This window comes from Phalangium opilio, unplaced genomic scaffold (assembly GCF_054372755.1).
Source record: "Phalangium opilio isolate 3A_F unplaced genomic scaffold, DU_Popi_V2 ptg000079l_1, whole genome shotgun sequence".
NCBI classification, from domain to species: domain Eukaryota; kingdom Metazoa; phylum Arthropoda; class Arachnida; order Opiliones; family Phalangiidae; genus Phalangium; species Phalangium opilio.
The window spans coordinates 7724475-7966708 of record NW_028324187.1 but is presented as its reverse complement, the minus strand read 5'-3'; the positions used below and the strand labels follow the sequence as shown (position 1 = coordinate 7966708).

The 242234-nt window shown below is 34.7% G+C and overlaps 26 protein-coding genes and 6 long non-coding RNA genes across 59 annotated transcripts; 17 read left to right on the top strand and 15 right to left on the bottom strand.

The window, feature by feature from the left end:
- Positions 1-11386: 11386 nt before the first annotated feature.
- Rab32 (RAS oncogene family member Rab32) lies at positions 11387-41521 on the top strand. 3 transcript variants are annotated; one of them, XM_089846244.1, is made up of 6 exons: positions 11387-11501; positions 38229-38357; positions 38465-38543; positions 38705-38886; positions 39432-39575; positions 40347-41521. In XM_089846244.1, the coding sequence occupies exons 1-6, from the start codon at positions 11424-11426 to the stop codon at positions 40458-40460; spliced, it is 726 nt and encodes a 241-aa protein (XP_089702370.1). In that variant the 5' UTR covers positions 11387-11423; the 3' UTR covers positions 40461-41521. The 3 variants fall into 3 exon arrangements, with proteins under 3 accessions (XP_089702370.1, XP_089702371.1, XP_089702372.1); XM_089846245.1 differs by lacking the exon at positions 11387-11501 and adding an exon at positions 35765-36141; XM_089846246.1 differs by lacking the exon at positions 11387-11501 and adding an exon at positions 37955-38108.
- A 4082-nt stretch (positions 41522-45603) lies between these two features.
- Positions 45604-53972, bottom strand: LOC149654666 (uncharacterized). Its single transcript, XR_016370695.1, has 4 exons — positions 52682-53972; positions 52433-52598; positions 48368-49078; positions 45604-48303 (listed from the first exon to the last, which is right to left on the bottom strand). It is a non-coding gene; the product is annotated as an uncharacterized LOC149654666 (long non-coding RNA).
- A 122-nt stretch (positions 53973-54094) lies between these two features.
- On the top strand, positions 54095-57171 carry bys (Bystin). The gene is made up of 6 exons (XM_089846233.1): positions 54095-54357; positions 54436-54648; positions 54717-54849; positions 55157-55545; positions 55624-55832; positions 56912-57171. The coding sequence occupies exons 1-6, from the start codon at positions 54211-54213 to the stop codon at positions 57150-57152; spliced, it is 1332 nt and encodes a 443-aa protein (XP_089702359.1). The 5' UTR covers positions 54095-54210; the 3' UTR covers positions 57153-57171.
- Positions 57168-58972, bottom strand: LOC149654664 (RUS family member 1). Its single transcript, XM_089846231.1, has one exon. It carries the CDS (start codon positions 58657-58659, stop codon positions 57292-57294), a length of 1368 nt encoding a protein of 455 aa, XP_089702357.1. The 5' UTR covers positions 58660-58972; the 3' UTR covers positions 57168-57291.
- Positions 58973-59108: 136 nt separating this feature from the next.
- NaPi-III (Na[+]-dependent inorganic phosphate cotransporter type III) lies at positions 59109-76471 on the bottom strand. 2 transcript variants are annotated; one of them, XM_089846222.1, is made up of 14 exons: positions 76168-76471; positions 68690-68832; positions 66828-67025; positions 66620-66721; positions 65932-66072; positions 63658-63840; positions 63449-63568; positions 62961-63002; positions 62778-62872; positions 62597-62660; positions 61860-61930; positions 61663-61793; positions 61407-61592; positions 59109-60295 (listed from the first exon to the last, which is right to left on the bottom strand). In XM_089846222.1, the coding sequence occupies exons 2-14, from the start codon at positions 68715-68717 to the stop codon at positions 60049-60051; spliced, it is 1608 nt and encodes a 535-aa protein (XP_089702348.1). In that variant the 5' UTR covers positions 68718-68832; positions 76168-76471; the 3' UTR covers positions 59109-60048. The 2 variants fall into 2 exon arrangements, with proteins under 2 accessions (XP_089702348.1, XP_089702349.1); XM_089846223.1 differs by lacking the exon at positions 76168-76471 and having other exon boundaries at positions 68690-68985.
- A 2203-nt stretch (positions 76472-78674) lies between these two features.
- Spf30 (survival of motor neuron-related-splicing factor 30) lies at positions 78675-80108 on the top strand. The gene is made up of 4 exons (XM_089846243.1): positions 78675-78831; positions 79014-79307; positions 79445-79509; positions 79571-80108. Exons 1-4 carry the CDS (start codon positions 78769-78771, stop codon positions 79929-79931), a joined length of 783 nt encoding a protein of 260 aa, XP_089702369.1. The 5' UTR covers positions 78675-78768; the 3' UTR covers positions 79932-80108.
- Positions 80109-80736: 628 nt separating this feature from the next.
- LOC149654661 (17-beta-hydroxysteroid dehydrogenase 13-like) lies at positions 80737-86653 on the top strand. The gene is made up of 5 exons (XM_089846239.1): positions 80737-81158; positions 84846-85085; positions 85196-85302; positions 85381-85647; positions 85836-86653. Exons 1-5 carry the CDS (start codon positions 80925-80927, stop codon positions 85906-85908), a joined length of 921 nt encoding a protein of 306 aa, XP_089702365.1. The 5' UTR covers positions 80737-80924; the 3' UTR covers positions 85909-86653.
- Positions 86654-86981: 328 nt separating this feature from the next.
- On the top strand, positions 86982-94656 carry vtd (RAD21 cohesin complex component verthandi). Its single transcript, XM_089846204.1, has 9 exons — positions 86982-87455; positions 88004-88175; positions 88236-88812; positions 88882-89642; positions 89728-89848; positions 89921-90288; positions 91510-92118; positions 92543-92698; positions 92783-94656. The coding sequence occupies exons 2-9, from the start codon at positions 88032-88034 to the stop codon at positions 92903-92905; spliced, it is 2859 nt and encodes a 952-aa protein (XP_089702330.1). The 5' UTR covers positions 86982-87455; positions 88004-88031; the 3' UTR covers positions 92906-94656.
- Positions 94657-95253: 597 nt separating this feature from the next.
- On the bottom strand, positions 95254-96873 carry P5cr (Pyrroline 5-carboyxlate reductase). Its single transcript, XM_089846242.1, has 5 exons — positions 96714-96873; positions 96383-96447; positions 96043-96240; positions 95763-95972; positions 95254-95685 (listed from the first exon to the last, which is right to left on the bottom strand). Exons 1-5 carry the CDS (start codon positions 96790-96792, stop codon positions 95401-95403), a joined length of 837 nt encoding a protein of 278 aa, XP_089702368.1. The 5' UTR covers positions 96793-96873; the 3' UTR covers positions 95254-95400.
- A 132-nt stretch (positions 96874-97005) lies between these two features.
- Positions 97006-98474, bottom strand: LOC149654658 (sialin-like). The gene is made up of 7 exons (XM_089845289.1): positions 98274-98474; positions 98078-98208; positions 97860-98009; positions 97643-97775; positions 97360-97515; positions 97202-97287; positions 97006-97125 (listed from the first exon to the last, which is right to left on the bottom strand). Exons 1-7 carry the CDS (start codon positions 98365-98367, stop codon positions 97006-97008), a joined length of 870 nt encoding a protein of 289 aa, XP_089701415.1. The 5' UTR covers positions 98368-98474.
- Positions 98475-98910: 436 nt separating this feature from the next.
- Positions 98911-99710, bottom strand: LOC149654657 (sialin-like). The gene is made up of 3 exons (XM_089845288.1): positions 99632-99710; positions 99240-99469; positions 98911-99174 (listed from the first exon to the last, which is right to left on the bottom strand). The coding sequence occupies exons 1-3, from the start codon at positions 99708-99710 to the stop codon at positions 98911-98913; spliced, it is 573 nt and encodes a 190-aa protein (XP_089701414.1).
- Positions 99711-100624: 914 nt separating this feature from the next.
- Positions 100625-102295, bottom strand: LOC149654656 (sialin-like). The gene is made up of 7 exons (XM_089845287.1): positions 102214-102295; positions 101914-102146; positions 101550-101807; positions 101307-101490; positions 101100-101230; positions 100892-101041; positions 100625-100822 (listed from the first exon to the last, which is right to left on the bottom strand). Exons 1-7 carry the CDS (start codon positions 102293-102295, stop codon positions 100625-100627), a joined length of 1236 nt encoding a protein of 411 aa, XP_089701413.1.
- A 341-nt stretch (positions 102296-102636) lies between these two features.
- LOC149654655 (sialin-like) lies at positions 102637-106076 on the bottom strand. Of its 3 annotated transcripts, XM_089846226.1 has the most exons (12): positions 105801-106076; positions 105679-105731; positions 104857-105616; positions 104560-104789; positions 104241-104498; positions 104004-104187; positions 103819-103949; positions 103589-103738; positions 103389-103521; positions 103169-103324; positions 103013-103098; positions 102637-102950 (listed from the first exon to the last, which is right to left on the bottom strand). In XM_089846226.1, exons 3-12 carry the CDS (start codon positions 104933-104935, stop codon positions 102825-102827), a joined length of 1533 nt encoding a protein of 510 aa, XP_089702352.1. In that variant the 5' UTR covers positions 104936-105616; positions 105679-105731; positions 105801-106076; the 3' UTR covers positions 102637-102824. The 3 variants fall into 3 exon arrangements, with proteins under 3 accessions (XP_089702352.1, XP_089702351.1, XP_089702353.1); XM_089846225.1 differs by having other exon boundaries at positions 104857-105731; XM_089846227.1 differs by lacking the exons at positions 105679-105731; positions 105801-106076 and having other exon boundaries at positions 104857-105084; positions 105300-105345.
- Positions 106077-106737: 661 nt separating this feature from the next.
- On the bottom strand, positions 106738-109060 carry LOC149654654 (sialin-like). Its single transcript, XM_089845286.1, has 10 exons — positions 108991-109060; positions 108581-108825; positions 108207-108464; positions 107969-108152; positions 107770-107900; positions 107541-107690; positions 107345-107477; positions 107081-107236; positions 106929-107014; positions 106738-106866 (listed from the first exon to the last, which is right to left on the bottom strand). Exons 1-10 carry the CDS (start codon positions 109058-109060, stop codon positions 106738-106740), a joined length of 1542 nt encoding a protein of 513 aa, XP_089701412.1.
- A 210-nt stretch (positions 109061-109270) lies between these two features.
- On the bottom strand, positions 109271-112518 carry LOC149654653 (sialin-like). Of its 6 annotated transcripts, none has more exons than XM_089846219.1 (13): positions 112382-112518; positions 112253-112328; positions 111985-112062; positions 111826-111882; positions 111647-111732; positions 111330-111587; positions 111087-111270; positions 110797-110927; positions 110475-110624; positions 110279-110411; positions 109926-110081; positions 109773-109858; positions 109271-109700 (listed from the first exon to the last, which is right to left on the bottom strand). In XM_089846219.1, the coding sequence occupies exons 2-13, from the start codon at positions 112275-112277 to the stop codon at positions 109500-109502; spliced, it is 1545 nt and encodes a 514-aa protein (XP_089702345.1). In that variant the 5' UTR covers positions 112278-112328; positions 112382-112518; the 3' UTR covers positions 109271-109499. The 6 variants fall into 6 exon arrangements, with proteins under 6 accessions (XP_089702345.1, XP_089702346.1, XP_089702343.1 ...); XM_089846220.1 differs by having other exon boundaries at positions 109272-109700; positions 111826-111879; XM_089846217.1 differs by having other exon boundaries at positions 109273-109700; positions 111647-111882; positions 112253-112323; positions 112382-112517.
- Positions 112519-113438: 920 nt separating this feature from the next.
- On the top strand, positions 113439-120042 carry LOC149654652 (transport and Golgi organization 2 homolog). The gene is made up of 7 exons (XM_089846241.1): positions 113439-113580; positions 117049-117174; positions 117916-118030; positions 118747-118820; positions 118903-119059; positions 119115-119222; positions 119350-120042. Exons 1-7 carry the CDS (start codon positions 113439-113441, stop codon positions 119504-119506), a joined length of 879 nt encoding a protein of 292 aa, XP_089702367.1. The 3' UTR covers positions 119507-120042.
- Positions 120043-120154: 112 nt separating this feature from the next.
- LOC149654651 (structural maintenance of chromosomes flexible hinge domain-containing protein 1-like) lies at positions 120155-139238 on the top strand. Of its 2 annotated transcripts, XM_089846196.1 has the most exons (42): positions 120155-120273; positions 120373-120497; positions 120563-120641; positions 120732-120830; positions 120899-120958; positions 121043-121265; positions 122618-122753; positions 122834-123117; positions 124232-124325; positions 124417-124633; positions 125285-125904; positions 126490-126679; positions 126766-126867; positions 126979-127056; positions 127130-127246; positions 128183-128327; positions 128430-128529; positions 128600-128672; positions 128771-128910; positions 129002-129148; positions 129523-129685; positions 130227-130294; positions 130373-130515; positions 130602-130731; positions 130800-130880; positions 131513-131671; positions 131761-131969; positions 132725-132933; positions 133343-133461; positions 133536-133591; positions 134114-134330; positions 134404-134683; positions 134800-134919; positions 136101-136186; positions 136260-136379; positions 136457-136558; positions 136861-136949; positions 137012-137115; positions 137191-137261; positions 137327-137498; positions 138483-138644; positions 138706-139238. In XM_089846196.1, the coding sequence occupies exons 2-42, from the start codon at positions 120378-120380 to the stop codon at positions 138900-138902; spliced, it is 6081 nt and encodes a 2026-aa protein (XP_089702322.1). In that variant the 5' UTR covers positions 120155-120273; positions 120373-120377; the 3' UTR covers positions 138903-139238. The 2 variants fall into 2 exon arrangements, with proteins under 2 accessions (XP_089702322.1, XP_089702323.1); XM_089846197.1 differs by lacking the exons at positions 138483-138644; positions 138706-139238 and having other exon boundaries at positions 137012-137114; positions 137189-137261; positions 137327-137468.
- A 413-nt stretch (positions 139239-139651) lies between these two features.
- On the top strand, positions 139652-142172 carry LOC149654650 (uncharacterized). The gene is made up of 2 exons (XM_089846213.1): positions 139652-139958; positions 140028-142172. The coding sequence occupies exon 2, from the start codon at positions 140055-140057 to the stop codon at positions 141792-141794; it is 1740 nt and encodes a 579-aa protein (XP_089702339.1). The 5' UTR covers positions 139652-139958; positions 140028-140054; the 3' UTR covers positions 141795-142172.
- A 176-nt stretch (positions 142173-142348) lies between these two features.
- On the top strand, positions 142349-146183 carry twf (twinfilin actin binding protein). Its single transcript, XM_089846235.1, has 8 exons — positions 142349-142494; positions 142696-142773; positions 142854-143128; positions 143777-143881; positions 143950-144075; positions 144156-144306; positions 144958-145079; positions 145153-146183. The coding sequence occupies exons 1-8, from the start codon at positions 142470-142472 to the stop codon at positions 145318-145320; spliced, it is 1050 nt and encodes a 349-aa protein (XP_089702361.1). The 5' UTR covers positions 142349-142469; the 3' UTR covers positions 145321-146183.
- 140up (RPII140-upstream gene protein) lies at positions 145941-147224 on the bottom strand. The gene is made up of 7 exons (XM_089846247.1): positions 147030-147224; positions 146786-146951; positions 146635-146723; positions 146485-146552; positions 146338-146416; positions 146174-146275; positions 145941-146103 (listed from the first exon to the last, which is right to left on the bottom strand). Exons 1-7 carry the CDS (start codon positions 147134-147136, stop codon positions 146022-146024), a joined length of 693 nt encoding a protein of 230 aa, XP_089702373.1. The 5' UTR covers positions 147137-147224; the 3' UTR covers positions 145941-146021.
- Positions 147225-147437: 213 nt separating this feature from the next.
- LOC149654647 (ribitol-5-phosphate xylosyltransferase 1-like) lies at positions 147438-150582 on the top strand. The gene is made up of 6 exons (XM_089846229.1): positions 147438-147636; positions 148527-148745; positions 149054-149153; positions 149222-149527; positions 149601-149771; positions 149859-150582. The coding sequence occupies exons 1-6, from the start codon at positions 147498-147500 to the stop codon at positions 150322-150324; spliced, it is 1401 nt and encodes a 466-aa protein (XP_089702355.1). The 5' UTR covers positions 147438-147497; the 3' UTR covers positions 150325-150582.
- Positions 150583-150680: 98 nt separating this feature from the next.
- Positions 150681-151733, bottom strand: LOC149654646 (G protein-coupled receptor 161B-like). The gene has a single exon (XM_089845285.1). The coding sequence runs from the start codon at positions 151731-151733 to the stop codon at positions 150681-150683; it is 1053 nt and encodes a 350-aa protein (XP_089701411.1).
- Positions 151734-152461: 728 nt separating this feature from the next.
- LOC149654645 (glutamate--cysteine ligase-like) lies at positions 152462-153130 on the top strand. Its single transcript, XM_089846249.1, has 2 exons — positions 152462-152613; positions 152680-153130. Exons 1-2 carry the CDS (start codon positions 152463-152465, stop codon positions 152889-152891), a joined length of 363 nt encoding a protein of 120 aa, XP_089702375.1. The 5' UTR covers position 152462; the 3' UTR covers positions 152892-153130.
- Positions 153131-153291: 161 nt separating this feature from the next.
- On the top strand, positions 153292-160815 carry LOC149654644 (glutamate--cysteine ligase catalytic subunit-like). 14 transcript variants are annotated; one of them, XR_016370682.1, is made up of 17 exons: positions 153292-153847; positions 153938-154047; positions 154112-154231; positions 155088-155153; positions 155244-155360; positions 155437-155495; positions 155561-155775; positions 155868-155984; positions 157536-157674; positions 157734-157846; positions 157905-158102; positions 158168-158249; positions 158820-159041; positions 159106-159541; positions 159820-159934; positions 160015-160090; positions 160172-160815. XR_016370682.1 is itself a non-coding variant. In XM_089846208.1 (14 exons), the coding sequence occupies exons 1-14, from the start codon at positions 153698-153700 to the stop codon at positions 159357-159359; spliced, it is 1962 nt and encodes a 653-aa protein (XP_089702334.1). In that variant the 5' UTR covers positions 153292-153697; the 3' UTR covers positions 159360-160815. The 14 variants fall into 14 exon arrangements, 1 of the variants encoding a protein (XP_089702334.1); XR_016370678.1 differs by having other exon boundaries at positions 160015-160815; XR_016370679.1 differs by having other exon boundaries at positions 159820-160070; positions 160124-160815.
- Positions 160816-160908: 93 nt separating this feature from the next.
- On the top strand, positions 160909-199483 carry LOC149654643 (uncharacterized). Of its 2 annotated transcripts, none has more exons than XR_016370696.1 (3): positions 160909-161285; positions 163642-163701; positions 192970-199483. It is a non-coding gene; the product is annotated as an uncharacterized LOC149654643 (long non-coding RNA). The 2 variants fall into 2 exon arrangements; XR_016370697.1 differs by lacking the exon at positions 160909-161285 and adding an exon at positions 162467-162601.
- On the bottom strand, positions 162536-210190 carry LOC149654641 (immunomodulatory peroxidase-like). Its single transcript, XM_089846205.1, has 14 exons — positions 209251-210190; positions 179328-179531; positions 179149-179243; positions 178958-179069; positions 176553-176770; positions 173901-174071; positions 164793-165062; positions 164327-164691; positions 164121-164253; positions 163855-163982; positions 163198-163400; positions 162961-163130; positions 162762-162870; positions 162536-162674 (listed from the first exon to the last, which is right to left on the bottom strand). Exons 1-14 carry the CDS (start codon positions 209256-209258, stop codon positions 162590-162592), a joined length of 2271 nt encoding a protein of 756 aa, XP_089702331.1. The 5' UTR covers positions 209259-210190; the 3' UTR covers positions 162536-162589.
- On the top strand, positions 201519-202325 carry LOC149654642 (uncharacterized). Its single transcript, XR_016370706.1, has 3 exons — positions 201519-201711; positions 201773-202145; positions 202208-202325. It is a non-coding gene; the product is annotated as an uncharacterized LOC149654642 (long non-coding RNA).
- Positions 210191-217775: 7585 nt separating the features above from the next.
- Positions 217776-218675, bottom strand: LOC149654640 (uncharacterized). Its single transcript, XR_016370705.1, has 2 exons — positions 218445-218675; positions 217776-218102 (listed from the first exon to the last, which is right to left on the bottom strand). It is a non-coding gene; the product is annotated as an uncharacterized LOC149654640 (long non-coding RNA).
- Positions 218676-219623: 948 nt separating this feature from the next.
- LOC149654639 (uncharacterized) lies at positions 219624-221117 on the top strand. The gene is made up of 3 exons (XR_016370704.1): positions 219624-219854; positions 220197-220393; positions 220980-221117. It is a non-coding gene; the product is annotated as an uncharacterized LOC149654639 (long non-coding RNA).
- A 2192-nt stretch (positions 221118-223309) lies between these two features.
- On the bottom strand, positions 223310-233916 carry LOC149654638 (uncharacterized). Of its 3 annotated transcripts, none has more exons than XR_016370699.1 (4): positions 233518-233916; positions 227430-227520; positions 226103-226251; positions 223310-223530 (listed from the first exon to the last, which is right to left on the bottom strand). It is a non-coding gene; the product is annotated as an uncharacterized LOC149654638 (long non-coding RNA). The 3 variants fall into 3 exon arrangements; XR_016370701.1 differs by having other exon boundaries at positions 223310-226041; positions 226133-226251; XR_016370700.1 differs by having other exon boundaries at positions 226133-226251.
- Positions 233917-239954: 6038 nt separating this feature from the next.
- LOC149654637 (gastric triacylglycerol lipase-like) lies at positions 239955-241435 on the top strand. The gene is made up of 8 exons (XM_089845284.1): positions 239955-239961; positions 240013-240224; positions 240318-240507; positions 240572-240686; positions 240741-240891; positions 240958-241050; positions 241116-241277; positions 241349-241435. Exons 1-8 carry the CDS (start codon positions 239955-239957, stop codon positions 241433-241435), a joined length of 1017 nt encoding a protein of 338 aa, XP_089701410.1.
- Positions 240966-241975, top strand: LOC149654636 (lipase 3-like). Its single transcript, XM_089846250.1, has 4 exons — positions 240966-241050; positions 241116-241277; positions 241349-241551; positions 241718-241975. The coding sequence occupies exons 3-4, from the start codon at positions 241510-241512 to the stop codon at positions 241967-241969; spliced, it is 294 nt and encodes a 97-aa protein (XP_089702376.1). The 5' UTR covers positions 240966-241050; positions 241116-241277; positions 241349-241509; the 3' UTR covers positions 241970-241975.
- The last annotated feature ends 259 nt before the right edge of the window (positions 241976-242234 follow it).

The window sequence follows — 242234 nt, the reverse complement described above, 5'->3', positions numbered from 1 at the left end:
CTCGCTCCTTTATCCTTTATAAGCCAATAAACTTGAATATCGGCGCCACTATTTATTTTTGAAAATTTCATTAAAACCCCGCTAGACGGCGATAGCTACCCAATAAATCCATTCTTTAACTTCATCAATAAAAACTGTTATTGGAAACAACTTATACTTCCCCTCCTCATCAAAATTACAAAACCACTTAAGTCCAATCGAAGTAAAAATACAATAGTTATATAGACCGGTGATAGATGGCGGTAAAGGTGCCTTAAAGTCGGTCGATGAAAGTTAGAAGTCTTCCCTCGATAAGCCTAAAGAGATATTGCAATTATCCCTTTACGAGACTGAATTTTAAGTAGAGTCACGAGGTGTGTTGGCGTGGTTTAATCTCTCTTGTAAACAAGAAAATCTTTTTTTAAATTTTTTTTCTTAAATTCGAAGTGGGGGGGGGGGGGACTATAGTTTCGATGTAGCGTGAATGTAAAGTCATTTTCCGGTGTTTCAACATAAATCTGATGTTTGAAACTTGATTAACTTTTCGAAAATCGTCTCAAATTCCATCGAGTTTTTTTAATCGCCTTAATATTTAAAGAAAAAAAGGTTTTTTTTTCCTTTGAAAAGAGGTTTATATATTTTAAAATAAAGCTTATCTATTACAGGTTCATGCATTTCAATTTAAATTATCAAGTTTTTGACTTTTTTTGCCCATCATAAATCTTTTTTATCTATTAAGGCCCATCCCAAACTGCTTTAAGTAACAAGTTGTAACTTTGATGGGACTTTACTATTAAGTAGTTGGTACTCAGTAAGGAAAGGTTTTCTAATCCGCCGCCATATTGGAAAATGGCGTCTAAAACCAAAACCTTCATAGAACTATCAATAAAAAACTTCAATGTTATATTAGCATGACAATCACAGTTTACTTTATTAAATCAAAATCAAAGTAATTAAGCTTTAACTTCAAAAAACTGTAGTCCATTAGCCCCAGGATATAAAATTTAATCTGTGAAGTATCATTAGCAACGATATTATAAAAGCCAAAGACAAGTTCTGGGCTCGTAAGGGGGGGGGGAGAGGGTGGGGGAGAGTAATGTTGTCACCTATCAATTAATTTTCGGTTGATTAGGGGGAGGAGTAATATGGCTCTTCCGAATTTTTCCAAGCCCAGTTAAAATCGAATTACGTACGCCCACGTTATAAAAACTCTCGTGTAATTTAATTTAGGATATGGAAGATACGTCGTATGTCCACTAAAGAATATTAACTCGAAGTTAAGATACTTACAACCACAATATTTTGAAAGTTTGAACAATGACGATGCTATAGACCCCGCAGCAGACGCATACTTATGCGTTATAGGGTTGTGTTTAAACGTTAAGCATACTGTAAAATAGACAATTTTCCAAAGTCGAGGGTAGAGTCTTTTGTTTGACCACCATGTTGTCTTAAGATGGATCATTGATGGGTATGTGCATAGACAACAAAGACCTATAAATTAAGATATGGCCCAAACAGTACTGACCATCCAAATTTGATGACTTGGACTGGTAACGTTAAAGTCCTCTCTAAGGTCTTTGCGTTCACGCACCGTCCTATCAATGTTCCTTCTTAACCCTAATTATGTAGCAGACGATACCTCGACCCCGCCCCTTTTTGAAAAAGGTCTAATAACTTCAAATTTATCTACTTTTGTTTTTCATAAAGATTCGTGGCTCGTAACCAAGATGTTTTTATAATTACAAATTTATTCAACATACATACAACAAGCGTAGGTTTTTTTTAGTAGTAAGAAGTTTAAAAACATATTTTAAAACCTTTGGATTGGCTCGTCTGTGGGTGTGTTTTTGCGGACCTCCGCGCCACCCATATCGAGTTGCATTTAGACGTGCCGTAAACGATATTTAAGATCCTGGCTACGAAAAATTATATACTTTTAAAAGTACTTTTTATCTCGGATTGAGATGGATTTAGCAAGTTACTATATTGCAATTGAAGCTATAGCAGGTTCTTTTTTAACCTAAGGATAGAGGGCCTCTTTTAAAACGCTTAAATGCACGTAGCTCTATAAAGAATCGCCAAATTTTTCCCGTTAATTGTAGAGAAGCACAGATGAGCTTGCTTCCTTTGATTGGGTCCCAATGTGTTAGGGTTTTTTCTCATTAAATACCTAAACCGGTGAAATTTAGAACTTTACTTAGCATCAGAATGCGATGATTTTATTCCAAAAAACTTACGGTGATTGGGTTCTATTGGAAATCAATTTTGGGTCCCAAATGTAACTTCGTTGACATTACGGTTGGAATAGAGTTATACGGACGACCCCTTAATATTCCTTACATATGGATTTGGTAAAAATAAATACATGTAGATTCTATTCAAAATAATATGCCTGGAATACTAGACATTTGAAAATAACATTTGCATTATCAAGTGGGTGTTAAAGTTTTCAAGTCTTACATGGAAGCTAAGATCTCTTCAAGCACATTGCGTAATGCAATTCTTACACTTCACATTTGTGAATGGGCCTAAAGAATTAGGCTTAGCGTAACAACGACACTTGAATAAATCTTATATTATTCTTAGCGTTTTTTTTATTTTATTTTTTAGTTACATCGTATTGGTAGGATTTATTAGTTGAACCCAAGCCGTTGTAGTAGTGGTTGTAGTTGTCGTTGTAGATTGTGTTGCGTTAGGGTTAACTTAATAGATGTTTAGTTATCAATTGAACTTTTATTGTTCAAAGGAATGGTTAGGTTACCAGTAATATAAGTTTTCACCAGAAGTAAATAAAAGTTATTGGAGAAATGGTTAGGTAACGATGAAATAAGGTAACGCTCTTTAGTAACGAGAACGTTGTGGCCCAGTGATACCTTGGGTCATCTTGTTTCTTTTTAATTCTACGAAATTGCCGAACATCCGCGGCATTTTCTTTATAAGAAATTAAAATCTCCTAACCCCGAAGAAAAAAATTAAATTTAAAATCCTTAAGGAGGTATTTAATACAATAATGGAGGTTCCTCGTAGTCTATCCACAAATCATACTTTAGACTTAATAAGAAGAAAATAGGCTTTCAACCTTGACCAATCTCCGGTGCGAAGCGGTTCCCCGGTTGTATTTTTTTGACGGCCAAGAGATTTTAAAATTTACGTTTAAAGAGAAGGTGAAACTATTATATTAAATTCTGTATATTTGAAATTTAATAATTATTAGATTATAATTCTATTAATAACGTAATGATTGAAATAATGATTTTAGTGGTTCATTTGGTATTTAGACTATTCATTTAATTCCCCTACTAGACCCTGTAAATTCGGTACAAATTAATCTCCCTAGTATTTATCTATAAACCCGAATCGGTTTAGATAAGAAAGTAAAATTTCCACAGTCACTAACATATTTACAACTTCACTCTCTCTTTCAATACTTTTCCTGAAAAACCTCGAAAATAAGGCTGTGTAAGATTTACTAAAACGCGTAAAGGCCCGACCCTCTAATTCATCACTTTTCTAGTACCATGTCTATAATGTGAGACAAAAACTACGGCACTCTTGAAACTAATTTGCATATAACCATGGAATGGATGATCGTCAATGGAAAAATATGGTTTTCTTTCGGTTTGAAAAAAATACGCCTTATAATAAATGCGGCTACTCCGCCCATGCCCCGGTCGCCACGCTTAAAAAATAAAAATTCGAGCTCAATTCAGTTGAATAGCGTAAAAACGGTTTACGCATAATTTAACAATAATCGTTAGCGCCTATTTTTTGACTGTAGATTGATTACTCGCTTTTTAAACCATAGAGGACTTTTAGACGTTGTTCGGCAAAATTTATGGCGTACTTAAATTGAAAGAGAATTTGAAAGATGATTAAAAATAATTAACATTTCGAATTGGAATCATGTTTAAATTTACAATATTAAAGGATTAAGATACGCGAGTGATGAAGTTTTCTTGCAGTACTCACGCGTTAAGCCTTTTAATTTGCGAGAGAGGGCTATTATTGGACGACTGGTACCACGTCAGGTTTCAGACAAACCTAGAAAACAGGGAAATTTGCGTCAATCAGGGGCCGAGTAATTAAGCAAAATGTTCATAAACATCCCCTCCATATGATTAACATTACACTAAACTTTGGAGGCTCATAACTGTGGTTATATTAGAGATACGGGGATGCTCTTTGATTATGTAATAGTCATATTTGCCCCCCCCCCTCTCCTTCGTTAACATTTGCCCCATAGGATACTCCATGTACGGGAAAAACCTGGAAAATTCAGGGAAGTATATGGGGAAAAACCTCATGGAAATCTCAGGGAAAATTGTTTTCCAAAAGTTGTATGAACCCTGCACGTGACGCTTTCGTCCAATAGGGTGTATCTAGAAGAGGCTTAACGCATGCGCGTAGTAATAAAACCTTTAGATGAATGCCTGGTTCCAATTAAAAATGTTAAAAGTTTAATAATTCATGTTATAAAATGAATAATTATTGGTTAGTTTAAGTGTCACTTTAAATTAGGGATTTAATAGAGTATTTCGCAAAATCGTTATAATATATCCTTGAGAATGTGAGGCGTCGCTTCAGAATGTGTTTACCTGGAAATTTGAGAAGGCAATTATTAAATTTTTAGTCCAGGTATAATCCTTTTAAAAAATATAGCAATTAATTTTGCTTTTAAAGTCAACACGTCTTTAATAATAAGGGGCTGGGATCGAATATGGCATTAATTATAGACGGGTCTATAAAGGAAGATTGAAACCAAGGTTAAAAATGGTAGATTTATCAATGAAATATTGAGTTTTTTGGAGCATTTTTTATAAGTGTATTTTTCTTACCCCCCAACGATGTTTCTTTTTTGACAAAATCTTTCAATTTAGAAAAATATTTTTTGACAGGTTGATTGCTCTTCCGGCATATTAAAATTATCTGTCAAAAAATTTGATTTTTAAAGTGGAACCGCATTCTAATCTAAAATAGTTTATTTATTTTTAACAAAAATTATTTGTACAATTTAATAGTGGTAAGCAAAGTAATAGCAAAGGTAAATAGAAAAAACAGAAAGTAACTTAAAGAAATAAGTAAAACCTTCGAAGTATCGTTCGTACGTAGCTTCTTTCGATTACCAATGTCCTCGAACTTCATTAGCTTAATTTTAACGAATTTCGGTAATAACTCTTTGAATCCTTTGATTGTCATTCAGGTCAGCCTACTTCATATATATACGTCATTGAATCATTAAGCGATTTCGGGAAAAATATTAAATTTCAATAACTTACTCTCACTTAATTGCAATTTGCAAAGTCATCAATTAAAATTTCAAGAAAGGGTAATGAAGACCTAAATGATAAATACGTATGTCAATGATAAGGATTCTATGGCCTTAAAAAGACAACAACCTATTTCACAGTATCGTAACTTACGTAACTTAACCGCGTGTTACGTGTAAGTTACCAAAACCTTGCGTGCGTGTGACTTGATTGGATATTTTCCAAGTGTTGCGTTGTTTTCTTTTCTTTGGCACATGTTTTGTTTGTTCTTGAACGGAAATGGGAAGGAATTAGTGTTGTTAGAATATCCGACATATCCTTGGGAGAGAGGATTGACACGTGGGAGTGTCTACTTGACCTAAATGGCCGCCATACGCCTCTTTGGGGATTTTAAAATTTCAATTTGAAGTTTTTTTTTTATTTGTAGATTTCTTGAAGGCTTAGGAAGTTACTCGCTTCTTACCGAGTCGAATATCGCAAATATTGGTTTTGATTAGTTAAATTTTAATTAAGTATCAAGTTACGTACTCGCGTTTTTGTCTGGTTTGGAAAGGTTTTAGTTTAGTGTTCTCTAACTATACGTTTAACGTATGTGCTTATATCTATTAATGAAAGCTGTCTGCAAAGACTTTAAAAAGTAAAAGATTATCAAAAGGAATGGCTGAAGTAACGGATATTAAAATTTTCTGTTTTAAATTAAGACACAGGTGGCGTGACAATACAATGTAAAAGCTACGTAGAGTCTGTACTAGTGGCGCCATCTGAATAGCTCTATGATAACATTTTTTTTCTAATGCTTAAAGTACTTGGCATCATTTTAATAATAATAATATTATCCTTCAATTGTTACTTAGTTTAAATATTTACACATTACTCGAATTAAAGTCTTTGCAATCACTTTCTCCTTCGATGTTTTCGATTACATTAAAGTGATGAAAATGAAAAGATGATTTGAAGCGACAATTCAATGTTAAGAATTCTTAGTTTGTTTTTTTAAGATCTTCAGTAAATAAAAGATAATGGGGACATTTACGCTTGACTTGTTAAGACGACGGCAAAGATTAATTATTTGTTTTTGTTTATATCATTAAAAGGAGTGGGCTGGTGAATCGGGGTGCGTGTTCTACGAAAGAATCTTTATGGGTTTTTAGATCGAATTAATTGGATCGGCCTTCCTCTTCTCGCCTTTTTCTTTTTCTTTTAATTAATTAGCAGTAAATTTTAATCATTAGGATGCGAACTTCTTATTTTTGGGGTCGATTAGCGCCTATCTTATTAAATGATAACAAAAGTAGAGTAATTGACAAAAGTAGGACCGATTGAGTTTAACTTATATAATTATTAGCCTGAAATTAATAATTTAATTAATTTGATACGAGCGTGAAGTCTAACACGCCCAGTTGCTTTTCTTTAATTTGCGAACTGAACTGAACTGAACTGAATTGATTTCGTTGTTAATTTTAAACCACCTAATCCCACATAGATTCATTAACATACTTCAAAGTAAAATTTCAAATGTTCTTTTTATTCAAAATTATTTAGGCCTATTTATTTATTATGAATTTTATCGAAGTTTTCCAACCCCGGTTGATCTCGTGATTTTCTAGGGTCATAGATCAAGGCCGGAAATAAGCGCAGGTCATTTTAAAATGTCCCATAATTTTTTTAAAAAACGAAGGGGGCACTGGACAGTTTGACCAATAAATTTTCTCGTAGTTTTGATAGCTTGACCATGAAGATGCGACACTATTTTCGCAGACTCCAGTGGACAATGTCCTATAAATTTTCTCGTAGTTTTGATAGCTTGACCATGAAGATGCTACACTATTTTCGCAGACTCCAGTGGACAATGTCCTATAAATTTTCTAGTCAAAGTAGGGGTCACTGGACACATATCCTATAAGAAAATTTTTATAAAGATACGTCTTGAATTACCATTCTTAATTTTCTTTAAAAACTGCATAAGCACCTTAACCCTTTTTTCCCCATAATTTTGTCCATTCTTAGATGGGCGCTATCCATGTTCACATCTCTCAACATAAGATCTAGTGCCAGTACTTATATGATACATATTTACTTATGGTTGTTATCGATTAGTTCAATTAATTAATCCACTAATCGCGGTCATTTCGGAAGTTCGCGCATTTTTTATGTCTATTTCTTGGAGGAGCCAATCCCCGGTCGCGGCAATCAAATAGGCGCCAAAAATCTTATCTTCTGCGAAACATTTTGGCGCGGATTTTCATCTCGTTTTCGTTTTTATTTTAATCTCGCTTTAAGTCTCTGTCGCCCCCCCCCCGAACGAAACTTCATCTTTCGACAAATTAACACGCTCGATTTTAATGAACTCTTGATTAGATTTAATTCTTTTTAAGATATTGCGTCAGTTGGGAGGGAAAAACAACATCGGACGCGATGATTTTCCGGTAGTGAACCGGTTTGTTTTTCAATTAGAAATGTCTTACAAATAACGGCATATCGATACGGACATCTTGAGGAGCGATTTCGTGACGCCAGCTGACTACAAAATTCGATAACACGTTTGAAATGTCAACTGATTATGTCAAAGAATTTCTTGAAAAGTTGAAATCAGCAGTTTTTCTTAATTTCCTTCTTGCGTAGGGTAGTGAGGTGCGACTATAATCAGTTGGTCAGTTTGGTTTTGGCTACTTCCTGACTGCCAAAATATCAGAGAGAAGACTTTAAGGGCTCGATTTCCCTACAAGGTGTTTGGAAACAGTCTTTTGTTTGACCTTTGGTATGAGGTCAATCAGTTTAAATTACATATTTCATTTTTCTTTGGGAAATGAAGGGAGAGCTTAAGTCATTTATTTCGTCTTTGGCAAATGAACAAACTGCTAAAAGGGGTCAAAGGCTAAATGTTAACCCTTTGTACATTGGTAAATAATAATATGCAAGCTTTTTCCGTAATCGTGGTATAGAACTCAAAAGTTTGCTCAGCTCATAAATAATGAGTCTTAATCTTTTAAAAAAATAACTTATAGACTCTGTTAAATGTTAATGTTAATATAATTCAATTCTTTTTTTCTGGTCAAGTTTAACAGTTCTCTAACCCCTTATTTTTTTCTTTTAACTTATTTATCGAGTTATCTTGTAGGAGTCAGATAAAATAAAGACATCGTATATTAGTACTATGATTTATTTACTTCGACACGTTGCTTCCCAAACTAAAAAAACTAGAGATAATGCATATACTCCTTTTTTTCTTGATATTATTAAATGAACTCATCAGAACGGAAAGATAACATATAGGCCTACGATGCGTTTGAAAAATTGGACTGAATATAGCAACTTCAAAGGAAAGGGTCATCTCGAAAGATGCTTGGCTTCTTTGGTGCCATACAGTCCTATCAATAGTCTGCTACTACGAACTCTCTCGTGACGTCACCTCAGTTTAGGCGGACATATTGGAAGTCGTCAGCTAAGGCCATACAATTTAGACTACCAATATTGACGTCACGTCCATGTAGCTCCTCCCTTCTCAGTACCACTCTACATTCAGTGTTAACCCTAATTTAAGCAGACGATATTTCTCTCCATCCCTTTGAAAATGGTCTATTCGAATTATAGGATGGAACTACCCTTTAACTATACATTAATAATTTGTTTACGTTAACTCGGATAACCCTTCTATGGTTCAATTTTTAGGGTACTTGCTATAGACGCTCCCACTCTTGCTTTATAGCATTTGTTTAGCTCGTGATTTGAGATCGTTTCCCCGATATAGCCTACCCTACCCAATCCACAAAGTCCATATACCCCGAAAATACTAACTTAAAAGGGTGGGTCAAACGACAGAATATTTTAAAATACATATTTTTCACAAAAATTAGTTTGTGCAGTTCCCAGAAAATTAGTTAGCCAAAAGTCAGAATTCTGAAGGTATAGCTTGTTTGAACAGTTTTTGATTTACTAAGTTCACATAAGACCTGATAAAGTGATTTTAAGCCTTTTAAACCTTTTTTTGAAGAAGAAGAAGAATTATTAAGTCGTATTTTCGTCTATTTTAACCTACAAACCGTGTCACCTTCACTTAAAGATTTCATAAGTTTAGCACATACTCAGCTGTTGAGAGAAATTAAATACTACGTTTGATAAAATAACTTTTAAGCTTAAAAAAATTATATCTGTTATATTAAAAGATGGGTAGCAATAAAAAAAAAATAAAATCGAGTATCAAAAATTATCGATATATACATTTTTTTTATAATTTCGTGCCAAATTATAGTAGACTATGTGTCGGACTACTGTCGATTCGACACGTTCCATCCCAAAAGGCTGTACCCTTTAAATTCTTTGGAGGTTTCGGTTTCCACTATTTTTTATCGACAAAAGACCAGATTTATGTGATGACGATAGCTTTTCGTCCCCGAGTTTTTCCACGTGCTTTATTTCAAGGGTAAGTATATCAGTTAGTTGTCACCAACAGTTCAATCGTGGAAATAAACCCTTTCCAAAGGTCAGAGGTAAAATCTGGTGGTTGTTCAGACAACAAAGACTCGCTATAAGCCTTTACGGCAGTCCCATACTTATAGGAAGTATTATAGGGTTATGAAAACTTGTTTTAAACAATTTATAAAAATGGAATGTTTTAATTTTTTTAATGAATGAAACTTGTCCTTTTAAATTAAAAATGATTGGAGCAAAACAACGTCGACAAGTGTAAAGGTCAATGAAGGTCAAACTCCGAAGGCGTCTTAACGTCTAGACATGCGCGACTTTGTTGCAAATCGTTGAACTCTACTAAATTTGACCTTTGTTTCTTGTTTGGGTGATTTTTATAGCCAAATCGCGTTTATACCCTGTAAACTCGATAGGTATGCGTAAAGCCCGACGCACACTGAAGAAATTCACGCTTTTAAATAGGAGATACTCTTATAATAGACCCTTTTTCAATAGGGGCAATGTAGTGTCATTAGGAACTATAGGAGTTCAAGGTTACCAGTCCACCAAGGTCACATCTAACGTCTTTGTTGTCCGTACTCTATTTTACCCCCTCCCAAGACTTTTAACAAGGTCTATAAAACAGTGTGCGCCCGTCTTAACAAAACCCAACCCTTGATCATTTTTAGTTTTTTGAAAAAAAAAAAAAAAGAAAACAGATTCTCTTTTTTATCGGTTTGAACTTTAAATCTCTTTTATTTACATTACGTTTTTTAAAGGGGGTTATTTTTACAATTTGTCGACTAGTTGACGGATCAAATTTCAAATTTTCCTAAAATTCGTATAAACCGTTCATCGACAAAATACGTACTCTGATATCAATGACCTAATAATGGTTTTGTCAATTTTAGAGTTTTTTTAAAAGGGAAGAAATATCAGTATCACTATCCAGTATGTAATGTATTTGAATAAGTGAATATAGGCCTAGTAGGTCAAAATTTTAATTTTGAATAACAGCTATTTAGGCTAAAAAGCGTAGCTCGTTGGCTTTGGTCAGGTTTAGAAGTTAACCTCACTGTGTGGTCAAAAGCTTCTAGTATATTCTAATGTATTTGAATAAGTGAATATAGGTCTAGTAGGTCAAAATTGTAATTTTGAATAATAGCTATTTAGGCTAAAAAGCGTAGCTCGTGTGACTTTGGTCAGGTTTAGAAGTTAACCTCGCTGTGTAGTCGAAAGGTTTTTGTATATTGAAAACGAACTCAATGATTGAAAACTCCCTGACCTCCTGGTGAATATAGTAGGTTAAATTGTAATTTGAATAATTGCAATTAGGCCTTAGTCAGCCTTATAAGTTGACCTTGCTACATAAGTGGTCAAAAGGTTTTATTATAGAGGATATTATATTGGAAACTTCGTGGCCTCCTGGTGTAAATGGTATCAATACTCCTAGTCTAAAAGCTATATAGTACCTGACATCACATGATCTATTATGGCCTATTTATTTATTTTTGCAGATTGAACTAAACTACCAAAGAATTTGTACGAAATTAGCTACAAACATTGAAACAGTATCATTTTAAATCGGGTTATTGTTTATCGGACAGTTTCACAAGTCGCGAGCATAATAATTGTAATTATAATTATAAACAAATTGTATTTAACTCAAACTACAATTTAAGTTTATTAGTTTATAGCGTGCGTAATTAACTTTTTAAATTAAGTATGAGTGAATCACAAAATGAAGTACCACTTCCTAAAGCTGTTACAATGCGAAGCGTACAAAATATGTCCAACGGCAAATCACGTCGAGGTCGGGATCAAGCTCAAAATCAAGAGGTAGTTAAGGTAAGTGCAATTATAAATAATTTATATATCATACGTCAGTTATGACGTCAGTATAGATTTAATTAAGTAGTTAATTATAAATTCAAATCGATTGGATGGATTTTGAAATTTGACAAACAACTGCCGACAGTAAGTCGCGTAAAAAAAGTAAAAATGATTAAATAAAAAAATAAAAAATAGGAGAAAATAGTGAAGATTGAAATTATAAAATTAAAAATTTGTTAATGTATTTTTGGGGTTAGGTTATGCAAATTGGGAGAAGTTATAGTTAGAGACACGTTGAACAAGGTTATTTAAAATCGAGGGGACAGTCACTAAATGATCCTCCTTAGTTTCCATCTTCTCTCGTTAGATATGTTAAGTTTTAATTATTATACTTCATAAAAAGAAAAAGAAAAAATTTATAAATTACTAACTAGAAATTACCATCAGTAATTTGTCATCTCCTCCTGAAATTACTGATTCAAATTGTGTGAAAATTTTAATTACCGTTAGTTTTTTCGGTAATTTATAGTAATTTAAGTACAGTAACAAAGATTATCAACTCCAAGAACACTAAAATTAGCGACAAAAATTATTGGTAATATTTACATGGTAATATTTTCCTCGATATTTAATAAATTACGGGTAATTTAAGAACTATAATTACCACCATCTCTCGAAACAACCCTATCTATTATCCTCGCGTTTATATCTTCGATTGAATCTATTTTTGTTTTAGGACCGACCACGTTGAGAAAAGATTGAACAAAGATAATTGTCTTGTGATATCGAAACTTGTTATTTTTTCGATATTTAAAAAAAGTCTCTGGGATGTCTACGCGGTCCTTTATACTTGATTAGAATTAAAGGGCTAGCCGATAATTGGCGCGAAATTTTGGCGTCAAAGGCTGGGCCCGTTTTGCCGAGTGGCCTCCAAATATTCCCCTAAACCAATGATAAATATGTAAGAACCGCGTCGCCAATGCCGTTATAGGTTTGAGTTGGAATAAATATGGCTTATTGGAATTATTGTGCCCCCATGTATAACTCGTGTTAATGTCTATGCGGGGTTTGTGGGTATACCGGGCTTGAGAAATTACAGTCCGTAACTACGCCTCATAATTCTGACGTATTTCTAAATTTGATTTCATTGGTTGGGGTGCAATAAGAGGTGATACATTATTCGCCAGTTAAAATTCGTTATACATAGTGATAATCCGCCTATGTACGTTGAAAAAATGGCCTCGTAAGTATTCCAATTAGCTGTATGCATTCCTGGTTTCAGTAACTTTGTTATCAACGCCCCAACGAAGATGGTTTGAGATACAGTGACTCTATGGAGTGTTCAGAACCACTTGTTCTATACTACTTTCTTTCGTATGAGATTTAATATTGCGTAATCATCCGCCTTAGCTTTCTTGTTATTATGAAGTACTCGCGAAATTAATCGTAGTACTCGAGTATCTTTCCTATCAGAATGGGTGATTTTCCATAGGACATTTTTATGGATGTTGCAACATTTTTCTTTTTTCTTAATCTGGTCAGTTTCGGTTCCAATTTTTTTAATCATTATTAACTTGTGTTTTTCTGAACTATTTTATTAGTTAAGAGTGGGGTATGTTGCGTCAGAATAGGGTGATGTGAATAAATGACTGGAAGGTCAAGGTCTCGGAAAGGTCAGAAGGTTGTGAAATTGACGTGAAAGGACATGGGTAGGCCAGCAAGGTTTAAAATAGACTTAAAGGGTCAGGGAAGTTTTGTAAAATAGACATGCAAGGTCAAAGACAGGTCAGGCAATTTGTAAAATGGACCTACAGTCTCGTGGAATTTTCGAAAGTAAATATGATACTAGTAGTAAACCTTAATTAATCACGCTTTAATTGTGCTGATTAATTAGGAAAAAATACTCCTAATATTTTAATTGCGTGACCTGAAATTGATAAAAAATAAATCATTAAAATTTCGTAAACACTTTGTTATTAATTTATTATTTTACAAAAATAAAGAATAAATGGAGAAGTCCGCTCTGGTGTAAACATTTACAAACCTGAAGGTCATATTCTACGCAATATTCTGCCTATAGTTCTAAGATATTATTAAATTAAAAATTCCGACACGTTCGCCGCTATTGCTCCTCATAAACCCTTTCGGCGCCTTACATTATACCATAATATGTAGAGAGAGTATACTTGTAATGTGATATGACCTAAAAATTGTTCGCAATAATAATAAGTGTCTTTTTTAAAACCTTTCTGACAGCTAATCCATGTATATTCCCCTTGATTGTCTTTGAACATGTAATTAAACTTGTTCGAAGTAAATCTCGATTGTCGAGAAAACGCCTGCAAAAGTGCTGGCTGGTTCTGGGGCTCAAAGTATCGCATTACATAAGAAGCAAAAAAGGTCATCTGACAAAAATCTTATATATATATATTTCATTTTAAAGATTTTTTTAAGATTTAAAAAACTTGAGCTTCATATAGAGTGACATTGCGTTGACAGTTGGTGTAGACAATGACTTGTCGTGAAATTAATACCTTTCATTATAAATACGGTAAATTTTAAATATGCAGGGTTTTTTTTATATAAAAAATAATGTTTTAGGAATGATGTATGTACAGTATATTGTTCTATGGACAATTTTGAGTCGAAAATGTTTTACAACATTTTTCCCTAAGGGCCACACCACAGTTTACGAGTTATAATTCGTTTTAGTTAAATTAAGTCATTAAAATTTATTACTATTATTAATTTTAATTGTAAACAGTTATTTTTTGAGGAAGTTTAAGCTAGGCCCCTACCACCGTTAGAATACAATATAAGTTTAGTCTTACTAAAAAAAATACACGTGAACTTTTAACGATATACTTAGAAAAAAATTAACATTTTTGGTTTCCTCGTGCAAAATTTAAATTTATTATGAAAATTTTAAAATTAGCATATTTACAAATTTTAAAATGATATTAATATTCAACTCGCGTGTATTTTTACATATTTAAAATTGGTCTAGATGCTGTATTTGCTTTTTTCCTTTAACAAAGGCATGTGAAAATACAACATGTTTTTCGACAAATTCGTATTGTTGTAGAGTACAAAAGGGTATATAGAGTCCAGTCCAGTTCGGTATATCGTTATTTATTTTATATTTACATGTTTATATTTATGTTGTTTGGCGAATTTTGTAGTACCATCCGCGTTTACAAACTATAAACCAAGTGAATACGTGAGAAAATTTGCATTTTAAATATAGGGTCAATTCAATTCCATATTATATAAATGTTGTTAAGTTATTGATGAAAATAGTTATTTTAGGAAATTTTACATTCAAATATCGACTATACCACGTGGTTTAAAAGGATGGGAAGCGATTTGGATACTAGATTTCAGGCTAACTTAAGCCACGTTTACACTAAGATATGTTCGCCATAAGTTTGTCACTGGTAACTGGAGCTTGTCATGAAGTGAATGAGGTAGATCATAGATTCGAGGTAAAGCGACGCCTGGTGAGACTCTGTCAAAGGCTACAAACTGGAGCTTGTCATGAAGTGACGTAGGTCATAGATTCAAGGTAAAGCGACGCCTGGTGACTGAGGCGCTGTCAAAGGCTTAGTAATACAGACTAAATAGGACCTAGATGGAAGTCCTGTAAAATTAACCACCGAGTGTAGTCATTCAATTCACGTCGCTTGTCGTTCTGGAACTAGTTATCTTGAGCTGTAAGTCTCTCAGAAGCATTACGAATTATAGGTAGTGTCATACTTATGGAAGGAACATATCACTTATGAACTTAAGCTTTAACTATAGCTACTTCATCTGCCATCAAAAGTTTTGTTGATATAACTAACACGGAAATAATAATACATCAAAGCCGGTTTCTTACGTTGGTGGTGTGTAATATATATCATACAAAATCTTTTACTGATAATTCGATTTTAAAGAAGCTTCGGAAGCGTTATATCATTTCATTTTGCTGGGCGGATGCGCTCCGTTGATTTTTCACGGCATAAACTTTTAGTTAGTGACATATAGCCTTAGCCAAGGCCCTATATGCAACAAACTTATGGGGGGATGAAGATATACAAGCGATAAAGTACGATGTGGGTCTCTTTATTATAGACCTACACTATTTTTAATCCGGGCTATTGGGTTTCGACAATTTCCTGATGGTTTCAAATTTAATTTGCTGTTTTATTAGTTGATGGCCCAGATATACTACCCCACCTTATCATATTTTACGATGCTGATTGTAACTCTTTGATTACTAATTTAATTAATAACGTAATTTGATTTAATTAACTTTACATTGATTGCCCATCCCACTGTCCTATAATTATTTAACCTTTTGTAACACCATTTATTTAAATCCTTCCTATAAATTATGGCCACAAACTAATTATTTAACTCCCAATTGAAATTATCAAAAATAATATATTTTCATATTTTTTTGTTACCGTTTTGAACTTTCACTTTTAAAATTTTAAATCTTCATATCCCGCCTTGCCAAAATTTTGAATTTTGTTTTCTTCAAAAGTACTTAGTTTGTTTTTTCTCGCGTTTAAAGAAACCTTGTACCTTAGATAAGAGTTTCAAAGAATCAAAATTTAGCGCCTTTTATAGGCAACTATATCCGTATAATAATGTTTTAAATCATAATTAACCGTATCTTTTTCCGTGACTACTCTCAAATTTAAACTTAAATTGATTTTTTTTTAAACTTAAAGTTAACTTTTAAAAGCTGTAAGGTATATTAGGTCTATATGGTTTTTTTTTCACGGCATGCAGTTTGGTTTTGTGAAATCCAGTTTGTTTATCACGCTATGCATTCTTCTGTTTCTTTTTTTACTATTTAAAGTCGCTAACCTTGAGTGTGAATATCTTGAAAAAAAAAATTAACTCAAAAAGAAGCTTTCGTTATTTCGAATTGATAAGTTTAAGTTACGGTTGTTAGAGTTGGTTTGCAATTTAGGTAAAATTATTTAGTATAAATTTATTTACAGAAAAAGATACAATATTCTAAAACTCTATAATCGTAATCGAAACGGAAAAACTAGATTAATCGATTAAAACGATTTAATAAAAAAATCTAAATGTTTGAAGGAGGAAAAATTTAACTTATCGAACTGGATTTAAATAGATTTTCAAATAGAATCTAACTTAGTTTCTATTAAAAAATAAGAAAAAAACATACAAATTAGAATGCGGATTTAATCCTCATTTCTAGATTTTAAATTAGATTTAGTTTTGACCTTTGACCCAAATAGAATTTCCAAATTTATTTCTAGTATTTTTTTCATACCTCTCTGTTTTCATGCGGATAATTTGCATTTGAAAGAAAATGTTGTGAGTTTATACGCCTTTATAAAATAATAAGGAAAATAAACAAATAAATAAATTCATAAATAAATAAACAGCAGTCCCTAAAAGCCATTTATTATTATATCTAAGAAAGGGTTAATCCAGGCTTTAATATTACGCGGTTCAAGATGAAAATGAGATACAAGGACAAACCCTTAAATCTCTCGTGCGATCTCGTGTAATTCTACGAGGTACTAATTTTGCAATTAGTCTTGCTGCAAAATGTTAAAGTTTCTATATTTTTTATTCTTAAAATTAAAGGGTGTTTTTCATTCATTTTTAGGCTAATAAATTATGAAGGATTATATTTTTAAAAACTTGGAGAATAAAGAGTGGGTCAAGACCAAACGGTCCAACATTAATTAAGATAAAGTAAAATGATTTAAATCATTTTTGACAAGTGAAATTAAAAATGTTATTAATAATTAAGGTATTACGCTAGATGTAGCCATGATATAATTGTTTCATGAATATTTGAAAAACAAGACACATTTTTGAAATCTAGAATTGATAACAAATCTGTCTGGAACCGAGAAAACCCTTTTGCACGATTTTTTGAGCCTAGCGTAAGATGCGATAACCTTAATTAAACTTAGAATATTAAGACGTTGTTCTGGATCGAGTGATTCGATCAAAATATTTCAGACCGTTTTTCAGGGTAAGTTTGATCACGAACAAAAAGGCACGATTGTTCTTCTATTTCTTCGTGATGTAGATGACACGTTTTTGTATAAACTGGAGAGAGGTATTTTGGATCTTTCTGCAAGGGGACAGACAGTCGGGGTCGACGTTGTACCTGTACTAACATGGCACGAGAAGATATGAACTTAGTTAAGGTTTATTTTACTTACGTAAGGCTTATTACAGCTACGATATCGTGGTCGAAAAAAGCCAACCCAAGCCAATCTTAGTTAGATGATCCTGATAGTTTTTTCTTGAGAAAGGTATTTCTCTGGGGGCTAGTGTACCTTAGTGTTATGGGGGTTCGAGATGGTATTGGCAGTATTGGCGCTGGGCAAACAAGGGAATACCACCGCTCAGAGCCTCTATAAGGGAGTATCTTAGGCAAAATAACGTAGGCCTACGGTGTCCTTCTCGTGTTACCGTATCTCTTTCCTGAAAATGACTTCTCCCGTTTATAGAGGCTCTATGATACCACGATACCAGCGTACGTGGTATAACTAGTTGGGGGACGATATCCATAATAGGGCCCCGGTAAACACAAACCCCGACGTTGGTTGGGAGACGTCCAGACATCGCACAAATGTACCCAGATTTCTGTAGTCGAAACCAACCAGGTTTTGTCTGAGGTGTATGACACGAAGTACTGAAGGCGTTTCGAACCAATATTTAATGATTCTTTAATTTTAATTGTAGGTGTTAAGCCTAATTTGAACAAAAAAGAGTGAATTGAAATGCACGAGCCAAATTTTAAAAATTTCTGGAGAGTGTAGAAGTTAAGCCTAGTTTGAAAATGAATGAATTGAAATGCACGTGATAGCATAATTCTCGCGCCAAATATTTGTAGAGATACTCTTAGGTGCAGATGTTAAGCCTAATTTCAAAATGAATGAATTTAAATGCACGAGATATGGTCTAGAGATACTCTTGGGTGTAGTAGTTAAGCCTAAATTTAAAATGAATGAATTGAAAAGCACGTGATCGTATTATAATTCTCGTGCCAAAAATCTTATGTCTCGAGATGAGCTAGGCCTATAGTAGTTTTCATTCACGTTTTTCGGTCTCATCTTGTCTAGCAGACGGCATAATTCGAGGCGGTGATCAATAAGATTAGTACTACCTACTTCGTGTAACCCACTTCTGAATCTGATTTGTACTCTATATAGGTGAGGGCTCATTGGTTCTCGCTTATTTAATGAAGGCAAAACAAGTTTGTTGTAAATATTGACTATCTGTAATCCCCTGCATGGATCAGAGCGCGGTGGCCGCTGTATACGCATGCGGCATTTTTACTCTCCCGGGGCTTCTGGAATTTGATTGAAGATGCTTTTTAGTTTGGCGGGAAACGACGATACGTGAATGGACCATTATTAACATTCCTCTACTGTTTTCCCGCCGTTTCTATCGGCGGAATTTTTTTTTTGGACAGATTTTAGGTCATTGGTCTTCCATTGAACCTTTCCGACCAGTGTCAAGTTATAGGAAATACGTTTCCCACACTTTTAAAGTAAAAATGCTACCTTACAGTTTGATTACCTTAATTTTCAGTCCATCTGCGTCCTATTTAGCTTGTACTAAGCCTTTGACAGCGCCCCAAACACCAGGCGTCGCTTGACCCTGAATCTATGACCTACGTTATCACTTCATGACAAGCTCCAGTTTCTAAGTTACCAGTGACAAACTTATAGTGAACATATCTTATAAACTTATGCTTAAATATATTAATTTTTTTTTAATTTATTGAAAAATTATGACCAAAAAATTACTTACTAATAATTATATTTATTGCTTTAATCTTTTTAATACTATAATAGGTATGGGGTGACCTTTGACCTAATATATCTCAGGCTACAGATTTTATTATTTAATCCAGGCTTTTCCCAGGACACAGATTGCCTTTCATTTCAATAACTTTAGACAATATTTCAAAATAATTTCTTACCTTCCATTGGCATTGGCATTTTAAAAACATACTTTTACGTTGCATATTTACTTTAAAAATAAAACCATCCATAAAATCAATGCAATCAACTTTAGCTCTAAACAGACCATAATTTCCGCTTAGAGTTCACAATTCGAATTAAATTTTAGAAACCATATATTTTCAACATTAATTTACTTGTCTCTTTAAAAATAAAAAAATAAAAAAAAAATAAAATAGAAAAGTTCTAAACCAGACGGTACTGGATTTTAAGTACACATGCCCGCAAGGATCCAATAGATATATATATATATTTATATACCATTCAGGAAATGATTTTTATTGAGAAAAAAATTGGTTTTTAAAGGTCCTTTTGGATATAATTTTATTATCGGCAGTTTTATTTCGCACGCCAATTTGAAGAAATCAAACAGGTTATTAACATGTCCAATACTCGAGATAACCAGGTTATCATACTGGCTTCTGTTAGTCTAGCACCTTTTTAATAATATAATTGAAGAACTACCGGATTTAAAGCACGCCTCTACGCCTTGTTTTTACAGAATTAAAATTAACCCTCAAAATATTTCCTGTTTTTAATATAAACCATTTAATTAAGCCTTCTAATAATTATATAGAATTTAATTATTCATTTCGAAATTAACCATTGGGTAAGGAAAAGATTTAGTCAGCAATGTCATCAATCATCTATGGCATTCAAATGACATTAAACATTAATTATTCAATTAGGAATACATACAGATCTACTAGGAATAAATGCGTACTGGCCATTTTCACTTAACGTATCTAGACGCTTTTTGTGGGAGGAGTTATAGACTAATAATTATGTATGACGTATTTTACCTCGAGAATAATAATATATCTGGAACTTTGCGACGCGTACATGACCTCACGTTGCTACAAACCAATGAAATTGCATTTAGAAAGAAGTCAAAATTGAACCGAGTACTCAAGCCCCGCCCATAATACCCGCCTAGATGTTAGCATGGGATATAAGGGGACAAAATAATTTCTATTACACTTGACTTTACCTGAAGGATCTTCTACTCCTGAACTATTTTCTCTCATTGAATCAATCGGCCTCATTGCACGAGCGCTTAGAGAGTAGAAATTGTATTATTATGATTTTGATTGGCCATTTAGCCAGAGGGGACTTTTCTTGAATGAATGGATGAATGAATTAATGAATGGATGGATGGATGAAATAGGTATAGTTAGTTTTTTGCCTACAAATGTCGTTCCTTATGAACTAAACTCAACGTAAGTAACATATATATGTACTATTTCTTTCATGAAATGATGGCAATGTTTTTTTAAGATGGGCGAGGTCTGTTTGTAAGATGCTATCTAATCCACGGTCTGCAATGGTGAAAAAATTCCCATTTCTACTTACATATCCGTAAGCCATAAGCTTCAAACTTCATTCATTTGTGGTTTTAACAGGACACTGGACATTGTCCAATAAAAATTTAAAATGACCCATAAACAAGGATACGTCGTAAAATTAAGAGTTATTTGGGAATTAGGTTGGGATAGTTGAAATGTGGTTTTGGGTTTTTAATTGTAGTTGAAAGCTTCTGATTATGTTAACACTCGCTACACGTAGGCACAAAGAGGCGCGAAAATCACAACTGCGCAGTAGAGGCTGCGCATTTTATCGAAATTGTAGCAAGTTTCGAAGAAGAGCATTTAATTAATTGACTGTTTAGGTTAGACATCCGATCATTAAGATATTAATATAACATCTATAAACCAACCAATCTTTTTAATATCAAAGTCAATAATAGACGTTCAAATCAGGTAATCAGGGCACCTGTACACATAAATATGATGCGACGACAATAAACCACAATAAATTTCCTGATCTGTATTTCCAGGTAATAAAATAATACATCTTTATGGAAGAAATAAATAAAATAAATAAAACAGTCCAGGAAATTTATAATAAAATCTTTTTTACAGTTAATAATAATAAAACAAAACCAAAATCCATTTGTAATTTCCGATTTCGTTATATCTTATTGTCGATTAAATATGCCATGAAATATGTTATTACCTCATCGTAAAAACATACATTATTGAAATAGGGGAGTATAACAAATTGCTATCCATTTTCTCAAATGCTATAACAAAAAGAAAAGTAAAGCTTTCTTTTTTACGATAGGCTATACGTCGCTCGCTCGCGTGTTGATATAAAACGTTTACTAAGTATATCCCGCCTTAAGCGATTCAAAACATAAACCCCATAGTTAGGAACAATAAAGGAAATTGTAACTAGATGTGCCAATAACGATGATGTATGTACGATACAAACAATAATGGTTTAAAATTATAAAACTAATAATTACAGTGAGATAACTTTTTCTTTCGAAAATTATTTATACAATTCAACCAGGGAAAGATTTAATTAGAGAAGTAGGAATGGAGAACAGAGTAATCTGGGCGCGCGTCAAAGTCCCGGACCCCCTTCCCCGGGACGGAGGGGTATGAAAGAAGAGGCGGGAGGGTCATAGCACTGCCAACTCTAATACTAGGCCTTGAAATGTACGATAGAAGCATTTTTTATGTGACATTTTGAATTTGCGCTTAGTAACCGTTAGATGGCTCTTTTCTGAGGCGAATTTTCGCGATGACGAAAGTAAATTCGTACTGCGCAGTCTCGCATGACGTCACGTCTTTCGCTTATGGCGGACCAGGGTGGGAAATAAGGATTTTTTTAAACTTCTAAATAGCCTGGTCCATGACCATTGACTAGGGCACATCGTCTGCTAAACTAGAGAAGTGGATAAATAAAATATTGGTGATAAAGTCTGTGTCCGAATTCAGCTGCCAAAGAAATCTCCTCCCACCTTTCCAAGCGCGCTCATTGGTCAATCCAAATCAAACTTAAGGAATTTCATTGGCAGTGGCAGTTTTTGGGAAAAACTTAAGGGCTGTGATAGGTTGAAATTTCCATGCAGACGCCATTGACACGTGTCAAAACGTACACCAAATTTAAACTAGTATTTTTCGAACTCGGAAACCGTTCAGCATCATGAACCGGTTTATTGACCGGTTTTTTGCTTTCTTTTTCGAGCCGAACTTAGCAGATTACACTTCGTCGTTGCTGACAATTTCCCATAGTTTTGAATTTGCCGCCAGTTTAAAACCTTGGAAAAGCGACATCTAGCGCCATTTGTGAAATCCTAACTGCCACCCCCCTTTTATTCCTATCGCAAGGCCTAGTATTAGAGAAGGCAGTGGTCATAGCGACAGAGGTAAAAAGGAATTACGTATTTTTCGCCGTCCCCGTCAGCAACGTCATCAAAACGTACGTGAGCAGCCAATAAGATAATTTAAACTTTTCGTTACGTGTTGGAGTGAAGGAGGGGCTCTATACTGGGCTATGAGTCGGACTGAAATAAATACTAACCGTTCTCCATTCCTACTTCTAAAATTAAATCGTTCCATCTTAAATTCTTAACCCTAAATTAAGCAGACGATACTAAACCCGTCCCCAGAGTCCCCACCTTCATTCTGTTACCCTAAAATTTACCTGTTGCTTTAATATTGGGTCCTTTAAGTCAAGTTTATTACAACTTTAGTCCTTGTACAAAAGTGGGCGTTGTACTTACTATCTGAGTGTATATAAAGACAAAAGATTTACAATTTAGGTGATAAATTTAGACCGTGTCCAAAAACAGAAAAAAATATACAACCTAACCAGGCTAATCTAGCGTGGCGAAGAAAAAACTACCATGGGTCAATTTCGACCTCCACACGTATTTTATACGCCTTTTATATTTATTACTACTACAGTATATTAGAAAATAATATTATTACATGTTAAAAAGTCTAAAATAAATAGGTCAGCAACCTAGGGAGGAGATATAGTTTAAACCATATTTATTTATTTTTTTATACCTTCCCATCACCTTAGCTGAAAATTGTTTATTATTATTTATTTTTATTATAAAGAAAAAGACCTGCCAATTTTTAATCTTTATTTTCCTGATTTACAACGTGGTTTAGCTATTTGATGATACAGTATCTTTAATTAATAATATAGTTATTATTATTGTTATCTACCTAGATGCGGAATAACTGAGGATGTGTCTTGTTTAAGATGCAAATTCTTTATATAAAACCCCCGTTCAAAAATGCCAGGCGTCCTTTTTAGGCTCTGTATACTTTTGGAGCTAGTTAGTGAGTTGTTGTGGGGGTAATCAATAAAGAATCTTCAAGAATTATGACTGTCTTGTTTAAGTTACAAATTCTTTATGTAAAGTCCCCGGTCTCGTGCTTCTTAGATTCTGCATACTTTTGGCGCTAGTTACGCGGTTTGTTTATGGGGTCATCTAGAAAGGAATCGGATTATGGAAGCTATTGGTTTCAAATAGCTAAACCACCCTGTTTAATAATCACTTATATTAATGATCTTGACTTAAGGGACATTTTCTGTCAATCGCGTGGCGCAAAAATAATGAAATAAAATGGATAAAAATTAATTCAAATTAAGAGGAAGAATTATTTTCTAAAAATAACGAAATGTTATTTATAGACAAAAATATATTAAACACTATTAAAAAAAATTTCTTTGCTTGACCACGTGAGCTAGTAAGGGATACTATAGTAAGATTAAAGCTTAAAAGGGGTGAATCTTCCAATGGAAAATGATTTTGATTATTTGAAATTTGACTGATTCCAACTTATGCCAAGAAGTAATCGAACCCTACACAAAGCTATTATACCCTTTTAACCCAGAATAAAACGGGATGTTGTAGTTCGAATTTACTGTCTTTGGTGGCCAAAAAATGCTTATTTTCCAATAAATAACTTCATTTCTTATTGTTACATTTTATAAGTCACTTTTGAGTCAGCAAAGAACATACATACGACATTCTTGCTCTTTAAACTTCCATCTTTAAAACTGTTATCTAGAAATTTTGAAACTGCCGGAACCGATATTCCTACCTACCATGTTGGTAGCGTTTTGTTGTTTACCGCCAACAAGGGGCCAATCACTTGGTTTAATTTTGTACCAAAAGAAAACGCGATCGTGTAATCGGTGTACAGGGAATCTAATAGTGATTAGCCCTTCGACCGACAAACATTGCTTTCTACAGTAACTGTCCAAGAAGAGTCTTTCCGAACACTAAACTATTTATTTTCGTTAGAATAATCAGGATAGGAACCCCCCAGAAACGAACGATAGTCTTCCCCCCCTGGTCACGTTGGTTGGACAGTTTTTAATTTTGATTACATTACTACGAAGTAAACAGAATTCTTTTGGAAAAAATGGCAAATATCCCACATCTTTTTAGGGATAGATAAGTCTGAAGAAGTTTCCAGCTTCTTAGAAATTCTTTTCGGTACAAGATGAAAGATCTATCAATGCTTATATAGTTAAAATCATAAGTAAAATATACCCCTCTAAGTTTTAAGACTTGTGTTACATGGTCAGTCTTTAGGCCTTGTCTAGGTTTTGAACTGTAACCCCTGGAGATATGAAGTTGTGTCACGCGCAATAATCCTTACTATGTGACGTTCAGGTGTAGATTCATCACATTTATCGGTTAAATGAACCGGTTAGTATGATAAGTCTAACTGAACCCAAGATTATTTTCCCCTTCCCGCTAAAACCGAGCTGTCTTCTGCTAATACAAACGTGTCAAGGATTCAAGGATAAGATTGTCATGGAAGGATCTAGTAGGTAGAAACGAACTTATTGCTGAGTTATTTTACTTGTGAAAAGTCAAGTACCTTTTGGAAATAGAAGCGGGGAAGATCCGAGAGAGCGAGAGAGAGAGGAGGGTGTTGTTTAGTTTTCTTCTGCGATGTTTATCCGATATCCTGGTTTAGAATTCTCTTGAATAAAACCGTAAATGAGATCCCCTACTCCCTGCCTCCCGTCAAGAGAAGTTTCGATGCCCATCAGTTCAAACGATCGGCTATTGCCAAAATAATTCAGTTTCAAACGCCGATCCAAAGAAACAAATAGGTCTGCTCAAAATCGATCGACCATCGCGATAAACTACTCAGCTTCTCTCTCGAAGTAGAAATGCAACCTCGAGCTTGAATAAGGTGCTTGTATAAAAGGGGAGGTGCTTCTAGAAACGTAATGTGTGACGTTTAGCATCACCTGACGTCCCTGTCGCGAGAATCACAACGGGGCGACTGTGCCATGTGACGTATACATGCATCGGCTGCAGGAGTCCCAGGGCCGGAAATAAGCATAGGACATTGTCCAATTAAATTTGAAAAGGTCCCATAATTTTTTAAAAAAAAATTAAGGGGGTCACTGGACATTTTGACCAATGAATTTTTCCGAAGTTGAGGTAGCTTGACTATTAAGTTTCGACACTCTTTTTGGACACTCCAGAGGACTGTGTCCTATACATTTTCCAGTCAAAAGAGGGGTCACTGGACACACGTCCTATAATAATTTTACCTTATTTCCGGCCCTGTGCAGGACTATTAACTTTGAAAGTCTATCCAACGTCTATGTTGTTCACATACCGTCCTATCAATGATAAGGCTTAATCCCATGTAAAGCAGACGACACTAAACCGACCCTTTTTTAAAAGTGTCTATTGTAGCATTTCTACTTTAAAGAAATCAATATTTTTAATCTTATTTAGGCTTATTGGAAATCCCACGTTTTTCGGATTATATCTAAGTTCCATTGTCAGAATTTTGAAAAGCTTGAAATAGTATTTAGCTTTATTTTAATTCTTCTATTTTTTGTCAGTCTGTGTTTATTGGGTGATCCAATTTCGATTCACCAAGTGCTGTCTCGTTCTAGTTATCGGCAAGGGGAGGGGAGGGGGGACGAGCTGGATGAGTGAACGTCGGGCAGTTTTACATAGCGTGGATTTGTTTTACTGACCAATATGTTGCCAGAAATAGAAACAAAAATTTCTTAAGATCTTCAACCGCGACCCCTCCTTACCTTTAGGTGGTAATAGGAGAGCCTGTCTACGTGAGAATTTACACGCCGCTTCTATTATATGTTCATAATACTCCTAAGTACCCAAAGAAATGATTCCAGTCTTCGTTCTTGTATAATTGCCAACATTATATCAAGAAGTGATATCTAGTTTATTAGAGAGAAGGTATAAATTCGCCACATTTCCAGCTTTATCTCCAGTCCAAACGTAGGTCCGGAGCTAATCCCCGCCTCAAAATTACAACCAGCATGCATCTCATTGGTTCTTGAAAACTCACGTCAGCGCGAGGCGAATGACGGGAAAATTACTTGTATTTTCCGACTGAGGAGAGGCAGCGAAATAGCCCGGCCTCTTTTTACGCCCCCCCCCTTTGTATTTTGAAAGGGGGACTGGGACTATGGCACGCGCGAATACTTAGGCATCTTATACCTTCTCCCTAATAAACTAGATATCGCTTCTTGGTTATATCATGAGAAACATCGCGTTAGGGACTGCCCGAACATTTTCAACTCAAAATCACCCATCACTGTGCTTCGTTCCTGTATAGGAAATTACGACACCATTGTATTTGCTAACAAGGCCTAGTAAGATATGAACTTGGATATGAATTACTTTACTTATGACTGCAGTTAGCATACTTGAAGGCGTTGTTCGAAATGGCTTAAAACACAATATTACGTAAAGACAAGTGGGTCGGTCATAACGCGGAACTTTCCCTCTGAAATCCACGAATTTGATTTTTATTCAATGGATGGAAACCCAAAGAGGATTTATATTGAATAACCTGGAGATTACCCGATAAAAAGTTTAGAATATGCTCTGACCTCAACGTCTTCTCCAACTTCAATTTCTTAAATCATCCACTTGCAAGGGACTTTTGTTAAATCGGAGTTTTAAATGAATAGTCGAAGAAAGACTTTAGATGAATATAAAAGTAAATCCTGCGGTACCTGGGGCGTTTGGGTCTCTCTTTAGGCCTCCCGTAAGGATTCGTAATAGGTGTTTCTGTACTAGGGTGGTAATCTTAAAATCCTCTCTCATTTTAAGCCAAGATCATCTATAGTTAATAACATAAATAAAGAAATTCTCTACAAAGTTTTAAACTGGTGACTTAGACAGAGTCCAATGTTCTATCTTAACCCTAAATCAAGCAGATGACACTGAGCTCCCCTTTTTGAAAGGATCTATTTAGTCTTACCTTGAATTCCATAAAACCAGAAGTAAGATGAGACTAGAATTACTGAGCTAACCAAATTCTTCACTTGGCGAAAGTGAATATTCTTGATAAGACACCAACGGTTGGCCCTCTGGTAGCGGTTTCTGAATTTTCCCTCCAAAACGTGAGACGCTCGCGGTGGTAGACGGCCGAACTAGATTCAAGCACCCGCGTCCGTATTCCGCGGCTTTAGGTTGAGGGGAAGGGGGTAGGAAATATTTTTGGAACTCGTCCAATTTTTTTCTCTCTAGTGTAGGCGCGATGGAAGCGGCATAAAATCCTCAAATTTGTTCACTAGTGCCAGGATCTACTACCAATGCTAGAGCTCTTTACTTCTAGTCTCATCTTACTTCTGATAAAACTCATAAAAAATATCAAGGATACTGGGAACAGTTCTTTTGCATGGAACTTATAGGCGTGTTTATTAATGTATGCTAAAACAGAGAGATATGAACGGTGCAGTGGTGAAGTCTACTGGTAGAGTGAGCTGCCATAATATGGATGGCACTCACTATAGCAGGGTGTTGTCTTATAGTTAAACTTTAACGTAAAAAAACAACAACTTCATTCTCAGAACTGTTAAAGAGCATCTTTGAAAGAATAATGGCCTTCGAAATTTCGCTCCCTTTTAAAAGAAATTTACAAGAAATCGGAAAATGGACGAAGAAATCATCCCCAGTTGACTTGATACATTGCTACTCTGTTCTATTTAACAGTCGTTTTAAGTAGAAGTGCCACTAGGTTTTACTTTAAATATACTTAGATTGTAGAAATAGCAAAGAGAACTAATAGTTCAGTTTCATTTCCACTTAGAAGGTTAGAAAGCAAACTTATTTCCGCTTTTTCCGTTTGATGTTTTGGGTCGTTTGAAACCCCCTACTGAGCGATATAGTAAACGTTATTTCTTATTACTTATTACTATCAGTGATAAGTTAACTTCTTATAAGTAAAATCATAGCCCTATATTGCGTAAGTAATGGTCTAATAGGTAGCTAACAGCTGGCTAGGGGGAAGAGATAGTCTGACGTCACGCAGCCCCCCTCTGGTTGTCATTTTTGCGCGTAGAATACTGTTTCCAACCGTTAGGGGGGATGAAACTCCAGTAAGAGATAGAAGGGTGTGACGTTTCAGGGTCAGAACTGTTAGCTCCCTATAGTATTGTTCATCATTGTCCACGTGATTCAAAATTGAAGAGACTGGAACGTTGTGTATACCCATACTTATGTAGAGCATTATAGGGCTATGTTGAAATTAATCCATAGGGAAAAAAGACACGCTCTTGAAAAACTAGGTATAATTTTGTTACTGGAAAGATTTATTTTAAGGGTCACTCTAATTACAAACGTTTGTGGTGTAGGAATACAATTTTTTTTTCAAACAAGAGAGACGCCCTGTTTTAAGCACCTTATTATAATTCAGGCCATCGCAGTGTATCTTTTTTTAGCTTTGCAATTATCGGGTTGGTTGTTTTTTTCTTTCCATAACAATATTATTGGAGATTCATTTTAAAATTTAAATATCGGTAACTTTCAAGTTAAACTAATTTTCATTGTCACGGTTGGGTTCAAAGACTACTTAGTGTTAGGGTCTACAGACAGGAAAGTGTTCGTGTGTTCAATTCCCTTTTAATACCCGCGGGAAACACCGGATAACTTACATCTTATCCCGTAATTAACCTTATGATTAAATTGGAAGTTGTAATTAAAGAATTGGTTAGTTTCTTTCTAAGGTCTATATACACTATTTTAACATGAACTGCGATATAAGTCAACGAAATAGGCAATTTAACTTGCCCTTTATCTATTTTGTCAAGGGAATGTTATTATACCTAACTAAAAAGCTGGTTCTTTTCTGGTTTGCTCCGGTTATTTGTCTCCCTAGTCGCCTCCAAGTCGCCCGCCAATGAAGCGAGAGTTTAGCTAAGACTTGGTTAGTACATTGAGACCATTTGACTTGAGACACCATAATCCAATCCTGTAACGAAGCGCCTCTTAAACGCTGTGCTGTATATTTTAATGAAATAGAGGGAAGAAAAGTATTAATTTTCTTTTAAAGTCTTGAATGTTTTTTTTTTCCAAGATCTTTAGATAATATTTTTACGCTAAATTTTAATTATTTTTAATGGCGGTTTATGTTAACTATTTTATTGGGGTAATTGATGTAGTTAACTTAAATTCATGGTATAGCACTTCGATTTAATTGAGATATTTTGATCGTATTAGTAATAAGTTCAATAAGTATGCCAATTTCAAAAATATACCGAAACTAATTTTATTTGAAAATCACCGAACTGCCAACGAAAGAAATTGGTATGTTATACCGCAGACCATATGAAACTCGGTGTACAATTTGAATTACGTAAAATGTGCTTTTAGGTCTTGGAGTTGACCAATAGACTTATTTATCAGTTATTATCAAAATTAGTAATTTAAAGAAATGATACGGAATTAAATCTAACTAAATTAGGTACTTATGGTTCTCGTGTTACTTCTAAATTAAATTTTTGGGGAATTGAACTTGGAATTGCGCGGAACGTGTCTGTGATTTTTATTTGCCGGTGAGGGTTAATTGATAAAAAAGGGTTTAACAAGGTTGACCTAGTTTCAAATATTATTTCAAACTAGCTCTTGAATAATTATAGCATACAGCTGGTTTTGAGGTATTATGCGAAGTTTGTTATGAATTTTTAATTTTTAATCATTAATCCAAAACTTTTTCATGGTTTTCGAAACTTTGACGAATTCTTGTAACACCATTAACCCATCAAACTTATTATGACTGTTTTTTAAAATAACAATTAAGGATTGATATTTTGATTTACGTACCTTTAAATATAAATACCATTGTAAAATTACGCTAACAGGTAATTTACAACCTTTAATTTTTAATTGCAGACTTAAAAGTCTCCGAGACTAAATCCATGAGTCCATGGGAGGTGTTTTTAAAAAATAATTAATTACCGATAAGCTAGCTTTAGGCTAATTAAGAAATCAAAAATCTTTATTCCAATGGGTTTTCTCTCTTTTGTACGCCGCATGCAGCGAAAGTTTTCGCATCTCCCCAATGTCATGTTGCAGTAGTAAAATATGATTTATGTATTTAAAAGTCTTGTGTTTTAGCCTTAGGAAATAGTTTTCTATCGCCTCTTTAAATACCTTGATTTTAATGGTTGCTGCGGAGAGCCCCATCGAATCTAGGAATCTAGTCTAGAGGTCAAACGACCTTGAACCCGGCCACGGTATTTCGCCATCACCCAATTAAACGCTCTTTTATTTCTAGGCCTAAAGCTACTACAACTTTCTCCCATCCATGCTAGCATCCATGCGCGAGGCCCTCCCTAACTACGACCACAACTGACGCGCAGTCTTGGGTCATCAGGGTTTGTAGATAACGTGGTTCCTTCTTACAACAAGCACTGACCGTCGCTGAGAGGGTTGCCAATTAAAGCTTAGTCCCAAACACATTTCAGAATGGTGGAAAAGGAGAGGTCTTCTGGTGTGTTGAGCATCTTGTTATGTCTTAAGACATAAGGAACATTGATGAGTATGTGGATGGACAACAAGGACGTCCTTCAAACAATACAGACCATCCAAATTTGGTTGCGCAGGACTGGTAACGTTGAAGCCCTATCTTAAGTCTTTGCATCCACATACAGGGCCGGGAATAAGAAAAAATTTCTTATAGAACATGTGTCCAGTGATACCCCCTTTGACTGCGCAAAATATTGTGTCGCGTCTTCATAGTCGAACTATCAAAATATTTAACCATAATTTCTACAAACCCTAAATATACTCTGCGCATGAATTCTCTTTATAGTTCTAAATCGCAAATTCTTAATGTCTGCGTGGAGACCCGCAATTACATTCCAATGCCCGGCGTCCGAGGTGCTAATCACTCTCGGCTTATGTATTACCATTTTAGCACTGTTCAGGATGTACACCGCTTAGTAAATATCCCCTCGACGTCTCAGACATTCCGTAAGAGTGCTGCTATGTACAGCTTTCTCTGCATGCATGGGTACTTTATTTTTACAACTTTTGATTTTGATACCAACTATAATGTAATGTATAATGAACATGCACGACTAGTCTGCATTACAATAAATGTGGTAAGCGATAATAGTGAAGGAAGAACGGAATTTGGCCCCTTTTCAAGTTACGCTATGCTTTCAATGAAAACATTTTATCCCTGGATATTTTTTTCCAATGAGGTTTCCCTTTCAGTTTTAATTTAATATACTTGAGCACGAAAATTGAATTAATGTCTTTGATGAAAAGAGGTTAAAGGTCGAGTACGGTGGAATTATTGAATATCGTAAAACAAGTGCGCATGATTAAAAATATATAACATTTTTTTACTAATTAATATTGTACGTTTCTGCTCTTAAATATAACCCTAATGGTGGAAATTGAAGTCACTAGAAAACTTCCAAATAGTTGTTTTGATTGGTCAAGGTCTTTTAGCAGAAACCTGATGTCCAAGTTTTCAGTTGCTTAAAAGGCACTTCGTGATTGATGTGCCTTAATTTTCAAAGTTTAATTTGAATTATAGGAAGATTTCTAGCATTGCCTTAAACTTACTGAATATTTAATCCAAGCTAAAATTACTTTAAAATTTACTCAAGAAACTTAAATCTATCTCGAAGTTTGAAACTAGATTTGTTTCTCCTTCAAAAAAACCCCAAATATTTTAACAAATATCACTGGGAGGCGTAACATTTACCTGTTAAAAAGTCACACAATTTCCTGGTCTGATTATTTGTAAGATACACATGTTGAGATGGTTTAAAACACTTGTAAGTAAAAGCGTTCAAACCTCAAGGATCATTTCTAAAAGTGTGTCTGGCGCCAGACTCATTTCTATTGGATATAATAAATTTTAAGTGAGAAATTAAAAGCTATAATATCTTTGCGAGGCCCCATTTTTAACCAATCATTCAATTTTTAAGTTAAAATTGCGGAACGATCCAGTTCGGACTCGTTATAGGGAAAACTGACTTTTAATGAAGGAAGCCCTTGTAAAAGGGTTTAAGGCACCATGAAGCCTTGCGCGATGTTACCTGTGGAAACCATACAAGTTGGCGCATTTATCATTTTGTACAATCGATGTAATGGTTTGGCAACGATTGGTGGATGATACTTTGCACGTGGAAGGATTTCTTAAAGGTCGAGGTTCAGTTAATGCTTGGAAGAGGGAAGTAACTGGAAGGGAAATCTTGCGGTACCCAAGCTCGGGACACGGAATTGCGCAATTGGTTGAACGTCATATAGTGCTGCCACCTTTAAGAGTAATTTTGAAAAAAAAGTACTTTTATTTTTATGGCGAACGTTCAGGCTTGGAAGAGGGAAGTACTCTTTATTTATATTTTTATGATATCGGAAGTCACTTTTACAATTAATGTAACAGCAGTACTTCCCCATAACTAAACAGAGTCAAAATAATAAAAACCGTTGCGAATTGCGCGTTGCTAAACTTTGGAAAAGTTAGCCTAAACCAGCCTCCCGCCCGTCACTGAATTTATTTTTTTCGAAACTGAAAAAAGCAGACGAATTTCACAAAATAAGAATAAATTTCAACACTAGGTGCCGCTACAGACTGACGTTCAACCAAATTCGCCCCCCTCCTGTCCCGCGCCTGGGTACGTACGGCTTATGTTAGAGCATAGCCGACTTGTATTAATAAAGGCCTATAGGTAGGAAGCTACCCATGGGGCGGCATACCAATTTTTTAGCGACCGCTAGATGTCGCCCTTAGGGGGAAAATTTTGTGGCGGGAACTTCAAAACGAATGAAAATGCCAATAGAAGAAAGCTTACTTTTTGCCTTGAGGCTGGGGTTTTTTTTTGAATAAAGTAATAAATTTACTTGATAACAATATATTTGTCTTTATTTTATTTAAAGTGCGTTTAGTAAAGTATGTTTTCTACTTTTCTATCTCAGTACAATGTAATATTTTCAAAATAAGTGTTTTGATTAGTACCTAACATATGAAATTTTTTGAATCACATTACAACTTTGCATATTTTCGGGGTAAGGGTTTTTATTTGTACGTTTTGACTGTTTTTCAACGTCACTTATATCTTTGGCATAGTTGATCATTAGGAGTTTGACAAGTTTATCTAACATAATATCACATAAATTAATATATACCTTTTCCTCCCCCATTTTCAGCGTCCCACCAGACCCAATCGTTTCCGCAGTTAAGGGGCGTATTTCTCTCAGATTTCGTATCCACCCCCATTCCTTGCCCTAAAATACCCCAGTAATGTTTTGATAAATATAGGCATATTCACAGGGTTGGCCAAATTACATGAACCTCAAATAAAAAATTATAATTACAAATCAAAAGTATATTAAATTACAAATTATAAATCATCGTAGGATTCGTATCTGATTTTGTCAAAGAACCCTTAACGTTTCTACCTCGCCAAAATATTTAAGGTATTATAAAGTATGCAATAACGCAATAAGTTACTAAACTTTTTCAATCCTACTGTGATATGTATATATTAATTTATGTGATATTATGTTAGATAAGCTTGTCAAACCCCTAATGATCCCCCGAAAATATGCAAAATTGTAATGTGATTCAAAAAATTTCATATGTTAGGTACTAATCAAAACACTTATTTTGAAAATATTACATTGCAGAAGAAATTAATTTTTTTGAAGCATACTTCACTGTATTATCTTTGCAACGTGGTTTTGTTTGCCTTTTCAAAGGCATTTTAAATCTAAATCAAGTTTCAAACTTGTTGAACTGTATCTGTTGTTTTAGTTCGCGTTTGCTTTAAGGTCTTTAGAAGGATTTTTACTAAAAGGTTAAGATTTTTGACTTGAAATGTGATTTAAAATCAACCGCCATCTTGAAAAATGGCGGTTGCAGTTGAATTATAAGTTTTCATAGAAATATGGGATAATTTATCAAGTAGTTACCCTCTACAGGGGAAATACGAAATAAATATTCTGGAATCATCTTAGGATCTTATCAAAAAATTTAAAACCGTTTCCGAAATTTCACTTTATTTTGATAAAATCAACGAAAACTGAGTAATAATCTCAAATTTGTCAAATATGAATTTTTCCAAATATTAAAAGTTATTTTCCATAGGACAAACTTTTAAAAAATGCAAGTTGCTAAACGCATAATATGGGAATTGTATACCACCATAATATTGTACAAAGTTAGTAAAATTTTAACACCAAATGCAAAATGAAGTATTTTTAGCTTAAATTATCTTGTGGTAGATTATGAAGTCCAAAGGAACAAATTGTCATCTAGAAAATATTGGTTTTTAAGCACTTTTGATTAGTATATGATTCTGTTGACACGTGGTGATTCGATACAGTTGTATCAGTTCTTTGACTTTGACAATGTTAAACTCTACCAGAAGATAACTTAAGGTGTCAGCAGTACTCTGAAAACTCGCGTGGTGTTATTGACACTTGGTCGATTGGTACTTAAGTTCAACTTCGAGAAGAAAGCACAAAGTCATGTAGGCTCTTTTCAAAATAATTAATTAATTTCTTTGTTATACAACAAAATTAAAAATAGAACACTATATACGTCAATAAATTTATCAATTAATTTTTAACAATGAAAAGGTTGGGTGATAAGGTGCACTGACGTATTTGCTATCACCCTTCGACGCTATTGTAATAAGGTTTTTGTCTAATCAAGAGTTGACAATAGTGAGTGAGTGATTCATTTGTTTTTGTCAACTGCTTGATTTCGTGATCGATACAAAAACTGCGACATGTAAAATGATAGAATTCTTTAGTGTCGAAAAGTTCATGGTAGAATGATCTTGATTTGCATACTCAATTTCATTAACACGTTTCAACAAACGTTACATTGAATCTACATCCATTTACATCACGCAATTGAACGATTCCACTAATCAATAATTGACTAACTCCTATCGCAAATTGATAATTTCATAATGTACTTTAGTTATTTTTACTGAAAGACTTGGTATAAGTAAATTATTATAGGAGGGATAAAATCTAAAAACTTTTCTACCCCCACCGGCTCTATAATCTATAGCCATAGTTCGATTAGTTGTACAGACTAGGGTCTTATATTCTTGTCACGTGGTATAACGAGCCTTCGTTTCATTGGATCCGGTTTTAAAGCGGCTCTGGGTCAAATTTGGCCTTATCCCGTGACTAGAGTCGAGCGCCTTTCATTTTCCGTTTAACGTGGGCGAAGTTTGGAGTGTGTTGCGATAATCTCCCCGAAAAGTTCAGTTCTCGAACCGAAAAAACCGCGATTTCAATTATTTTTGAAAGAATCGCGTTTAATTTTGACTTTTTCTTATTATTTTCCGTTGCAATTTATTGCTAAATTAATTTGAATTGCAATTTTTAACGGATTTAAGTCTGTGGTTATATTTAAGAAAGATTCCGCGTTCGCTGCTAGTTGTGCGGATTTTGCAAAGAAGGAAAAACTTGAACCGCACGACTTCATTTTTTAAATAAACACATTTTAAAAATGCCGCCTAACAGAGGATCCTCTTCCGGTACACATGAACCGGTAAGTTAGTTTATTACTTTTTAATTGGACCTGCTTAGTTAGTTTTTTACCTTTGAGGTATTAAGACCTGTTCGCATTAGCAAGAAAGATTTATTTGAGGTTAATTATCCATATATAAGGCTTTAAGCGGTTTTAATCGTTCCAATACGCTTAAGGAGTATAATTATAGTTAAAGTGTTTGTGACATTTCGTCGAAAACTGTTTTAATCCTTTGATGAAGTTAATGTAGAGTTCCTGTCGCTCTAAACCGCTCAAACAGTATAATTTAGACGTTTAGTAGTAGTGGTGGCTTCCAATAAGCTCAAACAGTATAGAATTCAAGAGAGAAGCCATCAAACTGTCGTCACGTTTGATTGAAATATATTTCACTTTTTGCTGAAATGTGTTTGAGATTATTTTGGACGACTTTAAGCCATCTTATACTCTGAATTTTGATTTACGCGTGGGGGAAAGGTTTAGATTATTTTAGCCATATCGTTAATGTGTCTACAATGGGGCTATTACTTTAACCCATAGCGGTGATGATGAAGATGAAGTAGTAGTAGTAGTTGTTGATGGTTTTTTTTTGGCAATTTAAATAAGGTAAATGGTTACAGAACAATGGTTTAGAGTTTTCATAAGTAATAGTGTTTGAAGTGTAAATAACCCCCAAAACATTGACGATTAAAATCTATGAAATTTAGTCTGATTTATCTGAAAATGAATTCCAAAGTATAGCTATGTAAAATATAATTATTTTATAAGGCTATACAAGAACTGTACATTTAGTATTGTTGTTTCAATAGAAGTAAATTAACTCGCCTACGGATATTTTTACCTAACTAGAATAAGGTGCCTGAATTATGTAAAGGATTTGGCTTTAGGTCTTGACCATCTTGTTATACGAAACTTGATAAAAACGTATAGTTATCTCTCTAGAATTTTTGATGAGGAGTGCATGTAACTGTAAGAGAAGTCACGGGATTCTAAACTGTCACGAGTTTTACGTAAAAACTCGTCTAAGTTAAAACTAAAGAACAGGTTATATTATCAGTTAATAGCATTTTTCTTCTTGGAATATTTAAAAAGGGTCAGAAACTGGTTGAAAATAACTCTTTAAAGGTAGCCATAGTTCAAAATAATTTGGTTCAGACGGAAGAAGTAGATTTTAAGTCTAGGAAAATCTCGCGATAAACTAAGGAATTTTGGGAAATGCTAGTAAGTTTAATTTAAAATTAAATATAGAAATAGTGAAATTTTAAGTAATGATTATCAATATTTTTATTCTTACAGTTTAGAAACGCGCTCGTTTAAATAAGTTTCCGTTAGTCATGGGTCTCGAATTCAATGATAAACGTGATGAACTCGGTTCCTTGAATTTTGAACTTGAGTTAGACCTTGAGTTAAGTTTAGAAACACCTGATAGAAGTTACAATCTAAAGTGCGCCAGATTAAGTATAAAGATACGAGACTCGTGTAATGAATTTTCATTTTGAAAAGAAAAAAAAACGTAAGGGAGAGTGTGAAACGAGTGTTAGTTTTCAGGGATGACTCGAAACAAAAAATCCAGATTTATTTTCAGCGAGAAGTATTAAAACTGGTGAACTTATGTCCAGTACCCTTTACTAAACGTTTTTATTAAATAATCTAAAATTAAAAGTTTAAAACAAAATTTACTACGTAAAAAAGAGCCAGTTTTACCTTTTTGTGCGAACTCTATATTTCCCGCTCATAATTTGAATTATTTAATGGGACAGTTCAATGAGCTGGAAATAAGCAAACTATTACAATGTCGTCTGCTGACGTTTCTTAACCTAAAATGTCATGTGATTTTCCGAAACCAGATTCATAATTTAGTCATATTTTTAGATTAAGGGTGATTAGTTAGTTTGAATTTGATTTTCAATCGGTTTGATCATAAAATATTGTTAGTTAACATCTATTTAACTCAGAGTGTACTAAGTTAACCAGAAATAATTTTTACAATGGTAAATAACAATTTTGTCATGTCATTCAAAGTTTTAGTTATATTTCAAGGTTTATTTTGATTTAACCGGGTTTAATTAACATTAATATAAATTAATTTATACTGTATTGTTTTCTTTTAGCCACTAAATGGTCCAGAGAGACGTGAACATTTGTACAAAATCTTAGTTATTGGAGAACTGGGAACAGGCAAGACTAGTATAATCAAACGTTACGTTCATCAGTACTTCTCACAAAATTACAGAGCAACCGTATCCTTTTTCACATTGTTTTATCTATTAATTATCTACGATTTACGACCACCCATTAATTGGAATTTGAACCCGCAACTATTTTTCCTTAACTCAAATTACCTCAGATTGGTGTTGATTTTGCTTTAAAAGTAATAAACTGGGATCCTAACACATTAGTGAGGTTACAACTATGGGATATCGCGGGTGAGTCGTTTTAACAATTTTTAAGCAATTTTAAACAAAAATTAAAGATAAATTTGTATAAAAATATATATATATATATATATATATATATATATATATATATATATTTTTTTGATCAGTCCTTGATCAAGTTTTAATGAGATATATTAATTTTTAATTAGGTCAAGAGCGATTTGGAAATATGACAAGGGTTTATTACAAAGAAGCAGTCGGAGCAATAATTGTTTTTGATGTCACAAGGACAGCTACTTTTGAAGCAGTTTTGAAATGGAAAAATGATCTGGACAATAAAGTTCAAATGCCTGATCAAACTCCAGTTCCAACAATTTTACTGGCTAACAAGGTATGTTACATTTTGTTTTAAATAAATTTATAGTAGTTTTAAATGTTTTTTTTTTAATTTGTAGTCATTTTAAATGGTTTTTTTTAATTTGTAGTCATTTTAAATGGGTTTTTTAAATTTGTAGTCATTTTAAATGGGTTTTTTTTAATTTGTAGTCATTTTAAATGGGTTTTTTAAAATTTGTAGTCATTTTAAATGGGTTTTTTAATTTATAGTCATTTTAAATGGGTTTTTTTAATTTATAGTCATTTTAAATGGGTTTTTTTAATTTATAGTCATTTTAAATGGTTTTTTTTAATTTATAGTCATTTTAAATGGTTTTTTTTTAATTTATAGTCATTTTAAATGGGTTTTTTTCATTTATAGTCATTTTAAATGGGTTTTTTTCATTTATAGTCATTTTAAATGGTTTTTTTTAATTTATAGTCATTTTAAATGGTTTTTTTTTTTAATTTATAGTCATTTTAAATGGTTTTTTTTTTAATTTATAGTCATTTTAAATGGGTTTTTTTTAATTTATAGTAATTTTAAATTGTTTTAATTAGTGTGACATGTCCAAAGAGGGTCCAATTAATTCACCCGCGGCAATGGATCAATTTTGCCAAGATAATGGATTTTTAGGCTGGTTCCTAACATCCGCAAAAGAAAATATCAATATTGAAGAAGCAGCTCGATTCCTAGTGGCAAAAGTAAGTTCATTTTTAAATTTAATTTTAATATTTGAAACTCTATAATATAATTTAATTTAAAGATATTTAAGTTATTAAAAATTATAACTAAATGTGTAAAGGGAATATTATTGGTTTAATTTTAATTATCATAAGCTTTTTGGGTAGTTTTAAATACTTAAACATGTGAAAAATTAAAATTAAGTGAAAATAAGTTAGTTAATCCAAAATATTGGGAAAACATGGCTAGCTTTTGGTGATATGTTAATTGTCGCCCTCTGGTGGGAAAGATCTGTAGCTCGCGACCAGGGCTGGAAATAAGCACACAGAATACTGGACATTCTTCAATAACAAAATGTCCCATAATTGTTTAAAAAACTAAGGGGGGGGGGGGTATTACTGGACATTTTGACCAATAAAATGTTTTGTCGCCCTCTGGTGGGAAAGATCTGTAGCTCGTGACCAGGGCTGGAAATAAGCACACAGAATACTGGACATTCTCCAATAACAAAATGAAAATGTCCCATAATTGTTTAAAAAACTAAGGGGGGGGGGCACTGGACATTTTGACCAATAAAATGTTTTGTCGCCCTCTGGTGGGAAAGATCTGTAGCTCGTGACCAGGGCTGGAAATAAGCACACAGAATACTGGACATTCTCCAATAACATAAAATGTCCCATATTATTTTAAAAAATTAAGGGGGGGGGTATTACTGGACATTTTGACCAATAAAATGTTTTGTTAATATTTATTGTACGATAATATTTATATTTATTTATTTATTTATTTAGATTCTCACGCACCAAAAAACAATGACAGACGATGAAGTCATGGCTGATGCCTTATATTTAGATCACAGGGGTCACAATGATAACTTAAGTAATCCCCGCAGAAACTGTTGTTAGTTGACTGGACCCCCTGTACCCAACAAACAGTAACAGTAACGGGACATTTTTTTTAATATTAAAAAAAGACATCCTTCTATAATTTTATTAAATGATATCGTACGGTACATATTTTTATATAATGAACCAATATCGGAGACGGAAACTTTAAATTAAAAACATCAAATAGTTTCTGCAAAAAATGGTCCGTAGACCGAGACTGAACTAGTCCCCTATCATTAGATTGAGGCCTTAATTTTTAAATAAAAGTACGATAACCAAGGCTTAGCGTTATCCCTAACGCGATGGCTAAGGCTTATGTCCAGCACCCAGAACTGCAGGAAAAAAAAATGCAATGTCATGCTGATTTTTTTTGTAAAAATATTATAATCATTCCTTTTTTTATAATTCATTGATGAGTTAAAATCAAATTTCAGATTATTGATGATGATAATTACGGATGAGCTGTGCTCTCTGTGTGAAATTGTCTCCCGTTTATTTTGTTCCCCCTCCCTTAACTATATCGACGAAATATTTTTAATATTACAAAGCGTGATTGTTTATAAAGATTGAATGATGAATTTTGAATAATTTTCATGATTTTTCATAATTATAATTATTTTTTTTTCGGATATTTCCCCTCCCTCTTAGCTCTCTGGCTTTAAGCCGCTTTATACACAGCCAACTCGATCACCACTTAAAATTTTGCGTGATCGAGTGGGCTTTAAGCCGCTTTATACACAGCCCACTCGATCACCACTTTAAAATTTTGCGTGATCGAGTGGGCTTTAAGCCGCTTTATACACAGCCCACTCGATCACCACTTTAAAATTTTGCGTGATCGAGTGAACTATGTCCCACCCGAAAAAAAATAAAAAGTGCCTAAAATATTGTGTTTATTTTTATATTGCGTAATTGTAATTGTAATGTTCTTAGTTTCATAGTAATTTTTTTTTGTACAATTTTGTAATGGAATCAAAAAATATAAGATCACAAAAATGTTTCGAATTTTTATGTACAGTATTTTCTGGTATAACAAGAAAAAAAAAAAGAAAGATTCATTAAAAAGTAGTTTTATAAAATTTAATCGTCTTATTTAAACGTAAAAGTGAAGAAACAAAGTTGGTTTTCGACATCGAAGTTGAGTCAGGGAGAGAGGGAGAAGCCAGCCGCCTAATGCTAACAGAACTCGTATCTAGCGGGAAGGGGTTGAAAACGGGGATATGAAATACTATGTTCTCTCTCTCTACCTTGGGTTATTCGGTCGTTTATTGAGCATGCGCGAAGTGACATCACGAATAGTCGCTACATGAGATAAAAAATTTGGATTTTGCGCAGTAGAGCTCGTGGTAGCCCGGGCGATACTACCCCCGTTGGCTGGGAAATTTACTTCCCCCACTCAAAAGAGAGACACCTCGCGCTATTCACGCGGCATCTCCCTCTCTCCCTGGTTGAGTTCTCGCTTCGATTCTACGTTTGAATTGAATATGCCGCAATTTTCAGGGTTAAACTGTACTATCTCGGAAATTTATCTTTACCCTAATTTCATTTCGAAATTATCATTTAAAGAGAATTTGCTAATTAGGCATAACGATGATGATAAAAGCATATGAAAATGGCGTCTTAAATATTTTACTGACCTTGATTCGTTGATAAAATTAACTTTTTTTAAAAAATTATATGCAGATTAAAAGGGCATAAATTAAGATACAATGTTTTTGCTATCAGGCCTTTCCTTGTCGGGATTTCCGGGAAGGTGAACTCGAGGGCCAAGGAGAAAAAAGCTTCCTCACAGCGGCACTCTGCTTGTTCGATGACATTCTGAAGCTTCTTGTGTTTTTTTAAATGCATTAATTTTTTATCAGTATCCAAGAGAGGGATAGGATATAAAAGAGGGACGAGCGTAATAGAGAGCTTTCAGTTGGAGGAGGAGCTGAGTCTCGTGACATAATTTACGCTGCCATATTGGTGGGTTTAAAGCAGGAATGAAGCTGAGACCACCCAACCAATATGGCTACCTGGATAGCGGTAAGACTTGGGAGGGTGTGACGTACTACTATCCCATCTGAAAGCTCTCTATAGTAATAGCAGAAGTAAAATAATGGACTAGAAGTATCGAGGTAACCAAATTCTTCACTTGGCGAAAGTGAATATTCTTGATAAGACACAAACGGTTGGCCCTCTGGTAGCGGTTTCTGAATTTACCCTCCCAAACGTGAGACAGCCGAATTAGATTCAAGCACCCGCGTCCGTGTTCCACGGCTTTTGGTTGAGGGGAAGGGGATAGGAAATGTTTTTGTAACTCGACCAATTTTTTTCTCTCTAGTGTAGGCGCGATGGAAGAGGCATAAAATCCTCAAATTTGTTCACTAGTGCCAGGAGACTATTACCAATGCTAGAGTACTTTACTTCTAGTCCCTTATCTTACTTCTAGCAGAAGTATATAATACTTCTCTTCGAGAGAAGTGTACCACAAAGCGGGGTAAGTGTAACGTCATTCTTCCCAACATCGGAACATGTAGAGCAAGGTTACTAAACCGAATCACATACACAATAAATAGTTCCCTCATCATTTCTATATTAGCGCTTAAATATTTGGCAAAACGCGTTTGCGGATTTTTGTCCCTCGTCAAGACAAGGTTTGTGGGTTGATTGCTGGGGATTTAACGTCAAACAATTATAGAATTCATCTTACGGTGCGATGCCCATTTTTAGTTTGATGAGCGGGAAAGCAAACTTAAAGGGTGAGCCACGGAATAATGACGTTACATAACTGAAGTATTAAGAGGATACAGAGTGTCATCCTTCTTCAATTATCCCCTTCTGCTTCTAGTAATAGTAGTAAGCTCTTCCAGTTCGCAAAAGGGCCCCAAAAATTAATTTAAACAAGACGACCCAAGCGCTGGGCTCGTAATAGTAACCACATCGTACCGTACTAAACAGGCGTACAGAATATATGAGTGAATAGTCACTCGATGCGCTACCTTCAACTGTTCTAAAATCATTACTTCAATTTTTTTTTTACTACTATTATATTTATATAGTGTGACACGAACGGAAACGTGAGTGAGTAGCCCCACGATGCGCATCTTTTAACAGTGGTAAAACGAAATACCCAGAAGTTACGTGAAAGCGAGAATAATTTTAAAAGCAAAAGGAAGTATATAGTATCTTTATAAATTTAATATAGTATATTACAATTTTATCATAAGTAAATTTAAAGTAAGGAATACAGTCCAGGTAATTATGTTTTAGGTTAGGGAAACGAGGAGCTAATCACTCAGATTTTCTGTACTTCAATTAAGGTTTAGGTATGCGATACTGGTAATTGTTTTAGCACTTTAAAGGCTGCGCATCGTGGGGCTACTCACTCAAGTTTTCTGTTTGTGTCGCACTATAACAATTATAAAAGAAGGTAAATTATTGATTTACAGATTACGGGCAATCGTTTTAGCACAGTTAAAGATAGCGCATCTAGGGGATATTCACTCAGATTTTTAGGTACGGGTAATGATAGTGCATCGAGTTACCGATCAGTCTGGTTTTCTGCACTTCAATTAAGGGTTTACTTAAGCGTTACGATTAATCCTTTTTGCACTGTTAAAGGGTGCGCATGGGGGGGGGGTAATCATTCAAGTTTTCTATTTGTGTCGCACTATAATAATTATAACAGAAGTAAATGAATTGAAGTTGACCATAAAGTCGAAGAAAATCGATAGGTTGTTATTGGTTCAATTTCTGTAAACTAAAACTTTCTGTACCTGTATTAAAGGGGCTAAACACTAATGACAATTTTCCTTCATATAGGATTTTCATTGATGCTACATTCACGGCTTGTTCTCTGTGCCACGTTCGGGAAGGTACGTCGACACTATTGTGGAATAAAGGGAGCCTTCTCATATTACACGGCTCCAGCAAGTTTCAACGAAGCGTACTTTCTGTTTTTAAACACATATACTTTTGTTTATACTTTATAAATGTACTATAGAATAAATAAAATGAAATAATTGTTCGTCGATTTAATGAATCTCATTTTTATTGCTTTTCTTTTCAATAAAGTTACAGGCATACATATTATCATAAATAAATAAATCACTTTTTAGCACTGTTAAAGGCAGTGCGTCGAGGGGCTATTCACTAATGAAAATTTTCTTTCATTGGTGATTTCTATTGATGCTTTTAAAAAGCCATTTAAAATGGATTTGGATTAAAGGTTGCCTCTGGATTACGAGTAATCATCGAGGGGCTACTCACTAAAAACTCGTTAGTGCTTTTAAACGGGATAGGGATTTGGTGTTACTTAGGGGCTATGGGTTATTATTATTATCATTATGAACGGATAATTAAGCATTAACACATTTGCCACTAGGGGCGCTGTATACGTAGTTACGTATTTACTGACATCTAAAGCATGATAAATTCTGCTAGACTTTCGTGTAAGCAATATATAGTTCATAAATTGCCGTTAGGGGCGCTGTATACGTAGTTACGTATTTACTGACATCTAAAGCATGATAAATTCTGCTAGACTTTCGTGTAAGCAATATATAGTTCATAAATTGCCGTTAGGGGCGCTGTATACGTAGTTACGTATTTACTGACATCTAAAGCATGGTAAATTTTTGCTATGACGTCAAATCCAGTAACAGCAGGGGGTCACAGCAGGGGGTAACAGCAGGGGGTAACAGTATGGAAACAGCAGGGGGTCACAGCAGGGGGGTAACAGTATGGAAACAGCAGGGGGTCACAGCAGGGGGTGAAGTGTCATGACGTCATATCCGGTGACGCGACATGAAGTCATATCCGGTGACGTGTCATGACGTCGTATCCGGTGACGCGACATGACGTCATATCCGGTGACGTGTCATGACGTCATATCCGGTGACGCGTCATGACGTCATATCCGGTGACGTCACCTATGACGTAGACGAGGTTATTGACTTGTGACGTCACGACAGATGTTAATGGTAAAAGGTAATGATTGTCGTTTCAGTTAGGACTAGCGTTCATTCATATAGGCCTAGCGTTCATTCATTTAGGCCTAGCAGTGTTCAGCTATTTGAATTTCGTGCCCGGGATATGGTGCACCCGAGTCCGCTTTTAGCGCCCCCCGACGCAGGAAATTTACGCAGTTGTAAGTTGCAGGCATAGGTCAACCGGTTCATTTCGTTCCCTGGAAGCCGTCGAAGAAGGTCGCTCGGAGAAACCTTTCCCGCTCAGCTGATGGTGATCGTGATGCCGGCTTTTGAAGTCGATTCTTCATCGTTCCGCCATTTCACTGATCGTTTTTGCCGAGGACGCAAGCTGAATTCGAAGCTCTTCAACTTATCTGGTGGCCATTGCTTCGCCTCGTGGTGCTTTAACAGTCCGTAAGCCTAACCTTTACAATAATCCAAACTCATCTAGCTCCCCTTAAATTATTTATTTTATTTCAAGTATTTAAATTAATTAGGTAGTGTTAAATGTTAGTAATTTTTATTTATTTATTAAAAATCAAGTAACATAAATAAAATTTTACAACGAGATGTTGGACAAGAGAGAATCCCTTAATAATTAGTTAAATAGATATTATTTAAAGATATTAAACGGGGGACGTAATTAATTTAGAGATATCGCGACATATTTTCGGAAATCAAGTCCCGCCGAACACGAGGACCGTTGCCCTAAGCCTAATTAAACCTTGTCACGTTTAAACTCTAGTTATTTACGGGGTCTATCTGTGGGAATAGTTTAAAATTAAATAAATAGCAGGGGTTTAACTAAAATAAGTTTAGGGGCTATTATTAATTAATTCTGAGCTAAAGCTACAGATTTTCGGAAATCAAGTCCCGCCGAACACGAGGACCCTTGCCCTAAGCCTAATTAAGAGTTGTCACGTTTAAACTCTAGTTATTTACGGGATTCTGTCTGTGGGAATAGTTAAAAATAAATAAATAGCAGGTTTTCATAAAATTAGTTTAGGGCTATTATTAATTAATTCTGAGCTAAAGCGACAGATTTTCGAAAATAAAGGCCCGCACAGATCACTTTAAAACACGAGGACCTTTGCCCTAAGCCTAATTAAACCTAGTCCTATTTAATTCTAGTTATTTACGGGGTCTATATGTGGGAATAATTTTAAAATAAATAGCAGGGTTTTCCTAAGATTAGTTTAGCGGCTATAATTAATTAATTTAGAGCTAAAGCGACAGATTTTCGAAAATAAAGTCCCGCAGATATCATTTTAAGACACGAGGAATGTTGCCCTAAGCCTAATTAAGTCTCTCCTATTTAATTTAGTAATTTATGGGGTCTATCTGTGGGAATAGTTTTAAAATAAATAAATAGCAGGTTTTCCTAAAACTAGTTTAGAGGCTATTATTAATTAATTTAGAGCTAAAGCGACAGATTTTCGAAAATCAAGTCCCGCAGAGATCATTTTAAGACACGAGGACCTTTACCCTAAGCCTAACTAAACCTAGTCCTATTTAATTCTAGTTATTTACGGGGTCTATCTGTGGGAATAATTTTAAAAGGCCAGTTTTCTTTAATTTAAATTAGGGGATATTTTAAATTATTTTCATTATCAAGCTACATATTTAATTTAAAACTAAAAGGCAGTTTCCCTAAAATTAGTTAAGGGTTTTTTCTTATATTATTTAAATCCATTTTGTTGGGCCCAAAAGTAGGCAATAGTTTAAGATGTGTTATTAATATGTTTTCATTTATAGATGCAGCTGATATTCTTGGATTTTTCTGTCGCTGGTCATTTCTAGACGGATCATTCCAGATGACTTATCATTCCTGATGACATTCTTTGTTGGATTGATGTTGCACGATGATTTCCGCTGTTCTGGACTCGCTATGTATCATTCCTGATGACAATTCTTGGTTGGATTCCGTTACACGATGTCTTCTTCTGGACTTGCTATCTCTCTCAACATTGACTCGAAGATGCGGAGAAAATCATCGGAGCTAGAAGACACAAAATACATCTTATTTTACTTGCAAATTTTACATGTAACCATTTAACTTAGTTTTTTGCTTGCAACTTTTATTTGTAACTACTTATTATTTTTTTGCGTTCAAACTTTAATTTACCAAACTCTTTAATAATTTTTTTGTTCGAAATTTTTGTAAACACTTGGTTTTTTTGTTTCTTATTGAATAAATTTTGCCTTAAACCTCGTTCTTTCTTTTCTTGAATTTTTTTTGATACTACACTTGGTTTCTTTTTTTTTAAATTTTAAAACTCAACACTTAGGGAGTTTTTTTTGACCCCTTTTTTCATAATTTTTACAAAAAATAAAGAAAATAATACAATAAAAAATTTTTTTTTCAAAAAAAAATTAATTTTTTATTAAAATTATTAAAAAATTTAAAAAAATCAAAAAAATTGTAAAAATAAGCATAAAAAATATCAAAAAAACTACCCCAAGTGTTTTTCGACTATTTTTGTTCCTTCCATAATATCGAAACTTTAATTTTAAACTTAAGCTACCACCCCCAAAGTAAGCCTTGCGAGCCCAATTTAAATTTTACAAGTCCCTGGGACAAATCGGGAAACGTAAAATTTAAACTAAGGCCCGCTGTAGAGCCCCCAAAACCAGGAAACTTCGTCCTTAGCATGGGATTTCCAATGAGAGTCCACTCGCTGTCGTCCATAGCATGGGATTTCCAATGAGAGTCCACTCGCTGTCGTCCATAGCATGGGATTTCCAATGAGAGTCCACTCGCTGTCGTCCACTTCGTCCTTAGCATGGGATTTCCAATGAGAGTCCACTCGCTGTCGTCCTTAGCATGGGATTTCCAATGAGTGTCCACTCGCTGTCGTCCTTAGCATGGGATTTCCAATGAGAGTCCACTCGCTGTCGTCCACTTCTTCCTGCGCAAGAAAAATTCGAATTACTATTTGGAAAAAGGCACACGAATAACTTGAAATTAATTACCTTAATTAGAAAATCCAGTCGAGTATTTTCACAAAATGTTCAGGCAGAAGACAAATGACTATTTTTTTGGCATAAAAGGCACACTCGTAACAGTAATAGGGAAAGAATAGCGTAAAAAGCTAAGCCTCGCCTTAAACCCCGCTTAAAATGGTGTTTACTTTTAAAGGACAAAGCGTATAAGCAACCTTCTACCTTAAACATAAATCAGAAATTTATTTAAATCCTACAAAACTCCCTCAAGGAGTTGCCAAATAAAATAAAATATTTATAATTAAAAGCATAAACTAGATACCTTAACACCGCAAAGGGAATCTCACCCTTGAAATCCTGATTACGCGTTCATTATTCTTAAAAGGGAGGGCTCGGACCAGTGTTCACCTATTCCATAAGTAAGATTTTATTTATGTCCTGGCGAAAAGAAAAATCCCTAAAACTTCAAGGACACAAAGCCGCTTCCCTTCTAACAATAAATAGAATAATAAATAATAAACTAAATACCCTAATAATTGCCTAAATGTCTCACAGGCTGTCTAAATAGTCTTTTTCGCTAATGAGATTCCCTTTCACGGATAAAATCAAAGTGTAGACCTCAATTAAGAAGGGGATTGTAATGGGTTCCTTGACCTGAATAATATTGGGTGCCTTTTGCCAAAAAAATAGTTATTGATTCTAGAATCCAACATAAATTTCTCCTTTGGAAACAGATGGTAGCTTTAAAAAAAAATAAAATTGAAACAATCAAATACAGATTAAAATTATTAACAACTTAAATGACACAAGTATTTTCAGGGCCGGATTAAGCAATTTTGCAACCGGGGGCCAGGATAATGCGCGCCCCCTTAAGTCGAAAAAAATAGGAACAGCAAATGTTGCTAAGGGGGGAATAGTTTAACTCAATTGTGCCCCCAACAAGCGTTGCACCCGTGGGCGAGTACCCCCTCGCCCCCCCTTTAATCCGGCCCTGACTATAACATACTGAAAGGGTATCCCCGTATCTCTAGTAGAACCACAGTTATGAACCTCCAAAGTTGGGTGCAATGCTATTCCTATGGAGGGGGCTATGTTTGTGAATATTTTCCACAATTACTTAGCTCCTATTTACTAGATCCCCAAGATTTTAGTATGGTTGGATGGGGGATAAATTGGACTATAACATACTGAAAGGGTATCCCCGTATCTCTAGTAGAACCAGAGTTACGAGCCTACAAAGTTGGGTGCAATGCTATTCCTACGGAGGGGGCTATGTTTGTCAATATTTTCCTCAATTACTTAGCTCCTATTTACTAGATCCCCAAGATTTTAGTATGGTTGGATGGGGGATAAATTGGACTATAACATACTGAAAGGGTATCCCCGTATCTCTAGTAGAACCAGAGTTACGGCCCTCCAAAGTTGGGTGCAATGCTATTCCTATGGAGGGGGCTATGTTTGTGAATATTTTCCTCAATTACTTAGCTCCTATTTACTAGATCCCCAAGATTTTAGTATGGTTGGAAGGGGGATAAATTGGACTATAACATAATGAAAGGGTATCCCTGTATCTCTAGTAGAACCAGAGTTACGAACCTCCAAACTTGGGTGCAATGCTATTCCTATGGAGGGGGCTATGTTTGTCAATATTTGCCTCAATCACCTAGCTCCTATTTACTAGATCCCCAAGATTTTAGTATTGTTGGAGGGGGGGGGGTGCAAATAGGACTATAACATACTGAAAGGTAGTACCAGAGTTATGAACCTCCAAAGTTGGATGCCATGCTATTCCTATGGAGGGCGCTATGTTTGTGAATATTTTCCTCAATTACTTAGCACCTATTTACTAGATCCCCAAGATTTTAGTATGGTTGGAAGGGGGATAAATTGGACTATAACATAATGAAAGGGTATCCCTGTATCTATAGTAGAACCAGAGTTACGAGCCTACAAAGTTGGCTGCAATGATATTCCTATGGAGGGGGCTATGTTTGTGAATATTTTCCTCAATTACTTAGCTCCTATTTACTAGATCCCCAAGATTTTAGTATGGTTGGATGGGGGATAAATTGGACTATAATATACTGAAAGGGCATCCCCGTATCTCTAGTAGAACCAGAGTTACGAGCCTACAAAGTTGGGTGCAATGCTATTCCTATGGAGGGGGGTATGTTTGTGAATATTTTCCTCAATTACTTAGCTCCTATTTACTAGATCCCCAAGATTTTAGTATGGTTGGATGGGGGATAAATTGGACTATAACATAATGAAAGGGTATCCCTGTATCTCTAGTAGAACCAGAGTTACGAACCTCCAAAGTTGGATGCCATGCTATTCCTATGGAGGGGCTATGTTAGTGAATATTTTCCTCAATTACTTAGCTCCTATTTACTAGATCCCCAAGATTTTAGTATGGTTGGATGGGGGATAAATTGGACTATAACATAATGAAAGGGTATCCCTGTATCTCTAGTAGAACCAGAGTTACGAACCTCCAAAGTTGGATGCCATGCTATTCCTATGGAGGGGCTATGTTAGTGAATATTTTCCTCAATTACTTAGCTCCTATTTACTATATCCCCAAGATTTTAGTATTGTTGGAGAGGGGGGGGGTGCAAATAGGACTATAACATACTGAAAGGTAGTACAAGAGTTATGAACCTCCAAAGTTGGGTATAATGCTATTCCTACGGAGGGTATGTTTATGAACATTTTGCTTAATTACTCGGCCCCTGTTTGTCTTAACCCTAGGTTTTTAGTATGGTTGGATGGGGGCAAGTAGGACTATAACAGGGCGCCCACCCTCCCACCGAAATCTCAAAAATAAATAGGGGAAAAAGGGACTTTTCACGATTGAAATAGGGTAAAATAGGGACCTGAATTTTAAAAGTAGGAACCAAAAAGGGACCACTGGTAAAACAAAATGTCCTTATTATGTGAAAATAGCAGCGCACTTCCTCTGGTCCTAGGGACCAGTTTATTAATTGCTTGGACTATTTTTTCAATTCTAGAAGTATTGCATGGGGTTACTGGTCCTTGGGACCAGTTTATTAATTGCAAATCTACAGGAGAACAAAGGCTGGAACCAGTTTATTAACTGCAAATCTATAGGAGGACAAAGACTGGGACCAGTTTATTAACTGCAAATCTATAGGAGGACAAAGACTGGGACCAGTTAATTATTTCGGGGACTAGGGGGTCACTGGTCCCAAGGACTAGTTTTTTGTTATCTCTCCTTGCCTGACTACTAAATACTAAATAGATACCTTTTCTGATGTTTATGGGAAAATAGGGTGATTTAAGGACCGAATACCAATTTTAGGGTACATTAAGGACCTTGCAGGAAAATAGGGAGTTTAGGGACTTTCAGGGACCTGGTGGGAGCCCTGCTATAACATACTCAAGGGGCATCCCCATATGTTTAGTAGTACCAGAGTTATGAGCCTACAAAATTTAGTGTAAAGCTTTTCCTATGTAGGGGGTGTTTTTGTGAAAGTTTTGCCTAATTACTCTTCCTCTTTCTTCATCCCAAGTCTTTAGTATGGTTGTATGGGGGCAAGTAGGACTATAATAAACTCAAGGGGCATCCCCATATCTTTAGTAGTACCAGAGTTACGAGACTCCAAAGTTGGGTATAATGCTATTCCTATGGAGGGTATGTTTATGAACATTTTGCTTAATTACTCAGCCCCTGTTTGTCGTAACCCTAGGTTTTTAGTATGGTTGTATGGGGGCAAGTAGGACTATAATATACTCAAGGGGCATCCCCGTATCTCTAGTAGAACCAGAGTTACGAGACTCCAAAGTTGGGTGTACTGCTATTCCTATGGAGGGTATGTTTATGAACAAGCTTAAAAGGTGAAAATATTTGCGACGCGTTGTTAGGGAATACCAACCAAGAATAGAAAGTCGTACTTCCCTTTACAACTCAGTGCTCGGAGTCTAGTTGGGATTTGGTGTCGGAGACGGAGAGACAACCCTGGATATTGTTTAATATTGATAGCGGAATGGGGGTAATCTTAATTTCCATTCGGTTGCGATAAAACTTTGGTATTTAATCTAAATTAACCCTTAATATATAAATAAAATATTTACCTGGAAAGATATCAATCTTCAAGCCAACAAAGACATAGGATAATAAGCCTTGGTCGTAGTAACACCTGCAGGCTGCACTGCCAACGGCAACGTGGGCCCACTAAGCCTTGGTCGTAATTACCAAACGTATTTGGCACGATTAACCATAAATTTTCCACTTGCGACGCTTAATTTCCGATCGATTGCGATAAAACATTGGTATTTAATACAAATTAACCCTTAAAATATAATTAAAATCAAAATATTTACCAGCAAATATCGGACAGAAAATCGCAGCGGCCACTTCTAACGGAAAACGACCCCAAAAACGACCTTGAATGATAGCCCGCAAACACGTACCGCTAGATGGCGCTGCTGAAGTTAGGCTTAGGCAGGCTTCAAAATATGGCGGGAGCGTGCGTTTCAATTTTATCGTTTCTATTTTCGAATATAATTAATAATTTAGTTAATTATAATTTAATAATGTCTTCTAAACAGCCCAAAACACTTTTCTCCACTTTTAAAAAGTGGTACCGGAGTTTATGGATTCCTACAGCTGGAAAAACCACAATATAAACATGTTTGTCTAATAGGTTGAAACCTGAAATCATAATAATTAAACTAATTCCTATGAAACTTAATTAATTTTTACTTTCTAAAAGGCATGTTTTGGACAAGAAGAATGGGGTTGGGTTTTTTATGTTGGAAAACGGTTATAAGTACTGAATTTACAATTTTGACATTGGAAATTAATTTTTATTAAAAAGGTCTATCGACTCTAAAAGCTTGAATCCTTTTTAGAATAATAAAACACGTCTAAACACACGTCTCATTAAAATTTCAGGTCATTTGGATGAATAGGACAAAAGATCTGTCCAAAAACCCTACCTCCTCCATAAGTTTATAAGATATGTTCCATAAGTATGTCACTACCCATACTTCGTAATGTTAGAGGCTTAATGAGAGCTAGTTCAAGAACGACGTGAGAATTGCAGTCCATCATCCTCTTTAGTCTGTACTAAGCCTTTGACAAGGCATCACTACACGTCGCTTTACAAGAATCTATGACGTTTCACCTACGTCACTTCATGACAAGCTCTCATTAACGAGTGACACACTTATGGAACATATCTTATAAACTTATGCCTCCTCCCATAGAACCAGAAGGCGATAATAGAAGAAGGATGACACTCTGTGTCCTCTTAATACTTCAGTTATGTAACGTCATTCTTCCCTGGCTCACCCTTTTTGTTTGCTTTCCCGCTCATCAAACTTCAGATGGGCATCGCACCGTAAGATGAATTCTGTAATTGTTTGGCACTAAATCCCCAGCAATCAACCCACAAACCTCGTCTTGGGGTGGGTCAAAAATCCGCAAACGCGTTTTGCCAAATAGATAAGCGCTAATAGAGAAATGATGAGGGAACTATTTATCGGGTATGTGATTCGGTTTAGTAACCTTGCTCCAAATGTTCCGATGTTGGGAAGAATGACGTTACACTTACACCTCTTTGTGGTACACTTCTCTCGAAGAGAAGTATTATATACTTCTGATAGAACTCAATGTTAATTTTGGGTTCCTTTGAACTTAACTTCCTGCTGATAGTCCAAAAGTCGCGCTTTTCGGCCGATTGAATGGCTTCTATAGCGTGAGCAGCTTGCGTTGTCGAGTCGAGTGCGTGATCTAGTGGGCTATTATCGTCTGCTGCGGTCTGCACTACCACGTGTGTAAGAGAGGCAACGAAGTATTTAGTCTACAAAATATGTTTTAATTGTTATTAATTATTAAACTTATAAAAATGGGAAAATTTAAGAAATCTAAATTAGACGTAACTAAAAATAAACGTGTTACTCCATTCGACGAGCAAGTTGTTTCCGATTCTTTCGTCACCCCATCAGATCGTCAGCCAAGGCCTAATAAAAAGCGAGATGAAGTTGATGACAAAGTAAGTTTCCTTCAATTTTTAATCGCGTTTAACTATAATTATAAGCAAGAAAATTAAGTTTAACGTTAATTTCTTTAGTATGTCGATGGTAAACTATCCCAAAAAATTCTTAATCAAGCTCGGAAGCAACAAGAAGAGCTTGAGGAGGAGTTTGGAACTTCGTCAAAGAAAGACAAAAAGATGAAAGAACCTGTAAGGTTCACTACAAATAAAAACGTTGACGAAGATAGCGATGATGAATCTGTATGTTCTGATTTGGATGAAGGAGATACCAATTACTATGAAAATATTGTAAGTTTTCTGATAATTAAACTAGTTAAAAGTGATTAAATTAAACTTAGGTAAATCATTCTTGGTAGGAAATCAATGAGGATGACGAGAAAGCTCTAGAAATGTTTATGGTTGATGAACCTCAAGTCCGTCGTACATTAGCTGACATCATAATGGAGAAATTAACAGAAAAGAAAACTGAAATTCAATCCCAAGTTTCTGGTAAGTTAACTTATTTTTTTAATTAGCCTTATTCCTGATCAGCGCCATCTACCCATAGCGGCGACTTTGAGAACTACTATAAGCGGCAAGCCAACCAGATGTCGCTAAAATCTGGTGACGTCATTTTTGGTAAGACCCCGAGAGTGCCCGTCAGCGACGTCACTAGATTTTAGCGACTTCTGATTGGCTTGCCGATTACAGTAGTTCTCAAAGTCGCCGCTATGGGTTGGTGGCGCTAATCAGGAATAATTCTAATTGTGGCTAAGCCTAATTATAAAACCATAATTAAATTTAAATAATTTCACAGATGGTGGCTCGGTAATCGACATGGTCGACTTAGATCCCAGAATAATTGAAATGTACAAAGGAGTCAAACAAGTTTTATCAAGATATCGGAGCGGAAAACTTCCGAAGGCTTTTAAAGTCATCCCGGCTTTATCTAACTGGGAACAAGTGTTATATTTAACGGAACCAGATTGCTGGACTGCGGCTGCAGTTTATCAAGCGACAAGAATCTTTGCTTCAAACTTGAAAGAAAAAATGGCCCAACGTTTTTACAACTTAGTTCTCTTGCCAAGAATCAGGGATGATATTGCCGAGTTCAAGAAACTGAACTTTCACCTTTATCAAGCTTTAAAGAAAGCTCTTTTTAAACCTGGAGCATTTTTTAAGGGAATTATTCTACCACTTTGTTACGTAAGTATTTAAATTAATTAATTAATTATATTTTAATTAATATAAGTTTAATGTGTAATTTTTTTTTTCAAATTTTAGTCCCGATCATGTTCCTTGAGAGAAGCGGTGATTATTGGAAGTGTAATTGCCAGCAATTCAATTCCAGTGTTGCATTCAAGTGCTGCAATTATTAAAATTGCAGAAATGGATTATTCAGGAGCTAATAGCATTTTCTTGAGGATTCTTTTAGATAAGAAATACGCTTTGCCCTTCAGAGTCATTGATGCCGTTGTCTATCATTTCTTGAGGTAAAATTTTTAATTAATTATAGTATGGGAAGGTTTTTATGGGTGTAATAATTCTGTGGTAGGTAAGTATTAGCGGGAAATATTGTGATATCTTTGTTAATTGTAAAAGTTAGGAAATCAAAACTTTTACATATTTTGTGGTTAAAAATGGCGCCACTTTTGGGTGCGTTCAGTTAAGCCTATCAAAAAAAATCGGTTAGCATAGGGGTGGTAACTTGTTAGATTTCGGTTATTATCCCTGAACGCAAGGAAATCAAAATTTTTTACATGTTGTGGTTAAAAATGGCGCTACTTTTGGGTGCGTTCAGTTAAGCCTATCAAAAAAATCGGTTAGCATAGGGGTGGTAACTTTCTAGATTTCGGTTATTATCCCTGAACGCAAGGAAATCAAAATTTTTTACATATATTGTGGATAAAAATGGCGCCACTTTTGGGTGCGTTCAGTTAAGCCTATCAAAAAAATCGGTTAGCATAGGGGTGGTAACTTGCTAGATTTCGGTTATTATCCCTGAACGCAACTATTAAAGCGCGCCCTCGGCTACGCTGCAAAATGGTTTAACTCACGTTGCTTGCCATGCTATCAGTTTGTTAGTTTTAAGTTGTAAAAGTTAATGTTTTCGCGACAAATACTTTTATAAGGTAATAGAAAATTTCATTTTAATTTATCATAGCCAATTTCGTTGTATTGTCAAATTAATAATAGCATTTGTAACTTGAAACCTAACTTTCAATTGGGCAAATTCATACTTTAAGCCTTGGCCCTAATCCCTTAACGAACTTTGTTCAGAACTAAAATATTCACCACACAATTACGCAAATTAGGCAGCAAGTAGACAAAACCACGCTAATAAACATTAATTTCCCTGCAAATGCAATTTAAAGAGCGCGTAATTTTTGGCTTAAAATTCGGTAAATGACTTTGTTGAAGTTCTTTGTTTCCAAGGTTTGAGGACAAAGAACTTTAACCAAGGCTTAACTGTGATCATAGATGTTTGGGTCTTTGGGAACAAAGAACTTCAACCAAGGCTTAACTGCCATAAATCGTTCTAAAACATATTTCTCATCTCTCAATCCTGCAGTTTTAAGACGGACAAACGAGAGTTACCTGTATTATGGCATCAGGCCCTTTTGACGTTTGTACAACGCTACAAAGAAGACTTATCTAGTGAACAAAAAGAGGGTCTTTTGGAAATCCTTAGGATTCACATTCATCATCAAATAACCGCGGAAGTCAGGCGGGAATTACAGCAATCAAAATGTCGTGATAGTGAGATGTCAGAATCATCTAGTACCTTAGTAAGGGACATTGAAATGAAATAAAAACAACACAACAGCTTAACCAGGTATTTTTTTATTAATTTATGCCAATAAAAAGAAAAAACATCCACCAAAAGTATTAATTAGTTTTACAAAAATAGTTATACAAGGTAAGTACATAATTCTATTTAATAGTTAGTGCTTAATTTGCAATTGGCAGTACATCCCAAGATGCGCGCCAATCCCCAATGTTAAATAACACTCGTTCCGTGTTCCATCCCCATAACTTAGCATTATCCAAGAACCCTTTAAATTGAGTTTCAGCGAGCCTTTTAGATAATTTAATGATATTTTCTTTATTTTTATCCACATTTTTAATTAATGATGAGAGTTGATCTAAATTATATCGACTTCCGTGATTGTTAAATTGACTTTTTGATACCGCTAATTTTAACATTAGTGCTTGGAACATGGCTTCCATTTTAGTCTCTTGCGTACTTTCTTCGTGTAAAGTTATAGAAATCTTTAAACCATTCAAACTTTGTTTCAAGTTTAAAAAGTATAAGTCGTTAGAATAGCTGTTTCTCAGGTATTTGAAATCGCTTTTTGAAACTGCTAATTCCGATAATGGGGCGCCTAATTCGATGCAAACTTTATCGGGAAGAAATGATATCCATACATTCTCTCTTTTATTTATTGTTTCGACTTTTCCGACATCGCCACGTGAAACATAGTTAAAAACAGCGTTTTCATAACGATTTTCGTTAAAAACATTCATACAAACGCTTTTAACCGCTTTAAAATTGCAATAGAGATGAAGCCCGGTAAATATTACAAATAATGCCCAGGTCATTGTGGTATCCTCAGCTACGGTGGGTATTATAATTAAACTGCATATTAAGGCGACTAGATTCACTAGGGTTTCTTGACTCCCATCTTTAGCTGATACATCAGCCATATTATTATCAATGGCTTGATGTTGCGTTAACGCGGCTCTTGTTGCGCCACCCGCGACCCCAACTATAGATTTCATAATCCCAGATAGGCAGACTGTTAACGTAAAGTACGCTGGAAACATTGGAGAGATTAAGTCAAGGAATAGGGCACCGTCGTTTAAGACATCCGCGAAAAGCCTCCATTTTTTGCAATCCGAATCAAGTTGGGTTCCACGTTTCCACGTGAATAGTATGCGTCCCAGCATACCCGATCCGTCTTTAAGTAGCCACGTTATTGTAGCTGAGGTAACGGTGGCAGTTTCATTTCCGACCCCCACTCCCTTCAAAACGGCTCTTGTTGAAAGACCCCCAGTAAGGGAACTGCAGAATGCTTGCAAACTATCCCATATTTGATACTCGATGTAATCTTCGCTTACTGATTTCGGGAATCCTTTAGGCAAAAATACGTCGCGTAAAAACGAACGTATTGACACGGTTCGAAAATGGTCGCGACGAGATTCGATTATTATTAACTTTTCGTTAGAGTTTTGGGTTAAATATCGTCTAGCGCGTAAATTTGATGAACCGTATCGTTCCATCGCGATAATCTGTGTGTTTGATTGCTCATTGTTCATTTTTAAACGTTAATTAATTACTAAGATCGTTGTCGCTAAGCCTTTGAAATAATTAGCCCCAGTAGCAGACGGTTCTTAAGTAAGTCGGGAGATATTAGTTTAGTTCAAATCAGCTCAGCTGAATTGTGGTTTCCTTTGAGTTTGCGTCTGATATTCTATAAAATTTCATCGATTGAGACACAACTTTAATCAGTTTTCATCATAGTTAAAATTAATTAATCCATAATAAAAATCATTAATTTTTCAAGATAAAGTTCCTTAAAAATATACATCCATTTTATGGAGATATTAGTTCAGTTCAAATCAGCTCAGCTGAATTGTGGTTTCCTTTGTGTTTGCGTCTGATATTCTATAAAATTTCATCGATTGAGACACTAACTTTAATCTGTTTTCATCAGAGTTATCCTTAATTAATCCATAATAATAATCATTAATTTCTCAAGATAAAGTTCCTTAAAAATATACATCCATTTTATTTACAAAAAAAAAACGTTTCCAATCAAGTATCAACATATTTTTTTACAACAATTATTACTTGGCCATTAGCAAAATTCAAAAATTCTTGAGTATTTAAATTTTTGTCCGCGTAATTTAAATGGGAAGAAACATAATTACAATATTATGCATTTTGGCGAAAATTACATTATAATTATTATTATGATGGGTGAGGGGGGAATGTTATGTTATATTTAATGAATTTTCCGAGGTTGGTAAAAATTATTTTTTCTAATTGTCGACTCCTAAATAGAGGCACATTAAATGGAAGGGTATTTAATGTAATCCTGATTAAAAATATCTACATCTTTATTCACGATGTTTTCTCATACTATAAAAAGCTTAAAAATATATGATTAAAGTTGTTAATTGGAGTTAACTCGCGACTTCTATCTTTGGCAATTTAGTTAACACTAACAGCGGGTCCGTATTTCCAAAATGGTACCTCGCGTACTTCCTTAGGGAAGTTTATAATATTCTTCTAGAGAAGAGTCTCATTATAAAACGAACACTTCTCGTAATGATTAATTATACACTTCTAATTCAGAATAATCATAAACAGGCACACAAATATACAGGGTGTATCATCGAAAAATATACAAAAAGACTCGTTAGTTTCTCGGTATCAAAAATTAGCTGCTTTTGGCCCAATAAACACAAACCATATTTTTTATCACCCACTAGAATTCGCACTGTTGATTAATTGTATTTATGTAAAAAATAAGTCACTACTGTCCTTAATATTAATAATAATATTAATTAGCCGCCGTTATACACTATTGTTCAATTCAGTTCAGTTCTTGAAACGAAAGCGGTCGTTTATACCCACCCATATTTTAGCCGCGCAAAGATGTTTATTATTTGAAAGAGTTTTCCCGCCTTTTTCAATTTTCGTTACGTCCCGTAGTAACAAGCGTACATTATGGCAGTTAAGGCGGCTGATAGGGCACCCGTTACTGGTAGAGTTAGGACCCAAGCCATGGCGATGTTACGGAATAAACTCCAGTCGACACTGGTTTTGGAACGTACCCATCCAACGAAAACAATTGAACCAACTTTGCAATGTGTGGTACTGACTGGAAGGCCGATTTTTGAGGCCAGTAAAACCGTGGAAGCCGCTCCCACTTCAATCGTGAAGCCCCTGTTTCGCGCCAAAAACAGAAAAATGAATATCAAGGGTCGTATAATAAATAGGGTAGATGTATGATAACACGTGCGAGCGTGGAGTAACCATGACAGCGCGCTTTTATTTTTACGTGTGACGTATGTACGATGTGTTGTTTAAAAACAAATGCTTTAGGAAAATATTGGTCCGTTTGGGATTAAAATTTCTTGATTATTAGAGACAGTTTTAAGTGACATATTTTGGGGTTTAAAGCTTAAAATTTACGACTAATTACTTACTATGGGATTTAAAACTTAATTACGAAGATTATATTTAAGCCGATGTGTTAGAATTACGTTTTGAGTGAGTTTGGTTAATAGTCTATTTTTAATGAACGCTTTATGATCCCTTCAAGGGCGGAACTCAAGTGCAGTTATTTTAAGCCTGGTTTTTGGCGCCTTTTTATTGATTAAACTCATTATTAATTCTACCCTATCTTTCTATATCGCAAACGCAGTCTTCTCACGCAATTTCCCATTTATAAGTCAATGGAAAAACCAAGATAACTCTCTAAACAGCGCGTCTGACAGACAATTTTGTATTTTCAACCCTTAACACCTCTTTTTAAGTGTCCTATTATAGTTTGGTATTATTAGGGATAGATTTAATTTTAGGAGTAGGAATGGAGAACGGTTAGTATTTACTTCAGTCCGACTCATAGACCACCCAGTATAAGCGCCTCCAACACGTAACGAACAGTTTAGATTATCTTATTGGCGGCTCACTTAAACTACTTTTTGATAACGTTGCTGACGGGGACGGCGAAAAATACGTAATTCCTTTTTACCTCTGTCGCTATGACCCGCCTAGCTTCTTTCATACCCCCCACCCCCCTGTCCCGTGGAACGGGGTCCGGGACTTTGACGCGCGCCCGGATTACTCCGTTCTCCATTCCTACTTCTAAAATTAAATCTATCCCTGGTAATATCAAAAGCAAATAGAAATTTCCGAAAGTGAGGCACTAGAGTAGATGAAAACACTTGCATACCGGTGGGGGTATAAATATTGGCTAAGATGCAATGATTGTGAACCACATACATCACCCCCTTCTCAATAGCTTGTTTAAACGTTACAGAGATGTACTTACGATGATGGTGTAATCTTAGTTAAGTCTTCACCCATGGTCCTCATGACCTTTCGACCCCATATCCAAAGGCCGGCGCTTATACCTAGACCCCCGAAAAGTAATAGATACATCGGGGTCACTCCTGGTTGTCTAGCATCCCCCGTCTCGTAGATCATCCACAATGCTATCAGCGGACCAATCGCGTTACTGAACCAACCAATAGAACAATTAGTCAATGTGTATAACCAAGGTCAAGGGTTAATTTTGCCCTAATTACCTGACATCATTTCCACCGTGCGCGAAGGAACCGAAAATAGCCGTTAATATTTGTAGGAAACTGAATAGTTTAGCGACTTCCGGTTTGTCGTCTTGGATTTCGTTTGTATCCGGATTTGGAGACGGTGGTCTCTGTCAGATTGACGGAAGTGTTAAAATCATGGACTAACAGTGTCCGCGTTAAACCCTTTATCTTACCTCAACTTTAACTATTGTGACAGTACCACCTTGATTCACTGTACATGTATTTACAAGTGGTTGTTTGGGAGCTGTTAATTGAAATTACAGCTCAAATAAGTAACGTTTTGTTAGTTTGCAAAGTTCAAACACAATAAGTGCTTTAGGTCTATGAGTCTTATACTTCTCAGAATAAAATTCATTAACTTCTGACTGTTCTCACGCCCCTTGGTCGAATTTAACCCTTAACCTCCTCTGTTACTAACACACTCTGGATTCAGATTGCGTTTCGATTATGCAATTTTATTATTAAATTTAGGGATTAGGAAGATTAAGATAAGTCAACTTGAAACTTAACCCTCAAATGAGGAAATCGATCAATTCGATTGATTGTAAGCTTTTGAAAAGGATTAGTTTTTTAAAAATATTATCATTATATAATTTTGAGTGTGGGATTAACTTTAAACGATAATGATTATTTAATAAGTGGGATTAACTTCGATTGATAATAATTATTTAATATGTTGTTATGATTGTCTGAAGGATTTTTAGGTCAAAATAGTCTAATAGGTTTTGCTTTCACTTTGCAAGTTTAGTTGTACTTAAAAACCTTGAGTTTGCGGTTTTTTTAAACAGTAATTAAATTGCCATTTTATCAGTAATTTATAGTAATTTAGTTTTTCAACCTTTCTAAGCACAAACTAATCATTTTTACACACACAAAAACGTCGAGTAATTATTTTAAAAAGACATCTTACCAACTGGTTCAGGAACTTCGCCATTGGTTACACTGTTTTTCTGGTTTTCTTTCGCGTCGCCGTTCTAATATTAGGCATAAATTTAAATCAAATACAAAATTAGACATAATCTAAGTATGTCACCTATTTAGGTATAGAAATAGTAATTTAAACTTTCATAACTAATTTACCAAGAACTTACCGGAATAATATTTCCGTTGTAATTCTTGCCACCACCATTTTCACTGATTTTGTTATCGCAGTCTACTGGCGTTTCTGGCATAGCAACTTCCGTAGCTGAAAGATAATTATTAGGTCATTGTTAAATGCTGTAACAAATCTAATCCCGTTAACCTTATAAGTGAAAATAATTTAAAGTGCTTACTATTGGAATATGTAATGTTGTCCGTCTGAATTCGAAGTAACTCTAAAATACAAAAACAAACACAAAAAATTTAACATTTTAGCTTCGTTTTCTCGCGTATTGCAATGCCAATAGGTAGTGTACAGAAAAGTATTGCTGATATAAGGGATAGATTTAATTTTAGAAGTAGGAATTGAGAACGGTTAGTATTTACTTCAGTCCGATTCATGGCCCAGTATAGAGCCCCTCCCTCCAACACGTAACGAAAAGTTTAAATTATCTTATTGGCCCACTTAAACTACGTTTTGATGACGTTGCTGACGGGGACGGCGAAAAATACGTAATTCCTTTTTACCTCTCTCGCTATGACCCGCCTCTTTTTTCATACCCCCCTTTGACGCGCGCCCAGATTACTCTGTTCTCCATTCCTACTTCTAAAATTAAATCTATCCTTGCTGATGTCTATGCTGATAAAATATTCATAAAAGTTGGAAATTCTTATTATCTACCTTGAATTTGTCTTCTTTGCTTGGGAACAATTATGAACCAGACAATTAACCCGACCATGAACCCAAGACCCATTGATAGAAGTAAAACGTGCCACCATTCAAGTTCGTTGAATTTCAACACTGAAATTATTAACAACCATAATTTAGGGTCTCAATTTCTTTTGTCATTATTCCAAAAGAAATTTTATATTCTTTGTTGAAGTACTTACTGTCGGGTCCCTCGTGAACAACAGAGAAGATGTTGATCAAAATGGTGAATCCGTAGAAAAACGGTAAACACATTAGACCAGGTTCCAAGGGTTTCTCCTTCTTAAGGACCAGTTTTTGTAACATAAGGAAAAGACCAACTGTTACCAATCCTGACAATACTGGTGACACGAACCATGAGGCAACTGTGGTAGTAAAGAATTATTAAGTGTTAGTATAAGTGATATAATAACACTCAATGAAATACGTTTAATAATTAAGGTCAGGGTTCATAGAAACCTGGAAATGTCAGGGAAATATCAGGGACATACATGGGAAAAACCTGGAAATGTCAGGGAAATCGGTTTTCCAAAAGTTGTTATGAACCAAGCACTGAGTAGGTTAATATTTCCCAGGAACGTTTCTTATCAAAAACCGACATTGCACTTGTGTTAAGGGCCGACAAACGGCATTTAGGTTAAAAGTATATGTTACATTTGATTTAATATAAATCTGAATAATCTTATTTATTAAAAAGGGTTTCCTAAGTCAATTAAAACTGTCTAGATTTATATGTAATCCGACACCGTAAACATAATACATATTTTTAAGTAGGTTGAACCTGTCAATTTCACAGAAAACCTCTTGAGTTTTTTCAACTCCAAGACGAAACGTAAAAAATAAAATTACTCTGCCGATATCGGTTATCAAATTTCCCAAGGAATTACTTGAATTAAAGGCATATTGTATCTTTCATTTTGTTCAGGGTCTGGGGGAAGGATTCAAACTTAAAATCTTCAATCTCGTGCAAATGAAGAGAGATAAATAATATTACTGATAATAAATAATATTGATATAGGCCTAGCCTTCTTCTTGCACGTGATTTTGATACATGATGAGTTAACTTTTACCTTGCCGCAATAATACACCTTTATTTAGAGGTAAATTGACGTAAGTAAATTATTTGCACTTTCAGTGAAATAGCCCTACGTAATCTGCTTCTGGCTGGTTATGGGTAGGTTTTTGTTATTTAACTTGTAAGCTATTATTTGACCTACTTTCACTGCAATCTGATTCTGATTCACTTTAAACTTTGAACATGAACCTAAGAATAGCTAAGTTCCTAAAACAGAAAACAATATTTCCTAATGATGGAGTCAAGGTATCAGATACCTATAGAAACGTTTCATAGGTCAAAAGTTCAGAAGTTGTGTTTCTTCTTTAATTAATCCGACAGTAATTATTTAAAAAATTATTTAATCAATATTAAAGATTTCTTATAAATTTATAACTATTTTTCACCAAAAGGCAAGTTAAAACGTTTTCACACAATAGATAACATCTGATTTACCCATTGACTCGGTAACCAAGTAACATAATAGGTGCTTCACTATAAATATAAGTTTGATGACGTTCGTAGACGACCCCTAACAGTTCGATAAAAAAAATCGCGGTCTATCACCTTATTTTGCGATAATTCCAACAGAGGGGTTAATTACTTTCATATTGTAATGATTACAACACACTCAAGGGGTGGGGGGAGAAGGTAGAGTGTCTGTCCCCTCGGTTACCGCCAGTCAAGTACTTTAATTTTTTTTTATTTGGTTCCATTCATCAGAGTTTTGATAATTATGAAATTAATCAACACTATTTAAAGTAGTGAAAATAAATTTCCCAATACAAGCAGAATAGCTAAACGTAATGGGGGGGAAGCACAATTGATATATTTGTGAAGTGGCGAGCACTTCATTTGTAATTGGCGACCTTCGTAATTTAGAAGCAATTTTTGAACGATATGATAACATCGCGTCGTTCAAACAAACGACAGAAAAAATATAGCTTAGTTGTGAAATCTCGCAAAGTACTTCTTTCCGTTACGTGAAAGAGATAAAACTTATTTGTTTAGAGAGTTTAAGAAACTTGAAGATAAAGAAAAATAAGACGGCAACCTGGCATGGGAGATATGGGGTTACAATAATTCCTAGTGGCTGTATGAATTCCTGTTATTACAAAGTCAAACCGTATACATTCCTATTTAGTAGTCAATAGCTATTGTCATTACTAAGCCAATGATACTGATGCACCGATATTAAGAAGTTATATAAATTATTTCTGTTTATTACCTTTAATAACAACTGATAATAGGAGACCAAATTGCTTATCAAACAATTATTACTAAAAGAGTTAAATTATGTTTATCTATTTCTAATACATTCTTATTTAACACAAATAACGGATTATAATTTGTGGGTAGATTAACATTACCGTTTATGATAAAGTTACAAGTATTTACTTACCAATTTTGCCTAAGGAGTCCCATTTAATTCCCTTGAATCCTTTGGAAACAATTGAAAATCCTACGACGGCACCCACAATACTATGCGTCCCCGATATGGGAAGACCAAAGAATGTCGCTAAGATATTCCAAGCTGCACTACCTGCATTCGAAAAAAATACATTCGAGTTACGTTAAAATCTCTGCATGAGACAGTAATTCTTAATTTTATAAGTAACATAAACGAAACGGTGTCTGTCTGATAGTAATGCTTGAAGAAGTAAAGCACCATACTTTTAAAGAGTATGATATGCTTATCATAAGTTCATAAGATATGTTCATTCCATAAGTTAATCTCTGGTAACTTAGAAACTGGAGCTGGTCATGAAGTGAGTGAGGTAGCTAGTCATAGATTCGAGGTAAAGCGACATACGCCTTGTGACTGGGGCGCTGACAAATTTGGGCTTAGTAATGCAGACTAAATAGGACCTAGATGGAACTTGGTGGTCCTGCAAAATTAATTAACCACCGAGTGTAGGACTTCAATTCATGTCGCTTGTCGTTCACTGGAACTAGTTATCTCGAGCTGTAAGTCTCTCAGTAGCATTACGAAGTATAGTAACTGTCATACTTATGGAAGGAACATATATCTTATAAACTTATGGGTTGTTCTATGCTATACTATGACAACAATCGTAACAATGTCTTACCTCCTAACGCTGCTAAGTTTCCCAACATCAATTCTTTCTCGTTTCCAATATACATATCAACGTCAAAAATTTCTTTCCGAACCGTATCCGATACTTTGGAACCTGTCCAGGACACACATAGACACACAAGCGGTTGGTTAGAATACAGTTTCAAACAGACTCTTAAAATAGATTCAGTTGTGTGTGGGTGGAAATGCTTTTCTTTTACCTAGAAGTACTGCTCCGAGGATTTCAAATATTGTCGCTAAGATACAAGCTTGTCTTAGTGTCAATACTTTGGAGCCCACTGATGTTCCGAAAGAGTTAGCCACGTCATTTGCGCCGACTCCGAAGGCCAAGAAGAAGGCTACTATGAAACCCACTATGATGATCCATAGCGCTTCCGGCGCGTAAGCCGTCATCGTATCTAAAGATTAAATTGAAATTATTTAAATTTTTTTATTCGAAGTTAAGTACTTCACCATCTTCAAAAGGGGGGGGGGAAGGGCCAAGTGTTACTATTTGCCTTTGCGGGAATACATACAGCTAATAGGAATAATTGTGTAGCGAGCCATTTTCTCAACATATCTAGGCGGATTTTGTAGGAGGAGCTACTTGACTAACCATTTTACCTCGCGAATTTATAACCTATCTCGTTGCAAGTTACGCCTGACCTCGGGTTGCTGCTAGCAAACCAATGAAACGACAGTTAAAGATGTCAGAAAATGAGGCGTGGTTACGAATAGTAAGTTCTCAAGCCCGGTATACTCTCAAAACCCGCATAGAAATTAAATATTTTAGATATGGAGGCACAATGATTTCTATTAGCTGTATGTGTTCCTGGATTTTTTTTATAACCAAATAACTTCCTATTAACTCCAATAACCATTAATTTTTATTACAATTTCTAAATGTATATGTTCTTGAGTTACATTTTATCTCAAATCTTGAATATCATTAGGGGGCAATTAGAAGGAATATTAAGCTTTACGACTTGAGTTCTTTCTTTCAGATTTAAACAGTATATTTTTGGGTTTCGGTTCGATCCAGTTTTGTATAATCATTATCTTAATTGGACTTAAAACTCCAAAAATATCGGTTCTTAAAGATAAATTTTTATGTCGCCAAGTTCTTTTTATTATTATCGCGCACGTGTTGCGAGTGCTTTTTTTTAAAAAAAGGAAGAAAGTTGGCGGCTTGATTGGCTGAAGAAAATTAGAGATATATTCGTAAATAAACTTTGTTTAATCTTAATCTTTGTAATTTGTACCCTAAAAGACTCAACGCCGTAAAGTCTGCCTGATTTATATCGTAGCTGCAGCTACAATATTATTGTTTAGTAATATACCATCTATAGACAATGCTAATACCATAGCCCTATAATATTCTAAATTAGTTTTGGTCTGCCTTTGGGGCTTCCATAATTGGCACTCACTGCCAACATGAGTTACACTTACTATTATAGAGGGACAAAAATTAAAGGTTTTTCAACTCCTGATCCAACCTGGGGTCCGCGGACCCCCTAATACTTTTTTTAGCGTCTTAAAAATTGTTGTATAATTAATATAAAATCTCATAATTTGAAATTGCCCGATATAATGTGATATAACTTTGAAAGCAATTGAATTATAAAATATCTATATTAGAGGGACAAACATTAAAGGTTTTTCAACTCCTGATCCAACCTGGGGTCCGCGGACCCCCTAATATATTTTAGCGTTTTAATCATTTTTTTATAATTAATATAAAATCTCATAGTTTGAAAATGCCCTATATAATGTGCTATAACTTTGAAAGCAAGTGCATTATAAAATCCAAAATATGTATCTTAATTTTAAACCCGATTTCCAACACAGTAAACCTTATATTTCTACACCTTACACCTCAAATTAAAAGGCTTGACCATTATGGATATATTTGAAGATTTGAAGATTCTCAAATTATATTTCTTTGAAATATTTTCACTGGCTGAGTGGTCAGTTATACCCTATTATAAACCCATAAAGGCAAGCTACGTTTCCATAGCAATGAATATCTAGAAACTACCCATAATTCCTAGAGAAAATCTCGAGAACAGAACTAACTACTTACGTTCAATTCCAGACGGTAGATAAGGCATTTTGTCGACCGGTCTTATTTGCTTTGCCGTTCAAACAATCTTCTCTTAATATTTTCCCAGAAATGAGAATAAATCAGTTGGTGTCCACTTCAATATCTTTTAGTTCCTAAACATCCTAAATGAATAACAAAAATTGATCTTGGCTATTATTAGGAGTACACTTTGGGTTTGTCTTTTACTAAAGGAGCCGCAGCTCAAGTTCAAAAGAGGATAGTCTAGAACGCAAAAAATAATTTGAACTTCACTCTTCAATTGAGTTCGAGTAACTGAAGTGATTCGCTTTTTGGTATTTGGAGTATATTATACAGGGGTTATTAATTTCTTATCTTTAAAAGATGTAATCTTAATTCTTTCGTCCCCTCCCTAAACGCAAATAGACCAATGGGAGACGTAGTTTTGTCAAATTTCCCCCTCCCCCTTTTGAGTGTCAATAATCAGAAGTGAATCAATTCAACGTTATAATTTTTATTTTTATCATTATCATATTCAATAAATGTTAAGTGGAGTTCCATGCGTATTTTGAAAACTGAGTATTGTACTACGTCATACATAGTTCAAGTTCTGCAGGGTAAATTTTTGAGGGGTTCAAAGGTTAAGAGAAATTATGAGCCCCCTGAATGAATGAAAATATTTAACATTAAAATGAAATGAATGAATAAATAAATTTGGTTGGTATTGTTTGAAGCCTGGTTAAAATGAATGTTGACTGAAAACTGAAACGTCATAGTTCAAGTTCTGGGTAAATTTTTGAGGGGTTCAAAGGTTAAGAGAAATAATGAGCCCCTGAATGAATGAAAATATTTAACATCAAAATGAAATGAACAAATAAATTTGGTTTGTATTGTTTGAAGCCTGGTTAACCTGAATGTTACGAACCCTGATGTTTAAAAAAAAAGAGGTCCTTTCCGCGATTTATACCCCAAAAATTTCGAAGACAGGCCAGATGAATTATGTGTCTAGAAAAAGAGAATTTACCAGTCTGAAGGAATACAATAGAATAGAAAAGAAATTCTTCGTATTTCAAAAAGTTGAAATCCTCCGATTTCAATTTAAACGGAGTTAGCAAGCTCAGTAATAATTCACAAATTAGGGACAGGTATGCTACGTTTGTCACTCATGGAATATTATTTCGTTTCTAGCGTGTCTTCAAAGTAGAAAAATTCGAGACGTAAGTTATTTTATTAAAGAGGTATCTCTAGGAAAGGCTTTTCAAATTTAGAATAATGGACAAGGTCAAAATGTCTGCTATATCACCTGACCCATGACCCCTCACATTCATCGCAATGCTGTATTATTATAATTGTTTTTTCATAACTTTTAGTTTAATTTGAAAACCAAAGTCGAACTTTTACTTTGTTATCTTTAGAATTTTCCATTCATTTTTAACTAAATACGCTAACACTAAGTGGGCAACCTGTACTTAATTACTTATACTGGCATTAGGAATGCATACATCTAATTGGAATCATCGTGTAGTTAATGGTATGTTACCATGTAAAACATGATAAACAGTAATGTGTTAATAATACTTGTAATTATTATGTTTATTAAGCTACTTTCTAATTACATTTAAATTTGTTTACATCCTGGTGAATGAAATTACGCAGGCGCGTAGATCAAACACTTAATTTTTTAATTTCCTTTTTAAGATAGCGTGGGGTTCATTAAAGGGAAGATTGATTAATTTTATGATACAAATCTGGTCTAAATAATTCGAGATGGGGTGATCACTTTGTTTTAAGTTTAAGAACCCATATGGAACCTGAGAACCTTCAAATATAGAATTGATCTTGCATAGAAACCAACACGCCATGTTAGGTTAGGGACACAGCAGTACGGGGGAACCCCTCCCACCTAACGTCATACCCCTGCTTGGCAAATCAGCTTTACACCCCAACTAGCCTTCCACTTAATTAAATCCTGCAGCATGTAGCTGTAAAGGGGAGGAACCTTCTTCAAGCCCAGCCTTTTTGCTGTTTGGCTATTCCCGGATGAACTCGTCAAACATACGTTCTCGGGTTTTATTTGGGTTCTTGTTAAAACCGATTTAGGTCGCTAGTGAAAGTGGTTGAATTTTTAGGTTTGAGGTTAATTAGCTACTTAATTGCTTCTACTCTCGGGTTAGTCATTCAATCATAAGTTATAATCGAAAGTCACCAATATCTACTAGTTCTCTAACTCTATATTGTGTTGTATATTTGCGCTCTTCTACCCTTCGAAAGTGAAGTGGCATTTCCTTCATAAATCCTTTAGGCTTAGGGGTTGGCAAAATAAACAGTTTTCGAATGAAGTTGTGACTTATGTGTGTGAGTGAGTGTTAGCTAGGCCTTGGTTAGGATCAGGCTTAGCGTGGATAACCGGCATCCGTCTCCGAGTATGTTCTGAAGGCGATGTTTCTAACCGCGGTTTGTGTATTTCCGTACTTTTTCAAGTGTGTTGAAGGACGAAAGGAACAATATTTGAACTTGTTTCGTGTTGCCTCGTTTGCTTAGAGTGTCAAAAGCAAGTATTGCAGCTTTAGCTTTAACAGAAGTTTATAAAAGTATTTTAAAAAGAAGTGATCCTATTTCAAATGTGAATTTAAAATTGTTTTCTACCGTTCAAAGCTAGTTCATGTTATCTATATTTATAGCTATATATGAAAAGCAGGAATGCATACAGCTAATGGGAATGCTTGTGTAGCCGTTTTCTCAACGTATCTAGGCGGACTTTGTGGGAAGGGCTCTAGACTAAACATTATCTATGACGAATCTATCTCACGCACCCCTGGCCTCGGGTTGCTATCAACACATGAAATTACAGTTAGAACTACGTCATAATTATGACGTGTGACGGATCGTTCTTAAGACCGGCCCACAAAACCCGCCTAGAAATTAACGTAGCAGATATGGTTGGCACAATGAATTCCTATTAGCTATATTTATTCCAAATGTAAAGGGACAGTTATTCGACACTTCTCCGAGAAAATTATTATACACTTTATATTTATCCATATCGTCCAAAAAAGATACGTGGTTTCGAATGGTATTTAACACTCTGTTGGTCTTTTTCCATCGACAACCTTCCGGAGAGAAGGCTCAATTACTGCTGTATTTACCAAGGTCGGAGACTTTAAATTGATTTCTCGGAACGGTAGACTTTTGGGGATTCTATATAGCCTATCCGTCAGAAGAACCCGATCTTAAATGGTTTAATTTTTTATATAGAAATAGTGTTTCTTTAGTCCATTAAATTTTACCCTTTCCTATATAGTGTCTGTCGTGTCGTAGTGTAGTTTAGCTATTCGAGAGGAGGGAGACAATATCTATTGGGTTTTTTTTTTTACTTCCAAAAGCAGAAGGAGACGCAATTGACATCCAAAACTAGGATATTCTAAACCACCTAGTTTACAAGGTCAAGGATATGGAAACAGTGAAAAAATATTGTAGAAAGATTGTAATATTTCCTAGTTTATGCATGGAAAAATATTCAGAATTATATTTCTTTTTTATTTGGATTAACTTCAGTATAAGTGTATTTATCCTTAAGCCTTGTTTTGTCAGAAGTACATACTCTTCCAGAGGAAAAGGTTTGGATGAGTACTTCACGCGTGATTAACTTCTATTTCGACTCCAACCTTGAAATTAAGGGACCATCCAAATTTGGTTGGTAACATTGAATCCCTCTCTAGCGTCATTGCTTTCATGCACATACCCTAAATTAAGCAGACGACACTGAGCCCCTCCCCTTTTTAAAATGGTCCTTCTTACAAAAGTTGGATTTATTCTACTATTATCATAAGTCTATCATATTCTCCATAAGTTAGGTGTGAAAAGGTGCATGCATTACTCCTCGAAATCAACTTAGACCACGAGACGTTCTATGTCTTGCAAACTTATAGGGAAGTATTATTATCTTATGCAATGAAAATTGATAAGAATTTTTCATGCATTCTTTAAGGGGTTGTGACTTTGAATGTTGAGAGAAAGAGGGAGAGCAAGGTCCTTATAAAAACTACAGACTAAAGGACAATCTACCGACAAGTCAGCATACAGCGATGATAAACTTATTGGGTTTTATTTTTCCTGTTTTTCAATCGATTTGTTTATACTATAAGTTATGCCAACAACAGCTAAATATTTCAAAAGAATGAAAGTTCTTTGTGAAAAAATATGAAGACGATAGACGCCAATAGATAAAACTTAAAAGATATTCATCAATTTCCGAGAATTTATTAAATTTCAACCAGTTATTGGTCGCGACGAAGTGGCGAGCCTTTCTCCCCATTTTTTTAACGACCGACAATTATTTAAAATCAAATTTGACGATCAAGTTCAAATTTAAAACTATGAAATTGTCACCAAGGCTGTGATGCAGTTTAGTCTGCTTCAAAGTTATCAGTCCCGCTCCAAATTTTGATGGTCTGTATTATTATTGTTTAAGTTCCTATAGAGCTATTTCAGAGGGGGTAATGGCTACGTCACCAATGCTATTTGCCCATAGAGAAAACCCTCATAAAATGTCCCGCCCTACACTCAAAGGCAGGCCCAATTTTCGTAGCAGACGAAATTTTTCCCCCACTGAAATAGCTCTATAGAGCTATCTCAGTTGTCACGTCAGTGTCTAAGTAAAACGTCACGAGCTTAGCTTAGTTGGCGGCCATGTTTGGTACCGCCTTGGTTGGTTCTATGGCCGGGCAAATAGCATAGATGACGTCACACTAAGGCTTCTGAAATAGCTCTACTTATGAAATACCAGGGATAGATTTAATTTTAGAAGTAGGAATGGAGAACGGTTAGTATTTACTTCAGTCCGACTCATAGCCCAGTATAGAGGCCCTCCCTCCAACACGTAACGAAAAGTTTAAATTATCTTATTGCCTCACTTAAACTAAGTTTTGATGACGTTGCTGACGTTGACGGCGAAAAATACGTAATTCCTTTCCACCTCTGTCGCTATGACCCGCCTCTTCTTCCATACCCCTCCGTCCCGTGGAAGGGGGTCCGGCGGGACTATGACGCGCGCCCACATTACTCTGTTCTTCATTCCTACTTCTCAAATTAAATCCATCCCTGGAAATACTAAATGCTAAAATTCAAGGTGAGATCTAAAACGAAAATTATATAAAATAATACTACACGTTCATCAATTATAGCATAAAACAGAAACATAAAAAAAAAGTGTTGCATACTTTATCAAGCTAATCAGCTATCTGTCTACTTAGACTTGCTTGCTTTATTTTCGGGTTTAAGAATTTGAACTCAATCGTATAGTAAACTGCCAACGAACCCAAGGACCCCAGGTGTAAATAAAGTAATCTTTACATCGAAACCTAGATTATGCCACGCATTCCCCCCTCTAGAGCCTAAATTGAATTTATGTCAACGTCGCTTGGATCTACATTGTATGTACTACCATACGAGGTGCTAATCACTATCAGATTAGCACTGTTTAAGGTACATTTATCAAAGCCCTTTACGACAAATTACTCCGAGTGTCTCTCCCCTTACTCATGGCACGCGGGTCGAACCCATCCTGAAGACGCCAACATGACTATTTCCACCTTGGAATCATCCCAAAAAAAGATCCTAGAAGATTGTGTGCTTCTTGTATACCACCACGTAATACTACAGTATAGTAATATTGTGTTTGTTCATTTATACTTTATAATATACTGAAAGGTTAGGCGGAGGGATATACTTGATGTTAAACACCATTATAAAAGAAGTGTAGTGTTGATGAAGTGTGTTTGAATGTGTTGGTTTAATATTTTGAAGGCGAAAACCTTAAAAATAAACATTAAACACACAGGCTGTTTTTCAGGGGATATTTGGTTAATAACCCTATAACGCCTAAGTATGGTTCTACCGTACAGGCTTACAGTGTCGATAGTGATCATATTATAAAGGCTACTTCGCAGTATGAAATGAATCATACCTTAATATAGATTCCCCTTTTCAAAAATCAGGGGGTAAACTAGAATCTGGTCTTTGAGCACCTGGGATATGTCGACATGGCTACAAACAATACAGACCAAATTTGGAGATGGACTAGTAGGTAATTAATGTCTTTAGGTCCATCCTTTTGAAAAGGATCCATATTGAAATCGTAGTTTTTAAAATTAAAATAAAATAGATCTCACATCTCTATAAAATTACTTCCAAATTCCAATATATTTTTTTTTATAAAAAAGTTCTAAAAGTTGCAACTTTTTAAATTCCTTGAGCGTTATCTTTTCAATCCGTCGTATGTCTAGAACCGAACTAAAACTGCGTTACTTAAGAATGATCGTAAAGTCGTTCAGGGTCACCATTTTTAAGGTTTCCCTTCTAGACCTGAGACATATACATGCACCGCCGGAATCAAAGCTTCACATGAGAGACAACGAGGTTTTCAAATAAAAAAATAAAAAAGGGGTGTCTTTTAAATTGGAACATGAGGTTTATTTGAGCTATTAGCGGATTAGACTGGTGTCAGCCAGACCTGTCATGTAGACAAGTATTTTAAATACACGTAATCCAAAGGTAGACTAGTAAAAGAAAACCAGTGTGACCCAGTTCTTTAAATTAGGACAAAATTAGAAACAATGAGAATAATCAAAATTGAAAGTTATTTACTTTCGTGGAGCTAATCTAATGTACTTTTGATTCTATCCATGTAACAATTAGGGTTAACTAATTTACAATTACAAGTGAATTAAAAATTGCTGATTACCTTAGTAATTATAAGGGTTTTTTTAAGAAGGATTAGAGCGTAGATGAGGTTTTATTGTTTTCTTCGTGATTAGATTCTAAGTAAGTTAGTATGTCATATGATGCTTTTTTTCGTTAATATATACTTATATATATATTTTAATCTTACTAATCTAATTCCCACATTATACTTAATTATCTTTGAAATTAGTTAATTTTACGACGTACTATTTCCACTCCATTTTTAATCATCCTTGTTTTTACGTAGAAAGTTGCTAATCAATCAAATGTTTGCTAGTTAACAAACAGCGTTAAAAATAGATGAATTTATTAAACTATTACATCGCCTTTCTTAACCAATGAAGTTTAAGAACGGTATTATAACTGAGACATAAGTTGCGTACTTATGAGTAGGTACTTTACTTATGGGTGCAGTAATTCCAAAAATTGGATCATGAATTAAAGGGAAAGTATCAGTAGAATTTTTTTTAAAATAAAATATAATATAAACAATTCATTGAAACCCGATCCGAGTCGACACCAGTCGCACCACATTAGTTACAAATTTAAATTATTGTTTATATTAACTATTAAATCCAAGATAGATAAACCCGATTAAAGTTCTAAAAATATTAAAATAATAATATTAAACAATCGCGATCGTAAAAATCATTACGATAAATTTAGACCAATCATTATGCACTTTTAGACTATACAGATAAGCGCGTCGCGTCACACACGAAAAAAATACGAAAATTATTGTAATTGAGCAGACTTACTGATTGACGTTTAATTCTAGAACTCGTTGTCGAAGAAAGACCATCTCTAGCTTTGATTCTACTTTATATAGAAGCCCAAAAATTATCTTAAAAGCAAAAAAGAATTTAGAGAAAAACGCGTGTTAGAAATTATTCCGGACTTTATGCAACTGCAAGCTAAAAATGTTTCGGTACTAGCTCGGAACTGCGTACTCTCTCTAACCAACAAGCGAATTCGCCAAAACGCGAGCGACTAGTATTCTCTTGGTTTTAAAACACGGATCTATAATGGTTGTATATCACGTGTGCTTGTATGTAGTATGGTTGCAGTTCCATTCTGACAGCCTAGGAGGCGACAAAAAGCGCGCCAAAAATATTATATATATATTATCGCGAGGGGTACGTTACTAATTAACGTTTATGGGGAAAACATTATTGAAATGTATTGATAAAATCATAAGTTTATATAAGATAAGTATGACACTACCTATACAAGTTCGTAATGCTACCGAGAGACTTACAGCTCGAGATAACTAGTTCGAGAACGATAAGCGACGTGAATTGAAGTCCTACACTCTGTGGTTAATTTTGCAGGACCAAGTTCCATCTAGGTCCTATTTAGTCTGTATGTACTAAGCCTTTGACAGTGCCCCAGTCACCAGGCGTCACTTTACCTGAATCTATGACCTACGTCACTCACTTCATTCATGACAAGCTCCAGTTTCTAAGTTACCAGAGATTAACAAACTTATGGAATGAACATATCTTATGAACTTATGATAAAATGAAAATGTTGGGGAGCCCGCGGGCCCCATCTTGGATGAAGAGTTGGAAAACAGTTTCCCATATCTTTATTTCAATTCAATTTGATGTATTTTACATGCATTTTAATTTTGATTGAAGTTTGTTGTAAAAATATCTTTTTAGTGTCTTGTCCTTCGGTTGGGGTTCCACCACGTGTCTGTAGGTTGGCGCGAGTTCCTTCCAGTACCAGTAGAAGATTAAAGGCCCGCGACACGAGGTAACCACGTGCCTTATATACTTCCGGAATCACGTATTCTCTACCGCAAACTTCCGGTTTTGAGACACTCTCGATATTATTGGAAACGTGCTAATAAAAACAATGGACTTATCAAAAGAAAAAAGACAGTTTTTTTAAGAGAGTTCCTTAGTCCAGTCTGATAACAGTCATAGAAATTTACTTGGGTCAAGTCAACTTAGTATGCCGGGGGGAACGAAACTGTTAACTCTAATCAGACAAATTGACGCTATTTTGAAAACGATTATCGTGTTTTGATAATTATAAGTGTTTATGACGCGCGCTTAAACTTCCTGTGTGGAAATTTTCATATTTTTGAAGAAAAAAAAAAAACGAAAACACCAATTTTTAATATAGACAGTCTAACTGGCGCTATTTTGAATTTTTCCTATAGAAAATTAATATCATTTCGATCAAACTTTCAATAATTAAACCTTCTTTGACGTCATCTGTATCGTTCTAACCTGAGGGATGAATAAATTAGTTTAAATTGATAAAACGTTCCGAGATTGCCAATTAATTTTTTTTTAATTTTGATATTAATTTAAGTAGGCCTAGGTTGATTTTAATTAATTCTAAAGTTGGGAAAATATTTTGATATCTTATAATTTTAAATTATCCCCAAATTTTACCTTCGAAATGCGGTTCTTTCATTTCAAAGATGCTGAGATATTGGTAAAGGTAAATTAAAATTTGTCGATTTTGAAAATATTCTTGACTCCGTGATTTTACTAAATGGGCAACCTTCACAATGACATTCGAAAATGGTCAAAGATGTACTAAAACCTCCAAAAAGACTTAATTTCCTTTCGTTTTCAGTTAAATTTCAACTATTTTAAAGTTAGATTTAAGTACCTCTTTACAAACTTAATTCTCAAGGACGGGGAATTCTTTATTATTTTTTAGGTTTATGCCATGGAGGATGTATACCAGTTATAGACACTGTAGGAGAGGGTCCAAGAAAGGTGACGTTTGGGGTTTCACGCGGCTATTACCTGTACTCTCCTGTAGTTTGTATCCATCCTCCACGCTTTTAGAGCTTGTGATAAAATTTTAGCTTTTTGGGCGAAAATTAAATATCTTGCGTGGGAACAACTATTACGTTCGTCAATTATCGCTGCGTTAGCCCTAATTACGTTTTCACAGAGTCATTTCGACTTTTGAAACGGCGTGATTAAGCCTACTGAATTAATTTTCTGAGAATGATTGTTTCAACTTCTTTGGGTCAACTAAAAACTACGAGATGTGGTGTACTTTTCCAAGTTTGAATATGGCGCGCAATTTCGTAGTGATATTTTTCAACGCTAGGGAGCAGCACCATCTTGGTGGCGCGTTTAGATAGAACTCCACACAGTAGAAATGATAGAAACTGAACTGATCTGAACTATGAATTGACAAAGAAAAATATCAATTAGGACCAAAGTAGTGATATTTGGTAACACTAGGTAGCAGCACCATCTTAGTAGCGCCTTTAGATTAGAACTCCCAAGTCCACACAGTAGAAATGATAGAAACTGAACTGATCTGAACTAAGAATTAACAAAGAAAAATATCAATTAGGACCAAAGCGCTAACATTTACAAATGGCAGCGGAAGGAGATGAATTAGCGTCTAATTTACAAAATTATCAAGTTCAATTGCAACAGGTAATTAAAACCTCTTTCTTAACCTTCAAAATTTAATATTAGCTTAGAATTCAAACATATAAGCACTTAGAAACGTGCAAAAATTGATATACTCGTTAAGCCTTGGTTCATGCCATTTTATGAAGTTATTCATGTTTCCAGTTTAACTTTCGATTTAATTGACTTAACTTAAATTTATAAAGGTTGAGGCGGCGTTAACCAATGAACCTGAAAATGAAGAACTATTAAAACTTAAAAATGATCTCGAAGAAGTGATCAACTTAACTACCGAACTTTTAAAAGCCCACAAATCTAATGCTGAAGCATCAACTTCGGCTAAAGCTGTCAAAGCTGTTAGAAAATGGAAACCGGGAGATATTTGTTTGGCTCCTTGGTCAAAAGACGGCCAATATTACGAAGGATCAGTTGTTGATATTACAGAACAGGGTCTTGTTACTATAGTATTTCCTCATTATAAACATCATGACTTTGTTTTGGTAAGTTAATTGATATTTCTTTCAAACTAGCCTATAGAGTAATGGCACCTACTTGCCTTTGACTGTATTAAGCTCTATGGGTAGTTAACATGGAGTGCCACTACTCTATAGAATATGATTAATATTGTTTCGTTCAGAACACAAAACTAAGACCAATTGATAAAAAACGTGCTATGGAAGTAGCTGAATCAAACAAGTCAAAGTTAGTGACTTTAACGTTAGTTTTTTTATAAAGAATTTAAACTTAAAACCATAATTATCAGAAAACAAATGGTGATGGCTCAAAAAGAGTATAAGAAAAAAAAGGCTCAGAAGAAAGCTTCGCGTATGAAACAAGTTGAGGAAGAACGTGAAAAGGAAAAAAGCAAATGGCAACAATTTAATCAGAAAGCTGGTTCTAAAAATGTGAAAGGACATATTAAAAAGAGTATATTTGCATCTCCTGATAATGTAAATGGAAGAGTAGGTGTAGGAACGTGTGGTATTGGTGGTAGACCAATGACAGAGTTCCACCAACAAGAAAAATGGCGTAAACCTGGTGGATCCAGTGGAGGTGCCGCTGGAGGTTCGGGAAGCGGAGCAGTTAGCAATCAAGCTATGCATTATCATTCTTCTTATCATTAGGATCAAACTAACATTGTAATGTTTTGTTATTTTGTAAATAACTCTTGAAAAGGAGACCCCCCCTCCCCTTCCTCAGAATTAACCATTTCGCGAGTTCACAACCATCTTTTGTTTGTGTTGAAATTATGTAATGAAAAAATGAGTAAGAAGAAAATTAAATGGACATTTTATTGAAAAGTTTTGATTTTTTGAGTAAATTTGGGGATTTTTTGGTATTTTGGCATATTTGCAACAATATATGAACCATTTCTTCATTTGCAAAAATGATATTTTCCTATGAGACATTTGCAATATCATTAAAATTGCAAATAAAGGAAAATAAGCAATTTCCAGATTTTGCAAAAATTAAATGGACATTTTATTGAAAAGTTTTGATTTTTTTTGAGTAAATTTTGGGGATTTTTTGGTATTTTGGCATATTTGCAACAAGCATATGAACCATTTCTTCATTTGCAAAAACATTTATTTCCTACAAAACATTTGCAATATCATTAAAATTGCAAAGAAAAGAAAATAAAAATAGGCAAATTTCCCGATTTTTCGAAAGAAAAACGGCAACTTTTAGTTCACGAGTTCGCCCATAGATGGCGATCCGTCTTCAATTAAAAAATTCCTGAACTATTAATATTTGAATGGCGCCTTTCTATTGGCTGTTATTCTTTTGACATGACACCGTTGGTTCCAGTGTGTGTTGATGTTGGGGAGTGGGGGCGCGCGGGAATTTCCACGTGCGTATTTTAACCCCCTTTTTATTCCCTCTACCAGCTGACGTGAGTCCATTCCCCGAATGATGATAGTTCTTTCCTGTACTGTAGTAGACGGCTTTTCGCCTCCAGTCAAAGAGGTGGTGTTATTTTGCGTTGTTGTTCTGTATCTTATGACAGTCGGCTGGTTGCTGGTTTTCTTTCTTAATTGGAAACCGAAGATCGCGATCCAGTGAGTGAGTGACGTTAGGCCTAACTAGTACGAAACGAACGAAAACAATAGCTAGCCATGTTTCTTTATTTATTCAACGTGTTTTTAATGGTTTTCGAAGTAACGCAGTTAGTCGTTCTATCGCTTTTCTACGTTTCTCAAGCTGTGTTTAGTAAATTTTTCCCGCCCCCTAAGAAGAATGTGTCTTCGGATATTGTTTTGTTAACTGGAGCCGGACATGGATTAGGCCGGGAATTAGCCAATCAATTCGCGACATTAGGAGCCAAGGTCGTTCTATGGGATATCAATAAGGTAATTAAACGTTTTACTCTATTATTAAAAATCCAATCGTTTGGGGGTTAGGTCATTGTCTATATTCGTATTTGTATTGAAGGTCAAGGTTTTTTTTCTTACGGTTTCGTATTGTGCATGGTATTTACGTGAAATTAGACGGTTGTTGGTTGTCAACGTGATAATCAATTTTCTGATTAATTAGACAGGATTCAATCTGATTATAAAGTACTACCGTACTTTATTTGATTAGATAATGCTTGATTTAAAGTGATTGCAACTCGAAAGTTCCAAGGAGCTAACCACACGATGGTCACCGATTATGTCAACTTTATCCTTGTGCACGCTGTATCTTTGATTGTAGAGTGTGATTAGCCCCTTGGATTATTATTAATAGTAATCAGTTTAGCACTGGTGCAAATTTAAAAATGACATTTAAACAATGACTGGTGAAGTCGGGTTAGGGAAATCATGAATAATTCTTTTGAAGTCAGCTGAAGTCTTTATGAGTCATTACAAATTTGAAATTTCGTGCACCAAATTTTATCGGAGGGAATGGGAAAAAGTAGAAAAACCATTATGCTGAGTGACCAGCCCCTTGTTCCAAAAGCTTTCACCAGAACTTAAATCCCACCTGCTGACATAACTAACACAAAACTGTCAATAAAGGTCAAATAGCGTTTAACCCCGCATTCAGAACCACTTGTAAATTATATTTGAACTCTGGTATCTGCCATCATGATCATGAATAGACTTTGAAAGGAAAATTACCTCTTTTGAGTGTCAAGAACTCAAGAACTTCAATAGAGGTTCCAACTTGTAGGTGGTCACCCCTTTGGATAATAGGACAGCCTCCAACCCCGGGGTCTTTCGGTGGTCCCTTGGAAATAGTGTATTTTTCTTGAAGTTGATAAAAGCTATGAGATAACGCGGAAAAGGAAGAATTTTCCAGCTATTATTGATTCCCCACTCACTAAGTAGGCGGAACTACTTCCTTTCTCTAGAAGGAAAGGAGAGAAGATTGCTTTGGATTGGTGTAATACTCCCAAGTACAAGTACCGACCCTGTTAAATTTTAAAGTTGCGCGCTTGTACTATCATAGATAATGGTACCATGGCTCTTATAAACTCCTTTCGTAGGGGATTAGAAAACTGGGTGAATTTTTTTGTGTTACTTTGCTAACGAGAAAGTGGGGTTATATCGAGGTCATTTAAAGGAAGGGTCGTGGAAATTAACGCTTTTCGAGTCCTCTTTAGAAATATAAAGTCCGTGATTTTAATTGAAACGCTTCTAAAATTTTATTTCAGGCCAAGTGTACTTATGTTTACCAAAAATGGTTGGTTAAATTGTTGTTTAGCTTTTAAAATACTAAAATGAAATTTCCACGTAATTTCGTTATTTTAAGGGATCTTAATTATCTCCTAATAAAAACTCCTCCTTGATACATCTGATATTTTAACAGGATTAGTTAATTGTTTACCGCTAAAATTGAAAACACTTAAAAATTCCCTTGGGGGGGGGGAATGTTGTTTAATTTGTTTACGTAGGTATCGTGCACTTCTAGATAAACAAATTTTTGCGTTTCACTAATTACCTCCATGAAGGAAAATTACTGAAAGTATTTTTTTTAATTGAAACATTTAACCACGTTTTCCACGCTTATTCTGAAACTAAATGTTGCAACTAATAATTGATTATGGTTAACTAATCAACTCCTTGACTTTAAGGAAATTAAGTTGAAGTTAAGTTGAATTTTCCACTATAAATTCTGTGACTAAAATGCAAAACACTTTATGGCATCATGCATATCTGAAAAGATAACATGTCCAAATGGAAATTTTTGAATATAAAAATTATCGTTTGATATCATTTTTCAAAAGCTGTTTAGTTGGCATATTCACTTGTAGTTTTTGAAGTAATATAGCCTAGTACCATAAGTCTATCATACCCTCCATAAGTAGGGATCGAAAGCATGTTTAGTATAGTATTTATAATTTATTAAATTAATTATAGAGGGGCGTCTCCTTTTTCCCATGCCTATACACAATGCCGGTATTATAAGCCCGACGGTAGCCCAATACTTATGCATTATAGGGTTTATGTTAGTAATGATAACCTAGTCTCGCTTCTCGCGAACTAGACAGTCGTGTTTCTCGTCACGCATCCAACGTAGCTTTGGGTTTTCAAATGATCAATACCAGAGGCCCCAAAACAAATAAGAATATTATATCTTGTGCCTTTTGAACTGTATGTATATAGAGATCTTCACTCTAGGTCTAGGAAAACAGCGTTGGTTGCCTTATCAAAAGCAAGCAACATGGATAGTTTCTAGGCCTAAATGATTCAAAGTTCGAATATTAATGATTGCAATGAGATAATACTACGGATAGTAAAGAAGCCTGTAGTTTAAAGTCGTTGAAATCTGAAGGGCAATTTGGTAAAATCCCCTGAGAAGGTCTTTATGTCCCAGTAAAATCAAATGAAGTATCTATAAAACTTCAGAAGTAATTTTAAGCAGGGTTGTTGATTTTTTTGATTTAAATCGGATTTTTTTGATATTAATAGATTTGATTTTTTTGATTTTTATTGAACTAATAGGTAGTAAATTACCAACATGAAAACTTTTGAGTCAAAATTAACCAAAAGCAAAATAATCATGACATTTAAGCAGCTATTGGATATTATTACAATTCAAATGCTTGAATAAAAAGACTAGCTTGACTGCTATCTCATTTCCTAGCCTTTCCAGCAAGACAAACTGGACTTCTGGGAAAAACTTACATTGAAATATACCAAAACCATGATTATTTTTAATTTTAGGTCTTTTCTAGTTAAGTTTCTTCTCGAGTTTCTTAAACTGCTTCTTGGAATCTTAGAAAACATTTTTTAAAAATAAAAATATATTCTTGATTTTAATCAAATGATTTTTTTAAAAAAATCGCTTGATTTAAATCATGATTTAAATCAGTGATTTAAATCAAACTGATTTAAATCAAACAACCCTGATTTTAAGTCTGAAATCAGGTGTGCTCATTTTCAACCTATGGAAGTTGCTTTTGCTTAGGCGCACGTCAACAAAATGTTCTTACTTCATAACTATGTTCTTCTGTAATGACTCAGACTCGGTTACAATTTTATAAAAGAATAATATGATCAGTCTGCGTATGATTAGGAGAGATATGTAAATTATGCAAGATGATAAGGTTACGATTTTAATTTGTTGTAATTGGCTATCGGTTACAATCTTAGTATGGAAATATTAACCTGTTTTCGTAAGGGTTTTTTAAGCTCCCTATCAAGACTGCAAATCGAACGTAGTCAAGGCCTATTTTATCAAAATTCAGAGTTATTTATATAATAAGCAACATAACAACCATTAGTTTGACCTTCAATCAAACCTGAATGTCAATCCAACAACTTAAGGTTTTTTGAGACGATACAACTTTTGACTCAACTTGATGGGTCAAAAGTTCAGTCAGAAAAAATTGGTCAGTGATCAATTTAAATTTGGTGATTCAATTCTGTAGTCCAACTTCTGTTCACACTTCCCAACTTGTTTACTCAACTCAAGTTGGCTCATCTTAAAGAGTCAAAAATTGTATCGTCTGAAGAGGCCTTTAGTTAGTTGATAGTTTGACCTACTTGACCATATGAGCCCAAAAACGGTGTTGTTAATAGCTATGGTGGTCCTATCCTCTGTATTTACAGGCCAATGTCCGAAATGTGGCTGACGAAATCATCAAAGCGGGAGGGGCGGCTCACCCTTACGTTTGCGACGTAACAGACGAGGCCATGGTCGAAAAAGTCGCCTTACAAGTCAGAAGGGAAGTTGGTGACGTCACAATTTTAATTAATAACGCTGGAATCCTTCATTGTCAAACCCTGATGAACCTCAACAGTCAACAAATTCGACGTACGATGGAAGTTAATCTCTTAGCCCATTTCTGGGTAAGTAAATCAATGATGGGCTAGTGAAGTATAGGCCTGGTCTCTAATACTTGAACTTTGAACCCTCCTTCCCTCACCTCCCCTGTGTCCAATGTGGTTTTTGTATAAAGACCGTTCGCCAATTCTTACCAAGAATGTTGGAGATTGGTAGAGGTCATATAGTAGCTGTTGGTTCCGTTGGTGGTATAGTCGGACAGGTCAACATGACGGATTACTGGTAATTTATATTGAAGGATAATTACTGATTCTTCTTCTAATTAACTCTGTAATCGTAATTGGTAATTGGGGTAATTAGCGCGTCAAAATTCGGTATTCGAGGAATGATGGAAGCATTGGCCAAAGAGCTTCATCAAGCGGGAAAGAATAGGGTTATCCATTTGACAACCGTTTGCCCTTTGACCTTCAAGACGGGGTTGGCCAAGAGACCCAAGACGCGATTCCCTACAGTGGCTCCCATTTTAGAGACGTCGGAAGTTGCACGTGCAACTGTTGAAGGCGTTTTGCGCAATCAAGACTACGTCATCGTGCCTGCTAGAGTTGGATTCATATTGGCCTTTCAAGAGTAAGTAACTTATAATACTACACCATAAGTTTATAAGAAACGTTGCATCAAGAAGTTAGTAGCCCCTCGGTGACAACGTCTTTTGTGAGAACGTAGTCGTACTTATGTAAATTATAAACTTATGGTTTTAAAGAAGATCTTATCGCGACGCGTGTCTCCGGAAATTAGAAATAAATTTTATTTTTCAGTTTGTTTCCCCAAAGTGTCAAGCAATTGGTCCATAATTTCTTTGATTATGAGTCAATGGCCCATATCAACTAAGTACAAACGGAACTAATTCTTTTAATCATGTTTTTTTTATTATTATTTTCTTGTCGTCATTCCATAATAACACTTGATTCCATGAATCATCATCCATTCAAATAAATCGTTAAAGTTAACTATGTATATTTATAATGTATACTTGATTATTATGTCTATGTATCGATCCTGATTTTGCGCAAATAATGGGTAAATTTTATAGATATTTTTCGTATAATACTCGCGCTGTCTTTCAGACGCCTTTGACTGCGTTAATTTTCTTTAAAATGTTTGTAAGTACGAAGGTACACGTACGGCTCGCGCGGAAAGGTCTATTGAACCTTTTCGATTTTAAATACGCGCGTGATTATTGTCGCCTTTGGTAACGTTGTTAGAAATATTAAAGTAGAAGGCGGTTGTGAGTTTGTATCGAAATGGTCTATAGAAGAGTTGATAACGCTTTCAAGATAGCCTGGTTTTGACGTTCCGTTCTCTGTGGAGTGAGGGAGAAATAGACCATTTTTGTCTAAATGGAAAGCCATTACATTCCTACATTTCCTCAGCGTTAAATATCCAATAAAACGTAAAGACATGATGAAGAGGATAAATCACAATTAAATAGGCCTTATGTTATCAATGTTCAGTCTACCAGAACCATATTTGAAATATTTGCCAAAATCCCCATTTTTATATTTTTTAAAATACGTCTGTATGTTTTGTAATAAATTATATTTTTGTAAGAAAAAAATTTAAGAAAATTTTCAACAAGATACTGTTTGTTCGAATTCTATCTAGGCCCGGGAATTCAGACAAAAAATTCTATTTTGAAAAGGTTCCGCGTACGTACTTGGTAAGCTTGTGTGTGTTATATTTCGCTTCGGGGCAAGAGAGCCTAGGATTAAATAAAGTTTCCCTCCTTTTGACAATATTTTCCGTTGCGCCCCCCTCCTTATTTCCAGCCCTCTTTTGATTTTTCCCTTAGAACCAAACTGGAGAGGGGGGCTGAAAATAAATAAGGGGGGCCTGGGAAATCTAGACGTAACTGCGAAAGCTTAGAAACAGCAGGGAACAGTAAATTGGGGTGAGCAAGCCACGCCTTGTTACGTCATTTAACCAAAAACACGTCTGCAAAGAGCGTCGCATTTTCGGCTTCCCGGACTACTAGCGCTCTCTGACGTTCTTCTCGCGTTTCACAATTTTTAAGAGGGGATAGTGAAAAAATTCAAATTTTTGGCACCAATTATTTAATATTTTAAATTCATTTGTCTTATTAATTAATAATTATTAAGACTTAGCTAAAATGGGGTGAGTTAAATAAGAGATTAGTGTTAAATGAGTTGGAACTATTTTTTGAGGCGGGACGTTAAAGGCGCAAAATCTGTTTTTTGAACTGAGAATCACGCGGGAAAATTCAGCTCGACGCCATTTTCGGAGGGAAACAAGTTATCTCCCGCGCAGTGTCAATGAAGTACTGGCTAAAGTTACTCGATAAAATGATTATTTCTTTAAAATTTTGATCAGATTCAAAAGGATAGATTCCAAGGAAGATATTGATTAGATTTAATTTGGTAAGTGTTACAATTTAATTGAATTATTTGAGTAAATTCGTGATGGGTTTTACCATCGCCAGCGGTCTCGGCCCCTATAACGACTACAGAGCCCCTCATGACATCTAGCTTTTTACCAATACACTAGGTGTTCGATTTCCTCCGTACCGTAGTTACATCGCGTATTATTCGTTGTATTACGGTGTTACTAGCTTATTATCCTAGTGAAAAATGTTAAATCCATACATTTTAGAAGTCGTCAATAAATTACATAGTATCATATTTGCGTTAAGGCTTTGTTTAGAAAAGCGCGAAAAAATATATAGGCCTCACCGCAATCTCAACGTACAAAGGCCGAGGTTGAGTGAACAATTTCCCGCCTGTTTTGAGGCCGTTTCCCGCCCATATCGAAAAAGCGCGGAATGTACTCGGGCTGCCGGGCAAATTGAGAATATGATATTTGTAAATAAAAGTCGTAATTAAATTAATTGTTTAGTTATTTTAACGATATTATGAATAAGTGTACATTATCGACAGTAAATAAAATTATGCAAATGTCAATTTTATAGATTTACTTGAAGACCACATACATTCAAAATGTTTTATACACATTTTGTCCTTGCTAAGAAAGGGCCGTTGGCTCGTATTTGGCTAGCGGCCCATTGGGACAAAAAACTGACCAAAGCTCACGTTTTTGAGACTAACATTGAGAGCAGTGTTGAAGGCATTCTTAAGCCTAAGGTACACTTAATGATGACGCGAAAGCAACCTTAAAACCGTATTAACTTAACATTATTATAGGTTAAAATGGCTTTACGTACCAATGGTCATTTACTTTTGGGCATTGTACGAATTTACAGTCGAAAAGCCAAATACCTTTTAGCTGATTGTAACGAAGCTTTCATTAAAATTAAAATCGCATTCCGACCCGGAGTAGTAGATCTCCCTGAAGCAAATCGTGAAGCTGCAGTGGCAACTATCACTTTACCCGAAGTTTTTCATGATTTCGACTCCGCCATGCCTGACATAGACGTAGACGCCCCTTTAACTTTAAACCAGAGTCGGGCGGAAGATATCACTTTAAAAGAAGATTATGGAACCCTAAATCTTATTGCTGATGACAATTTTGGAGATTTAAACTTTGACGATCCTGAGATGGCAAGAGATGCTACTAACATCGATGAAGGATTCGATCACGCTTCGTTACTTTTGGGTGAAGATAAATCTAGCAAGGAAGATGAGAATGTCAGTAAGGTGTCCAGGATTGATTTGGATGAACCATCAACAAGTCATAGTCACAAAGACGCGGAACCAGTTGTGGATAACATGAAAGATAATGAATTTGAACAACACGGTGATGAAGCTGATGGTCTGATGAGTAAGCCTTACTGATGGGGGAAAGATCTTCTAGGAACGTGGGGGGATTAATAATAAGCTTTAATTTCAGGTGCAAGTGGCGGAGGCGCGGGTCTTTTTGAACCTGGTGACTTGTTTGATGAAGCACCAATGGGCCATGTTAGTGTCCCAATGGAAACAAGTGGTGAAACATCAGCCTTGGGTCCACCTGCAATCCCTGAGAGGGAAAATCGCGATGAAAGTGATGACGATGATATGTACGATATGGGCCCTGCTTCCATGGGTTGCCCATCACCTCCATCAAGTCCGGGTTCCCCAGCAGGAGCCGATGATCCCATGCCACCACCTCCGGAACCAATGGCTACCGAAGACCCACTTCCTACCTTACCAGGCCCAGAAGTTGAACGAAATCTCTTACCACCATCATTGAATCTAACTGACCCATTAGGGATCAATATGCCACCCCCTGAAATGCCACCTCCACCTTTCCCTTCACTCAGCATGCAACAAGAAATGAGTAAAGTCCTCCCACCGCCTGTGGATCAGACTACATTGATCCATAATGAAGAGGAGACGTTCGCCTTAGTTCCTGTTGACACAACCGCTTTACCAACTGGACTTGGCGGTATTGAGAGGGCCAAGACTAAGAGAAAGAGGAAGTTGATTGTTGATGAGGTTAAGAATATTTCTGGTGAAGAAATGAAGGCCCAGCTTTCAGATACAACTGATATTGTTACTACACTTGATTTGGCACCTCCGACAAAACGTTTAATGCATTGGAAAGAAACTGGCGGTGTTGAGAAACTTTTTGCTTTACCTGGTCGACCACTTTTGTCCAAATCTCTGTTAAAAGTAAGTGAATGATGTCAAGGAGGAAGTTGACTATGTGGCAGTCAATGTCCTGTTTGGGGACAATCCTAATGACATCAATTTGTAGCTTTATCAACGTCATTTGACAACGCGACCCATTCATAATGAAAATGCTGAGGAACTTCCCAATTTGGCCATGGATGAAGATACTGAACAGAATGTTATTCAAGAAGAGGAAATTGTTCAACGTAAGATAGATAATTATTTCTCCATGCCTAGAACTTGTGAAGAAATTCACTTCAATATATTTTTGGTGACAGCGCATCCAGCTAAACGTAGACGAACGACATTACATAGTGACGAGGACAGTATGCATTCTCTGAACCATCAATTATTGAATTCTCATCATGGAAATGATCTTTCTTTGAATTTACCCGGACCTTCCAACAGTCTCGTTTTACCCCCTCCTATACAGTTACCGCCCTTACAACCCGAACAAACTAGAACTGATCTTAATGCTAGTGTTCCTTTGGTGCCTCCCATTCGTATTAACTTGAGTAAGAATCGTATCACAACTCCCGATCCATCTTTTCTCAATATCAGCCATTCTCAACAACAACCGAGTATCATTGAACCACCTTCTCTTCCTTCTGTTGAACCTGAAAACTCACTTCCAAATAATATTATGGTAAGTATGTTTTAATTCTGTGGTGGGTACTCTTGTTTTCCAAGCTGTTATTGTTGTCCCTGCAACACTGAAGTGTCTTCAGACACATCGATTTGTCCCTAGAACTCTGAAGTGTCTTCAGTCACATCGATTTGTCCCTTGAACTCTGAAGTGTCTCCAGACACATTGAATTGTCCCTAGAACCTAGAAATGTCTCCAAACACATTGATTTGTCCCTTGAACTCTGAACTGTCTCTTGACACCTTGATTTGTCCCTAGAACCCTGAAGTGTCTTCAGACACCTTGATTTGTCCCTAGAACCCTGAAGTGTCTTCAGACACCTTGATTTGTCCCTAGAACCCTGAAGTGTCTTCAGACACCTTGATTTGTCCCTAGAACCCTGAAGTGTCTTCAGACACCTTGATTTGTCCCTAGAACCCTGAAGTGTCTTCAGACACCTTGATTTGTCCCCAAAACCTTGAAATGTCTATAGACACATTGAATTGTCCCCAAAACCTTGAAATATCTTCAAACACATTGAATTGTCCCCAAAACCTTGAAATGTCTCCAAACACATTGAATTGTCCCCAGAAACGTGAAATGTCTCCAAACACATTGAATTGTCCCCAAAACCTTGAAATGTCTCCAAACACATTGAATTGTCCCCAGAAACGTGAAATGTCTCTAAACACATTGAATTGTCCCCAAAACCTTGAAATGTCTGCAAACACATTGAATTGTACCCAGAAACGTGAAATGTCTGCAAACACATTGAATTGTCCCCAGAAACGTGAAATGTCTCTAAACACATTGAATTGTCCCCAAAACCTTGAAATGTCTCCAAACACATTGAATTGTCCCCAAAACCTTGAAATGTCTCTAAAAACATTGAATTGTCACCAGAAACGTGAAATGTCTCCAAACACATTGAATTGTCCCCAGAAACGTGAAATGTCTCCAAACACATTGAATTGTCCCCAGAAACGTGAAACGTCTCCAAACACATTGAATTGTCCCCAAAACCTTGAAATGACTATACACACATTGAATTGTCCTCAGAAACTTGATATGTCACCAAACACATTAAATTGTCCCCAGAAACGTCATTAGGCTTACTGTCTCCAGAACCTTGAAACCTTTTCAAGCCCCTATTGTCCTGAACAGGCTCTTATTGATTTCTGAAACCGCGATCTGTTCTTTTGCAAAATCTTAATGTACTCGCTCCATACAATGTTCTTTCAGTTTCCCCAAGTAGAGGAGCCATCATTACAAAGTATACCTCCCCCTAATGACCAGTCATCATTCGAAATCACAGTTGCTCGACCTGCTTTGGAACAATCTAGCATTTCAGCACCTTTACCTATCTTGGATGAAACTGAAACGTCCACCCACTTACCGCCACCACCACCACCACCGCCTCCAACAATTCCCGATGAAAATCATTTAGAAGAGCGACAAGAAGATCTTCAATTACCTGAACCAGTTATCAGTGAGATCAACAAAATGAATGATGAAGTACAAGAAAGGTTACAACAAGAAGTAAATCAAAACGAGGAAACGCAAGAACAGCAGCAGCAGCAGCAACAGCAAATTGTCAATAACAATAATGGAAGAGTTTTATCGGAAGATGAGGAAACTATTCAACAAGCACCGTTTTCAGTTTATAATCCGCCATCCATTGATCCAAGAGATGAACTTTTTAATCAACAGCTAGAAAATACCAACATTAACAATCACGATAATAATAACAGCAACAGCGTCATGAATAATCATGTTGATAATGAAAATCAAATGAATAACTTGAACTATGATGATGATGATGATTATGGAGCACCCGCTAGTGTTGGATTGGTAAGTTAAGTTGTTTGTTTGAAACAATGTATTGACTCGATTTTCTTCATTGTTTCACTTCGTATTTATCAATGTTTCACTTCGTATTTATCATTGTTTCACTTCGTATTTATCATTGTTTCACTTCGTATTTATCATTGTTTCACTTCGTATTTATCATTGTTTGTTTCACTTCGTATTTATCATTGTTTCACTTCGTATTTATCATTGTTTCACTTCGTATTTTTCATTGTTTCACTTCGTATTTTTCATTGTTTCACTTCGTATTTTTCATTGTTGCACTTCGTATTTTTCATTGTTGCACTTCGTATTTTTCATTGTTGCACTTCGTATTTTTCATTGTTGCACTTCGTATTTATCATTGTTTCACTTCGTATTTTTCGTTGTTTCACTTGATTTTCTTCATTGTTTCACATCATTTTAGCCCGATGAACAAGCGGCGGACGAAACCTACGAGCAATTTGAGGAACGTATCATCAACAAAAGAACCACTCATATGTTACATACAATTCAACATAAGATTGAAAATGACGCGGAGGTCAATTTCCATGACCTAGTACGAGGAAACAACAAAAAACAGGTATGTTATCCTACAATTTTAATCTGTACTCTTCAAATGTGGTAAAACGATTAAATAATCAAATAATTTAATATGGAATGGAAGGTGGCGCAAAAGTTTTACACTTTCCTGGTTCTAAAGAAACAACAAGCGGTTGAATTAAGACAGGATGAACCTTATGGTCCTTTAATTATCACCAAAGGCGCGAAATACGCTGGCGTTTATTAAAAACGTTTGAATAAAACAAACAAACAAACAATTGTTGATCCTTTTTATGGGAGGAAAACCAGTTAGCTAATTTTTTTCGGTAGTTCATTTTACACTTTCACTTTTGTAGGTCTAAATTATATATTACCGGTAACGGCAAGTGTTTTTTTCCGTAATTTTTATTGCACTTGTGTCTGTTTTTTTTTCTAACGATCTTTCGTTCAGGTGTTTCGTTAATTAATTAGCTTTCATTAGGGTTTTTTAAATTAATTTTCGTGCAATTAAGTTAATTGTTCTTTAGGCTTTTAGAGCTATACCCCTAGTCAGGAGGAGTTTTCGAAAAAGCTGATCTGTATGTATGTATGAGTTGAGAGTTCAATTTTTTTTAAGTGTTCCCGGATTTAGTAAGATTAAAATTAATTAATTAATTAACCCTTCAAGACTTAATATCGACTTTAATTAAAAATTATGGTTTAGAATTTGTTAAACACAAAAAAAATATATATATTCCGCTGCCAGGGATTTCATTAGAGCCCAAAATTGTAAATAATGTATTATGAAGAGACAAAATTCATCTATGAATGAATTTTTGCGGGGGAAATAAACTCAAAATTTGTTGTTGAATAGCTGCCCTTTAATAACGTTATGAAAAAATAAAATTACAAAGAAAAATAAATAACATTGGGGGTTTTTTAAAATGTTACCGATGACGTTACTCATTAATTACTCGTGTAAGAATGGTCCACTTTTCTTTTAGTTAGTTTTCCCTTCATTTAATATTAATAACCCTAGCTTTAAATCAGTTATTAAAATTACTTTTAAGACAAAATTTACAAAACTGTTCTGGTTTTTCCTCCACACTTGTAAATAAATGCATTGTTACCTTTGTAAATACGACCCCCCAACATATTTCTTAACAAATGAGACAAAATAAAAAGTGTTTTTAAACAAATTTAAAGGAAAACTGCAGTAAACATAATAGTATAGCTTAAAAGAACGACCTTTTTCTAAATATAAAAGGAATAATATTAAAAAACATAAACGATATCTTATTACAAAATAATTAGCGTTTAATTAGTCTAAAAAACGAGGAGTACTGCGCCGCCATCGCTTTAGTGACGTCTGATAGCCACCCCTAACGGGATTGGTTGAATTTTCACAGGAGGAGAGAGGTAAGGGTGGGGGAGGGCATAGCAAACTCGATCACGCACGAAAGAGGTTAGGGTTAGTGGACGTCATTAAAGCAATGGCCGATGGCGCAGTAGTCCTTGATTGTTTTTAAGTCTAATAAAATGCTAATTATTTTGTAATAAGAGATCATTTATTATTTTTTCTTTTATATTTCGAAGAAGGCCGTTCTTTTAAGGTATAATGTTATGTTACCTGAACGTTTCTTTTAAGACTTCCCCCATCTAACAGAAGTTAATGTTTTGCTATGTTGGAAAACAAATATTCTACGTTGCTAAAGATTAAGCCCTGTTTAGTTCTTTCTGTTTTTCCAACGTGGCAAAATTTATCAATTATATTCACACATGTAACGTTAGAAGCTCCCCTTTATTTCACATCCTTTAATTTTAAGAAAACGACGGTTATAAATTTCTTTTTTTTTTTTTTACAAAAATATGGTTTTGTTTCGTGTATTTATGAAGTACTTGAAAGAGTTACGAGAAGAAATATTATCTCCCCCTCCCCAAAAAGAAAATTAAATAACATCATCTTCTACAACCAGAGATGTACTTTTGTAATAAAATAAAGTTTCATGTTTCACCATATATTGTCTTGGTTTGTTTGTCAACTATCACGCCTTAATGGTGCAAATCTTCAAGAAGATTGTTTGGTCCTTCTAGTACAACCCTGTTGACTCTCACGTGCTTCTAGAACTACCCTGTCAATTACCAAATCTTCTAGGACAACCCTGTCGACTACCAGACCTTCTGGGACAGCCCTGTCAACACTCAGACCTTATGGGACAACCCTGTCAACACCAGACCTTCTAGGACAGCCCTGTCAACACTCAGACCTTATAGGACAGCCCTGTCAACACTCAGACCTTATAGGACAGCCCTGTCGACTATCAGACCTCCCAGAACAACCCTGTCGACTACCAGACCTTATAGGACAGCCCTGTCAACTATCAGACCTCCCAGAACAACCCTGTCGACTACCAGACCTTCTAGGACAGCCCTGTCGACTATCAGACCTTATAGAACAACCCTGTCGACTATCAGACCTTATAGAACAACCCTGTCGACTATCAGACCTTATAGAACAACCCTGTCGACTACCAGACCTATAGAACAACCCTGTCGACTATCAGACCTTCAATAACAACCAGACCCTGACAACACTTCAAAATAAAGCAACTTGGAAACATGAATCTCAACATCTTTATTGGTTTATCAATATATATATACCTATAACATGAGATATTTAATTCATATGAACAGGAACATTGAATAAATGCAATCAAGATCTATCAGTACAAAAATAGAACAACCATCCATGGAAGTAAACAATTATTTATTTTCGGGGTTTCCAAGAGCTTTGTTCTTTTGGGCAGACGCTTCAATGGCATTCATCAGAATCCCTTTAAGCCCACTTTTCTCCAAAACTTGAACTCCTTCAATAGTCGAACCTCCTGGTGAGCAAATTTCGTCCCTCAACAAGATGGGGTGTTTACCCGATTCCAGAACCATTTTGGCAGTGCCAATCATAGTTTCAGTTGCCAATTTAATCGCCAAGTCACGTGGGGTACCCATTTTCACGGCGCCATCAGCTAACCCTTGAATAACTGTTAAAAGCTGACAAATTTTGTGATGATGTGTTATTTTTTTCATAAACATGTGAAATTTTAACAAGTCATTAAAGAAACTCGTACAAATGCTGGGCCGCAACCACTTAATGCTCCGGCATTGTCCATAAGACTCTCAGGAACTTCTTCACAAATTGCACTTGCTCTCAACATCTTACAAATCATGTCACAATCGGAAAATGTGGCATTGCGCCCCCTGGTATACAAAATTACTCCTGAACCGACCATACAGGGTGTATTTGGCATTGTACGAATTAATCTGCATCCTGGTAATAACTAAGCAAACAATTCTTGGTCAGATTTTGCTTCTGCAATATTGCAGGAACTATAGGACAATTTTTATTACAGGCTGTAAAGTTGCCAGTGGGATTCCCGCGATAACTGATATAAATAAGTGATTGCTTCCTAAGAAACATTGCGGAGTTGCCTCCGCTTGCAGTTTCTTTAAAACGCTTTCGATTAAATTCGGTTTCACACAGAGAAATACAACATCACATTTGCCACAAAGCTCTCCGTTAGAGTGTGTGGTATTGTACCCATGTTCCTTTAAATTAATGAGTAATATTAATTTAAATTTTAGGTCGATTTTTTTAGTTAGTTTTTCTATTTTATTTTATTTATTTATTTAATTTTGGTGCAAATTATTATTAATTAATTTTTATAAAATTAAACTGCTGTGACGTCACCCGTAGCTTGATCAAATTGCGGTCAGAGGGCGCGCTCATCCATATGTTTTCTGCTTTGTATATACCTGTAAAAGTATCCATACTACATATTGCGTAATCGCGTTTTTATCAACCACACATCATTTGATAATTAGATTTAAGCGTTAATATATAACAATCAACTGACATTTAACAAAAATTATTCGGTTTAATTACAAATAACGTGTTTTAAAACATTTAATTGACTGTACAGTTTCACAAAACGATACCGGCTTCAACCACTAAGCCTTGGACATGGAGTTGGAAATAATTTCTTTGTTTCAGAAGGAAAAGGTATTTATGATTTTCATACCTGATTTTACTATACCCAACGCGATGGCTTGCGCCATATTACCAGCACCAATAAATCCCACATTTTGCTTGGAATCCATTGCTAGTTTTAATTAAATATTGCCACAGTAAATGGCTGCAACGGAATGTGTGGTTGAGTGAAGGTATGCCACCGTTGCCACGTGGTTTCGATGGTGGTCATTATCAGCCCGTTTTCAAGGCGCGAAATTTGAAATAGATTTTTTTGTACGCTTGAAGTTTATCGATAAGAAAATTATCAAGATTATCTTTTATTTAATTTTAACAACTTAAAATTATTTATAGACACCCCATGGTTGCAATTTTGCCGTCCCCCCAATTAGATAGGTGATAGATCCCAACAGATACATCGCAATTGCTACCCAAAATCCTTTATGCCAGTTCGCTAATGTGTCCTATACCAACACAGGAAATTAATTTAGTAAAGAAAGAAAGATATATATATATACATATATAAGTTTAAGAAATTACTCCGTTTGTAATAAACGCTCCAATGACAGCCGGAGCAATGAATCCGGGTAATGTTCCAATGGCATTAGTCAATCCCAAAATAGAACCTTTGAGTTATAAAAGTAATTAGGCTCAACTATCGAGGTTTTAAGGCATACATGTATATATCGATCGTGTACCAGAGTAATCTGGAGCCATGTCTATCATGGCCACTGAATAACCAGGCGCCGATATTGCATTCAGACCAACGGCCAGTACGAAGAACACCACGTTAACTGTAGCATTGCAGCCCACCAAAGTGGACCCCAGTAGACAAAACGCGCCAAACATCATACCTAGAAGATTAGGTTACATCATGGTTTTTATGAATAGTGTAAGAGCCACTAGTAGGCTAAAGTTGGGTTGGGGGTGATAGTCTGATATCGTGAAGATCCCGACCCATCTCTAGATCTTGTAACCTACCGGATATAGTAAACAATTTTCGAATGTTTGTTCTACTGATGGTGTTCTTGGTAACAAGGTAATCAGCGAACAAACCGCTTAGCCAACTGATAATTACTTTTGCCAGGTATGGTAGTGACATTAGCAGACCACTCTGTAAAACAAAATGAAAGATATATTTGTCTAAGCTTTGTTCTGCAGTTCTGCACACTTGGTAACATATTTCGTTCAGGACTACCTGTCGCGTATCGAAGTGCAGAATATTTGCCATATACGTAGGTAGATTACTCGAGATAGTGTTGAATCCCCAACCTGAACAGAAATCTGTGATTGCTATAACCCAAACGGGAAGTGAAGTTACAATCTTCAGCAATGGAGCCTTAGGGTTCTGCGTTTCAAATTAGAGGTACAAGTTCAACTTAAGGTCCAAGACTTCTAGATTAAAAGACTTCATACTTTATGAGCCTTTTCTTCGCCCATGTTCTTCAAGATATACTGACGTTCCTGTATCGATATGCGAGGGTGTTCCTCTGGAGTCTCATAGAAAATAACGAGAAAAAGTAGAAACCAGACAACCCCAAGAGCTCCTGTTGAGTAAACACTTATTAGGTTTTGTAGTTTGCCACGAGGCTCAAAGATTCGTCTTAATAACCAAAGAAGTAGAAGGTAGTTGGCCATCCCCCAATCTTCAAGGACTGCGAAATGGCACCCGCGATCGGATAAGCAATACAGGACCCAAGACCCATCCCGGACGCCACGAAAGATACTGAGAAACTTCTTTCGTTGACTGGAATCCATCGGCTTATAATTGTGTTTGTAGCTGGAAAACTGACACCCTGTGACAAGAGTTGACAGATTACCTCTTACCAGAAGTATATAATACTTCTCTTCGAGAGAAGTGTACCACAAAGCTGGGTGAGTGTAACGTCACTCTTCCCAACATCGGAACACTTAGAGCAAGGTTACTAAACCGAATCACATACACGATAAATAGTTCCCTCATCATTACTCTATTAGCGTTTAAATATTTGGCAAGGCGCGTTTGTGCATTTTGTCCCACGTCAAGACGAGGTTTGTGGGATGATTGCTGGGGATTTAGTGCCAAACAACTATTGAATTCACCTTACGGTGCGATGCCCATTTGTAGTTTGATGAGCGGGAAATAAAACTAAAAGGGGAAGCCTGGGAAGAATGACGTTACATAACTAAAGCATTAAGAGGATACAGAGTGTCATCCTTCTTCTATTATCCCCTTTTGCTCTTACTAATTTGGGGTTGGATACTAGTCATTATACCTCAAATGCGCCTTGTAGAACACGAACCGCGATAATTGTCCCCAAAGAATGGTACGCGGCAATTGGCGTCAACAGAGTCAAAACAGCCGTACCAAAGAGACCAACACCGTAGGCCCATTTTGCCCCTATTGTTTCAGCCAAATGTCCACCGAAAAGATTAGTAACGACATATCCGTAGAAGAAAGCACCCAAGACCAAGCTTTGGTCGCGAGCGTTCCAATTAAAACTCGATGGTCCATCGTAATCGTCTTGGACAGTCTATAGTCGGGAAATTATTTACAAACAAATTTGGACTTTATGACACCTGTTGGGACAGTACTTACCTTTAAGTTGTCGATCATGGAAATGTTCGGGGTGATTATGTCCAAAGCGCACCCTCCGCCCGTTGTTTTATCACCTTGCAAGGCTGTGGTGTTGACCATTTCCAAGATGGTGACAGATATATTAAATCGAAGAGTGTATAAATTGACTTGCCCGAGAAATATCATTATCAGGATACCAAATCTAACGGAATACCATCGACCATGATAGGCCTGATCTGTTCCATCGTTTTCTAACCCCCAAAGAGTATGCAAATGATCATATCTGTAATGTTCTCATGTGTCTCATCCCTGAGTATCGAACCCCTGTGTATATTAATGTATACTTGTTCTCCCATTCTAAGTATGTGGTCTTAATTTGAAAGTTTAACCTCAATTCCAAGAGTGTTACTAACCTTTTGCGGGGTCATTTTGGTCCAGGACCATGACCGTGCCATATTTTTCACTGTTTTCTTTCGCTTTGTCGATATCCATTTGTATAACAGAACACTGAATTGTAAACGATTTTTTTTTCAAATACCGGAATACTTGTTTACCAACTCTTAAAACATCTGGCAGACTTTACCGTACATTTTTACGATCAATGTGGTTTGACGAAATACGTTGCATTGGAATCCAATGCCAGTTTGTCAAGTAAATCCACGGGTAACCACGGTCTAATTACCTGTACACAAATATTTGATCACGTGCAATAGTTTTATCGCTCTCAAGGGTGGTGGTTGAGAATTAAATGCTATCACATTCATAATTATTTCCTAAATGATAATGTATGTGAAATGAAACTAATCATTTATTTCGACTCCGATTGATTGAAAGTCGTTAAGATATTGTAAATAATCAAGATTAATTTTAATTTTATCATTTAATTTCAAACAATTAAATTAACAGCTTATAATTAGTTATCGACGCCCCATGGTTGCAATTTTGCCGTCCCTCCAATTAGATAGACGAAAGATCCCATAAGGTACACGGCAATTGATACCCAAAATACTTTATGCCAGTTTGCTAATGTGTGCTAAAGAACGCGAAACATTAATTAGTACAAACAGAGATCTGTAATTATGTTAAGTAATTACTCCGTATGTAGTAAACCCTCCAACTACAGCCGGAGCTATGAATCCTGTTAAACTTCCAAAGGCATTAGTCATACCCAAAATAGATCCTTGCGAGTCATGGAAGAAATTAAAATATTATATTTCAAGTCAAATATGGATTAAGTTTAATTTTATCACCAGAGTAATCTGGAGCCATGTCTATTATGCCCACTTGATAACCAGGGGAAACGATTCCATTCAGACCAACAGCCAGTACGAAGAACACCACATTAAGTGTGGCGTCGCAACCCACCAAATTGGACCCCAGTAAACAAAATGCGGGAAGCATCATACCTAGAAAGACAGATTTTGACTTTCGGTTACCCAAAGGAGAAGAATAGTCTGACCTCGTAACCTACCAGATATGGTAAACAATTTTCGAATGTTTGTTCTACTGATGGTGTTCTTGGTAACGAGGTAATCAGCGAACAAACCGCTAAACCAACTGATAGTTACTTGTGCCAGGTATGGTAGGGACATTAGTAGACCACTCTGTAAAATAAAATATTATAAAGTATATTTGTGTAAGCTTTGTTGGTAACATATTTCTCTTGGGACTACCTGTTGGGTATCAAAGTGTAAAATTTTTGCCATATACGTAGGTAGATCGTTTAAGATAGTGCTGAATCCCCAACCGTTGCAGAAATCCGTGATTGCGACAACCCAAACGGGGAGTGAAGTTATAATCTGCCACCACGGAGCCTTAGGGTTCTGCGTTAAAAAAAGTGAACTCAACCCAATGGGATTAAAGGCTTCTAGAAAATAATACTTTATGAGCCTTTTCTTCGGCCATATTCTTTAAAATGAACTGCAACTCCGACTTTGATATGCGAGGATGCTCCTCAGGGGTCTCGTAGAAGAAAACCATGAAAAGTAGAAACCAGATAGCCCCAAGACCTCCTGTTGAGAAAAAATGTTAGGTTTTGTGTTGTGCGTGATCTTCCTCGCGGCAGGGCTCAAAAACTGCGGTAATAACCAAAGAAGTAGAAGGTAGTTGGCCATCCCCCAATCTTCAAGGACTGCGAAATGGCACCCGCGATTGGGTAGGCTATGCAGGAGCCTAGACGCATCCCTGACAACGCAAATGCTAATGAGAAACTTCGTTCGTTGATTGGAATCCATCGACTTATTATTGTACTTGTTGCCGGAAAACTGACACCCTGGAGATAGATTGAAAGGTTACCTTCTTTTAATTCGCTTTAAATTCAAGTCAACTTACCTCAAATGCTCCTTGTATAACCCGAACAGCGATAATCGTTCCCAATGAATGATACACGGCGATTGGCGTCAACAGAGTTAAAACGGACGTACCAAAGACCCCCACACCGAAAACCCATTTTGCTCCAATAGTTTCTGCCAATCGTCCACCAAATAGGTTAGTAACGACATATCCGTAGAAGAAAGCACCCAGGACCAAGTTTTGTTCGTTAGCGTTCCAGTTAAACTTGGGTGGGCCATCGTAATCCGCTTGAATAGACTTAAAAACAACACTATATTAAATCTTAAGAAATAGTTGCGTCTTATGTTTCAAGTCTCTACCAAATAATTTGTGATAAAAGAACAGTTACTTGGACAATACTTACCTCAAAAGTTTCATTTGTGGAAATATTCATAGGAGTGTTCAAGTCCAAAGCACATTCGCCACCAGTTGGTATGTTTCCAAGTACCGCTGTGTTGTTGACCATTTCCAAGATGGTAACAGATATGTTAACCCGAAGGGTGTATAAGTTAACTTCCCCAAGAAATACCAATATCAGGATACCAAATCTAACTGAACACCATCGACCTTTATAGGCCGGAACTGTTCCAACGTCTTCTAACCCAAAATAAAACGCGCATGCGTCTATAAATCTTAAATTTCCCTCTGAACCTCAATTACCAACCTTTAGAGGCGTCATTCTGGTCCTGCAGGACCATCACAGTACCGTATTTTTCACAGTTTTCCTTGCCTCCGTCGGAATCCATTTGTATAGTGAAGGACTGACATGTTGAGGAATTCTTTCTGGAATTACTAGTGTTGTTTTCGATGGTTTAGAAACATCTGTTAGACTCCACCGTACATTTTTATTCAATGTCGTCTACGACAACTGTGTTTGACGGGGTCGAAATGAATTTGAATTCTAAAATCCAATATCTGTTAGTTATGCAAATTACTGGGTGTTTTCACACTTTGATTTCCTGTACATTATCGTTCTATAGCTCTGCCGTGGGTTGTCATATGTTTGTTTATTTATTTGAAAGAAGGTTATGGCCTTATAAGTTTGTGTTTGACCTCTCAAAACAATAATAACAGAACAACGTTAAAATATGAACAAAGAAAATAGGAATATTTTAATTTTTGAGCCATACACGAAAAGGGTTAAGAATTATACATAGTTTCAATTAAAAATAGTTTCTTGGACGAAAATGCAGGTGAACTAATCGACGACGCCTTTTGATTGCAAATCAAGACTATTTTGAACATCATTTAATTCCAGTTAATCAAATTAATGACTTAAACTCGTTTATCGATGCCCCATGGTTGCAATTTTGCCGTCCCTCCAATTAGATAGATGAAGGATCCCATAAGATACATGGCTATTGATACCCAAAATACTTTATGCCAATTTTCTAATGTATCCTAAAAGAACGCGAAACATTAATTAGTACAGAAAGAGATCTTTAATTATGTCAAGTAATTACTCCGTTTGTAATAAACGCTCCAACTACAGCCGGAGCTATGAATCCTGTTAAACTTCCAATGGCATTAGTCATTCCCAAAATAGAACCTTGCGAGCCATGGAAGAAATTAAAATATTATATTTCAAGTCAAACTTAGATTACGTTTAATTTTATCACCAGAGAAATCTGGAGCCATGTCTATTATGCCCACTTTATAACCAGCAGAAACTATTCCATTCAGCCCAACAGCCAGTACGAAGAACACCACATTAACTGTGGCGTCGCAACCCACCAAAGTGGACCCCAGTAAACAAAATGCGGGGAGCATCATACCTAGAAAGGCAGATTTTGACTTTCAGTTAGCCAAGGAGAAGAATAGTCTGACCTCTTAACCTACCAGAAATACTAAACAATTTTCGAATGTTTGTTCTACTGATGGTGCTCTTGGTAACGAGGTAATCAGCGAACAAACCGCTAAACCAACTGACAATTACTTGTGCCAGGTATGGTAGTGACATTAGCAGACCACTCTAGAACATTGGTGGGAAAATGTTTTGGTTAGGTTCGTTCTACCAAAGTATGCGCCCTAGGGACTACCTGTTGAGTATCGAAGTGTAGTATGTGCGACATATACGTTGGTAGATCGGTTAAGATAGTACTAAATCCCCAACCTTCACCGAAATCCGTAATTGCGACAACCCAAACGGGAAGTGAAGTTATAATCTTCCACCACGGTGTCTTAGGTCTCTGCATTTTGAATAAAGATACGATACAGTTTTAATTTGGTTGTTGAAGGAAATTAAGGCAATACTGAGGGCAGTTCATACCTTATGCGCCTTTTCTTCGCCCATGTTCCTCAATATATACTGCAGCTCCGCCGTCGATATGCGTGGATGTTCCTCAGGGGTCTCGTGGAAAATGATCATAAAAAATAGAAACCAGAGAACTCCAAGGGCTCCTGTTAAGAAAACTCTTTACGTTTCGATTTGTGTGGGATAATTATTTTACTAACCAAAGAAGTAGAAGGTAGTTGGCCATCCCCCAATCTTCAAGGACTGAGAAATGGCACCCGCGATTGGGTAAGCGATGCAGGACCCTATACGCGTCCCGGACAGTACGAAAGGTAAAGAAAAACTTCGTTCGTTGACTGGAATCCATCGGCTTATTATTGTGCTTGTGGCTGGATAGCTGAAACCCTGCGAGAAGTTGAAAGATTAGTTTCTTTGTGTTTAAATGTGAGTCAACTTACCTCAAATACACCTTGTAGAACCCGAACCGCGATAATTGTTCCCAAAGAATGATACGCTGCAATTGGCGTCAACAGAGTCAAAACAGCCGTACCAAAGAGACCCACACCGAAGACCCATTTGGCGCCAAAATATTCAGCCAATCCACCACCAAGGAGGTTAGTAACGACATATCCGTAGAAGAAAGCACCCAAGACCAAATTTTGTTCATTGGCGTTCCAATTAAACCTTTGTGGACCATCGTACTCCGCTTGGACAGTCTATAGTCGAGAAATTATTTACAAAAAAGCTTGGACATCTGTTGGGACAATACTTAATTACCTCGAAGTTGTCGATCATGGAAATGTTCGGAGTGATTATGTCCAAAGCACACTCGCCACCCGTTGTTTTATTGCCTTGAACGGTTGTGGCGTTTACCATTTCCAAGATGGTGACGGATAAATTAACTCGAAGAGTGTATAAATTGATTTGCCCAAGAAATATCAAGATCAGAATACCAAATCTAACTGAACACCATCGCTTATTGTAGACCGGAACTGGGCCAAGGTCTTCTAATCCAAAACAATGTGTAAAATCAATCTTAACCTCAAGTCCGGTACGACCTGTCATACCACTAACCTTTAAACGCGTCATTTTGGTCAAGGATCATGACAGTACCGTATTTTCCCACGGTTTCGCCACCTTCTTTGGTATCCATTTGGATAATGAAACTCAGGAGTGTGAACTAATGTTTTATCATATAACGAAAAAGTAGTGTTGACACTTTTGAAACATCTGTTAGGCTCTACCGTACATTCGTATCTACGTCGTCGTATACGAGCAAAACCCTTTGTGTTTACAACTACTCTGTGAAATAGTATTGGTAATTGATTACTAGCTATCCGGTACACCAATTACAAACCGCCCCTAGGTAAATTCTGGAAAAATCATGGGTTTTAGTATGAAAACAAAATTTCTAACCGGAACTCCGATCTCGACTTTTCAAACGCAGACTGTACTTTAAAACCCTACATATTTTACTTGCCGCGTAAAAGGTACGAGAGTGACATAACTTTACCAACACTTGAGGGAGAGTTGTCGCTTGGCCTTCACAGCTTTCGTTTCATGATTATACATACACAAGCAATATAGAAATATTCGTTTATCAAAAGTACCCTGAATTTATTCAAATTACGTTTTTAAGTCAGTGTGGGCGGTGATAAGTCAACACTTACTATTATACCTACGAAAATGAATTGTTATTAAACCCAGAGGCAAATAGAGATAATAGAACGTGAGGCAGCAAGAAGAGCGTAGAATATTTACTTCCCCCTCGTGGTAAATACTAGCTAGTACGCTGGAAAACCCTAATTACGATTAACCCTCGGGACTACGAAATCTATTATAAAGATAACGTCATTAGAGAGAAAGAGATCGAGACTTGGGTAGTTAACATCATACTGGGCACTACGACAGATTTTCATTCACAACTGTATATAGTACATCCCCATTTTCTATAATATACTATTTGCCTAAATTGATCGAAAGAGTTTTGATAATGAATGATCATTTCAGAAGTTTACCTTTGAAGGAAAATAATTTCCAGGGATTTAATGATCTATTATGAATTTTGTTTATAGACGTACCAATAGTTTTGCGTTATGTTTTAGACGTTTTAATATAGCTAAAGCTGCTGTAGTCAAACGTAACGTAAACTGTGGTATTTTCCAACCGTTACGAGGTCAACTATAACCAGGCGTTAGTTTAAATATAAATTTGCAGCCTACAAAGGTAGAACGAATCAAGTAAAAATATGGTAAAACTATTATCCGAATTAAATGTAGGTCAATAAGGTGCTTTGGTTGAATTTCATTGAAATGTTATAATTTTACTACCGGTATTTAACAACGAGGTGCTTCCCGAATCAATTAGTTTATATTTAAATAATTTCAATTGAAAGTAAAAGTTTGTTCATAAGTTTATAATAACTCGTAATAAGTTGAAACTATAGCGACTGGTGCTTTCATTAAAACAAATTTAAATGGCGCTGACCTTACCTTCATTCGGACTCTTAGGTTGCCACAGATTCTACGCAATTAATATTAAAATTGTCCCACAAATTCTAAATAACTGTGATTAAGGTACTACTCGGAAATTTGTGTTAGGACTATAGTTACGTCTGTTAGACTTATTGGGCATTATTATTTACTTAAGGTTTTATACGTCTATTTTAGTACAAGTAGGCGTATATTTGAATAAAGTCAAGAGTCCTTTTCTTTCTCTAAATTTAATAAAATTAAGTAGAAAATGGAAAGTTTTCTTTATTTCGATTTTTAATGCGTTTAAGCAAAGTAGGACAAAGAACCTCTTAAGATCTCGAACGTTATTAGAGAAAGGTTGGAATGCCTTTTTTATTTTAAAGTAGAGATGCAACCTAAATTATTTATTTACAAAAAATAATGCACTACATAATTTACCAAAAACCTTTTGCCATCAATTTCAAGTAGTTATCTTGATTATTTAATGTAATTGTTTCTCGACGCCCCATGGTTGCAATTTTGCCGTCCCTCCAATAAGATATGTCAAAGATCCAAACAGATACATGGCTATTGATACCCAAAATACTTTATGCCAGTTTGCTAATGTGTCCTAAAGAACGCAAAACATTAATTAGTACAGAAAGAGATCTGTAATTATTTCCGAGTAATTACTCCGTTTGTAGTAAATGCTCCAACCACAGCAGGAGTAATGAATCCTGATAAACTTGCAAAGGCCTTAACCAATCCCAAAATGGAACCTTCGAGTCATCAAAGTAATTAGGCTTGTCTATCAAAAATCGATCTTCTGTATGCTAATTAATTACCAGCGTAATTTGGAGCCATGTCTATTATTGCCACTTTATAACCAGGAGTGTGGATTCCATTCAGTCCAACAGCCAGTACGAAAAACACCACATTAACTGTGGCGTCGCAACCCACCAAAGTTGATCCCAGTAGAGCAATAGCGGGAAGAGCCATGCCTAGAAGATTTGACTCTTAATTTTTATAACCTGGGAACTAGCAGGTATGTTACTGAACAAGAACTGAGCTGTTACCTCCCTTTTATGAAACTGAAAGTCGAATCTTACCTAATGTCGTGAACCATTTCCGAATGTTGGTTCTACTGATGGTGTTCTTGGTCACAAGGTAGTCGGCGAACAAACCGCTGAACCAACTGATAAATACTTGTACCAAATATGATAGTGGCATAAACAAACCACTCTGCAAAATAACATTGTGAAATTATTTTATTTTCGCGCCATTGGTAACACATTTGGTTCCGACCTGTTGGTTATCAAAATGCATAATGTTTGCCATATACGTCCGTAGATAGGTTAAAAGTGTAAGCATTCCCCAATCGTTACAGAAATCCGTGATTGCTAAAGCCCAAACCGGAAGTGAAGTTAAAATCTTTCGCCATGGAGCCTTAGGGTTCTGCGTTTTGAATAAAATGTAAATCAGTTTTATGAACAATATTTTTTGTTATAGACACGAAAAATAAGATTCCGTGTACTTTTTGGGCCTTTTCTTCACCCATGTTCTTCAAAATGAACTGCAACTCCGATTTCGATATGCGTGGATGTTCCTCCGGGGTTTCGTAGAAGAGAACCATAAAAAGTAGAAACCAAACGGCCCCAAGAGTTCCTGTTGAGAACCAAAAACACATCAGGTTATGCAATTGTCCGCGAGCTTCAAAGGTTCGCCTTACTAACCGAAGAAGTAGAAGGCAGTAGGCCATCCCCCAATCTTGAAGTACTGCGAAATAGCACCCGCGATTGGGAAGGCGAGGCAAGGTCCGAGACGTAACCCGGACATGACAAAAGATACTGAGAAACTTCGTTCGTTAACTGGAATCCATCGGCTTATTATGGTGTTTGGGGCTGGATAGCTGAGACCCTGTGACGGAAGTTGATAGGTTACTTACATTTAATTTGGATCTAGTCAATGTACCTCAAACGCTCCCTGTAGAACCCGAACCGCGATCATTGCACCCAAAGAATGATACGCGGCGATTGGCATTAACAGAGTAAAAACAGCTGTACCAAAGAGACCCACACCATAGGCCCATTTGGCTCCCAATGTTTCAGCCAACCCACCACCAAGGAGGTTGGTTACGACGTATCCGTAGTAGAAAGCACCCAAGACTAAGTTTTGATCGCGGGTGTTCCAATTAAACCTTGGTGGACCATCGTAGTTCGCTTGGACCATCTACCAATGAAACAATACTTATCAATGTTGCTAAGAAATTGTAACTCTAAAGAAGCAAGTAAATAAATTGGAGGTTTATTTACTTGCGGATGAGCTTAGTGACCAAAGGACACTCATTGATCACTTACTTCAAAGGTTTTATTTGTGGAACTGTTCGAAGGAAGGATTATGTTCAAAGCACATTCACCACCCGTTGGTTTAGTACCAGGGACCGCCGTATTGTTGACCATTTCCAAAATAGCTACAGATATGTTAACTCGAAGGGCGAAAGTGTAGATTTGCCCGAGAAAAACCAGTACCATGATACCAAATCTAACCGAACACAATCGACTATTGTACGCCGGAAGTGGTTCAACACCTTCTAACCCAAAATAGAATGAAATATAAATGAATTTTCAAGTATTTCCGCAAGTCGCTCGCGTACACACTTGTGGCTAAAACTATTTCACACCCAGTAAGCCACTTGTGGGCATCCTTAATTCCAGCTTACCCTCAAGACCTATCTAGAAAATGCAATAAAACCAACCTTTTTTGACATCATTCTGATTCTTTTCCGTGACAGTACCGTAGTTTGCGAGGACTATGTTGGTATCCATTTGTCTAATGAAGATCAAATGGTTTATTCATTCATATTTGAATTTGTTTTATTCTACATGAACGTTATGAATATTTTAATGGCGTAGGTTTGATTTTATGAGCGAAAAACCAGTACTGTTTAATTCCTGGGTAATGTGCACAAAGGGAGAGTGAAAAGGAAAATCAGTTCTTCTGATACGCTTCATGTCGAATGAAATTTAGCGCAAATGAGTATGAGTCTAACTTTGGACAAAATATTTGATTAAATTGGACACTGTTGAACTCGGACACCATAAGCAGGCTAACTTTAGACCATGGTAAATACGATATTTGGTAAATATAACTTTTAATGGAACGTGTAAAATTACAACAAAACGTTATAGTGCATAAAAATGTGAGCTCGCGAGCTATAGTGGTTCGATAACTGTTGAATCGACTGAATATAAGGTCGGTCGTTAATTAATCAAGCCGTCGCTGAATCGGCTCGGCTGGGCTCGAATTCGGCCCGTTCACCACTAGCCGGTGCTGCGGCTCGAGCTCGTGCGTAGTAATACCCCATGGTTGAAGTTTGGCCGTCCCTCCAATTAGATAGGTCAAAGATCCAAACAGATACAGGGCAATAGTTACCCAAAATACTTTGTGCCAGTTTGCTAATGTGTCCTAATGAAATTCGGAAATAATATTGGTCAATCATAAAGAGCTAGGTTTGTTGTAATTATGTCAAGTAATTACTCCGTGTATAGTAAACGCTCCAACGACAGCTGGAGTTATAAATCCTGGCAAACTTGCAAAGGCATTAGTCATTCCCAAAATGGAACCTTGCGGGTCATCAAAGTAATTAGGCTTAACTATCAAATATCTATCTCGTTTAAGCTAATTAATTACCAGCGTAATCTGGGGCCATGTCTATCATGGCCACTTTATAACCAGGCGCAACGATTCCATTCAGACCAACAGCCAAAACGAAAAATAACACGGTAATTGTAGAATTACAGCCTGCTAAAATCGATCCCAGTATGCCGATAGCGGGAAGGACCATACCTATGAATTTCACAGCTAATTTTGTTAATTGTTATAGCCTGAAAACTAAAAGTTGACTGAAAGGTAGGCTATTTTGATGTCACGCAACTCCTCTGCAAGAATGACCTTCATCTTCTTGTTCTTTATAAGTTACCTGTTTTTGCAACCCCCCCCCCCACTCCCGAAGAAGAACCATTTAGCTGAAACTTGAACCTTACCGCAGATCGTGAACAATTTTCTAATACTTGTTCTACTGACTGTACTCTCCGTAACAAGGTAGTCAGCGAACAAACCGCTAAAGCAACCACTAACTACTTGCGCCAGATATGGCAGTGACATCAGAAAACCACTCTGTTAAAGCAAATAACGTTATGAAATTTCGAAATTTGCCAAAAGTTTCTTCCGAGTTAGGACCTTTTGGATATCGAACTGCAAAACGTTTGACATATAAGTTGGAAGATAGGTTAAGAGAGTAAACATTCCCCAATCGTTGCAGAAATACGTGATTGCTACAACGCAAACCGGAAGTGAAGTTAGAATCTTCCGCCATGGAGCCTTAGTGTTCTGCGTTTTGAAGAAAAACGAAATCAGTTTTTTTTATTTTATAAATGAACAAGCTATCGATAGTCGGTTTTATGTACGATTGTAGATTTTAGTAAGGACCCCTTTCTGTTTCCCTGTTATTCTTTCAATGGTATGCATCCCTCTGAACGCCAAAAACAAAGGTTCCTTTTACTTTATGCGCCTTTTCTTCGCCCATGTTATCCAAAATATACCGCAGCTCCTGTGGCGATACGCGAGGATGTTCCTCGGGGGTTTCGTAGAAGAGAACCAGAAAAAATAGCAACCAGATAACCCCAAGAGTTCCTGTTGAGAATAAAAACTTTACGATTTTGCGTTGCATCCTGTTCGTTATATTTTCCAATCAATACGAGGATAGAGAAAGAAAAGTGAACCGGAAGTTGAGGGTAACTCTTCACATCAGCGGTATACACTTCAGCTTTTTACCCTCTTTGGCATTCTAACCGAAGAAGTAGAAGGTAGTTGGCCATCCCCCAATCTTGAAGGACTGCGAAATGGCACCCGCGATTGGGAAGGCGACGCAAGGTCCAAGACGTAACCCGGACATGACAAAAGATACTGAGAAACTTCGTTCGTTAACAGGAATCCATCGGCTTATTATTGTGCTTGGGACTGGATAGCTGAGGCCCTGTGATAAATTGAAAGATTAGCTTGTTTTCGTTTTAGTTTAAATACTAGTCGATGTACCTCAAATGCGCCTTGTAGAACCCGTACCGCGACCATTGTTTCCAAGGAATGATACGCGGCTATTGGCGTCAACAGAGTCAAAACAGACGTACCAAAGATACCTACACCGTATGCCCACTTGGCACCCCGTGTTTCAGCCAATCGCCCACCGAAGATGTTAGTAACGACATATAAGTAGTAGAAAGCGCCTAAGACCAAGTTTTGGTCGTTGGCGTTCCAATTAAACGTCGGAGGACCATCGTAATCCTCTTGAACTATCTACAATAGAAACAATGCTTCTCAAAGTTACTACCGACATGTAGAAAATAGGGACTTACCTCGAAGACTTCGTTCATGGAAATGTTCGGTGGAGGGATTTTGTCCAAAGCACATTCCCCACCCGATGTTTTATTACCGCGCACCTCTGTGGTGTTGACCATTTCCAATATGGTAATAGATATGTTTACTCGAAGAGCTAACATGTATATTTGCCCGAGAAATATCAAGATCAGGATACCAAATCTAACGGAACACCATCGCTTATTATAGACCGGAACTTGTTCATCATCTTCTACTAACCCAAAATGAAATGTAATTTTACACCCAGCAGCGACTTGCGGGATCCTTTAATTCCACCCACGCCTCAACATCGATACAAAATGCCTTAAGTACCAACCTATTGTGGTGTCAGTGTGGTCCAAGACCGGGATAATAGTGCCGTAGCTTCTGAAGACAGTGGCGTTATTCATTGTAACTAAAACAAAATTTCGTGTTAGTTTGTAGTCTTGAAAACAACTGACAAACACAATTACATAAGCGTACACGTATTGGATTTAGAATCCAAACGTTTGGTTTTTAGAGTGCAAGTCGCGGATGAATACTTGTACCAACTTTACAATGGGGTTTTGTAATTGTGAGCGCAATTACCGGGTAAATGCTCTTACCATCCTTTGATAGGTGTTGTGTCATAGGTCAATACCCTTGTTCCGTGGCGTCATTCTGTTTCTTGTCCAAACTAAACTAAAATGGTTTTTTCATTCACGAGAAAAATCTAATATTTCGAAAACATCTACTTGAACATTATGTAGGCTTTTTTTGTGGGCGAGAAATACTCGTACTGTTGTACCGCATCTTTTGAATTACTGTTCAACTCACTTCTCTTCTTTCGTGGTAAAAATCTATAAACGCCATTGTAAATGTTACCTTGCATCTCTACTTTAATTTAGAGTTATGTGAACGCAACTCCATAATCAAAAGAGGGGAGGGTCAAAATCTCGTAACAATAACCGAACAACTTTCACTTTTTTTTTCATCTCAAAATCCTACTACAATCCTGACAAATCACAAAGTGGTTCCCTCGAAACAACGAAGTTATTAATAATAAGTTTAACACGCTGCTAGTTTGATTTTAAACGGGGGGAGGGGAGACTTTCTAGAAGAACCCCCCAAAAAGAATTACGTATAAAGCACTCAACACCTCTGGAAAATCTAAAGGAATCCTTACTTACATTAAACGTTTTTTACAAATCAAAACTAGCTATCGCAGAGGCGGCCCTCCCTATCTTGAAAGTTTAAGTATCTCTTTAAAGTTTTACGCTCAAGAGAGGTGGAAATAACTTTCAAGACGTCTTATTGGTTATTAAGGCTTGTTACGTCACTAATACCAACCTAATATTAGCATATATATATATTTGAGGCAATCATAATGGTAACCGTGGAACACGTGCTTTTGTGTTTTTATAAATAATAAAAAGAAAAAATAAATTCATATGAAGTTGTATAAATATCTATGAATGCTTTCAAAAGTCTTTAAATTTTGATTAAATTTTACACAGATAACATCTATCTATGCCCCTATATCTCAACGAGAAATTTATCTTTCACGCTATATTTGTTTGTCTCTCTTAAAGTAATTAGTGAACTTAAGTTCGACACCATTATTATCTTTGGGGTATTCTCAGTAACCCCAAAATTTTAAGCTTCTTGAGAAGGGTGTAGGCCTTTTTTTGAATATTTCCGTAATTTTTCAAAGAAAAGTCCCAGAATATTTACGACAGAAAGTGAAACTAAGGAGAAAAAAAAACAGAGAAAACGAAATTTTAGTTTGACTAATTAACATTTGGTGTCGAGATGTGTATGCTGTTTTTTCTGTTAAATCCTAATCCAGCACCGGATGGTTATCTATTAATTTTAGCAAATATTCGAGATGAATTTTATAAAAGACCAACGCGACAGTGTCATTTTTGGGACAAGAAACCGAATTGTATTGGAGGTAAGTTTTTTTTTTATTAAATCTTAATTTATTATTTTTGTTATAATTTAAATTGCAATTATTGGCTTGAAACATAAATTAGAGATAATAAACATGGTGGTATTTAGGCAGCTTTATATATTGTATTAATCCACCTTATTCCCGATACGTGAGACAAGGCTTAACTTGATATTTTTAACTGATAAAGATGTCTTCATAATGATGCGTAGTCTGCTTCAGATAAAATTACCACGTTAAGCCTTGGCACAGGTGGATTACTTGCTTTAATTAGTTAGTACAAGATATATAATTTTAAATCTAATGAGCTTCGTGTTATTTCTTAAAAATAAATCCGAAATCAATGAAATCGAAAACAAAATTGATTAGAAAATTATTTTTAATTGATATCGTTTGCTATCTGTTAACGATATTTTAAGCTAATAGAGATTTTGGATTGTTTTTCTATTTTCATTATGTATGGGAGTAATTTACATTTGAACACTATCGAGGCAAATTATCAAAATGTGTATTTACACTTTCCCACGTATTAATTTGTTTTGTTCGATTTTAACGGAAAATTTAGCAAATATTTATTATTATTGTTTCAGTACAAACATAAGTAGATAATTAGGCATAAATTTGTTTAATTTTCACTTCGTTACCCATACTTTAGTAAAGCTAACAATACAATTAATATTACGCAAAGGCTTAGGGCTTTAAGCCTAGTTTGAAAAAGTTGAAATTTAGGCTTAGTTTCCATCGAACCTTAATCACTTATAATTTGTCAAATAAACTTAAAATTTTATCCAAAGTCCAAGCTAATATTGAAAGAGTTATGCTAAAAAATTCCCAGTTAAGAAGTTTGAACTTTAATCCGGAATCATTTTTTGAAACTTCAGTTTTAAAGCTTTATACAAACAAGCGAGTGTTAAACTCTCCATTGCCGTCACTAAAACCTCTTGTTAATTCTATAAAAAAGCATTTCGATTCTCGACCCAACCTGGGGTCCGAGGGCCCTGTAAGGGTTTAGTAGAAATCGAAAGCTGGGAAAGGGGCGAATCTTTTCAAACTAAAGCTTTCTACTCTTATTGCTATATTATCTCTGACTACAGCAATTTCTGAAAGGTTGTGTAGGCGCAAAGAGTTCTGCGTAAATTTATTTTAGTGTTAAATCCTGTGACAAATTTAAAAGAATATAAATTTACATTATTCTCGCCATTTTAAAATTTGTTCTGAAGGTGCAAACTTTACCCAACTATATAAAATATTTATCTGTTGTTGTCTCTTCTTTCCCAAAGAGATTTTAATGCATTTTATTATCAATGAAAGTTGTTTTTATTTGTTTTTATATATTTTTTTCTTGCTCAGTTGTTTTGTACTTTCGAGGGGTCCAACATTTACACGGAATCTCATACGCATTTGTGATAATGTTAGACACCTCAACAACAACTAATTCCTAGTATAAAATATTTTGCCGGTATACTTTTGGTTACAATATTACTTCTAATATTATGATTTATAAAAGATTTATAAATATAAACGATAAAATACTAAAGAAAAATACTATGATTACATTTAAAAAAACACGCCTAAAATAAAGCATTACCACAAGCTAGAGATATATCAAAATTTATTATTATTATTATATTTTTTTAATGGTTATATTTAGACCATGGTTTTTTTTTATGCTACGAGAAATGTTAGTCATATTACGTAACAATTGTATAATACAAGTGCTGTAATTCAGGGGGGGGGGCGGTTTATTATAAGAGATTTTCGATTTATTTGAATCCGGAAGTCAGTAGGCTATTGTAAACATGCAATTCTTGAGGGTTTTATGCGTAGTTTAAAAAATGGGTTTAAATTTATATTAGGGCATAAATTGGGGTTGATTATAAACATACATTAACTTTGGTTTCATTTAAACTAGTAAATTTTAATAAACTAGACTTAGTTGTTTATGGGTTATAAGGTTTGAGTGGCATGGGCTGGGAGTTTATTGTCACTCCCTAATTGTTTTTTAAATTTAAAATGGGTTTTTGGGAACGGTAATGACTTTCACTTTACTTCCTCGTCAGTTGACGGTGAAACCAGCCGTTATGGCGATTTTTACTATAACCTTTCCTCATACGGCGGGTTTTTAAATCAACTGTTATATCAAGGTCAAGTTCCTCGATTACATTACAAGGAAAGTATTAGATTACGTTACTGACAATAGAACCTTTTCGAAAGGGGCTAGCACTTCGGCCTCTGTCTTGATTTAAGGGTTAAGGCGGAACATTGAAAGGATCAACGGTATGTGGATGCAAAGACGTTAGAAAGGACTTCAAAGTTACCGGTCCTTCAACAAAGTCCTTTATTGTTTACGTCTTTGCTCTCCGTAAACATACCCATGAATGTTCCGTCTTGGTCTTAAGAAATGATGGTGATCAACACACCGGACTCTATTTTTATCCCATGACTCATTGTCCATTTCCAATAAGTTATCTAGTTCCCACCAATCTCTGACGTCACTAACCAAATTAAAATTTCTTGTAAGATTGGGATGGGGACTTAATTATTACAAGATAGCTAATAAAGATAATTTGACAGTAATTTCGCGAAAAATTACACGAAATTTGTGTTGAGGATTAAGAAGGTCCCTTGAATTTTTGAAAGTACAATAGAAGATAATTTTCAAGGAGCTTTTTTAGCCTAGAAACAAGTACAAGTGACCCTTTCAAAGTCTTAAATCTTTCAAACATTGGCTTTCACTTCTTATAAATTTATCAAATAATTTTTGACTGACAAATTGACCCCGATTCCGACAAGTTGTAAGTCTCTTTATTTCGGTATTCCGAAGCTTTGAAAAAAAAAAAAAAATTCGGTATGAGAGAAAAAGTGTTTCAAAAGCCTTAAAAGTAAACAATGGGAAATAGAAATTTTTCACTTCCTGTATCTCGATTTGGGTCTTGTATAGTCGAGAGTGTCTTAAAGCCGCGGGGGTGGGAAATCAAGTCTATTTAATCGAAAGTGAAAAACTTTAAAAAGTACTATAGTCTTCAAGTGGCGGACTAAATTGAAAAACCAAAAAACCGGTTTTTTATAATTTTCAATTTTGAATTTTAGGGCAAACTAAGCGGCTCAAAGAGTATGATGAGTTTTTTTAACGCGGTGGTGGTTTTTAGGAACCATATATAGCTCTCTATATATTTGCCCTATATACTATATATATATATTTATATAATTTTTTTATTGAAGAAAAATTGCATTGTACAATTTTGATTAATTGTTATGGAAGTTAAATTGTTATAATTTTTATTTTCTAATAATTAATAATAGTATGTAAAATATGTAAATATGTTAGAATCGCATTTGCGTACTATTTACAAACATTGCTCAAAGGTTTCGTTTGAATTTTATTGAAATCAGTGACCCTAACTTAACCTTTGCAAGGAATATTTTTGTAAAATGATGTGTATGATCTTAAATATGTTTGTTTATTTTTAGGCACAGACGCTGAAACTGAAACAGCGGGGGGCACCTGGTTAGGTATGAGCACTGAAGGCAAAATTGCCTCGCTTCTTAATGTTATGAAACCTATCAATTGTTACGGAGTTGGACATCGAACAAGAGGTAATTGTTTTTAATTTGAATTATGTAACTAATAATTAGTTTAACTTCAGTCCAGTGTTGTCGTGAGACAATTTGGTCAAGTACTGATTCAAACTGAACTGCTAGCCTTTGTCTCTGCAATCTCCCTGTTTGAGCCCTCTCTAATTCGCAATAGCGACTTTCAATAAGATGTAAAATTTGCGCTAATTTAATACAGGAACAAAACTTCAAGCTACTGAATCCTATAACTTACTTACGACTTAGTAATTTTTAGTCTACGCCTTAAAGTAGAAACGCAACCTGAAGATGTGTATTGCCTAAAACCAAAGGCAAATAGAATTATCAGAAAGTGCGGAAGCGAGCCTCTCACTCATTGCCTCTGAGCTACGGAAAAAGACTTTTTTCCCCCCCCCTTCCGCAGTATACTGGGGGGGGGGCACTCGTGTATTGAATGCAATACTCGGAGATCATCGTAAACATATACTGGGCAATGCCGTATTACAGTTACTTTCTCTTATTACTATTTGCCTTTGGTTCTTAGTAATTTTAGATTGCGGTTCTACTTTTTCTTTGTTATTAAAGACGTTATAGGCTTAGAAAAAGGGTGTTGGGTGCTTTTTCAATAGTTTAGGGTGAATAACCCGCGCTACTGTTTAAATATTCCGTACGTGGGAAGAAGCGACAGTTACTTATGTTATAGTTCCTATTGACTTTTTACCTTGTTACCAGTTTGTTCACTATGAACGCGTACCTTTTTGTCAGGATTCCTAGCTGTTGATTTCCTGGAAAGCAACTTTGACGGACCTAGTTTCCTTAAGAATTTGAAAAGAGGTGCCGATGACTACAGTGCCTTTTTATTAGTCACCTTAGAAGTCAGGTAACGTTGCCACCACAAAAATTAAGTGTATATATTGTCACTAGCTGTTACCCGCGGCGTCGCTCGCGTGTAATAAGAACTTCCTTCAAAATGATATAAATAATGGGTAGATTTTACTGGTGACTGATATTTTTGTAGCACCCTAGGAGCGAGGGCACTCGGCGTTGCCCGTCAGCCCGTCGGGACATTTTTTATTATTTTTCACGCGGACATTATTCTATAAAGAAGGTTTTTAAGTTTTTGGCTGCCATTTTAAAAGATGGCAACAAATCGAACCCGAAAGACCATTCAACCCGCCTATAGGTCAAGGGAAACCAGTGTACTAAATATTTGCGAAATCGTTTGAAACGCGCGGACTCTGTTGCATAGAAAAGATTTTTTACATTTCTGGTCGCCATTTTTTAAGATGGCGGCGGATTGGAAAAATCTTTCTTAGTACGCGCCTACTACTTATGAGTAACGTTCCTGCAAATTTTCAGCCTTCTAGGGCAAGCGGTTTGGGCTGGGCGTTGATTATCAGTCAGGACTTTGATTTATATAGATATAGATAACCCTATAATGTATAAGTGTGGGTCTACCATATTTTCCCTCTACATTCTTCATAAAGAATTCGTGCTCGTAGCAAATATCCTTTCAACCCCATATGCTTATGATAATTTCTGTATTTATTTATGAGCTTTATTAAAAATTCTTTATGCACTTTTGCAATTTTAAAGTCCCAGTATAGGTCAAGTTCGAGCTTCTCATTATTCCAATGTCGAGGATGAAATGCCGACCATTTTGAAACCAGGTAAGTAACTCAAGGACGAGAAATAATAAGGAAAGAAAAGTTGAATTCTATAAATTTTTCCCGAAAATGTTTCCTGATTCAGGTGTCCACGCTTTTGGTAACTGTTCACCGACTAAGCCTTGGATGAAGGTCAAGGCGTCCAAACGTCGTTTTGCGCAGATTGTAGCCAAGAGTAGGTCGGTCAGAAGAAAGGAACAATTGATTGAGGATCTTTTTGAATTTCTAATGGATAAAAAGGAGTAAGAGAAAGTTTCAGGATAGAGGAAATTGAAGAATTAACTCTGGCTGGTTCAGGTACTATCCCGATCCTCAACTTCAAAATGACGCCGATGGTTGGCCAGATGACTACCGCCGGGGACTTAGCTCGGTATTTGTAAATATTGAAGATGATTTTGGCAGCAGGTAAGGTCGAAATAAAATTTGTGGGAACCAGAAAGGCTACATTAATAAAATTGGATCGCGCCAAGAGTTCGTAGGACTTTTCAGTTAAGCCTATTTAAATTTATAATACGTTTTCCGTGTTATTTAGAACTCATAGTTTGATTTTGGTGGATGCTAATGGCAAAGTTGACTTTGTTGAGAAAACAATGAAGGAACCGGTTAATCCTACCAGTGACCAATGGGAAAGTAACCGTCATCAATTTACAATACAAGATAGACCTTCACAAATCCAATCTCGTTTGTGAGGCAAACTGACCTATAATTTAAGAATTTTAAAATATTTTAATATTGACGAACTGAAAGAGATAAACGAACACTATCACAGACCCTTAATATAATTAATATATTTAAATACTAGAAGCTGTGATAAATCTACGGATTTTAGCCTGTTTTGTTAAGTCCTCGACAAGTCTTATTAACCAACGAAGAAACAGTTTGAGTTGGTACTATGAGGAATCTTTTGAGTGTATTTTCATTTAAAAAAGTCCCTCGCAGCTTAACCAAGGCTTAACGTACAGAAATATTTGAGTTAGTTCTGTAACTCAGGCTTGCTTATAGAAAATAATTTGGAAATTAGGCTTAGCACATTGTTAGATTGTCATAAACCCATTGTTACCAACTCCATGCTAAGCCTAACTTCTAACAATGAGGATAAGATAGTTGAATGCGCAATTTTTTCCATAAGCAAGGCTGATGACTCTGTATTTTAGATTTTTTTTTCAGTTATAAATAGTTTTGTATATTTTTGTTACCTTGAAATTAAATTTGATTTAAAAAAATATATCAATTTGCGTGTTACTGTCACTTTTAAAATTTCCCGCCAATAAAGTGGACGTTTGTGATTGGTGGAGAATATTAATCGTTCCGCCATCTGTAGGTACCATTCGATTCGACGCTGTTCGATTTTGAAGAAGAGTGCGTAATTTTGATTTTTGAGTGTATGTTACGTGGGTTTTCGTTACACTTTTTATATTTTTAACAAATTTAAAGCATGAAAATCTTGAAATAAACGGTAAGAGTATTTAAATTAAGTGTAATATTTGTATTTTTAAGTAATTTAACTGTGACAACTTGCGAAGAAACTGTGGTAATGTTTAAATATTTTCGTTAGACACAATGGGCCTTGGCGATCGAGATATTTATGTGTACGATCAAAGAACTAAAGATCCTGTAGCCAAAACTATAAATTTGCCTACGGTGTTATCGTATGAAAATTTCACGAAACTAATAATCAAAGTAATAATTATAAAAGGTTAAAGGTAACTAAGCTCGCAAATTAATTAATTAAACAAACCATTCAGGAATTTAACATCCCCGAACATGAGGAGTTTGTCATTTCAACAACCAGCCGAGAAGAAATTGAAGATGACACTTCCATTGGTAAATATAAACTTTAAAGGGGGTCATTTCGTAAATTTAATTAAATTAAAATTAAAATTAAAATTATTGAAATTATATTGTATTGGATAGTTCTACTTGAAGATGGGGATACCCTTTACATCCTTAATAGTATCGAACAAGAGTTGTTCTCTCAAACCAAACAGAAAGTCCATTTCTTACCACATTATGGTCAGTTTTTTGCTTAATTTAATTTGGTATCTAATTAATTATTAAGCCTAATTAATATTCTATCATAGATACCCTTGTTAAAAGTGGTATGTACGAATATTACAACTCAGAGGGACAAAATCCTTTACGTAAATATAAATAACGTTTATGTTTTTGCTACGGTCAGTTATTCTTTCAAGGGAACTTAATTAATAGCTTTAATTTTTACTTAGCTTATGCATTTGCTGAATTGATTGATAATTCGTTAACTGCAACCGCAACTAACACTGATAGTCGAAATATTGAACTACGTTTTATAATAGACCCTAAACCTGAAAAGTGTTTAGTTTGCGTTATTGATAACGGACATGGGATGTCATCGTGGCAATTAAATAATTGGGCCATTTATCGTCTATCAAAGTTTATAAGACAAGATAAATCATTGAAAAAATCATCGTTAGTTTCGTTTAAATTTGTTAATTTGATTATTTAAGTACAAAAGTAACAAAATAAGTTGAGTGAAAACTGAAAAGTTGTCCTGAACTTCATTTTTTGAACATTTTGTGAAAAAACAAATTGACAGGGTTCATACAAACCTGGAAAACAGGGTTCATACAAACCTGGAATAATCAGGGAAATAAATAGTTGATAAAAACCTCAGGGAAAATTCAGGGAAATTAATAATTTTTAATAAAATTCAGGGAAATTTGTGTCAAACAGGGACCGAGTAATTAAGCAAAATGTTCATAAACATACCCTCTGTAGGAGTAACATTACACTAAACTTCAGAGGCTCAGAACTCTGGTTCTACTAGAGATACCTAAACCTGGAAAAATCAGGGAAATAAATAGTTGACAAAAATATCAGGGAAAATTCAGGGAAATAATTTTTAGTAAAATTCAGGGAAATCTGGAAAATTTCGAATTTTTAGTAAAATTTCAGGGAAATCTGGAAAATTTAGAATTTTTAGTAAAATTCAGGGAAATCTGGAAAATTTGGAATTTTTAGTAAAATTCAGGGAAATCTGGAAAATTTCGAATTTTTAGTAAAATTCAGGGAAATCTGAGAAATTTCGAATTTTTAGTAAAATTTAGGGAAATCAGGGAAATTTCGAATTTTTAGTAAAATTCAGGGAAATCTGGAAAATTTCGAATTTTTAGTAAAATTCAGGGAAATCTGGGAAATTTCGAATTTTTAGTAAAATTCAGGGAAATCAGGGAAATTTCGAATTTTTAGTAAAATTCAGGGAAATCAGGGAAATTTCGAATTTTTAGTAAAATTCAGGGAAATTTCGAAATTTTAGTAAAATTCAGGGAAATTTCGAAATTTTAGTAAAATTCAGGGAAAATTCAGGGAAATTTTGAATTTTAAATAAAATTCAGGGAAATTTATAATTTTTAATTAAATTCAGGGAAATCAGGGAAATTTGCGTCAAACAGGGACTGAGTAATTAAGCAAAATGTTCATAGAATTAACATTACACTATAATTTGGAGGCTCGTAACTCTGGTTATATTAGAGATACGGGGATGTCCTTTGAGTATGTTATAGTTCTATTTACCCCCCCCCCTGCTTCGTTAGCATTTGCTCCATAGGATACTCCATATACGGGAAAAACCTGGAAAACTCAGGGAAGTATATGGGGAAAAACCTGGAAATCTCAGGGAAATTTGTTTTCCAAAAGTTGTATGAACCCTGTTGAATTATCATTAATTATTCCAGATTAATTTAATTAAGTTACTTTTGCGACTATCCCTTTAATTATAGTTAATTCCCAATGTTATTATTCTAATTTGAGAATTTTAATAGAGAGTTAAACTCAAATGATGCACCAGAAGCGGCAGCTTCACCTAAAAAACATATTCCGCGTTCGTTAAACAGTGAAATTTCTTATTTTGGGGTTGGAGGGAAACAAGCCATATTTTTCATAGGAAATGGAACCAGGGTTTGTTTAATTAATTATAATTAAATCTTAATTAATTTAAGTATGGCAAATCACGCGAATAGTATTTAATTTACCCTCAGATGATCACGAAAAGAAAAGAATCCTTAGATGTTCACGAACTCTGCATTTCTAAGGAACAATTTGAACAAAAGGAACAAAATAAGGAATTTATTTATAGCGGAGAAATTCGTAATCGAAAAGTAGCTGATTCCTCTCATTTGGAGGATAAGGACGAGTTATTAAAGAAATTAATTGCCGAGGAAGAAGGGAAAGAAAGTTTTACGTGTGTTGTTATACACGGAATTTCTGCTGAGCATTTGTTATACCTGAAACAGAATTTTCATTCGATATGCTCGCATTTAGCGTAAGATTTACTTAAGTTAATACCAAAAGTTCGGCTAACATAACATTATACCTTAAAAGAACGGCATTTTTCTAAATATAAAACAAACTTAAATGATCTCTTATTACAAAATAATTAGCATTAAATTAGGCTTAAAAACAATCAAGGTCTACTGCGACATCTGCCATTACTTTAGTGTCGTCTGCTAAATCGAACCTCTTACGCGCGTGACCGAGTTGGCTATGCCCTCCCTCACCCTCACATCTCCCCTCTTATTACAAAATAATTAGCATTAAATTAGGCTTAAAAAGTTAAACAATCAAGGTCTACTGCGACATCCGCCTTTACTTTGGTGTCGTCTGCTAAATAGAACCTCTTAACCGCGTGACCGAGTTGGCTATGCCCACCCTCACCCTTACATCTCCCATCCTGTGAAAATTCAACCAGTCTCTTCAGGCGTAAGTTATGACGTCACTAAAGCAATGGCAGATGGCGCAGTAGTCCTTGATTGTTTTTAAGACAAATTAAATGCTAATTTTTTAAGCCATTACTTTGGTGGCGTCTGCTAAATCGAACCTCTTAACCGCGTGATCGAGTTGGCTATGCCCTCCCCCTCCCCCACCCTCACATCTCCCATCCTGTGAAAATTCAACCAGTCCCTTCAGGCGTAAGTGATGACGTCACTAAAGCAATGGCGGCGCAGTAGTCCTTGATTGTTTTAAAAACAAATTAAATGCCAATTAATTATTTTGTATTAAGAGGCTTAATATTATTTTTAATATTTAATTAGCCTTATTCCTGATCAGCGCCATCTACCCATAGCGGTGACTTTGAGAACTACTGTAATCGGCAAGCCAATCAGATGTCGCTAAAATCTGGTGACGTCATTTTTGGTAAGACCCGAGAGTGCCAGTCAGTGACGTCACCAGATTTTAGCGACATCTGATTGGCTTGCCGCTTACAGTAGTTCTCAAAGTCGCCGCTATGAGTAGGTGGCGCTGATCAGGAATAAGGCTAATTCCTTTTATATTTAGAAAAATGCCGTTCTTTTAAGCTATAATGTTATATTACCTGAACTTTTCCCTTAATCTCCCCATTCTGGTTCAAACCATTGATAAATTGCTGTTAATTGCAGCCATATTTATCATTATTACATACATGGACCCAATGGCAATGATGGTTGCGAGAAGAAACCAATGCCAACGCAAATCAAAAATATAAACATTGAAGTATGATCATTGATTCAGTTCATTGATTTGAATCCAAATTACTCCAGTTCATATTTTTATTTATGAATCCCTTTTTTTGTGGGGTCTTCAGATATCTTTAATAAACACAGACGGAAACGGAAAATGTGAAACCAAAAATCTCCGTGAAGTTGAAGATGATATGCAAACGAAATATATTCAAACATCCCATTCAGTTTTTGAGTTTAAAGCCGTTGTTGACGGAACTAAAATTGTCGAGGGACTTTTGAGATATCATCCATTTCTTTATGATCAGGAAACTTATCCTCAGGACACGGGCGTGGATAACAGTAAGGGGTTTTTTTTTACGTTATCAACTCGATCACGCGCGGTTAAGAGGTTCGATTTAGCAGACGACACTAAAGTAACGGGGGAGGGCATAGCCAACTCGATCACGCGCGTAAGAGGTTCGATTTAGCAGACGCCGCCACTAAAGTAACGGGGGAGGGCATAGCCAACTCGATCACGCGCGTAATAGGTTCGATTTAGCAGACGCCGCCACTAAAGTAACGGGGGAGGGCATATCCAACTCGATCACGCGCGTAATAGGTTCGATTTAGCAGACGCCGCCACTAAAGTAACGGGGGAGGGCATATCCAACTCGATCACGCGCGTAATAGGTTCGATTTAGCAGACGCCGCCACTAAAGTAACGGGGGAGGGCAGAGCCAACTCGATCACGCGCGTTATAGGTCCGATTTAGCAGACGCCGCCACTAAAGTAACGGGGGAGGGCATAGCCAACTCGATCACGCGCGTAATAGGTTCGATTTAGCAGACGCGGCCACTAAAGTAACGGGGGAGGGCATATCCAACTCGATCACGCGCGTAATAGGTTCGATTTAGCAGACGCCGCCACTAAAGTAACGGGGGAGGGCAGAGCCAACTCGATCACGCGCGTTATAGGTCCGATTTAGCAGACGCCATATTTATTTATTTTCAGGCATCTTGGATGAAGACTCGAGCTTCAGTCAAAGTGATTTATATCCCGCTAGGGGTCGTCGTCCGATATTCGAATGTTTTTGGAATGGTCGCCTTATTCCTTATACGGTTGTTAGAGATTTTGAATGGTGTACTGGAGCTAACAAAAAACAACGTAGTCAAGTCCCTCCCGAGTGTTACAATCGAGTATCGGGGGTGTTATGGACAAACGAAGATTTCCAAGTCAGCACTAATAAGTTAACGTTCCTTGACTTGGAAAATCGGATGAAAGATATCACTACTACGTTTCAAAGAGTTATAAATGGACAAGAGAAACGCGGACTTATCGAGAAACAGTTTAACGAGTGGATATCAATTTGTCACGAGAAATGTGACAAACAGATTTTGTTTAAGGGTTTTCAAGGGCATATTGGTCGACCCGAACAACAGAAACTAAGGCAGTTTCCGTGGGCGGTTTTTAATTCGATTGAATGGGATGGTAAAGTTTATTCGCGTGGTCAATATGTACGGGTTCTGAGAACCATTCCTCATGCTTTGGGAACAATCAAGAGGTTTTTTCTCTATGGTGAACATGATGAAGATGAGATTTATGCAACTGGTGGCGATTTTGAAATTCAATTGGTGAGTTATATCCTTCCATTTTGGGTACTCTACATTCATGGAAATTTCTTTTGAGTGCTCTAAATTCATGGAAATTGGTTTTGAGTACTCTAAATTTATGGATATTGGTTTTGAGTACTCTAAATTTATGGATATTGGTTTTGAGTAGTCTGAATTCACTCAAATTGGTATTGAGTAGTCTGAATTCACTCAAATTGGTATTGAGTACTCTAATTTCACGCACATTGGTATTGAGTACTCTTAATTTCACGCAAATTGTTATTGAGTACTCTAAACTCACGCAAATTGTTATTGAGTACTCTAAACTCACGCAAATTGTTATTGAGTACTCTAAACTCACGCAAATTGTTATTGAGTACTCTAAACTCACGCAAATTGTTATTGAGTGCTCTAAACTCACGCAAATTGTTATTGAGTGCTCTAAACTCACGCAAATTGCTATTGAGTGCTCTAAACTCACGCAAATTGCTATTGAGTGCTCTAAATTCACGCAAATTGTTATTGAGTACTCTAAATTCATTGAAATTGGTTTTTGAGTACTCCCAAATTTATGGCGGTTATTTCAACATACTTTGCTGATGTTAGGAACCAGTTTCAATGTATGGAGACATAAAATGCTTTCCTCTTTCGAAATTGGACCGCAAAGCGGATGAAGGTACAATTCTTAAAGCCTTAGAGCAAGAAGAAGACAAACTACCCCATCGTTTAATTGTAAATTGGCCCGAAGGCGACCAAGTTTTCGCTAATGAACAAAGAGCTGCCGGAAAAACAATTGGTACAAAAATATTAATAACATTACAATTGAGTTTTTAATACCACCCAACTTAATCGTGATTAAAAATTAATAATTAATGTTTGAAGGCGCAATCAAGGTGGAAATCTCTAACAGGAGAGGTGAACTAATAAGCAAAGTTCCAGGAACTGCCAAGAAGCTAATGGTGGATTTGAAATTAGTCTGGCACTGTACGTAACCCTTTCTTCTGTCTTTTCTTTTCTTTTTTGTCTTAATTGTTCGACGTTATTTATATTTAATAAGTTCGACGTTATTTATATTTAATAAATGAACTCTCTTAGCACCGAAAGGAGATTTTGCTTTAGCGCATTTCATATCATCACACGCAAAAACGTGGCCCTATTGGTTTAGAAAAATGGGTATTGAACTCTTTAATTAATTGATTGCTATGTTGATGTGACAATATTCTAACAACGTATTATGTCATTTAAGAAAATGTCAAGGAGTTAGGACAGTATACTTTATCCCTTCAAGCTGTTATTAACGAAAATGAAACAGTAATTGCTGGGAAAGTTCTGCCTTCTTATCATTTGAAGTTCACAATCGTTGGTATGTTACTTTTTTTTTCAGGGGTGGGTTTCTAAGTTGAATTCTTTCATTTGTTGGTTTTTGAATTATTTCATTGGTTTATTTGTGGACTTTTGTATTGTTTCATTTGTGTATTTGTCGACTTTTCAATTATTTCTTTGGTTTATTTATCGACTTTTCAATTATTTCTTTGGTTTATTTATCGACTTTTCAATTATTTCTTTGGTTTATTTATCGACTTTTCAATTATTTCTTTGGTTTAGTTGTCGACTTTTCAATTATTTCTTTGGTTTATTTGTCGACTTTTGAATTGTTTCTTTGGTTTATTTGTCGACTTTTGAATTGTTTCTTTGGTTTGTTTGTCGACTTTTCAATTATTTCTTTGGTTTATTTGTCGACCTTTCAATTATTTCTTTGGTTTATTTGTCGACTTTTCAATTATTTCTTTGGTTTATTTGTCGACTTTTCAATTATTTCTTTGGTTTATTTGTCGACTTTTCAATTATTTCTTTGGTTTATTTGTCGAGTTTTCAATTATTTCTTTGGTTTATTTGTCGAGTTTTCAATTATTTCTTTGGTTTATTTGTCGACTTGTGAATTATTTCATTTGTTTATTTGTCAACTTGTGAATTATTTCATTTGTTTATTTGTCGACTTGTGAATTATTTCATTTGTTTATTTGTCGACTTTTGAATTATTTCATTTGTTTATTTGTCGACTTTTGAATTATTTCATTTGTTTATTTGTCGACTTGTGAATTATTTCATTTGTTTATTTGTCGACTTGTGAATTATTTCATTTGTTTATTTGTCGACATTTGAATTATTTCATTTCTTTATTTGTCGACTTTTGAATTATTCCTTTGGTTTATTTGTCGAATTGTGAATTATTCCTTTGGTTTATTTGTCGAATTATTTCATTTCTTTATTTGTCGACTTGTGAATTATTTCTTTTCAGAGGGTGCACCTGAAAAATTCTCCATTGGTAATCTGGAAGGTCCATTTCGTATTGGAGTTCCATTTGAAATGCCATTAGTATTCCATGACAAATTTGGAAATTCCACCAAACCTATTGAAACATTTCGCCCCATTCTTCAAGCTAAGTAAGTTGATGAATTATTATTATTCCCCACCCAACAACAACCGCAACCACAATAATAATTAAATACTAATTTTAAATAATCGGACATTATTTAACTATTTAGTGGCTTGAGTGTGGACTTTGATAAAGTTAGAATAAAAGGGAATTTATTGGTCATTAAAGGGGTCACTGCCTTAGGACATATTGAGAATAGTTCTGGAAAAGTATATACTTGATTCCAATTAAGAGTTTAATTTTAATTTAGTGTTTTAATTAACATTATTTCTGTTGTAGAACTTTAGTTTGTCCGTAAAAGTTTTGGGATTGGATAAAGAAACGCATTCTACGAAGATAAGGGTTCTTCCGGGTAATTTTTGCGACTTTGCAACTTAGTCCTAATGTTTTGCAACTTTGCATCGATTGTCCGTGACATTTTGAAAAGTTATCTTTAATTTTCATGTTTAGGTCCACCTAGAGTTTTATTAATCAAACCGGACAAAGAACTGATTGAAATTGAAAACAATAACGCCGTTTCTTTTGACGTTGTTGCCGTTGACGCATCCGGCAATGTGACATCTGAGCCGAAATTTATTGTCGGCTGCAAAGTAAAGTGTACTTTTAAGTTAATTAAATTTAATTTAATTGTAGGCCTACTCTTGTTATAACAATTTTTGTCTCTCTTGATTTGACTTGCAGTTCTTGCTGAATGATGAAAAATTGTTACAAAGCTACAAAGTTGATATTTCATCAAGTGGTAAAGGAATTTTAACTGGACCCCCCCTTTTGTTGAAAAGTTTCAATGGAAATGAAATAGGCGTAGTAACAGCCAAAATTCTAGCGTTGGTAAGAAACTGGGGTATTTTATCAGTGTTAACATAATTTTTTATCAACTCGACATCATTTTTATCAACTCGACATCATTTTTACCATCTCGACATTATTTTTACCAACTCGACATTATTTTTATCAACTCGACATTATTTTTATCAACTCGACATTATTTTTATCAACTCGACATTATTTTTATCAACTCGACATCATTTTTACCATCTCGACATCATTTTTATCATCTCGACATCATTTTTATCATCTCGACATTATTTTTACCATCTCGACATTATTTTTATCAACTTAACATCATTTTTACCATCTCGACATCATTTTTATCAACTCGACATCATTTTATCAACTTAACATCATACTTTCATTGTTTCAAGAACCGTTCCGATATTTCCATTGTCGAGAGGAAGATTATAATCAAACCAAGCAGAAGAGCGATGTCATTACGAATTACTTACACTGGAGAAGGCGGAAAAAGAATTGACATTGAACCGGAATGCGAAATTGAAAGGGTTGCGGGTCAACCTCTTACCGGACTTGGTAAACCTTTATTTATTTTCTTTTAATCTTAAATTTTGTGTTTCAACGTTTAGGCCTATTTAATTTATCTTTTAAATTAAATTAATTGCTGATTTATTGTTTGATAATTGGATTATTATCTCAATTAAATTAAATTAAATTAATTTGATTATTATCTCAATTAATTTGATTATTATCTAAATTAATTTGATTATTATCTCAATTAATTTGATTATTATCTCAATTAAATTAAATTAAATTAATTTGATTATTATCTCAATTAATTTGATTATTATCTCAATTAAATTAAATTAAATTAATTTGATTATTATCTCAATTAATTTGATTATTATCTCAATTAATTTGATTATTATCTCAATTAAATTAAATTAAATTAATTTGATTATTATCTCAATTAATTTGATTATTATCTCAATTAAATTAAATTAAATTAATTTGATTATTATCTCAATTAATTTGATTATTATCTCAATTAATTTGATTATTATCTCAATTAATTTGATTATTATCTCAATTAAATTAATTTAATTGTCCCTGACAGAATTTCTAGTTTACGATGAAGGTGGAAGACCCGTTAAATTTACATCAAATACCTCTGTCAAAATTAAGGTTTGATAGTTATTATTATTTAACGTTAAGTTAAATTAAATTAAATGAAATTATAACTGAAATAATTAACATAAAAAGGTTAATTGGGCGCGTGGAGTAAAAGATATGATATTATCTGGCAAACTTCCCGATATAATGACGCCACTTTCAACTTCTCAAAACATGTACTGTCAAATAACTCTTACTGACGCTTCAGTCATTGATTTTGGATTTACAATCAAGTTAGAATTATCTATAATAAACCAATTCTAGACCTAACCGCCATTAGAAATTAAGTTTAATTAAGTTTAATTAAATTAAATTATAGACCAATTCCGGGAAAGGAACATTCTTTAAAAGTTCGGTGTGAATCTTCTAAAGAATTGCCTTTAGGAGAAGAATTACCGTCAGATATTTTAGTGGATGTTCTTGATAAACATTCAAACTTAGTCTCAACTGTAAGTTAGTGAAATATTTAATTTAATTTAATTTATTACTACTTAATTTGATTATTTTAATGTTTTAGATCAACTCTAGATCATTATCAAACTTGATTATCACGGGTGACAAGTTAGATACTAAAAACTTGGAAGTGGCACTTGGCCAGGTTTGATTCTCTCAATTAATCAATCCTCCTCAATAAGGCTAAGCCTATCTAAACTTAAGCCTAAACCTAAACCTATTTAAACCTAAGCCTAAACCTAGCCTAATTTAAGCCTAAACCTAGCCTAATTTAAGCCTAAACCGAGCCTAATTTAAGCCTTAACCTAGCTTAATTTAAGCCTTAACCTAGCTTAATTTAAGCCTTAACCTAGCTTAATTTAAGCCTAAACCTAGCTTAACTTAAGCCTAAACCAAGCTTAACTTAAGCCTAAACCAAGCTTAACTTAAGCCTAAACCTAGCCTAATTTAAGCCTAAACCTAGCCTAATTTAAGCCTTAACCTAGCCTAATTTAAGCCTTAACCTAGCCTAATTTAAGCCTAAACCTAGCTTAACTTAAGCCTAAACCAAGCTTAACTTAAGCCTAAACCTAACCTAATTTAAGCCTAAACCTAGCCTAATTTAAGCCTAAACCTAGCCTAATTTAAGCCTAAACCTAGCCTAATTTAAGCTTAAACCAAGCTTAACTTAAGCCTAAACCTAGCCTAACTTAAGCCTAAACCTAGCTTAACTTAAGCCTAAACCTAAAAAATAAACACATTCTAGTATGATAATCACTTAAAATAATCCCATAATAGACATCATCATTCGTCATAAGTAAATTTTCATTCACGGATGATAAATTGGGTTCAAAAGAGATCCAGTTCAAATACAACGATTTACGCGATTCCCTGAGATTAGAAGTGACTGCCGGACCCCCCACAAAAATATTGTATCCGCTTTACGAAACTGAGGAGGTATTTTAATTAAGAATGTTATAGGCCTAATTTCTTAAAAGGGGTTTTATAATTAATTAAATTAATTAATTATTTTTTTTCTACCAAAGTTTATAACTGTACAAAACGCCGAGCCTTTACCTCATCCTCTCGTTGTTCAATTATGCGATAATTTGAACAATTTTGTCAAAATTAGCGGAATTAAAGTGCAATTAGGGATGGACGAAGCCGTCTGTATCATTCCTATTATTCACGCTAACAAAACAAATGAAGACGGATTCGTTAATTTCGGAGACCTCAAAGTCGCCTTAAAACATAAGTAATTATAATTAAGATTATTGCTTTTAACTTTAGGCGAGGGGTCGGACGTTTGTCAAAATCCCGTACGCTTCGTTTGAAATCTGTTTAAAATCTCTCTCGAAAATCTCGAAATCCCGAAATCTCACGTCAAAATCTAAAAATCTTAAAATCTCACGTCAAAATCTGAAAATTTTAAAATCTCACGTCAAAATCTAAAAATCCCAAAATCCCTACCTTAAAATCTGAAAATCCTGAAATCTCTATTTTAAAATCTGAAAATCCCGAAATCTTCACCTAAAATCCCGAAATCTCACATTAAAATCTAGAAATCCCGAAATGTCACATTAAAATCTAGAAATCCCGAAATCTTAACGTAAAATCCCGAAATCTCATCCTAAAATATCAAAATCTGAAAATCTCCTTCAAAATCTGAAAATCTCCTTCAAAATCTGAAAATCTTGTTCCAAAGCCCGAAATCTCCTTCAAAATCTGAAAATCCTGAACAAAATCCCGAAATCTTCTTCGAAATCTGAAAATCGCGTTCAAAATCTGAAAATCTCCTTTAAAATCCCGAAATCTTAAAATCTTGGGCTAGAATTCCAGATTTCTAAAATCTGAGTCAGAATCTCAAAATCTGGGGCAAAATCTCAAAATCTTGAAATCTCAAAATCCCGGACACTAAAATGCCGAACGTCCGACCCCTCGACTTTAGGGCTTAATTTGCATTGGTGAATTATATTTCTCGAACGAATTGAATTTTCTGTTTTATTTAAGGCGAATTCTGCCAAAATGTCCGGTCCGTCAATGTGCCGGACCTTGTAAAGGGGTTTATTCATTATGTGCCAAAGCGGTCTATAATAAAACTTCAATTATGGGTCCAATGTTGAAAATTCACATTCCATGCGACACTAAAACACCCGTTTCCTTGAAAGTTAAACGAGAATCTCAGCAGACCAAGTTTGACATTGGAAAAGAATTACCAGGTATGATTTTTGTTTTTTAAAATCAAAAGATCGGGTAACATAATATTATAGCTTAAAAAAACGGCTGCTTTTTCTAAATATAAATGGAATTAAATATTAAAATAAATACACGATCTCTTATTACAGAATAGTTAGCATTTAATTAGTCTTAAAAACGAGGACTACTGCGCCGCCATTGCTTTAGTGACGTCTGATAGCCACCCCTAAAGGGATTGGTTGAATTTTTACAGGCTGAGAGAGGTAAGGGTGGGGGAGGGCATAGCAAACTCGATCACGCGCGTAACGAAGTTCGGTTTAGCAGAAACCACTAAAGCAATGGCGGATGGCGCAGTAGTCCTCGTTTTTAAGACTAATTAAATGCTAATTATTTTATAACAAGAGATCGTTTTGATCAATTTTTGAATTTTAGATTTCACTGTTCTTCTTCTATCGGAAAACGGGAATGCTATTGAAAATATTAAAAGTTCTCAGCTTAAGATGAAGATATCGCCACAAAAATTGACAAATAGAGTCGTTACTCCGTCAAGGGTATCAATTTACTTCGTTTTTGTTACAGTGTTATTTTGTAAAAGTTGTAGTTGTTAAATTGATGTTTTCTTTAGCCTGTCACGTATGTTCCATCTGAAGCCAAAGAAAATAACAGTTGGTTCTACTTCAGGTAAGAAAATAGGTGTTTTTCGCGCTATGAGTAGGCGGAATTTAATATTTTCGCGCTGTAAGTCGGCAGAATTTAATATTTTCGCGCTGTAAGAAGGCAGAATTTAATATTTTCGCGCTGTAAGTCGGCAGAATTTTATGTTTTCGCGCTGTAAGTCGGCAGAATTTTATGTTTTCGCGCTGTAAGTCGGCAGAATTTAATATTTTCTCGCTATAAGTCCGTGAAATTTAATATTTTCGCGCTATAAGTCGCCGGAATTTAATATTTTCGCGCTGTAAGTCGCCGGAATTTAATATTTTCGCGCTGTAAGTCGGCAGAATTTAATATTTTCGCGCTGTAAGTCGGCAGAATTTAATATTTTCACGCTGTAAGTCGGCAGAATTTAATATTTTCGCGCTGTAAGTCGGCGGAATTTAATATTTTCGCCCTTTAAGTCGGCAGAATTTTATGTTTTCGCGTTATGACTCGTCAAAATTGAATATTTTAGCGCGACGAGTCAGTAAACTTCAATATTGTATTTAGGAAAAAACAACTTCCACCCGTTGTTGGCCATTACAAAATCGAATTTTCGTACACAACGAGTAACGCGACTCTTAACAGCGAAGTAATAGACGTTGAAGTCGTCCCGGGTCCCCCACAAAAATTAGTTCCCGAAGAAAATCCAGGCTTTCCCGCCGTATCCAACACATCCAAATTCGCCAGCCGTTGTCTAGTCAAGAGCTTAAAACTTCATTTTGAAGTAAGAGCGCTTAACCTTAACAAATTAGAAAAAATAGGCCAAATTAGAACACAAAAAACACGTGGTTTCTCAGGACGGCAAAAATAACGTAACTGGTTCGCAATTAAATGGAACCCTTCATGTACAAATTATGTCTTCGGACAAAAGAGAGAAAAATATCCCTAAAATGGTTGGGAATGTAACTTCCATCGAAGTTCCCATTGTTTCGGGTCGGGTTTCGTTACAAAATGTTACGATTGAAGAGAATTCTCCCGGTGTCGATGGAAAGGAGTATATCTTACGTTGTAAACCAAATCTTGATGACTGCGACAGTGATGTCGCGCCTTACGATGTTCGCTTTATATTTTGCAATGGTATGTTGTTTTCCAATTGTTTTTTTTTGTTTTTTTTATTGTTTTGGAAGGGAATTAAGTCACTATCTCGCTTTTGCTCGTAATTTAATTGAAATATATTAATCAAATATTTTAAGATTCAAAAAAGCAAGCGGAAATATCGCAACTTTCGAAGGAAAGGGAGAATTTGTTGTCTGTTATCAAAACTTATCAAACACTGTTCGATACATCGAAGCAATTGCTTCGCGAACTCGACGGTAAGTAGTTTATTTACAGTGTTCTTCTTTTTATGCTTTTATAGTTCTCGCCCGTTCGCGTTTCTTTTATAGTACTCGCGCATTCGCGTTTCTTTTATAGTACTCGCGCATTCGCGTTTCTTTTATAGTACTCGCGCATTCGCGTTTCTTTTATAGTGTTTTTCGCGATGTTATTACTTTTTTATAGTGTTCTCGCGATGTTATTACGTTTCTATAGTGTTCTCGCGATGTTATTACGTTTCTATAGTGTTCTCGCGATGTTATTACTTTTTCATAGTGTTCTCGCGATGTTATTACTTTTTTATAGTGTTCTCGCGATGTTATTACTTTTTTATAGTGTTCTCGCGATGTTATTACGTTTCTATAGTGTTCTCGCTATGTTATTACGTTTCTATAGTGTTCTCGCGATGTTATTACGTTTCTATAGTGTTCTCGCGATGTTATTACGTTTCTATAGTGTTCTCGCGATGTTATTACGTTTCTATAGTGTTCTCGCGATGTTATTACGTTTCTATAGTGTTCTCGCGCAGTTATTACGTTTCTATAGTGTTCTCGCGATGTTATTACGTTTCTATAGTGTTCTCGCGCAGTTATTACGTTTCTATAGTGTTCTCGCGATGTTATTACTTTTTTATAGTGTTTTCGCAATGTTATTACTTTTTTATAGTGTTTTCGCGATGTTATTACGTTTCTATAGTGTTTTCGCGCAGTTATTACGTTTCTATAATGTTTTCGCGATGTTATTACGTTTCTATAGTGTTCTCGGCGATGTTATTACGTTTCTATAGTGTTCTCGCGCAGTTATTACGTTTCTATAGTGTTCTCACGCAGTTATTACGTTTCTATAGTGTTCTCACGCAGTTATTACGTTTCTATAGTGTTCTCACGCAGTTATTACGTTTCCTATATAGTACTCGCGCAGTTATTACGTTTCCTATATAGTACTCGCGCAATTATTACGTTTCTTATATAGTACTCGCGCAGTTATTACGTTTCTTATATAGTACTCTCGCAGTTATTACGTTTCTTATATAGTACTCTCGCGGTTATTACGTTTCTTATATAGTACTCGCGCGGTTATTACGTTTCTTACATAGTACTCGCGCAGTTATTACGTTTCTTACATAGTACTCGCACGAGTACTATATTAAATATCTATATCTATAATACCGTTCAATCAGAGGCTGCCAAGAACGCTTATGCTGAAGAAAACAGAATTAAAAGCGAACTACGCCAATTAAATTTTAACCCATCGTCTCTTACAACGGTACTTAATAAAAATTTCAATTAATCCATAATCATAATCAAATAGTACAACTGGACTTAATTAATGCATTTAGTTAGAAAAAACGAAACAAGCAATTGCAAAATTAGTTCAAACCCAACAAAAAGCGATTAAACCTCCTAAAAGAGTTTTTGGTTTGACACCCGCGCCTGATGAACCAGGAGTTCTCGGAAAAGTTAGTTTCTCGAATTAATTTTCGCAGTTTTTGATTAAAATAATCAAAAAAAATCGGTTTTAATTTTTAATTGATAGATTGGTCAATTAGCTTATGTTGAAAATGAAGACGTTGCGAGAGTTTTATCGTGGCATATGCAATCCGATATGGATTGCGTTATTACTCATAGAATGGAAAAAGTATATGGCCACTCGTTTTAGGTTTATCTTCGGATTAATTAGCCTTATTCCTGATCAGCGCCACCTACCCATAGCGGCGACTTTGAGAACTACTGTAAGCGGCAAGCCAATCAGATGTCGCTAAAATCTGGTGACGTCACTGACAGGCACTCTCGGGTCCTACCAAAAATGACGTCACCAGATTTTAGCGACATCTGATTGGCTTGCCGCTTACAGTAGTTCTCAAAGTCGCCGCTATGGGTAGATGGCGCTGATCAGGAATAAGGCTAATTACAGTTTAAATACTAATTTTGATTATCTAGGCTCGCGAATTACATAAGCGTTATGGTGGGAAGTTGCAATTATTGCCATTAGATAGTATTTTTCAAAGAAATCTTCCTGATTGGTCACGGCAAGTTTATTTTTTATTAGTTCTAACGAACTTCAGCTTTATATAAACTGAAATGTCTTTAGGCCTATGATTCACGCGAAGATTCGAAATTATAATCCTCCTGGGAATCCAATTTACGTTCGTGATTGTTTAATTTTTCCTAAAGAACCGGAAAATTGCAAAAAAGGTAACCCCCTTCTGTTTTCTGTTCCGTTTGATAAAGATCCTTTTTTAATCCTTTAGTTATAAATTATTCTCTTAGTTTTTGGTATGCTATTGGGTGATACCATATTACTAGATACCTTGGATGATGCGACGCATTATCGAGAAAACGTCAGTTAACGAGTCTTGGCCTATTTTTTTTAGACATAATTGCTTTAAAACGAGATGTTTTGTAGATTGTGAAACATATGTTTTGCCCCACTTTACTAACGCGAACCGGGGATCGTGTTAGAAGTAACGGTAAATTTGGTGGACAGCAAAATAAAGCCCCTCCTATTGATAAGATGAGAGGTGTCGTTTTTGGAGAACCTCCGCAAACTCAGTCTAAGGAGGTTGATCAGCAAATAGGTCAGTCTTATTTTTTTATTAGGCTTTTGGTTACACTTAGGCCTAGCGATTTGCTAATGCAAAGCCCCCCCCCTAAAAAAACTAGGCTTAACCATGGCTTAGCGCGTTGCCAATGGATTAAATCTAGGCTTAACGCGTTGCCAATGGATTAAATCTAGGCTTAACGCGTTGCCAATGGATTAAAACTAGGCTTAACGCGTTGCCAATGGATTAAATCTAGGCTTAACGCGTTGCCAATGGATTAAATCTAGGATTAACGCGTTGCCAATGGATTAAAACGAAGCTTAGCGCGGTGCCAAGGGATTAAAACGAGGCTTAGCACGTTGCCAAGGGATTAAAACGAGGCTTAGCACGTTGCCAATGGATTAAATCTAGGCTTAACGCGTTGCCAAGGGATTAAAACGAGGCTTAGCACGTTGCCAAGGGATTAAAACGAGGCGTAACGCGTTGCCAAGGGATTAAAACGAGGCTTAGCGCGTTGCCAAGGGATTAAAACGAGGCTTAGCGCGTTGCCAAGGGATTAAAACGAGGCTTAGCGCGTTGCCAAGGGATAAAATCTAGGCTTAGCGCGTTGCCAAGGGATTAAAACGAGGCTTAGCGCGTTGCCAAGGGATAAAATCTAGGCTTAGCGCGTTGTCAAGGGATAAAATCTAGGCTTAGCGCGTTGTCAAGGGATAAAATCTAGGCTTAGCGCGTTGCCAAGGGATTAAAACGAGGCTTAGCGCGTTGCCGAGGGATTAAAACGAGGCTTAGCGCGTTGCCGAGGGATTAAAACGAGGCTTAGCGCGTTGCCAAGGGATTAAAACGAGGCTTAGCGCGTTGCCAAGGGATTAAAACGAGGCTTAGCGCGTTGCCAAGGGATTAAAACGAGGCTTAGCGCGTTGCCAAGGGATTAAAACGAGGCTTAACGCGTTGCCAAGGGATAAAATCTAGGCTTAGCGCGTTGCCTGTTAAATTAAAGGCTTAAATAACTTCCCTTTTAAGAACTATTGGAGAACCTTAAACTTGCCATTGAAAAAAGTGCTCAAATGAGGGATGAATTAGCTGAGCAACAAAAGCAAGAAAACTCTACCGAAATTGAAGAAAAAGCCAAGGAATTCGCGACTGCTCAGAAGAAACTGAAAGAAGTTGAAGCTAAACTAAGGGGTAATTAATTTTTACATATATTTTAAGTTTATATATTTTAAATGCATTTGCAATCCAAAAGAATCGAGTTCAAGAGGAACTAAACGTCAGTCGAATGGTGTCAAACTTGATGAGAGTGCTTTAAACGGATTAGGGGGGTTAGGCTTAACTAGGAGCCAAATGATGAGACTAAAATCGCTTCATGGTGATTCTTCCGAATCATCCCCTTCATCTACAAAAAGTTCCACCCCGCCTTTACGTAAGAAAAGAAAGAATTGAATCCCATTTGCTTCCATTCATTCATCTTTTTACTTTTTTTACTCTTATTTCTAAGCCTTTTTTTATCTCTGACCAAAGTTTGGGTCGCTATTACATATTTTTTATCTTTAAAATAAGCGTGATAGGTGAATATTTGTTACTGTTATATTGTTTTCGCTTTGAGAATATGGGATATATTTGCGCTTAATACCTGGCAAAGTTAACCCTAATTTCGTTAGAATGCGTTTAATCACGTTGATTATATGTAAGATCATATAACGGGAAAAAAATGTTTCATTTTTTTAAAAAAAAACATGTTAAACTGCAAACTAAATAAAATAAGTGATGCGTTTATTATTTCTTAAATATTTATTTGTGTAAAAAATGCAAATTATAGATGTTTTTTCCTAGGCCTAATTGATTTTTAAATTGTAGGCTTAGTAATTTTTACAGGGCTGGAAATAAGCACTAAAGTGCGTGATCGATTGAGCCGTGTTTGAACCGACCCACGAAATCGCAGCATTTCAAATAAAATAAGTGATGCGTTTATTATTTCTTAAATATTTATTTGTGTAAAAAAATGCAAATTACAGATTGTTTTTTCCTAGGCCTAATTGACTTTTAAATTGTAGGCTTAGTAATTTTTACAGGGATGGAAATAAGCACTAAAGTACGTGATCGATTGAGCCGTGTTTGAACCGACCAATGAAATCGCTGCATTTCCGGAGTTCCTTACTTCCTTACAAGTTGTAACTTGTTTTTAGGTCATTGTTGTTTTTCCGTGAAAAAAATTTGCAATGGGAACGTTCAATTTGTTTGTGTAATAAATAATTCTAAATTAACCCCTCTAACGTTATTTAGAGTTTTACTAATTATAGTTTTATTAATATAATAGTTAGTAAAGATTCAAGAAATTTCGTTAAAATAAGCGGTAAATCTTGTGTAGTTGATACAAAGTTAAGTTTAAATCGTCTAAACTTAAGCCTCGGCCGAGTTTTTTTTCCATTCATTTCCTTTTGTTTGTATTACTAATGTTGACGTCGTACTTGCTAAGACTTGGCTTCAATGGGAAATAATGTAAGTTTCCTGGTTATTTTTAGCCTATTTCCATAGTTCCAGGAATGATTTCCTGAAATATTTATTTAGAAAAAGAGTTATTGAATTCATTTAAAGATGGATGATGAAGATATTAGTGGGGTTAGAGAGAAAACTTTGAAAAAAGACTCTCACACTGCTGAGTCTCAAGATGAAATGATGGCCAGTGCAGACTCATTTGGGTCAACATCAAGCCAACAAAGCGGGGTTAAAAAGAAACTTAAAACTTTAACGTTTTGTCGTAGAAGAAAGGGCATAAAAGAAGTAACCCAAAAAAGAAAATCTCCTTGGTCATTCAAATTTGGTCCTAAAGTACGAGACTGCTCAAATACAAGTGTCCCTATCGCTGGAGATAACGATACTTGCGTCTGCACTGTATACCGGCGCACTGATCAGGCTTCTAGCTCCGTAACAGCAGCGGAGTTGATTGATTTTTCAAAAGTCGATTGTTTACCAAAATGTGTACTGAATTCCAACACCACCACCAAAACAACAACAACCCATCGTATTTCTTGCTTAAAAGACAACAATAATCCGGGTTTTAAATTGCCATTAGAAACTCAAACTCAGTTCTCTTCAAGTGCAATTACCACAGCTAATAACGAAGAACGACAACAAACGAATATTCCATCGCAAACCAGTTTTAAAACTAAGGAATCGCAGACGCAAGATGGTGGCAGCTGGAATGAAGACCATTTGATGTCAATCTCTGTTGAGAATCAAGTTGTTGCATCGGCATCTTGTTCTTATCCAATCAACAAAGATTGCCCATCTTCATCTTCATCTTCATCTTCTAAAAGCAATACGGATATGTCAGCGTATAGGAATGAAAGATTGCCGCCTAATTTGGAGCTTGCAGGATCGGCATCAGCCTCGGCCTCTGTAGCGATGGAAATGACGGGAGAGAATTCAAACTCCCAAGATGAACTTAATTCAACTGAATCAACCTCAAATGACGTATTGTTTATTGATGAAATGAAGATAAACATCGATGATTACCCAGTAGAAGATTGGGACGAACGAGCGAGGTTACAAAGAGCTAAAGAAATGGAGGAAGGAGTCGAGCCACCACCAGGATATAAACCAAAGCAATTAACACAGCAAATAACCCCAACACCGGCAATCCAGGAACATTCCATTTCGGAATTAGCGATGTACCTTCAAAATCATCTGTTATTAAAATCAACAGGAAATTTATCGAGATCCATCGAGGAATCAAATGAAAAGTCATCAATCTTATCGAGGAATGTCTTGGAGATGCTTCAAGAATTGAGTTTATCCGGATTATTTTCACCTCCGATTCATACCCAAGTTGATTACATTCATTGCTTAGTTCCTGATTTATTGGATATCACGAGTTGTAGCTGTTATTGGGGAAAAATGGATCGTTACGAAGCTGAAAAGTTATTGGAAAATAAACCGGAAGGAACTTTTCTTTTGAGAGACAGTGCTCAGGAAGAGTTTTTATTCAGTGTCAGTTTTCAACGGTACGGGAAAACTCTCCATGCGAGAATTGAACAATGGAATCATAAATTCAGTTTCGATTCACATGATCCAGGGGTCTTCTCATCTGGAACTGTTTGTGGGCTTATTGAGCATTATAAAGATCCGAGTTGTTGCATGTATTTTGATCCAATGTTAACCATTCCCTTGCACAGAACTTTCCCATTTTCTCTTCAACATTTAAGTAGATCAGTTATTTGTAATAAAATCACTTATGACGGAATTAACAGCCTTAAGTTGCCAAAATCCCTTAAATCTTACTTGAAAGAATATCATTATAAGCAAAGGGTTAAAGTCAGGCGATTTGATTATTAAAAAAGAGTTTAAGATTTGAAAAATAAACACTAAATTTGAATTATTTCACTTCCTAGTTTTAGTTTAGTTTGTTAATAGGAAAATCTAGTTAATATTTTTCCTTTTTGTTTTGTAATTACGTCATTTTTGGAATTTTTATTATTTTTTTTTTGAAATAACGAACAAATTTTGTTTAGTTTTTGCCATGAGATTTGAATTAATTAATTAATTAAGATATATGCCTAAGAATTAAATAGTTAGATAATTTTTAATGTTAACGGTTGTTGGGCGTGCGCTACATTAGAAAATATTTCAATTTTTTCGTTTGTATTTAAATGTTAATTTTTTCTGATTAAAATAAATGAAAAATAAATAAACGTTCTTTTTATATAAAAAAAATTTCGTGGAGAAACCTTTATTTTGTCTTGTCCGACTTGTTTTGGTCTATTTTTTTAGTAAGGTGATCCTTTAAGGCTTATAGTTTATTGGCACTGTACGCACCGTAAAAGAAAATATATGGGAAGGTATCCTACAGTGCGGTTCGGTGCTTAAACCAAATTCACCAAATAACCGGTTACTATTCTAATTCTACATTTTGGCTTCACCCAGCCCATAGTGGTGGATAGTTATTTAGAAGTTCCATTTTCACGACCCAGAGTGTCCCGTCATCAGTGGGAGGATAACCACATAGTAAAAATGTCACATCAAACAGGAATTCAGGGTAAATATTATTTTAATTATGTTTTATTTTATCATTAAATTAAATTTTGAATCAATAATGCCAATATTCGCTAAGCCTTGGTAAATTTCTGACGTCAAACTTTATGAATGTTGTTATCTTGCTTGGCTTCAGATGCCGTTTTTTCATAATTATTTCGGGTTTAAATGAATTAAATTTAAATGAGTTGGATTTTTAATTAAGGGAATGATGAATTACGTAAATTTTTCGGTACTTGTAAAGACGGTCGAATTAGGGCTTTCAAAGTTTCTATAAAAGAAGGTAAAAATAAGGTGAAACCTTACAAGTTTCGGCATCATAGATCTTGACCAAGTGGGTGTGTTGTTTTAAATTAATTTTAGAGCAATTAATTCTCGACGAATCAGTTGAAACTTCGGGTAATTGGGAGGAAGATTACGACCAAAGCTTGTTGAAATTAGTGGAAGAAAAACAACCATCCTATTTATTTTACCGTCTCGATAGTCAAAATGATTCCGGTTACGAATGGGTGTTTGTTAGTTGGTCTCCGGACAATTCCCCTGTTAGACAGAAAATGCTTTACGCTTCAACAAAAGCTACTCTTAAAAAGGAGTTTGGTTCTGCCCAAATTAAAATGGAAATGTTTGGAGCCACAACAGTAAGAAATTAACTTATTCAGGGTTCATACAAACCTGGAAAACAGGGTTCATACAAACCTGGAAAAATCAGGGAAATAATTAGTTGACAAAAACCTCAGGGAAAACTCAGGGAAATTTAGAATTTTTAATAAAATTCAGGGAAATTTCGATTTTTTTTTAGTAAAATTCAGGGAAATCAGGGAAATTTCGAATTTTTAGTAAAATTCAGGGAAATTTTGATTTTTTAGTAAAATTCAGGGAAATTTCGATTTTTTAGTAAAATTCCGGGAAATTTTGATTTTTTAGTAAAATTCAGGGAAATTTCGATTTTTTAGTAAAATTCCGGGAAATTTCGAATTTTTAGTAAAATTCAGGGAAATCAAGGAAATTTCGAATTTTTAGTAAAATTCAGGGAAATCAAGGAAATTTCGAATTTTTAGTAAAATTCAGGGAAATCAAGGAAATTTCGAATTTTTAGTAAAATTCAGGGAAATCAAGGAAATTTCGAATTTTTAGTAAAATTCAGGGAAATCAAGGAAATTTCGAATTTTTAGTAAAATTCAGGGAAATCAGGGAAATTTGTTTTCCAAAAGTTGTATGAACCCTGATTTATTAACTTATTCAATTATCTGAATATGTTTAATTGATTTTAATGGTTTTATTTTAAGACTGATATTAATTTGAGAGGGTTTAAAAGACACTTAAATGCGTCTAAAGAACCCGCACCTTTAACTTTTGCTGAGGAAGAATTGAAACAAATCAAAAAGAATGAGGTCTGTTTGTTTGTTTGTTTAAGGTTTTTAAAGAAAGTTTTTATTTAATCTTTGTTATTCATTTTAAGACTGGAGTCGAAATTGGCTTTGATACTAAACATCAAACCATGCAAGGAGTATCTTTCCCTGTTAAAGACGATGCCATGTCAGCTCTCTTTGATTTGAAAGATAGAAAAATTAATTATGTTCAACTTGTAAGGGTGTTTTTTATCTATAATTAGAAATTTTAGGATGATGATTGATTGGCAACTAATTAATTAGTTTTTTTAATTAGAGCATAGATATAGCTAAGGAAGAAATTAACTTAGAGTCAACGGAATCAACCTCTGTTAGACAATTACCGCGTAGAATTCCAACTGATCATGCAAGATATCATTTATTCCTGTTTCCACACTCTTATGAAGGGGACTCTTTTGATAGCATAGGTAAATATTGGGTTGTCGGTAAAAAAAGCCAATGGGAAAAAAAAGCCAAGGTAATAAAAGACAAATTTACGAATACAAAAAAGCCATGGTAAAAAAATCCACAAACGCAGTAATAAAAGCCAATGGTAAGAAAGTCAAGAAAGATTGGGAATGTTTCGATTTATTTTTTTTTTTTTTTTGGACTTTTAAAATTTATGGAAGTTGTGAGATTGGAAAGATTTATCAAGGATTAGAAACATTTTCTGGGATTTGAAAGATTTGTGAAGATTTAAAGATTTATCAAGAATTTATAAGATTTTCTGGGATTTGAGAGATTTTTCTGGGATTTGAGAGATTTTTTCTGGGATTTGAGAGATTTTTTCTGGGATTTGAGAGATTTTTTCTGGGATTTGAGAGATTTTTTCTGGGATTTGAGAGATTTTTTCTGGGATTTGAGAGATTTTTTCTGGGATTTGAGAGATTTTTTCTGGGATTTGAGAGATTTTTTCTGGGATTTGAGAGATTTTTCTCTTTTTTACCTTGGCTTTTTTTACCTTGCCTTTTTTAACCTTAGCTTTTTTCACCTGGATTCAAATATTGGGACACGTGTCAGGCTTTAAGACTTGTTTGAGTACTTAAGAGTTAATTAAACTTATTTAAACAATATTTCAGTATTTATCTACAGCATGCCTAGTTGCAATTGCCCGATAAAAGAAAGAATGTTGTATTCAAGTTGCAAAAATCCTCTTCTCGATTCCATAGAGAACAGAGTTGGCCTTGAAATTGCAAAAAAGGTTAAAAAAATTAGTCTTTTTTACTTATAATCATTTTTTTTTAACTATTCTTAACTATTTTTTTTTTTAATAGATTGAAATTGGGGAAGCTAAAGAATTAACGGAAGATTTCTTGATTGACGAAATTCACCCAAAATTAAACATCTACAAACAAAAATTTGCAAAACCCAAGGGACCAACAAATCGTGGAGCCAGAAGACTAATCAAATCCCCTAAAGAAGAAACTGCTCCAAATAGTTAAGGTAAATTTGAGCGTCTAGGCTGACAAATTTTGAGCTTTGTGACCAATGAGTGATGATGAGGGGGTTTAATTAATTTTACACCGAGACATTTGTGCCTTTATCTCGTGTTAAGTGGTGAAAATGTGAACAGTCTCCGGTGGCTTATGATTCAATAAGGGTGAACGCGAAAGTAATTTAATAATTTTTATATTCATAATTGATAATCGTGAAATGACAAGTATTTTAGGTTATAGAGCTAATTGAGAGCTTTAAAATGAGACCAAAAACGTCGAAATCGGTTTATAATTAAAGAAGTTATGAGGGAAGTAAGTTGGGTAACTCCGACTCGCCAAGGCTTAAAACTTATTCAACCAAGGCTTAACTTTAAAAGCTCATAACTTTTTAATTTCTTAACCGATTTTTACCATCTCAATTTTATTTTAAAGCTTTTGTTTAGCTCTAACTATTAATAATCAACAACGATTTACTATTGCCATTAAATTAATTCCCTGGTTAAATTAAATTATGAAAATTAAGTTATTGCCAGGCAGGTACTGAGACTGAGGTATTGTCTGGACTCTATAAACATATTTATTTACTAAAAAAAAAAAGCTTTAATTGAAAGGGAAACTGATCATGATTAGAAGAAAATTTACACAATTTATTTTTTAAATATATTCTACATATAATTAATTAATTAATTAATGATACTAATTTAATTTTAAGGAGTTTTAGGTTCATTATTAACAATATTACTATTATTATTATCGGCTTTCTTTGAAGCTTGAATTTCTCTTTGTTTTCTATAAAAAAAAGAATTAATTAATTAAAAATTAAAACGTTTTGGATGTGAATAAAATAAATTTAAATTACTTTAAATATTTATTCCAATAATCATGTTGCCAATAACGCATTTCTTTAACCGAAGTTCCAGTAAAGTAAAAGGAAGCGCTCATTATTGTACCAGCAATTGTTCTAAAATGTATTAAATACGTCACAGGTATGTTGGTAAAATGGTAAAACATACTATAACATACCCAAGGGTTAAGCCTACAACACCTCCCGCAATCATACCGCGTAATCCTAAATTTATCCTAAAGATGGCGCCAGCTGTCGCTACAAAAGTTAAAATTAGGCACATTAGGCCTAAAATTAAATAGGCCTAATTTAGTTTTAGTATTTACTTCCTGCAATTATGTGTTCAAGAAATCCTCCATCGTTTCTATAAGCTATTATAGAATTAGTGATTAAGCTAGAAAAAAGATATCATGATTATGGTAAGGCCAAGGCTTATGGTAAGGCCAAGGCTTAGCTTGGCATGAACTTCTACCAACCAATATGCTCCACTAAGTGCACCCATTTTTAGGCCCCATTTTGCGCCACCTTTCATTACTTCCACTATCATTTTATCTTGCAATGATCTCTTTAATAATTATATATTTTTATTTTATAAAGTTATTATTATATTTAGGCTTATTCCCCCACCTTTGCCATGTAAGGGTGAACAAATAGTGTTTCTTTATTTTTCCTAAGCCAGTCTTCTTTGGCTGTTTGACCATTTATTAAAGCCCCTAATGTCCCACCAGTAAAAGCCCCACAAACTGTTACTGTATTACACATTGTCAATTCAGGTGAAATTTCTTCAAACATACTATAATGAAAATAAGTAGCATTGGCAAAGGAAATCTACCTATTTAAGCTAGGCCTAAATAACTTAATTTTAACATACTTTCTTTGAAAAATCATTTTAACACGATCCCATCCAGTTTCATTGTCAAATGCAGTTGCATCTTGACGGTAGATTTCACTACCCATACCTCCAATGTCGTTCTCCATTATAAGCGATTTAGTTAGTAGTTTATTACTGTTGTTCTTATTTAAAAAATGAAACCGAAACCGAAACTAGACAGTTTTCCGGAAACCAGAATAACCTGGAACTAAGGTCAACGCCGGCGTGAGAGTATCAGAAACGGAAATAAGCAAAAACTTTTATAAGGTATTTTTCCAATGCCCAGCCATGAAATTATAAAAATTTGTCGGGAAATAAATTGTTTGAATTGATAATTGCTTATAATTAATTCTAAAAATCTATCGGCCCGTTAAAAGTAGTTTTCTAAATTTATTGTACTCCGTGATTGTGCTTATTTCCTTTCCTGTACAATACAGTCCGCGGGAATGACAGAAGCATGATGGAACAATGGCAATTACTTTGAAAAGAATTGTAATCGCGGTAATTATACTATATTGCTTAGTTACGTGTTATACCGGATATTTTCTACTCTCTAAAAGCTTTTCGAACAATAAATATTATAACCAACGTGTATGGTCTATGCCAGGTATGTAAAAATATTTATGTACGCTAAGCCTTGGCCGATTGACAGTTTGTTTATGTTATAAATAGGTTAACCCTAAATGTCATTTTGTTATTATGTATAATTTATTTCGAATTTGGTTTTTTAAACGCGATATATGCAATATTTTTGTTGCCTTTTAAACATATATTAAACCCAAAACTGTTTTAATTGCATTGGTTTTTGTCACACATAATTTGAAAGCACAGATTGCTTGTTGTGTTGGTATTGCTACAAATGGCTAGAAGTTCGCCTCTTTTTAGAGTAGATTGGTAGAAACAGGACCGGATTGAGCAATTTTGCACGCGCCCCCCCCCTTAAGTCGGGAAAAAAAGGAACAGCAAACGTTGCTAAGGGGGAATAGTTTAACTCAATGCGCCCCCCCAACAAACTTTGCGACGGGGGGGGGGAGTACCCCCTTGCCCCCCTCCCCACTTTTAAACCGGCCCTGTGTAGAAAGAAACTAAACAATTTAGTGGTAAAGGTGGCAATAAACAAGCTAATAGGGAGCTATCAACTGGCTAGGGGGAAGAGATAGTCTGATGTCACGCAGCCCCCCTCTGGTTGGCATTTTTTGGGCGTAGAATACTGTTTCCAACCGTTAGGGGGGATGAAACTCCAGTAAGATATAGAAGGGTGTGACGTTTCAGGGTCAGAACTGTTAGCTCCCTATTAGCAATAATTTGGAGAAGGTAGCAACATTTAGGGGTAAAAACATATCCAATTTAGTAAAATTTTGGAAAAGGGGACATAAGACTTCATAACAACAAAAACAGGCGCACATTTAGCCTCTCAGTGTTACCTTGCACTGTGACAATGATTTACAGGATCTTAGTGTGACGCTTGCTTTTCCTGTAAATTGATTCCCAATATAGATGAAGATGACTGGAATCCATGGGGAGAGGAATTACAGATCGAAAAAGAAGTAAAAAAAGGCAATGCCATTGTGGAATCACAATCAAAGTTTTTACCAAAGTGGTGGAGTAATAAGAGCCTTGATTTTGGCAAAAATTTCCACCATGGCAAGGAGGAAAGTAGAGAGGGTGATATGTCAAAGGAGGTTACTGTTGAAATTTGGGGGAAGGCAGCCATAGGTGAACCCTTGAAACTTAATTAGCCTTATTCCTGATCAGCGCCATCTACCCATAGCGGTCACTTTGAGAACTACTGTAAGCGGCAAGCCAATCAGATGTCGCTAAAATCTGGTGACGTCATTTTTGGTAAGACCAGAGAGTGCCAGTCAGTGACGTCACCAGATTTTAGCGACATCTGATTGGCTTGCCGCTTACAGTAGTTCTCAAAGTCGCCGCTATGGGTAGGTGGCGCTGATCAGGAATAAGGCTAATTGATGTCTTAGAAAATGTGTAGACAGTTTAGTAATGTTGTTATACTGATTATAAAGGGTTATATTTATGGGAACACATTTTCAATGGCAAACTAGAGAAAAAAATGGATGGTATTTGGAGTTACGGTTTTAGAAAAATTGATAATATAAAATTCAAGTGAGAAAATGGAAAAACTATCTTGCTTGGTTAAGGTCCTTGTACTATATGTAACTTTAACAATAAAGGTTTCGAACTGGGCCTGGGGTAATACCTAGTAAGGCTCCGGCTGACGTAACCCATTTAATTCTTGTCCTAAATGGAATGAGCTCGGAAAAAATTGCATTTGCTAAAATGTGGTTGGATTTTCTACCTCATCTGACTCGCCTTAAGTACTTGGCCTTAGTGGTATTGGGCAGTGAACAATGCAGGAATGAATGGCTTCTTCCTTACTCGACCCTTAGGGGTGGGTTAGCCAATGCCACGTTTCTAGTCTATGATAGTCCTATGGTGGATAATAAATATTTTTATCAGTGGCCCTTGGGTGTTGCGACGTAAGTTAATTCTTTCAGTTAGCCAGCGTCAAGGGTCCCCCTGTTGAGACAGTTGTTTTTAATCAATACTTAGGTATCGTAATTTTCCTAAAATGGATGCCCAGTCTCTTGATATCAATTCTCCTCGCCCTTTTATGTGTAATTTTTTGGGGACCATCTACCCCAAATCATCGCGCGAAAAACTTTTAGGTATTCTTCAAAAGAATGGCCTTGGAACTGTTTGTCATATTAAAGTTCGACAACAGTAAGTTAAATTGACTCCCCAGAAATAAAAGAAATGTTAAAAACCTCAAGGAAACATTTATTTCTTTGAATATTTATAACAATTCAGTTGGCAAGCCCAAGAATCTAAAGATAGTTTGGATTCCTACGTCCATACTTTACGTCTAAGTGATTTAACATTGAGTCCCGTTGGGATGAACTCCGAGTGTTACCGAATTTACGAAGCCATGTCCTTAGGTTCGGTACCCGTTATTGAGGACGTCATGACGCCTGGAAGGTGCGGTAATAGTGAGAGCAAACGTTACGCGTTGAAAGAGAGTGTTAGAGCTCCTTTGAGACTCTTAAAAGAATTTGGGGCTCCCGTAATTTTCGTCAAAGATTGGGAAGAAATATACGATATTATTGAAAAGGAGAAAACTCTTTCGCAAGACGAAAAAATTGCGCGTAGAGTAAAGTTAGTTCGCTGGTACGACGACTTTAAAAATAAATTACGCGATCGCGTCATTGGTCTTTTTAAACAAAACTTGTTTAATAATAGGACATCCAAGATAAATTCGCATTCGTGGAATTTGTGACAATGATAAATAAATATTTTATGTTTATACATATTTTTACGTTCATTCTTTAAAGTAGAAGTCGCGGTCCTACAAAAGTGTATAATGTCCTATTTTGTAGACATCCCATGTGCCATAAATTTATTTAAAAAAAAAAAAAGAAACGTCTGAATCAAATAAATTGACAGCTAGTTTATATATATAGCCATTTTTCGGATTTTTACATCAAAATTTGTTATTATATTAGGAATTTTCAAATAAATTGATTATCTTGTTAAACTGTGTGTCTACATTTCTTTTCCTTCATGGTTTGTATCATAACAAATTGGTGGTCAATTTTTACAGTCCATTCTTTGTGAGAAATTCTTCAAAATGCTTCATCCTGCAGTGTCTCTTAAAAATTGCGCAAAGTCTGTTGGTCCACCTTGAAAATTTGAATTGCGAAAGTCGTGGCTCGCTGCGCTGTGTTTTCTCTTTGCGCGATGTATCATTCTAGCTATTTCTTTTCGTATACTTCTATCCCAAACTCCGTATAACAATGGCTGGGTAGCGAAACTAGAGTAGCATAGCCACAGGGTCCACTGGTTAGTTGGTGTAAGTGCGCCGCGATACGAACCCCAAATGGTCACCGCTTGAACCACAGCGTCTGGCATGTAACAAATCAAGTAGTGCAGGGTCAGTAACGTGAGGGTTTTAGTAGCCTTTGAGATTTTGTTGGGGTTCGGATCGGGTGAAGGTAATTGTTGTTGGATGTCCGAGGTGGAGGAAACTATCGATGACGACCCTGATATTGTGGATAGGATGTATGACGGACGTAGTTGCGTTCTAACTGCACGGGCCTCGTGAAATATGAAACCGTAAATAATCATGGTACTCCAGAATGGTATCGCGTAAACCAGAAACAAAATTGTGATCGCGTATTCCTTTCCTCGACTGTTTGATACCAAGTATCCACACTGCATTCGGTGTTTGTCATAGACGAATTCCGTCATGCCAAAAAAAGGTAAGGCCGCCAAAACCATCGCGAATGTCCATGCCACCATAATACTGATCAAACTCCTTGTTGAACTCAAATGAGCCGAGTGTAACATCGGATGTACAATGGCAAAGTAACGGTCAATGGTTATAAGTAACAACTCGAAGACATTGGAGAAGATGAAGGCCGAATTTAAGAAACCAATTAAGCTGCAACACTTCGAGAACACTTGACCTTCTTCGACGAAATTGGCCAAAGCTAGTGGCATTATTGTGACGGAGGACAACATTCCGTCAAAGAATATACTTAGCACGTAGGCGTTGGACGGTTTGGTTCTAAGGACCGGGTTACGAGTGATCATAAAGAACAGGAATGTGTTACTAATCACGGATATCGCGATCACTATAACCATAGCTAGGAGTGCCATAATTTTGTAAATGTTCCACTCGTCCATTTTAGTTAGCTACTTTTTGGGAACCTAAACTAGTCGCGTTCTTTGTTGAATATTAAATGACGTTTGTTTCATTATAGCGATTACATCAGTCTAAGATTAGTATAGGATGTCAGGTGCCGGGAAAATCGCGATAAAAGTAGGTAGCGTTGATGGCCTGATGGAGAGATCGAGCCATTATTATTAGAGTGCTTGGTAAACAATAAGGTGACCAAATGTAGCGTTTGCCTCTTGACTCGAAGACAGAGAGTAATAAAAACGACATGAACCCATTAGCGCGCGGTATAGGATAGAGATAAGAATTGATAACAACATTCATCTTGACCTTTGCCTTGCTATTGACCCCTTTGCTCCTTTTTTATTCACACTGAAGATACAAGGTAGGTGTAGGACATGCTAATTAAGCGTGTACGTTGCTGATTTTTGACTTAACAAAATGAATTGAAAAGAAATTTATCCCGTTTTTCTCATTAACTTCCACCGTGAACGATATAGAGGAAAATTCACCCACTCGAGTTGACTTGTTTGTTTTGAAAACGTCTTTGACATACGTTACATTCGTCAACCGCGATATTCTACAAAGTATAATTGGGAAAGTTTTGGTTCAGAACTGACGTTATGGCATGTAAATAACTTCCCCTTACCTTCTCGCGAGCATTTAAACGAGTACTATGATACTATCTGGTACTGAAAGTCGTCTCTGTCCTGTTAGGGGGTAGTTGCGTAAAAAAAATGACCGTCAACGAAATATTTAATGGGAAAGGCAAGAGTTTTCCAGGCCTGATTCCTCTTACCAGAAATTACTTGAAAAGCATGGAAGTTGACGTTCAAACTCAATGTACCATTCAAAAATATCTTTCCCTGATTCAACGACGAGCCGCTGGTAAGTGAATTGTTAAAAATTCATCTTGAAAGGTTTAATTCCCAAAGTAAAAGTGTCTATGTCAAGGTGAACTTATGACCACGGCTAGTTGGATTCGTAACTTCGTCAAAAACCATCCGGATTACAAACAGGATTCGTTAGTTAGCGACTTAATTAACTATGATCTCTTAATGATGGTTGATAGAATTCAAAAGAAGCAAAAACCCTGTCCAGAATTAGTTAGTAACATTAAAGCTATGACGAGCGACAGAATCCCTCGCGCTGTTGAAAAGGGTTGAAAGATATCTTACGTCATTGAATCTAGCCATACCGAAGGTTATTTTAATATTTATTTTAATTATAAATAACTTAAAAGTTTTGTTTTTTGTCACTTTCAGTTTTTATCGGGAGTTTACACCATTTTCAAATTGCTACACTTTTTATGTAAATACTGCAAGAATATTTTCGGGAAAAATGTTTAAATTAAAATAGTTTCAGCCTATATATGTGTGTATCTGGACCTAAACTGAAGCCTTGTACATTATTATTAGACTTTAATTTGAAATTAATTAACTTTTGTTGTTCGGAAACGGAAACAAGAAATTTTCCCGCCTTGCAATTTAAACCCAGTAACCGCCAGGAGTGCTAGTCTCGCCTCCACGCTTTAACCACGTGGTAGTTGTACGATATTTTCAAGGATTTTATTTAGGTCGATGAGTGTTGTTGCGCAATCACAAGATAAAACAAACCCGTGTATTGCTTTATTTCGAAAGTATTTGATAAACAGTTTTGGAAAGAAAGGTTTATATTTCGTGTTGGACCGGTGAGATCAAATTCCTAGGCTGTTTTATTCCCCCCGTACAGTTTTATTAGTGCTTTCCACGGAATTAGCCAAGGCTTAGGCTTCTGCTCTACTGTTGTTTACGTTACCGGTGTCGCTCTGACGACGACCATGGCTTCAAACTAGAGTCGATCTTTTTCAGATACTTAATACGTGTTAATTAATTAATTAATTAATAAATAAGTTAAAGACTAATTAATCTACTGAAATAAAGGCACTGTTTAACAAAGTTTGTCCTATTACTGTGAATATCAAGAACTTTCAATGGGTTTACTTTCACAAGGAACACCATGTTCATGGCAAGAAACTAAAGCTCTCGCTAATCATGTTCGAGAACATGGTATAACGCAGTTTATTAACACTTATCATAACCTGAAGGATCGTCAGGGTGATTGTTTAAAATGGGGAGATGAGGTAAGCCTTTCTATTACTCTTTTAAATTAAAAAACTCCCAAATGTGAAATTGAGGACGCGGAATCACTAGTATGTTGTTTGTAACTGAAGGTCGAGTATATGGTTGTTAAATTCGATCATGAAGGGAAGACAGCAAGGGTTAAATTATGCGTGGAAACTGTTTTACCAAAATTAATGCAAAAAGAATTAGATAATCCTGAGTAAGATGACAAATAGTTAGGTCTTATGTAAATAGGGATTAAAATGGGTTTGTGATTCTATTAGCGATGTAAGGTCTTTATGGAGACCAGAATACGCTGCTTATATGGTTGAGGGAACTCCAGGGAAACCCTACGGAGGACTTACTTCTCATTTTAATATAGTTGAGGCAAATATGAGGGCAAGGTAGGTAAGTGATGAGGTTGGTGATAATACTAACCTCTTAGCAGGGTTCATACAAACCTGGAAAACAGGGGGAAAATCAGGGAAATAAATAGTTGACAAAAATATCAGGGAAATTTCGAATTTTTAGTAAAATTCAGGGAAATCAGGGAAATTTCGAATTTTTAGTAAAATTCAGGGAAATCAGGGAAGTTTCGAATTTTTAGTAAAATTCAGGGAAATCAGGGAAATTTCGAATTTTTAGTAAAATTCAGGGAAATTTCGAATTTTTAGTAAAATTCAGGGAAATTTCGAATTTTTAGTAAAATTCAGGGAAATCAGGGAAATTTCGAATTTTTAGTAAAATTCAGGGAAATTTCGAATTTTTAGTAAAATTCAGGGAAATCAGGGAAATTTCGAATTTTTAGTAAAATTCAGGGAAATCAGGGAAATTTCGAATTTTTAGTAAAATTCAGGGAAATCAGGGAAATTTCGAATTTTTAGTAAAATTCAGGGAAATCAGGGAAATTTGCATCAAACGGGGGTCGAGTAATTAAGCAAAATGTTCATAAACATCCCCTCCATAGGATTAACATTGCACTATACTTTGGAGGCTCATAACTCTGGTTATATTAAAGATACGGGGATGTCCTTTGACTATGTAATAACCCTATTTGCCCCCCCCCCCTGCTTCGTTAGCATTTGCTCCATAGGATACTCCATATACGGGAAAAACCTGGAAAACTCAGATGGGGAAAAACCTGGAAATCTCAGGGAAATTTGTTTTCCAAAAGTTGTATGAACCCTGTCTTAGGGATAGCTAAACTTATAGAAATTACCTTATGATTATAATTAATATCTTAATAATTCAATTAAAAAGACGAGAAGAAGTATTGGAATACCTTGGAGAGGGGGAGTCACTATTATGTTTAACAAGTTTCCCAAGGTATAAAACAGTAAAAGAATCTTTGAATATTAGCAATCTCCGTCACTTTAAAAATATAGGGTGTATAGTAAATCTTTATTCATGTCCAAGACTAGGTTGTGGTATATTTACTGACCCTCCTTTATTGGCGGGAAAAGAAAATTGTCCAATAAACGAATCATTTTTCATTCCTGATGCTGTTATCAATACTTGGCATCCACGTTTTAAGTAATTACTTGTATAGAACATAATTCAAATGTCCTTGAGTTGCCCCTAAGTCCGAATTCTTCATTCTTTCCATCAGAACTTTAACAAGAAATATTTTAGAACGTCGAAAAAAGAAAGTTGCAGTTAACATTCCAAGTATGTCAAGAGAACCCTTAGATTCCCTAATATAATTTTAATAAATTTTTAAAATGAAATTTTAGTTTACAAGGACTCAAAAACTCCGTCACCATTTATCGAAAATTTCCCTGCCTTACCAGAAAATGATGGTGTGACCCCTAACCTCCCTGACCATATTTATATGGACGCAACTGCATTTGGTATGGGTTGCTGTTGTTTGCAGGTTACATTTCAGGCCTGCAATATTAATGAAGCTAGAATGCTTTATGACCAGTTGACCCCATTATGCCCAATTTTGGTAAGAAAACGGGCCACTTACTCTCTTTAGGAACAATGCCAGTTGATATCAACAGTCCATTATTCAAATAATTGTGATTTAATTTTGATTAGATGGCCTTAAGCGCGGCTTCTCCTGTACAAAGAGGTCTCTTATCAGACTTGGATTGCCGATGGACAGTAATTGCAGAGGCCATAGATGATAGAACTGATGAAGAAAAGGGTCTGAAGGTATATAAAATGATAATAAAATCAATTCATAGGGAGATGAAGACCAAAATTATTATTTATTAAAGTTAAAAACATCAAAAACCTTAAGATCCCTATTAAATTTAAGCCTACAATCCATTTGAACATGCTTTGTATTGTGTTGTAAACATTGGTAACCACTTGGAGTGTTTTGTTGTACAACCTTAGTACATTGGAACCACGCGGAGTATTTTGTTGTTCAACCTTAGTACCACGGATAAAGAATGCGCGTGCGGGAATTTGTTTTCACTCTACAGGATCGGCAACTCCCTATCTCGGGCGACAGAATATTCTGTATATACTCTGTTACAACATCGGTTGTCAGCACGCGCAAAGCTAGGTCTTTATGGAACGTAGCTTTGTACGTGCTGTCAAGAGACAAGAAACTTCAGGATCATCAGGATTTAAAATATCCGCGAGTTTTTTAGCTCGAGTACACGGACCTCTAGGCCTTAGTTTCAAATACGTGTGAAATTGCATACAGTCTACTACACGCATTTGAAACTAAGGCCTAGAGGTCCGTGGATTCGAGCTAAAAAAACTCGCGGGTATTTTAAATCCTGAAGTTTCTTGTCTCTTGACAGCACGTACAAAGCTACGTTACATAGAGACCTAGCTTTACGCGTGCTGACAACCGAAGCGGTAAAAGAGTATATACAGAATAAGCTGTCGTTCGAGATAGGGAGTTGCCAATCCTATAGCGTGAAAACAAATTTCCTCACGCGCATTCTTCATCCATGCTTAGTACATTGGTGACCACGTGGAGTATTTTTTGTTCAACTTTAGTACATTGGTAACCACGTGGAGTATTTTGTTGTTCAAGCTTAGTACATTGGTGACCACGTGGAGTATTTTTTGTTCAACTTTAGTACATTGGTAACCACGTGGAGTATTTTGTTGTTCAAGCTTAGTACATTGGTGACCACGTGGAGTATTTTTTGTTCAACTTTAGTACATTGGTAACCACGTGGAGTATTTTATTGTACAGCCTTAGTACATTGGTAACCACACGGAGTTTTGTGTTGTTCAACCTTAGTACATTGTAACCACGTGGAGGGTTTTGTTCTACAACCTTAGAACATTGGTAACCACGTGGAGGGTTTTGTTGTACAACCTTAGCACGTTGGTAACCACGTGGAGGGTTTTGTTCTACAACCTTAGTACATTGTTAACCACGTGGAGTATTTTATTGTACAACCTTAGTACATTGGTAACCACGTATAGCATTTTGTTGTACAACCTTAGCACATTGGTAACCACGTATAGCATTTTGTTGTACAACCTTAGTACATTGGTAACCACACGGAGTATTGTGAAAATTTTTTTTTGTACTTGTTATAAACTTAAACCAAAGTAGCGAGATTGTTTGTTCCTTTTTATGTAATGTAACCTTCAATCTGTTATCAATCGTAAAACATTCCACTTATTTTTTTTTAACTAACCACTTTGAGAACAGAGAACATTAACAACTTTAATCTTTTATTATCTTTCTTAATGAATAAGTGACGCAATTAGCCTTCAATTTATTTTTAGCCTCTAATGGAGAACAAGTTTAGGATAAATAAATCTAGATATGATTCCATTGATTGTTATTTATCACCAGCGGGAGAGCAATTTTGCGATATTGACTTAGTTTATGACAAGGATCTTTATGAACGTTTAATTAAATCAGGTGATAATTAATCAACTTATATCTTTAATTAGGGGATATAATAATTAATTATATAATAGGAATTGATCATTTATTGGCTCAACATATTGCTCATTTATTTATTCGCGATCCAATCTCACTGTTTAAAGAAAAAGTCCATCAAAATGATGAAACAGATATTGATCATTTTGAGGTAATTAATTCCTTAATGGGAACTTAGGCTTTAATTAATGTTTTTGTAATTAATTTAGAATATTCAGTCGACCAATTGGCAATCTATGCGATTTAAACCGCCTCCCCCTAATAGTAGTATCGGGTGGAGGGTTGAATTTCGACCAATGGAAGTTCAAATGACCGAGTTTGAAAATGCGGCCTATGTTGTCTTTGTGGTCCTGTTGACCCGAGTTATATTGACTTACCAGTTGGATTTCCTTATACCTATTTCGAAAGTAATTCATTACACTCTTTCTCACTGTGTTATGAAATGTTTTATTTTATTTTGAGATACTTTTAGGTGGATGAAAATATGCAAGAGGGCCAAAAACGTGATGCATCGAGATCGGGAAAGTTTTGGTTCAGAACTGATATCATGACTTGTAAATAGGTTTTTTATTATTATTATTCTAGTATTTGCGAGTATTTCAGCCAAAAAGGTTTGAGTATCAAAGCCAATACTACATAAACCTTTTGAGTATCTTAGCCAATACTACATAAACTTTTGAGTATCTAAGGCAATACAACATGAACCTTTGAGTATCTAAGCCAATACTACTATAAAACTTTGAGTATCTAAGCCAATACTACTATAAAACCCTTTGAGTATCTAAGCCAATACTACATAAACCTTTTGAGTATCTAAGCCAATACTACCATAAACCTTTTGAGTATCTAAGCCAATACTGCATAAACCTTTGAGTATCTAAGCCAATACTACATAAACCTTTTGAGTATCTAAGCCAATACTACCATAAGCCTTTTGAGTATCTAAGCCAATACTACTATAAAACCCTTTGAGTATCTAAGCCAATACTACTATAAAACCCTTTGAGTATCTAAGCCAATACTACATAAACCTTTTGAGTATCTAAGCTAATACTACCAAAACGTCTGAGTATCTAAGATAATACTACTTGAGTATTCAAGCCAATCCCCGTCTTTGCTGTTAGGTGATTCACCACCTGAAGCAACTGCAGGCTGTATAAGCGGTCAATGTCCAGCACCTTATCAGTATCAAAAAATGACCGTCAATGAAATAGTAAATGGGAAAGACAAGAGTTTTCCCGGCCTTATTCCTCTTATCAAAAATTTCTTGCAAAACATGGAAGTTGATGTTGAAACTCAATGTACCATTCAACAATATCTTTCCCTGATTCAACGACGAGCCGCTGGTAAGTCCATTAATCTTTAAAAATTCACAGCGCCCGGTTTAATTCCTAAAGTAAAAATGTCTAGGTGAACTTATGACAACTGCTAGTTGGATTCGTAACTTTATCACAAACCATCCTGATTATAAACAGGATTCGGTAGTTAGTGACTTAATCAACTACGATCTCTTAATTATTGCTGATAGAATTCAAAAACAGCAACAACCATGTCCAGAATTATTCGGCAATTATAATACTATGTCGAGTGATAGAATCCCTCGCGCTGTTAAAAAGGCAGAAAGGTCTTATGGCGCCATTGAAACTAGTGATAGCGAGCATTAAATTTTTTAATTATATCTTAATTACTCTTTAAGTTAAAAGGTTTATTTTTAGTCATTTCTTGTTTGTTTCGGGGTTTGCACACTTAATATTAATTGCTCTTCGTGAATACGTATTTGACGAAAAGGCTTATATAATTATTTCCAGCCTGAGCCAAGGCTTAGGGTAAATTATTTCAAGCAAAGGCTTAGGGTAAATTATTTCAAGCTAAGGCTTAGGGGTAAATTATTTCAAGCTAAGGCTTAGGGGTAAATTATTTCAAGCTAAGGCTTAGGGGTAAATTATTTCAAGCTAAGGCTTAGGGGTAAATTATTTCAAGCTAAGGCTTAGGGGTAAATTATTTCAAGCCAAGGCTTAGGGGTAAATTATTTCAAGCCAAGGCTTAGGGTAAATTATTTCAAGCAAAGGCTTAGGGGTAAATTATTTCAAGCCAAGGCTTAGGGGTAAATTATTTCAAGCAAAGGCTTAGGGTAAATTATTTCAAGCAAAGGCTTAGGGTAAATTATTTCAAGCAAAGGCTTAGGGTAAATTATTTCAAGCAAAGGCTTAGGGTAAATTATTTCAAGCCAAGGCTTAGGGTAAATTATTTCAAGCCAAGGCTTAGGGTAAATTATTTCAAGCCAAGGCCTAGGGTAAATTATTTCAAGCCAAGGCCTAGGGTAAATTATTTCAAGCTAAGGCTTAGGGGTAAATTATTTCAAGCCAAGGCTTAGGGTAAATTATTTCAAGCCAAGGCTTAGGGTAAATTATTTCAAGCCAAGGCTTAGGGTAAATTATTTCAAGCCAAGGCTTAGGGTAAATTATTTCAAGCCAAGGCTTAGGGTAATAATTTCCTTTTAGCCTAAGACCGAAGCTTTGGTTTCATAAAAATAGGCTTAAAGTCCAAAATTTAATAATGTCACTTGGATGTTAAAGTTAATTACTATCCATAAATTTAACAATAAAAAATTTAAAAAAGTACGCCCCCAAGAGAATAATATATATGGTATACGTTTTGAGTCCTATATTAATAAAATTAATTGCAATAACTTTATTAACTATAGTCCTCAGGAATATTTAAATATAACACGCAGGTAATAAGAGTTTTATAACGAGAATTATATAATTATAGTATTTTTTACGAGGTTGCTAGCTAGCTCTAGACTATTGAAAATTTCTACTTTTAATTCAAAAAGGCGCAAAAAAATGGTGCATGTGATATATGTGGTTTATTCCTTAAGTAATTTAATTCCCTCCACTAACTAATATTATTATTATTATACTTAATTATTAACTAGGAAACAATGTGATGGTTTTTTCATTCGTACTTCAATGTTAGAATATTTTCCCTAAGCCTAAACTGAATATTATTATACTACAGTAAATACAAAGTTTTATATTGTTGATTGTGTCTACAACCATTTATTAACGCTTATATTGCAACCATGAATATAAATAAATACTGTTATTGAAAAATAAATGTGTGTTCATATATTAATTTAGTTCGTAATCCTTTTCTAGCTTTCATTCCCCCTCTCAAGGTCACAGAGGTCAGGCAACCATCGGATCACAGAGGTCAGGCAACCGTCGGACCTCGTGATTTGTAATACTCATTCAAATATTGCATCATTTGCTAATGCATTAAATAGATAATTGTCCAAATTAAAGCCTAGGCCTATATTTAAAACAATGCAGATAGTTCTTTTAATTAGGGAAACATTTTAAATTAGTGATAGTGTACGAAAACGAAATTCGGTTATTTTGATGAACCGCTCTGAACGAACTCGGCTTTGGCGCCAATTCTTATGCAAAGGTCAAATCTTAATGGGTTCTAGCGACAATGGCTTGACCCCAATTTTGTCTGCAACGGTATGAAAATTTAACGCGTCACAATTGATTCGGTGTAGATTTATATTAAGGCTTACTTCGTGGGATTACTAGCAGTTAATTGTAAGTATAATATTCTATAATGTGAATTTACCTTCAACCCATAAGCCTTGGTCGGTTACTGAACTAAATGTTTTTCGGCATGTTACTTAAGCCTTGTAATGCAAGTAAAGCAATTTTAGTATAGTACGCTTAAAGTTATACGTATGCCTTAATAATTGGTCGATAATTGTGTATATTAAATAAGTTTAGACGTTGGTTTCAAACGTTAACATACAATTTAGGCTTAGTTACTACGAAGTTTGTGCGAGAAAGTAATAAGTAATCAAAGAAAATACACAGTTTTTTTTTAAAACCAAAAACTGCACTTTTTAATCTTTTTGTACAATAACAACTTGAAGTACTTATTCTTTAATACGATTTTTAACCTAAATCCGGAAATAAAACGGCACCAGCCGATTTTTAACTTTTCGAAATTTTAGCCTAAAAAATTAACTTTGTTCTTTAACATTCCCTATATATATTCTTTTTGTTTTAGAATTAATTTACTTTGACGCGCTGTTTTTGTTCTTAAAAACCTAATAATACATAGAAAACTTAAAAAAAGTTTTTTTTTTCAATATATTTTAGGACCTCCGCATTTTTTTAAAATTTTGAAAAGAAATATTAATTTGTTTTCGCAGAATTTTTTTAAAATTTCGTGAATGGTAAAAAAAACAAATTCTAAAAATAATTATATATAGATAAATTTATTCAAGTCGCGATTGTTTCTATATTTTTTTGTCTCATTTTTTTTAATAACAATAGGTTTATTTATTTATTTATTTATTTTTTTAATTAAATACGTAATTTGCGAAAACCCGTTTCTCCAGGGTCTAACTATTTACAAATTTGTCTGTCTTTTCCTCGAAAAAAAAAATAATAATATTAGCCAAAAATGTCAATAATTAATTATTATAATTATAATATTTCGTCACCGGTAAAAGTTCAGTTGTAGTTTTTCATAACTATTTATTTCGCGTTTTTTTTTTTCTTTTTAATTTGGCACCCCTTTAAATATGCTTTTAGGGGAAAAAAATAGGTTCAAAAAAAAATATAATAACCTTAGTTTCAACAACACACAAATATAACGCGCGATTCAGTTCGATTTTTTTTATTAAATATTTTTAGGAGAAAATTGTCATATGCACAATTTCAGGAGGCGATAAGATTTCCCCCTTTATTTGTCACGTGGGGGGTGTCATGTAACTATTTTCTCGGAGCTAAGCCCTTTGTCGTTCCAATGATAAAAGTCTTTAACTATTTTGACACGTGTTTGATTTGATTTTTTTTCGTCTGCTTCAAATTTAATCTTGGTGGGGAAAGATTTATTTCTTATGGTAAGAAATGTCCTTCCATTTAGTCAAATCCAGTAATGGAATGTTGTGTTCCCCGCATCCAACACGAGGGTTTCTAATAATTAGTAATTAGTTAAATTATTAGTGTTGTTTAGTTAAATTCGGTAGTAGGTACCAGGAGTACATTCCTGGTGTTACTTACTGGTTCTCCTCGTGCAATAACATGGCATGTACTTGAACGTCTAACATATCATCGGAGTTGTCGCAAAGTACCCGACATAACCTGACTTTTCTGATTTCTTCAAGTTGTTCTGTGTTTTTTAAAAAATATGAAATAATTAGGCTTATCTGAAAGGTTTCAAATGTGTAACCAAACGTGTGTGTCTTGGGTAATTACTTACCGGGGGTAAGAGACGATGGCCAGCCTGGGTTCTCGTACCAGAATCGATCTCCACGTCGGATGTTGGCAAATTGTTCAGAAATTAGGCAGGCGAAAGTTGGCCCGATGGCACCACCCTCAACAGGGTATTCGGAGATTCCAGCACTCCATAAATCAATGTCGTCAACGTGTCTGTTAAGACATGTTAGGTTAGATACTGCGCTAATTAAGTAACTTAGCTACTGGGGTTTCATCTTACTTGTAAAGTTGAGAGTATCGGTAGACAGTCTTGTTGGGCATAACTCCAATGAGGTCCCAGAAATCGCGAGCCTTAGGGAGACCACAGTATTCGCGATAGAAGTTGTAACCGGGGATACCAACTTCACGGGCACGTTGCAAGTTAAGTGATGCCAAATCCATTCCGAAACGGTCACCTGGTTTTTCGAACAAGTGGTTGGTAACCTAAGGACGAGAAAATTGGATTTTAGTTTAGTTTCGATTCTTCTTAATCATTGAAGTTAATTAAATATTAACCAGTAAGATAAAAACAATTGGTCAAAGGGACTTATCAGTTTTAGGCTTAGCTCTAATCAAACGGATTAAAACTAATCTGCTATTGATTAACCCATAGTAATAATTGTTCAAAGAAATAGGCTAATATTGGTCTGTCTAATTGTTAGTAATATTTTTGTTCTATTTTAAGATCGAAACTCGATCGAATTGGATTAGAAACATCTCTATTTACAAAAACGCTCTTCTAAAAGTAAGTCAAACTCTTATGATTTCTTTGTTCTTTGTATCGTGGTTTCGAATAAGGTTAGTAAAATTAATAACCACACGTTGGTAGACTAAATCTCTGATACATTCAGTGATATGAGCTCGATTGGAGTGTGTGATATTATAATGTTAGTTATACCTCAGTTGTAACTTCAGGGTCCATTCTGTTAGCTTGTTGATTGACAAGTCCCATAATGAAAGAATCGACGACACCGGGTTTGTAAAGATCGTAGGGTTGACGGATAAGTTGGGACAAACGGATAGCCTCTGTAATGACAATGATAACATTTGTAATTTTGATTCGTGCAAATTATTACATTACTCACGCTATAGTCAATTTAACAAATACGCCAGTGACCCTTGACGTTTAAACCCCTTAAGCCCCCTGTATAACAAATTACTTACCAAGCTTTTCGTGGTACTTGTTGAATCTTTCGGTAACATCGGGTAACAAACTGTGACCAAATCTGAAGACAGCAGCTTGGAAAGCTTGTCTGATACCGGCATTAATCTTAGCACTGTATCCTTCGTAATATCCCTGTGGGTTGTTTTATAAATATATTTATTTACTATGGTTGCGATGGAGTTGAAGTATAAATTTCTACACTTACGTGTTGGGCGAGTTCCAAGTCATATTTCTTCATATGAGCCGATCCAAGAATCATAGGCAAGAATTCGTTGAATGTGATGTGTTGTACTTCGGCGATAACAATGTGTCTAGCTTCCTGGTAGATTGTTTCATCATCCCAATGGGGGTTGAGTTGAGCTAGTCCATCAGCGACTCTGTTGTGTTCTCTCATCCAGATAGTGTGCATAACAGTTAGGGCCAATTGTTCGTTAACTCTTTCGTCACCGGCGTCAAAACAGTAAACGTTTCTTGGACGCGACATGCAGCCGACATCGGCTTCAACAGTCTTCATTGGCAATAAGTCCTTCATTCCGAGTTCTTTCCATAATGGTAGGGACTTAAGACGACCTGGGGTGAATAAGTACTCGTAAGAAAAGTAATTGGGACTAACATTGAGTAACTTAGACTCAAAATCGCGACATTGAGGGTAGAATTGCCTGTCGACTTACCATTTCTGAAGGACCTAAGTCGGCTGGCAACTTCTTGGGTACTTCCGTAAACGAAACCGGCATCCAAATAGGCGGATAGGGTATTTTGAGCACTTCGGGGACCCAATGTGCAACCGGGTTTCAAACCGGCTAAGAGACGAGCGAAATCGAGACATCTTCGGTTGAAGAATTTGTAAAAGGGATCGTTTTCGGGAATGTCGATGATGAGACAGTTGGGGTGACGTTGGTGTTCGGGGAATTTGCAACATTCAATATCTTGACGTTCGTGATCTGTTTAGTAAAGATAGAAAATTGAAGAAAGCAACAATTATTCACTGCATCACAAAGGACGTAGTAACAAGTCAAATTGTTTCGTAGTATTGATCACGGCTTAAAGTTACCAATCCAGTTTTACTATAATGCGAACAAAACCTTCTTTAAGTTATTTAGCAACACTACCTTTCGCGTTACATAATGGAAAGTGTCGTATTTATTGTTAATCATTATGTTAATTACGTTGTAAAACATATTTGTTTCCTTCTAAGGGTACTAATAAAAGTTTACCATATAATTTAAACAAACTAAAACTGAAGTTACACTTATAATTAACTGAAAATTACACGGCGCAAATAATGACGTAACTACAAACTAAATATTATAAGGAGAGAAGAACCCCCTGTTTACAAGTAAAGAAGAAAAAAAAATATATTTTTCGAATTTCTCGCGCCGACCTAAAAATAATAATTCGACCCAATTTAAGGAAATATATAAGATGCCCACTACACCACACCACCACACCTGTCTTTTGTGCAGTATAACTTCGTTTATTTAGGGGATATAAATAAGCAGAGAAAAATTTACCAAAAAAAAATATCTGCCCCCCCCCCCTCTTTTCAACTGTAATAAATCTTGGTAATATCAAAATTGCTCTAGTTTTCTTAAGTTCTGCCAAAAAAAAAAGTTCCGTTCTCACAATGGAGTCTCCAATACATCCGGGTTATTTCCAGACAGACAGACTCTGGTACAATACTATTTTTTTTCTCTTTTAATACCATATTCATTACTTTTAAATCACGATTTCTCTCTTTGAAAAATAACTTAACGGAAACTGGAGCAAAAACAGTATAGCTTAGAAAGTTTTATAATAGATTAGAAAGTGGACTATTTTTTCGCGCCTAATATCGCGTGAAGTGGTTTCGAAAGCGTGATCGAGAAAGTAGAAGGGAGAATTTTGATGATACGTTATTCAATTTTAGTTTGGGTTTTTTTTAATACGGAAATATTAAGGTGCTTTATTTTAGCTTTTGTTCTGTTATTAAATTGTTCTTTTTATTTTAACGTGGTTTATGGTGAGATAAGTGAAATTAGATTAATTAGAGCAATTGATTTGATGAAAATTAAAAGACACGTCACGTGGTACGTTGTTGTGTACTTGTAATATTATTTAATATACCGTTTTCACAAGAGGATAGGGAGCAATATCGTCTGCTTAAGACGGAACATTAATAGAACTATCTTAGTTGTGACGTCAGTGTCTAGGTAAAACCTCAGGGGCTTAGCTTTGGCAATGGGCGGCCATGTTTAGTACCGCTTTGGTTCTATAAACAAATAGCATTGGTGACGTCACACTAAGGTTTCTGAGATAGATAGCTCTATAGGACGGTATGAAGACCCAAAGACGTTAAATAGGGCTTCATAGTTACTAGTCCTGCACAACCTAATTTGGCTGATCGGTGTTGTTTGAAGCCATATCTTTGTTGTACATGCGCATATCCAATTCAATGTTCCATCTTAGGAAAACTATTACGTCAACACACCAGACTTTTGAAAAGGGTCTCTTTGATGATATTTCTGTCCCAATTGAATTTAATGATAACTTCTTACACTATCATCCCTTTTTTTATCTGATCTTACATACACTCACAAAAGGGAAAGATAATGTATCTAAAATAAGGATTGCAATTTGTCTCGATCGAGATCTTGTCTGGGAAAAGAAAATGAATTAAACAATTTAGGATACTGGTCGCCTTGGGCGCACGACGTCCCTCGCATTCAAGCTAGCTCCTTTAGGGTCAATCGGCCTTCACTCAAGGTGACCTACTTAAGCGCACCACCATAAGAATTATATACCCTCAACTTGATATATATATATATGAGGAACCACCTTAAAGGTAAAAGATGTCTTGTACTATGCCTACAATAGTTTGATTTTGATTGGGGTTTAAAGCTAGTTAACTAGATATAAATTGAGACACAGGGAAATATCAATGAATGCTTATCCGGGTTCTTAAAGATGTAATAGAACTAATAGATGTGTTTTAATTTTGATGGGGAATTTAAATATTTTAAAATTATTTGATAAATTTTTATATTAATCGTTGCTGGCAATACAGGCGGTGTTTCAAAAATTGTGCTAGCACCGAAGTTTTAATTAATTTTGAGTGGAAAATGTATCTTCTGTGAACGATTTTGCCACAAGGGACACCCCCAAAACATATTATGATTATTTGTACTTTACGCATGACCCCTTAATTAAATTAGCATTAGTTCAGTTTCTAATGTTAATTTTAAGGGGTCGTCACTATAATTGATTGCAACTTGTAAACGGTATCCCTTTGTTCAAAATTTCAAAAAAGTTACATTTTCGATTCAAAATTAAAAGCCCACTGTATACTACAGTCCTTTAATTACCCAAATAATGAACACCCTGTATAATTAGTGCTTTTGCAACTCTTTAAAACCCACCCACCATCCATATTGAATTATTGATGTTTAAACCACGTTAAAATCATCCTAGACACAAATTGCAATGCTAACTGATACAGCAGCTAACAAAAATCCATAAATTTAAATCCTGGATCCATCGAATGATCTCGAAAGCAAATCGATTTTGTAATATACTAATTATTCTAGCATATCATTAACTGATTTGGTTTTTATATTTAAATATGCTAAGAGCATCGCCATACTCTATCTTTATATACATACGTATAGGGAAAACATTTTGTGAAAGGGGTATGAAAAAAAAATAATATAAACGGGAAGATTTGAGACTTTGATTATTGAGGTCGACCAAGTTCCATGCATCATCTTCGTTTTCGTTCAAATATAATATAATGATCGTCTTTTTTCTTTATTCTTTCTTTCTTGTTGCTAACTCTCAATTTTCTTCATATATATCCTTTTTTTCTGGGTTAACGGACTGCTGCTCTTGCTAGCACTTATTTTCTGGCAGGCCAGACGTCCCTGTATTGTTAGAAGTTCATTACGTGAAGTATGGAGCTATGGACACAGTTTGGTGCTTGACCTCTTGTCATTTTGTTTTGTTAAGACGGAATATGTCGGTACAAAAATGTTCAAACTATAGGGAGTGGGCAAAGGGGTGAAAATCTCCCCTACTAAGCATCAGACCCTCACTTAGCCAATCAGGAGCCTTCCTCCATTAGCCTTTCACTCTGTGAAGTTTTCCGCCATTTTGGTGGAAAGGGGAGGAGCCATTTTAAGCCACACCTCTCTGGCAGCTCCCTATTTGGACCAATTTTGGTAACTTTCATAACATTTTTGGATCCTATCAATGTTCAGTTTTAACTAACCCTAAATGAAGCAGACGATACTGCGTCACTTCCGCTTTTTAAAGAGGTCTATTTACCTAGTTATCTCTTATCTAAGTTTCAAAGAATTGTTGATTTTTTTCATCATGACTGTATAGAGGCTCTTTTTGGAGTCTGAGGTATTCACTTCATATATATTATATTATGAACTTCTGGTGAAGTTAAGTATAGCTTTTTTTAATTTGATCCCGAGAATTAAAAGACCAGACAAACCTGATTGAAGCTACAGGGTTAATAGCGCTTCTCTATTCGCCCCCTACAGTCCAACAATAATAATAATAATTACTTAATTTAAGCTTATATCTTTTCCAAGAAAAGAAATTTTAAAATTTGTTTTTCTTTATTCCTAAAGTTTTTATACCAATGTCAAATATTTATATTTATTTAGCCTTAAAAAGTGCGACTTGAATTTTTAATTTTTTAAAATTTGTATTTAGGCTAATGTGGTTTTGAATATTTACTATTTACCAGCTATACTTGGTGACCGATTTCGATATTTTTTTAAAAATTAATTTAAGATATTTTAAAGGTCTATGTCGTAATGTAATGAAACCCATAATTAATTTTTAAAATTTTTAATTTTTGTTATTACTACGATTAGGTCTAGGACTAACTCAATTTTGTAAACTTAGTCTAACAATGGGGCAAAATTCTTCATTTTAAACTGGTTTATTTAATATCGGAAGCTAAATTTGGACCCGATAAGCTTGAATTTTAGGAATGTTAAATGAGGAAATAACGGAACTAAAAATGGTTACTTACTTCCTAACTAAAGAAATTTAATTTCCGGTGCCGTAAAAATACCTAACTTAAAACTTTGTTTATTGAAAATTGTTGAATCTAATCCGATATAACTTAACAACACAAAATTAAATATGACAAAATTAAAATTGATTACCTTTAAATGAAAGTAACTAAAAAATTTTTGCATTAAATTTGTTAAAATTATTTATTTATTTAAATATTCCTTAACTCTAAATTTACTTTCACTAAAACTAAAACTAAAACTAAAACTGTCAAAAATAGGAAATAGAAATCCGAAATTGATAAGATATATATTGCAGGAAATCAAATTCAAACTTAAGTTAGTTTAATTTTAATTCGCCTGCAAATATTTCCCTTCTTAAGGTTATATTCCTTCTTAGATATATATAAGCGAATTTTCTTCGTAATTTCAACCCTTTCTAAGCATATATATAGGCATATATTTGTTTATTGAAATATGAAAATAATTATTTGTTGTGTGTGTGTCAGTAAACCCATGCGTATTTTGGTATTGTGTAAGAAATTATTCTGATTTGACCGAGTTAGTCACCGATTGGGATCCATTTAAATATAAGGAAATTTATTTTCGAGTCTAAACTATATTTATTTTTTCCTGTATATGCTTATATTAAGCGATATTTAATGATATTATGGCTGGGATTAATAGTTATTTTAATTTAATTTAAGGGGACAAATTTGCGTAAAAATATGATTTGGAAAAAATAATAACATTATTTTTTTCAAGCAGATTTTTTTAGCCACATCGTATGATGTACATTTACGATGAGGCTCTTAGTTTGACCTGCCCTGTTGTTGTTGTTGTTGTAGTTGTAGTAGTAGTAGTAGTAGTAGGGGTGTCACAGTCCTGCCTTTGGCAGTATCAAATTTTTCGTTCGTCATTTTTGAACGTCGAGAGAAAATATTCGAGCCCTTGGGTCGTTTTGTTTAAAAGAGATACATCGATTTGGATTTTTTTCCGTCAGGTGGTACTAGGCGTCCAATAGGGACGTTCCCCAGTACTTGTGGGTGGGGAAGCCTAACGCGTAGTGACACCCATTACGAAAACTTAATTCGTTTGAATCTTTTTTAATATTTTTAATTTTTTTATACGCTCTTTGTTTTTAAAAAAAATTATTTTAGCCCAGTGTGTGTATCCCTTTAAACAAGAAAAATAAGAACCAGGCTTACATTATAACACCCTCATCTACCATAATAAGCACGCATTATTAAAAATGTGTTAATACCCATTGTAACTTGAAATTGTTGAAAGATATTAGTTTTACGAAACACACCCAAACCTAAATAAGCCTTAATTTATTTATTTATTTAAAAAGAATTTAAAGAAAGGGCTTTTTAAAAAAGTTGTTTTAATTTAAATCTAAAGTTCTTAACCGGGATTTTACTTCCTACCTACAAGTCTGGCAAAGTTGTATGACTTATTTCGTTTTTTTTTATAACTAATCCGTTTTTGGTGGTACATGGCCCCCATCGCCAAATAACCTCGCCCGAGTTCGAGTTGTATAGGGTGTGGTTCGACATAAACTGATTATTGCGTTTTACAATTTATTTTTCTAACTAGAGAAAGCTATACTTTATATTTAAATGGCGTCAAGTAAATGCCCCTAGCTATTGTAAGATTTGGGTTTATGACCTTGAAGTTTACTTAAGGAAGGTCTGACTGTGATCACAAAGGACCTACAGGGTAACGTGACTAACGTCACGCGTGAATTACGATCAATTGATCAATTAATCATTTCTAAGATGGGTTTTTACTACAAGGTGTATTGGTAAGCCATAAAACCCAAAAGGATCAAATTCCATGGGCAATTTTGTACTGGGTGTTTTTGATAAGTGATAAGTATGCCATGAATTAAAGGGTCAAATCATAAGTTCATAAGATATGTTCACCATAAGTTTGTCACTGGTAACTTAGAAACTGGAGCTTGTCATGAGTGAAGTGAGGTAGCTAGTCATAGATTCGAAGTAAAGCGATGCCTGGTGACTGGGGCGATGTCAAAGGCTTAGTAATGCAGACTAAATAGGAACTAGATGGAACTTGGTCCTGCAAAATTAATTAAACCGAGTGTAGGAATTCACGTCGCTTTTGTCGTTCTGCAACTAGTTATCTCGAACTGTAAGTCTCTCAGTAGCATTACATTAAGTATATGTAGTGTCATACTTACGGAAGGAACATATCACTTATAAACTTATGCTACTATTAAATGAGTAGAAGTGTGCGTAAACTAAAGCTAATTACTTAATTTTTAATTTCTATTTGCATTTTTTAACTATAATGGTCGGTTTAAAGTCTCTAATCTTTTAAAATCTAATTAACATTAAAAAGGCTTTTAATTTTTATACTTAATGAAGTTAATGAATAACAATTAATAACACACCCTTATCCAATCTTACGTCATTTTCTTAATCCTGGTGCTAGAAAATTAATAGTTTCCCCTTGAACTTTGAAATTAATGTTTAAAGTTTTAAATATAAATTAAAAACCAGTGTGTTAAAAAAAACCCGGGATAATCCAATAACGGTATAAGAAAGAAAAAAACCCACTTCTTTTGTTCCTAAATATTGTTAAGACAGCGACCTTCATAGATAATTCAAAGGTATCCCTCAAAATGTCTACCAAAAACTTGAGGTTTTTACACTTTAAAGTATTTGAACTATATGTATGTGAGAACAACGCCCTGTTAGTTATCGTATTTAGTCTAATATCAAGGCCTTGAACTACAGACGATGGGTGGTGCATGGTTAGGCCTACTTTATTCCTTTTTAATTTTATTCTGGCATGGGATTTCTGGCATCCGCTAATATTATTAAAAATCAAGATTTCGGACTTAGTTGTAGTGTAGTGTAGGTAGGTTGGATACCTGGCGAGTTTGCCTTGATCCGATTTGTCTAATTTAATTGGTACACTTGGTACCGGGTACTGATTGCCCTGGTGAAAATCACGAATTTCAAATTTGTTATTGGTAGGTTGAAGTTAGGATAATTTGAGTTTGGTTTGTGGTAAGGCTAACTAACCATTACAGATTACTTTCTAAGCTCAAGTTATTTAGATGTTCAGGTTATTCGGAGGTAATTGAATAAGGAGTACGAAAATGTGTGGTCTAGACGTTTGCAATTTAAATTAGAATTAATTTCTCTTACTCCTAATTTGATATCAAACGCTATGGCATTTTTTCGTCCAATGGTTTTCGGTTAATTTCTTAATTAATTTCAACTAAATTAAACTTCCTTTAATTTTAATTTTCATAAGCCTTTGTTTAATTTTTTTCAAATTAAATTATATTTTTGTATTATCAAAAACATATTATTATCCTCGAATCTGGTTGACCATGAATAACTCACAATTAATTTTTTTATGGATTTAAAAATACTAGTTTAGTTTATCAGGCATAAATTAATGGTTAACGTGACAGCTTCCAGAGTAATCATTTTTAGTTTTTGAAATGTCTGGTCAATTACTGCATTGATCAGTTATAACCTTGATTATAACATATCATAATAAAACGCCTATGTTTATTAAAGTAGAAATGCAAGCTCTATTTTTTAATGGTTACCAGCAGTAGCCCCTGATCATTATCTACTTTGAGTTTGAGATAACTTATTTGGTGATCTAGAAAATAATGAAGTTGCATTTCTACTTCAATTAAAAATTCTTTAATTTCTTACTTAAATTCACTCTAAAACTAAAACTAAAAAACTCAATTTTTCTAAAAAACCTTACCATTCATTCATTGCGATATAGTTGTAAATAATTTCAAAAAAAAACCCTTGAGGGCTAAACTGAATTTTAAACCAAATAAATTAATATTAAACACCCAATTTTATTTGTACTCTCAAATGACCTAAGGGCAAATTCAACACCGACCGGGACCAGATAGTTACGACCGCGGTCGGTTTTTTTTTAAATTACTTAAAAATTTGGGCGGAATAATCAAAAAACTTATTGCGGTTTTTTGGGTAAAATAATATATATGTAACGAGAAATTGGAACTTTGGAAAAATTCTGTATTTGTACAGAATTTATCTACTAAGCTTTCGCCCTCAGACTCGAGTTCGAACCAATTATATTTGGTTTTAAAATGTGTCGGGCCATAATTTTTTGGGGGATTTTATATACACAGTGAAAATTGTAACGCCAAATAATGCCCAAGGCTTTACAGGGTCCAATTTCGGCCCGGGCGTTCAAAATGATTAATCGACTCTCTTAGTTTAACGCCTAGCCTAGATTTCGAACCGGGCAATTACCCTTGTAATGTTTAGATTCTTAAAGATCTAGAGATTTAAGAAGAAAAAAAAATATGCAAATTTTTTATATAATTTGAAAGTGAAGTCGACATTTTTGGGCATTGTTCACACTGTCCTGGATTTTGGTATGCGTTGAAAAATGTTTTGTTTGATGGAATTTTACGTATTCGGTAATAATTTGACAGCGTTACATTATTACCGACCGAATTAGGAATACATACAGCTACTAGTAATGATTGTGCTGCCATATAGTCCACCTTAATTCCAATGCAATTTTTGTGGGCCGGACTTAATTAAAATCCTTCACACCTCATAATTCAGACGTGTTTCTAACTGTGATTTTATTAGTTGATAATACACAATGATTCCAATAGACTATATGTATTCTTGATTAAAGTAGCAAAGGGATTCTATAGTCTAATGTCATCAAAATTTTGGCGCTTATTTTTATATCTCGGAGAAAAACGACCCAAATTAATTTTGGACTTACCCAAGGTTGGGGCGGCTAAGGTCAAATCGTGGTCAATCATTTGACCCCAGGCTACGGCGATGAAACGGACTTGTCTGTGATGTTCGCTGATATCTTGATGAATGACAAAACTGACCAATCGTGGGTTTGGTAGATCTCCACCGGTAACCGAAATACGTGGAGCCGCAACGCCTGTAAAATTAGTTTTGTTAATTATTATTAAAGGTTATTAATTAGGAAACTGGCCACGAAATTCTAATAAATTCGAGCAATTTCAATAAACAACCATTTCAAATTGAATTAGATTAATGGAGCTAGGCTCACGAGCGAGCAAACTTGCAAAAGATAAACCTCTTTCGTTAAATCGAACTTGGCCTGAAGCTAAGAACATTTATCAATAATCACTTACAATACAATACAATACAATGTAATTGTCATATTAAAACCCTTTTCAACGCCCGAATCTAAATAGGCAGGCGCCATAGAACGATGACCCAAAGCCAATTGTTATAATCTAGCATTAAAATTAATGAGTTTTTAATAATGCCAGAAGTAAACTATATCGAAGTAAACGATTGCAGATAGCGTGAGTACGCAATGTGAAACCGACAAATTGGTGTTGGGCTATTCGGAATCTGATCTATGACGTTGAATCATGATCTTTACTGCATTCTCTATTAACTTTAACTTCATCTACTTTTGATTTCGGTTTAGGCCTAAGGACTTTAAACTGAAAACGATACCTAGACAATCTTCTTATTTCGTATTAAGTATTTAACCTAATAAAATGGAGACTAATGTATTGGGGGTTATTGCGTTTTCACCCAGTATTATTGAATTATCGACAGTTCAACTTGCCACTCTCTATTTTATAAGAAATGGGTTAATACCACGTCTTGGTATTACTTTCAAGTTAAGTTGGATGGTTTTTAAAGTCTCCCCGAAGGTGCATCATCAATTTTGTTCCTCGTACAAGCTCGTGATCTGATTCCCATTATTTTTCTATTTTGTACGTTTTTTTTTAAAGTTTTTTTTTTTTTTTACAATGGAGGAATGGCAGCCCGTGTTAACTGCCCTTAAAGCGTAATTCAATCAAAAGACAGAGAAGTGTCAATACCCTGTTGACAGAAAACAAAACTCCAGGCGCTAAGTTCGATTATAGAGTTCTAAGTAGAATTTAAAAAAATTGAAAAATGTTCAAAAGGGATACTATGATGACGTAGTCGCGTATCATTTTCGTCTGTTTTTGTTTAGTGATTTAGAAATCTTTTAATTCGATTGTTTATTTGGTATTTATTTTGTTCTTTTGTTTCTAAATAGGTCAATAGGTGAAAAATTTTATAAGTTAGTTATAGAGGGGAAAAAAATTAAATATCTTTGGCGATTTCATCACTGGCAATATCACTGACCCGTTAACGTTTTGTATACGGCGTTAATTCGTTATACAAAAGGAATTTGGAGAAAGCAGCTTTTAGGGCCGGATCGCTTAGTTTTAAAATAAGCTTACCGTACCGGTAATCACGTTTAAGTCGAGATGGAATTTGGAATTTAGGGTTTTTGAAAATATTTTTTTCAGGAAGAAGTGCAAGCGCTATAGCTCCCGCTCCCCTATTCAATTTTGAGTTTATTTTAATGGGGATTATACGGTTTTGTTTAGTATTTATCGTGTCTTTGTCCCGGAAAATTTATGACACTTATTTAGAGCTCAGTTTTATTTTATAACAAAGGGTTTTGAATTGGATTTTAAAATTTTGTAACCCAACATTTATTGGCCTGGAAAATCAGAGATCAATAACATCAATATAACTTTGCTTATTTTAGGGTTAGGTTTACTTTAGGGATTGTGTTTAGGGTAAGGCTTAGGTTAGGGCTTGGGTTTAGGGTTAGGCTTGGGTTAGGGCTTGTGTTTAGGGTTAGGATTATTTTAGGGGTTGTGTTTAGGGTTAGGATTATTTTAGGGCTTGTGTTTAGGGTTAGGATTAGTTTAGGGCTTGTGTTTAGGGTTCGGCATAGGTTAGGGTTAAGTTAGGTTAGGTTGGGGCTTGTGTTTAGGGTTAAGTTAGGTTAGGTTGGGGCTTGTGTTTAGGGTTAAGTTAGGTTAGGTTGGGGCTTGTGTTTAGGGTTAAGTTGGGGCTTGTGGTTAGGGTTAAGTTAGGTTAGGTTGGGGCTTAGGTTAGAGTTCAACAATTTAACCTACTAATCGCAACTTTCTCTTAGATCCAGGATTAAGCTAATTTTATCTCAATTAAAAATCTAATATCCTCTTCGTCGTATTCGAAACGGAAACTCGCGCACGCGCTTGTTTTGGTTCTTGAACCCTATAGTTGCAAAACTCTTTCTTATAATCTTAACTCGAATAACTATAACTCCGTAAGCTTTGATACGCGTCAGCTGTCAAACATTTTTGTGAAATAGGCCTAAGCGAATGGGGAAAAATGTAAATAAATTGTGAGCTTGTAACAATAAACTTTTTGTTTCACGGTTTTCACCCATGGTAGCATTTCTCCTTCAATGACCGGTGGGTGTTTTGTATTAAATGAAAAAAAGTAAAATATTTTGTACGCAAGACTGACCTAGAACTTTCTAAAAGAAGTGTGAACACCGGCTCCATTTAAAATGAATTTAAAATAGACATTTATACGCTAGTGGTTTCAGTTTTTGAAATATCCTTACCATCAGCGTAGACAGGTGGCAAGAAACGAATCATTGCAGATCGGGTGCTACCCCAAGATGGGTTTTCCAGGTTATTGCACATTCCAGTTAAGGTTCTGTAACGACTAATCTCGCACTTGACGGGTCTCAAAAAGGTTGGACAGATGTCCTTGATGATGGTCTTAGACGTGTCAATACGGGGTAAACCGTGAAGAACCGCGTTGTAGGACAATCCAAACCTGTTTGCAATAAAAGAAAGTGGAAAACAATAGGTGTTAGGTTTTAATGAATCAAACCTCATTAAAACTAATTATACTTAAAACGAAAGTGATGAAATTAACTAACGGGTTTGTGGTATACCTAATTACTCGGCGTGAAAGTAATTATCGAGTTTTTAGAAAAACAACAATGGCGGTGTTATGATCAGAGTGACCTTTAGAATGACCCTAACACATAAGACACTGTTTCTGATGCGTAGAACGGTGCGCAAAAATATGGGACGCTAAGGATTCATATAATTTTGAAGTTTTAAACGTTATTTATGAGGGACTTTCCAAGCGAAATCTTTCAGGTTATATTCCCTTTAAAAATAATGAATAATCAAGTATTTTAATAGAGAATTTAACTCGGGATAATGGTTAACCACTCAAATCAAGTTAACAGCGTCGGAAGATTTTCTTAAGGATATCAAATTATTTTTTTGAGTGTAAAAGACAATGGATATACCCCCTAACACTTTAAATTTTAACTCCCTTGAATTTGGAGCACCATTGACGTCAATACATGGAAGATTTTTGAAGATAGTTTTGAGCTAGGATTGCTTATATAACCTTATCAAATCTTTTTTGAGTTCTGACAGAACTAGAACTAGAACTTTCACTGCTACTCCTAACAATTACTGAAAAGAACTTTCACTGCTACTCCTAACAATTACTGAAATTCCATTTGAAGCTAAGTTAAAGTCAAGAACTACACTAGAGAGAGTAAAACATCACCCCCATCACCTAGCTCACTTTCTTTTAACGCTATTTGCTATTGATATAGTTCAATAAAATTTTAGGTTGCAATCATAATTTCAAGGATTAACCGCAAAAAAATAAAAAATAATTAGACCTGGTGTGTTTGTAATAAATGGAAGAAAAGTCAATCAATCATTGAAGGGTATAAATTATCTCTGATATCTCATGGTGGACCACGTGATCAACTTGATACTAAATACTTTAAAGAATGTAGATCAAGCCTTTTAATTGATAGATAGGCACGCTTTTCTTTTTCAAAGATTCCCGAAGCTTTCTCTCAATCCTTGTGAATTTTGAGTGACGGAATTAGGTTGGGGCCCCTGTTAGAAATCTTTGGTTAATCTTAAGTTCTTTCGATGTTCAGTTTCGTTTAAAACTTTCTAACTAAAGTAGCTCGCGTGTATTTAATGACTTCAAGGAAAAAGGAAAAAGGCGTGGGGTGGGGGAAAATTGTTTTTCTTTTTAATTGGCGTCACGCGCGCGTGTAACTTTTAATTACTAATTTTTAAAGGAGTTAAGAGTTGTTTATGCCCTAACTAATTACTTGTAGGTATATAGAATGGGAGGTATATGTAGTTTGTTTGCCATTAACATTCCTGGTCTTTTTGACTTAAAGGTAAAGTTTAAAATAGTCTGGTGTGTTAAGCATATTGTTGATGGGTATTTGGATACAATAAAGACTTAGATTAAGATATGTCTTCGAATAATACCGACCATACAAGTTTGGTAACTTTGAAGCCCTATCAAGAAGTGATATCTAGTTTATTAGGGATAAGGTATAAGCTGCCTAAGTGTTCGCGCGCAATAGTTCTGTAGTCCCCCTTTCAAAATACAAGGGGGGACGTAAAAGTAGCCGTCGGGCTATTTCGCTGCCTCGGCTCAGTCGGACAAATATGACTGTAATTTTCGTACTCATTCGCGTCGCGCTGACGTGAGTTTTCAAGAACCAATGAAATGCTGCTGGTTGTAATTTAGAGGCGGTGGGGAATACTGGGGATTAACTCCGGACTAGATTATAAATGTGGGGCGAATTTACACCTTCTCCCTAATAAACTAGATATCACTTCTTGGCCCTATCTAATGTCTTTGCACATTAGCATACTACAAAGTTTGTGCAATGAAACTGTTCCTTTAAAGGGTATCATTCGTAACTCGTGAGGTAAGCTCCCGCATTTTGTAAATAATTCTCTTTATCTCTTTACTCTTCATTTAGGTCAAGGGTTACTTAATTACTCTACCCCCTCTTTTATGTAAGTCAAAACGTGATGTCACTAAAGACTACGTGTAATGTATGCCTATTGTTTAGTGATGTGTACCAATTGTATATACATGTAATTAAATAAGTTAAATTTCATTCATCTTTACATCGAGGTTGTTAGTTAATTAAGTTAATGAATCTTCACTTACTTTTGAGCTAAAATCTTTGTGGCATCTTGGACAATGTCAGCCGGAACTTCAATGTGTTCTGGCATTGGCAAATCGGAAGATAGTTCGAAGACCTCCTGAGGAATGCTTCCATCTGGAAATGAAAACAGAAATACGTCATGGTTTTTTCATTAAGAAACATTTAAGATTAATTTATGTTAATGGAAACTTACGGTGAGACTTCTGCTTGGCTTCGAGGACAGCTTGGTTAATGTCCTCGTAAGTTATGCAGAGTTTACCATACCCAACATCAGCTGATACTTTTAATCTGTGGGTTTGGGAGAAATTGAGGTGTTTTAGAGCTAGCCTATGGCTTACTTTTGAGGTTTAACTTAAGTTCTTCAGTACTTACGAAGGAACAAAGTTGGCAATGTATCGTTGTACTGATGGGTCAGTTCCTAGGTCGTAGCCCGTCCTCCTCTTTGGTGAGGTGATGATAAGGGCGCATTCCGCCGTGACTTCTGGACTAAGGGGCGTTGGCGCTGAGTATTGTAATACACCCGATTCGGACACGTGTAGCGAACAAACGAGCCACGTTGTTAAACATAATATTAACCTATAAAATAACAAAAACATAAAAGGGTTAATTTACTTAATTATTTTAATGCGGGTATCTTATTCGAAAACCTACAGTATATCAATTTCATTACGAGTTGATTGGGTGCATTGACATTACACATTAAAAAAATTGAATGAATGAATGATCTAGTGTTCTTAATTACATTTTAATTTTAATGTAAGGTTATTGCTCTGAAACGTACGTAATCCACACCTTCCTTACGCGTATTGTGCTTTCGTTAATATTTACTATACTGGTTGATATCTATACCTCATAGACGGGCAGGCCGGATTTTTACGACTATAAATCGTAAGCTTTGTAAAAATCTATACCTAAATTTAGACTTCACCACTTTGCCCTACTTTTAAATCCCGTTTCTGAAGTGTTACGTAATGTAACAGAGGCCAAAACTCAACGAATTTAACAAATATTTATCTTTTTAGAAATTCCGAATTATCTTGGAGTTAAATATAATATAATTAAATTAATTAATTGACCTTATTAGACCCCCCTCATTAATAACCAGTTAGACGAGATAGCTAATAAACAAATGAATTTAGCGGAAGTGTTTAAAAAGATGTTAAATATTATTGAATTTGATTTAAAGAATTGGAAGCTATTTTCTTATTTCTTATTTTAATTTAAATCTTTATATAATGCCTTTCATCGTGATCGACACTTCCGCTATAAACAATTGGTGCAAGCTCCACCTACCTAATAAAAGTGTATTATTGGCCCTCTAAGCTATTTTTCAAATTTCTCCTCGTAATTGTCGCGACGTGATCCCGTTTGTGTTGTGTGTGACACAAAAGAGACCCCCCTCAAGTACAATTAACTTGAAAGTAATTAAACTATTCGCGTTTACTAAAATTTCAACGCCTTATACGGGTAAGTTAGGGATGGAAACAATATGGTAAAGGCCATAATATGGTTTGGTTTTACTAGGGGGCTAGAGAAATTTCCTTCCCCTTTAGGGTTTCCAGTGATTTTTTATTAGAGCATTTTCTGAATGATCTGAATTGAATTGAATGGAATTAGAAGGTAGGTAAAGGTTGAATTGCATTCTCAAATGACTGACAACACTTGTTTGTACGATATCTAGGCCTATATTATGTAGTCTTTGGCGCTATGGACACGTGCCCTTTTTGGGCAAATCACGACTTCCTTTCTTTCTATCTTTCTTAAATAAATTCCAGTTCTGAATTTCTATGTCTCTTAATAATAATTTATAAATAAAATCAAAAACCTCGCATTGCATAAAATTTTTCCTCGTACGTAAGTAAAAGATGATACCTAGAAGTTCACGACACGACGCGATCTTTGTGCCAATTTTAAATATTTTCATTTAAACTTCTTTATATCAAACGTTTGATTATAACTTTCACCTATGAACAAAAGTTAAAAAAAAAAACAGAATTTTTTTTTACTGTCTATGGTAAAAAGTTCTCGGAATGGAATGCGGATGACCCTTGACCCCCAAAAACTAGTAAGATCTATTCAAAAATCGACAACAGGGCAGACTACGGAAATTGAATTTGTCGATGATTGCAAATCGTGACTGTTCGTGGGGTTTTTCATTGAAAGTACCCGATTAAATCGGACATTATTAAGAACCAGGTTTTTTGTTTTTATTTTTTGATTCTTTATATGGAGTTTTCAAATCTCGCTATATCGTGGTATTCTCCCTGAATATACTTGTACTTTGACAAGTCTTGGGAAAACTAATTTCTGGTCAACCTATTGGACGCATAGTACCACCTGACTTCTGTGACGTGTTACGGCATAGTTACCTTAATTCAAACCTATTATTTTTATTATTCTCAAAAATAAACTAGTTACTTTTGTCAGCATTTTAATTATGTTACGCGACGACAATAGTTGGTGATATCTTGTAAAAACAACAAGTAAATTTTGTCCAAAATAATTAAATAACAACAAAGGCTTGGGAATTGCAGACTTGCCAAATCAGATAAATCTATTGGTATCGAAGAAACTAGTTTGCGATACCAACTTATCAAGTCAATAAAATTCACCTTAAGGCCTGGCGATTAAAATAAGACAATCCAGTAGTAAAACAAACCTTAATACCCATTTCCTGAATAATATCCATTTCATTAATGGGCGCTTCAAGCCAGCTATAATAACCGTAACGTACAGATAACCCCCTCTAAAGGGAATATATAGGCTTCATATAAAGTTAATCCTATTGGCTTCGTTGTTATCTTATTTGATTGGTTGAATTTTTCGCTCATTTTAGACTCAATATCGAGAACTTTGAAAGTTTGAAAATATAGTTCAGTTTTAGTAACGAATTAAATTGACTTATTTGAACGTTTCACGCTCCCTTTAATGTCCGCTTCAAGCTAACTATAATAACCGTAACGTGTATTAACCCTTTAAGCTATTCGAACAAAAAGAAAGAAGTGGACTTATACTGCGATAGATGAAATGAAAAAATAAAATTGAGGTTTCGCCCTGCCTCGTCAATTTTCTCACATTAGCATAATTTCGGTCTCATAGACATTCCTATTGAGTGTATGTAGATAGTTTAGAAAAGTCGGTCGAATATTAATTTACATTTTCTACCCTGAAAACTAAACCTACTCCGATTTAGCTTCACTATAAAATAAAGTTGTGATTGTGGAAGTAGTGTAATTGACCCTTCTGAAGTAAAGTCGTGGGTGTCTGGTGTGTTGAGCACATTGTTGTGTTAAGACGAAAGGAACAGTGATGGATATGTATGGACAACAAGGACGTATTAATTAATATATGCCTTGAAATTAATACGGACCATCCAAATTTGGTAACTTGGACTGGTAACTTTGAAGCCAATTCTAACGTCTTTGCGTCCTCATAACAATGTTCTTTCTTAACCCTAAATCAAGCAGACGATACTACACCCCCTACTTTTTCAAAAATTGTCTATTACTACGGAAACTAATGAAGAAATCAAATTATTTAATTAATTAGGTAAACATATTAATATGAATTAGATGCAAATAATATTACGACATATCACACACTGACCCCAATAATTGACACCCATATATTTATTTCGCGTTTTTTTTTCATATTTATTTGAAAATATTTTATCTCACAAGTTCATCTTACATAAATTAAAATTAATTTAGGGTTTTCGTACAAGCACGACTTTGAACTCGTAGAACTCGCAGACATTTTAAAATATTGAAATTAAGTATAACTAAAGTTAGGTATCAATAACCTATTTAAACAAAATTTTTTAAATCGATCTGTAATTATTATTCATTAAAATTGGTACAAATTTTAGTGTTTTTTTTCTGTGGAAAAGGTGAGTTTAGGGAAAGCTAGGGCGGATGATTATCTAATTTTAAACATCGTAAGAGAGAAAATAGTGTTGATAAAGTTCGAATTAACAGGAATATAGGAAAATATATATTATAAAGTAATTTACCCAAGGGCTCGTATAGATTGATTTGGAATTGGGTTACTGTCCAATTTTCCACGCTCGTTTTCGAAGTAATTCATCTGCCGTATTTTATGTAATCAAGTGTATATATACACTCTTTTTCTTCGTTTCCATGTTTTTAATTACTTTAAAATTATTTAAAAAATATTTTAAAGTTCAACCAAAATTTTAATTTAACAATATTTTCTCAAAACTTCTAATTTAAACCCAAAAATTGTTTTTACTTTTTAGGGATTCTTTTGAATAAAATTTCCCTAATTCAAAAAATTATTTGGTGTTTTACACTTTGGGAAAGTTCAACCCCTTAAACCCCAATATTACTCGTTAGTAAATTAAATAAAAAAAATAATTACGATGTTTACTATTCAATAAAAACTTTCGGTTGCGTTTTAAGTAATATTCAATATATCCTAGGAAATGAATGTTCTAGATATTTTCTAGAATACAGTTACGTAATTTTCTTTTATCCTTTAAAGAATTAATGATTAAGTTTTTTGAACATCTGCAGGCGAGAGAAGAGATGGCTCATTATGTTGTCTTTATTAACACCATTACTTCGTCCATAGTCAGGATATCGTGTCTAAGTATAATCCGGTATTATTTAGACAGTTAAATTAGTACCATCATAGTAGCTTGTTCAATTACTGACCCAATCCGCTGCTTTACTGCATCCTTAGAATTATACTACTACCCTACTTAATTGAAGGGATAGTCGCACTCAAACCCCAAACAAATTTTTACCCCGCAAGAAATCAGGAATTATATCAGAAGTTGCAAATGCAATTTTCGAACATTTTTATAGCGTTAAGTGTTATTTGCTACTATCCCTTCAATTCGTTATTTATTTGCTAATATCTCCCCCGTTTTCAAGCTTGATTTAGCTCGAATTCCCCCCCCCCTCTGTTCGACTTGTTACGCAAATCCTTACGTATTTCAGCGAAAGCCTCATCGCGCTTCGCCGAGCATCGTGGGAAACGTCGTACATAAAGTATATCTGCAACGTACGGTTTTTGAGAATATGAAAATATGTTTATTACCATTATGTTACGGGTCTCTTACGACACCGTCGCCCCAAATTGAATAGGCACGGTTGCCCGTTGATTTTCATTACTTGCTTTCATTGACTGAACAACTATAAGAATTAATTTCGAATTTTCGTTCGACTCTAATGAGCATTTGTATCGTGTAAATGAAGGTGTTTTTAAGGTTCGCTTGACACGTTAGTGGTTATCTTGGGTCAGAGGATGACAATGGTTGGTATCTTATTAATGTCATTGTTTTACTGGTTTAACATAAATTATTAATTATGTGAAATCATTGTAACTTCATTTCCTGTTTAGGTATGAGTACGCTTGAGCTAATTACTCGACATGTGTTGTTACTATTTCCTTGTTTGGGAACCCATGTTGTAGAGCACATGTTCTTTGACATGCACGTTCCAATCATTTTGACCCTAAGAACGGACCCTTAAATTTAATACAAACTTTACAGACGTATCTTGCATAACCTGTTCTCGATATTTTATACAATATTTTATTGATTACCGTAAAATCACGATTATCGCGTATAGTAAACCAAATGAAAATAACAAATGGAATCGATTTATTTCATTTCACCCCTTTTCTTTACTCAATCTGGTTTTGATCATAAGGTTCTCACGCTCTCCATAAGTAGCGGAATACACAGTAGGACTAGCAGAAACAAAGATGGCGCAATATTCGCTTTGTTTTTGCTTCGCATGGATACTAAGCCACTACGGCAGACCCATACTTAAAGTATCGGGTTATGTTTTTATTTTTCTAACTCTTGTCACTCGCGTGGTAAAATTCTAAGGTCCACGAGGAAATTGATAAAAAAAATTACGGTAGCTTACGGAACCGACGAGATATCGCGAGAAATTTGAAAGCGAATGAAGATATGACATTTAATTTCCTTCCTATTTGATAAAACCACAAAGATTTCTGTAAAAGATCGCCTAGACTTTGCTCATCGATGCGAATCTCCTCAAATATCAACTTTTCTTTTTACTTCCACTACCTGTTTCCTCAATAAAAATAAATTAAATTTGATTCGTTAGTTAGTTTAAAAGCGTATGACAGTATTTTTTTATTTTTAAATATCAACTGAAATAATTTGAAACAGTTACTGTAGTTTGAAACGGGAGTTGAGTACCATATCAAATTCTGTCTCAAAACTGTAACGAAACTCGTCTAGTTACTTGGTTACGTGAAGGAATGTTTACAGAGTTTATACTTTCTACTAAAAATAATCGGGAACTTGTCAAAATTTAAAGTAGATACGTGTAGTCACAGAATTCTTGTTGGTTTTAACTTTTTAAGGAATGAAATAAGTTACAAATAATTTTATATCAATTATAATTATGACTCATAGTCCGGTTAAAAACGAAAGATGAAATTCAATCAAATAGAATTAAAAATTAAAGGTACATTTTCTTCCATGTTTTTATTTTAAATTTTAAAAATGTTTTTAAATTAAAATTGTATATAGAATTCGAAGCAGACATAAAAACCCAAATCTGATAAATGAAAATTAAACCTTAGGTGTCAAAATTATGACGTGAATTTAAGGTAACATCTCAAGGACAATGATAACAGACGAAAGCTTTGATTTTTGAGAAAAATGAGTCATTGTTTTTTTTTTCACAAATATATTATAAGAAGTCATAGAAGTTAAATTACAATTTTGACACATAGAACATTTCCATTGTACTACGGTCCTATAATTATACTTTTTAGAACACCCTTCGTAAGAATATTCAGAAGAGCAAGCACCCGTTCGGTTATAGCTTTAAAAAAAAATATTTAGTTGAATTCAGGTCGTTTTTGTTAAAAATTGAGAAAGATGGATTCATTTTTAAGGAAATCTGTTTATAAAGTATTCGTGCGTCTTTTCCCGTAATTTTTAAGGTTAATTTATATATATTGGGGAGAAAGGCGCCAGCTCTTACTTGTCCCTTCAGGCCATTCGATTTAACCACGAAAATCGTTTAATTTCTACTGTAAAATGATAAGTGGGAATATAGCTGCCAAAAAATTAATTCTTTTTTGACCTTTCCTTATTGAGAACATCTTGAAAAGACGGACGGCCTTTTCTTAGAAATTATACCAGGTATATCATTATATTTTTTTACCTTTTTTATATATTTATAAAAAAGGTAAAAACTGGGAGAATATTTTGAAAATTTAAAGGGTTGTTGAATATTTGCACGGACCTTACTATAGGCATGAATGAAATAGTGAACGGTTTAACCAGGGATAGATTTAATTTTAGAAGTAGGAATGGAGAACAGAGTATTATCTTGGCGCGCGTCAAAGTCCCGGACCCCCTTCCACGGGACGGGGGGGGGGTATGAAAGAAGAGGCGGGTCATAGCGACAGAGGTAAAAAGGAATTACGTATTTTCACCGTCCCCGTCAGCAACGTCATCAAAACGTAGTTTAAGTGAGCCAATAAGATAATTTAAACTTTTCGTTACGTGTTGGAGGGAGGGGCTCCTTACTGGGCTATGAGTTGAACTGAAGTAAATACTAACCGTTCTCCATTCCCGCTTCTAAAATTAAATCTATCCCTGGTTTAATTATATCATCTTATTTTTATAAGCAAAAGAGTTTCACCTTCTCTTGATTTAAAGAGACGAGGAAAACAATTGTGATAATTTTTGTGAAATGCAGGCTTTAATCCTGGTAATCTTTTTTAATCTTAAAACACATTTTGTTAGTAATCCAAATCGTTTTTTAATCTTGATGGGATTGGGATTGTAGTTTTTCGCCATAAGTTTTCTCTTTTCATTCATTGCCTATCATTTCGTGATCTTAAATTGAAATTGATGATACCATGCTATTGAGGTCGAGAGAGTGAGTCCAAAGTGAAATTAATATTTTAAAATAATTTTATTAAATTTTAAAAATGGAAAGCTGAGTGGCGCATTGTATGGCTGCCTGTTAGGGGATAGTATTTTTCTACTATAATCAAGTTGTTTCCTACTATCAGGTGAATCTATAGGGTTTGTTGTATTGCAGAATTTGAAATCACTGTATATTATTTAATATCTAGTAGCAATGGCACATGCGCTGTTGTAAACCATTAAATTATACTAATTATGCTGCCACGGAAATTTATGAATAATTGAACAAAAGGTGTACATTAGCATTTCCCGTATGATTTAGGTGTTTTTTTTATCATGTAGTTCCTCATTAGTTTAATTTATTTTAACAAAGAGAACAATATTCCCTTTTTTTATTATTATTCAAAAATAACTGTATCTTTTGTTAGAATCTTTTGAAATTTTACTATTTTTTTCCCCTAACTAAAATCTTCATATTATTTTTTTTAAGAATTTAAATATACAGAGAGAAAAACTATATCTTTGTGATCATAATTTACTAAAAATAAAATTAGAATTAATTTTAGAGTAAACACACTTGATAAAATCGTAATTTTAGAAAATAATTCTTAACAATACATCCAAAGAAAAACCGCACCCAAATAAATACAGAACCAAATTCACACACCCCTATATAATTTCTGAGATAATTACATGATAATTTAAAATCATACATAGTTTAAAATACAGCCTGTATTGGACAGATTTAAATTAATCAACTTCAATTAATGCAATTAAATCCTTAACGTTATCACTGTTGATTTTAAAAATTAATAACATTTCATTCCACACTTATTTATTTACAACTTTAAATCATTTAATTTTCTCATCATTTATTTGCAATTTCTTCAATAATGGAGGCAGTCCATAGATTTAACTCTGTCGCGAGTCCGTATGCACCCAAATATTCCTCAACCAAAATAGTTATTGTTTCCATAGGCTTTTGTATGTAAAGACTATTACAAAAAGGGTAATTGTACTGAACTTCGGTCCTATAATTACCCCTTTTTGAATCACCCTGTATTTTTCAAAAGCCAGGAAGAAATATCAATTTAAATATTAAATATAATACTCTATATATTTTTCATGAATGGGTTTCCCCTAAACCCAACTCGTGATTAGCTCGTTAAATTTGAGATGCAGCACGCATTATCTCTCGTATTCAACAATAATAGCCTTATTATATCTTTCATCGTCTGCTTTGGCGGTATGGCTAATTTTTTTAATTTTATATTAAAAAAAAAGAAAAAAGATGATTATAATAATTTTTGATTTCTTTCGCGCTCGTGCTGCATTTCTTTCTTTAATGAAGACGAATTCTTTCTTTACTTTCCTCTGATCTAAACGGGGAAATGTACTATACCTTTTTTAAGCATATAATTTTAAGACTTTTTCATTTTTTTTATTTTATTCTTTATTTCGCTTTTAACAAATATAATTGCTATATGTATATTTTTTTTAAAAAGGGAAATTTATCTTTTTGACCCAATTTCATTGGCATGGTGTATACTGTATACTGTATAGTCACTCACTACTCAGGGTTTCTTAAAAATTTGGTTAACGTTTTTGTAATATGGCCAAATATAATAACTAACTGTTTTAGGAAAATTTCAAAAACTCTTAATTTTTCTATAATTTATTGTTTAAACTTGGTCCGTAGTTTTCTTTTTCTAATGTTTTGTCTTGTTTTTGATGTTTACCCTTTTCCTACCCTTTGCTTTTTGTTATTGTCCTTACCCCTTTTGCCTTTTGTTATTGTCCTTACCCCTTTTGCCTTTTGTTATTGTCCTTAACCCTTTGCCTTTTGTTATTGTCCTTAACCCTTTGCCTTTTGTTATTGCCCTTAAACCCTTTGCCTTTTGTTATTGCCCTTAAACCCTTTGCCTTTTGTTATTGCCCTTAAACCCTTTGCCTTTTGTTATTGCCCTTAAACCCTTTGCCTTTTGTTATTGCCCTTAAACCTTTTGCCTTTTGTTATTGTCCTTAACCCTTTGCCTTTTGTTATTGTCCTTAAACCCTTTGCCTTTTGTTATTGTACTTAAACCCTTTTGCCTTTTGTTATTGTCCTTAAACCCTTTGCCTTTTGTTATTGTCCTTAAACCCTTTTGCCTTTTGTTATTGTCCTTAAACCCTTTTGCCTTTTGTTATTGCCCTTAAACCCTTTGCCTTTTGTTATTGCCCTTAAAGATAATATATATTCCAATTAAAGAAAAATAATAGATAAATTACCTAATCTAAAGTTAGAACTTTTCATGTTGAAAACCAGTCAACAATGATTGCCAGTTACCAACCTTGCTTAAAATATCAAGGATTACAAGTACATTAAATCGAAAAAATAATAAATATGCCATTTATGATGCGATATGAGCTTTAGGCACATATTTAAAAATACGTTGAAAAGTGGCACACGTGAAGGACAAATTTTATAAAAATTAAAATTAAAAAAAATTAATCAAAAAAATTCTTCGAAATCATATTGATCAGTTAGGAGGTCACAAATTTTACTACAAAATTTTCTAACTCGTAAAATAACCTCATTAAAATTATTTAAGGTATTTTAATTGGATATTATTATTATTATTTTAATTAGTTCAAATATTCTAAAGACATTCGAGGTAAATTAAAATCATGATTAAACCCTGGGATTAAAATTGACAGCTCTCGATATTTTATATTGAGTTTAATTATTAATGTCATAGATTATATCTTCCCACGGTTAATTGGATGAAATTTAAGTGGTTTTTATTGATAAAAAACCAGTTTTTACACACTTTTCGGTGTTTGACATCAAAATTTTACGTAATATTGAATGAAATAGTTCGTTATTGAAAAAAATATAAATGAGTAGTTTTTGCTACCCTTTTAACATTAATATTAAAGGGACTGCAAAGAAGGCATCGGCGGGTGGGTAAAAATTATTTGAAAAACGTCACAGGCATCACGTGATGCCAAGATACAAAGACTCCTCGTGGAGTGGAACTGGACATCTAGTCCTTGTTTTTCGCGAGATTGCAGCGCCAATTCCATGAAGTGGTGGTTTTCGAAATAAAACGAACTAAGCTTCTTTGAACCACGCCTCTCCTTGGTCACGTGCCTCTGACGTATTTCAAATAATTTTTACCCACCCGCCGATGCCTTCTTTACAGTCCCTTTAAGGCCCTGAAAAATGCAGTTCAACTTGCCCCATGTTCGTCTGGTTTCTATGTACATGGGGCCCATATTTCCCAGTGGTTAAACCATTTAAAATTCACATAAAAACAAAGATACCTAGTCTGAACGCACTTTAAAATAAATTAGTGACAATATCTTCTACGCTCTACTTGAAGTATATCAAGTTCAAATGTAAAGAAAACTTAACAATTATCCCTTTTGTACCCAGATGTTGTTATCAAATTGTTAAACCTAATTCTTACAAGACGATGTCATAAAAACGGGAGATCGGGTTACAATAGATAAGTAAGAACCATGGATGCTCGTTAAAAATAAATACGTATAACAATACGATGCGAGGTCGTGATACCGGAAGTAAACTTCTACTTCTAACAGTCAAAACAAATAAAGCGTCTGCTGATCTTTCTGGCTGACAACCATAAACAAAATAGCTAGGCCATTCGTGAATCTTATATCGTTAAAACTACCTAGAAAATAAATTTAAATTGCTGTCAGTCTGTGCTATGTTCTTTTAAAGAATACATTATATAACGAGCTTTGTTTGTCGTTATATAACAAGGGTTGATATTCATATTTCTTCACCTGTTATATATTTCACGCCTTATTGTCGGGTGTCTTCGGTTTCAGGACCTAATTTTAGCCACGTACGACCTGATTTCGTTTAAAGTTTTAAACCAAGGCCCAAAGCTTCTAGTGTTTTTTTTATAAAATCTAAAGTTCAAATCTTATGTAAGCGATGATTATCTTGTGTTGGGGTATTAGGCCTAGTCTAGAGATGCTACTAGTTGATGACGAAGTTGTTAGAACAGAAACGTCCTAAAAGTTTTAATTAAGAAATAAGATTGAAGGGTTTCCATCGATGAATAATACCAATATACCAACACAATTTTCGTGTCTGTAACCCTTTGATTAAGCATAATTTTAACCTATCGCTTAAAGATGGTCTCAATGTCTTATCGGTCAAATGTAAATATCAATTTTGTGTTGGTCTTATGGGACGATTGGAGCCCATAAGATCAAATTCCCATTCGCTAGACATCCAACTACCTTCAAGAGTACCCCAATATGTCGGTCGAATGGGTCACACATAAGTAACCTTTGGATTACCATCGTCATGAAATTTATGAATAAATTTGAAAACAGCCTTAGAAAATATTTCGAAATTTTATTTTTTTGCAAAATCAGTTGAAAAATCAGAAAGCTAATGGTCGAACCCAATAAAATGATAAACTGGATTTTTTTTTAAAAAAACCTGACAATTATTGGCTTGTGAAAAATAATAAAAATTGAAAGTAGATTTTTCTTAATAAAACTCCACCTTTCCTTAAGGCTGAATTGAACTAACTAATGAAATACTTTTGAAATTAAAAAAAATTTGGATTTATTTTTTTTTCTCTCTTTACATTTTGAAATATAGATTATAAATTCGACAGTTGTTTAGCCTATTTAGCGATTTTTCCATAGAAAAACATAAAAACTAGGGAATTAACAATTCATGAACCCGCCCCTCCTCTCCTGTCTGAATGAGAAATATTTGAACTGGTTTATTATAATTTTAATTTTAATTTTGAAATCATGTTTTTATTTCTTGTAAAACAACGTTTCTTGTTAATTAAGAATGTAAAATAACCAATTGGGTAGCCCCACCTCTGTCAAAATTCTTTATTTGTTGATCAAAACTCTCTTGCACTAAGATATTTGCTCTTGGTATGCTTATTTAGAGGGACGAAATATTTTATTTTATTGTTTTCAACTCTTGACCCAACCTGGGGTCCTCGAACCCACTCAACTTCTATTTAGGTACTTTAATTTTTATTAATATCTTATCTAAGACCAATTTAGTCCCACTGACCATTGAAGATTTAACTATAAAAAATAGCAGAAATGCCAAAAGATTTGCGACAAAACCCTAAATTTATTTAGCAATTATACTACTAGCAATGTGTAGCTACAAAAGGGGCGTGTTCTAATTACCTGACGTGATAACTACGCCTCTCCAAAGCTATCCCTCAAGACCCAAAATAATTCAAATAATCCTTAATATCTTCCTGCATTTACTAAAATTTAAAAAAATAAAATTGTTCAAGTTAATATTAATATTAATATATTTTCCGGAAGTCGAAGGTATGAAACCAAAATATCATACCTTCCGTATGCCTAAGGAGTAGACGCTGGCATCTAATAATTAGCTATAAAGCGGGGATATGAATTAATTGATTAAAGGTTACGCCCTTTAATCGGCGTGTTCCATAACCCATTATTATATACCTGATTTGGTCATACAATAATTATAATTCGTATTCAGATAAGTTAACTTGCTTCAAGCTACATTTCCAAATACATAAGATTACCACCAAAATTTTGGGGTGGATAAGTGTAACCAAAGATTAAAGACACATACAGGGTGTATCAATAATTGATTGCCCATAGAACAGTCCCCACTGTACTTCCGTCCTATAATTATACCCATTTTGGTACACACTGTACATAAATCTACATAACATTTATAATCCTTGTTAAGACCCGTATAGATATCAGAATTAAAATAATTTGTGTTCTTAAAAACCGAACCGAACCGAACTGCCTGGGGCAAGGGTGTTGGTTGATAATAAATACCTTTAACTATCTTAAGGCCTCAATCATGTGAAACACAAATACCAAATAATTATTTTGCATTAAGTTTAGGCAGTATGATTTAAATATAAACGTTGATTGATTACACGTGAAAAAACATGCGCAACTAAACACATCGGGGTTTAAAAATTTTGTCATTTTAATCAATTCATATTTGATTTGCTTAAATTGTGACCTGGTTTAAATTAGCATATTCAAGTGGTTTTTTATTTTAATTTAGGTTAAGAACATTTCAAAATTAAACAGAAAATGAAATGGAGTTGTTTTTTTTTCTAACAGATTTTGTCTGTGTGGAACTAATGGGACACGTTTTATGTCAAGAGAGGGCGCAGAGATGGTGATTTATCAATCCAGAGATTCTATTGGGGGGGGGAATTAGGACATAAACTCCTCCCACATCTGTAACCATCATTGCAGCACCTCAAGAATTCCGTAAAAGATCACGTGACCTATTCTCTCTTCTAATTTCTAATGTAATGCAATGAAGAAAACCATGTTCGTTGCCTTGCGTTATTTTGTCTCCCTCATAGGGCCTTCCTGATCAATCCCAATGTTAGTAACCTCTTATTTTACCATCGAAATGGTCTATTTTACCCACTCCCTAAATTCACAATTTTTCGAAGGAATATGAAACCAGTTTTACGTATCAAGTGTGCTTCGTAATGTGTATCGAGACGCGCCTTAATTTAAAATCGCAATTTTATTATTAAATGGTTTGAATTATTTTAATTTTATTTGATACAATGAAATTGGCCCAAGCAAATATTTGGGTAGAAAAATCGGAACAAGGGTTTCTGGTTTTCTTTCCTTCAATCGCGGACAGATAACTTGAACCGATCAAGATGAAGCAAGCAAGCAATAGGGGCGATTTTAAATATTATCAATTGTTATTTATTAAAAATTGATTTGAGATCTGTAAACACTCAAATTTGACGCGAAAATCGAGCAAAACCCATGTTTGTTTTGTGGACTTCCGTCGTAGGGTGTTTTTGAAGCATTTGTTTATTGTATTTTAGCATAAAGTATATAAAATTTTGCGTAACTAAAAACAAGATGGCTCCGGCGATATTACGGTTTTTGCGCGGTCCGATTGGTCACACCAAAAAATGGGGAGAAAGGCGCCCAGCCGGAAGGAGGCATGACAATAGTTTTCTACCTCTAAAGAGTGCAAAACTAAAAAACTTTCCGACCGATGGGTAATGAACCATAAAGCATGATTTAGCAAAATATAATTTACATAATTAAGCCAATAATTATTGAACGCACGATTTATTTACCTTAATTGTTTCGCAATTAATACTAACCACTAAAAATCACCCAAGCTATTTATTTATTTGTTTAGACATAAAAATCTCATTTCCAAGTTCACGAATTGTCTCGAAATATGCACCCTAATTTACGTTTTTGCACGTGAACTATTTAAAAATTCATTTTGAATTTGAAACAAAAGGGTTTCCCAAAGAGAAAAAAAATGCTAATTCGTGATCCACCCTTGGCGACCTTGAGAAAATAAAATCTAGGGCATTCTTACAGGAAATTTTAAAAATAATTAAAAATGTAACAATGTCGTGCAAAGAGACCTTCTCATTCTCAAATATATGGAGATATGGAGAGAGATTGTTAATTTAAATAAACCTGCCCTAATTTTACTTCAGTAATTGAACTATAAACTAATATTTAGAGTAGATAAAAAGAAGTATTATCTGAAGGGGATAATAGTAGAAGGATGACACTCTGTATCCTCTTAATACTTTAGTTATGTAACATGACTCTTCCCTTTTAGTTTCCTCTCAAGCTCATCAAACTTCAGATGGGCATCGCACCGTGCTAGGGTGAATTCTATAAATGTTTGTTTGTACTAAATCCTCAGCAATCAACCCATAAATCTTGATTGTCTTGACGTGGGACAAAAGTTGATCCACGAGCGCATGCGCCTTGACAAATAGTTAAGCGATAATATAATAATGATGAGGGAATTAACTATTTATCGCGTATGTGATTCGGTTTAGTAACCTTGCTATAATAAATGTAAATTCTGATGATGTTGGGATGAAAAATCATGTTACAATTACCACGCCCCATCCAGCTTCGTGCTGGTACACTTCTCTCGAGGAGAAGTATTATATACTTCTAATAATATACACTCTGTTGCTATATGGTCATTTTAGACCTTGAAACGTGTATTATTATTTGGCAAAGATATGAAAATATTGGCATTGTGCTCTGATTTAGGTGTGGCTACTAAACGTAACGGGACTTGGAGAAATTCAAATTAACTACTTAATAATTACTGAAGGTCGTTCTAGACATTCAACGTCCTTTGCCAGAATTTTGGTCAGACCCCGCGATATCTGTGCCATGCAACCATTTATGTAAAATCATTTTGAAAAAAAAAGACATCAGTATCCAGCGGAGAAAATTTTAGTAATTTCTTTTTAAAAACTAGCTTTAGTTTAAATTGCGTTACTGTCCTTGCAGGCGCCAAAATATCTACACGTTAACTTAGTTCTACATTTTCTGGGAGGCCCAAAACCAAAACACTTGTTTATTACTTACAAATGAAATAACGGTGTGTCGGCTGTTTTACTATAGGGCGTTGTCACTTTTACCAATTTATTCGTATTTTAATTATAATTTTCATATTTGAAAAAAAAACTAAACGGGGAATTTAAAGTTACTTCCGAAATGCAGACTTTTAAGATGTATCGCAATACCGCCTATGGAAGAAATAGGTATAGCAAATCGCAGACCAATGAAACTCGGATAATGTACAATTAGTTGAGTTGTCAGTGATTAACTAATGAGTAATTATAGATAATACCTAATTAACAAAGCTTGCAAATTACATTACACAATGTAAGTTATCGTAGAGAATTTATGAAATGATCTAGAAAATTTTCATAATATTTGGCAATTTTTTTAAAACGTAACTTTTTATTATTACGTATTTAAATCAGAATCGAAGGACATTTTGCAATGTAATCGAGCGTAACCTGAGGCTAAGTAAAATTAGAAGCATTTTGATATCAACATTAAAATTTTATTGATCCAAATAATTTCAATAATAATTTTACTTTTGATGCCATAAAATTTTCTATTGAAGGTGAATTGTATTGTAAGTGTTTATTTCAACAAAAGGCACTGGTTTTTGTATGGGTAATCGCCTTTAAAACCATAGTCTCGTACCTTAGAGTGTAGTATCAATTCAGATTAACAAACTATCATATTTCGTTTTTAAAAAGGGAAAAATGGCCAGACGATAAAGTTTAAAATCGTGACCCCCAAGTAAAAGTTTTTTTTAAGTCGTTATTCCTTCAGCCTCGTTTTTTAAAATTTAAATTTTTTACTACCTTGAAAAATATTATTGTGAAGTTATTGTAAGTATTTGGTTTAAATTTATCCCTTAGAGCACTATGGGATGTGGTTATTATTTTGATAACTTTCGGTTTATGTTGTTAGAAAATTTTAAACTTAAAGTATAACCTATTTGAAAAAAAGGGTCATATTTGCATAGCACCCATTTCATTTTCATGATATAAATTTTTTTTTCGGTATATTTTTGTTTATATAAGTTTTATTTTTGCGTTATTTCTAATTTTCAGTTGTTTTGGTTTACAGAAATTGGAACATTTTCAATTTTCGTATCACGGTTAAACTATAAATCTTAAACAAAATAACATAACAAAACATCAATTTTATTAAAATTAAAGGGACACTTCCGGCTCTAATTTTTTTATTACTATTGAAAGAGTGTATTAAATAATGATTACAGTGTCATATAACCAACTGAGCCTGAGAAAGAAACATCTAAGATTACTTATACTTGAAGATAACAATTTATTCAAATACGAATTAAATCTGGTCACATGACTAAGTCCAAGTCCAAGTCAGGGAAGCACCCATGCAAGATTCCTATAGTGTCCTTTCAAACCATTATCATATTTATACAGTAAATCTTGACCCTTGACCTGCTTTTGTAATCCCTGGTAGCAAATCGTGCTTTCTCTAAAATATAAACTAAAATGTAAAGAAAATTTCCCGCCAAAAAATGTATTTTTCCCGCATTTTAATGAATTTCACGTGGTAGCCGCTTAGGGGGACACCTTAACCGTGATACTAATACCCTAGATAATGTTTTTCAATAGTGGGCGATTTTATATGGCCCAGTTTAAGTACCGGCCCGTGAAATATTATAACGAAACGATTTGACCTTTTTTAAAGGTCAAAGGTCGGTTTTATATGAACTCTCTATCCGTCTCTCTCTTGGGTAGTAGCCTTTCTTCTTACTAGTGTAAGTCACGTATCGCGATCGAAATGTATACGTTATGGCCCATATACCCAAAAATAACTCTCCCACCTAGAAAAAGTAATAATTTTTTCCTCTAATCTTATTTTTTTTAAAAAATCAAGAGATCGGGATTAAAAAATTATTTTAGTAAAAATTAATTTTTAAGTTTAATTTATGTTTTAAGATTAAGTTTTTTTTAGGTCCTTGAACTTGTGTGTATGTTAGAAAATAAAATTTTAAACTAGATAATTTTTTAAGATCTGATTAGAAGCACCAATAACAGATCTACTTGTTCAGATTATTTTGAAAAAATCGAAATACAATTCACGTGAAATATCTTTCAAATCTCGAGGTACAATTCACGTGAAATATCTTTCAAATCTCGAGGTACAATTCACGTGAAATATCTTTCAAATCTCGAGGTACAATTCACGTGAAATATCTTTCAAATCTCGAGGTACAACTCACGTGAAATATCTTTCAAATCTCGAGGTACAACTCACGTGAAATATCTTTCAAATCTCGAGGTACAATTCACGTGAAATATCTTTCAAATCTTGAGGTGAAATTCACGTGAAATATCTTTCTAATCTCGAGATACAATTCACGTGAAATACTTTTCAAATCTCGAGACGAAATTCACTTACAAACTCTTTAAAATATCGAGATAAAATTCAAGTGCAAACTCTTTAAAATATTGTGATAAAATTCACGTGCAAACTCTTTAAAATATCGAGGTACATTTCACGTGAAATATCTTTCAAATCTCGAGGTACAGTTCACGTGAAATATCTTTCAAATCTCGAGGGACAGTTCACGTGAAATCTCTTTCAAATATAGAGATACAATACACGTGAAAACCTTCAAAAAATCAATATACTTTGAACTCGAGAAAAAAAATATGCCCAACATAAATTTCCAATTTTATTTATCTGACTAAAATATAACGTCGCATATAGACCAGTTTTGATATTGATACCATTGTCGTTTAGTCACTGACAACATTTGAGGAAGTAACTGATGTTGATGAACGGTCTTTTTTTAGGTATATCGTCTAGGACCCCTCCTCTAAAACCGTCGGAATATGTGGAGCACATTTATCTTGTTTTTACTGTTTGCTCCATTTTTAGCCATGAAACGATAATCCCACGCACGTCCTCTGATCTTGAATTAAAAACCTACAACCACTAAGATCATACATAGGCTTAGCTGTAACGCTTTTTTTATGGGTGATTTATCGTGGTAAAAGTTGGGAAGACGAAGAAGGCGTCTGCGGTTTAGGAAATCAGGTTAGCCAGTTTTCTTTCTAGCTGAACTCTTCCGGAGACAGACGTTGCTCATCTTTCAAGAAGTATTTCTTCAGCCCTCTTGTTTAAGAAAGGGATGGCTTTGGTTTGTATTTAACCAAAGATGGGCCGACGTAGACCCCATTAAAGTGGAAGGCGCCAAATTCTGGTTTTTTCTAAAACGTAACGGAGTAATGTAACTAGTGGACATTGATGTACTGTCAATTTTAATATGGAACGGATGTGCGCATCGTATCCTTCATCTCAAGGATCCTTACTTACTGGGCATCTTACTGTACTACCCAATTTCTGTACTCATTTCTTATGATTTTTGGGGTATTTTTCGTGCAAGTTTCGGGACCCATGCTTCTACCCAATTTGGCGCAATTTCTTTAGATTTTTGGGGTATTTTTCGTGCAAGTTTTGGGACCCATACTTCTACATAATTTGCCGCCATTTCTTTACTTATTTGAGATATTTTTGGGGCCCATTTCGTATACAAGTTTTGCCCGGGACCCAATTCAACAAATTCAGATTAAATTTGGGGAATTGTTTTAATAAACTAACAGGTTTAAAGTTTAAACCGTTTGAAACCTAAATCCCAATTTCTTGACTTATGTTGGGGCATTACTTGTGCCCCATTTGGGGACCCATTTATATTTTATTTTAGCATCATTTCCTGTATTGTAGTCTTGTTTAAACATAAGAACATTTATACCCCTTATTAATGGCCCATAAAAATACTGCTTTATTGAACTAATTTTAATACTTAACTAAAAAAAATAATATTGAATATTATGGGATGGAATACATGTAGAACATCTTTTTTAAATTAAAATCCAGGGTGTGTATCTTGAATTGAATCTTCCTTGATATATTTTTTTAATACCGAAATACTGACAGACAGTCACTCCTTTTCCGGAACAAAAATCAGATGTGACCTTGATTTCGGAGATATTTTAAAATTTATGAGTTTACCGATTTAATTCCAGGTCAAAAATCAATCTTCTTAAGATTTTATTAATCCCAACGATAAATATTAAATTAAATAAAGTTTAAGCAAAGAAAAAAATGTTTTACAAGTACAGCGAGTTCTTTGGGCCATTCTTTTTTTCAATATGATATTGTTAATTATTTAGGGAAAGGTCATGTGACGTCAGATTTCATTATAAAATGTATTGTAGTTCATTAAAGTGAAAAAAAATAAACTTTTCGACTTTATTTCGTGTATTTGAAGTAATTTTACAATTAAATCGCGACTTCTGTCTGTGTGCGGTAGCGAATTATGGGCGAGCCGGCTGAACTAATTGTACCAGTCATCATTCAACATTTCAACAAAATAAAGAGGATTTGGGTTGAGCTGTCTAAACATTTAAGTAGAAACGTTACTTAAAATTTTAAAAGTCGACCGGTAGCTGAAGCGTATCCAAGTTTCAACGATATGAAGTCGCCAGGGAGATACACCCTTGACATTTGAAGGTAAGTTAATTGTTTTAGGACTAAAAACGTGTAAGTTTATTGAAACAAAGGCTTAGAGAATATTTTAATGTTTGCACAAAGCACGTGAAATTGTTATAATAGGCTTAGCTGTGAAAGCTCGTGAAATTTGAAAATTGAAAACGAGGCACGTGGAATTTTACGTCATGACGCGGTAAAGCACGCCTAATTTTAAAATTTAGACCAAGGGTTAGAGAATATTTTAATTTAGGCCAAATTTCAAAATTTACACCAAGGCTTGGCTCAAGAAAACTATGAAAGGTCAAGAAAAGAGACAAGGGTTCAAATCTATCCTTCTTTTATCTTGCGAGTTTACATTAAGACACATTAAATAACAACATAATCAAATCATTGGTCATGTTTACGTAAAACTTAACTTTAAAAACAATGGCAGGTATATTTACCTTGCCATCAAACTAATTTCCGTACATATGCCTCAAAACGAAAAATTTTCAAGTTTTGTAAATACTTCAACGTAAATCAGATGCGTTTAAACAATTTAGTAGTATACTAAAACGGGAAACCATATATATATGTATAGATATTTACAGCGTATCTACTTGTACCCGTAGCTAATTATCAAAGTCACGTAAAAAAGTATTTAAAAGTGTTTTAAGGTCAAGTTAGAAACATGAACATCACGCGGAGGTTTTAAAAGGTTCCTATTTCGTTTTTTTTTAAAGGGGAAGTAAGACATTTGTAAGATCCAGAATTCAGTGGTTCTAATTTCTAAGAGTAGCACAGGCATATCTCTCTTTCTCTCCCCTCAAGGAGTACGTACGCCATTCACAGTGACATCATTTTAATTTATTGAAAATCAATTAGGCCTACTTTGAATAATATACCTTAAAACGTTTGTGAACCCTCACTAATTGTTTACCTTTAATATACCAATTAACAAATAGATTATTTTTAAAAAGGAGACTTAGTATTGTAGGCTTGATAGGACGATACGTTACCAGTCCACTAGTAAATTTGGATGGTCAGTATTATTATCAGTATTATTTGAAGCCATATCTTAATTTACACCTTTGTTATCATCAACAACTCCTTGGGAAAAATCCAAATAAGGTTAGTTTACTACTCCTAGAGATCCCATAACTTTGTTCAGTTCAGCGTAATGTAACGTAGTGAACCATAAAAATCCCAAAAACCCTTTCACCAAACTTATATAATGTATATATATTTTTGGACAAGTTTTTGAATAGATTTATCTTGTATACCCGGAGCATTTTAAACTTTTTAAATTTAAAGACGAGTTAACAACACTAGCCATAGATACGACTCAAATAATGTCCTCTTTTAAATGATTTTTTCCTTACAACTCCCGTTATCTGCCAATGACTTTGAGCTGCCCTCATTGACATTGGCATTGCGTAGAAGAATTTCTATTTCTTTCTTTTTTTATTATTCTACCCAGTTTTAAAGATTCAGAAGTAAAAAAAAAAAACGGTTCTAGACACTATTGGGGAATCCGTATCAGTTTTAAAGCTAGTTTTTATAATCCTAGGCCTATAAGGAAATATGTTAAACCATTTTAAAAATCGACGGAGATAAGAACGTGGTAATACCTCAAGAATTTTTATAATTATTTGGTAAAAGAAATTAGGCCGGAATTTTAAATATTTTTGGTAGGTAATATATAAAAATAATTAATGTCTTAAATTGGAACTATCTGTCTTAACCCTACGTGTTGGGCTTTTCTGTTCATGACGTAATGGGGTATGAGGACAGTGATTGGCTACCTATAACCTAAAGCGACGTCTGATTAGCAGGGACTCTCTGTTCATGACGTAGTGGGGTATGAGGACAGTGATTGGCTACCTATAACCTAAAGCGTCGTCTGCTTAACAGGGATTCTCTGTTCATGACGTAATGGTGTGTGAGGACAGTGATTGGCCACCTTAGACTAAAGCGTCGTCTGCTTAACAGGGATTCTCTGTTCAAGACGTAATGGGGTATGAGGATTATTATTGGCCACCTATAACCTAAAGCGTCGTCTGTTTAACAGGGATTCTCTGTTTATGACGTAATGGGGTATTTGGATTATTATTGGCTACCTATAACCTAAAGCGTCGCCTGCTTAACAGGGATTCTCTGTTCATGACGTAATGGGGTATGAGGACAGTGATTGACCACCTATGACCTAAAGCTTCGTCAGCTAGGCTACCTCTGTATTTTTACGCGACTAATTGCTGTTAGTTTTTTGTTAAAGACAAGTATTTTTCTTTATAAAGTTTTGACTATTTCCAAAGCGCTCAAACAGTATATTTATATAAAAAAAACCCCAAGAACAAACCGGCTTCAAAATTTCCTACTAAAATCGTGCAAACTACAGAACAATTATATTCACGTCCCAATTGAAAGGGAACTGATTCAAGCAGGTCTGCTGGAAGTAAATTTCTTTTAGGTGCTGTATTTTTAAAAGTTCTTTTTTACTGATAAGATGGGTTTGAGGAAGACCGAAGATCATAGTACTGACTGAATGCCTAAGGCCATTTCAACAATAATAGCAATAGCAGATTATTTTTTTTACACTAACCTAAAATTACACTTAAGACTAGACTAGGCCTAGAATGCCCAGAAAGAAAATTACATAAAGACGCGCACTTTCATATTGAAGAAAAGCTAAGCTTGTCTTGTATTTTGTTCTTGTTGTTTTAACTAGTTTATTTGGCAACGCTACAGTTTAATAATTTAAAATATTTCATAAATCCTTCGTGATATCATAACTTTATAAGATATGTTCCATAATATGACACTACCTATACAAGTTCGTAATGCTACTGAGAGACTTACACTTCGAGATAACTAGTTCATTTAGAACTATAAGCGAGAATTAAAGTTCTGCACTCGCTGGTTAATTTTGCAGGACCAAGTTCCATCTAGGTCCTATTTACTCTGTACTAAGCCTTTGACAGCCCCCCAGTCACCAGGCGTCGCTTTACCCAGGAATCTATGACCTGCCTCACTCACTTCATGACAAGCTCCAGTTTCTAAGTTACCAGTGACAAACTTATGGAATGAACATATCTTATGAACTTATGGTGATATTAAGGTCTTTGCCGTGAAATTTATCAAAAAAATAAACAAGAAATTTCCCAAGGTAAGAGCGGGAAAACGCCTAAACTACGTCGTCGTGTTTTTGATTGGAACAACCCCTTGAGCCAAAAATAATAGAATTGTGTGTGTGAACCCGTTTTTCTTTTCCCCTTGTACCGTTATCATAGTACATGGCAGTTAGGAAAATCTTAAATTTAAAATTTAAAAGGTACCGTTGTCCTTGAATCTAATCCAAATAACCATATTTCCTTGTTTGAAAATTTTTAAAAAATCTCAATTTGACTCAAATTTGAATTTTTCAAGAAATAATGTATTAACCCCTTCAAAACCCAAACAAAACAATAAAAACTTTCAAAGATTCACGGTTTATTTATAACGAAAGCGAATACTGTCTGAGAGTATATATTTATATGTATATAATTCGACTTGTAAAATTACATACGATTCCAAGAATGAAGAACCCTTTTGGTTTCGAATAAAACTTGTAAACTTCCTGCAAATCGAGGCTGAATGTCTTAAAATATTTATTCGGAAGAAATAGACCGTGAAAAATATATTATAGTATTAAGGTATATCTTCCTTGTCTTATATACTCCGATTTTTACTATACTATCTTGTAGTCAAATAAGGTTTTTATAAAAATTATGATCGTAATATTAGATTGAGATTGGGTATCTCTTTATACCTCCAACGTTGAATAACAGTTTTATATGTGTAATAATAGATCTGATTATATTTTGTATAACAAGATGAAGGGTGCTTATTATTCTTTATTTGTATTTGCCTAAAACCGAAAGAATTGATTGATTGTAAACAATTTGCGAGGGGCTAATCACTGTCGGATTCCATCCTACACCGATTACGGATTACGTGTATTAATTTTGGCATTTCAAAAAAATTTACAACAATCTCTATGCTAGTCTAATCCAATTATTTTTAGTTAGTTTTCATTTCTAATTTAAATACAGTGAAAGTTATTGATTGATTGATTGATTGTAAACAATTTGCGAGGGGCTAATCACTATCAGATTCTATCTACACCGATTACGGGTTACATGTATTAATTTTGGCATTTCAAAAAAATATAAAAAACATTTACAAGGCTAGTTTAATCCAATCCAAATATTTTTAGTTAGTTTTCATTTCTAATTTAAATACAGTAATAATTATGTTTAAATTAATTAAACTAGTTTAATTCATATCATAATATAACCAGTTAGTCTGTAAGAACTACACGGTACCAAGCACCAACTAATTCTTTTCAAGCTTTTCTTTAAAGGGAGGGTGAAAAATTCAGTTCACCCTCCCTTTAAACCCCTTATTTTCAATGACAACGCGTCGTCAAAATTCCGTTCCCTGTAATAACTATAACGCCTTTTTCACCAAGAAATAGGTAACTCGAACCAGTTTTCAAATCCCTAATCCGAATGCAGACGCAATACATACATACACCACTCCCTAGCTGTTTCGAAATTAAAAAAGAAAATTAAATGAACCAAAAAATTTTAAAATCTTAAGATTTAAATAATATTGATGCCTAGGTCACAAAGTTTACAGAAAAAACGTTATCCAATCTTTGATATAGAATTCCTTATGAAATTGTGGAAGAAAATTCCAAATATTTAGCTAATTTGAATAATTTAGGTTGGGATCTATTTCGTTTTTTCTGGGAAAAACCGGAAAACACCCTCATTTTAACCATCCATAGAGGTTGAATACCCCTGGAGTGGAGATGTAGTCAATGCCAGAGCCACATCTATGGCTGAGGATTTCTTCCCTTATCTTTACGAGTTAGTCTCAAGAAATAGATCACCTATCGCGAGCTACAGAATGCGACACATTTATGACGTCACCAGTTCATATATGCTGCGAGGCGAACTGTATGCCTTTTCGTTTTCGAAATATTTTGCATTTTTTTAAAATAATAATTAACTAGCTTAGTTTTTTAACATTTTAAAATTGATAAAACTATCAATGCAAACGAAAATAAGGGTAATATCCCATTAAATAAAGTCGTTCTGTGATTCAAACGCGAATGTCCAACGTCTATGTAAACCGCTTACGTTCGGCGTTAGACGTTCACGTTTGAGTTTCCAAAAAAAAATATTTCTCAGAAAAGGAGTACATGAACATTTCCGGTATTAACTATCTTATCCAAAATTCCACTCCAATCAATCTCCTCTCCAGGGATGTTAAACCTCTTTGGAATGAATGAATGAATACCTTTAGAGCTCCAAATTACGGCATCGTGTACGTGATGAGTTAATGAACTAGAGGCCTTTGAACTCGATCATCTCTCGTCGTTGTACGACGCGTTTGAAATTTCAAATATTGTATAAAATCATCGAATCGAAAAAATTCAATGTGTTATTAGATTAACGTGTTAGACAAGGGATCATCGTACAGTGTGATGCAATCGCGACAAAGCGAGTATTATTATTACATCAGACAACGAGTGAATTATACTAGTCTCGTTCTGTAGACAATCGAACAATTTGGAGGGAGATTTAATTATAAGGTAGATCTATGGGTTTTAGTCATTAGATTTTCGGTTACCCAGTTTTATTGTCTATCTGATATAACACTTCCTGGATTTAATGTGGCAAATTTTGCTTCGGAATTATTAATTGTTATGGAGAGTTCTATCGACCTATGCAAGTTGGTTGCCCAATCAGCGCAATCTAGAATTTCTTTGTGTTTTAATTTAATATGTTCAATCTTGTATTATTTGTGCGTAAAGATTCCCATTCAATCCATGCAATTTGTGCAAATTAGAGTATAACGCTTGATGAGACCCATATTTAATTTGATAATTTGTGCAGAAAATTGTGCATTAATCATGCGAAAACCTTACGTGCAAAATATTATAATTATACTAATTTTAATTCAGTTTAATTTATCAGTGAAATTTATGCAATTAAACCATTGTAAATATTTCAGTCAAAGCACCCAACCAAAACTATTGTCGTTTTCGAGCTCATTTTCCGCAATTCCTGCAATTAATCAAGCTCTAATTTAACCAAGCAAATATAATTAAAAAAGAATCAAGAAATATAAATTAACTTGTCTTAAATTACACTTAAGACAATCGTCTCTATTATATTAATCCCATATCCGTGTAAAAACTTTCATGCAATCATAATTGTCACTTCCTGAAACATTTTTGATATAAAGATGTGTCTGTCTATCTCATTGTTTGAACGATACAAGCAAGTCGACAAAAAATCAAACCCATCTCTTTTTTTGACGTTCTTTATGTTATCTCAACTAGGCGATGAAAACAATAGACCAGATTTTTTGGGGAAAATAGTATAGTGGGATTCTATTGTCATTTCACTTGTTCGAGATAGACAATTTTTTTACAGTAAAACTCGTTCAAATTTGGCTTAGAACTTTTTCCCAGCGGTTTTTTGGATCACCTCGTTGAATCATGGACTGTATAGTTATAAAGAGGACTAAAAAAGGACTAGTTTTTGTGTGTCATGAGTACAGTGAACTTAGGAGCATACATTATGTACTTCCCCACGTGAGCCTAATTTTACACAGTGTACTTAATTGGTTAATATCTTGGAAGTGACCTTGATATACTATTTAGTCTGCATTACTAAGCCTTTGACAGCGCCCCAGTCACCAGTTGTCGCTTTACCTCGAATCTATGACCTACCTCACTTCATTCATGACAATCTCCAGTTTCTAAGTTACCAGTGACAAACTTATGGAATGAAAATATCTTATGAACTAATGGTATTACAAAGTTTTACATCCCTTTAGGCTTTACAATATCCATGGTTGAACGCGAGCACCGCATCGCCAATGTCACTTTGTTTACTTTAATGCACTTTTTATTAAATGAAAGCATTGTTGTACAAAAAGAGGTATAGGTATTTATCTAACCAAGGGGTTTGTCACTATAGGATCTCAGCCCCGATTAGGAGTTACGTGTACGCTTTCTCAAGCTGAGTGAAGACCCCCTCGTATTTATCCAACCGCCTGTGTAAAAGGGTAAAGAAAATCATGCGTTTCTATTTATCCAATTTTTATTTTGAAAGAAGACGAAAGTAGGTAAGACCGTTGGTTGCAATTTTTGAAAAGTTCAACGTCTGATTGTTCGTGTGAAGTTACCTAATTTTGGTTCGGAATTACGCAATAAATTTTATTCAAATTTGTTTTATTTAGATATGCATGATGGGTTTTAATTTTATTTTTTTTATTCGTAATACTTTATTTTTTAAAGTAAATTATCTGCACACACGCGATTCAGTTATTGGCTTGCCGAATTATCTATAGATAAAAATATGTGTATAGATCCAGTTACCCAATTTTTATTCGTATTGAGGCATTTTTCTATTAAGTAAATTATCTGCGCGTAATTTAGTCACAGACGAATTATCCATAGATAGAATTTCGTGCGTAGATTCCGTTAACCAAATTATCTATGGGCAAAAATTCGTGCATAGATTCCCTTAACCAAATTATCTACGTGCAAAAATTCGTGCATAGATTCCCTTTTCGAAATTATCCACAGACAAAAATTCGTGCACAGATAACCTACAGCGTATATCCATAAAATCACGAGCAATTTCATTCATAAAACAGCCTGTTATCCAATTATCCATGCCCCAAAAAGAAATAAATACAACCTAGTTATCCAAACCTATCTCCCAAAGATGATAACATAAATTATCTACTAGAATACTTTCATTTAAGATCTTAAAAAATGTCCTTAATTAAATATTAAAACGTCGACATCGCATCAATATAAAATATCATACTCCATCCATTCAGCTTGCCTCTATAGACTGAATATTGTACATTATTTATGATTTATTTATATTTATTTATTTATTTATCTATAAAGAAAATCTTGAAGAAGAAATTCTAGTCTCGTCTAGTGTTTCTACTTTCTTAGGATGATCTCTTATATGATAAATAATATTTCTTCCATATCTGTGATAAGATGCGCTAGATTTCCCAAAACTATATTTTGCTCATAAACTCTTTTTAATATAGAACCTTTTTTTAAGTTTCCATTTTTTAATTTTTTTTATGTTTTTTTACTTCAGGTGGTTTTCGGTTTTTAACAAAATATGGGTCAACTTCGTACGTATTTCAATTCAAACGTTAAGGTCCTGAGAAATTCGTCCACGAGTTCTTCTACGTATGTAATTCATTATCAATACGGTAAGACTGAGTTAATAATTAAGCAATTAGTTCAATTAAGTGATAATAAAGTTACCTTATCGTCGCCCATTGATTTCTCACGGCCTAGTAATTTGAGGATGATTAAAATTAGTTATCATTTATATTTGGCTCTCAGCAAAAGTGAGGAATTCCATTTATTATTATTATTAATTTTTTTTAATTTGTCCCACATATTTTACCTAATTTAAATTTGTTTATATAAGAAATTAAAGTCAGCGTTTATTGAAGGTTAAAACCACTATCGTTAAAATTTGATTTAATGAGCTTTAATGGAATGTTCTTTTTAAATTAATTTGATTGGGTTCAAGATCAAATTAATTAATTCATTTGTTTTTATTATAACAAAATAATATTATTCGATTTTGTTTTTTGTTTGGTTTTTCCTAATTAGGGCTTTAAATATAATTAATATATCTTAGATTATATATGACCTAAATTGTATCGTAATTATAGTTAACTTTAATTCGATTTATACGCGGTTAACTTTTCTAAATTTAATCATTCCCCCAATATTAAGGTCATGCCATTTTTTCAATGGTTCAAAAAAACGTAGTAATTTCAGGCATTTTTAAGAAGGGTTTTTATTATTATCAAATAAAATACGTCAGAAGGTTGGAGCTATATATAATATATACCGCGATTTAAAAAAAATAAAAATCCCAAAATTAATAATATTTTTAAAATTAACGAAAATTATATAGAACTTTTTATAAATAGCTTATAATACCGGTAAAAATTAAAATAATATAAATTACTGCTAATTTTAATTATTTTTCAAGATGCGATGCAGCCCAGCTTCGTACAATAACGAAAATAAATAAGATAAATGGGAAATCAATAATTATAAATTATTATATATTTTAATCAACTTATAATTAAATATATTAATTACAACTAAACTTTAATTAAAATAATTTCTAAATTATTAATTTCTACCCAAGATGGTATGCGATGCCACCTCAGCTTCGTATATTTTTAGTAAAATATCAGAAATTAAGTTATATAAAATATAATTAAAAAAATAAATCAATAAATTACTAATAAATATATTTAAAACCCTTCAAAATATTTCTAATACCCAAGATTCAATGCAGCCCAACTTCGTGTAATGCGGTACAATATTAAAAAAAACTTACAGGGGCAATAACTAAATAAATATATAAAATTCCTTAAAATAAAAATTAAAGCAAAATAATTAAAAATAAAATAAAATAATTAACTTACCGATTCATATTTGATCCTTTAATTAAATACACCACCGAGATAGAGAGAAAAAAAATTATCTTTGACGATAGAGAAAAATTCAATTCAAACAAAAACTCAACAAAATTTCACACCAAAAATAAATGTCAAATCAAACTTTAAAAATAAAGAAATGGCACCGATTATAATTATTAATTAAAAGAAACTAGAGAAGGGAAAAAAATTAGAAGGAAGAAGCGGAACTTAATCTTTATAAAATCCACATTAGTGTTCAAAACGGAAAAACCGAAAACCGAAGAAAATCCAAAATTCCAAATAACAAAAAGTGGTGGTTGAACGCTCTATTCGCGACTTTCACAAAAATCCGAAAACTTCGCGAGCTAACGAGCGACTGACCGTTACGAACAAAGTCCGAGCGGTGACTGTTCACCGTTGAAAACTATGAACAATAAAAGGAGAATTAATGTTCATCGACGCAAAACTGCTTTTTTCCTTTTTTTCTTAAAACTTAATCGTAACGCCTTCTTTTATGAAATTCTCTTTCCAGAACTTTTTTGGGGTAAATCTGGAGCAAAGAATAACGGACGGGGGGATCGCGTACTACAACGCGAGTTTGAAAACGAAATAAACCCGTAAGGTAGTACCACTAAGGTTTATATAGTGACCTACCTAAATAATTTCCCTATGGCACCCTATATGATGGTAGTTTTCTAACTGTTCTTACTTAGATACCCTCCCCCCATTCCTTGGTTGCAGCCAGTCTTGAACATTACACCCCCTCTTTCGTTCGTTCGTACGGGTTTTTTGACTTGGCGTACTCACTGTGTGGCGTTTGGTTTAAAGAAAGCCAGGTAGGTTCGATATAACGGAATTCAGCTAGCAAGCTAAGTCCTCAAAGTCACGTTTTTCCTCCTACCTAAAGTACGATAGCATCCATATTTACCGGCTTTGTTTTTCTACGTTGAAGGGAAGGGGTGTGAGATAAAATTTGATCAAATTTTTGTCAATGATTTATTTATTTATTTATTGGGTAACTGATTGATTGGGGCAAGGGGAGTCCACGTGGTTCTGTAGTTTAATTATTTAGTTTAAAGTTCTATATTTATATTGTGAACCCTATCGTTTATTCATTTTGTAGTTTTCTGAGTAAAAAGGCATCATAACTCAGCAGAAGTTTATTAGATATGTTCCTTCCATAAGTATGACTCTTCCTATACTTCGTAATGCTACTGAGAGACTTACAGCTCGAGATAACTAGTTCTAGCAGAACGACAAGCGAGAATTGAAGTCCTACACTCGGTGGTGGTTAATTTTGCTGGACCAAGTACCATCTAGTTCCTATTTAGTCTGTATTACTAAGCCTTTGACAGCAGCGCCTCACCAACGTATGACCTACCTCACTCACTTCATGACAAGCTCCAGTTTCTAAGTTACTAGTGACAAACTTATGGAATGAATATATCTTATGAACTTATGGACACAACAGGTTATCCAATCATATTTGTCAATGATTTGAGCATGTGAAACTGAATTGAACGAATTATTTCACCCTTTTTTTCTTTCTTTCAAAGCCTCCACCACTTTCATCACCTAATTTCTGCAACCATTTCAAAACCAAAACCGTATCTTTTGAACATTAGGCCTAGCATGATTTGACAGGTGTAGTAGGTACTACGCTTTTGTTATAAGTTCAACAATGAATAACTAACTATATGTAAAGGTGACCTTCTTCTAAAATTTCGAAGGTGACCCTAAACTCCCTTTCAATGAAAAGAAAAGAAAAGTAAAAAAAAATAGATTGTTAATCAATTTTAAGTTTAATTAATTTAAACTATGCGCCAGAACTCGACCATCTAAAATAATTTTGCAATAATTCCATCAAGTTTATCGCAACCCGCTGTCAATCAGTCGAAACTGCGTGAAAAATTAACCGCCCATCATATCTAAATTTCGAAATTTCCCCAATTCAATTACATTTTCTGAATTTTTAACCTGGGTGTTTCAAAAAGGGGTAATTAGAGGACCAAAGTATATGGCAGTTAGCTACAAGGGACACCACAGGGTGTCCCTTATCTCAAAATGTCAACCAAGTTAGATTTTCGACTCAAAATTTATTACCCATAGATTAGTCCCACTGTACTGTTCGGTCCCAAGGGTAATCACCCTTTATTTTTGAACACCCTGTATAGTTAAGAAAAATAAACTGTATCGAATCTGTTAGCCATGAAATCAATGCGCACATTGTCGCATGTTTAGAGTAATTACTATGCCATTCCCTTGAGTTATTTACTGGTTTCCAACCAACACAGTCGTAACTCAAGATGACAGGGCAAAAAAGAAATATGACCGTTTATTGGCCCTTATCTCATTTAATACCTTTTAAAATCTCATTTATGAAACCAATGGAGTGTATTATGAAGCCTATAGCGCAATCCGTGTTAAATCTCCTAACAGGTAACCAAACCAATGCATGTTTCGGTCGACAATAACTCAACGAAAAATGAACACAAAGGCAACCTTTGGTTTGTTGTAACTTGTAGGTAACCAGTTTTTAAGGAATGCTTTCATTTAAGAAATCTAGAGGGCGTGGCAACCATATAATACCTTCACCCCGGTATAGTTTCTTTGTAGCCTTGGACAAGCTTCATCGAGCGCGAGAAATGACACTCATCCAAATAACTATAGTTATAAGTCTGTAATGTGTAAGTATTGGTCTGCCATTCGGGCAGATGGAGTGGAAATATCCATGCCTATACAACTTAGCATCTGTACCCCCATATTGGTTAGCGGGTATTAACCAAATTACAGGGGTTAACAAAGGAACCGCCATTTTTCCTGACCCTGCGCCTCCAGCTAGAGACAACTTAGCTCAAATTCAATTCTTTAAGGCATGCCTGAAGGAGGGTGTAACAATTTAGGGTCATTTTTTATAAACGTTCCAAAAAATTTGGTAGTTATAATTTAACTTCTTATCTGTTAGATTATTGCGTCAGACATAGTATAGTGGTGAAAATATTTTGTTCATTGTTTCCCGTCGAGGTGTTTCTGATATTTAGTTTAGATAAATTGTGCTTCCGTCCGACCCACACATACTACAAAGTGCTTTTAAATTGATTGGTTGGGATATATTCAATGTTATTGTGTACGATATAGTTCAATTTACATTGTGGAAGTGGGTTAGATTAGCATTCATTTTGACGGCAATCATTGACTTCAATCAGGGATAGATTTAATTTTAGAAGTAGGAATGGAGAACGGTTAGTATTTACTTCAGTCCGACTCATAGACCACCCAGTAGAGAGCCCCTCCCTCCAACACGCAAGGAAAAGTTTAAATTATCTAATTGGCTGCTCACTTAAACTACGTTTTGATGACGTTGCTGACGGGGACGGCGAAAAATACGTAATTCATTTTTCATTTTTACCTCTTTCGCTATCACCCGCCTATTCTTTCATACCCCCCCCCCGTCCCGTGGAAGGGGGTCCGGGACTTCGACGCGCACCCAGATTACTCTGTTCTCCATTCCTGCTTTTAAAATTTAATCTATCCCTGCTTCAATTAAAGGTAAGTAAAAAAAGTAGTGTTTGTTTGATCTTTTCCATACTGTTTAAGTTCATATTATTATTATTATAAGAAGTTAATTTTATGAAGTAATCTACTTTTCCAAGAAGTAATCATCAAGCGATCGTTGGTAGTAGCCGGCAGCCGTTGGTGACCCCTGTTTGTAATCAGTTTCATCAGTCCATTGAAAGTGTCGGTATCACTCGCCCCTTATCCTAATTTCAAATCTCCTTGAAAATCCGTTTTAGTACGTGAATATTATGAACGACCCCCGAAGCTAGTTGCTTGATCCAGTCATTCTCTAACCAGTGGCCTACTTTAGAGCCAAGGTACACTCCTGTGGCCGAACTACAAAATAATCCGCGGGCCAAATCACTTAAATTGTTCCCTTATAATAAATTCGATAGACCTCTTCTATTCTCAACGTCAGCTATCTCCATCCTGCCTTTAATAGTAATAAAAAAAATTAGTATTTTAATAAAATGATCAAAGGTATGCCGAGATTAATGGTCAGGTCTTCACGCGTCTTGCGTGTAATTTCAATACTATTAGTTTTACATGATTTATACATTAATTTCTTTAATAATTCTGATTTTTTTTCGTTTAGCTCATTTATGGATTAATTAGTATGACAATTTTAATAGTTGGTACAAATTTAGGTCCGTTTTTATATCTATGGGGTCAAATAACTTGGGTCATACATTCGAAATAACCATAAATTCTGGCTTATAACCACAAATTGGCCTGGAAATTACAGGATGTTTTAATTAATATCGTTTAATTGTGGTCATTACATTAAATTTTTAGTTGTACCACTGTGTTACGTTAACTTTGAAAAGAATACTCTTGGTCCAGTGTACTATTGACCATTGACTTATCTTACTCATAAGTATAAACTCATAAATTATTATTTTCAGCTTTTCAAGAAATCCCAAAAAAGTACGAAGTAATTTAGTATTTTAAAATTTTAATTGAGCTGTCTTGATTAAAGTAGTAAAGCCCATGCTGTACCTAAGCCTAATCAGTCTTAAAATAATTATTAATTAACAGAATCTAACCCTATCATCATCATCATAAAAAAATCCCCCTTTTCATAGATTCCTTTCAATACTCAATTATGTCGGTTTCTTTGAATTCATCTTTGGTTTATTTTCATTCTTTCCCCCCCCCCCCTTCGACCTAAACTTTCAATGGATTTCATCACTAGTTTTGAAGCATTTTAGGCAAATACATTCGGCATAACATACATTGCTGCCTTTTAGGACACGAATCAATTCGGGACAAAATACTATCGAGAGTTTTGGTTGCGAAATTTCTGTTTCATTATATGTCATTATCGTATTAATTTTCAATTTTTAAGGCTCTGGGTGAAATGTCGATACAGTAAATTTTACTAAATTGGTGTTGAGTCCGTTGAGTTGAGATATATAAGTGTAGAATTACGTTCTCGAAGCTATAGCATTTTTAATGTTGACTAATTAATAAATTATAGAAAAACGAGTCCTTAAAAAACTGCATTTATACACAATCCTTGGCGACACTTTTTCAAACCCACAAATGGACAGAAATTAGAAATTATTATATGTATTACACTTTGAAATTAAGTTTAATCGATATGGGAAATTTGGTTGTAATTGTGTAGTTCAGTTTCTGTGCGTTTCATTGTATTTTTTGTGTGTTTTAATAAACAGTTTTATTGTAGTTTTTGTGTGTTTTATTGTAGTTTCTGTGTGTTTTATTGTAGTTTCTGTGCGTTTTATTGCAGTTTTTGTGCGTTTTATTGCAGTTTCTGTGCGTTTTATTGTAGTTTTTGCTTGTTTTATTGTAGTTTTTGTGTGTTTTATTGTAGTTTCTGTGCGTTTTATTGTAGTTTTTGTGTTTTATTGTAGTTTTTGCTTGTTTTATTGTAGTTTTTTGTGTTTTATTGTAGTTTCTGTGCGTTTTATTGTAGTTTTTGTGTGTTTTATTGTAGTTTTTGCGTGTTTTATTGTAGTTTTTGTGTTTTATTGTAGTTTCTGTGCGTTTTATTGTAGGTTTTGTGTTTTATTGTAGTTTCTGTGCTAACTAGAGCATTCCAAGTATTAATACTAGTGTTTATGTCGATAATGAGTTAAAAATGAACTTTTCTAATTTCAAAGAAAAATACAAGCATCTGCCGCATTATGAGCCTATTCACGTCTTCTTCCCAGTGCCAAGCAGAGGGGACGGGATCGACGCCAGGGATAAAAGAGGGCTTCTCAGATCACACGCAGCGAGCAAGTTTCAACGAAGTTTACTTTTTGTTTTATATCTATATACTTTTGTTTATACTTCATAAATGTACTATAGAATAAATAAATTGTTCGTCGATTTAATGAATCTCATGTTTTATTCCTTTTCTGTCAATTAAGTTACAGCAGGCATATATAGGATTTTAAAATGCATTAATTAGATTAAAAAGGATTGGGAATATGGGTTAATTATAGGTTCCCGGTAATCACTTTAGCACTGTTAAAGGCAGCGCGTCAAGGGGCCATTCACTAATGAAAATTTTCTTTTATTGGTGATTTTTATTCACGCTTTTAAAAAGGATAGGGATTCATTGGTGATTTAAAATGGATGGGGATTAATGGTTGCGCCTGGATTACGAGTAATCATCGAGGGGCTACTCACTAAAAACTCGTTAGCGATTTTAAACGGGAATGGGATTGTGGGTAACTTAGGGGCTACGGGTGTTATTATTTTACTAGTTATGAACGGATTATTAAGCATTCACACATTTGCCGCTAGGGGAGCTGCAAACGTAGTTACGTATTTACTGACATCTAAAACATGATAAAATTCTGACAGACATTCGTGTAAGCAATAGATAGTTCATAAATTGCCGCTAGGGGCGCTGTGTACGTAGTTACGTATTTACTGACATCTAAAACATCATAAAATTCTGCTAGACATTCGTGTAAGCAATAGATAGTTCATAAATTGCCGCTAGGGGCGCTGTATACGTAGTTACGTATTTACTGACATCTAATACATGAAGAAATTTGCCGCTAGGGGCGCTGTCTATAATATTATATAGGCCTAACGGTGTGTTCTCTAATTTGAATTAGCGCCCACGTCACACTTTGAAGCGCCCCCAACGACGGAATTTACTATAAAACTCGGACTCCACTTGTCCAGATTTCTTTTCTCTCTGCGCCGGCGACCAGTCAACATCGTTCCTTGATCAGCTCCTCGTAATCCTGACTTTCGAAGGCAGTATTGGATGGAAAGCCACGTTTTACGCCGATGGTGGGACATGACTCTAAGCTCTCCGCCATTGCATGTCCATTAGAACGTTGAAATCAACGCGAAAGGTTAAGCCTAGTACGGTATGTGTGAAAGTCTTTCAATAATCCAAAGCCATCCAGTTAGCAATTTATTATTTTATTTAAACCTAGAGTTTAAATTATTTAGGTAGAGTTAATTGTTAGTTAATTATGTTTATTTATTGAAAATTAACTACAATATGAAGAAATTTCCAGACACGAGGTCAGTTAGACAAGGCTTAATTTAGAACATCTTAAATGAAGTACTTGGGCTCATATTAGGGGAAATTAAATTCCTTATCTATTTTAAATAATAAACCTCGACTGTTTGCAAATTAGGTCTCATTTAACGGCGCGAAACTATATTATCTAAAATGAGTAACGTATGGTTTAACGGGGCCAGATTAGGTAGCAGTAGGCTAGGCTAAACCCTTTATAAAAATTTATACAGGCCTGGCACTAATCTCTAAGTTTTTACTTTATGCCGTCGTTTTAATTTAAATTAACGAGGGTATTTTAGAATTATTACGCGTAAATTATAGATTTGAGATTCTAAAATTTCATTCGAGGCAACATTTAATTATTTTAGATAATGAACTACGGTCTATTTAATAAATTAAATGGTTTAAATTAATTAGGGTTAACTGTTAAATGAGCCACGAACGCGAAGTTAAGGCTTGAGATTTTTAATTTATATTTACGTAGTTTTTTTCTTAAATTATTTTAATCTATGGTATTGTTTTCGTGAGTTATTATTTTTTGGGACCTTGAGTAGCCGTTTAATTCTGATATGGAAATTGCTTAATATTTAGTGGAATTTTTACATTATATTTATGGGAATATTTAATTGGTTTTTTTCTTAAATTATTATTTTGCTAGAACCTTAAAGTAGCCCTTTAATTCTGATTTGGTTTAATATTTAGTGTGATTTTTAAATTTAGTTTTAGGGAATTTCTTACAAAGTTTTTCTTTAATAATTTACGGAAACAAAACCATAGATTAAAATTATTTTTTGTTAGGCCCCTCTAATTCTTATTAATATTTGTTATTAATATATTTTCATTTTTAGACGCGATGACGTTCTTGGATATTCTGTTGCTGGTCATTCGGAGAAGTTTCCTAGCAGATGATTACAACCTTTGTTAGAGACGCTCATTCCAGATGACATCTTCCTTGGATTTGCGATACAAAATGTTTTCAACCTGTGATGGCCATGCAATCATTCTCTACAAAGATGCGATGAATATCACCGAAACTGGAAAATTCAAAATTTTATTAAAATTATATTTGCAACTACTTAATTCTTTTTACACGTTCAAACTTTAATTTACTGGACACTTTATATTTTTTTTTGTTGAAAATTTTTGTAAACACCTTATTTTTTTACTTTTTGTTCAATAAATTATGCCTTAAACCACTTTTTTTGTTTTCTTAAAAATTATTTGATTAAGAGGGAAGGTTTGAATTTTTTAGCTCTAAACAGATAGCCTATTTTTTGAGGACCCTCTTTTAGGCTTCTTTCAGCTTATATATCAAAAAATAGCACGATCAAATTGTTTTGGAAAAAAATTAGCCTAAATTGTTTAAAAAAGTAAGAAAAAGCCTAAAAAAGGGTCCAAAAAATACTAAAGTCCAGACCCTAAAAAATTCAAGCCATCCCCCATATCGAAACTTTTTTAAGAAAACAAAGAACGTGAGGCAAGTTAAAAAATTTTTATTGAGAAAAAAACAATTGAGGTGTTTACAAAAAATTTTTACAAAAAAATATTTAAAGCGTTCCATAAATTAAAATTTGACCGCGTAAAATTAAATGGGGTAGGCTAGTTACCGATTAAATTTAAGAATAAAATTAAGTCAATTGGGGGAAAAACTTCACGGTCCAATCAGATTGAAGGCCTCTTGTTTCGCAAATCCAAGAAAGATGTCATCTGGATATAGGGTCCTTAACATCGGATGAACTTCCAAGTCTACTTGAAAACATCTCTGAATAACCAGCAACAGTTTATCCAAGAAAATCATCCGCGTCTAAAAATTAAAATAAATTAATTACAAATATTAAGGCAATGCCTAATTTTAAAATAAGTGCTACTTTAAGCCTAACAAAAAAAATAATTTACCGAAATAATCCCATATATTTAAATAATTAGCGAAATACTGGCGATATATTGATAAGAAATTTTTTAATAATCTAAGTTAAATTTCTTAAGCCTTGTTCAAATGTCTTAACCGCGTGGTCGTGGTTTATTTAATTTTAATTCAAAATTATTATTTAATAGACTGAATTTACGTAAATAATAATAATTAACTGCCTGTTTCATTAAAACTACTTAATTTATTAAAACAATAAGCTATTTAAAAAAGGCTTACATTTGCTGCGCATTAACAAGTTTGTTCATTCCAACATGACCTCGCTGAATCGATTCCAAAAGAACATTCAATGGCGGAAAAGATCTCCAGATTCTGGATTAATTCCTTGACGGCGAAAAGAAAAATGGCTGATCGTCGGCGAAAGGCCTGATTTCCAAGAGCTGAGCAGGAAACGATCTTGAATCCACGATGCCAATCGAAGAAAGAAATTTCGGCCGGTTACTCAAGAACAAAGTTCTCTCCCACAAGTTTTACGCCCTCAAGACGTTAAAAGCAGACGACACTAATTGGAGTAATACCGTTTTTTCGTTGGCCTATTCCAAGGAGTAATTTTCTTGGAACGAGAAGGAAACTTTCTTTAAAATTCCATAAAATTTGGTGTCTCCTAAAATATTGCTCCATTGTCCTTTTCCATGGAGTAATTTTCTTGAAGCGAGAAGGAAACTTTCTTTAAAATTCCATAAAAATTGGTGTCTCCTACAATATTGCTCCATTGTCCTTTTCCATGGAGTAATTTCCTTGGAGCGAAAATTACTCCATGGAATAGGCCAACGGAAAAACGGTATTACTCCTTGGTTGAATTTACACCAATTAGTGTCGTCTGCTTTTAACGTCTTGAGGGCGTAAATCTTGCGGGAGAGAGACGACACTAATTGGTGTAAATTCAACCAAGGAGTAATACCGTTTTTACGTAGGCCTATTCCATGGAGTAATTTTCGCTCCAAGGAAATTTTATGGAATTTTAAAGAAAGTTTCCTTCTCGCTCCAAGAAAATTACTCCTTGGAAAAACGGTAATTTTCGCTCCAAGGAAATTTTATGGAATTTTAAAGAAAGTTTCCTTCTCGCTCCAAGAAAATTACTCCTTGGAAAAACGGTAATTTTCGCTCCAAGGAAATTACTCCATGGAAAAGGGCAATGGAGCAATATTGTAGGAGACACCAATTTTTATGGAATTTTAAAGAAAGTTTCCTTCTCGCTTCAAGAAAATTACTCCATGGAAAAGGACAATGGAGCAATATTTTAGGAGACACCAAATTTTATGGAATTTTAAAGAAAGTTTCCTTCTCGTTCCAAGAAAATTACTCCTTGGAATAGGCCAACGAAAAAACGGTATTACTCCAATTAGTGTCGTCTGCTTTTAACGTCTTGAGGGCGTAAAACTTGTGGGAGAGAACTTTGTTCTTGAGTAACCGGCCGAAATTTCTTTCTTCGATTGGCATCGTGGATTCAAGATCGTTTCCTGCTCAGCTCTTGGAAATCAGGCCTTTCGCCGACGATCAGCCATTTTTCTTTTCGCCGTCAAGGAATTAATCCAGAATCTGGAGATCTTTTCCGCCATTGAATGTTCTTTTGGAATCGATTCAGCGAGGTCATGTTGGAATGAACAAACTTGTTAATGCGCAGCAAATGTAAGCCTTTTTTAAATAGCTTATTGTTTTAATAAATTAAGTAGTTTTAATGAAACAGGCAGTTAATTATTATTATTTACGTAAATTCAGTCTATTAAATAATAATTTTGAATTAAAATTAAATAAACCACGACCACGCGGTTAAGACATTTGAACAAGGCTTAAGAAATTTAACTTAGATTATTAAAAAATTTCTTATCAATATATCGCCAGTATTTCGCTAATTATTTAAATATATGGGATTATTTCGGTAAATTATTTTTTTTGTTAGGCTTAAAGTAGCACTTATTTTAAAATTAGGCATTGCCTTAATATTTGTAATTAATTTATTTTAATTTTTAGACGCGGATGATTTTCTTGGATAAACTGTTGCTGGTTATTCAGAGATGTTTTCAAGTAGACTTGGAAGTTCATCCGATGTTAAGGACCCTATATCCAGATGACATCTTTCTTGGATTTGCGAAACAAGAGGCCTTCAATCTGATTGGACCGTGAAGTTTTTCCCCCAATTGACTTAATTTTATTCTTAAATTTAATCGGTAACTAGCCTACCCCATTTAATTTTACGCGGTCAAATTTTAATTTATGGAACGCTTTAAATATTTTTTTGTAAAAACTTTTTGTAAACACCTCAATTGTTTTTTTCTCAATAAAAATTTTTTAACTTGCCTCACGTTCTTTGTTTTCTTAAAAAAGTTTCGATATGGGGGATGGCTTGAATTTTTTAGGGTCTGGACTTAGGGTAGTATTTTTGGACCCTTTTTTAGGCTTTTTCTTACTTTTTTAAACAATTTAAGCTTGTTTTAGGCTAATTTTTTTCCAAAACAATTTGATCGTGCTATTTTTTGATATATAAGCTGAAAGAAGCCTAAAAGAGGGTCCTCAAAAAATAGGCTATCTGTTTAGAGCTAAAAAATTCAAACCTTCCCTCTTAATCAAATAATTTTTAAGAAAACAAAAAAAGTGGTTTAAGGCATAATTTATTGAACAAAAAGTAAAAAAATAAGGTGTTTACAAAAATTTTCAACAAAAAAAAAATAAAGTGTCCAGTAAATTAAAGTTTGAACGTGTAAAAAGAATTAAGTAGTTGCAAATATAATTCTAATAAAATTTTGAATTTTCCAGTTTCGGTGATATTCATCGCATCTTTGTAGAGAATGATTGCATGGCCATCACAGGTTGAAAACATCTTGTATCGCAAATCCAAGGAAGATGTCATCTGGAATGAGCGTCTCTAACAAAGGTTGTAATCATCTGCTAGGAAACTTCTCCGAATGACCAGCAACAGAATATCCAAGAACGTCATCGCGTCTAAAAATGAAAATATATTAATAACAAATATTAATAAGAATTAGAGGGGCCTAACAAAAAATAATTTTAATCTATGGTTTTGTTTCCGTAAATTATTGAAGAAAAACTTTGTAAGAAATTCCCAAAAAATAAATTTAAAAATCACACTAAATATTAAACCAAATCAGAATTAAAGGGCTACTTTAAGGTTCTAGCAAAATAATAATTTAAGAAAAAACCAAGTAAATATTCCCATAAATATAATGTAAAAATTCCACTAAATATTAAGCAATTTCCATATCAGAATTAAACGGCTACTCAAGGTCCCAAAAAATAATAACTCACGAAAACAATACCATAGATTAAAATTAAAAAAAAACTACGTAAAATATTCCCGTAAATATAAATTAAAAATCTCAAGCCTTAACTTCGCGTTCGTGGCTCATTTTAAAATTATTAAATTGACTTAATCTCCATAATTAATGATAACTTATTAACAGTTAATCCTAATTAATTTGAACCATTTAATTTATTAAATAGACCGTAGTTCATTATCTAAAATAATTAAATACTGCTACGAATGAAATTTTAGAGTCTCAAATCTATAATTTACGCGTAATAATTCTAAAATGCCCTAGTAAATTTAAATTAAAACGACGGCGTAAAGTAAAAACTTAGAGATTAGTGCCAGGCCCGTATAAATTTTTATAAAAGGTTTAGCCTAGCCTAGTGCAACCTAATCTGGCCCCGTTAAACCATACGTTACTCATTTTAGATAATATAGTTTCGCGCCGTTAAATGAGACCTAATTTGCAAACAGTCGAGGTTTATTATTTAAAATAGATAAGGAATTTAATTTCCCCTAATATGAGCCCAAGTACTTCATTTAAGATGTTCTAAATTAAGCCTTGTCTAACTGACCTCGTGTCTGGAAATTTCTTCATATTGTAGTTAATTTTCAATAAATAAACATAATTAACTAACAATTAACTCTACCTAAATAATCTAAACTCTAGGATTAAATAAAATAATAAATTGCTAGTTGGATGGCTTTGGATTATTGAAAGACTTTCACACATACCGTATTAGGCTTAACCTTTCGCGTTGATTTCAACGTTCTAATGGACATTAGAGTCACGTCCCACCATCGGCGTAAAACGTGGCTTTCCATCCAATACTGCCTTCGAAAGTCAGGATTACGAGGAGCTGATCAAGGAACGATGTTGACTGGTCGCCGGCGCAGAGAGAAAAGAAACATGGACAAGTGGAGTCCGAGTTTTATAGTAAATTCCATCGTTGGGGGCGCTTCGAAGTGTGACGTGGGCGCTAATTCAAATTAGAGAACACACCGTTAGGCCTATATAATATTATAGACAGCGCCCCTAGCGGCAAATTTCTTCATGTATTAGATGTCAGTAAATACGTAACTACGTATACAGCGCCCCTAGCGGCAATTTATGAACTATCTATTGCTTACACGAATGTCTAGCAGAATTTTATGATGTTTTAGATGTCAGTAAATACGTAACTACGTACACAGCGCCCCTAGCGGCAATTTATGAACTATCTATTGCTTACACGAATGTCTGTCAGAATTTTATCATGTTTTAGATGTCAGTAAATACGTAACTACGAATATAGCGCCCCCTAGCGGCAATTTATGAACTATCTATTGCTTACACGAATGTCTGGCAGAATTTTATCATGTTTTAGATGTCAGTAAATACGTAACTACGTATACAGCGCCCCAAGCGGCAAATGTGTGAATGCTTAATAATCCGTTCATAACTAGTAAAATAATAACAACCCGTAGCCCCTAAGTTACCCACAATCCCAATCCCGTTTGAAATCGCTAACGAGTTTTTAGCGAGTAGCCCCTCGATAATTACTCGTAATCCAGACGCAACCATTAATCCCCATCCATTTTAAATCACCAATGAATCCCTATCCTTTTTAAAAGCGTGAATAAAAATCACCAATAAAAGAAAATTTTCATTAGTGAATAGCCCCTCGACGCGCTGCCTTTAACAGTGCTAAAGTGATTACTGGGAACCTCTAATTAACCCATATTCCCAATCCTATATAATCTAATTAATGCATTTTAAAATCCTATATATGCCTGTTGTAACTTAATTGACAAGAAAAGGAATAAAAATTAAGATTCATTAAATCGACGAACAATTTATTTATTCTATGGTACATTTATAAGGTATAATCAAAAGTATATAGATATAAAAACAAAAAGTAAACTTCGTTGAAACTTTCTCGCGGCGTGTGATCTGAGAAGCCCTCTTTTATCACTGAATGGCGTCGATCCCGTCACCTCTGCTTGGCACTGGGAAGAAGACGTGAATAGGCTCACAATGCGGCAGATGCTCGTATTTTTCTTTGAAATTAGAAAAGTTCATTTTAACTCATTATAGACATAAACATTAGAATTAATACTTGGAATGCTTTAGTTAGCACAGAAACTACAATAAAACGCACAGAAACTACAATAAAACGCACAGAAACTACAATAAAACACAAAAACTACAATAAAACGCACAGAAACTACAATAAAACACAAAAACTACAATAAAACGCACAGAAACTACAATAAAACACAAAAACTACAATAAAACGCACAGAAACTACAATAAAACGCACAGAAACTACAATAAAACACAAAAACTACAATAAAACGCACAGAAACTACAATAAAACACAAAAACTACAATAAAACGCACAGAAACTACAATAAAACGCACAGACACTATAATAAAACGCACAGAAACTACAATAAAACACAAACACTACAATAAAACGCACAGAAACTACAATAAAACACACAGAAACTACAATAAAACACACAAAAATACAATAAAACACACAGAAACTGCAATAAAACGCACAGAAACTACAATAAAACACACAGAAACTACAATAAAACGCACAAAAACTACAATAAAACGCACAGAAACTACAATAAAACCCACAAAAACTACAATAAAACCCACAAAAACTACAATAAAACACGATAAAACAGCATAGAACAGCATAAAACAGTATAAAACACAATAAAACATCATAGACACACATTAAACAGCATAAACACACTTTAAACAATATAGAAACACAATAAAACAGCGAAAACATATAATAAAACAGCTTAAAACAGAATAAAACAGCATAAAAACACAATAAAACAGCATAAAACGCAATAGAACAGCATAGAACAACATAAACCACAATAAAACAAACAGATAAAACAATAAGGTAACAAATTAAACAATAAACGAGCAAATAAGAGAATAATTGATTCCAAAAATCAGATAGATAAAAATTAATTATTTTAAATTGGACAAGAAAAATCTACATTCTTCACTAGAACCATGAGTGAATCATATACTACCTCCCTAAGAGCTAGTATATGATTCACTCATGCTAGAACTCTATAATCTACTTTTGAAAAGAGCTGTCACGCTTATTTCAAAATCAAGTTAAGCCTACTTTTTTACCTCTCCGAGTGACAAATTCCTTTTGTCAAATCTCCGATTGTAAACAAGATGGCTCCTTACGCCACGCAAATCTAATAGACCAAAAGGTCCTCTTTAAACTAGTGTTCTCGAATTTTCCCTAATTGCAAAGCATTCTCCCGAAAACGCTTTTTAAAAAATCAAAAAATTAAACAGAAAACCACATATTTCCATAATATTCAAATTCCTTTTGTCAAATCTCCGGTTGTAAATAAGATGGCTCCTTACGCCACGCAAATCTAATAGACCAAAAGGTCCTCTTTAAACTAGTGTTCTCGAATTTTCCCTAATTGCAAAGCATTCTCCCGAAAACGCTTTAAAAAAATCAAAAAATTCAACTGAAAACCACATATTTCCATAATATACAAATTCCTTTTGTCAAATCTCCGGTTGTAATTAAGATGGCTCCTTACGCCACGCAAATCTAATAGACCAAAAGGTCCTCTTTAAACTAGTGTTCTCGAATTTTCCCTAATTGCAAAGCATTCTCCCGAAAACGCTTTTTAAAAAATCAAAAAATTAAACAGAAAACCACATATTTCCATAATATTCAAATTCCTTTTGTCAAATCTCCGGTTGTAAATAAGATGGCTCCTTACGCCACGCAAATCTAATAGACCAAAAGGTCCTCTTTAAACTAGTGTTCTCGAATTTTCCCTAATTGCAAAGCATTCTCCCGAAAACGCTTTAAAAAAATCAAAAAATTCAACTGAAAACCACATATTTCCATAATATACAAATTCCTTTTGTCAAATCTCCGGTTGTAATTAAGATGGCTCCTTACGCCACGCAAATCTAATAGACCAAAAGGTCCTCTTTAAACTAGTGTTCTCGAATTTTCCCTAATTGCAAAGCATTCTCCCGAAAACGCTTTTTAAAAAAATCCAAAAACTCAACTGAAAACCACATATTTCCATAATATTTAAATTCCTTTTGTCAAATCTCCGGTTGTAAATAAGATGGCTCCTTACGCCACGCAAATCTAATAGACCAAAATGTCCTCTTTAAACTAATCTTCTCGAATTTTCCCTAAAGTTAATTAACATTTTAGCTTAAATTTTGACTTCATTTTTGAAGCTCGAGGTGATTGATATAGCGATTAGCCGCGACGGCGAAAACAAAGTGCAAAACATTTCACGAGGCAAAATAAACAGTAATTACTGTTTATTTAGAGTAATGAGTAAATACTTATCCTTCTAGATTACCATTAGATAAATATCACTATCATTAACCCTCGAGAAATATTAATTTTAACGCAATTAAAATTAATCAAATAAAACAATTAGTTCAGGTAGATCCGATTACACTTTGCAGTTTGGTTTTTTCGTTTTTAGCGAAGAATCATTTGTAAATGGGTAAATGAATGTCAATTCGTCATACTAGATAGTTAAAGAAAGAGGATGATAAAAAGAGGGGGGGGAGGGATGAAATTTAGCCCACCTAGAAATTAATGTATTTAGGAAAGAATACCCGTGGCATCTACGTCAGTCAATTAAACCAGGAGAACGAAGAAGATTCCAAAATGAAACGTCCTTGCACTCAAATGCAAATTAGAATTGAGAACACGCCGCCGGTAACTCGTTTCTCCTCTAGAGGGGAACGAAATAAATAAGTGAAGGATTTTTCAACCATGTCTTTACAAAATTTAAAAGTAGAAATTAAATGCAACCTAAAACAAAAAATAGTACAGAGTGGAAACTTTGGCCCTGTACCATACGATCAATCTCTAGACTTCTCCTCAAAGTGTTGCTGTTGTGTAGGGATGTTTACAGGATTTACAGGCAATAGTAAAAAAATAGGCTTCACGCCTAACATAATGTACATTTTTACAAATTAGGGTTAACAACTACCATTCTTTTTCAAATAAGGCTTAACAACTACCATTCTTTTTCAAATAAGGCTTAACAACTACCATTCTTTTTCAAATAAGGCTTAACAACTACCATTCTTTTTCAAATAAGGCTTAACAACTACCATTCTTTTTCAAATAAGGCTTAACAACTACCATTCTTTTTTTCAAATAAGGCTTAACAACTACCATTCTTTTTTCAAATAAGGCTTAACACCTACCATCTTTTGTTTTTCAAATAAGGCTTAACGTTAAACCTACCATTTTTCAAATTGGTTATTATTATTTTTAAAAGAGTAGACTTAATTAACACCTACAAATTATAGCAAACGAATTTAAAGTACCTAACGTCTAAACTTTGATCTACACGTTACGTTTTTTGGGTTAATTTCATAAATTCTCTAATTAACACGTAGTTTAAGAAATAGATCTAATTCTTAATAATTCTAATTTGTGATATTGCAAACTATCGATATTTGATGTTTTTAGAGTAGGCGAGAAAAAGGGGCCGCAGCCTCACCCTAGCCCTTAGCGTTAATAGATCTTTAAAATTGAAAACCTCAAAGGCTGAAATAAGTAAGGGAGTTTCCAACATAATGTCACCAACAACCGATTAGCAAAATAGAAAAATACCCAAAGACAGAAACAGAATAGCCTACGTTCTTTCATTTCTTCCGCCTCTCATTAAGAAAAGCAGAGGCCTCAAATAGGTGGTCAAAAAAAAATTTCAAAACTTAAAAAGAGAATAGATTATTTCGAATTATTTATTGTAATATTCTTCTACTTTCCCTTCGTATATAATGAACTTTATTTTTATTTTTAAAAGCAACAAAACCCCAACCAAACAAAACAAAATAAAAATACGCAGAACTTAATAAATAAAGAATGCGGTCAAAATATTTATTTTTCTATACTTACAAGTTTCCCTTTCGTGTTTCCGAGATAATTTTGAAATATTATCCTTACGATATCGAAATGTAGAATAGCTTTATTACATTACATGTCCGATCTACAAATAATAAGTTTTTGGAGGGTTTAATTATTTATGACAATGTGTATGTTATCAAATGCAAATATAGATAACAGAGTGTGAGTCAGATATTGCCTCTTAGTCACCAACCAAGGTACAGTTGGTTCTATGGGCCACAAGGGACACACTTAACTGTTATGACAATGTGGATGTTATCAAAAGCAAATATAGATAACAGGGTGTGAGTCATGTTGCCTCTTAATGATAAAGGTACAGATGGTTCTATGGGTCACAAGGGACACACTTAACTGTTATGACAATGTGGATGTTATCAAAAGCAAATATAGATAACAGGGTGTGAGTCATGTTGCCTCTTAATGATAAAGGTACAGATGGTTCTATGGGCCACAAGGGACACCCTAAACTGTTATTATTTGTTCTTGATACCAGTTTTCTTAACTATCAAATTTGTTCGAGGTCTTTGTCGTCTATACTTTACGTTTTCCCCATAATTAAATAAACAAACGGCACAACAACGTTTCTGCAATCGGAAATTAATCTTTAATAACACCCTAGCTGCTGTTAGGTGTATTTATAAAGTACGTGTTAATGATCTCGGATTCTATTTCCTTTACAAGGTGGGACACACACAAAACTACACTTCCTAACATTGTTAGATAAGAAAATTTACGTCAAAACTTTCAAAAAAACGCCACACGTGGGCTGGTAAATGAAATCAGATCAAAACGTGGGTGTTCCAAATAGTTTGAGGGGCTAACCACACATAACGGATAATATATACTGCCCCCTCGTGGTGTATTTGGGGGTTAAATCTCGCGTAATATTACTAATAGCAGAAGTGGTATGAGACTAGAAGTGAAGGGCTCTAGCATTGGTAATAGATCCTGGCACTAGTGAACAAATTTGAGGATTTTATGCCGCTTCCCACGCGCTAAAACTGGAGAGAGAAAAATTGGTCGAGTTCCAAAAACATTTCCTACCCCCTTCCCCTCAACCTAAAGCCGCAGAACACGGACCCGGCTCCTTGAATCTAGTTCGGCCGTCTACCACCGCGAGCGTCTCACCTTTTGGAGGGAAAAATTCTGAAACCGCCACTAGAGGGCCAACCGTTAGTGTTTTATCAAGTCTTTTCACAAATGCCGAGTGAAGAATTTGGTTAGCTCAATACTTCTAGTATCATACCACTTCTGCTAATAGTCAATAGGAAAGCTAATTTTATTTATCAGCCAGCAGGTGTCGCACTAAACTATATCATAAGTTCATAAGATATGTTTGTCACTGGTAACTTAGAAACTGGAGCTTGTCATGAAGTGACGTAGGTCATAGATTCGAGGTAAAGCGACGCCTGGTGACTAGGGCGTTGTCAAAGGCTTAGTACAGACTAAATAGCGCCTAGATGGATCATGGAAGTCCTGCAAAATTAACTACCGAGTGTAGGACTTCAATTCACGTCGCTTGTCGTTCTCGAACTAGCTCTCAGTAAACCTCTTGCATTACGAAGTATAGGTAGTATCATACTTATGGAAGGAACATATCACTTATAAACTTACGGTCTGAGTGATTGGCCCCTCGTTATAGTTTGCTAGATTTTTTTCGGTATTCCGATTTAAAATTCTTATTTTTGCTCCACGATACGATTGTTCAACTCGGTAGACAATGCAAGTGTTTGCAGTAACATATTTATTATTAAAAATATTTTGTTTGAACTAGCTATATGTATTTCCACTTGTCCCGGCGTTATTTTTTCACGTACGTGATTTGAATTTTGGGTGGTCCTTCTAAATCATTTCTAGACCAGTTGAATATATGTATTAACACTTTCGATATAACTTTCCCTGCGGGGTGTTACTCTTATTATACAATTCCTTTTTTTCTATTTTGTATGTTGAAAACTTAATTTTTGGCCGCGTTTTTGGCGTTGAACTTTGCACCGGGCGAGTATAGTATGACCTTTAACCCCCCGTACTACGCTTTAGAATTAGTAATTAGTTTATTTGAAGTATACCTAATGGTTCATTGGTAATGATAGACCCTGTACAGAAGTCAGAGGTATGTTGTTTAGTCACCTGGTTTTCGTAAGACAGAATGAACATTGATGGGCATGTGCATGGCTAACAAAGACGTATTAATTAATTAAGATATGGCCTGAAGTAATAGTAATACGGACCATCCAAATTTGGTAACTTGAACTGGTAACGTTGAAGCCCATTCTAACAATGAAAGTTTGATTGAAGCATACCTTATGAACTTAAATTTGAAATAAGGGTCTGGTTTTTTATAATACATAAATACGATTGTGTTGTCAAGTTCATAATTAGGCATCTCATTATAGTCGCAACTAACTAGCTTAAGCCTTATAAATTACTTTGAATTTAATCCCGTGTGGACGTAACACTGCTTCAGGCGGGCGAACGTACAATTCCAAAATTGTTCTTAATCCGTAGTATTTATAGATCTTAGCAAGGCCTTCGATTGTGTAAACCACGCGATACTAATTAAAATCGTGGAAGGTTGCAACATGGACCAGACCATCACGGACTGGCTCTCCTCATATTTATGTAATCGTAGCCAACAAGTCTGCCTTAACGAATGTAGCTCCCCTTTAAGCCAAATTAAGGCGGGAGTTCCTCAAGGAAGCATTCTGGGCCCCTTGCTATTTAATTTGTATACTAAAGACAATCATCGGGCGGTTGGTGAATCTCTTTTGTCGGAGTATGCCGATGACGAGACTTTACTTGCCTCAGATTGTAATATAACCGCCTTAATTTCCAAACTAGAAACGGATTTCCTAGCCCTTCGTAACGGATTATTTAAAATTGGTTTAGCGACCAATATTTCGAAAACAAACTTTATGATTTTTTCTCCAACTCGCAAACATGCACTCGAAGTCCGCGATATTTCAGTTTTAGGCAAAACAGGAATCATTAGAGTCCCCCTGGTTAAATATTTAGGATTGTATATTGACGAAGATTTTTCATGGAAAACCCATATCGATTACACATGTAAAAAAATAAAAAAAAGAATCTGGCTATTACAACCCCTATTTAATGCTCTAGAAAAGAAAGCGTCATGCAACTTATATAGTGCGCTAATTCAACCCCTATTTGACTACATGAATATTTTCTACGCTGATGGAAATAAGTCATATATGAATCAACTGCAAGTCCTCCAAAACAGTTGTGCGAGGCGAATCTTACATAGAGGGCGACGCTCATCCGCAACTGTCGCTAGGTCTGAGTTGAATTGGTTGGACGTGGCATGCAGATATGAGTTGCATCTTGCAACACTTATTTTTAATATTATAAAGGGAAATACTCCTGATTATATATTAAATATCTTTGATTACGCTCTAAATGGACCTAAAAACTATCAAACTAGAGGCAGCTCATATAATTTATACATGATGAATACCTCTAATAAATTTAATCAAAAACAAATAAAGACTAGAGGCGTAACACTATGGAACAATTTACCAGTGGGTATAAAACAAATTGAATCTAAACCATGTTTTGTAAAGCAAATGAAAATTTATTTGAAACAAAAATAGCTATTGTACATTATGTAATTTAAAAGGCGGACTCCCTCGTAAACCAGAAAATTTCTGAACGGGAATATCCGATGAATAAAGCCCAATATTATTATTATTATTATTATTATTATTATTATTATCTTAACAATGAAAATTTTATTTAGCATTAGTTTAAATTATGAAAAGAACGTACTTCAACGCGGCGCGGTTTCATTACTTACTTTACAATTCGTGCTTGACTCATTTAACGTTGAAATTAATGCAGTTTAATACCCCCAGGGTGGGGGGAGGGTAGGAGGGGTTAAGGGGGAATAACACGTGTGTGTTACATATCTATGTCTTTCTCTCTCTCTCACACACACACATGCATTTCACGCTATTCTTTTTACTTAACCTAAAAGCGCTGTAATTATCCGGATTGACAAGTTTCAAAGTTTGCGAAGAACGTTTTACTGCAAATATGTCGTAAATTCAATTTTCGAATTTCTGCAGTTAATTGGTTTTATTTTGCTATTTATTGCAGGCTGCCCAAGTATCAATACTAAGTTTGTGTTTTGTCATTCCAGTGAAGTGTTGCCAGTGTGAAGCGAAGAGCAGTTCAGTTCAAATCCGTACTTGTAACTTGACAAATTCGCAGAGCGGTAAGTTACAATACTCTTATGAATTATGCCAAAGTTGCTTTTCCATCTGCAGTGTTTCAGGTGTGAAACGAAGAGGATTCGAAAGTGAAAGACTTGCAGTTCAATTCAGTTCAAATCAGTACTTGAAACTTGACAAACTCATAACAGAGGGCAAGTTAAAACCTTAATTGCAATGAAGTCAAAGCGGACAGAGAGACGGGACAAATTCTAACACACTTTCCAGTATTAATAGCAAAATTCGATGTAATTCATCAAAATATTAATAAAATTAATTTACTGCGTTTTAGCTGGCAGGAAGGAACGTATTTGAGGAAACCCCTACGCGTGGGGGTAGCCACTATCATTCTTGAAGGTATTAAGAGTGTCATGGAGTTAAATTCAACGCCCCATTACCTTGTTACGCCATTTAATTTTCCCCAAATTTTGCCCCTTTTAAGTTTCATTTCATTTCATTTCGTTTCGTTTCACCTTTTACGTTTTCACGATTCTCGAACTTTAACAGAGAGCTGGGGCTGCAAAGGCGTTTAAAACCTATTATCCCCCTTCAGCTTGAAATTTAAGACAAAAGAAATGGTTAATATTTGGACCACTTCTACACTAATAGCACCCAATAGTGGTTTTTATAACTTTTTAAAACTATTTCTCGTTTTTTTGAATGAAAACCTTGACACGTGTAATCTTGTGGTTAAAACTATTTTGTTTCTGAAGAAACATTTTTCAAAGTAGGGGTTGCACGCTTTAAACTGAGACTGAAACTGATTATCAAGGCGTGTTATAAAGGACTAGTTTCATGAAAATAATGTTTTAGGTATTTAAGAAGGAATTTTTGGGTCAAAATGGTGGTCTAAAAGGGCATTCTTAAAAGATGGGTCGCAGTATCCAAATACTTTAGATAGGACGAGCTTGAAAGTTATATCCAATCCGCGGCCATCTTGAAAAATGGCGGGCAGAAATGTTTAAAAAACCCTTGCTAGCGTTAGAGGTACCAAGGATGATGGGGGAGGGTGCGAAATCTGAGATAAATAGGCATGCGCGCTAACTGTGGAACGACTCAGGTTGGGTGGGACGCCAAAAATGGTGGAGGACTAGTCGGACTCAATTGTAATTGGTAGGTCTGTAGCCCCTTCTTGACCAATGAGTTATGAGTCCGACTATTCCTCCCCCATTTATGGCGTCCCACCCAACCTAAGCCGTTCCACAGTTATCGCGCATGCTTATTTCGCTCAGATTTCTCATCCCCCCCACCATCCTTGTTGAAACCAAGTTGATTTTGAAACTGACTACAAATAAAAAAGGTTTCATAAGACTTCTCCTTTAAAATCTGCGTATCACGACATTAAACCGTTAAGTTACTTAGCTCCCTTGGATAAAAGTCAAAATTCCCAATTTCCTTCGTGAAATTGTCTGAAGTACACAATGAAAAATGCTTTGACTTGCAAAGATCAAATCAATATAAGATTTTAAACATCGGGGGACGAAGCAACAAAGAAAAAAGCTTTTAACTTTGTTTAAAGATTTTTAAAAAAAAGTCTGCATGAATTATGTTTACGTCTAAGCATTTTTTCTTTCTTTCTAACTGGGTTTTTCTATTATTTAAAGTCATAGATACATTTAAAAAAGAACTGCTGGCCCCCTTTAAGTGAACTCTTAACTTTTGTGAAATCGAGACAAAAATTGTTCTTTTCTTTAGGATTTGCACTCACGGAAACCAAATAGGGTTTATGGGCTAAACTCAATAAACATTTCTTGAAACACTGTAATTATTTAAAATGGATTTGATGTTTTTAAACGGATGGGTTTGTGGTGGTTGTCGTTGTTATGGTAATCAACATTAACGTTACTTACGAAATATTTGGTAAGATTGCATGAGAAAGATCTTGGGCCTTCTTGGCGCCTTTCTCCATAGGTTAGAACTGGTGATTATGGTTTGTTCAGTTCAGTTTAGTTCAATTTAGTTCAGTAAATCAATAGAACGTTAGTTACGAAATATTTAGCAAGATTGCATGAGAAAGATCTTGGGCCTTCTTGGCGACATTCTCCATAGGTTAGAACTGGTGATTATGGTTTGTTCAGTTCAATTCAGTTCAGTAAATCAATAGAACGTTAGTTACGAAATATTTAGTAAGATCGCAGTGTTACACGAGAAAGATCTTGGCGCCATTCTCAACAGGTTAGATCTGGTGATTATGGTTTAAAGTGGGTGGATGTTTGTTCACTTTAGTTCAGTTCAGTTCAGTAAATCAATAGAGCAAGGGGGACGTAGTATCATCTCCCAAAAAGGGTCTACTAAATTTGAAATTCACATGGCATAAAATTATTCATGTAGAAACTTCCATTATTAATTATGGAATTCAAATTATGCAAATTATCTTACCAAAAAATTATTCTAAGCAAGTCAAAATTGACAGTTGACAATTTCAAAAGTATAAATAATGAATTTACCTATACGTGACTTGAATTATTGTTGTTCAAATTACATCCGTGCTTTGGGTTTCTCGGGCGATATCTCTGAAATTATTTATTTACGAAAGGTATTTCGGGAAATTTACATTAGAAGGTGATTCATAAAATTTTCCCTTCCTGAAGATCAAATTCGTCTAGCTCATTTTCCGGCCCATTTAATTCTATCCCTAGCTTCCAAAATAATTTAAGTGTTGGTGGACCAAAAGAGAAACTAAAAAAAAAGAAAGGTTTCAAATGAAAATGAATGTAACGTTAGAGTTTCGGATTCACTTTCCCCACCTAAACTTAATTGAACTTTAAAAGTAGATTAATTCTAGAAATTTTCTTTAAAGAAATACGAATGAACATGTAGATGTTATAGAAAGAAGAGTTTATACTTAAGCTGGAAGTCATATTTGAAAAATGGCTGCCTTAAACTTAATCTTAATTGTTGAAGTTCTCTATAACTTCAACAAATTTGAACCGATTCTAATGAAATTTTGCTTACACGTGTCTTAGATTTGATAGAATAAGTGTTTAATTTTTGGAGTAATTTGGCCTCCATCTTGAAAAATGGCGGATTAGAAAAGTAACGTTAATATCTTGAGACAGTAACTTGTGCAAATTTCAAACCAATTTTTCTCAAATTTTGCGTGTTCTTATGTTTTAAATGTGATAGAAAAACAGTTTAATACGAAAATTACTTTGACAGCCATCTTGCAAAATGGCGGCGGACCTATATTTTTGGTGGCTATAACTATGGCAAAATTCCAAACAAAAACATAGTCGGTTTCAATTTTGCAGGTTAGCTTTCGATACAGTAAAGAATAAACAAATAAAAACATATAGATTGCATGTGTACTTTATATAACAGTAGGTAGAAAATTCCAGAACTATAATCAGTTTAACCATTATCACGAATGGTATATAATTTCTTCCGTAAAGAGGAGGGTTATTTTAAAGACAAAACTCAGGTACCTTAAGCTTAAGCTTAAAAGATAAAATTTAAAAAAATGCGTTACTTGAGATCTGGAAGATATAAGATTACCTTTCTAGATTACTATCTATTAATGAAAGAAAATATAATTCTTATTCCGTCATATTAGTTCTAAATAACTTTGAACTGAAAAGTGTTCAATAATCAACAGTCGCCGGTACTATTGATTTGTTATACGCGTTTTCTAGTATTTTCTTACAGCTTAATACGTTGGCATGCTACGCCCATGTGCCGAATTATAGTTTGACTTAATTCCTTTAAAGAAAGCCCAGGCATATTAGCCTAAAAAAGCGAAAGCCCTCTTGTATTAGCTATTTCTTATTTTATTTTTTTAAATAATTTTTCTTTTTTGGTATTCATAAGAGGAGAGATAAATTTCGTTAAAAGTTTGAGGGGTTTTTTTAAAAATGATTTTAGTTCCGTTTGTTAATCAGAATCGGTGAAACTATTTACTTATATAGTTTTATCATAAGTTTATAAGTGGTTTGTTCCTTCCATAAGTACCTATACTACACTACCTATACTTAATTCGTAATGCTACTGAGAGAGTTACAGCTCGAGATAACTAGTTCCAGAACGACGGAAGCGACGTGAATTGAAGTCCTACACTCTGTGCTTAATTTTGCATGCAGGACCAAGTTCCATCTAGGTCCTATTTAATCTGCATTACTAAGCCTTTGACAGCAGCGCCTCACGCACCAGGCGTATGTCGCTTTACCTCGAATCTATGACCTACGTCACTCACTTCATGACAAGCTCCACTTTGTAACCAGAATTTATAAACTTATGGAATGAACATATCTTATGAACTTACGGTTTAATTACACCGTCTCAAAAGGGAGAGGGGCACAGTGTCGTCTGCTTGATGTAGGTTATCTCAGTTGTGACGTCAGTGCCTAGGTAAAACGTCACAGGCTTAGCTTTGTCAGTGGGCGGCCATGTTTGGTACCACGTTGGATCTATGGGCAAATAGTATGAGTGACGTCACACTAAGACTTCTGAGATAGCTCTATTGTTTACTTTTGGTTGGGTTTGGGATACATTTTTATTCAATACTTATCCATCTTGTTTGGGGTCTTAATACAGCGGGTGTCTTAGAGCGGGCGTGGTTGCTATTTAGGCGCGTGTTATGACGACATTCGTAACAAAATCACCGCCACTGCACCACTACTACCACCACCAAAGCAAATTAGAGCAAACTCTATATAACTTTTTCTCTAGTTTCTCGCGCCCCGTTATAAATTTTCTAGTTATACATTTTAATCTTTCAAAGAAAAGAAAAAAAGTTGCTCAATTTATATTTTAAATAAACGTTTTTACCCATGGACAGGTGAGCTCAAAATTCAGAAGAATAGATCTGTGAAATAAAATACAGTAATGTTGGCTTATTTGTGAAGTTTACATTTCTTATTCTCTACTAAGTTTACTAAAATCTTATTGTTGATAAATAAAACTAATAACAGGACTACCTTGGTGTTTGACCATTCTTCAATTCATACATTACGCTTAAGAGTTAAACAATAAAAACCCAACAGATAGAACCATTGTTTTCTAAATGCGGAGAGATGAGGGGATTCAATCCTCTCATTGGCACCATCTAGAGATGCTTCTGTTATTTCAATTATTACCTAAAATGGCCGTCCCTTACCACTGCAGATATGTCTATTAAAACGTCAGTTACATAGTAATTTATTTACTCAACTAAATTTAGCGAAAATCGCATTATATCAGGAACAAAAGCGAATTATATGGCTTGTCGAAAAAACCAAAAGATGTTGATAGATCATCGAGAGGGTACGATTACTTAATAACTTAGGGTGTTGCCAAGTTGGGTCCCCGCTGTTACCTTCGTCTCACTTTGTCTTGAATATCAAGAACCACATGTTGAGTATAACTCAAGATAATTTGAGTGACCTAACCCACGAAGTTAAATTAAATAATGGAACGTTATTATTAATTTATAACGAATAATAAATTAAGCTCGTGTGTGAAAGTTAAGTAAACTTTGGTGTTCGGGGTCATGCTCGTTTCATGTTGGATAAGTGTTAAGAAATAATAATATTATTGCAGGGCGTTGGGCTTTATTTAATATTTAAAACTAATATCTTAATTTATGTGGAATTTATTGTATATTTTAATTTTAAACAAGGCGTATTTATGCTTTGCCTTAATTAAGGCATTGGTCAGTCTTAAGCTCTTTCAGCTGTCATATTGCAATGTGTCCTCTAATGAATAGTGCCTAGGGGCCCCCGAGGTTGTTGGTCCACTACTAACTATTCAACTAGACACACATATATATTTGATACCTGATAATCAAATCATACGCCATAAACAGATAATCATATGGGCGTTTTTAATTTGAAATTTTTTCCAATTATCATGTGGCAATGCTTTGGAATTTATCGGTTTATTTTAATCCCTTGAGGCGATCTATTATTACTATTCAAAGTATTTAACGTGTTTTTTTTTTACTTTTTCTTTTTGAATGGCGAAATGTAAATATTCAGACCATAAACATTGATATTAATACTCCATTTTCAATATTGAGAATTTGTGAAATATGGGTGGGGTTTGTATAATTCCTACAGAGATGCTATTGCAAGCATTTTAAATATGTATCAAGTTTCAATTTGATAATAATTTGAATTTAATTTAGTTAATTATTTAAAATTACATTTAGTAGACCCCATACTCTGTTAAGCGGATTAGTTCCCCCATACCTTAGTTTCCAGCATCAGAAAACTGTTACCCTTAATATCTCCTCTTAGTCCTTCTCTATTTAAATTTAGTAATAATTATACATGACGCATTTGGAAATTATAGTAAATTAACGGTTTCAGTATAATGCATTTACCTTAAGCTGTGATTTCATTTTGATGGATAAATTTCATAGTTCTCGTCTTATACAATGCAGTTGAAAACATACAAAGGGGGTGAAGGATACGCCTATAGGGTACGACCAAATTATTTTAATATTTATATAAGCAGTTCTCATTTTAAAAATTTGTAACAGAGAGAAATGGGAAAAGGAGTTGAAAGCAAATCTAGTTTTATAAACTCAAACTTCAATATGAAATCTATTGCACTTTAAATGTCTGACCACATCTTGAACTTGTTCAAAACAATACCTTCATAAATCTCTCTACACATTAGCGCGTTTTAAGGCGTTGCGTGAAAAGCGTCGCCAGATGTCGCCATTAACGCAACTTCTCGGCCCTACTTTTTCAAAGGCGTTGATGTGTAGTAAGCTTAACGTCGCCCTGTTACGAAAGACTGGAACAGTCTTTCAGATTTTTTCCACCAACCAGAAGCCAACAGCGTTATGACGTCACCACCCATGACGGGCTGTGGCAAGATAACTAAAGTATAAGTTCTGAAATTATTTTTGAATTAAAACATACCATCCTAATTAAAACTATCTTGCCGTATGGGGGTATTTTTTTTTTTTTTTTCAAAACCTTTCAGGTTAAGAATACCTTATTTGTCAATGGTACTGTGACTTTTAACTCCTTTCCTTCGTTTTCTCTGTGTTTTACTAAATCTTGGTTAGATCTCGGAACTTATTCATTAAAACTACGATATAAATCTAGGACCGGGTTATTATATAAGAAATATTTTGAATACATTTTGACTGATAGCCGCTGCCGTTTGGACAATTATTAAGTAAGCACTGGTTGGGAATGGAATTTGATTCTTAGCTTTGGAGTATGATTAACCTTATTTAATAAGTAGTTTAAAAAGACTTTCTATGTTTGTGGCACCTCACGTATTACGAAGTTACAAACCCAACCAAAAGTGCTAGAGCAGTTATTATATTCCCTCCCTCGCCCATTTTTCATTACTCTGATTTCAACGCATTAATATTCTTAAGGTATATGATATAACTAAATATACGCTAGCTGCTACGTCTCGATAATTGTTCAGCCACCGTTATAAACACACCCTTTTCCACGAATTAAAGTCAACACGATAAAGAATAAGAATTTAATTTTAATTATTTGATTTAGTTTTACCACGAATAGATTTAATTTTAGAAGTAGGAATGAAGAACGGTTAGTATTTACTTCAGTCCGACTCATAGCCCAGTAAAGAGACCCTCCCTCCAACACGAAAAGTTTAAATCATCTTATTGGCTCACGAAAACTACGTTTTGATGACGTTGCTGATGGGATGGCGAAAAATACGTAATTCCTTTTTACCTCTGTCGCTATGACCCTCCCACCTCTTCTTACATGCCCCCCCCCGTCCGGTGGAAGGGGGGGGACTTTGACGCGCGCCCAGATATTACTCTGTTCTCCATTCCTACTTCTAAAATTAAATCTATCCCCGTATCTATATACTTTTGGATATAGCAAGGGAAATTTAAAGAAGCAACAACTAATGATAACAAGGGAGGGTACGTGTGACGTACGTACCATTCTCCCAAATGAAAGCTGTCTAATTCATAGCAGACAAACTATAAAACCACGCCCACCTTATTTAGTTTACTCTACCCTTAGTAACTGCAGGGAAAAAAGAAAAAAAAAATCATTAATATGGAAGCTTCCAACTTATCAATACACAAAGATACTTACTTAAGTTTCAGCTGTGCCTTCCCGTCAAAATAAAACGTAGCATGTCAAAATCAAACAGCGTTCTTGAAATTTAGGAAGGTAAATGCATTTAAAACCTTACAACAGTATAGGGATACCGTCATAAACCAAAACGTTAGCTTTGAAAGAACACGTGTTCAGTTAGAAAATTACTTCCCTCTCATAAAATTGTCATTTATAATGTACGAGTTTAAATTCACTAAAACATCAGTGCATTCTTGTTATTCGTTATTTCAACTCCTACTACGAACATGTCACGTCTGTTGTTAACGTTAATTTCAATTAGTTTCTTGAGCCGCGTAATTAAAGGAAACACGTACGAATCACAGTTTTACAAAGATACAAATTTGCTAATTAAACCGTACAAAGATGCCTCTCCAATCGGAATCCTAACAGGAACCGCTGGAAACGCCGTTACATTAGCGCGAGATATTTTGGAGCAATTCATAATTGCAGTTACAAATATTAAATTTCCTGATAACCCTATATATTCTAATTTGCCACAAGCGCAATACAATACCGTAAGTCTAGCTGGCTGGCAACTTTATTTATACATAACCTTATAATACTCTATCATAAGTTCGTGAGCTTTTTTTCTTTCTTTTGGATTTCAGAGTCAGTTGATTAGTAAAGTACTTGATTTCCCAGTTGAGGAGTATTTGATACCTACCAGGGATGGTTATCTATTAGGTGTACAAAGAATACCATCTTCTAGACAAGGGGCACCACCTGTATTGTTTGTGCACGGCATAATGGAGTCTGGAAAACTCTGGGTTATTAACGCCAAATGGAATCAAAACTTGCGTAAGTTTAATTTTAAGGATTAATTTCGAATAACATCATTAACCCTTTTTAATTAATTGTCTAGCAACGATATTATCAAAGGAAGGTTATGACGTATGGATTGCCAATTTAAGAGGAGCCCCTGATTCGAGAAAACACGTCAAATACACGGATAAGGACCCCAAATTTTGGGAATTCAGGTATTTTAAAGAAAGTCCTTACTCTCTTGAAACCTGATGAATTTTACGTCACAGCTACAACGAGTACTCGCAGATTGATTTACCAAGCATGATAGATTACATCCTAGACAAGACTGGAACTGAACAAATTTCACTAATAGGACATTCATTGGGTTGTGGCCTTTCAATGGCTTTGTTATCCAGAAATCCCGAATACAATTCTAAGGTATTACCAATGACAAATAGAAATAATAGGAAGTACCCTGCATGGTTGATTTATAAATTATCTCAGGTTAACGTGTTAGTCGCTTTTTCACCATTTGCCAAAACAACGCATGTACGCAACCCCGCGTTTGACTTATATCAGCTGTTTAGTTTACTGACTGTAAGTAACTTTACATAAAATCGAGTGTGCTTTAGTAATGTGAACAACCTCATTTTTACAAACAGCCGCTATCTGGTCTGATAGGGACCAAAGGTAAATTCTTCCCATTACTGGAAACATACGATGATTTTAACGTAGAGATCTGCAAAATTAGCATCGTCAACGCTTTCTATTGCCAAATAACTCAATCGATTTTAATTAGTTTAAAATCGAGGAATATCAACGTGGTATAATATATATTTAACAACTTTTGATTCTTAATTTTGATATTAACTAAATTATTTCTAATCAATTGCAGACGCTAATACCAGTTATATTGGATCAATACCTAGCTACCACTTCGACATATGTCTTGGTTCATTTCGCACAAGTAAAGTTTTACTAACGTTTTGAAAATGGAATTGAAATTTCTTTAATTAGAAAATTTCATTTTAGATAAGGAGAGACGACAGATTCCAAATGTACGATTTTGGCAAATATAATTTTAAAGTCTACGGTGAAGTAAGTACCTTTATAAAACCTTTATCGCTTGGAAACTAGCGCCATCTATATCAATTAGTACGCAATGCAATTTTCTTTTTTTAAAGCTCACTTCCTGTTTTTTTCTATTTGCTTTTGGTGCTCTTTATTGGTAAACGCATTGGACTAAATTGCGCTTCTTCTATAGGACAAACCACCTGCCTTCGACGTGCGAAGGGTCGAAGCACCCGTGGCTTTGTTTAGCAGTTTAAGCGACGAACTTGCTGATCCCGAAGATGTCAAATACCTCAGGGAAAACATACCTAATCAAGTCATTGATTTTGTATTTCCATTGAAAGATCAATTTAACCACGTTGATTCATTCTTCGGTCTGAACGCACCCACGATGCTTTATCCACGTGTTGTACAAATTTTGAAGAGTATAACTGGTTACGACTGACCATAATTAGGCCTGTAAATTGTTGAAAATAAAATACAATTCATTGTAAATAAGTAAAACAAAAACTGAGCTTAATCGTCACTAAGCCTTTCGGTACAGCCAAGAAGTGATATCTAGTTTATTAGGGAGAAGGTATAAATTCGCCCCACATTTATAATCTAGCTTTATCTCCAGTCCAAACAAACGTAGGTCCGGAGTTAATCCCCGCCGCCTCTAAATTACAAGCAGCATGCATCTCATTGGTTCTTGAAAACTCACGTCAGCG

Excerpts from the sequence above, each read along its gene's own strand:
- Spf30 (XM_089846243.1), top strand. The coding sequence starts at position 78,769 with ATGGCAGCGGAAGGAGATGAATTAGCGTCTAATTTACAAAATTATCAA. Across the intron at positions 79,308-79,444 it reads AACATCATGACTTTGTTTTG|AACACAAAACTAAGACCAAT; the intron begins GTAAGTTAATTG and ends TGTTTCGTTCAG. Across the intron at positions 79,510-79,570 it reads GCTGAATCAAACAAGTCAAA|AAAACAAATGGTGATGGCTC; the intron begins GTTAGTGACTTT and ends CATAATTATCAG.
- Rab32 (XM_089846244.1), top strand. The coding sequence starts at position 11,424 with ATGCGAAGCGTACAAAATATGTCCAACGGCAAATCACGTCGAGGTCGG. Across the intron at positions 11,502-38,228 it reads AAAATCAAGAGGTAGTTAAG|CCACTAAATGGTCCAGAGAG; the intron begins GTAAGTGCAATT and ends GTTTTCTTTTAG. Across the intron at positions 38,544-38,704 it reads ACAACTATGGGATATCGCGG|GTCAAGAGCGATTTGGAAAT; the intron begins GTGAGTCGTTTT and ends ATTTTTAATTAG.
- LOC149654651 (XM_089846196.1), top strand. The coding sequence starts at position 120,378 with ATGGGCCTTGGCGATCGAGATATTTATGTGTACGATCAAAGAACTAAA. Across the intron at positions 136,950-137,011 it reads AATCTTCCTGATTGGTCACG|GCCTATGATTCACGCGAAGA; the intron begins GCAAGTTTATTT and ends AAATGTCTTTAG. Across the intron at positions 137,116-137,190 it reads ACCGGAAAATTGCAAAAAAG|TTTTTGGTATGCTATTGGGT; the intron begins GTAACCCCCTTC and ends TTATTCTCTTAG.
- LOC149654661 (XM_089846239.1), top strand. The coding sequence starts at position 80,925 with ATGTTTCTTTATTTATTCAACGTGTTTTTAATGGTTTTCGAAGTAACG. Across the intron at positions 85,086-85,195 it reads ATCTCTTAGCCCATTTCTGG|ACCGTTCGCCAATTCTTACC; the intron begins GTAAGTAAATCA and ends TTTTGTATAAAG. Across the intron at positions 85,303-85,380 it reads GTCAACATGACGGATTACTG|CGCGTCAAAATTCGGTATTC; the intron begins GTAATTTATATT and ends TGGGGTAATTAG.
- LOC149654636 (XM_089846250.1), top strand. The coding sequence starts at position 241,510 with ATGTACGATTTTGGCAAATATAATTTTAAAGTCTACGGTGAA. Across the intron at positions 241,552-241,717 it reads ATTTTAAAGTCTACGGTGAA|GACAAACCACCTGCCTTCGA; the intron begins GTAAGTACCTTT and ends CTTCTTCTATAG.
- LOC149654656 (XM_089845287.1), bottom strand. The coding sequence starts at position 102,295 with ATGGATTCCGACGGAGGCAAGGAAAACTGTGAAAAATACGGTACTGTG. Across the intron at positions 101,042-101,099 it reads CCGAAGAAAAGGCTCATAAA|AACCCTAAGGCTCCGTGGTG; the intron begins GTATTATTTTCT and ends TTTTTAACGCAG. Across the intron at positions 100,823-100,891 it reads TACACTTTGATACCCAACAG|AGTGGTCTACTAATGTCCCT; the intron begins GTAGTCCCAAGA and ends TTTATTTTACAG.
- LOC149654653 (XM_089846216.1), bottom strand. The coding sequence starts at position 112,277 with ATGACACAACACCTATCAAAGGATG. Across the intron at positions 111,588-111,646 it reads CCATGAACGAAGTCTTCGAG|ATAGTTCAAGAGGATTACGA; the intron begins GTAAGTCCCTAT and ends TTTCTATTGTAG. Across the intron at positions 109,859-109,925 it reads CATGGCCCCAGATTACGCTG|GTTCCATTTTGGGAATGACT; the intron begins GTAATTAATTAG and ends ATGACCCGCAAG.
- LOC149654652 (XM_089846241.1), top strand. The coding sequence starts at position 113,439 with ATGTGTATGCTGTTTTTTCTGTTAAATCCTAATCCAGCACCGGATGGT. Across the intron at positions 117,175-117,915 it reads AGTTGGACATCGAACAAGAG|GATTCCTAGCTGTTGATTTC; the intron begins GTAATTGTTTTT and ends CCTTTTTGTCAG. Across the intron at positions 119,060-119,114 it reads TTTCTAATGGATAAAAAGGA|GTACTATCCCGATCCTCAAC; the intron begins GTAAGAGAAAGT and ends TGGCTGGTTCAG.
- LOC149654646 (XM_089845285.1), bottom strand. The coding sequence starts at position 151,733 with ATGGACGAGTGGAACATTTACAAAATTATGGCACTCCTAGCTATGGTT.
- LOC149654654 (XM_089845286.1), bottom strand. The coding sequence starts at position 109,060 with ATGGATACCAACATAGTCCTCGCAAACTACGGTACTGTCACGGAAAAG. Across the intron at positions 108,465-108,580 it reads CCTTTGAAGTAAGTGATCAA|ATGGTCCAAGCGAACTACGA; the intron begins TGAGTGTCCTTT and ends TTTCATTGGTAG. Across the intron at positions 107,015-107,080 it reads CATGGCTCCAAATTACGCTG|GTTCCATTTTGGGATTGGTT; the intron begins GTAATTAATTAG and ends GATGACTCGAAG.
- P5cr (XM_089846242.1), bottom strand. The coding sequence starts at position 96,792 with ATGGATTCCAAGCAAAATGTGGGATTTATTGGTGCTGGTAATATGGCG. Across the intron at positions 96,448-96,713 it reads GTTGGGTATAGTAAAATCAG|GTATATACAAAGCAGAAAAC; the intron begins GTATGAAAATCA and ends ATACTTTTACAG. Across the intron at positions 95,686-95,762 it reads GTGGTTGCGGCCCAGCATTT|CTTTTAACAGTTATTCAAGG; the intron begins GTACGAGTTTCT and ends AAAATTTGTCAG.
- 140up (XM_089846247.1), bottom strand. The coding sequence starts at position 147,136 with ATGGAGAACGACATTGGAGGTATGGGTAGTGAAATCTACCGTCAAGAT. Across the intron at positions 146,724-146,785 it reads TTCACCCTTACATGGCAAAG|AGATCATTGCAAGATAAAAT; the intron begins GTGGGGGAATAA and ends TAATTATTAAAG. Across the intron at positions 146,276-146,337 it reads GTTGTAGGCTTAACCCTTGG|AACAATTGCTGGTACAATAA; the intron begins GTATGTTATAGT and ends AATACATTTTAG.
- LOC149654657 (XM_089845288.1), bottom strand. The coding sequence starts at position 99,710 with ATGGATATCGACAAAGCGAAAGAAAACAGTGAAAAATATGGCACGGTC. Across the intron at positions 99,470-99,631 it reads CCAAAATGACCCCGCAAAAG|AAAACGATGGAACAGATCAG; the intron begins GTTAGTAACACT and ends TTTGGGGGTTAG. Across the intron at positions 99,175-99,239 it reads CCATGATCGACAACTTAAAG|ACTGTCCAAGACGATTACGA; the intron begins GTAAGTACTGTC and ends TCCCGACTATAG.
- vtd (XM_089846204.1), top strand. The coding sequence starts at position 88,032 with ATGTTTTATACACATTTTGTCCTTGCTAAGAAAGGGCCGTTGGCTCGT. Across the intron at positions 88,813-88,881 it reads TGAAGCTGATGGTCTGATGA|GTGCAAGTGGCGGAGGCGCG; the intron begins GTAAGCCTTACT and ends CTTTAATTTCAG. Across the intron at positions 89,849-89,920 it reads AGAAGAGGAAATTGTTCAAC|CGCATCCAGCTAAACGTAGA; the intron begins GTAAGATAGATA and ends TTTTGGTGACAG.
- LOC149654650 (XM_089846213.1), top strand. The coding sequence starts at position 140,055 with ATGGATGATGAAGATATTAGTGGGGTTAGAGAGAAAACTTTGAAAAAA.
- LOC149654655 (XM_089846225.1), bottom strand. The coding sequence starts at position 104,935 with ATGGATACCAAAGAAGGTGGCGAAACCGTGGGAAAATACGGTACTGTC. Across the intron at positions 104,790-104,856 it reads CCAAAATGACGCGTTTAAAG|AAGACCTTGGCCCAGTTCCG; the intron begins GTTAGTGGTATG and ends GTTTTGGATTAG. Across the intron at positions 104,499-104,559 it reads CCATGATCGACAACTTCGAG|ACTGTCCAAGCGGAGTACGA; the intron begins GTAATTAAGTAT and ends TCTCGACTATAG.
- NaPi-III (XM_089846222.1), bottom strand. The coding sequence starts at position 68,717 with ATGCCTTATCTACCGTCTGGAATTGAAC. Across the intron at positions 63,569-63,657 it reads TGTTCACGAGGGACCCGACA|TGTTGAAATTCAACGAACTT; the intron begins GTAAGTACTTCA and ends TAATAATTTCAG. Across the intron at positions 61,931-62,596 it reads CGAAGTTCCTGAACCAGTTG|CTCCCAAACAACCACTTGTA; the intron begins GTAAGATGTCTT and ends TTCAATTAACAG.
- LOC149654645 (XM_089846249.1), top strand. The coding sequence starts at position 152,463 with ATGACCGTCAACGAAATATTTAATGGGAAAGGCAAGAGTTTTCCAGGC. Across the intron at positions 152,614-152,679 it reads GATTCAACGACGAGCCGCTG|GTGAACTTATGACCACGGCT; the intron begins GTAAGTGAATTG and ends GTCTATGTCAAG.
- LOC149654658 (XM_089845289.1), bottom strand. The coding sequence starts at position 98,367 with ATGGGTCTTGGGTCCTGTATTGCTTATCCGATCGCGGGTGCCATTTCG. Across the intron at positions 97,288-97,359 it reads CATGGCTCCAGATTACTCTG|GTTCTATTTTGGGATTGACT; the intron begins GTACACGATCGA and ends TATAACTCAAAG. Across the intron at positions 97,126-97,201 it reads GAGCGTTTATTACAAACGGA|GACACATTAGCGAACTGGCA; the intron begins GTAATTTCTTAA and ends GTGTTGGTATAG.
- LOC149654664 (XM_089846231.1), bottom strand. The coding sequence starts at position 58,659 with ATGAACAATGAGCAATCAAACACACAGATTATCGCGATGGAACGATAC.
- LOC149654637 (XM_089845284.1), top strand. Across the intron at positions 240,508-240,571 it reads CAAATGGAATCAAAACTTGC|CAACGATATTATCAAAGGAA; the intron begins GTAAGTTTAATT and ends TTAATTGTCTAG. Across the intron at positions 240,892-240,957 it reads ATCCCGAATACAATTCTAAG|GTTAACGTGTTAGTCGCTTT; the intron begins GTATTACCAATG and ends AAATTATCTCAG.
- bys (XM_089846233.1), top strand. The coding sequence starts at position 54,211 with ATGGGAAAATTTAAGAAATCTAAATTAGACGTAACTAAAAATAAACGT. Across the intron at positions 54,850-55,156 it reads AATTCAATCCCAAGTTTCTG|ATGGTGGCTCGGTAATCGAC; the intron begins GTAAGTTAACTT and ends ATAATTTCACAG. Across the intron at positions 55,546-55,623 it reads TTATTCTACCACTTTGTTAC|TCCCGATCATGTTCCTTGAG; the intron begins GTAAGTATTTAA and ends TTCAAATTTTAG.
- LOC149654647 (XM_089846229.1), top strand. The coding sequence starts at position 147,498 with ATGGCAATTACTTTGAAAAGAATTGTAATCGCGGTAATTATACTATAT. Across the intron at positions 147,637-148,526 it reads ACGTGTATGGTCTATGCCAG|ATGAAGATGACTGGAATCCA; the intron begins GTATGTAAAAAT and ends TTCCCAATATAG. Across the intron at positions 149,772-149,858 it reads CATATTAAAGTTCGACAACA|TTGGCAAGCCCAAGAATCTA; the intron begins GTAAGTTAAATT and ends ATAACAATTCAG.
- twf (XM_089846235.1), top strand. The coding sequence starts at position 142,470 with ATGTCACATCAAACAGGAATTCAGG. Across the intron at positions 142,495-142,695 it reads ACATCAAACAGGAATTCAGG|GGAATGATGAATTACGTAAA; the intron begins GTAAATATTATT and ends TTTTTAATTAAG. Across the intron at positions 142,774-142,853 it reads CAAAGTTTCTATAAAAGAAG|AGCAATTAATTCTCGACGAA; the intron begins GTAAAAATAAGG and ends AATTAATTTTAG.
- LOC149654641 (XM_089846205.1), bottom strand. Across the intron at positions 164,254-164,326 it reads ACTTGGAACTCGCCCAACAC|GGATATTACGAAGGATACAG; the intron begins GTAAGTGTAGAA and ends AACAACCCACAG. Across the intron at positions 162,871-162,960 it reads GCCATCGTCTCTTACCCCCG|AACAACTTGAAGAAATCAGA; the intron begins GTAAGTAATTAC and ends TAAAAAACACAG.
- LOC149654644 (XM_089846208.1), top strand. The coding sequence starts at position 153,698 with ATGGGTTTACTTTCACAAGGAACACCATGTTCATGGCAAGAAACTAAA. Across the intron at positions 158,103-158,167 it reads TCCTTATACCTATTTCGAAA|GTGGATGAAAATATGCAAGA; the intron begins GTAATTCATTAC and ends AGATACTTTTAG. Across the intron at positions 159,042-159,105 it reads GATTCAACGACGAGCCGCTG|GTGAACTTATGACAACTGCT; the intron begins GTAAGTCCATTA and ends AAAAATGTCTAG.